The following is a 239,000-nucleotide window of genomic DNA, read 5'->3' on the forward strand; positions in this document are numbered from 1 at the left end:
TCTGAAACCTGAAATCCCAAACTTCTGGACATGCATTTTCTAATTATTACCTGGAATAAGGCTGAAGAAGGGCTAAGTTGAAAGACTTTATAATATTATTTGTCTAATTATTCCTGTATTATTTAATCTTTCCCTCCATGAGATTGTATGCATTTATTAAGAATAAACCTCCCAAAGTGAAGAGGAAAAATAACCACCTATCAATTATAATGTTACTTCATCCATGAAAACAATATAATTTTTTTTTTCATACAAACATTAAGTGTTTACCTGTGGAAGCCATTTTAATAGGGTTGTAAATCACAAACAAATCATCATCATGATATAATATTATATTGATTCTTTAAACAACAATAGGCTACCATTTCGATTTGATTCAACTCAGCGACCTGTGGTTGAAGAGGGAAGAGCTACTTAGGCATCCATATCAACAACGCAGAAGAAGACCCGGGGTGTTGTTTTAAAAGAAATCCCACATAAGCAGCACCACATCAGGTCTTACAGAAACAGCAGGCTATTGAGGCTGAACTGAGCAACTAAATGCTAGCTTCTGACAGAGACAGTGAGCCCAAGGCCCTGGCAGGGTGGACGATCCACGGAACATCTTTTCCCAGAGTAAGCTGCCAGGAAAAATATTACCTTTGTGTACCTACCACCAGTTCCCCCTCAGAGCGTGCTTTTAACACAGGTGACAATGATGTGTCCTGCCATAGGCCCACACTGGCTGCATGAGCAGTTGTGTGTGTATGTGTGCGCAATGTGGAAGCTCTTGCTTTTCATTTTAACAGGTTAGAGCAGTCACACTCCCCACACGAGCAGCACGTCTGAAATAATTTCGCCAAGTCGCCAAGATTTTTTTTTTTTCTCTCATTTATTCAGTATTTAATCTAAAGCCATGTTATGTATTCTGTATATTATAAACCATAATTAACCTTCTGGTTTATGCCCTAAGGAGAATTCTCTTTAAACTGTAAACTGAGCATATCATGATACATATCAAGGTAATATTTTTGTCCAAATCATCCAGAACCTTTGATCTACATTCACCTTGTCTTAGCCTTCTCGTCCTTTGAGCTGCTACCCATACATGATCCAAATGAGCTAATGGAGACGTAGATGCTTACAATCGTTATCTACTGCTCAGTGCTTATCGCTGTACAAATGAAGACCAGGTGGTCTTCTTGGTGCTTTTTATTAAGATTTTTTTTGTTTGTTTGTTTGTTCAAAAAAAAGTGTCAGATAGCAAGTCTATTAATTTATCAGAAATGTGATCACATGCAGTGTTTTGAAAGATTCAGTCTATATGTAACAAAAAATATAGGAAAGGAGCACGGCAGCCAGTTTCTACTGAAACAGACGAAAATGTAAAACCAACCAGCATTCCACAGTAATACAAAAGTGCAGGAAAGGCGACATTTAAATGAATCGTGCTGAATACATTGTTTTACATTAATCATGTATGACAGACATTTTTCAGATTTGTGTCAAACCCCAATCTGAATGTGACAGACAAACACACACTCTCCCTCTCCCACACATAGTTAGTCACTGCCACATGTACTATATTTTGTGCAGCTTTGTGAGCTTCCAGTGGTAATACAGCTGGTTGCATTGTGGGTACATGCCCTCTACCCATGTCATTTCCACACCAAGCAAATTATTCTAATATGGGAGCGTGAAATTATCCCTTTAGGGAGAAACTGCATGTACTCAATCAACCTTGCTAAGACAGCAGAGAGGCTGGCCAACCCTGTGTGTGTGTGTGTGTGTGTGTGTGTGTCTATATATCCCTCAGGTTTTCAGTTCTAGCCTCCTCATCCATCCTCACCAACCATCAAACAAAATACACATCAAACTGAGATGCTGCTCTTGTCTAAGAGGGATGTTTTTTTGGCAGCCTCCAACAGTTAAAGGGATACTCCATTAGTTTAGTGTTGTACATCTATAACATTGTGAGACACACACAAGAGAAATAAAAACAAATGGAATATAGGAAAGGCCAAAATATGCATAACATTTAATCATGGTTATAGGGCAAATGAAAGAAAAGAGCTACATTTCCCATAATGCAACTGGAAAGTATGTTTTGTTAAAAGCTGCCTCCCTGCCACAATATTCAAACTCCAGACCACCACAAGTTATGTCATGCAAGCTTGCTGGTAAAATTGTATACTCCAAGATGCAAACTGAGATGAGATGCTCTGACACCATCTAGGTTATTTCTCCAGACTTCAGAAAGCTTGTGCACAGCTACATATGAAATGATGCATCTGTTTTTACAGGCTGAGTGGTACTAAACAAGATGGGTAAAGTGAAATATCATCCCTTTACCAGCAAGGCTTTGTAGAAATGGAGAAAGTGGAGATATTTTTAGGGACTTTCAAGATGCCCAGAACAAACAAAACACCAGAAACCAGTGTAGCAACAGAACCTATAAGTGATACTTAACAAATAATCCACCATGACTATTTTTCCAAGCATTAAAATTAAACATTAAACAGCTATTGTATTCTGTCTTTGTCAGGACAATAGAAAATATTGTATGATCTGTGCTCAATGTCTTTTAGTTCCCATTCTTTACACAGTCTGTCTTCATCCTATATGTTTTTAAATGTGCTTTCTTCAAGGATTCCTGTTCTCAGCTGTGCAACTGAATACCTTTGACTCTCTTGATGAGTTTGTTAGAACATAAGGTTCAGTGTCATAGTTGTGCTTGATTTGAATATATGTTCATAACTTTGGTTTGAACAGGATATCATTATTTGATATATTCTTCAAACCAAAGTAAATTTTCTCTAATTGTGTTCATGTTACATGATAGATTATTATTATGCATTGTACTGTATTTCAGTTTCCCCCAAAACAGCATAAAGCTCTGTAGTTGTCACGTCTTGTCTTTAAGTTATGCTTTGTCTTCTGGTTTTTGGTCTCATGTCATGTTTCATGTCCGTCTTGTCATGTATTTCCAGGTTTTTGTCATGTCCTGTTTTATTTTGAAAGTGTCACTTCCCCTGTGTGTCTCTTTTTCATGTAGCTTTGCTTTTGTTTATCCTGATTGCTTTCTCTTCCCTTAATATGTTGCACCTGTGTCTTATTGTCTTGTCTATTTAGTCCTCGTCTTCCCCTTCACTGTTTGTCAGATCATTTTCTTTCCATGTCTTCAAGTCAGGTGTTTCTTGTTTCACATTGTCATGATTTTTTTTTGGCACGGTTTTGACAGTTATGACATATTAATCAAATGATTCCACAGTCTTATCATTAGACCTTTTCACCTTATTGATCCAGTTGATACAATCGATAATCTCCTTGAACAATCAAAGTAGGGGCAAATTTAGAAACACCTCTCTGCAACTCTGTTCTGTATTCTGTTCTGTTTGCTATTTTATATCCTTTGAATCCCCATATCCCCAATTTGAAATGGGGCAGACACATCATCATAAAGTTGCAGCTAAGTACAATATTCCCAATCTTTACATATTTTAGATTTATAAACAACAGACCCTAATGCTCTCACAGCTGAATCTGCCAGGGGCTTAATTTCTGCATGTCATAAATTCATCAAGAGTAAATCCCAAATATTTATATTGAGATTTCTATTCTAGTGTTATTATAGTTTCAAAAATCAAGATTTACCTACTTTTTGGAGTAACTTTTCCATGAAATGAGTGATCAGCATTTCGGTTTTTGAATGATTTTGATAAGATTTTCTAGGTTGACATTTATCCATTCCTAAATAAATATATCTCAGAACACTGGTTAGCACTGCCGCCTCACAGCAAGAGGGTTCCAGGTTCGAATCCCGGTCTGGGCCCTTCTATGTGGAGTTTGCATGTTCTCCATGTGCCTGCGTGGGTTTTCTCCGGGTTCTCCGGCTTCCTCCCACAATCCCAAAAACATACACATTAGAAATTGCCCCTAGGTGTGAGTGTGAGAGTGTATGGCTGTCGGTCTTTGTGTGTCGGCCCTGCGATTGACTGGTGACCAGTCCAGGGTGAACCCCGCCTCTTTCCCGTAGTCAACTGGGATAGGCTCCAGATCCCCCGCGGTGACCCTAACGCTTAAGCGGTATAGAAAATGGATGGATGTATCTCAGAACTGATCATCGTGCATATCCACCCTATTGTGTATGTTTTTACAAGTTTCAAGTTGCCTGGTTAAGCCCACTGGGTCATCAGCAACCCTGTTAAGCTAGTTCAAAGCAGCTCATAGTAATATATGAATTTTTATACATGAAGAGGTAGGTGAGATTTTCCACAATTTAGTCATTCAGGTCATTATGAGCACCAAAGTATAATCATTCAGATTTACTAAGATGGTAAACAAAAGAGCCAAAAAAATGGTAAGCAGTGATGAAATCTGAATATGTGTCCATTTCTTAATTTATATTCTTTAAGTTTGTAAGGGTCCAGCAATCAAAAGAATCAAAGGGTGTTAAATACTTTTAATATTGGAAAGTCATTTAGCTATCTCATGTATCCTTTTATCATGGTAGTTCAAGTTGTTATTGGCTATTCAAGATTATAGCCAATTATTTTCCCTTTGCTACAGTGTATGGATGGGTGGTTTGGTTCCATTGGAGCCAAGCTATTTCAGACCATTATGGTGAAAAGTCCTGCCCACAGACTGCTTTAGGGCCAGATTAGACAGAGCACAGTTTTTCTTTCCAGCTGTTTTCAAATGCGGCTGAACACAGAATCTGTGAATCATATTGTGATAAGCAAAATGTTTTGAATGATGGTAAAAGGCTCTGTTGCCTTCAGTAGGTTTTCCAGTGCCACAGAGGTGAATAAATTCATTTGGCCACTTGGAGATGCTTTGGAGACGTTTGAGGATGTCAGTGAGACCACAGGTTAAGAATTCCTTATCTCCAATAAGGTTAAGCCCAGGTCTAAAATTTTAAACTTGTGCAATTGGCAAGATGTAGATGGTCTGTGTACTGACTTGCATGTCTTGGACATAAAACATGTCTTATTTCCTGTTATTCAAATGTGACTTAATTTAGACAAGAAAAATTAAACACCATTTTGAGCCATGTTTGTAATGATGTAGATTGTGTTTTAGCCATATGCTAAATAAGCACATTACAGTGCATGTTAACAGTTCTTCTGTGATAAGCTTTTCCACACTGCCGTTACCCACGTGATCAGTGAAGTTCCCCAGTAGAACAATGGAATCCCCGGTAGGGCATTTTACAGAACCTGTCCCAGTGACTCCAAAAGGGACGGGTACTCACAAATAACAGTCACGACCTGTTCCCCAGGAAGAAACCTTTTCATTCACTGGGGTAAACCCCAACATACAGGCAGAGAGCAGTGGTGCTATAAGTGGGCCCACTCCTGCCCTCCACCTCTCATCCAAGGCAACTCCAGAGAAAGGAAGAGTTCAACCCTTCTCAAGGAGACTGGTTCCAGAACCCAAGTTGTGTGTAGAGGTGAACCTGACTATATCTAGCCGGTATCTCTCAACCTCTTGCACAAGCTCAGGTTCCTTCCCCACCAGTAGGGTGACATTCTGTGTCCTAGCAGCTTGCTTCATCAACAGGGGATCGGACCACCAAGGTCTTTGCCTTTGTCTGCTGCCCAATCCAGAGTGCACCGGGCCCCCTTGACTCCTCCTGCAGATGGCAGACCCACTGGATGACAGACACATGTCCAGGCCCCATGGGCAAAGGACTGGTCACCATGCCCTTGCTGAGCCAGGCCTGGCTCCAGGGAAGGACCCTGGAAAGTTTAACCATTTCTTTTTTAGCCTGATAGTTAAGTTACCAATTTTTATTGAAGTGCAATGGTAAATTACTATAATACTCATTTAATACTGTGATATTGATTTCAGTCTCATTGCTCAGTGCTGTTACAGTAAGTTCTGTGTTTTGTGTTTGAGTCAAAGTTCTGAACTTACGATCCAGTAAAAGGGTTTTGATGAGAAATATGCTCATCTGTGTCTCTATTTAGCTGTTGATGTCACTTGGCAGGAGAACCTTTCCCTGACATCATCCACTACTATGAGAAAAAAAGCAATCTGCTCTCAGTACTGTACAAAGTGCAAATCTGATATTGTTATATTTTCAATGTGGTTGCCAGTTGTTGTTTTAAGAAAAAGCTTTGACTTGTGTGGAATCTCATCAGAATTTCCAAGAAGAATCAATTTTGGTTAAGAACTCTAAATAAACAACCACCGATCAATTGTATTATGATGTAAAAGTCAAAATGTGTCTTCATCATGGCCATCAGTACATTCCACACAGCCACAGTCTGACATTTTATCCAAGCACGAATGTGTGTCTATAACACGTGTTACGCATTCAAGTTATAGGACATGTGACATGCACACTGTTTGGCATGCACACGCATATACCCAGAAGCAATGCGTCAGTCTCTTTCTGAACATCCAATGTCAAGATAAGGTCAGCATCTGCTCTAGGAGGGCAGAACATTTTGTATGTTTCATCTCCTCACAGAGAACTGAGAATCTGTTTTCATACTAATAAAGGTTAGTGTTCCACCTTGAGCCTGTTTGACCAAGAGAGGATATAGAAATCAAAGTTTAAAAAAAACATTTTCCCATACAGCGACAATATCAGGCACTACATGTTTTGTTGTTTTCTTTTTGTTTGTTTTTTACATAATGTTGCTACATTTTCATTCAGTCAAATGAAGCTGTGTAATGCTTGCACTGTGAAACTAATGAAATATTCTGTATGTACTGCTGTAGTCTAGTCCTAAACATATAAGCAAACAAAACTTTGGACAGACTTCCTGCAAAATGTCAGATCAATCAATCAATCAATCAATGAAAGATCCAACTCAAGCCCCTTAAGCATTCTGTACATTCTCAAGACATCACCACAGAGTGTCCATTAAATTGCCTCTCATCAAAACAGCAGTGAGCAATCAAATAAAATATCTCCCTCCTCCTCTTCCCCCTCTCTCCTTTTCTAGTCCCACAGTATTTTAATCTTTTCAAAAAGTAAAGTAAATCAATCTGCATTATTCTAGCTTCATGAAACTTCAACTCACGTATAACTGTCATTAGTAAGGTAATTTGCCTGTTAAATAGCACTCAACCTACCCTGCACAAGCACAACAATCTCCCACGTTTATCTCAACAGTTCAGCTGCTGTAATTCTCAAACTGCGGCTTCACGGGTCACGTGTGTTCTACTGCCTGCATCAGTTTGTCTGTAGGGAAAGTGGAAGTCACTTTAAATACAACTGTCGATAGCATACATTTTTTCCTCTTTTCTCTTTAGTGCCCTTCCCACTTGGTGGACCTGTAAGTGGTCACCTGGTTTACCTGTAAATGGATCCGTATATTTGCAGATTTAAGAGACTGGATGTTGACAATTCTGAGGGTTTGAACAATGCTACATTGTTGAACTGGTGTCATATGGCAATAGCATAAACGTCTATTTTTGCTCACATGAAACATTTGAAACTAAACACAGATTCATATTCATCACACTTTCAGTCATCCTGAGAGTATTTGCATCTGTTTTTCTCCCGGGCCCTTTTTATCCATGGAGAAGGTAGGCAGTGCACTGGTGCGCCAGCTGCTGGAGGGGCCAAAAAAGAGAAGGTAGAATGTTTTTTTTAAAAAATTCAATTCACTCACTTTCAAAAGTCAGTCACACTCATGTCGACTATGTATTCCACTCACCTTCATTTGTGTCAGTGTGGGACACTCCACAAGGAGCTGATATTCACTGTCATAGCACTAACCTGCTGGCTGCTAATTATTTTGATTCATTTGCTTACACTGCTTGACTATGCCTCATATATAAATACCCAAGTTACTATGTAAACATCATAATATTATCCTCCCTGGGATACAAATACTACTGTATATGGCACCTTTCAAAAACCAGGTTTCCAATGTGCTTAAAAATTATCTAAAAACAAAACCGACAAATCGTATACAAATAGAAGGCAATATATAAATAGACAATTGTTGAACAATAGCTGTAGAAGGTTGAAGATTTAAGATAACAGATGAAAGAACAGCAAATGAAATAGAAAAATGATTGACGATAAACATAGGAATTATACAATTTAAAACCAATAAGCCAGAAGGGACAGTCAAAAGACAATAAAAGAACAACTTCACATAAAAGCCAAGTCAAAGTGGGTTTTGAGAAGTTATTTAAAAGAAGTCACTGACCTTGCAAGTCTTATCCCCTCTGGAAGGTTGTTCCAAAGCTGATAGCAAAAGCCCGGTCACCTTTAGTCGTTAACCTTGGCTTTGGAACAACCAGAAGGGCTCCACCCAAGGATCTCAGGCTTCGGGTTGGCTCACAGGGGGCCAACAACTCTATTATGTATGATGGGGGCCAGACCCAGATATGATTTAAAAGTGATCAATAAGATCTTAAAATCCATTCTAAAATGGACAGGCAGCCAGTGGAGGGAGGCTATAGGACAGGGGTGATGTGATGTTAAAACCAGTGAAAAGCCTCACTGCTACGCCCTGAACTAGTTGCAAGCATGAGAGGGACTTGTGGGAGACATTATTATTTGTTTATTAATCATAATAATAATTTATTATTAACATTTTCATTGGGTGGTGTTTCTGACCACCTAGCAAATGTATTAGCTCTTTCACATAGGCCAAAAAATTCCCTAACAATCACTAATACCTGGCTTTTGTCTTCAGTGGGACACGGTACAATCAGCACTGATCATCATGGGTGAAATGACTCTGCAGTAGTCAGAGGTTTTGACTCCAGCTGTGATGACAACATGATGGTCATGACACCCTTATTTTTTGCTGCTTTTACTCTTCAGTGCTATGACGTTTCTTGAAGTTGAGGACATTGACTCGTACATAGTTTCTCCATTCAAGCAGCGTTCAAATATTGTTCATATCAGGACCCGTTCATGGATGAGAAAGAAACGTGATAGCTCACTCTTTAGTTACTTCCATTATCAGTTCCCGAAAAGACGAATTTAATTGAGTGTGTTATTGATTAAGATTTTTTAATGCCTTCTGGATGTAGTCTAATAATGTATATGATCTGCCTTCTTGTACGGTTCTGTTTTGTGGCACGTTCATGACAGCACATGTACTGGCAATGAGGAAGAGGTTAGCTGTCCATTTTTAGCAGGTTTACTTGCTTTTACAAAAGCATATCCACATTAATTTTGGTGTCGAAAGCATAATGAACCTGCAGATTCAGGTGACAATGGTTCATCACCCCGAGAGATGTCTTTCACATTGTTATGTGATACATTATCATCATGAAAACATCCATTATAGCTGCTTGATGCTGTGTGTGTTGGTTGAATTATATAAAATCTGCGTGATGCTGTGCCTTGTTAAAGCTGCAGTATATATACAGTAGATTGACAGCTGGTTAGCTCTTAGAAAGCCTACTGAGCTGAAAAATCTTGATGCTAATTTTAATTTCTTTGCTGCTAACAATGATTACATTCCAATACAAAACGTCACTAATTTCCTCATTTGTCAGTTAGTGGATCATCTTCTCTGGTCTTATAGAGTCAAACCCCTTATTTCTCTGCTGACCTCCTAATTATGTGTTTGTAATAAGGGGCAGTGTGGTGATGGAAAAGGGGTTTTTTAATGTTCCTTTTTATCCCTTTTTCTTTTTCACTTCCACCCAGTTATATATTAATGTCACCTCGCAGGGACATTTCTGGTTTCATCTGGTTCATTTTTGGCCTGTTCTGTCAGGAAATCAACTGAATCACTCATTTCAGAAAGCAGCAGCACTTTTCTTTGTTGCATGAAGCCTGGACCTCTACATTCATTTCTATTTCCAATAATGCGCTATTGTTCCAAGAAAATGGGAAATGAGGGGAGCTAGGAGCATGCACTTTCAGGAGAATGACTCTGCTGCATGATTTAATAGATTAACACGTGGTTTACCGTGGAAAAGTCATTTGCTATTTTTACATGCACACTACAGCCTGTCTGTAGTCTGATTAAGACTTTACATGGCCGAAAGTAAACTAATTATTTTCTCAATGCACCATTAAGATTTCAGATTTTGTTTTTCTATTCAGTCTCTGGCCTGATGTGTATGCTAGTCCACAGGAAACACCTGTAACAAAGAGAGCTCAGAGCTAAGAGGAGTCAACACTGGACAGTAACAGTTTCCAGGCAGACAGGAACACGGCTTCAAATCAATGCAAATGTTGGTATATGACTGCTGGAAATGTAAGAATACAACTGTTTGCTGGGTTTTCAGGGTTAGGTGATTCACTTTTTATCCCCATGGTAACTTAATGCTTTAGCATAAAGCTAAGAGATCAACATGTAACAGCACCACCTATTGACCGAGCAACTCGCTGGAAAGTGTCATTGCTTTTGTTTCCCAATATCTTCTTACAAGAGACTGGGTTTGAAATTCTAGTGCTGTTTAATTCCCAAAACCATCTCGTTATCAAATACATCTTTAAATCTGACCAATCTTTAAATTGGTGCATGTACAGCTAAAGTTTGTTCTGAATGACTTTTTTTAATTAATACAACAGGACAATTAATTTTAATTTTGTTTTCTTCTTATATGTTTCACATTCTGTAGATTCCCATTACTGAATCACTCCGTTCAAACTAAGCAGCGGACAAAATGTGACAAAATACAGATTTTTGTTGCTTTGTCCAGTTAGGCATAGGTTGACTCATAATGAATTGGGCATGTGTGGGTCAAGGTCAAGGAAAATATCACAGATTCAGCAACTGACAGAGCATCATCCTGAGTGAGATATATATATTTATAACTCACAAACTTATAAACTTGCAGAAACACTGTGTGGCTTGAGCTCGTGGTTAAGAAAATTATTTGATGTTTAAGGACATTTGACAATGCCAGATTGTGGCAGGAGCAAGCAATGGTAAATAAAATAAAATTGAAAAAGACATTTATGGGACCCAGAATACAAACAAAATAACCAAAAGTACTGCCAAAGCAGCAGCGCTCTTATAGCAGAAACTGGAGTAGTTGGCACAGCTCGCATATGAAACGGTTACACCAATCCAGGCCGAAGGAATCATAACTGGCTGATATAACTGGAGCTTAGAGAAATACACTGGAGAACAAACAACACAGACATTGCTCCCATAGGCCTACCTGCAACAATTAAGGAAAGTGGGGCTTTCCTTCAGTAGGAGGGGAAGTTTGGAAAATGGATACATGCATTTATAGGATATCCACACCCCCTGATTGGCTAGTGAGCACCAATAATCCAGTAATGAAATCATAAAAGCCTGCTTGGGCCAGGCAGGAATACATCCACATGTGCAATACTCCACCTTTCACCTTCACTCCCCCTGTCACCATTGTCACCCCCGTCACTCACTTTTCTCTCAGAGAGAGAAAAAGACAGACAGTGCTTATCTATAATGAAGGATAACTTGTTTTGATTCTTTTGAGCAATAAAAAACATACATTTGAACAATCTTTTGCTGATGGGAGCAGCAGGATCAGTACATTGGAAAGAACTGTGGCACTCAGTCTTGTCTCTGCCGTTGTCTCAGTCCTCAGTCCTGACAGCTGTGCCAATATTAGGTTGACAGTTTGTGGGTCAAGCCAGGTTGTTGTAGTTGATTAGCACATGTTTTTGCATGACAGACGATGCAGATTGGTTCTCATAACAGGTCAGATGGAAGCAGGTATTAATGAATCCTAAGCCTGGCCTCACTGCTGTCCATGCTTCTGAAATGGAGGGGCAGAACTGCTGGACAGAACAATAGAACTTTGGGCCCTAATTATGATCAACCCATTGCAGAAATCCCCAGACAGAGAAGAAACGACAGGGGGCAAAAAGACACAAAAGAGAGCAAAAGAGTGACAAAAGAGTGACAAACACATTGCCTCACACTTTCATGTCGCATGTAGTTCAAAAACAATTCACACATTGTAGTGTGAATGGAGACAACACAGCTTCAAAACGCACCATGGAAGGTGTACACAAAATGCATGATCAGATCGGTCAGGCAACTCATGGATGTTGTCAGTGGATGTGGTCGGATTGCACATATAGTTAAGATAAAAAAAAGAACACCCAACAACTCGAAAGGTGGCTTGTCTCCGTCTCTTCCTGCTTCCTTAAGGGAACCCTGCAAAAAGCTAAGCAAGACCCCAACCTTGTCGAAGAGCCCGTAAAGCAGCGATTTTTCGCTTCATCTATGTCAGTCTGCGAGCCGGTTTTGTCTTCCCATTGACCACAATGAGATCCAAACACAAAGCAGTCATAACTGCGTTAACAAGAATGTACATCATGCAGATGCTGAGAAAGTGGATTTAAACTATTACACAGCTAAACTATGGATAAAAAATTTCAGTTTTCACTCTGTCCTTCAATCTCATCTGACATAAAGGTAAATTAATTGTAATTCATTTCACAGAGGGGAAAAGGCTACAAGTGGACTAACATTCAAGCCAGACAGACTTCCCACACTTCATTTAAGCACTTCAAACTATATAAAAATGAATAAGAATTCACAAGCAGATTGTTTATTAAATCACCCAAAGCATATGGAAAGCTTCTGAGAGAAGGCCGTTGATAGAAGAACCAAAGAGAATCAAAGAGAATGCATTTGATGATCACAGATAAAAAAAATCCTTCATATTAACTGATGAGTGACAAGCTGAGGGTAAACACAAGATCAAGGCAATATTCAAAGTCTGCAATGTTTAACAGGTCGTTTATATCAATGTTAAAAATTCAACACACAAAGCAAGTCATGTTTGACAACAACATAAGAAATTAAATAAGTGAACTCAGAAAATGATCAATAGATGTGTTGTGGGAGAAGAGGGGCGCAAAACAAATCCAGTACGTTGGATTCCGAACTCACCTCAGACCTCCAGCAGTGAGAACATGAAAGATGTCAATACATATTTGTCATTTTGGAAATTCTCAAAATGACAAAAGCCAGCACAAACAAAGACTGGTCAGTACACCACATAAAAGAGCATTTAGGAGGGTGGAATTACCTGAAGCCTACGGCAATAGCTCACTTGTTAAATTAATTGTAATATTGATTTCCATGGCACTCATTCCATCAATGAAAGACTCTAGTTTTGACAGAATATTGGTTTCACCCACCTAATGTATCTTTGTATTCACAGTACCTTAAAGGTGCAAAGTGTAAAACATGGCCAGAAAACTAAGGTAAGGTTTTCCCAATCAAGCCATGCTGTGAGCACCTTATGCTGCATTCACAGCACAAATGCTTTTCCATACAACAGGACAGCTTAGTGACCCCTACCAACATCAGAGGGGTCACTGTAGAGGTGGTGGAGGAGTACAAGTACTTAGGGGTGTACTTGGATCACAAACTGGACTGGTGCAAGAACTCTGTTTTTGGTGGTCACTCAGTTCCTTCAACATCTGCAGGACGATGCTGAGGATGTTCTATGAGTCGGTGGTGTCCAGTGCCATCACATATGCTGTTGCCTGCTGGGGCAGCTGCCTGAGGGTGAGGGACACTAACAGACTCAATAGAATCATTAAGAAGGCCAGCCATGTTGTGGGAGAGGAACTGGACTCTCTGACAGTGGTGTCTGAGAGGAGGATGTTGTCCAAAATAAGGACGATGCTGGACTTTCCCTCTCACCCTCTCCACAATGTGCTGATCGGCTACAGGAGCTCGTTCAGCAACAGACTCTTACTCCCACAATGCACCACAGAGCAACAGGAAATCATTCCTACCTGTCGCTGTCAAACTACTGAGCTCTGTACTGTAACGGACACAGGGACATACGTTACCCTGGAAATGTATAAATGTACATATATATATGTAAATATCTTATATTTTATATTTTAATTTATTTAAGTTTTTTTTCTATTTGTTCCTATCCTTTCATTTGCTTGGTTGGAAAATCTGTAAAGTCTGTAAGAAAGAAGAATTTCCCCTCAGGGATAAATCAAGGAATTCTGATTCTGATTAGTAAAAATATGTTTACCTCGGTGAGATGTTGGAGGCATGCCAGCACCTTATTTACCAGCAGAATGCCAATGTTAATTCTGCTACTCCTGCATTGCAATATTTAAAATTACTCTGTCAAAATATATGTTTTGTAATTTCATTTGTATTGAACAATTGCTGGTAGTCTAACCTCGATGACAAATATATTGAATTTTCTCCAGCAGCTTCACAACAAAAGTCACTTTGTAGCTGCCTTGTGAACACTCCAGTGGATAGGTACTGCACGAAATCAATTCAGCAAACTCTGAGACATCCCGACTTTTAGTCCTTAGTCAAGCCACCAAAATTCTAGGATTTATCAATAATGCCCCTCTATGGCATTGTTCTTGAGACCCTGACCCTGTCTAATGAAATAGCAGAGTGTGACTTATGTTTCGTCTCTTTAATGAAACGTTTATTACTCACCATCAATGTATATGACATATACACTTACATACATTTAACGTTTCATTGTTGCAATTTATTGCTAAATAAAAATGGTCACAAATTTTAGATGTGTTCATTGGAAAACCCACTAAAGATACTGATTTGTTTGGTACTTGTCCATTTACCTTGCAGTGTCTTTGGGAATTCCAATAGTCTATTACACATACAACATGACTAAGCAACACCAAGTTCTCCATCCTCCCTCCCGTCAGTCGGCTCATGGTAGAATCCTCTTGCATTAGTTCCAGTGAGCTGGCACTTCATCAAGACTGCTGGACACACCAACGCCAAATCAGTTTTAGGTTGGATAACTCCTTTCCTCAAGGGGCTCTAAATCCACTGAGTCATATCTCTTGTTTGGATTGCTAGACCTGCTCAGGTGCCAGAGGGACAAACACGAGACAGGTAGGATACAGAAAGCCTGTCTGAGTAAGCTGACTGTGGTGTCAGCGTAGTTTTGACTGAATAATGGCTAAGAAAAGATATTTAAACATGTCAGGGTATAAAGGGATTGTTTTTCTGCCACTCACTTAGAACACAGTCTAATGACAGATTCTGAGAAACAGTGAAATCATTTGCATTTGTTTTGCTTTCAACAAAGATTCATTGGGAATATGGTCCAACTGCTGGACTGTCAGTTTGAGAATAATCACATTTCAACTTCAACTAACCTTGAATCATGGCCACCTGACAGTCATTCACATGTGACCCTGATTTACAATGGAAATAACCAATCTTGCTGAAATAAAATACATTATTAAAACTCTGAGAAGCACAGAATTTGATAATATAAATGCAAACCCAGTTTATGTACATTCAGTACTTTCCTTGACAATTAGGTGATTAAGTTCTGGAATCCCTTGAAGAAACTGTTTCCAGTCAGAGGACGAAAATTTGGACAGAAATCAAAGTATATATTGTTGGCAAATACAACAGCAATTTATATATGAGATTTTAAAGTTGAGATGAAACGTTAATGATGCCTGTAGGGAAATCAGGCTGCCACCTTAGCATTCATTAGTACAGGTTGCTAAGCAAACCCAATGTGGCAAAACTTCAGTGAGAGTTTTACAGCTGGCCCGGATCAAACAATATATCAGCAACATCAGAACATATCTCACCCCACTCAATCTTTGTTTCCATATAGTCATTATTAGATCCACCCTTGCTCTGCTAATATTTTCAGATTTTCAGTATGCTCAGATGTTGTTTTTTATTATTATTATTATTCTTGTATAACACAGGAGAAATATATTTTCATTGCAGAAAGATATTCACCATTTGAAACAAGTGATACTTGTCAAGCATGTCTGCTTCAAGCATATGTCCATGAAATTACTCAGACACTTACTGACTCCAGTCTGCTGAGCTTCAGCTTCAGCAGATCTGTGAAATACTGACGGGAAAATAACATGCAGTTTATCAGTGCAATCACCTGGTAATGAGATGCACCCGTCACGCCATTTTTACCAAAGGTCTTATAATATAGCATATTCTTAAATCTGAACTGACAGCATTTATATAAATACATAACATTCCATCTGACTCAGTCATAGATTTCTAGTTAACACACAGTTAATACATAGGGATTACAAATCCCATCTGGCCTGGGCATGAAATATGTTAATGCTTCATAAAGTTGTCACATCCAAGTTTGGTCTTCACTAACTCCTGTCAAAAATATCCAGTTCTGTGATTCAGTAAACACTCCACAATAAAGGTTCCACAACTAGATGCTAACTTGAAGCAGGATTTTAGTGAGAGACACCGGCTCTGAGGTTTTGTCTCACACTCTCACATTGCCTCAACAAACCTTAATAGAAAAGGGAGGACCTCAAAGTGAAAACAAAGTCATATATGTTGAACAAGTCTGAACATAAACATTGTGTAATCGCAAACATTACAGAGCGCTCATAAGAAACTGTTTGTGTGGCTTTAGTTCATTGGCTCTCAAACCTTTTCATGTGAAGGAGCCCTATGCTGACACAAACTGGACCACAGACCCCCATTTGATAAGAATTTTGTTCCAGGATGCCCACCTGACAAGAATTTTGCTTTTTTTATTACAGAAAGTGTCTAAAACCCATGACCAAAATAGTCATACATTCTGTCACTGCGTTACTTATGAACAGAATTACAATAAAAATTAATTATTACCCCTTTTGCTGGGGAATGAGTGGCCAATACACAGTCCATTAACTGTCTACAATTTTATACAACTTATAATTAAACCATCCACAGTGCGGTGCTGAAATTTGCATCCATTGTTTTGGGAGACATCTGGGAGATTTCGACAAAACGACAAAAAAAAAAACAAAAAAAAAAACAAAACAAAAAAAACAATCTCATTCCAGCTGGTATTTACAACCCTGCTTTGTGTGTCTGCTGTATGGTGGATTGAAAACAGCTGTCAGTTACTAACTAAAAACAAAAAAGTTGATAAGAGTAACAAAAAGCAAAGCTGAGAGGCGTTAAAAACCCAAATAATGCAGCTAATGTGGCTAAAACTCACCTTTGGGCAGAGGGGATGGGGGTGCAGAGTTTCATAAGAGCCCCTTCCACCTTCAATCTGTTGATAACATAAAAACATTGATTAGTGCAACTTTAATGTGACCAGTATGTAGACTGGCAGACACACAGGAACTAAGTACTGCATTAAACAGGTTAGTTCGGGTCGTCATCTTAGTATGTGGCAGTCCTTCATGTCCTTTTCTTGATATTCAGGAGTTTATGTTCCTTTGAATTAGGCCATTCTTTAATTTATAATAAATGTACATGTTTTGACAACCAGACTTTTGACATCAGTCCTATAATTGTGCCTTTTGTACTCTTTGTCATGTTCTCGTCCTTGACAATTTTCTCTCAGAAGGCCTATTTCATACTGAAATTCACACAGAGCAGATGCTAAGGACTGTGGATATTACAGGCCAGTGGGTAGGAGAGCTACAGATTAAAGGTTAGTTTTGCCTCTTGAGTAGATTCCTCATCTAATTTTTCAGTTCACACATGAGTGACTACCACATCATTGTTTACATTATGCAGAGTCCAATAAATACAGTGTAAGACACAGCCTGAATACTGCTGACATGATAATAGTGATATGATTAAATTATGCCTTATGACTGGCTAAAAAAGACATTTAGATGGCCTTAATGGCAGATTCATTTTACAGAGCAATGCTTTGTCTACTCCATACACACACAGTTACACATATTCACGCTTGGTAGCTGCCCAGCAAAACCACGGAGCACGTTCACTCCAGCAGCTGGGGAATTTGTTTTTTTTCCACCTTTAGATTTGTCCTCGACACCACCTGCTCCTATTCTCATTCATGAGACGTAAAGGCAAAGAAGTTAAGCAGTCAAGTTAATTAAATTTAAAGTGAAATGATCGCGTAAACATGAACTCATGTAGCACGTGAGGAATTTTTAGATACAGAAATGATGGGAAGACAGAGTGAAAAGCAGATCTGATGAGTGCAGCATCTGCACTGGCCTCCTACTTCCAGCTGGGCACAGACCTGGAGATGAGTTGGAGCCTGCAGACTGGAGACACAAATCATCTATCAGGTTTAAGTATCAGTGCAAAAAATATAAAGATGTCTGATGTGTGGTTATCTGTTCAAATGTTAGGATGCTAACAAACTAGGCTGTGTTTAGTACTGTGTCTAAGTAAAATATTGCAGAGCTGCTAGCACTACTTGTTTTAATGTAAAATCTTCACCTGAAAAATAACAAGTAACTTCTCACATAAACCAAATAGAATACGATATTCAACCCCCTGAGGAAGTTTAAAGCAGTATGCAATGGAAAATGGTCAAGCAATCGTGTACTGTTTGTAGGCATGTCAGTGTTTTACTATTATAACAGTTTCATATGTTTATAGATGTTTATAGATTAATATTACTGCTGTACGAATGTACATGTCGCATTTTACTGCTGTAGCTGTTACACTGAGGTCTGAGGTATACTGAGGCAATACTGAGGTCAGCGAAAATCTCCATTTATGGTACATTAAATCAATAACAGAATCATTTTGACAGGTCAGACTGTGGCCTTCTACATGTTCACAGAGGACTTCACTCTTTCATGTAGTTCTCTATGTTAAACCCAGCCTGTTTATGAACTTAACATAAACCTGACTAGACACATAACTATTTTTATCTAAACAGACTCATTTGTACTCCTGTCTGCCTTTTCCAGCACATGCATCCTCCAACCACTATGTTTGCAGTATTACTGCATGCTGTCAGGTGTTATAATAGGTTTACACTGAGGCAGTGGAGGTTTTGCTGATGAGTTGGGGAGGTGGAGACCCATCAGCGTGATCAGATAAGAGAACTAACCTGCAGTCTGTTTTTACCTGTCATTATTACTGTTGTGCTGTGAGGACAGTCATCACTACAAAGAAAGAAAGAAAGAAAGAAAGACGGTTGAGGACAAGAGCTGGCTACTCACAGGGTAGCAGGAGAGGATCAGCATGCCAAGGACTGAGGGCTGAGCCAGCCACAGGAACTGCCAGCCCACTGGTCCAACCAGTAGCTCTCTGATTCTCCTGTCAGGACCAGATTCTGTCCACTCACTGGACTCAGATAGTCCATCCTAGATCTCAATGTGCAGACTTCTTTTATCAAATAAAGAGCAAAAGATGTCTCGTTTAGTTTTACGACTGCTTTTTACATCGAACAGTGCTGCCTTTATGTAAGCTAGAATTACATAAAACTTGAAGGTCATGGAAAGAATCGGTGAAAACACACACACACACACACACACACACACACACACACACACACACACACACACAAACAGCTGGAGGTAAACATAAAGTCAAGGAACCTGTCATTGTAGGTGCATCATAGCAGACTGGAACAGTTTGTCTATCAGCCAGTAAAGGGCATATCATTCTGTCTTATTAGTTAGTTTTTAACAACTGAACTTTCCAAAGTGCTGTAAAAGAATTCCTTCAAAATTAGTTCCTGAGACATGCATGCACACAAGCACACTAGTGCTTAGGTCTTACCTGACTGCTCATAATAATGTTATCTCTGTCTTCGTGGAATAAACAAACACAAGTGCAGATTTGGTCTCCTCTCTGCATCAGTCTCTCTGGAGAAGCAAGTCGGCTAATTAAAACATAACCAGCGTTACATCTGTTTATGTCTGTATTTTTGTTATTGTCAGGCCACCTAGAGTTTCTTCTGAGGTCATAAAAAGTTATGATATTCTGCATAAGTCAGGTCCAGTAGATTTGAAATGATGTGACCAACCATATATCACAAAACATTTGGCAATAACCATAATTCAAGCCAATATCATATTTTCTCTTCTTAAAAGGTTCCACAAATGGCTTCATCAAACACAGCCTGTCAAGACTTATTTATGTTGCAAAGAGCAGCTTTTTCTGAGGAATCCAGAGAACAGTTTAATCAACTTGGTTAAATGATAACAACCATTGACTGTGTATAAAAATGACATGACAGGTCTGAAAAAGTCAAGCCAAAGCATCTTGATTGCCCCCTGGTGGTTGGCTGCAGTAGAGAAGTACTTATCACGAAGATCAAGAAGTACGTATCAAATAAATTTTTCCCAATGTCGTTTTTCTGTCATCTGTCATTTGTCCAGTTAAACGACCAGCAATCAATGCATGCTTTGTTTAAAAAAACTATAACCTCAAGATTAACCTTAAACAAGCTTCAGTTGCCTAAATCTAATGATATGGTACCTTAACCATGCATGTCATGTACAGATATTCTAGAAAGTATGAATGTTACACTTGAAATCACAATAATATCAGACAAGTTCTGAAGTGTCCTTTTTTTTAAATATGATTTATTCAAAGACAATGACATACTCAGGACCTGCAAGTAACACTGAAATCAATATACTCTCTTTTTTGGCTTTGTCCTGCTGATTGTCTGTATCTATTGCAGACCACTTGGGGCACAGCTAATATTTCATTCCCCTCCTCTTCCACTTCCCCTCCTTTCAAAAAAGTACATTCATTAATCATGAAGGATATGTTCCACCTAGTCGTAGTTAAAACATGAGTGAAAGGTTAGTGACAGACAAAGGGATGCAGGTGAGGAACATTTTCACTGAACACCTGAAAGTTTAAATCATGACCAAAAGCGCTGTTCATTCACTGTTAAATTGAGTTTATAATGCACTGTGTATTAAAATATTAGTTTTTCACTGTGTTCTGCACTTCCAGCAGTGAGTGACACACACATTTTTTATAGTTTGTCAAAATAAATTGCAACGCTACCTAATTCATCTGGACATATTTTAAATCAAAACAAAATTTTGGTTTGTGGTGAGGTTTCTGATTTCACCTCATAAATCACCTACATATAATGCCCCCCCCCCCCCCATATATAAGCGTATAATTTAGTCTGTGTCTGAATTTATTATATTATCCTCCATTTGAGTGAAAAGGCTAATATTTGCTAATATTGGCTAATATTTCCATCTGTTACTCTCTGCTCTCTCTTTGTTGTTCCTGAGTCTGCACTGTCACTTCATTCTACATTAGGACAACAAAAAAAAAACTTCTGAATACGCTCAGCTGGTTTAAATAAACGAACTGGTTTGGACACAGGCATAAGTCATAGCTTTAACTCCTCCAACTGGCCTGAACTCGTGTGAAAAACTAAAAACTACACTGCAGATACAGAGCAGCTGACAGCAAGAGGTCACATTATAAAGAGAAATATTAGCTTTTTCTGGATGAATTAACCCTAGAACACTAACGTCGGGTGATTTTCACCCACACAATTTTGAAGTGATCGAATTTTACAACCAAATGAAGGGATGTGTTGATACTTTCGACCAAATGTGTGCTCAGTACAGCTGTGAAAGAAAAACCAAGAGGTGGCCACTGTGTGTCCTATATGGCATGATGAACGCTGGTGTGATAAACTGTATTTTATCCGAGATATTATATCGGGTAAAATATACCCAACGTTAGTGATGGTGTTACTAATTTTAACGTTAGTGTTCTAGGGTTAATGTTTAGAAAAAGGGAGGTGATGAGAAAGTTGTGATTTCAAATTTCATCAGGAGTCATTAACAACACCATCAATCACATTATGTTAGGAACATACTTCATATGAACATGTACACAAATGGCATCCATTTGCTTTATACTGCTGCTACTAGCTTACTAGAACTCGCTGATAATTATTAGAATAATCAATACAATACACACAACAGCCTGCCTTTTTATACTATAGCATAGTATAGTTAACTTGTGTTTCTGTAGCAGTTTGAATAAAACTTAAGCTCTCTTTGTTCTTTGAGAAAAATAGTACTCCACTCACTTTGTGATCAAAAAATGGGGATGCAAAAACACGTTAGCTGCCCAAGTCTAATAGTGGGGGTGAAGATGCTTTGTTTGCTCCATTGCTCAGGCACCTAGGATTAGGAATGGGGTTTGCTAGTCCTTCCGTCTGTGAATTTGTCACTGAAAACATAACAAGGTACAAGTACTGGTACCATATTTCAGGATTAAGGCATTTAAATGACTAAAGAGTATAACTGTAATTAAAAAGACAATAAATCTAACCTGATTAAAATATAATCAAATAGCCAACATACTGTGAGCTCCCATGTTGTAATTTATTGACTGATCTGGATGCTGGTGGATTAAGACATGAGGATCCATAGCCTGAAGGGACAGCCACTGTCCCCCACCAATAAGTGCCATCCAGCTGGGACAAGATTCCTCTCTATCAACAGCCTGAGGCCACTCTCCAGCAGGATGCAGGAATTATGAGTTCAGCTTGGCCACTTGGCAGCCATGTCAAGAATATTGTTGCTGCCATTAAAGGGCTACCAGAGTGCTGATTATGTCTTTTTATTTATAGTCGACATACACATCTTACATGAAACACCCCTTACATGTGCTGAGTAGAGCAACACAACATGCTGCAGCAAGAAAGTGATGATACAGACCAGCTGAAATGAAAGTTAGCAGGTGTGGTAACGGCTGTTAATTGGACCGGTTTCAGCAGCCTCCCAGTGAAGAGGGCCAGATAGAGACCAAACACAGTCTCTGAGAAGAATGAAGGCCAGTTCGATGACAGAGAATCCAGTACTGGGTTTTATGGATAGTCATGATGAACAAATAACCTGTTGTAGCTGCCAATGCATATTCATTGCTCACAATAATTTCTAAATGGCAATCAGCTTAGACCCAGCACACAAATACTCAGAAGCAAGTATCACTGCGCCTTCCATTTCATGTGAGCTTTCATGATGCTGTTGATGACACCAAGAAACACAAGCAGTGATGCCAGAATGCTTTTACTGTAAAACTTCACTTTCTTTCTGTATGCTCAGTGTCAAATAGCCTTTTCCTGTTTTTTCTTTGTTTTTCTTTACAGAGCCTGTGGTGTTTTTATGTTGAACGAGTTCAAATTTCCATTTATTTATTCTTTTTACGGTGGCAGATGCTGATGGAGCAGCAGGAGCAGGAGAAGAGCCCTGACTGAAGGCTGGGAGGACGCAGACAGAGGGACAGGAAGGAGGGCAAGCATGTATGCTGATGTAAAGAGTTCTAGTATTCATTACATACAGTATTATATGTAGTCTACATACAGCATCTTTGTGTCAGTTTTTCTGTAACTGGTTAATGGTTTAAGTCAGTTAACAAATAAAAATAATGCTGCTACAAGGATATCTGGGCTGCGCACATCGGACTGTTTTTGTGGATTCTGCTAGTGATACTGATTTTGTGTATCATGGTTATGTGTGGGTGAAAGTGAAGGACATTATTACTCCAAATAAGCTTGTAAACGTGTTTCTAAGTAAGAAACAATGGCTATGTAATTCAGTGGGACAGGAAACAGATGACCTTTCTACATGGATCCCATACAGATAAGACAAAGTTATTAGTATCAGCAGTTTCACAAGCAATTCTGAGCTAACTGATGAAATTTTACACTAATTTTAATTTTGGAAACAAATAGACCTGTCTAACATGAGGAGTGAGGAAAACAAATTCACATTCAAAATGCCTCAGTACAAGAACAATGTTTAGAAAATACAAAATTGGAAATAAAAGCTTTGGGTCAGACAGGATTGCTGGGAAATGATTAAAAATTTGTGCATAGCACTTGTGATATTTTCTCCTAACTGTTGAACATAACTACAGAGCAGCAAAAGGTCCCCCAACTCTGGAAGGAATCCATCACAACCAATCCCCCAAAGAGCTCACTGATGACAGGCCAGGAGCATGAATACCTCAGTGGTCAAACCCAATACAGTTTTACATAAGATAAACCTTTATTAGTCCTGCAATGGGGAAATTCATTATTTCATATAAGCATCGCAAAAACTCAAGACTTTTTATTGACTTTTCATCTGCTTTCAATACGATCTCTCCTTTTAACAAATAAAACACTCCCACCCTCTCAGCCTGTTGTAAAAGGTCAAACTGAAGGTTACAAGTATCTTGGCACGTTCTAGGTAGAAGATCAGATTGGGTAGCAAGCCATCAAGATCACTGGCAAGCACCGTCACATCTCATCACCACATCTTAAGGAAGGCAGGATCGATGTTTGAGGCATTTGATATTCTCTCTTCAGGTCAGAGGTCCGGGCTTCCCAAGGCAAAGTGTAATAGATTGCAATTTTCTTTTGTTGCAGATGGTTAACTTGCACATGAGGTAATTGTCACCTGGCACCTGAACTTTTCACCCACACTTTATCTTTATCTTCTCATGGATGTTAGTGTTGTAGTGTCTTTGTTGATCTGTGCTGTGCTGAAAACTGAATTTCCTTGAGTGAACTGAAATGAACTGTGCAGACACTGGTGTATTGTTGGTCTTTTCATGAAGTGCATGCTTCTGATGCCACTCTATAAACTTTAATAGTGGAAGAAATAAAATGATAGCAATATGCTAATTCAATCAGGAAATTATAAATTGTGCCATTTTTTTGTCTTGTATAGTATAAACCTCACAATTACTTTAGACTGACTTGAGAGATGTGCAATGTATTTATTTGTTTATATGTTTCTGTTTTGTTTATTTATTTATTTATTATTGCTTGAAATGTGATCTATATTTAACACTTTTTCTTATTGGTGTCATTTCCTTTATGAGGTTAGTTTAATTTATTTAGTAGGGATGAGCGAGTATACCATTATCTGTTTCCATATCTGTTTAAAAAACTAAATTATCTGTACTCCGAATGGGCGGGGCTTAAAATGAAGAAGCGGTGTATAAATCAGTACTGGAAATCAGTAACTACAACTTGTACAGAAGTTTCTGTATTCATTTATTAACTAACTTTACCGAATTTAACATCAATCAATGTTTTCGATCAAAAGAGTAAGACTGCTATTTATATTGTTTTTTTTAGAAATGAGGATTTGCCTTCATCAAGAGTATGGATGTCTACACATTTTACTCAGATGATACCCGTGTTCATGGAAAATACATTATCTGTACTGTACTTGTTTCAGTACAGTTACTGTATTTGCTAACTCCTAACAGTTTATATAAATGTAATAGTTTTCTTATAAAAAGCTGTATAATACAAAAACACAAACCTTCAACGAGCACCTTTAGCTGAAAGACAAAATAGTAATAGGACATGAAGTGTCCTCCCCAACATACTTGAAAATGTTAGCTTTCTTTGGCTTTTGCTGAACAGTGGTCTAGCAACATTGCACCTCTCCTGAAATACAGTTTAATATAATGGGCAAAGACAGCATGCTCATAAAACAGTGTGCGTTGGAGTGTCTGCGGTGGCACTCTCAGTCCACGGGTTCATGTGTGACATAATGAAGCACTTGAAAAAGCAGCGTGTCTCTTAAATGGTAAGGCAATCTTTGGGCAGCGGGAGGAAGCAGCTTTTAAACAAGGAGCACGGCACACAAAAGAGAGTGTGACATTAATCATCGGCAGCGAGATAAAAGTATGATATCAGTAATCACCTGCCGGCTGCTCCGCTGAGAGGGAACTTTATTTTATTGTGTTCGCTTATTCAATTAGAATAGCTCAGCTTATGTATTTTACTTTGCTATCTCGGACTCAAAGTTAATTTACTGTAATTGCAGTGGGATATATAGAACCATTCCTCAATCACAGTCATAAACACTGTACACTGAAAGTATGCTTCTGTGTGATTCAGGGACCTCTCCCCTTATCTCTCTGTAAGTCTACTTTTTCATGTCTGTCCCTTTACAAATCTGTAAGGAAGCTTTTCTGCATTAGACCTTCCGAGGAGTTCTAACCTTGCAAAAACATTAAATAAATAGACTTACTTACCCCACAGGAATGCTATGTCGTAAAATCAAGCATGAAATCAAGTTGAGAATAACATGAAATAAAAGGCTGAAATGAAACAAGAAGAAAATCAAATCAAGAAGAAAATGTTGCCACGTTACATTTCTGCACAACGCTGTTAGCGTGTATGTTTTCATATGGATCACATCATCATTTCTACATGAAGGCGTCACATCCAAAGACGCCGAGCGAGTTTTCAGCTGTGCTTGCAGAAACATACTACCATTCTGGAGACTGGATTGAGTAAAATACACATGACTTTATACCTGCGCAGATGCACTTCTAACCTTATCTCTAATCCCCACCAGCGTTTGGTCCATTAAGCCATTAGCAGATCAACATAAAACTGATCTGCTACAATTTTAACAACCAGTTAATCGCTCAACGTGATTATGAACAAAACTTTCACAAGTTCCAGCTTCTGCAGTGTTAAGCCGTTAAGTGCATTCTTGTATTTGTGGGGACAAAAATCTGTTTACAAAGTCACAGTATGAGGACCTGCATTATTTATGGGAATAAAATGCGAGTTATGAGACGTTACATTTCAGACACACACACAGTTTCCTCCTGCACGGGTCGCTCTGCAGTGATTAATGAGTATGTGCGAGAATACCTGAATAAACATCCATTTTCTCCTCCCCTAAATATAGAATACGATACATACGTGCATGTTCAAGATCAAACGTGCAAAATCTCTTTGCAGTCCTTTAGTAAATTGTAGCCGTTGCACAGCAATGTGTTGATACTGGGAATCTGAGGAAAATGAAAAAAGAAAAAGAGGAAGCTGAAAAGGAAGAGGAGGAAGACAAATGAGAATTAGAGAAGGGTCCATCAGTGGAATTCTCTGGACCAAAAGTGATTATTAAACGTTAAAGTCATGTCTGTAATTCACACAGCATGCCCAATATGAGATGTTCACTCTGCATCACCTGGGTTTTCCACTTACACACAACGCCTCACACACAATAAGGGTCTGTAATTAACTTTTTAAATTAAACATTTCTTTGAATTCATGTGTCTGTAATCCAGTGTTTTGCAGTCCTGGGACCCCCCTCCTCTGCATGTTTTAAATGTGCCACTGCTCCAGTACACCTCATTCAAATGAATATCTCGTTATCAGGCTTCTGCAGACCTTGATGATGCACTGATGATGTTGTTTTTTTTTTTCCAGTGTAATGATGTAATATGACATATAATTACCATTCATATTTTTCATCATACTTGCCCTAATTTTCTGCCTTGTATTCATTAAAAACAACTGATTGAATCAAATCAAATCCATCTTGTGTGAATGTAGCTAACAACCCCATGTTACTCCCTCAGTCTCCCCTTTTTGAATTCACTGCATCACTAACACTTATGATGTATGTGAATCCCGGAGGGCAAAACTCTTTCCTGGTTTACCTGTGATGTCTGTTGGGCAGAAATGGAAGGACATTTGGTCTTTTGCCATTTGGCTCTGTCTTGTCTTGACAGTCCTCCCTATAGGCTGCTATTCTTATCAAACACCCACATAGCTCAGGACTTGTACAGCTGTGCGCCACAGGTTTCTAGCTGACTTTGAGTTTTGGCCTAACTCTGAGCAGCACTTGCTATCCTGACAGCCTAGAGTTATCCCCCAAGCTCCCTGTGCATGTTGGATTCACTCCCCAACCTTGCCTTTGTGCCTTTCACTAGGTTTGAAAGTATTTAACTGCAGTGCACACAAAACTCAGAGGAACAATCTCAGTACTATTTCCTACTCCTCCAAGTCACACGGTGTCATAATCAGTGCTAAATTGCAGAACATTTTTTTCCTCTGACAGAAACAGTGACCGATCTCCAGTGTTTCTGAAACTGTTGTCCCACAATATAATAGGGCCCATAAATGTAACATCCCCTGCAAGGGGAAATACACAAAGTTGTTGGTGAGCAAGTTTTCAGCATCAAGTATTATACCGCATGCATGATGATTCCCAAGAATGTTTTTCTGTGAAGAAAGCCACACATCTTTTACAAGTAGAAATTCTAAATGAAAGCCAGTATTTTTCTGCCATCTGTCATCATCCCGCCTTTTACTTTAAATCCACAGAGTACAAGAATTTGGTCTCAACAGCCATGAAAGAGCTTTATACAGCTCTATGCTGCAGTGGTTGGAAAAAGAGCATCTGCTGACTGGGATATAAAGTGTTCACATCATATGTGCATCACATTTGGATGTTTTACTGCTGAACAAGGGATTCATTTAGATTCCTGGTGAAGCGTAGTATGTGGTACGTTGGGCTGTCAGTGCTCTGCATGACCACAGATTCAGATCCTCCTGTAATATGGTTTCATCTGTTTGAAGGATAAACAGGGTATGTGAATACAGCAAAAACTGGCTGAAAAATTTCTACAGCTGTACTTTTATACATGTATTCATGTCATTCTGTGGCTTACGCAGGTCCCAGTCATGTTGGATGGTTTACTAATTACTGTATATTACTAGGAATTGTTGTTATACACAGCTGGGAGATACTGACAAAACTGTGATATAAATGTCAATAAATTCACATACTTGCAAAATAATTCTGGGCCTTGTCATCGCTACAGAGTTTCTCTACTTTTGATGGTATTATTGAACTACATTCAGTGTGATATTAAACCAGTTTTAACATGACTCATTCTGGTGAATCCTGCAGGAACCTTGGTAAATTCTATTCGTACCTGTTTTTGACCAAATCACACACATTAAGACTATTCTATGTGAACTCTTTGTGATACTTCCATTCACCGAGCCTCTTCTGATACCTGTTAGAGGCCTCCTGAGAAGACCTGCCTCCCACTTTGCAAACATCTGATGTAGTCAAAGGAATTGAGAAGTTTTATCCCCCATCAAGTGTCATTCAGTCACTGAGGTTTTAGTTGAACTAATAGCAAAAGGCTGTTGAAAGCTTCCTCACCTACAGCCTTCCTCTTGTGGGATAAACTTTAACCTGCTGTTCCAAATTGTCTTCTCTTCATCAGCACATTGCCCTCCATCATTTTCCAGACTTGTGTAACAAAAATCAAAGCAGTACAGCATAAGATCTCATTTTGCAAAGCTCAAAATGGAGTTACACAAAATATTGCGAGCCTTATGGTAATTTGCAATAGGCTCAATACATTTCCACGAGTTATGCAAGCACCCTGAAGTCACGCTGAACACTTGTCTGTCATTACGACCGAATGTAAACACATATTAACTCCCTGGATTAGCTAACTGTAGCTAACTGTACTCAGATCTGCTTCTGGAGCAACCAGCCAGCTGTGAGGAATATTTTTGGGGAAATTGTCTTTGGATTCCAGGTCAGGGTTCCATGAGCAGCAGTTGGACACAGAATTAAAGAGAAAAGACATCTATTAATAATAGAGAACACATTAGAGCATATGGCCCCTATTATCTCTCTGGACAGTCTTGTGGTGATAATGTCCCAGGGACTAGATGAAGGTCTCATGTATTCATAAGTGCATGCGGTGATATTATTGCCTTAAGCAATTCAACAAATTAAGACTGAATTCCGGAGCAACAGAAGTAGCTGAGAAGCTTGTTTTTTTTTTTTCTTTTCTTATATGTATATATAATAGATTGATCTGGGGAGTAAAGAGATATGTGGAGTTCAACAAAAGACCAGTTTTGACTTAATATCCACTATCAGCCTAACCCTACAGGGGTGGGATATGGTGTTTTTCCTCCCATGGTGTATTGGTGCTTGTGCCATTGGGATCTGGCCATCTTTTGGGAGATCATGTAGGGTAACTGTTTGGTTATCCCTTCCTTCTTGCTGTGAAAAACAAGAGAGGCTCCTATGTTTCACAGCTTTATATCATTTTCTCTCTCTGCCTCCCACTCTTACAAGAGGAGAGAGTACAAGAGGATTAGAATTGGGGTGGAAATGTACACTATGCCATATTTGCTTTAACTATTATTTCCAGGCAGTTGTCGGGGTAACTAGTCATTATGATCCCTATGCCCCCTATGGGGGTCAGCAATGGCCTAGAGGCTTTTTGACCATAGGGTCGCCAGTTCAATTCCACCTCAGACTGGCAAGAAAAGCCCCTCATTAGCTGGCTGATGTGCCCTTGAGCAAGGTACTTAACCCTCCCTCCCAATTTGATCCCCGGGCACCTGAAGTGGCAGCACACTGCTCCTGTGTGTTTTACTGCATGTTGCATGTGTGTGTGTTTCAATCAGTGATGGGCTAAATGCAATTAAATGTAAAATGTAATGTAAATGTAAATGTAAAAAAAAAAAAAAAAAAAAAAAAAATTAAATTACTGAATCTTCCCTTATGTTAGATCTAGGAAGCCTAAATTACAATTTTGTTACTACATTTGTAATGAAAGGGCACTGGATTACCATTTTTTCAGTTGAACTGGTGTTAACCTTTGGACAGTGTTAACTGGTAAATTTTGGCCAAATGCATTTCAGAATTCCTTTATTTGTAGTTTCCATGGACAAATGTTAGCTTGCTAGGGGTTGTAGTGTAGTGTTGAGTTGAAAAGATTATAATAACAACAAGACAAGCAAAGCAGCAGGCAGCGATTCATTTTGCTCTTTGTGTTAACATTAGTAGCTTGTTTGTAGCTTCCCTAAACCACAATTCATTTGAGGCTAATGAGCTTACATTTCAGTAAGTTGCACATATTGTCACATTAACTAGCTCAGGGCTACATCACATGTTGCATTGCTCTGATTGGTTGTAGGCCCATCCAGTTGCACCAAGAGGCATTTTGGTGTGCACATGTTGATAATGTCGCTTGGAAATGGGAGATGAAGGCTAATGATACGGCATAGAGCGGCACGGTGGTCCAGTGGTTAGCACTGTTACCTCATAGCAAGAGGGTTCCAGGTTCGAATCCCAGTCTGGGCCCTTCTATGTGGAGTTTGCGTGGGTTTTCTCCAGGTACTTTGGCTTCCTCCCAAAAACATGCACATTAGGTTAATTGCCTACCCTACATTGCCCCTAGGTGTGAGTGTGAGAATGTGTGGTTGTCTGTCTTTGTGTGTTGGCCCTGTGATTGACTGGTGACCAGTCCAGGGTGTACCCCGCCTCTCGCCCGTAGTTCCCCTGCAACCCTGACGGATAAGCGGTATAGAAAATGGATGATACGGCATAACTTTACACTAACTTCCTTTGACTTACTTTCTCTTTTTCCTGCATTTACGCCTCCTCTTGAACCTGTCCACTGGAAGGAAAAATCTCTTATTTTAATGCATTACAATTAATCTTTCATTGTAGCAGCAACTGACTTCAGTTTAATCTGAGTGTTGTGTCTTGAGTATTGCTTGTTCAGTCAAATTAATTAAGATATAATCAACTCTAAACAAATGTAGATTAGAAGCTAGCTAGCTTAATTTTATGCCAAGACACCAAAATGAAAAGGTGTTTTGATAGCCAACCAGCAAAAGTATATTTGTCAAATCTGTTTTGAAAGTGCTTTAATATTCATTTCAACATTGCCAACAAAGATCAGTCTCGTTATTCTTAGTTTGGATAATTATGTGATAGTGACTGGAGCTAATAAGTAAGTCACCAAAGCAAAACAGTTGACATCTCTACTGCAGTCTGCACTAAACCGCATGCAGTGTGATTGTTTCAAATAAAACACACAAATACTTTAGTTTTCACAGGGTTAGATAATGATTCCACGTCTTTAAAATACCATAATTAAGTGCCTAATACAGAGCACACTTAAGATTAAGGTCCAGACCTGCTCTATTTGGAAGGTGTCATGACTGTCATAACTTTGGTTAGGATTTGGTGCTATAATAAATAAATCTGTATTACTTTAGGGAGAAATGTACCAGTCTGGTCTTACTGAATGCTGTATGAAGAACCAATGTCTAAAGTCATTTACATGTTGCCCATAATGCCTTTGTGCTTTTCACATGTCATTTAAAGCCGCAATAACGGATAGAGTAATTGGAATGGACTGCACTTATATAGCACTTTTCTAGTCATACTGACCATGAGAAATCACTTTTACAGTACTGTCACATTCACCCATTCACACACATATTCACACATTGACGGCAGAGGCTGCTATCCAACAGACGCCATTATCTAACCATTCACACACATGCACACACCAATGGTGCTGCACAGGGAGCAATTTGAGGTTCACTGTCTTGCTCAAGGACATTTCAACATGTCGACCAGCGGACCCAGAGATCGAACCACCAACTTTCTGATAAGTGGACAACCCGCTGTTCCTCCTGAGCCACAGCAGCCCCATTGTTGTTGCTTTAAACTGGAAAGCAAAAGTGAAGTATTAACTGCTGCTATTTGTCCAGGCAGAAGCAGCAGTGTGATGCTGTACAATGGTAATAAGTCATCATTCTGATGTTACTGGCAGCTGTATTAAAAATAAATGTAACTTCACATATCTTATCAGTCCATCTGCATCAGCAGCTTATCAGTTTGCTTTCCAAACTGCTGATATATCAGTATCATGATGTAACCCTCTGCAAGTAACTCTGCAAACTGGGTCGCCCCATAGAAAATCTTTACATGTATACAGTTTGCATCCGAACATCTTGCCATCTAAAACGGCAAAGTTCACTAAGATCTTAATTAAATCAATGTAATGTCTCAGTCATTTTTTATAACACTCATATTACTCTGTCCTTCAACAGCAGAGCTGACTGCACTACTGGCTGAGATCACGCTGGTTTGTCCAAGTGGCCCTTTTCTGAGCAACGTCCTGCCACTCACTGGTGTTGATAGTACAGCAGCAGTAGCACTGATAGCAGTGGCAGTCAGAAAAAGAGGCAGAGGGAATTCTGAGGATGCATTCCACACTAAAATTGATTTTTGCACAGAACACAAGCTGTGATTTATTCATTTATTTTTACAATGCATGGTGTCTTTATGAAGAGATCACTTCATGGCCAGCATGACCAGCAGAAATAGTTATACTCTTTCAATTAGAAGTTTTATCTAGACACACAAGATACCTTTTAGTGTTTGTGTGAAACAAAGCCTTTCTAAGGTGTGGTTGATATGAAATAGCACTTTTTTCAATAATAGCGCAAAAACTATTATGTTACATTGTGCAATTACTCTGATTGTCTCACACTGATGCAGATGTGTTCATATTGGAGGCTGTTTAAAGCTTGATGCTATCCAGAAGGGTCTCTTCTGAGTCTGGTTGAGACACCAAGGGACTTGACAAAACAGTGATGCCCTGAGAATGAGACCACGTCAAAAAAATCTTACCTCAAGGTCCACTTACTGGCCTTTTTATTGCTCTAAGAACATCTGGGGGTTTTGGGCAGGGGTTGTCAAGTAGTTTGAGTCAAAATCTGCTTTCCTTATAGTAACACCTGCACATGCTCCTACATACTTAAGATTTCCCAGCTATTGTTCATCTCTACAGCCTGGCCAGGTGCAGCTTTTTAAGTTGACTGAAAGGAGGTGGTTATTACATTATTATTTGGGACTAAAATCATTGCCACCTCCATCTTTTTTTGCTCCTTTCTGTTCTGACATCTCAATTTATGTGCAGGTCCTGCTATAGCAAGGATATGCATTCAAACAGTAGATAGATTCAGATCAGTAAATTTCTCAGGTCATATGGCTGTCTGCCTGTGGGGTCATTTTGACTTTGCATACATAAAAATGACTCAGACCACCTAAAGGACAGCTGGTTTTCATTATAAAACAGGCTACATTTGCTAAAGCAACAATAAAGAATTGTTTTATTTTTGTTGTTTTAATGAGTATGGTGAGTATTTCAGATTAAAGTAGAATTTGTTTGCCAGTGCTTACACTTAGAAGGAGTAGGATTATTGGTGGCCTCCACCGGCCAGCCTAGTAGCTGGGCCCATTAACTGTACAAAGATGGACTATAACTTGATCTTTCCCTGGTGGCTAACTCTTGTATAGTTCAAATAAATTTTTCCCACAGAGAGGTTGAAATGTTGCGATTGTTAGGTGAGCGCCACTTCTGAGTCGGTTGGGCGGGAACTCGATACTGCTTCTCCACTGCCCAATAACTACCGCAGAGACTCTGGCTCCAAATAATCCCAGCAGTGCAAGGGATATTTAGCATCATAGCCCAAGCAGTAGTACTCAAAGTTCATCAAAGCAGTAGAAATATGAGTTGCCTTGTAGCAGCAGAAGAAGCAACTGCTACTGGTGATAGCAGCAGTTGTAGCAATAGTGTCAGAGGCAACAAGACTTCAGTAACAGCAATTTGTATGTAGTAGTAGTAGTTTCGGCAGTAGTACTGGTGCTACGAATGTAAGTTAGACCTACTCATAGTTGAAAAAAGCAATTTTAGTAGTGGTACTTACAGCAGTCTTAGTAGTAATAGTATCAAGTGAACTAACAGTATGAGAGATAGTAGTCAGCTATTCAAAGTGTCAGTATAAAAATATTGATATGAGCCTTTAATGGCTGCTGTCAGTGAAAGTCTGTTTGACTGTGTCAGCTTCACAGCGATGCAGGATTTGAGAAAGAACAAGACAAACACAGAAGAGAGCAAAGGGAGGAGAGGGAGGCAGGGCTGGTGGCGCTGGATGTTTTGTTCATTGCAGCAGATGCTGTGCCTTGCTGCCGCTGGCCAGTACAGACGAGGCAAACCAATACTGCCACTAGTCCACACACGCGCACACACACACACACACACACACACACACACACACACAATCCTCCTTCTTATGTAAATACAAGATTGTGCACTGGCGTGAGAGAGAGACAGACAGATAGAACCACATGATGTTACAGAGAGCATACAGCGAGCCTTTTCAATACTTCAAAAACAGTGAAAAAAGAAAAAGAGACCCACTGTGGCGTGTTGGCTGTGGAGAAGGAGCACACTGTCCTCTAGCGCTGGAATAAGGTATAATGCTGAGAACATTGCAGATGACTTCATCCCTCCCACTCCAACAAGATAACAAGTGGTTTCTCTCTGTGATGCTGTTTTTTTGTCTGCATTCTTTCTCTCTCTCTCTCTCTGCAGTCTTATCTTATCTTCTATGGGTTTAAAAGTGTGCGTCTTTAATAGGATGGACGGAGCTTTATAATATAGTCTTTCCTGGATGGTGTGTCCGTATCTACACTATAAAAGGATCACACTGTTGGGCTAATGTTTTTCATTTACAAGGCAAAGGACTATAGAAAAGAATTATAAATATAAAATAGAGATAAGTGAAAAACCAAAAGAAAGTCTCATAGGTATTTTGCTGGGTTAAGATGTGGTGACTGTGAAGGCCATAGCGTACAATATGCATCATTATCATACTAAAACAATGAGTCCTCATGACCTGTATAGAAACATTTTTACCTTCACTTATTTAGTTTTCTTTCCTTTGATTTGTCACCAACCTATAGATATTGCACTTATTTCAACCTATCAGTGGAGATTAGTGTCATCCAGCTCTAACATGTTTAAACAGTGTTAAATATTAACAATGCACCAAATGTGTAAAGTGAAAACTGTTGACTATAATGACAAATTCACAGACAGTTACTAACTGTGCAGAGCTTTTAAACCTATTTTGTGTCTTTCTTTTGCTTTTTCAGACTGCAAGCTCTCATCAGCCTCATTTCACTAGCAGCAGCATGCCGTCGCTTTCAGTGAAAAAGCACTGATAAATACATCGTGTGCTCACTGCATGTATCTCTTATTTGTTCTGTGAATGAGTTTTTTTAGTTTTCACATGTGAAGAGACAGTCAGAAAGTTACAGCTTTACAGGTAGGATTAAGAATGTGAATGTCATCTTCCAACATAGAAATGATTTGAAATTCATGTTTTTTGATCAATATAAAATCTGTATTCTGAATTGCTCCTAGCTATTGTTACCATATGTGCGACATAAATAATGAAAGGAACCACTGAGACTTCAACCACTGGTTTGTGGACTGCAAAGCTTTGAGTTTGGCATTATGATTGTTGCCATTTCATATTTTTGGAGCCAAAAGTGACCATATTTGGAAGACAGTAGCTTGGAAAGATGCATGCACAGCTACTCCTCTACCCTGAATGGATCTGACTGAGAACCTGAAGACACACTGTGGTAGAGACTTGTCAGTCACAAGGTAGACATACGCTGCTTTACGATCTGTTTTCCTCCGAATCTGACTCAAAATGAATATCATTCGTTGCTGAACACCTCAAACCTGCGACTGAGACCATAAATTCATTAGTAAACTGTTTACTAAGGTGACATATCAAGTGAGAAGTAGGCTCATTTTTTCATAAGCTTACATACAACCAGTGCTGTCACCCCCCTGCTGGCTATTGGAAAGAATGCAGGTTTAAGCTATTTCTGCATCGGCTTCACTTTTTTCATACCTGGAAGCAATGACATTTACGATTGCTTCTCAACTTCTGTGTAGAAAGAAAATGACGAATCGCTTCTGACTGATTTGTCAGAGTAAAACATGACATAATAATAATCCTCCCTCCCAGTAAGAAATGAGCTGACATGAACACAATGTCAAGCTGGATTAATAAAGCGACAATTCAGTCTGATTGTTAGGCCCTTCACCAAATAGCAATTAGTTGGAGAAAAAAGTGGCGCATTTATCAGCTGAAAAGAGATATTTTTAGGAAACCAACACGTATGTTACCCCAACAGTGTTTGTATCTGTGAAAACTGTATAGCACATATATGTCAGAATTGCATATTTTCATTATTAATATACTTTGGACTAAACTCAGGTCTTTGAACCTTTCCAAGCTACACAGCTTGGAATTTTTTTTTGGTTTGTTTTTGACTTTAAAGCCCACATCTTGTATCAGTTTTTGGTTTAGTGCTATCCCCAGCTTCCCCTTGATGGTTCCACAAAGTCTCTGGAGAACTGACTTTCTAATAAGGAAGAGAGAATGCATCTTAATTACCCTCCACGGTGCTTTGCATCACCAGCCCAAAGCAGAATTTACAGACGATAGTGTCAGTTTAAAGGTAAACAGACTGGGATCTGGCTGCTTTAACTGCAGTCAAATTAATGTCACCGCTGTAATTAAACCCAAAATACCTCGACAATCTTCACACCATGGGCCTTCTTCATCTCACTGTTTTTAGATCAGGACGTAATTAATTAGAATGTCATATTTTCCTGTCAATAAAAAACAATGAAATGGGTCTTTACAACTTTCTAATGAGACTGAATATATTGTGTACATATAGTGTTCAAATCAAACAGCTGTTTTATCCCTCCCAAGCCCCTGTACATTGTCATGCTCACATGCTTGCACACTACAAGCAGTACATACTGCTTTTCACACATGCAATAATTTCATCTGGGAAGTGCTTACAATTCTCTAATGTATACTCCAGGTGCAAGATTTGGATGTACTTTTCTTCTTCCGCAGGCTAACTGGTCAAAAGAAGACAACATGACATCACTTGTGGTTAATAGCAGGAAATGTTTCATTAATAAAACATCGTGGTAAATGGCTATTGAAAGGCACTCTGGGAAACACGCCTACTGGAGTAGATGTGTGAAGCAGTTTGAGAGAAAATGGGCACAGCAAATAATTATGGCACTTAATCACAAAGTAATTCCTAGAATATGTTGAACTGCGAGTACTCTGATCACTGATGCATTCAGTTACTGTTGGACACACTGAAGCGCATTTGACCAGGAATCGTTGAACTGAACTGAACTGCATGACAGCAGAGAAAAGTACAATCCTGAATCACATCACTGCAAAACTGCAACACTCAAACAGCTTTAAAGGTACAGTGTGTAGTATTGTACACTCTCTGCTGCTCGGGGGCACCCAGTAAAAATAAAAAACATAAGTAGTGTGGGACCATGGGAGTTGTTGTTATCATCATTAAACAACCACCATCGTCAATGAAAATCTACCCGATGTAACTCAGGCAGGAATGTTCACAGATGAGGTAATGAGTTTGAAAGTTTTATTCAGGTTTATTCACATCTGACCGTCTCCTGGAAGGCTTTACAACTCAACACATAACAAATGCGTAGCTGTTTTTAGACATTCTAATGTGAAAATGCTACATATTACGGGGTCCCTGATAAAATAATAATAATCTACGATTTTTTTCAAAATTTAATATTTTAGAAGGATTAATTGTTCATAGACATTTTTCTTCCCCTGCAGGAAATAAGTCATTCAAGACCAATTGAAGAGCATAAATTGCTCATGTTCACATCCCCATGACACCTGCTGTGCTTTGTATCTTTTTAATTCACTGCTGGCTGTACTACAAATTGCCTCTTGGGGGCAATTCATAAATTAATGCTAATAAGCTATACTCCACGACACAAAAATTAGGACTGTCTTTCAGAGCTGATGAAAGATTTCATCTCAGAGTATCTGTTTCATTGCTGTTCAACGTGGTCAAAGCTTGAGCTGCGGCTCCTGCTGAAGAGGGACTCTCGCCGTTTTTGTTACATTTCAGGAGGAGTTTGACAGTGCAACCTCCTGATCAATCTTTATCTCTGTCAGGTATGAATGTGTGACCACTGGATACCGAAAAAGGCAATCCTGACTTCTGCTACCTCCTCCTCCTTCATGTCTCAGTCAGTGAAAAGATGAATAGGCAGCTGTTGCTCCTTGTGCTTCAATGAATCAGCCGTAATGGAGAGGAGCTGAAGGAGGGGGGGGGGGGGGGGGGGGGCGACTGGTTGAGAGAGGTGACAGTGTTAAGACCGTGGAAGAGAAGGCTGGGAGAAGACAGTAAGTAAGTGAAAATGTGGAGAGATGAAAGGGAATAGCAGATCATGTGAGGGGGTGAAATGACAGGGAGACAGGGATATATCAGAGGACAACACGCACAGCCAGCCAGGAAGATGGAACTGTTGGTTACTCATTTACATGCATATGGGCGAGTTCTCTCTCTCCCACTCTGTCCTCCTTCTGATGTCTTTCCCCTCCTACACAAAAAGCACAGGCAGAATGTAAGCGGACTACTTGCACAGTGATCCCACAGGCAGTGATCGGAGGGCTGCATAACAAAGTCAATCATGAAACGCTGTATTTACTGAAAGACTAGTGTTCTTGGGCAGTCTGAAGCGACTGCAGTGGAACCAGAGGAAGAACGTATGTTAGGTGATGTCATACAGAGGCATTAACAGCTGCTGTCCAGCAGATGCCACCAGAGGACCAGTCCTCTCTCTGATTTCTGCAGTAACTGAGTACACTGATAAATATCACACTGCAGGGGTTGTGGTTTCCAACCTTTGTGCAGACCAACAAATGTTTTCCCTTTAAGGCCATTTTATTTATTGATTGATTTTATCAGTCGGTGACCCTTTTTCTTTTAACCTCTCTGGCGGGAAAAAGTCAATTCACTTCAATTCAGTTCAAAGCATTTGTTGTCAGATGCGCAGTAAAGAAACAAGTTCCTTGCCCAATGAAATTCTTCCATTGCTTTCCACTATGAATGCCAGTAGAGTCAGAGAATTAAAGTACGAAAATAGAATAATTCAGAATAAAAGATATTTACATGAAATATGAAAGAAAAAAGCCAGTGCAATGTAGAATGTGCAATACCGGCACCAAATGTGCAACATGAATTCCAGTGGTATACGATAAGTATATACGATGTACAGTAGTATATAATACAGGTCTTGTGGAGTCCATGCCAAGACACACACTGGAAGTAGATGATTGCAGTATTAGGTTGTGTGCAATGTGTGAGTGTGTGTGTGCATGTGTGTGGGGTAGGTTATGCAGCTTGAGTCACTCTAAAAGATTGCTGTGGCTGTATGTCAATATTACGTTCAGTTATCACTATGACCAGAACAAGTCAGGAACAGTGCAGCACACATTATCTGAAGAAATCATTCATTCTCCTGACAAGAAATAATCCAGTTAACAACAGCAATACAATGTAACAAAACCTTACAAAATCACAGAAGAAACTCCCAAATAGTAACACCACATAAATAGTGAGACAAGCTTTTATTGTAGAGCAAATCAATATACATAACTGGTCAACTCAATATTGGAGATTCTGATCAGATGTTTTTTCACCAATTCTGGAAAAGGTAAATACATTTAAAAATACAAGAGACATAGAATATACCCAGTCATTCACTCACTCATTGTATAAGGTTGCAATAGAGTTCATTTTTGGGCTCATTGGGCCAAACGTAATTCCATATCATTTCAGTATAAAATAACAACAAACAGCCTGTCTGTTGAACATAATACCCTTGGTTCCATTATATTTATTACTTACACGGTGTGTTTTCCTCTCACACTTTACTGTCTCCACTGTAAATGTTAATGTTTGTCCTCGCCCGCAAAAACGTTTGACAAAAACGTACTTTTTAAAGTGAAACTGTTGTTTTAAATCTGCAGAGCAAGTAAACTTTGTGTGTATGAAACAGAAATAATCAGAGCAACCAGGGTTACATATCCACATGCATGCACATAAATCCACACAGTGGAGAGATGTCATAAAGCATTCATATTATGGTAATGAAATGACATAAAACTCAAATATCCCCAGATTTTGGTGATTTCAGAGATGTAGTCAAAAGTGAAACTTTTCTTGTTGCATTGAGAAATCCTCAGTTTCGTACAGCTCTCTGAAAGCCCACTGGATACTGTCAAAATGAATCGAGTTTATAAAAGGATTCCTGTTGTTTTGCATATTTTGCATTAATCATTTTAATAAATGCAAAGGAAGAAACGCTCCCCTTCGATGTTAAAAAGTCTCTTTCCTGAAACGAATGACTTGTATAACATAGCCAGTGGTGCTTGAAACAGATTTATTCTCTTCTATCTTAAGACAAAGAACATCAGGCCCTTGAGTAAACTGAAGTGCATACAGTTTGCATTCATTTCCTTTTGAAAATTATTTGACTGCATGCACTTAACCTCTTGTTTCTTGATGAACTGATTCAGTTATTCATTTTTATTATTTTTGAACTTTATCACCAATTCTGAATAATGTTTTAGAGGTTGTTGTTTTTTTTTTAATGAATAGTGTTATGCTGCACATAACTTTATATCACTGTCTTTTTTAGGCTATGAGAAACATATTTTGGTTGAATAATACTATTTTCTATTATTATTTATGGTGTCCACTAAAGTGCAGATGTGTCATTAATGCACAAAATTTATTCTGCAGCATTACAACCACCCCAAAAATACAGCCAAGCATATAGAAGAACGAGAAGTCCTGGAAGTGATGGTATGGCCCCCACAGAGCCCTGATCTCAACATCATCGTGGGATTACAGGAAGAGACAGAAGGATCTGAGGAAGCCTACATCCACAGAAGATCTGTGGTTATGATTAACATGTTTGGAACAACCTACCAGCCAAGTTCCTTCAAAAACTGTCAAGTGTACCTCGAATAATCGATGCTGATTTGAAGAAAAGAGTGGTCAAACCAAATATTGATTTGATTTTAGATTTCTCTTCTGTTCATTCACTGCATTTTGTTAATTGATGAAAATAAATTATTAACATTTTAGAAAGCATTCTTAGTTAGCAGCATTTTTTCACGTCTGCCTAAACCTTTATATATCTATATCTATATATAGATATAGAGCTATATCTATCTATTAATCATTCAGCAGTTTGCCACTTATCAAGAAGTATGTCAATTAAGACTAAGAACCCAACTTACACATAACATATCACACATTTAGAGTTTACTAACTAAAGAGTGTGATAAATTATAATGTAGTATTAACCACCTCAAGTCTGACGTGAACAGCAACAACCAAAAACTCACTCAACTATTTACAACCTTCAATCTGGAATGAACAGTCGTATCAGCTTGTATTTACCAGCCGGATGTTAACGCTATCAACTGAAAGCTGACTGTTTACATTACTACCTAAAAGCTAATGGACAGTATTCATAGCCTTGGCCTATTTACTGCCTAAAAGCTTATGGAAAGTATTCTGTGGTGGGCTGGTATTTACCTCCCGAAAGCTGACAAGAACATTAGGCCATTTTCTCAGTAATTTGTCCAGCTACAAACTGAAATGAAGGATATTTTTCAGCGGCGCTCTGCCTCCTCACATCAGATGCTGCTCTCTGAAGGAAACCGCGGCACGAGAGGAGAGAGAGATGTGGATAATGAGTGCACGCGTGACACGGCGTGCGCGTGTATAGGCAATACGTGTACGTGTGCTTTGGTAGGTGGAGAGAGACGAGGAGGCAGCGCACGCGAGGAGAAAGGCGCGTTTTCTGATTGGCTGTTAGGCATTGGTACCCAGCTCTGTCAAGTCAAGCAGATTTATCTCGAATACGACCAGAAGTGACACCTTCAAAATAAAAGCGTACTTTAATTTGCAATTACCTAAATTAACGGAGAAACAGCATTTCACCCAGAACTCATCCTTATAGATGTATATATCACATGCTAATATTTTACATCACAAGTATTGAACAAAAACCGGGACGGTCTTCACAGATCAACCGTACTAATCGATGTACTAGTGACAATGACAGGGAAATGCTTGTCGTATGTTGACTAACTTTACTTTGGTCCAGCGAACGAGGAAAGGATGTGACTAAGACCCTCGATTTGGTGTGCCTCGTCGGCCCTTTGCTCGGCTTGTTTGTGTTCTTCCTGCTTTTTTTTCCCGTCGAAATGGAACTCGGTGGAAAATAGCAGGCGTGTACCTCTTCGAGTTCTCATCCTTACCATTGGAGAATGATCCACCGGCAGGTTATTTTATCCCAGGTAGGTCGTCTCCATTGTTGCTGTGTAACGGATGATGTAGCTTATCATATGAATCTCCAGCAGCGGCCCAGCGCTCTCTGACTCGCCTATTTGAGTGCCTGCCCTGGATTGTGTTCAAAACAGTTAAGCGGAATTTATCTGTAACAGCACATAACTGGAAATTACCGAAGGACGTATGGCTGTCTTGAATCATTCCTTCAATATAGAGCACACATTAACCCAACAGCACTTGAATGAAATTCCTTTTAAGATTTGTTTCACATTACGGTCACACACGGTTCTCCCGTAGCTTCGTTTTTCTGTCGTTGCTAGCAAACACATCGTTTCTAAAAGTTGGAATTACGTCAAGTAAACAGGATGAGCTGAGTTATTGTGAGCTATTGGCTGTGTGCCGAAACAAAGTGTAGGTACTAATCCGAGAAAATCTTGAGTCGTCTTTACTGTAAAATTTTCAATATTTGCAAGTAAGCAACGCAGTATTAGAATAGGTAATTTTCTGAATGGCGTTTTGCGTGATGTGTCAGCGCTGGAGATGTCAGAGCCATATCGCTTCGCCCTAGTTACTCTTCATTTGGGTTGTACCATGAGTCCTAATATGAGAGGTTTCCCCCCCTCCCTTTTCGCCTGGGGATTCCCATCGTGAAAATCCTCTTAAATACTGGGGCAACACGCGACGTCTATGTTTTCCTTTTGTTTCGTAGGTGTTTGGGTGTCATGTAAATCAGTAGCCCTTAAAAACGAAATAAGAAAATAAAATAGTGTGATATGAGAACAGCTGTTAATATAAAAGTTAAAAACATATGAGCAACAAATCACAATTGCTTACATGTCACCACTGATGGAGGCTGTCAAATTGTCAAAAACGTGAGTGAATCATAATGTCTTTCAGTTCATCTATACAAAAACATCATCTCAAATCTCATCTGTTATTTTGGATAATTTTATTTGTTTCTTATGGAACCATAAAAAAAAAAAACTTTAAGAACATAAACTTTGTTCCACAGACAGCAATGAGGTTAGAGTTTTCTGTTCCACTCCAATCCCGGATGCCAGTGATCTGCCACTTGCTGTTTTTAAGATGCTCACAAATAATGTGTATCTTCACTTGGTGCCAGCTGAAGATGAGATTTGATGTTGTCCAATATAAGCATATTTTTTGGGTTTCTGTTGATGTAAAGTTGTTCATGAAGCCACTTGAATGAAAGAACTTCTGTAGTGGTTGGCTGGGCTGCCTAAAGTGAACTGAGAAAAAAAAACCCAGAATCTTTCTTTCTTTTCTCCTATCTGATATGAGACTGAAACCTTGTAGAACCAGTCCTTGGTGCCAACTATCTTACAGAACTGGCTAACTCTCCTTTCGCATAGCTACAACTGTCATCATGACGAGACTTCAAGTGATTTTCACCTCTTTTAACACTTCTTCTGGTCCAGCCTGTGACCATGTTGGTGTTGGTGATGTATTGTTACTATTGTTATGAGAGATTTAACTCACTTAGCGGTTTCACACACAACTAAATTATACTTTACTATCTTTACAACAAATGGCTACTTTATTGACTTACTAAAATATCTTTTAAATTAATGACACATATCAAATCAAAAAATGTGTCTGTACTGTATACACTTCTTCCAAAATCAGGTCCCATGGGTAGATAGGAGGGACTCAGCCTCTCCAGCAGTTCTAAGAAAGATGCTATTTAACCATGTAACCCCAAACAGTGGTTGACCTTTAACTAAATCAGTTTAACTAAATCATTATATGCTGGGCTCTGTGGATGGAGCCTTGCTGTCTTTCTCTGTGTACTGAGGAGATTGAGAACGAGCAGCAGTTTGACATTGACAAAGACTGTTTTTGAGTGACTCATCGTCTTGCACAGAAGATTCAAGACTGTGATATTTCTGCCGCACTGGGCCTAATCAGACAGATGTAGACCAAACTGACAACTCTGTTTTTCTGTGTTAATCACAGAGCCTGAAGGTTGACCAATCAGAGGGTTGCACTGACACTCCACCTGTGATGCTCACGGAAATAAAAATCGTGCTATAAAATCAGACACTTTTGAAGGGAGATGAGATTCTGGAAGACTTCATTTGCACTTCTGATTGTTTTCATTATTGATGTGCAGATTATTGCCTTAGTTGATGTAAGCTTGTGAAAAAAAATCACATTTTCCCAGATTTTTAAATCAGCCCAGCAGTCCAAAAGTCAAACATATTCAGTTTACTATGATAAAAAAACAACAGCAGGAGCTGTTTTCTGCAGGAGGCTACTTTATGTTTCAGTCTTGCGATTACATGATAGGATGGCGTGATACCAGATGGATGATTTCTAATGTCTTCATTGCTGAAATGTACTGATTTTCAGTGTTCTGCTAATTTTTGCTGGTGAGTTTAGAATGGTTGGGTTTTCACTAAGGTTAGAAGTTGGTCTGAATTCAACCTTTTTTTTTCGCTACTTTTTGGTTGTGAAATGTTTTACACAGAAGCCCTGCGGGTCGGCCACCGACTGCAATTCGGGTGAACATCAAAGCTCCAACGCGCCAAGTCAAGTTAAGCAGCAGCCTCGACTGTGCTTTTGCTGCTTTCCCTTTCATGTCAAGCCAGAGAAAACCATGTAGCACATCGTAAAGTGTTCATGTCACGTACGCGGTCGGAGTGATGAGCAGCTGCTTTAATAATTTGTCAGTAATTTCTTCATTTTTAAAGCAAATAGGTTGAACACTCACGGGCTCCACCTTCTTAAATGAGAAGACATGTCACTTTTGTCTAAAATGATAGTAAATTTCAAGTAAATTTGAACTTTTTGGTCAATAAGATAGTTGCAGCTCTACAGCGTCCACATGCGATGCAGTATAGAATGATGTTTTTAAGTTCACCAGTTTAATACCGAAACTGAACAACAGAATAGTTTCTCCAAAACTTGACATGTCCCCGTTGAGATAATCTCAGAGTCCTGCTGCAGAAAAGGCACACACACACATGTTCATGGATAAGCTGTCGGCTGCATGCATCACACAGTGCTGTATATAGAATTAGTATTGATTAGCCTATACAGAGATATGCATTATGCCCTCTGAAGCAAAGAAGCGCGATCCAGCTGCGCGTTGGATGAGTGATAGCAAAGTGTTAGCAAGTATTTTATGTTCGTTAGTCAGGGTTATTAGTTGTTTTTTCAAGAACAGATTTGATTTGCATGATCTCAAATGGATTATGGCTGGTATGTTAACAAATTAGAAATAACTGCAGTTGAGGCTGTAAGAACAGCAGGATCATCAGTATGTTTTGGTTGCGTATCATGACATGTAATGAATGTTGTAGCTTTTTATAGAAGGCTTGCAGTCTTTGACTTCCAGCAGTTAGGACACAAACTGATTGGTAAAAAAGTAAGATTACACTCTTGTATATATCGTCCTCTTCAGTCCAGTCAAGAAGTCGGTGTATTCATCAGTCACATGGAGCCTGGAAGGTGAGACTTGTTGTGCGACTTAGTAGGAGCAATTTGGTTATTGGCAAAGAGTCAATGATTATGGAAAATAATCATCAAAGTAAAATCAGTGTATGCTTTATACACATAAACATCGGGGCACCACCCTGTTACCAGGGACCAATAGCCAAATTAATTAATGGGAAAACAGTCTCTTAAAATTGTGAAGGATGAATCCGAGCACTGGCTGTCATGAATTCAGCTGTTATTACAAGTACATACACAATAACCACAGTCAACGACAGGTTAAACTATAACTGGATTTATTAAACAGCAACAACCATCCATAGATAAGTATCACTTTATAATAAACACTATTATAATCTAAGTTTTATCAACACACATTAACTATTAACTAAGATAACACAGGTACAGCAACAAGAGTATATCTATACATAGGTGTGCCTATATACAGGAGTGTGTGTGTGTGTGTGTGTGTGTGAGAGAGAGAGATGATGACAACAGTATGGGGCTAACAAGCTAGCCAGGTAGCGGCTAACAAGCTAGTGGCTAAAAACAAACAAGATGGCGGTTAGCATGCTAGCCAGAGGGTGGCTAACAAGCTACAGGCTAAAAACAAACAAAATGGCGGTTAGCAAGATAGCAGCTAACAACAAGCTAGTGGCTGACTACAATTAAGATGGCGGATGGCCACATGAGGGGAGGAGCTACAACCAGAATGGCGAGTGGGGAAACTACAACCAAAATGGTGGAGGACTACATGAGGAGGGGTCAGCACACCAGGATGAACAACCACATAAAGGATGACTCAGCAAACAAAACTAGTCACACGCATGTGATGACTCAGCAAAACTCCAAATGACTACCGAAGAATACGCCGGCCGTATTATTCAGAGCCAAGATGGTGATAGCCAACGTGATGTTGCTTATGTGGTCACAGAAGGGAACAATGGGCGGAAGCCTTTGAGCGCCACGTACCCCTTGGTTACGGTTCGTGATCGCGTGCTCGGACTTTCGCCTCACCGTTCAGAAAGAAGAGTGTGAGGAAAGATAGAAATGAAAATACAAGAAAACACAACCCAATAAAATGATCCACTCTAATTCTTTAGAAACTCGCGTGTCACCACACAATAGCGGAGTCAGTAAACCGGAGTTTATCTGCTCAGCTATTGGCCCTTTAACTGGTGACGCGCGGTCTCGCTGAAACGGCGGAAATGACCGACCGGAAACTAAAATCAATGAATGCAGCACTTAAAAGTTACGGAAAGCATGTGTAAACAATCCTACGTTACACTATCTCTGCCCAGACATAAGCCTCTTACGTTGCGTTGCTCCGATCATTCGGAGTTTGAAATAATGATCCGCTTAAACGTTCGCAGCGTCGTCCTCGGCGGGATGCTGGCGGTCCGTTATTCTGATGATGCGGAGTGTTGATCTCTCGGCGGCAGCGGAGAAAATCACCGGTGAAAAAGTTAACAAACTTTGTTTCGTCCTTAACAAAGTCGGCGCGCGGCTCGTTAACGTGCGATCAGCTGATTGCCCAGCGATCCACGTCGGTAAAAGGAAAAAGGAGAAGTTACAGAAAAAAAATACAGCAGTCTGTTTCTCGGCCTGCGAGTTGCAGAACTGTGACCCGGGATCTAAAATGATGTTAATCAAAACGTTTGATTGTTGCTCCCTTTTGGCGGTTTGGACATTTGGAGAGCCTGGAGAAGCTCTCACTGTCACAGCACGCACGGGGAAAAAAGCGAAGGCTGATGGTCGCAGTGACCTTTTATTACCTGAGTGACGTCACCGTAGATTCTTTAGGGATGGCTGGCACACAGCCAATGTCTGTGCTCGTTCGGGGTTCGAACTCAGGAATTTATGACTAGGCGTACGCCATAAAATAGATTTCTAACGGTTAGTCACTCTAAGTCAGGCTTTATGGGTCACATGTAGGCCTCTCTATTGTTCTCCAGAGCACATGACCAGAGATCCCAACATCCCCCCTTTGGTCTGAAGAATGGGGTAGGGGCCACGGTCTTTAGAGCAACATTCTCTAAGGTCGAATGGTCCATGTGCGCTGAAGGTGGTCATCCTTCTGGCTTCCTTCCTGTTGGCTGATGAGCAGACACAGTGATCAACAGTTCAAAGTTCAGAGTTCATTGAGGCTTTAATTCAGAGTTCATTGAGGCTGTAATGTCTGGACAGAGTTGAGGCACAGTCTGGGCAGATATGAATAATGAGCTAACTAACTCCACTATGATTAATTGGCATTTCAACAACACATTTAACACACTTTCAAAAGAGCATAGCTCAATGTAGGTACCCAAGGAAAGAAAGAGAGGAGAAAGAAGAGGAGGAGTATCCGTGAATTGGCTATGTATTCTAATGTAGCCAGCAGCTTAGTGGCTGTATCATGCCGGTCGTAGGCTAATGGGGCTTTGTGGTGACTGTATTCACAAGCCATAGGTGGCCAATTCACTCTGCGAGGATCTCACTTTCCTCTGTTCTTGCAGACACGGTACCCTGGCATTTTTGCTAGGGTGAGTCAACTCTCAAACCACAGAGATCATTCACATCTCTGACAAATGGCTGCTGGGGCAGACCCAGTGGATATTCCTGGTTCAGGTACATGTGTTTAAGGTTCAAAATACAATGAGGAGTCTCCCTCATGATACACCAATATAAATGACATACGTGTAGTGTCTTGCCAAAACCAACATTCAAAACAGACTTCAGTTGCTCATTCTGCCAGTCTATGATAGTTATGGTTACAACAGAGCCTAGCTCTAATTTCTAGAGGTCTATGATAATTATAAGGAGGGATTTATTACCTTCAGTAAATTTAGGGATTGGTTCAATCTAACTGACTTGAAGATTAGAATATAAAAGGTGACCCCCCTTTCCCTGAATTTGTGCTCGATTCAGAGGATGGTTAATTAAAAATGACAGCAGGTAAGGCATCCTTGAATTTAACCTCTGGTGTTGTTGTTCATGGATGTCCAATATGCAACCTGCTGAAGTGTCTGGAGAGTGGTTTTGTAACCATGGTGACCACCACAGGTGAGTCAGGGCGTGGGTGAGCATCAACCCCCCCCCTCCCCGTGGCTGGTCGGGTTAATCTATCCTAAACAGCTGGTGATGCTATAAGAAAATCAAAAGGGGAAATATATATATATATATATAAGGAAAAACAAAAGCAGTTAAAGGAACAGGGTTTCTGGTGTTAGGAGTATGTTTGGGTGACTAGGCGGCCTGAGTGGTCGATCTGAACGTCTCCGCCACACACTTCCTTATAAGCTCTTTTAAACTTTCCTTTTGGAAGTCTTCCCCTTTAAATGGAAGTGGGGCTTTGCCACCATACCTCCTACCCTGTTTGGAGTTGGATTTAAACCTGCCCTTTCTGTCTGGCTGGCGAGTGTCTTTTGCCGGTGGGCTCAGGTTTCGTGACCAGTTAGGACTGTTGGTCCTCTGACTGGGGTGTTCACCCTGTGGGCAGAGTGATTGGTATGCCGGGGGACCTGGTCCCGCTTGCATCTGGGCACGAGGCATCTCGCCGCCTTCCAGTGCCACCTCTGCAGTGGCGGACGGCTGGATCTTCAGTACCCTGGCACTGCTGTTAGCTGTCCTACTTGGGCGTACTCGTGTTTCCCATGCCAGCTGCGCGTACCGCCTCATCTCCTGCATGTTGAGGTTGTTAGTGCGGCAGTGCATGGTCACGTCGTAGCGTACGCTCTCGTGCAGGTTATGGAGGAACAGAGATTTGAATGCATGTTCTTCCTCTAATCCAGGCGCATTACGCCCTTGGAAATATGCTGCTCTGAGACGCCTGTAATACTCCCAGGGAGGCTCAAGTTTCTTCTGCGTGACAGCAAAAGCATCAAGAGTGGCGGAAGCATGGTCTGTGTAGTGGGAGTATTCTTCCCGCAGGGCTTGGCAGAGCGCTGAGTAATGGTCTCTGGTTCTTGGTGGGAGAGTCTCCATGAAGACACGGACGCTCCTGGAGGTGGTTTTCCAGATCAAGCGAAGTTTCTCCCGGGCAGACGCATGGGGAAGATCAAGGAGACAGCGATCTACCTCCCTCAAGTAGCCATCGATGGATGACTCCTGGTTCCTGGGGTCAAAGCTCTCTATGTCTCTTGCAAGAGATTCAAGCTGACGTATGCGCAGACCCTGTTGATAGTAGGTGCTGGCGTCGTCAGAGTCATCTGAGGATTCTGGATTCCTCAAGTCCTGGGGGGAAAGACCATGACTACTCCTTTGTTGCGGAGAAGAGGTTTGGTCAAAGCGAGGGCGTGAGCGGCGCCCTAGATATGGCATGTCGGCCGGTGTGGGGCCAAAGTCCCTGTCGTCTCTCAAGGAGTATGGCTGATGTCCACCTTTCTCCAGGGAGGTTCTTCCTTTGGCAAAGTCAGGTATGGAGCGCTGGAGAGCTGATGAAGTTGCACTTCTTGTGCCTGAGGCATTCCCATGCCTATGGTGGACCAGTGGAGGAGTGTACTGGTCAAGAATGATCATGTCGGGCATCTCAGTAGGGGCTACTACCTCTCCACTAACTGTCCTCAGATCAGCGGGTGTGGCTCGAACTGTCTGTCGAGCACCCTCAAGCTCCTGACATATGGTGGCTATCCGTGCTCGGGATGCCTGTCGTTCAGCCCGCAGCTTGTCCTCCATGGTATCCGCCGTTCGCGTTTTAACCATCTCTTCTGGGACAGGGGCTGCATCTGGGTCAGAACCAATATCAGACGGATCAGGGATCAAGGCTGCTTTCACCTGATCCTCCGTCGTTTGGAGCTGCAAATTTAAATAAGGACAATCCTGCTGGATGGTCTCATTTTCCTCCTTAACTTCACTCAGCTGATCCCTAAGGTCCTTAACCTCTTGCTGTAGGATCAAGTTTTTGTGTTGCTCAGCATGATAGCCGGTCTGCAACACTGTAATCTGCTCCATATACTCTGCAGCTTGTAACTGGGCTTTACGGTGATAAAGCATTGTTACCTGACTGAGCATCTGAGAAATGAGGGACAAGTGACAAGTGACCACTTCCTGTATTTTCTTATCACAGGTGCTAGCGTTGTAGTTGTTCAGGTCACTCATGCCATTAACTGCCAATTTCACGAGGCCAGTGACTGTGGCCTGCAGGTTCAGGTCATCTGCCTCTTGGGAGCCTCTAGCTCCTGGGGTGTGGGAATCCCTACTGCTCATTTTGTCTTTCCACTGAACAGACAAAACAAAAATCAAAAACTGCTACACTGAGCAAGTTTAAGTTGCACAGGTGGGCTTCAACCTGTGGCTTACAAACCTACAAAAATCAACAATGTGCTGGGCTAACTCTGGCTGCTAAGTAGTTGTAACTGAAGTTACACAGGAGCACTATACCTTATGCTAAAGGAGTTAGTGCACGTCAAAACAGGACTCACAGAACCAGGAAAGCAAGAGAACACGGCCTGTGTTCTGCCACTTAACCTAGGTAATCCACTGTCCAATCTATGGCACCTCTTAGTGCAATCACAACACAACACCACCAATACTCTTAGTACCCGTAATTAATAGTTAACAATTAAAAAAAAAAATGCAGGGGACGGCTTCTTCACTCTAATTCTGAGAAAAGAGGAGAACAAGGAGAATAATAAAACAACACAAAAGAAACGAAATTCTCTAAACCGTCAGCAGCAGGTTACTGTGGTGATACTGTAACACAGCTGGAATTAGACAAACTCACCTGGGACCCCAATTATGTTGGTGGACCCATGGAAAAGTTTGGTTTTGCCTTTTTTGTTATTGTGTTTATACTGTAACACAGCTAGAATAAGACAGCCTCACACGGGGCACCAATGATGTTGTGCGACTTAGTAGGAGCAATTTGGTTATTGGCAAAGAGTCAATGATTATGGAAAATAATCATCAAAGTAAAATCAGTGTATGCTTTATACACATAAACATCGGGGCACCACCCTGTTACCAGGGACCAATAGCCAAATTAATTAATGGGAAAACAGTCTCTTAAAATTGTGAAGGATGAATCCGAGCACTGGCTGTCATGAATTCAGCTGTTATTACAAGTACATACACAATAACCACAGTCAACGACAGGTTAAACTATAACTGGATTTATTAAACAGCAACAACCATCCATAGATAAGTATCACTTTATAATAAACACTATTATAATCTAAGTTTTATCAACACACATTAACTATTAACTAAGATAACACAGGTACAGCAACAAGAGTATATCTATACATAGGTGTGCCTATATACAGGAGTGTGTGTGTGTGTGTGTGTGTGTGAGAGAGAGAGATGATGACAACAGTATGGGGCTAACAAGCTAGCCAGGTAGCGGCTAACAAGCTAGTGGCTAAAAACAAACAAGATGGCGGTTAGCATGCTAGCCAGAGGGTGGCTAACAAGCTACAGGCTAAAAACAAACAAAATGGCGGTTAGCAAGATAGCAGCTAACAACAAGCTAGTGGCTGACTACAATTAAGATGGCGGATGGCCACATGAGGGGAGGAGCTACAACCAGAATGGCGAGTGGGGAAACTACAACCAAAATGGTGGAGGACTACATGAGGAGGGGTCAGCACACCAGGATGAACAACCACATAAAGGATGACTCAGCAAACAAAACTAGTCACACGCATGTGATGACTCAGCAAAACTCCAAATGACTACCGAAGAATACGCCGGCCGTATTATTCAGAGCCAAGATGGTGATAGCCAACGTGATGTTGCTTATGTGGTCACAGAAGGGAACAATGGGCGGAAGCCTTTGAGCGCCACGTACCCCTTGGTTACGGTTCGTGATCGCGTGCTCGGACTTTCGCCTCACCGTTCAGAAAGAAGAGTGTGAGGAAAGATAGAAATGAAAATACAAGAAAACACAACCCAATAAAATGATCCACTCTAATTCTTTAGAAACTCGCGTGTCACCACACAATAGCGGAGTCAGTAAACCGGAGTTTATCTGCTCAGCTATTGGCCCTTTAACTGGTGACGCGCGGTCTCGCTGAAACGGCGGAAATGACCGACCGGAAACTAAAATCAATGAATGCAGCACTTAAAAGTTACGGAAAGCATGTGTAAACAATCCTACGTTACACTATCTCTGCCCAGACATAAGCCTCTTACGTTGCGTTGCTCCGATCATTCGGAGTTTGAAATAATGATCCGCTTAAACGTTCGCAGCGTCGTCCTCGGCGGGATGCTGGCGGTCCGTTATTCTGATGATGCGGAGTGTTGATCTCTCGGCGGCAGCGGAGAAAATCACCGGTGAAAAAGTTAACAAACTTTGTTTCGTCCTTAACAAAGTCGGCGCGCGGCTCGTTAACGTGCGATCAGCTGATTGCCCAGCGATCCACGTCGGTAAAAGGAAAAAGGAGAAGTTACAGAAAAAAAATACAGCAGTCTGTTTCTCGGCCTGCGAGTTGCAGAACTGTGACCCGGGATCTAAAATGATGTTAATCAAAACGTTTGATTGTTGCTCCCTTTTGGCGGTTTGGACATTTGGAGAGCCTGGAGAAGCTCTCACTGTCACAGCACGCACGGGGAAAAAAGCGAAGGCTGATGGTCGCAGTGACCTTTTATTACCTGAGTGACGTCACCGTAGATTCTTTAGGGATGGCTGGCACACAGCCAATGTCTGTGCTCGTTCGGGGTTCGAACTCAGGAATTTATGACTAGGCGTACGCCATAAAATAGATTTCTAACGGTTAGTCACTCTAAGTCAGGCTTTATGGGTCACATGTAGGCCTCTCTATTGTTCTCCAGAGCACATGACCAGAGATCCCAACAGACTCATTGATGTAATGTAAGTTTCCATCTCTGTTTAGATGGCTGCTGTGGTGGTTGCTGCGATGTCATCCAGCTTTAATATTTAACCTGATGCTCTCAGAAGTGTCTGCACAACACCGGGCTGAGCACTGTGAGGGGGAGCAACAGTTTGGGTATAGAGGGGTGGGGTGGGCTGGCTCCTTATATGTAGCCACATTTTGTTTCATAAATGTATCTGCCTTCTGTGCACTGAGGTTTCATGTCACGCTGGAAGCTATTTGTCTAGCTAGCAAGCCCCTCACACACCGTCTTTGAAAAAACCTGACCCATAAAGAAATCAGTTTAAAAGCAATGCACCCTCTCACAGCAAAGACCTACATTCATATGAGAATGAAGCTGTTTTGTCCACTGCACACCAAAGGCACATAATAAACGGCATATAATTACAAAATTTAAAAACTATAGGCTATACTATAACTATAACTATAAACTAACTATATATAGATCACAGTACGCTGGTGAAAGGCCAGCATGGATGATTTAGTCGAGCAATTAGCTGAAGGTGGTACCTCACAGTGTTCAGGAGATCCTTTTCATTGCCAGGAGATGTTCTGCAGTCTCAGGCTCTACCTATGTGCTGTATTCATAATCATGAACACAATTATTGAAGTGGTTATTTATGCAAGTGTCAGAACAAGTAGGAAGGACAACTGGGGATATTTCTCTGGAGATTACCATGCATATCAGTTACTTTAGCTAGCTAATTAGCCCCATGCTAATTTGGCACTTATTGACTAATGAAGACTGAAGGGATGAAAATGACTGGGAAATGTGAGTTTGTATGATTTGTCTTTGTGCCTGTGCTCTTACATATCTGTATACATGTGCCAGATTGTGCACACTTTGTCTACACATTTGAATTCCCACCTCATTTGATGGTTATAGCAACAACAGGACAACTGCTGGAGCCTGACACAACATAGATGAAGAAGTGTATTCATAATAAAAACAGTTGTTGGTCACTGTAACAATAATACATACTGTATGGGACAATAAGAAAATATGGACACAAGGGAAGAAGATCACATGAATTTGATTGTTTCTGGGATTGAAACTATTGCTATTCACCAGCTGTCTCTCACATCTTAGATGTCAGACTGTCCTTGAATACATCCACATCATAAAGGTTGTAGAGTGTAGTGAGAAGATGGTTAAAAAAATCTGACATTCAAGCTGTTTTAAAGTGTGAGTGTGTTTTCTAATTTTAACCTGAAAGTGATACATGAAAAATATGAAAGAAAGAGTAAAACATGGAGATTTATACCACCTTCTATGTTCAGATTAAGCCTAAAAAGTCAAGCTAAGCCATCCCCTGTCTTTGTGGCCTTGTGGATGTGAAGCTTTTGTGCAGCTGCTCATCCATGAAAACTTCCTGAAGCTCCTGATACACAGTTCATGTGCTGATGTTGCTTTTAGAGGCAGATTGGAACTGTGAGATTCAGTATTGAAAACACTGACATATACAGTATAAAGACGGACGACACCACTGTACCAAAATGAAGCCAAAATATCCCAGATATGAATGCTATCATCTTGTGCTGGTGACATCATTTGGAGCCAGAGTCTGTGCAGTAGAGATAGGGTGGTGGAACCACGGGATCGAATTCCCACCCATAAACCCTACTGAACCAACTGAACCAGTCACGAGCAGTGCTTGACTATCAATTATGATGTTTTAGCCCCTTTTTATAGCAACAAATAACTAATTAAAACTCAAGTTAAATGAAAAATGGACACTTAAATGTGGTAAGAACTAACTAAAATGACAGAAACTAACTTTTTTTTGGAAATGTTTATTTGATGTGTTCAAATCCCATCTGCTAACATGAAGAGGAAAGGGTTTATGAACCACATCAGCACTCAGATCCAGGATATTTTGTCTTCTTTTTGTACAGTCAATATATGTATGTCAGTATATAATTTAGAATGTCACATAACATTAATGACCTAACTACTGCATTTGTGAGTTCTGGTGAAGAGACACAGGGACAGTTACTGTTACATTGTAAGCTTGATGATAACCACTGTGTTTTATTTTCAGGATTAAATGTGTCCATGATCTGTGTTGAAAGATTTCCCATCAACACCATCAAATGGTGATTTAGTTAGGAAGTGGCTGAATTCTAGGGTCAGCTGTTGTCTAGTGGTAACTAATGGGTTATCAAATATGATGTTTTACCTTGGAATATGGCCCTATATCCCAGTAGATTGTCATTGTCCATTGTCCTTTCAGTTGCAGACCAATCAGGAAGCAGTAAAATGCTAACAACAAGTTACCTACATGCGTATGACAGCAGTACAACACTTTCCCAACACTTGAGCTTCCCACCCCGACTGTGATGTCAGAAATGGTCATCATGTGAATACAATTTGTTATTCTGAAAATATTGATTATAGCTGTTTTAAATCAACTCAGGGTTAAGGTCCGGTAGTGATCAACCACATAAATACTGTAGTGAATACAGCCGACACACATATTGCATAGAGGGTGGTGAACCATATTTACTGAACCAGATCGCATTATAAAGAAAATGACATTTAACAACATATTTGTCTCCACTCCAGCAATGCAAATCATGTGACCATCAGTAGATGCACATGAAAGTTGTTTTTATTGTTTTGCAAATTGTTTTATGTCTGTTTGTTCATTGCTGTATATCCCTGTTCTGTGTGGAAGTCTGTGTGTTTTTGTCTCTCTTTTTCCTTTTGTATGTCCATTTGTGCTTCTGCACCTTCTCAATTATTCATATTTTTATCTGACAAAGATGAAGTATGAAAGTATGATGATGCTGTTATTTCCCTTCTAACATAAGTGCACAGAAATGCCATATTTGACTTTCACCTGCTGCCTTCACTGCCTCTGCTTTTTGTTTCTATGGTTTGTAACACAGCGCCCTTCTCCCACTTCCCCCAGGTTTTGGTCTGCTTTGGGTTGACTGGTCATTATGCTGATGCAGCTCTGTAGTATCAAGGTCAGTGCCCCCCACCCCCACCTGCCACCACCATCGCCCACTACCTTCTCCATTTGCCTGCTAAACATTACCCATCACCCCGTTTGTCTCTTAAGAATATGGGATTTTGAAGGCTGGTACAAAAAGAGTACATATTTTGCACAGCATATTTTAATACATTTTGTTCTGACATTCAGTAGCTTTACATGTGATCATGTTGATGCCAAAATATATGCTGACAGCATTGTGTTCTGTTTATAAAAACATTTGCCAAATCAATTAAAAAACAAAGCAATATATCAGTATAATCCTAGGTTTAATCAATAATGATGCTTGCTTTTCCCTAATATTCATATCATTGCATAGAATTCTACTGTGCGTGCAGATTTCATCGCCAACTGCACATACAATGTACTTCAGTAGTCAGACCAATCCGTCAAAGCTGGCAGAGTCGAACCCTGAAGCTCCTTTCTAACTGGAGCATCCTCTCGTCTGGTCTAAGATCCCAGGATGGAAAACTCTCCCTACTCCCTCACACTGGGACTTGGTTGCAATGATGCTGCATCTTGCAGTAATCACAGCATCCGTGCTCAACAGACAGTGAAGTTGTAGAACCTGTCAGCACAATGTTCACAGGTGCTGAGATGCTCACATTCACAGGCTTGTGAGACTACTAGCACCAGTAGGCTGGATCTCTGCTGAATTAGGTCAGTCACTTTAAAGGGGGTGAATATTTACGCAGTCACTTATATTACATTATATATTTTCAGTTCATTGACATTACTTTGTAGAAATCTGTTTACATTTTGACATTAAAGAGTTTTATTTATTTTCAAAAACAGCCAAATTATATTGACTATGATTCAATTTATAGAAGCAATAAAAGGAGAAAATATCCAACGGTTGGATACTTTTTATAGGCACTGCAGTTTGGGATTATTTTACAGGGATTACACCTCATAGCAGTAGTAGTATCTTCTGTTTTAATAACCTGGTCTGTACCTATAGTGAATCCCATTGAAACCTCAGGGCAGTGCTACAAGATAACTGTTTATAACAGGTTTTTTATAAACTTGAATAAATAAACTTCCATCAGCTGTGAGGATCTTCTTTCATCCCAGATGCAGACTCTTTTTACCCTAATGATACTTGTTCTCTGAAAAAGTACATTGTCAGTCTCAAATGCTCGCCCAGCCGCAATTGCTATGATGTAATGCTTAAAGGCTAAAGGGACACGTCCAAAATTTTCATTGTTTTAATGAGGACTAACTAATGAGTTGAGCAAAATTAACACTGTCCTGGTTTACAGGTTTGGATGTGATGTGTAAACATAAGGCCAATGCACAGCAAGACAGATATTCAGTATGTACAGTATCATCTTAGCTCCCACAGTGTATGTTCTAATCCTGAACCCACATTTTTCTAAATTAACCTAGAAAGTATCATGTACTTAGCTAAAGATAAGCTAAGATAAGCGTTGGCTCCTGAAATAAATGTCTAGTTAGTGCTCATCCAATTATGCTGTCCTGTAACTGCCTAGTTAGCATGCTAATGTTTGTAGCTTGCATTCGAGCGGACATAGTAGTATCTATTCTAGAAAGACCAAAAAACGTCACCACCCTTCATTAAATCCATAGCATCTGTCTTACAAACAACCTTGCTCCTCGGTATACAGTTATCAGCCGATAATGAAATTATAGAAGATAAATAGAGTTGCTATCTGCTCATAAACACACAGAAGAAGGAGGAGGAGGAGAAGCAGAAGAAGCAGCACAGCTTGCGGTTGTCATGCCCATGATGTCCAGTTGCTGTACCTAGGCAGAGCGACGCAGTGAAGACCAAAGAGCCAAACATGTCGTCACCTGTGTTGATGTTTTTAATAGTAGTTAGTGGAAGGCATCATTTTAATTTGTAGTACATGCTGAGAGCGGAGAGGATAAAGTCTCTTATTAGAGCTATGGAACACAAATCACCCAACTTTACTCACTATATCTGAGCTTCTCTTACCCTCAGGTGTGCAGAAACTACAGCTTCTGACTAAAATGTGAAAGTACTGGTTATCTTATTGGTATAAATAAATAAATAAATAAAATGAAGGAAACAGTGCTTCAAAGACAACACAACCAGCTGCCAATTTATTGTAACCAGAAGCCTTGTCTCTGAAGTCTGGGTCAGGTGGAGACATAATCTGGCACACCAATATTGCTTTGACAGTTGTCAGGGTATAAAACCAATAATATACTGATCTTTATGAATCAAGACTCGATAGTCTAAAATGGCATAGCCGTAAGTGGTGAAGAAAAGTGTTTAAATTGGAAATTTAATCAAATTATGACCTTAAAATCAAAAGTCAAATAGAATTGTTGATTTAGAGAATTGTGACACCCCTGTTAATAATATAATGAACAAGTGATTATTTGAAATTGTGTTTCATCAGCCGCTAAATGCCTTCCATCCATTTCATTTTCATGACTTTCCACTGTCAAATAGGTAGGACATATTTAGAATACTGTGCTATGATTCCCAAAATTAATTAGGATATACTAAACTCGGGGTAATGTATGTTGAATTCTCCATCTCCTCCCTCCATACGAGCAGTCACGTCAGTGTCACTCTCAGCACCTTAATTTCTCTAAATGGCAGGCTTCCGCATTTTTAATAGCTTCTGTGTGCACTGGTCCAAAAGATGTGTTGATGCATGCATGTTCCTTTTGTGTTTGTACAGTCAGTCTAATTATCTTAATGACTTCTTCGCCAGTTGGTGTGAACTGTTTATTCCCGAACATGACATTTTTTTTAATCAGTCATACCAATTTTGTTTTAATAAGGTCGACGAATATAAACTTGCATTAGGACTAGTTCACTTATTTACATTTGTAACTTTAACCTGTGCTGTCTTTGAGCTGTGTTGTACTCTATGACCCTAAACCATCACATAAACTATTGAAAAAGTCACTGACTGGTGACTGCTTTCTCGAGGATCTTAGAGAAGAAAGAAGGTTAGATATAGGTCTGTAGCTGGCTAAAATTTCTGGATCAAATAGTAGGCTTTTTAAAGAGAAGTTAGCCTGTTAATACACTTACAAACTTGTACAAAACAATGACATAATTAACCCAGAATTAAACAGGAGTGGTCGCACCACAACCAATGCAGTCACAGGAGGAACATTATACCAGAAAACATTTCTCTCTCTTCTCTGCAAAACACGCAGAATTGTCTAGAGACCCTGTCTGCGATATCAGAATGAACAGGTAAATGAAAGGTAGCACGAGGAGAGATTGTCCACTAGTTAATCCATGTCACGCCCATGGTTTTCATATTTTGGTATATTTTGCGTTCATTCATTCCAGCAACCTGACTGCTAGCCTACAGATGACAGACGCTAGGCTAGCTTACTAGTTAATGCTAGTTTTCATGGTTAACTACCATCAGTACCATCAGTATTGGGTAGGTAACAGGTTTTCATTTTAAATCACCGTGGCTGTTGGCTAGTTAGTTATGCTCTGGGTGGTAAAAAAGCTACTGATGTCTCTTCTTTGGTGGCATAGTGCATGCTATCTACAGAATACAATATTGTTCACAAAATCATGTTATGTGTTCTGTGCAGTGTATAGTGCCTTCAAACCCCCTCCCTTTCAGTCAATCAAATCCTAGCATTAGCTAGCATAAACTGGTTGTCTTCAACATGTAACACCTGCGGGAACACATCGAAATTGTCTCATGTCTTGACTCCAAAGTGTCACGCCCTGGATTTCTGTCTTTTGGTTTTTTAGTCCATGTGTCATGTTTCATGTGTGTCTTGTGTTTCCATGTGTCATGTTCCAGGTTTTTGTCATGTCCTGTTTTATTTTGAAATACTTCCCCTGTGTGTCTCTTTCTCATGTAGCTTTGCTTTTGTTTATCTTGATTGCTTTCTCCTCCCCTTATGTGTTTCACCTGTGTCTCGTTATCTTGTGTATTTAGCCCTTGTCTTTCCTGTCACTGTTGTGGGTGTGTTTTATTGTCTTCATGCTGGGGATCAGCCCATGTCCAGTTGGTCTGTAAGAAAATTGAAACGTACCCATATACTTTTCACACATGTTTTGAGTAAGGCTTAGCTAACTAGCATGTTAACAGCATGCTAAGCCAACAGCACACCACTTAAGCTACCAAAAAAACCAACCAGTTCTCATTCTGTTCAACAGGCTTCTTAGATTTATTATTCATAAAGCTTTACTGATACTTCAATATCAGTGATATTGATTATTGGAGTTTAAGTTACTGATGCACTCCACTAACCCACGTTTAAGTACTGAATCAGTTTTGTGAGAAAAAAATCCGATGGGAACACTACAGTTGCATGGGATGACTGGGTGACTTCATAGTGATTTAGCAGCTTGCTTTTCAGCAGGTTGCACCTAAAAAGTGAGCTGCTGAATAATTTCGATTGACACACTGGCTCTGTCCTTCTCGGCCACAAACAGATTAGAGCAACATGGTCAAATATTAATACAACACAACTGCTCTGCTTTTATATGGAAACCCCTGGATGAAAGGAAAGTAATGTTTTAACTGAGTCTTGCTGTACACTCTCTATGACATGATCATTTAAAATTGGTAATATATAGTACAGTAAACTAGAATATTGCGTAGTAACCTATATTGCTAAACTCAGAGATATGTAACATGTGCTAAATGGCAACTTTACAGCACATTTTTAAAATGTGTTAGGACAATCCATAAACACCACAAAAAAAGTATCAGTGCTTAACAGGAGAAAACAAGCTAATTATAGTAGAAATCCCAGATGCTTTCTCCTTTGATTTTCAGAACAGAATATATTTATTTGTCTTAAAGCTTCTTTCTGTGTATCCTGTTATAGAACTTGTACCAGAATCGGCTCCTGGGCCTGGCGGCCATGGCCTCACCGACCCGCAGCAGCCAGACCCGCCAGCGATGTAAGGATGCTGTTCGTCACAGCTATGGCCCAGATACCTACGCTGTCAATGGACTGAACCAGGAGGCCTTCATGCTGGGGCTGTCACGGTCCACCAGCGACACTGATCTGGTCTCCCCAGATGCTCGTTCCACCCTCACTATCAGCTCCTCCCACTACACCATAGGCCAATCTGAAGACCTGGTGATCACATGGGACATCAAGGAGGAAGTGGATGCTGGAGACTGGATCGGAATGTATCTTGTTGGTAAGACAACATATGACATGATGACTTTGAACGTTAAAGGTTGATTAAGACAAGATCAATAATGATTTTTTAGGTAAATTTAATGACCCTAGCCTCATTGTGAGCTATGAAAAAACATCTTGTTTCTTTTTTGTTTATTCCACTCTGCAGTGAGGTGAAGCTTGTTGTAATAAAGTTTAGTTTTAGAGTGTTGAACATGTAGTATTATGCAATGTTTTATGAATAATTTACCTTGTATAGCTAATTTAAATTATGACTATGATTATTATTTAATGATGGTTACATTATGATTTTCATGGAAGATTTCACTGTTTTGAGGTGGCTGCAGAAATCAGAAAGGAATAGGACTCAAAATATAGACAAAACCTGTAGAACCAAAACTATCAGGACTAGATACTGTTAAATGTACAAGAACTGTCTTTATCCTGATTCTGTAACTCCTTGTTTATTTTGACTTAAGCCCTGAAATCAGCTAGAAGGTGTACCTAATGCAAAAACCAAGCCATCATCTGTCACTGTCCACAGACTTCAGCAGTCTCAATTGTGTTGGTTGCGACCTGAACAGTAGAGTTAGACAGACACTGTTTTTCCTTCATCTTGACATTCTGTTAACTCACACTACACAGCTTCCCTGCACGACCAGAACCCGTGAATTTTTATGCTCATACTGCTCAGATCAGTTTGACCAGCAACGAGAAGAGTACTCACATAAGCATGGAACAATAGGGCAGTCTTGTTCAGTGATTATTCCAGTAAAATCACGGGCAAATTTGAAGTTTTATATCACAGTGCTGTTTCTTTTAAATTTTAACAAGAGATTAACCATAACACTATTCCAGTAATATAAAAAGAAACTAAATACAGTCTTTAATAGTTATTATGATGCATAATGAAATATGACTTCTTCAAGAAAATCTGGAGGATTTGAGTTGTAGTGTGGTTTGATTAGTTTAATCTCTCTTCTCAGATGAGGCTTTGTCTGAGAACTTTCTCGACTATAAGAACCGCGGCATCAACGGATCTCACAAAGGACAGATTGTTTGGAAAATTGATTCCGGCTCCCACTTCAGTGACTGTAAGTAACAAAAACACTCTTTTGGGCAAGAAACATTTTTCCCTCAAAGAAATTTTCTCAATAAAATCAGCCTGTATCATACTGTTAAATCAATTGTACCAATTTCTTGTCTAGTGAATGTTTTGCCCATGTCTGGAATTCTGCTAGCCAGGTTCTACCAATCATATGCAGTCTGTCAAATCGATGTATGCTTATTCATAATCACAATCAATCTGTCTGTGCATAAAAAACAGTTAAATTGTTTATTGCAATATGGAGACATTCAGTGAATTTGTTTAAAGGTAGTGTAGATGTTGTAACGGTGAAATAAAGCAGCACTGATATCAGTTCAGATACAGTAATGGTATGGAAGAAACAGTGCTACACTATACTATAGTTTGGTTCACTTTGTCGCTGACTTATTACAAACACACTAAGTGAAGTAAACATGAAGTTGGGATTTTCAGTATTTTTTTAATTTTGGTGGTCCTGCATTATCAATGCTACAGATGGGAAGAAAATTTTAAAAAGTGACAGACAGACACTGGTTTCTATTGAAGAGCTTAGTTGTAAACCCTTTAAAGAGCGAGTGCATAGGATTCAGTGGCATCTATCAGTGTGGTTTCAATTTATAAACAACTGAACAACCCTCACCTCACCCTCCTCTACAATGACCACAAAATGTGAAAAACATGAAAGCTCCTTTCTAGAGCCAGTGTTCAGTTCATCTTTTCTGGGCTACTGTAGAAATATTGCAGTGCAACAAGACGGACTCACTTATGTATAAAATGATGACATGAGAGCCTTCCAAAAACCGGAGCCGATAGATAGATAGATAGATAGATAGTTAGATGCTTTATTGATCCCGAGGGAAATTCAAGAATCCCGAGGGAAATTCAAGAAAATCTTGATCACCTCCTGGTGGCTGGCTGCGGTATAGGTCTTAAACCCCTCCTCCTTCATTTTAGCAGATGGGAAATGTGCCAAACATAAAAACGCAAATCATACTTCAGATAAATTTTTCCCAGGGATGGTTTCGACACAAAGGAGTTGAACAACGCTTGATCGCTGCTGCACCGACTCTGGCTCCAAATGATGGCACCTGTGCAAGATGGCAACACTAGTGTCTGGGATGTTTTGACTTTATTTTTGTAGAGTAGGAGGAAGTGGAGATGTGTCGTCTCTATATATGTCAGTGGGTGTATGAGAATGGGAGAGGACCAGCTCCCTCTGTTGATATGAAAGGCTCATTCCAAGGAAATGAAAACAGATCTTAGTGTCAGGTGATTACACACTAATGACAACATGGTTATGAATATTATCTGCCCCTAAACCCTACACACTGTACATTTGATAAAATTGTATCACGTATCACTTCCTGTTTAAGTTAGTCTCAGTCACTATTTGACCCATTTAGCTGATAAGCTGGTGCTCTCAGTTCCACTTGTAAACACTTTCAGTTTGGTTAGTTTACTTTTGGTGGAACATTTTGCAACACACATTAAAACTCAACATACTTATATAGGAAAATCTAAACCATGGGGCTGCCCTGTTTTAACTGTTTTTCACTGTGTTCTGTTGTCTGTTTTCTCTGTCATTTTTTAATTTATGCATTCTTTTAAAGTATACTCTTGACATTATTGAAAATGAGGGCATGATTCTTTTAGATTTAGGCTGGTCTGAGAACTGTCAGTGAGAACAGCTCTCAGACCAGCCTAAACTAAGAACACAGGTAGACTCACCAGAGTTTCTTGATTGAGCCTATAAACCCATACGCTGCAGTAGCAGTATGTGAAGTGGCAGTCCAATCCCTGTAACAGTAACAGGGTTGCTTGCAGAGTCTCATCATTACAGGGAGGGAGAGGGAGAGAATGGATATGGTGAGACAGTCACAAATGGTGCACAATCACTGTGTTTGGAGACATGGGGAATTGTGTGTACGAGTGTGAGACTGCGCGAATGCACACATTGAACAGAATACATTTGTCAGGGTAAAGCCAAGCAGGTGGCTCCATTTAGTAACACCAACCTGTATATCACTGATGTAGGTGGCTTTTTCAGAATCTTTAGGCTTTATAGGACTGTAGCTGTTACATTAAATTGCACTGGAGGTTTTTGGCTCTGCTTGCGATCGAAACGGGCACTCCATCAATCTTTAGATCAAAAAAAGATACTAGGAGTAAATCCCATCTTCTGAACCAGCTTTTAATCTGCTGAGCACAGGCTCATAGGATGACAGTAAAACAGGAGTCAAAGGGATTGCTGAACCAAACGAATGAGCCAGGAATTATGTAACTTTGACCCAGCATGCTCTAAATGGGAAATTGGCCTTGCTGGAAAGTTCCCACTTGTTCTGCACTGCCAGCATAGATTACTCCTTCACTGTGTGGAGTCTTATTAGAGCATAGTAATGTCAACGTAATATTCAATTTCAGTGTAGTTCAATTTATTTATATAGTGCCAAATCACAACAAAGTTATCTCACACTGACCCTTTCCAAATAGAGCAGGCCCATGCTCTTTAACATTGCTTTTGCTTTGTTGAAATTTGAAAAAAAATTGGGCCAAAATGTGCAGCATTTCCCATCTTCAAATTCTCTTCAGATATTTCTGCAATGAGTTTACATCGGATGATTCATTACTTATCACGCTGTTTGCCAAATTTAAATTGGAAAGCTGTGTTGCATCATGCAGCAAATCCAGATAATAAGAAATAAGAAGATTCAATTGTTGAATCACATATCCCTAGGAAATAAATACACCATCTTTATGCAGATCTCTAGTACATGCCATTATAACTCACCTGTTTTCAGCATACAGTACTGCCAAAACAATGATGCCAATAGCAGGGGTATTCCATAATAACTATTAGTGTACATGCTGCACTAGGGATGAGGGAAATATTTATCAGTTTGAGTATTGTATTTATTATATATATTATAAATATAAAATATAAAATATATCTATATTATATATTTTAGGTTTAGTGAAACTATTGATTAATAGCTCACATCTAATGATTTGCCACTGGTTCATTTTGTTTTCTGTGTTTAAACCCAAACTGCTAGACAACAGTCTGCTACTCAACGATGTCAGCTGAGACAAGATGAATTAAGCACATAACGCTTGCTTACAGTATTGCAACATATTGTGATATATTGAATCGTAACCTATTAGTGTAATATTCATGCTAGTACAGAGCTGTATAATGCAGCAAATTATTTTGTATTTGGTGGATAAGAATTCTTTCACTTGTAAAATGTTGAGTTTAACATCTCTTATCTCTATTCAATCACTTCTACCCTCTGCCAGTTTCCAACACATGACAAGTGTAATCATTTCAAATGACCATTTGTTTCCTCTACCCTAACCCTGAGGTTGAGACTTGTCCAATACCTTTGGTTTATAAAAGCCCTTTCAGAAGCTAAAAACAAATTCTCGGTTGTCATAAAGGTGGCATCTTTAAAGTGCAAGATTTTCACTCTGGGGGGGTGGCTTATCAGTTCTGCAGTAACGAGTCTAGAAGACTTTAGCTGTGCTAGCAGTCCTGTGAGACTGTGCTTAGCCACAGCGGTACTTGTAGCTAAATGCTAAAATCAGAACCATGACAATGCTAACATCATTGTTCATCATGTTCACTAATCTAAGTTCACCATAGCAGCATGATACTTGACATACTATCACAGTGAAATGTTCACTGTGTGTTATTTGTTGTTCACCAATATATCCACTGTACTCTCCAATCTGTGATAGTTACTGCTGCATCATTAAACATATTATTGATATGGTCAGACACCAATACAGAGGAAGTCAGCAGTGACTTGAAGTACAAGACACGAAACCACAATCCTTCCCTGACATGAACATAATTGGGATGACAATAAAGTATGTAATGGTAATTTCTATCAGACACAGTTGACCCGTACTGAATACTTTGATGATTATTACCCTTATTAACTTAAAGATGACCAAGCTGCAGTTTTGCCACATGCCAGCTGTTTTTGCTTTTAAACATAAGTAAATTTTGTTCACTTCATTTTGTGTTTCCTGTCTTACACTGTCTGGAGTTGTCTAATGAGGTTTTCTTTGTACATGTACGTGGTTTCATTCAAAGGGTACTTCAACTAAGGATGTTAACTTTTCAATGTTATCAAGCCACCCAAGGCTGTGCAGATAAAAGTTACCATGGTTTTTTTTTTTTCCTTCTCTGTTAGACTTGACTGTTAGTCAATCTGTAGATACTTTATAGTGCATGCAGTATTCTTGTGTATTCTGAGTATATCTTGCCAAACAAGCAGGAAAACATGAAGCTTTACTATGACCTTAATCTCCCCGTGTCCCCTAAGCCTTTTGCTTTTTTTGCTCTAGTTCCCCTGTGTTCTGAAAGACTATGGAGTGCCAGAAATGATAAATGTCACATATCAGCAATCACTGATGACTTCACAAGCAAGTGAAATAATTATTTAAAAATGCTTAAGGGAAATTAAGTGAGATGCTTAATTATAGATAAGGTTTCCATTTTTTCATTTGCCCATTTGCCAATTTCTTAAGATTTTTTTTTTAAATTAGCTGATTAAATTATTTAAATTTTTATACAATATTTTATAGTCCTTACTGAAAACTGTAATTTTAAATGTACCATTTAAAATTTCCATTTAGTTCTGTGAACCATTCAAATGTCAGAACATTTGTCTGTCCATCTGTGTGTTAGCTGTAAATAATATTGAGGATAATTTTAACAAAATACATCTTCACTGTTTATTATGTACTCAATTGTGTATTACATGTCCACACATAATGTATGTGCATGCTATGTACTTGTGCATACATTTCTAACTTCTTTTCACATATGTGTACATGACTGTGTTTATATGAAGATTTGCTGTATTCCCAAATGGCATCAATGAAATTAAAGTGAAAATGTGCCTCAACAGAAAGTCACTGCTGGCATCCCATTCTGAGCGTAAAGAAATGAAAAACAACATAAGAATATTAAAATGTGTGTTGTTGGGAAATAACATTAGTCAGATTCAGTGCTGGTGAAAAGACACTAATCCTTAATTCATTTTCTCTCTCTTTGTCTCTGGATTTTCCCTCAGCTGAGACCCAGGTCTGCTTCAGGTACTATCACGGCGTCACCGGAGCCCTGAGGGCGACCACACCCAGCGTAACCATCAAGCATGGCCCTGCACCTGTGAGTCTCGCCACACCCCCCTTCTGCATTTTCACTTATGCAGATTTGTGTGGCTTCATTGCTCTCTCAGCAGCCCACTTTCTTTATTCCTGTTCACATCAGTCAGCCCTGTCAGTCAGCCTGAGTGGTGAAGAAGCTAATTTGTAACTGGACCTTACCAGGCTACGCCGCAACTACCTGTTTGATGGAAGCACAACGCTGCACCAGAGGCCGCAGAGTTCAGTATACTTCAGTCATAGTTGAGAGAGTCTTAGCAGCATAAATTGTTCTGCTGAGAGCTAATCCTTTAGGATACAGTGTAAACAGAAATACACGTGAACATAGAGCTCAGCAAGATAACAGCGCTACAGCTTCAGTCGCGTGAAAAGATGGGGTGGTGGAAGGAGTTGTGGCAGAAATCAGTGTTGGCATACCGTAAGTAAAAGTGAACTGACACGCTGTTGCCTAGACGTTGCCTAAAACACTTGAATAACTATGATTGGATGCTGCAGCTTAGCTTGCGGCTGAATATATGATGCATCGTGACAGCTGATGCCGATCAGCTGAGGCGAGCGTGACTTCAGTGCTCTGGCTTTACTAACACATTGCATCATACAGTGACAATACTTCATCAGTTCTAGCTTTAGATTCAACTGTGATAATGATGTCAGTCATTGACTCACTAGGTCTGCTTCAATAAAATTCAGAATTAACACATTTAAATAAACATATACGTACAGAAATACAGTATCAAAGAGTAGGCTGCAAAATCAGATCCATTAACAAAGTCCAAGACCTCATTACATGGCAGCAGTTGTGTGACAGACCAACTTGTGCCATAGCAACCATACTAGAAAACAAGAAAGCAATTAAATAAGCAATTAAGCAATTAATTAGACAGGTAGCATCCATGACCTAACTGCTTATTTAGTTCTGGCAAAAATGTAGGTAGTCAAGTCCATGACCCAGGAGACTGACGACAGTAAAACACACGGTCTTTAATTAATCGAAAAGGGATTCGATACACAGGGGCAAGCCACCACAACTGGTGGGAGAATAGGCAACAAACAGGAAGTAAGACAAGGATAAACAACACAACAGGCAAGGGCAAGCTAAAACAGGAAATACAGACAAGAAGAAATAGTTTAAAATTCATTTAAAGCTCCAAAATTGACAAGAATAAATGTTGAGAACTAAGTCTGCAAGTACATGTTATAATATATTGTATGCATAAATATCACACAAGTGTGAGTGTGTTCTCACTTGTTAACCTGCGTACATATACATAAGAAAAGTAAAAAAAAAAAAAAAAGAACAAAGCAAAAGTGCAGCTAATTAGCAGTGCTTGATTAGTGAGTCCCATTTATAACCTTCTGGGTGAAAATGAAAACAGTGGGGTTCCATATGATGGCTGTTGATGTAGAGGATGTAACATAATCAAATGGTACCAGTGTTAGTTAGCTGTACAACAGATCACAAAACTCACCGTTCTGACTCTGGCACAGTTTAGAGTAAAGATTAAAGATTAAAGATTAAAGTGACATATTTTTTCATTGGAGGGAACTCACTCCAACGAAATTTGTTCTCTGCATTTAACCCACCCAAGTGACGTACACACACACAGCAAACCCGGGGCAGTGGGCGACCGCGTGCAGCGCCCGGGGAGCAGTGGGGGTTAGGTACCTTGCTCAAGGGTACCTCAGCCATGGACACCGGGACGGGGAATCGAACCAGCGATCCACCGGTTACGGGTCCGACACCCTAACCGCTGATCCACGACTGCCCCACAGAGTAAAGGATGGGATCACTTTATAGATCAGCCAAAAGAAAAAATAATGGTTAAAAGTGTGCTTCATTGATTCTCAGTGTTTGTAGACACCATCATAAATCAACATTTATTTATTGTTTTTTTAATTTTCATTTATTTTATCTCTCTCTATATATATCTATATTGTCTCTAATTGGTGTCATGTCACCCAAACTTAACAAAATAATTTTGGTGTCCAAACCTAGCCAAACTGTAACGGACTCAAACGTTAACCATGTAACGGTGAAGGTCTTGTATGCCGCTTACTGGCACAGTCTTACACGTTTTTTTAGAAATAGTTATATATGTATGCCTTTGTGAGAGTCATTTAGATCTGAGGAGGCTATGTGAATACAACAAAATGAATGATTAAATGCAATATTTAACTGCGATTAAACATTCTACTTATAATCATCAGAAGTAGAAGAAGTTAAAGGTATAGTGTTGATGACTTGTGCTGGCATCTGACTCTTTCGCTGTTTCTGACATGGCGTCTCTATTAGGAAGTCTAGCTAGATATTATCCGTTGGATAAGCAGTGTAAAATAAATAGTGGTCACATGAAAAATGTGAAAACCCTCAGATTAATTTTTTTGACCAGTAGTATCAAATATTCTCTCTGAGCTTATCAATATTGTCACCGTCCTTTAAAAGCCTGTATCAGTCAGACCCTGTTATCAAGAGGGTGTCCAGCCGAGAGATTACATTTCAGCGTTTGCCTTCCCATTCTGCTGCTGTGGGACCCTGGAAATGCTGATGAGCCCTGAACTTGATCTCTGCTTGCTTCCTGAGGACAAAGGAATAAAAATAACTGCCATAGAAAGGGAGACAGGGAGGGAGGGAGGAGTGGAGATCACAGAAGAGAGTCCACTCCAGGTAAGTCATTCAGGTTTTTGGAGGTGAGGGATGGAAAGCACCAGGTCAAACAGCAGGAGGCAGAAACAGCAAAGGGAGAACAAGGAGGCGACATGACGGACATGGACAGGCTGGAAAGCAGTGGAGGGAGATTTGCCTGCGTTTAGCCTAGCCGGTCAGAACTGTCAGAAGCTGCAGACAGAGACGACACAGCATCTGTTTTTGTATGTGTGTGATGGACGGCATGTGTCTCCAGCTGGGACTGCTGTCTCCCGGTCACTCTGAGAGAAGGAGCGGGAGGAGGACGAGGCTCAGCTGGATAGCCTGGGTAACTGCAGAAATTCACGCAAACTTTCTCTTTCCTTAGACTTACACTTGTGACAACTCATTCACTCGTGTCATGAGTTGTCTTGCAGCATCTTGAGAGATATGACTAAATACAGAGCTGCGGTCAGGACGTGGTTAGCTGAACTTAGCATGAAGCCTGGAAGCAGGGGGAAACAGCCTGGCTCTAAAGCCCACTAACTAACATGTGTTGTTTCCTTTTTTTAATCCACAGCCTAACAAATGTAAAAACAACAATTTGTGTTTAAAAGGCAGTTAGATATTTGTTTTTTCTTGACAAACAGCTGGTTGCAATGACTGCATGTCTTGTCATGAGTGTTTGCATTCTCCTGCCTGCTGAGGTGAGCAGCAGATGGTTGTAAACACACAGCTTAGGCTGATCTCACCATAGAGGTAGTAAGAGTAAGAGTTTTTGGCTCAGGAGAAACTTAATAAACTTTATGAAATGGGTACAACAACTACTAATTTGTTCCTTCTTATAAATTCAGCATATTAATTTGTTTGTTTCCCTGTGCTAAGTGTCAGTTTGTTGCAGCGGTACTGTACTAGCCTGTCTGCTCCGTGCGTAAAGTGCTCTAAAGTTATTTATTTCTTTGTGTAAAAAAACATTGCATCCATTTTGCGTACAGCGAGGGGAAGTGAAATCCGATCAGAAGTGGTTTGCATAACTGCACACACAATACACTGATACCAAATTATTGTAACTATGATAAGCCAGTTTGGGCCAATAATATACTATAGTTGGTAAATAACAACAAATACTGGTTCTCTTTTCAGTTTTTGCTTCAAGTGTCATGGCTGCCTCCATCAAAGGTCATACATGACTGCTGCTGACTGGTCAACATTAAGTGATGACATTTGACAAACCACCCCCACCGGACACACTTGACACCAAGCTGACATACCCTCCTCCACACTGCCCGTGTCTCTAGTCCAACTGTCCTAACTGAGTTAGATCCCTCAACCTCTCTGTCTTAAAAGGTTTTGAGATATAGAGAAATATCTCATACCCAGTCACACAGTGCCCTGGTGTAAATGACCTGTAATCAGATGTGGATCCACTTTGCAGATGCAGGCTGTCTCTTTCAGGCTCGTCGTGGTTGGGGGTAGGGGTGCTTTTATTGTGTAAAATCTCTCTCCTCTTACATCATTTATGATTCTTGCAACACTTCAAGGATGCTCATGACTTGTACACACTGTTCCTTTTATATTTTTAAAGCGCCTGCCTAGTAGGATGGTAGATTATATAAAACGTGTTGCAGATGTATGAAGTTGTCTTTTGGTTTATCTGTAAGATTAGAATCTCTGGCACTTTTCTCTCTGACTGTACACCACAAGGCAGATTAGCATCTCATTAACATGAATTGGTCCAGACATCTGTCATTTCCTTTTTGCCTTTATTTTGTTTTTTTTATTATTTTTCTGTTCCCGGCCACTTGCATAAGCATTCACAACTTATTCAGAGTTTTGTGACGACACACTGCAGCATTTTGTAAGACTCTGTGACACACTGGCTGTTTACATCTTTTCATACTGTCTCCGTTTCACTGCTTGACTTCCTGCGTCATGCTGCTTTTGCACTGATGGATAACCAAATTAGCAGTATGCCTAAGATGATGCTTTACTCCTTAAAATAAAAAATATCAGCTAACTTCATCTCTTAATTTTTTTATAAAACAAAAATGAATGCATATGTTGCTATAATACCAAATCATACAGTTTGGTGTATTTATTAGCAGAGCAAGGATATTTGTCATTTCTTCAGCATGATTGTTTATTCAACAGCATGAATGGCTTGTGATGATTTTTGGTATGAATATCAGTTTGATCATGACACCCTAAGTTTTCTTTTAGCACCACTATGCCACTTACCCACTGGTTACAAGCAAGCCACACAGATAAGGGATTCAGAATTATCCTTCACCGAAGAGACGTCCTATAACCTGACATGATTATCACACTTAAACATTAATACAACAGTGAGGTGACTCAAATTAATTTTGAGTCATCTCATTTCAATGATTTTTAGCTATCCTCCAGCTAATACCCCGATGATGTTAACAGTCATCCAGTGGGCGATAAGATAACATAAGATAATCCTTAATTAGTCCCATAACTGGGAAATTACATGTGATATGGGTCACATATGAACTAATACTGTAGCTTGTTTGTAAAATCACATTACAGACGCTCCCGATCTTCTTCACTGTTTTTTTTACTGTTTTTTTATTGAAGAGTTTCCCTTCGAGGATAAATAAAGGAATTCTGATTCTGATTTGAATTTTAGAACTTTCAAAAGTTTCAAAAGTTAATATTTTTATCAACAGTACTGCGACACCTGACCATTACATCAACTGGGGTTTTTAATGACATCACATTTTAAGTACAAAGCCAACTTTGCAGCTGTAACAGCTTCCACTCTTCTGGAAAGGCTTTTCATAAGATGTTGTAGTGTTTCTGTGGGAGTTGTTCACGCAGTAAAGCATTTGTTAGGCCAAACACTGATGTTGGACCAAAAGGCCTGGCTCGCAATCTCTGTTCCAGTTCATCCCAAAGGTGTTGGAAGGGGTTGAGGTCAGGACTCTGTGTGGGCCAATCGAGTTAGTCCATGTGAAACTCATCCATCCATGTCTTTATAGAGCTCTGCTTTGTGCACTGATGCACAGTCATGCTGGAATAGAAAAGGGCCTTCAACAAACTGTTGCCACAAAGGTGGAAGCATAGGATTGTCCACAATGTGTTGATATGCTGAAGCATTAAGATTTCCCTTCACTGGATGTGAGGGACCGAGCCCAATCCCTGAAAACAGCTCATCTCTATAGCCGGCACCCTCAAAACCCAGCTCACAAGAGAACAGTAGATGCATTATTAACACTTACAAAAGTGAAAACAAATCCAGAGTGAAGAATTTGTGATACTCGGAATTACAACAGTGCAGTGTCCCTGTGACTTAAATATGATACTGGCCACCATGTTTTTTTTGGCCACTGTTTGTTTTAATTTTATTATTTACACTCTCCTCCATTTCGGCCCCCACCCCATGTTCCTGCTCCTCCTCTTCCATGCTGTAAAATCAATGTCAGGATAGTGAAGACAGAGTATTGATCACAGGACGCTGTCAGGCAAACTGAAGTGGAGCTTTAAAGAGGCTGTGTTGAAATGAGATGGATGCTTTGTAGAAACAGCTTGTGCTTTCAGAATTTTGTCCTCATTTTTCATGGTGTATTTGAGCCCTATCTGTTATCCAGTTATTTTACTGCATTCTTTGTCTACTTGTAGCCTGTTGTGTGTTACTTGTATATCATTATTTGGCTGCAGTGACCCACTTTCCTCATGGGCATCATTAAAGTTTCATTTTACAGCAAAGGAAGAGAGAGAGACTGGTGTAGCAGAGAAGGAGTTTTTGAGTGTGTTTTCATGTTCTTTTCATGTGAGGACAATTCTTAAGTCTTCATTTCTGTCGGTGTCCTCAGGTGTTGAAGCCAGTGGTTAGTCCTGAAGTCAACCATGGACTGGGCAACAGGAGGCTCATTAACTTTTCCCTGTCAGGTAGGATATTGACATCTGTCTTTTCCTTTCTGTCCATTCCTGTATTGCTTTTCTTACTGCTTTCATGACCCTTCATTTAATTTGTTCACAGCGATCGTCCTCTTCTGACCCTTCCCCTGAACTTCTATTAATGTCTGTCACTTCAGTGTCGTCTCTCTAACAGCATGACATTTACTACTAAAATACTCTGAAATGAGTAACATAATACCTTTCTAAGTTTGAGATTGTTGTTTTTTTTAAATTAGTGATTTGACTATATGTATAGTCACTTATACCTAACTATCTCTCATGGAAGGAGTCCATGTGTGTGTTTTGTTCTTTGCTTTTCTTGCCATCTGGTGATCCAGTGTACTTCACACTTGGCAGACTTGTCTATAGTCCACTCAGCTTCTCTGTCCCACTACAACAATCCACTATGTGGAATGAAGTACAATACTTAAGATAAAAATGACTGTGAAAATTAATTAAAATGACTGATTTTTAGCTGCAAGTCTCTAATGAAAACCCAACAGTGTGTCATGATCACTATTTGATCTTAACCTGTGCCAGAGTTTGCTTTCACAACAGAAGATGAACATCTTTGTGAGATTCCCCACTCTTTTTGTGCTTCCTCCTCTTTCAGACCTCCAGGCAGTTGGTTTGAAGAAGGGAATGTTCTTCAATCCTGACCCCTACCTCAAGCTCTCCATTCAACCGGGAAAGCACAGTATCTTCCCCTCGCTGCCTCACCACGGTCAGGAGAAACGCTCCCGAGTGGTCTGCAACACAGTCAACCCGCAGTGGAGCTCAGAGGTACATGCGCATTTCTGTTGATAGACATCCTTGTTATATTTAGACATGTAAATTGTTTAAAGTACATTTTATCCATCTTGTTTCTTGTGCCATCTGGGCTCTCGGCTGTGCTAATTGCCAACTTAAAGCCTCCCCAGGCCTTTGCTTAAACTTACCCGCTATTATCTGAGCAAGTGGGGAATGGTTTGTCTTTGATCAATGTAAGGTTTCCCAGAAGAAAAGGTGAAGATTAGTATTCAGTGTATGCGGAAGATGGAAGGTATAAATATGTGTGGTCTAGTCTGTAGACAAACATCGTCTCGAACTTTGAATGACACCTTGATTTGACACCTTTTCCACACTTGTTTGTCACATTTTGGTCATTTGATTGTTTTCAGTTTATTCCTTTCAGATCTCCATCTTTTGATAATATAGCATTAACATTAGCTTACCTTTACATAAATCAGCAGTGTGTTGGATTGTTAGATAACATAAATGGTAGAGATAACATTACTAAATTTTTTGGGTGGCCTTACTTAAAAGGAAGAGAAGAAGGTGAACTCAAAGCAGCTGAAAGTCCAAGTTTTAAACAATCCAAATAGAATAATCAAAAGACAAAATGTCAAGAAAAGGAGTTCAAAAGGTAAGCAAAGACAATCAGCAACAGAAGGAGACACACCAGAAGCAGGATGAGAATGACTCAGGGAGACTCCAGCCACACTGACCCAGAGGGAAGACACAGCAGAGGCACAGCTGATGTAGACGAGGGAGACTAGACACAAGTGAAAACAGTCAGGGTGTGGCATGACAGTATGTTGGCATTACGTGTAACGTAAGGAAAGCTTAAGTATAAAAACAGAAGTTCTCAATATAAACCCAATGACAAAAGGGTGATTTGGTGCTTCCTTGGTTTCAGCAGTAGCATGGGAGGATCAACATAATCCATGAAAATCATGTTAGCCCTCTGGAAAACAAGATCAGTCAATTGATTTGCCCATTTAGGGACATTTTCTTGGAAAGCCTTACGTTTCTGAAAAGTTCATCAGTGATCAGTCTGTAGTGGATGCAACAGATTAGTGTCATGAGCAAACAGGCTTCAAGCAATGTTTGAAATATATGATAATATATTCTGTATACAATGTGGTGGAAAGATTCAGCATAAATGAAAACTTAACTGTTACAAAAAGCTAGAAGAATAATTTAATCCGTTCATTTAGTCCTGAAAAAGGTTTAGTTTACAAGCGGCACACATGTTGTAATGAAATAAGTGTTAACGGAGAATTAATTTTTCTTGATCTTAGACCCAAAAGCACGACAGTGTAACTCAGTGTAGAGATACGGTGATGTTTCTTTGTCCATTTACATCCTAGCAGTATAATTCTGAATAGTATGTTGACAGGAGTTTTTTGTCTTTGAAATTTTGAGCTGATAGAAAAACACCTGAGCTGCTAATTTGATACTGCTGTCTTAGTCTGTGATTACAGTGAAAGATATCTTCCAGAGTCTTACCTTGGTGAATCTCAGAGTGATGGTGAGCTAAGTCTGGTTGAAAACTACATTCACTCTCCTGGTTGTTTTATTTTTATTTTTTTATAACTCAAGGAAATACTGAACCAGCTGTTTGTATGAATGTATTCAAAATATGTTCTGGTTAGTTCTATCTGTCCTGCCATTTGTTCGAGAGTGAGATCCTGAGGAAAGACTTACAGAATCTCTGAGATCAGAGCAAAAGGCTTTCCGAACTTGAGAAGTAAACTGAAGACCATGATCAGAAGTATTGAAGCTTATGCAGTGCAACAAAGTGAGCAGACTTAGAACACCCGTCCACAACAGTTAGAATACTGGTTTTACCCTGGGATGATGGGAGACCAGTGACGTCTCAGGCAATGAGGGACGATGGTCTTGAGGAAACAGGCAGGGGGCGCAGCAGCCTTGCAGGAGGTCAGCGAGAGGCCATGTTCCTGGAACAAACTGCAGGCAGTAACATATTTTCATGTATCTGAGTCCATGGTGGGCCAGCATAAGTGTTATTTTAAAAGACTAAGGGTTCTGTTGAAACCAGGGCGGCAGTCAAAACAAGAGGTATGAAGCCACTGAAGAACCTGGGTGTGAACACTCTCAGGAACACATGTACAGTTAGGTGGGCCATTCCCTATATTGGGGTGCTGCTGATTGGCTTCCTGTCAGTTTTTATCTGAGCACTCCTGATTTAGTCAGTTTGAAGTTGCTATAGAAATTGTTTTTATTTTGAGGAGCTTGAGTACTACTGCAGATGACTTTGGCTCAATTAAGCTCTCTTTACTTTGGCTGATGAACAATGTTTTCTCAGGGTGTGACGTAGATATCAGTAACGCTATCATCTACAAGGTCCAGGAGTTACTATTATGTTGACTTGGTGGTGTTAAAGGTTCAAGTGAATTACATTAATATTGACCTTTTCTGTAAACTTTACATATTTATATGAGAGAGCATGTGACATGGCACAGGTTGATAAAATGGACACAACAACACAAAACCTGTTTTCTGTCTGACTGTAGTGTCTCTCTCAGAATGCTATACAGCACCGTCTCTGCCTTTTATTATGTTGCTCGGGAGACTCCATATGCTGACTTAATGCAGAGTTCGTCTTGGTAACATCCACTCAGCTCAGAGCCACTTCCCTTCTCCAAACAGCTCCCATGTTGAGTGGAGCACGGCGTGCTTAGCAGTAATGTACTGTATAACTGTAATGGGTCTCCACAGCACAATGGCTCAGTCAGCCAACCTCCCATGCTGCAGTCCAGTGCTGTGCGGGTTTAAGAGAATTTTGCAACATGATATAATGAAATAAAAAGAAGTGAATGACATATTATTATTACAATAAAAGAAAATGAGCCATGACAGGAATGGATCCATGAAAACTGCTAGGATAATGGAAAGTACCTCTCATGGAATTAAGTACTTTAAGTAGGTTTATTCTATAAAGAGAAACCATGTTGAATAATTGATACAGGGTTATATTTATCTTTATTGCCAGCATATTAGATCAGTGTGATATGTATGTGATTGACTGTTGATGATAATGATCAGTAGAGTTGTACTTTTCAGTAGGCAAAGAGATTTTTAAAGAAGCTTTTTGATTTGGACAGGATAATAGGATTCAAGGAGCTTTATTGTCATTTCACACATATAGAAACATGAGGTGGAACGAAATTAGTTTCCCTGGTCCCAGTATAAGCCCAATAACCTACAAAATACCTAATGCTATACATAACAACACTATATAATAAAAACAACCAGAATAAATAGATAATAAATCTCAATAGTTAATAAATAGTCTGTAAACTAAACAAAATTTAAACACTGCAGTGATGTTTAAATCAGCAGTTTTGGCCACGGGTTGCACCATTTTGATTGTCTTGCATTGTCCAAATGAAATTAGGTGCCTCAATATGCCTCAGTATGCTGACTTAATGGTCATATTTTCAATTAGAATTTTTTCTATTTTTTTTTTTTTTAAATTGGGTTCAGTAAGAAAAGTCTGCTTACACTGTGTGACTGACAGTAGGGATGGTGATAAGAGCGGGAGCTGCTCCTCACACAGGTCAAACATCATTCACCAAGTGTTTTAAAAAATAGAACACTCTTGCACTGCCATTAAGTAAAGTCATCACCCTCAAGAAGAACCCAGACAATAAACTGTCACTTGTCTGACATACAGTCACAAAGATGATTATCAAGATTAGATTAATCACACCTTTTTCATCAAGTACATGTGTACACGGAATTAGTGTTGAGAATGGTGTCAGCAAAAGAAGGATAGATGGATATATACCCCAAAGAAATGATTGAAGATAACTGTAATGTAGCTGTAGGAGAGGAACTAAAAAAGCATAGTAAAGCAATTGGTAACATCATACATTAATATAGAAATGTACGAATACTAAGCCAGTATGTTCAACTAACTGGACAAGCGACCTTTGGCTCTGTGTAATGGGACATTTACAGTTTATAGTCTGCAAAGATATGATAATGTGATATAACTGCATAATCTGCAAAGTAAACAGAAGAAAGTACGATTTTAAAATGCGGATCTTCACACTTTGCGCACATTTCATCCACAATCAAATGTTGATATTTAATAGGAAATTATAAAGTGAATGAAAATGACTTTGGGTACTGCGTAAGGATCAATGCCTTTCATGTGGAGAGAGCGGCGTGTCTCATGCTGTGCCACGCTGTAGCTCATACTGCTGTGTGGATGGCGTGTGGTGATGAAGCGAATTCCCGTTATCCACCTTTTTACATGTGAGAGAGACAGGATCTGTTATAAGAACAGACCCTGGCTTGGATAGTCATGGCAGTACAGTGATAATGTCACTGAGCCCCAGTGGAGAGCTGATCTGACTGTATGATCCTGCCTTTAGTATGCTGAAGTGATATTCCCATCTCGGCTGGAATTCTACTTAAATACTTTTATTTCTCATCAAGTATCGCTGACGTTTGAATGAAATCAAGCTTTTTGTAATGTCAGGTCAGGAAGGAATAGAAGCGAAGGACCATTAAAAAAAATGATGGAAATATTTTATTCTGTGTAGTTTGGTGAGGAAGAAAAAAGGATTCTTACTTGTGCCAGCTTTACATCCATATTAGAGATGTTCCTATTGGCTAATATACCCAAGACTAAGTAAGGGAAGTTTAAACTTGGACTAGTTCATGAGCATAGAAGTAAAAGATTCAGGAAATGGTCAAAATTGAGCACATCTGTGCATGTGTGACGTTAAACATTCGAAATTGAGCACATTACACATCTTTTGAAATCACAGAGCTTGTTGCTGCATTTTGCTTTTATATTAAATGCATATGACAATCATATATCATGCTGTCATATTTGTTGCTTGTAGCTGATGCTGTTCTTTTAGCAGCTTGATTAGCGTCTTCACTGTTTGCGCATCAGAGCCTGTTGTTGAGTACTACTGCATGTGTGAAAAAGTTGTATTTTTTTAGACTGCAGGAAAATATTTTTTTTTGCCCATATAAGATCCCCAATATCAACTGTTCGCACTGTTTTAACAAGTGATCACATACATAACCTACAGTATATAGGCAAAAATATTGGGGCATCTGATCATTACAGAAACAGGGACTTTAATGACATTGCATTCTAAATACATGGACAGCTTTGCAGCTGTAACAGCTTCCAGTCTTCTGGGAAGGCTTTCCACACCATTTTGGAGTGTTTCTGTGGGATTTTTGTCCGTTCATACAGTAGACCATTTGTGAAGTCAGGCACTGATGTTGGATGAAAAGGCCTGGCTCGTAATATCCGTTCCAGTTCACCCCAAAGGTGTTGGATGGGGTTGAGGTCAGGACTCTGTGTGGGCCAGTCACGTTCTTCCATACCATGTCTTTATGGACTTTGCTTTGTGCACTGGGCCACAGTCATGCTGAAATAGAAAAGGGCCTTCAACAAACTGTTGCCACAAATTTGGAAGCATAGCATTGTCCAAAATGTCTTGGTATGCTGAACCTTCAAGATTTCCCGTCACTGGATGTGGGGTGCCAAGCCCAACCACTGAAAAACAGCACATCCAAATACTTTTGTCTATGTAGTGTATCTGTATGGCTTGTTGTGGGAGTGTCATATGTAGCTCATCAACTATGTATGTTGGTAGCACAGCTTTCGTGGAAATATGAGAAATAGAGACCCATCATTTCACCCTTTAGACAAGCTCTCAAGTTGTGGGCTAGACAGTTTATTTCAGTGTCTGTCCCAGGACTGTAGAATGTAAAGAACTGAAGGATGTGTGAAATAATGAAGACAGTATCTCTTTTTCTGCTGCATCGATTTTGGGGATTGATGTAGCTTCTTGCCCCTTAACAAGCGGACCTCAAGAACTGAGTTTCAGACTGACTATGCGAATGCAGATTGAAAGATCTGGGCATTTACCAGGTAACAAGAGTCTGATGAAGAAATGAGTTTGTTCATCTGTCAGTTTGAGAAATGAAGGATCCCGTGTTTTGGCACTTGATCCATACCAGGGACTAAAAGTTAGGATGTATCAGCCTTTGTTGCACAGATTTGGACCTTTTATTTTTAATCTGTCTTTCATGATTTTTTTTTTTTTTTAATTTTTTATGGCAACAGTTTGACTGTTAACAGCATTCTTAGCAGTAAACCTCAGTTTCCATATGATGAATACAGGCTGAACTGCCTTCAGTGTTTCAGCTTCTTTACCACTCGTCCTACCCCTTTGTTTGCTCATACCCCTCCTCCTCCTCCTGTCCCTCCTGTCCTCTGGCCATCCTCTATAGCTTTATTTCATTCATCCTCCTACAGATTAGCATTATATTCCACTGCTGCACCAAGACACACCGTCCTCCCAGAATTCCATTTCTCTCTCTTGCTCAGTCTCTCTCTCTCTCTCTCTAACGGTTTCTCTCTCCTGTGCAATCTTGCTCTCTTTATTGAGATGATCCAGCTTCTGCCACTCACAAACACACACTTTTGCTCTGTGTGCAGTCTTCTGGCTTCTCGTGTAAATTATTCACTCTGACTCCTTTTCATCTTGCTCCTTTATCACCCTGCACTCCGATTTCCCCAGCCCAGGCTTTCCTCTCTCCTCTTCTCATTTGTCAGCCTTCATAGCACCCCAGTGTCATTTCATTTTGTCCCATGCAGCCAGGTGCACTTTACACTCTCCTTCTCTTACACCCCCCCACACCTTTTTCTTGTTTCCTTTCATCCATTTTCATCTGTCCTCAAGCACTAGGACTGAAAATTAAATACAACTGAGCATACAAAAAGAACCACATCAGAAAACCAAACACTGTTGGTATGATTGCACGCACTCAGTGACTGTAATGCTTGTTTAAGCACAACGCACTTGCAGGGTTAGCAAAGGACTCGAGTTAAAATCTACTGTGGCTGCTGCATCTAATACACACACACACACAGCTCTCTCCCATTATGTCAATGTAAACACGGCTGTGTATACTCAGTAATGATAATATGTAATGAAAGCACTTATGCTAATTAAAAAGACATCATAGCATGTTTTTAAGTTTCAAAAGATTGCAACCTCGGTCCAACAACAGTTTGATCCACTGCCTCAGAAAGAAGTTCAAACCATTCACATATAAAAAGATGGACGAGGCATCTTCTCTTCCGCCAGCTGCACGGAAATGAAGCCAAAACATCCTGCTGCCATATTGTTCTGGTGACGTTGTTTCTATCCCCAATGGCAAGCAGCACCCGGTGTTTTAATAATATAAAGTAATATAACGGGGGTAATAACAGTCGTCGGTGTCAAGCAGGACCACAGCAGGAGGTCCAGACACAATCCATGGGAACCTGAGAGACGAGAAAGCACAAAGACTCAAGGGAAGAAGTCAAGTTAGTGACTTTGTGGAGGGTGAGCAATTTGTGACCTATAGTGAAGCTCTGCTGCTCTGCTGAATTACAGGCCACTCTAGTTAACAATTAGCTGATGCTTGCTAACTAGCCACAGGAACATCAACCAGTGTCTGCAGCTATCTGAATTCCCTTGACAGTCATTTTGCATTAGGCAGTCATCCAGTAATTCGCTTAGTGCTGCCTCGAGAACACAGACTGACCAGTCATAATGTAGCATCGGCCAGGTCCAACCAGGATCCCACTATCCAGCTTTACTTCTCCATGCTGCTCCATAGAATGTCATGTCATGCAATCATTTAAAGTCATGGTTGAACATTGCGACTGTAATGTAATAGTGATTGGTTGGAAGGAGATATGTTTATTCCCCTTTCCAAAACCAGAATCAAACCTTAACAGGTGTAGGCTTTGGTGAGGCTGCAGTATGTGGATATCCTCATTCCCACTGAACCTCGCAACAAGCAAAGTTGCTGCTTTTGCTTTTTAATGACAGTAACAGTGGATACAGGTTGTACAGTGGGCAGTGCTGCGCCTTTATTTCACTGTCCTGTTTTTGTTATGTCTAAGTGATGTTAGGCAACAAACTGAAAAACTTCTTAGCCAACGCTGAGCAAATAAGTTTGTTACTGCTAACCAAGGCCACTTCATCAGGTCATCCTCCCATCTCTATGGTACAATAATGATTACATTACCCTGTTTAAGGTGTGACAGATGGTGTTTCACATACATTTTCCCCCATTTAAAACAATAACCCGGTGACCCACATTCTACAAGACATCATGGAGTTAGGAATAAATCAATTCAGCAGTCATTTACCCAAACCCGTGGCTATGAGTGTCTACTGTGGTACACTTCCTGTTTAAGAATACAGGACAATAATGTTTGGAGCAGTCATGAGGATAGGATAAAGATACAAGGGCAAAGGGATCTTTGTGTTGAGATATATTAACCAATATACAGTATGTTTTTAAAGGCTTGTACCAATATGGATATTTTTGGATTAAAGCTGCTAATACCTTATAATTATTGCCAATATTCATTTAAGCATTAGCCACATGTCTCAAAGGGTTTTAAGCTGCAGTTGCTGTTTCTGTCTAAATTATAATTTTGGGAGGAGTAGAAAATGCTTTGGAGGATTTGGACAGATGAAGTTACATGCTCTGAAGTGACGTTTAAGAAGCTTGGACAGTGATCAGACCCCCTGCTGAGAGACACAGAGAGAGGGGACAGTGAAGGGGAGGGGTAGATCGTTTATTTCATCCAAACTAAAACCACATATGTCCATAACTGGCTTGCGGAGAAAAAAAAAACCCTTAATTAAGCAGCTACAAGGCTGAAAAGATATTTTAATTCATCATAACACTGTACCCTGAACAAAAGAGACCATCAGTGGGCATTAAGAAAAGGAGAAGTGATGGTAACAGTGTACAAGTGAGAGTGAATAAACAGGAACGACATTTTGGAATTTTCCGTGTCGATTTAGGACAGATTTAAAAAGAGACAACCATTTTTTGTTTTTCATGATACAGTCAAAACAGAAACTGATCTTATTGGACAGAGACAATTTAAGGACTAAAGACTAATTGGAAAGTTTGGTTACATCACCATTACAGGGATGTGTATTTCAGCCACTTTCATCTAATAACAATTTCTAAACTTGGTCAAGGGTAGGGAAAAGATGTGGCTGTGGTTGAAATGGCCCTCCTGTCAAAAACATCTTGTTTCTTGACTGTGATGCTTGAGCTTCACTGCAATAATGAGGAGACTTTGCCTGTAAAGTTGATAGTATTTTGTTGTAGTATTTCCTCTGTTAAAGGCTAATAATAGAACTGTGTACAGGCAAACTAGTATGAAAGTCTAACTGTCATGACAGATCAACCACATCCAGTGACACTGAGTGCTTAATCTTTATGATGTTCTTTTCTCTGTGTTTCTTTTTCTTTAGAGGTTTAACTTTGTGTCTCTGCCCACTGACGTCCTGGAGATCGAAGTCAAGGATAAGTTTGCCAAGAGTCGACCAATCATCAAGCGCTTCCTGGGGAAGCTTTCTGTCCCAGTTCAGAGGCTGCTGGAAAAACATGCCATTGGGTAACACGCACACACACACACACACACACACACACACCATTGACATTCATGCAGAGTGCAGCAGGACCGTGTGCCATCAGTCTAAATATTGCTCTAATGCTTGATGATTCAAGTCTGTAGAGCTATGGAAGGTTTCCCACATACACAAACCCACACGGACAGTGGATGAGATGAAGGATGTGGGTGGTGATCTCATGTGACCATGTGATTTTAGCTATGACGTCATTAGCTACACTATATAGACAAAAGTATTTGGATGGAGCTGTGCTTGGCCCCTCACATCCAGTGAAGGGAAATCTTAATGCTTCAGCATACCGAGACATTGTTATGCTTCTAATTTGTAGCAACAGTTTGTTGAAGGCCCTTTTCTATTCCAGCATGACTGTGTCCCAGCACACAAAGCAAAGCTCCATAAAGACATGGTTGGATGAGTTTGGTGTGAAAGAACTTGACTGGCCCACACAGAGTCCTGACCTCAACCCCATCCAACACCTTTGGGATGAACTGGAACAGAAATTGCGAGACAGGCCTTTTAGTCCAACAGCTGTACCAGACCTCACTATTGCTGACCTCTTTCCAGAAGTGTGGAAGCTGTTACAGCTGCAAAGCTGTCTGTTTATTTAGAATATAATGTCATTAAAGTCCCAGTTGGTGTAATGGTCAGTTGTCCCAGTATTTTTGTCCCTATAGTGTTTCTGTACAGACACCCTGCATTTCTGCACATTCTAGCTTGTCAAAATAGATATCCCAGCAACTTCTGCACTTTCAATTCTCTCATTTTCTGCCTATCTCTCCCTGCATTTGAACTTGATGCACTGTTTGATTTTTTTTCTATATTTTTTTTCCACAGGGATCGGATAGTGAGTTATTCCCTGGGTCGCAGGTTGCCCACAGATCATGTCTGTGGCCAGCTGCAGTTCCGCTTTGAGCTGACCTCTTCGATTCACCCAGGTACCCAAGACATGCCATTTAGCACCATGGACAGACACAGAAGCTCCCCTTGGCCTTAAAAGTGCAGTTTGTAAGATATGACCAGAATTCAGAAACATTCAAAAAATTACATTTTTCAACCTAATGTGAAGAAACTACAGTAATGGTCTTATGCCAAAGGCATCTGTGTTTTGTGTTGGAGAGCTATCTACTGAACTTTGAATGCTAACCAGCTAAGCCTGACTCGTCCTGTCTCGTAATACCATTGCACCTGAGCAATAGTTCAGTGGCCCTGTAGTTTGTCAAGCTCTTTTAGCGCTTAGTCCAATAAGTAAACAAAACTCACAGAATGTCAAGAAGGGAAATATTCTTGCACCAGTTTCCCTAATGAACAGAAAAATACAACTGTACACCTTTTCAATTCAAGTTTCTCTCCTTTACCGAGCTAAGACTAGCTTTATTGCTTTGTTAAATGTAAAAAACACTTCATTGAAACACACAAAAATAATTAAACCTCACCAAAACCCCTGATTGTCTTTCCATAGTCATCTCTGGTTTGGTCAAAACAAATGCTCTTTTCACCACAATGTGAAAATGTTCGGGCTCTGCATGCTGTTTTTGGTGATGACGTGATAATGATGTTTTGGTGGTGCCTGTCTCTGCTGCTTCACCTTTCACCTGTCCCGCTGCCTGCCTTGTCTTCTTGTTCCTGGAGTCATAGTCCTCATCTAATTTGCTGTGCATCACCTCTACCTTATATTAACTGCTTGTTTGGCAGACAACCATGTTCACTGGGAGGCTTCAGTGCTTTGTTGCCTATTGTGTGGAATAAAAGAAATCCCTGCTTCTGTTGCAGTAATTTTGATCTTTTTTTAGCTGTCCTTTGTGGGATGAGAACTTTTATGAATTCAAAATTCAACGACATTATTTCCAAAACATAAGTGTACACAGCACAAAATTGCTGATGTTGAGAATATGGTTAACCCAAACTGAAGGATGGAAGTATAGGTAAGTCTAGAGGATATCTTACATTTTTGTGTGTTCTTTTCTTAGATGATGAGGAGGTATCTCTGGTCATAGAGGCGGCCTGTCCTGAGTTGGAAAACGCAGCAAATGTCAACCATGCTGCAGATGACGACACGCTAAGTGTGGGACCTGACATGCCAGACCTCCCCCTGGATGCCCCTCCTGACCCTGAGACTTCTGAGCCACCAGCCGCTACAGCGGAAGCCTCCACACCTGAGGAGGTCCAGCCTGCTGAGAAGGAGGAGGCTGAGGCAACACCCGAAGTGGAGCAAGGAACTGTGGAGGAGGAGAACACAGTGAGAGAGGATCCCGCATCTGCAGAACCCCAGGTGGATCCGGAGGAGGGAACACTGACTGAACAGCAGGAGGAGAACAATAGAGCAGAGGGACAGCAGGAAGTACAGGAGGAGAGGCAGCAGGTGGAAGAAGAAGAGGAGCAGAGGGCAGAGTCTGCAACCCGGGCTGAGGAGGAGGTGGCAGTAGAAGAAGAAGAAGAAGAAAAGGAGACTGAGGAGGCAACACAGCCAAAGTCAGATTCTGACAATCCTGTGGAAACAAACAATGGGGCTGCTACTGTGGAGGCCCTCACAGAAGGAAACACCACATCCCAAGAGACCCCTGTGGAACCAGCTGAAGAGACCCCACAGGAGGTTACAGAGGGAGGAGAAAGAAGCTGTGTCCCCTGCACCTGCCCATCCCTCTTTTCAAACTACAACTCCCATGGTCCCTCGCGGCGGAAAAACCGTCCCTGTTCCCTTCCAGTGTCAGAGCTGGAGACGGTGATCGCATCAGCCTGCGGTGAGCCGGAGACTCCAAGATCTCACTATATCCGGATTCACCACCTGCTGCACAGTCTCCCGTCGGCCCAACACAGACATCCCAGCCAGGACGAAGAGGAGACTGGGGAAGGAGAGAATACAAGTATCACTCAAGATACCACCTCCACATCACCAACATTTAAAATCTCAAAGGAGGAAGGGCAAGAGGATGACGAAGAGGAGGATACAACCCAGTCTCCCTCTCAGGTACAGTGAGTAATGGCTCCCAAAAAATATAAATTAAATGAAATAAGATATGGATTATCTTGGAAAAGGAGAAGTGCAAAATTTATCTTAGTATCTTTATTTTTTTATCTTAAGTGTCTTCTTAAGTTGATGTTTAAGTAGTTTTCAAAATGCTTACTCGAGTAAAGCTACAAATCTACTTGAGCAAATAATCACATACATATTAACAATTATGTCAAAAAAGTATATGAGTTTCAACTTATTGCATTATTTGTCAGACAACCATGATGAGACATGAGCTGTAAATCACCAGTCAAGGGCAGTTAATGTGAGAACTTTTTTTCCTCTGCCAGAAGACCAAGGAAAAGGAATAAAAGTGAGCCTAAGAATGATGTGTCTAATCTTAATCAAAGACTGTGGTTTAAATCACAAGGAATTTTTTCACTAGAAATGCATAAATGCATAACATAAATAATTAACAGTAACCTGATGAGACTGCCCAATGGTAACTTAGCAACAGTATTGATTTTCTTTAGAAATTTACAAATTTAAATTTACAGATTTAAATTTACAGATTTAGAAAAGGAAGGGTAAACGTGTCCCCTTTACTGAATTTAGAATTATTGTCTAATTTTTTCATACAGAATGTAACCTTTATAATGGCCATTGTGAAACAGAGAGGCTATCTCAGTGAAGTAACGTTTTATCTTCCTGGTTTTGGGAAAGCCAGCTGTGTCTAGCCAACTAATGTTCGCCTTGCAAGGCAAAAAAACCCCAAAAAACCTTCTCGTTTGTGTCTGTGTATTCCTGCAGGTCCCAGAGTGTCCAGGCCGCTGTTGCCGTCGTTCACTGCCACGCAGCCTCTCCATTGAACGCCTCTCTGAGCTCAACCAGCTGCTGGATGGTGAGGGAGTGGGACCTACAGTCAGGAGGATCTCTCCCTCCTGCCTGGAGAGCGAGGAGGGGGATTCCAGCAACGGAGGAGGAAGAAGAGGTGGTGGGAGCACCCACAGACCTCCGGGTGAGAACGAGTGCGAGTTTTGCGACACCTCTTGCTACAGCACCTCCTGCTACAGCACCTCCTGCTACAGCACTTCGTGCTACAGCAACTCGGGCTATGAGGGGAGGAACCGCTTCTGCAGCCACACCCGCCTCTCTTCAGTGGACAGCAACAGACTCTCTGGCAGCACCGTGTTCTCATCTCAAGATGAAGACGAAGATGAGGAGAGCGCCTTTGAGTCAGTACCTGACGCTGGCCAAACGCCAGAGGGCCAGGTGATGAGTGGGGTGGGAGGAGACAGGCGGACGGGAAGGTGGAAGGAGGCCAGGAGAGGAGAGGATGGGGAGCCAGCTGTGGCGGGGCCCAGCGATAGGAACAACCTTGGTGAGATAAAACAAAAAACCTTCTAATTGTTTGTTTGTACTTTGATTTTATAATAATACATAATAATCAGATTAGAAGTTCACCACAAGTTCTTCATTAATGATACTTTATTAAATGAACTGGTGGAGAGAAAGAGCTCGATATTGAACAGGCTTTTATTAGAGACACTGTTGAGGGCAAAATGTTAGTCTTGATAAATTTAGCAGTTCCATCAAGAAAACAAGCCACACCTTAGCTCTGCTGTTAAACTACATCAGTGAAACTCAGTATTTCCTGCAAAAGCGTTTCACATTAAAACCAATCTAGCTACATAATTCCTCACTTTTAATCTGAATAATCTGTTGCAAGTATTGAGTAAGAATAAATAGTTGCAGCAGTTAGTTCTAAGTCATTATAGCACCAGTAATTCCACCTGCCTTCATCCACAGTTTTCATTTGAGAATGTACCCTATGTGGCAGTCACAGCTTAACTTCTTGTTAACTGTGTAAAACAGGCATTTGAATTTTTAATTTGATTAAATAAGTAAAAACATTTAATGAAAAGTGTATTAGGGAATTCACTGGAAGATGTAGGAAAGCCCCAAAGCCATTAACATTTAACAGACAGATGAAGCCAGAAATGTTACATAAGAACAGGGATAAACACGAGGTAATACTGACAGCGATATGGTCATATACAAATAAATTAACCTAATTAAAAATGGTCAAAGTGCACAAATAAGACATTTCCAATTCCTGTAAAAAATAAAGCCTGTATAAGCTCCATATGGCCTGCAGTCAGACGAGACTGTTTGACTGGCCTTCTGCTGGATGTGGCTCCATGTTTTATACTGTATTATATATATACTGTATATCTATATATATATATATATATATATATATATACTGTATATCTATATATATATATATATATATATATATATATATATATATATATATATATATATAGATATACACACACACACATGCCTCTGAGATTAAAATCAGCATGCTGCCAGGTTTATTCTTTCAAATGGTTTTCTTTTTTCCCTTCTATTCCCATTATTTTGAAAATAACATTAAATGCTGTAGTAAGTTCTTACACAAAGCTATTAAAAGATATCTGCAGGTGTAAATTATTTTCAAGGTAAATCATAGAGGCTTAATATCCCCTTATGTCTGTTTTCGAACTTGACATAACCTCATTGACTAGCGGACCTGTGCTACGTGATGTAACTATGGATGGAGGGAGCCTGTTAGATGGCTACGCTGATTGGATGAAATACTTCCCATAGCTCTTCCTTGGGTGACGTGTTGTAAATAGGTAGCAGCATGGTGGATGAGGAGCTTTTGCCAAAAAGAAATATCTTTAACATAATATTGTGATTTAAAGGTGCAAACAGAGATGTTCATTTCAAACTATAACAGGATCTTTCAAAATCCTCCTGAAAAGATCAATTTAGATTATGAATCCTGAGTGATTAAACAGATTGTGATGTTATTTTTGGACAGACTGCTCACCAAGCCCCTGAGTTAAATGAATAATTAATCCAATCCAACAACAATTGAAATTGCCTCAGGTGACATATTTGATATTATTGGTGTCTGTCATCCATATTGATGACTCTCTTCCAAAAACTGGTATACAGGCCTTCCACTGAGCCTGGCTCCCAACCCATGTCTCCTATGACTGCTGAATTTGGAGCATAACTAGAAACACTCAGGAAATAGAAATAGAAATATCAGATAGCTTGTAGAAAAGCTTCTCTTATTGGTAACTCCCAAGACCCCAAACCCCAGCTGCCTAGTCATATTGTCATTAATTTAATCAATTTTACTTTGTGGTATTACATGGTATTATATGGTCTGGATGAAAATCTGATTCTGATTGGCTACTACGTGTCAGTTAATTCATGATAAAAGAGATGTTTCTGAAACTGTGTGTTCACCATTCTAGTTGAATCCACTGGCTACGGAGGCCCTGACATTAGAAATAATGGCATGAAAAACATCTGAGTATCAACATTGAGTGTATTCCTTCAGAGTCTCATCCTCACCACAGGGTGGCGACTGTAATGCACAAAACTGCAAGCAGCTTAGACTTGCGCTGTCTCTCTGAACTTACTCTGTTGGCTTTCACGTATGCTGATGTGAACCCCCTCCCCATTGGTTTAAATCATGAAAGTGTGTTGTATGTTTTGTGGTGGTGAGCAGAGCTTGAGTTAAAGACATTTCTACTGTGAGTCATTTTCCTTCCACATTTCCTCATTGCAATTACCATGATGTTTCAGCTTTTTTGTATTAAAGCAAGTACTCAGGAGTAGACTCATGCTTACTCATTGTTCACGTCCTACAACAGTGTCCTTGGTGACAATGTTTGTAATGTTTCTACACAATGAGACAATGCTTTCTCATTAATTTGACAGCATTGTATGGATTACATCTCCTACAGGCTGACTTCAGTTGCAAAACATGTTGTGTATGTTTCCATTTTGCATACATTTTCGCTCATCTGGCACATTTAGCATTTTAATAGCAGATGGAAATACTCCAACAAGACTTCATATAGCCAATGAGAGAACCTGTTATAGGGTGTTGATGTGGACTGAATAAAAGTACTACAGTATCTTCACATACCACTATGGTGTTGTTATAGCTCTGTTAATGTTTGTATATTAAGAATGGGTCAGACAACTTTTTGTAATGCGAAAGATGTTGGTTGTAGTGATGAAAGCATAGAGAACGATAACTTCTGCAGTTCCTCAGTTCTCTGCAGAACTGCAGTTCCTCAGCTCTTCTGCGTTGAGCGGTGGTGAAGTGGTGAGTGGTGAGTGGTGAACAAAGTGGAGCATTTAGCAGCTAAAGGGACAGATTTTTTTTTTTCAGGATATGGTGGAGACCAAAACCAGAGCTAAACGTAATGCTGGTCCTGCTGTGTCTGCTCCATGTGTTCATTAAAATCTGCTTCACGAAGTTTGTTTACCGCTTTGTCTGCTGCCTTCAAGTGGCTAAAATAAATCAGTTCTAACATCTAAGGTCATGTAAATGTTGAGGTTACGCAACTTACCGTAAACTATAGTTAAGGTTAGGCAACTAAAACACTTGATGTTAGAGAAAACGAACATAACCTGTGTGAATTCTCATGTGCTGTGTGAAGCATTCGATCCCACCCATCCACGATCCTGACCTCCACACTCCTTCTGCCCTGCTAACGTAAAGCCGGCACTCAATGTTGGCTAGCGGACGAAAATCATGTGCTGCAAAACTGCCCAATATGAACATAGTTTCCATGGATAAAAGGCAACTTTTGTCCAGTCCTTTCCTAATCCAACAGATGGTATAGTGTGTCCCTAGCCTTTCGGTAATTTATACCGTACTGTCTCTCTGATGTCCTGTAGGCTCAGGCTCCTCCCCTCCTGTTGGCCATCTTCCAGTCCTGCGACCCAGCCATGACCTAAACCATTTTCCTGCTGCCACTGACCAAGCCTTACCTCCAAGTAAGAACCAGCACCTCCCAGTCTTACTCTGGAGTCACATCCCTACACCTTAGTTTTCTGTGCTGAGTGTTTCTGTTTGTGTGTATGTGTCATGCCTCCATGTATAGTTTTTTTTTGTTTTGTTTTGTTTTGTTTTTTTGCAAACACATTCCATCCTGCCTTTGTGTTCACCCTCATCATCTCATCCTTCCACCTTACGCACCCCCTTTAAGTTTAGATGTCCTCCTTCGTTTATGGTTCAGATCTGATCCACAGATCCACACTCGAACTGAGGGTTTCAGGACTGAGGGTGTCGTACACTGTACAGGCTGTAAAGCCCACTGAGGCAATTTACTTGACTTGACTTGACTCGAATACCCAAGTCATATCCTCTGATGTCCATCATGAATAAATATCTAAAAGACCTCATGGAAATTGTGAAAATAGATGCTTCTTCTGTCTCCTGAAGTTGCCTGAAGTTTTCTGCGGTATCAAATTGTTAGCTTGTAACAAACACAAACAAAAAAAGGGGATCAAGTTGTAACCCAAAGTAGAAGTAAAAGAATAAAAGAATAATAAAAAGAATAACTTTTTCCTTGTGGTACGTTCAGTAATTCTTTTTACATAATTAATGTTGCATTAATTTATTAACGTTGCTGTGGGGCGTCCAGCTTAAAAAGATGAATTCAAAATAACTCATTTGTCAGACCAGCATTCATAAAAATCTTCAAGTTTTTGGTGTAAAATTATATGAAATAGACAAAGAGATCAACACATTTTAGAAGCTGTAACAGGAAAATGGGCAACAGGCAGTGGTTGCTACCCTGACGGATAAAGCTGTATAGAAAAAGGATAGATGGATGGATGGATGGAACAAGAAAATTATTATGTTGCCTGGGCCATGTATTTATATCTACTGTATCAGTTCCAAAAACTTTGGTAAGTATGACTCATTTACACACCAAATATGAAATATACATTCCAGGTATAAAAATGCCAGAATTACCTTTTAGACAGTATAAATTTTGTCTTATGTTGCACTACCCAGTGAACCCAGATCAGGATTCAAACCTGCAACCCTCTTGCTGTGAGGTGACAGTGCTAACCACCACACCACCATGCTGCCCAACAGAGCTAATAATACAGCTCCATATCATATTACCAGACATTCAAGTTGCAGTACAATTTATTCATGCACTGTTCAGCATATAAGCAATGTGTTCAGAGTCCTGACAGCGTGGATTGGATCCACTTACAACACATACAGGCCTAGGACCACATTTACATCGAATGGCACTTTGTGTTTGAGCAGGAGAAACAAATACTGATCACAATCACTACCTCATTTCAGCAGCACGAGGTAAAAGTGAGTGTCATGATGAGATCACATAAACCCTGACCCAAACAACCTTCAGCCTGATGAAATGCGGCAGGACTAGCAATGAGAGGCTGCTCTCTCTCTTTCTCTCTGTTCTGTGTGTGTGTGTGCGTGTGTGAATGTGTGTGTGTCTATGTGTCTATGTCTATGCATATTTGTGTAGTTGTAGGGACAAAAATCTGTTCACACCTTCACATCGTGAGGACCCCCCTTACTTAACAAAATGCAAGTCCCCACAACATTAAATATCAGGGTGAAGAGTTGCTTTAAGGTTAGTTTGAGGTTAGGGTTAGGTTATGGTAAGGGTTAGGATTAGGCAGGTAATGTTTATTGTTATGGTTAGGTGATGGTTAAGCCTCCAGGAAATGAATGGAAGCCTATGTAATGTCCTCAGAAGTGATGGAAACATCACTGTGTGTGTGTGTGTGTGTGTGCATCTGTGTCTCAGTGAGTGGGCAGAGGAGTCGTGACAACCAACAGAGGGTTTTTCTGTCTTCCTCCTCTTCCTCCTCCTTCTCCTTCAGCAGTTAGTCAGAGCTGAGAAAAGCTGCTACGGTCCTTGTTTCGCACATTCACACTGTGGCTTGTTTGAGCTAATTGTGGCACATCAGATAGCCACAACAACAACAACAACAACAGCTTTCCAATTTCGGTTCCAGTCTGCCTCTTGTTTCTGCTCTCTATAGATACATTTTATTACAGGAATTAAATTCTTCCCAAACCACTCAGGCAACAAAAATGAACACAAATTCCAGACTTAACATGTAGCACTGAGCAAAAAACTGTCATCATTTAGTAAACAATTATGAGCTTACGCTACAAACAATAGTTGATATTGCCGATCAAGTTTTAGTATAATGATTTTCTCTTGCCAGGAGAAAGTGCAGAAAGTGTCTGGTTTATTGGTCTGATGGTACACGCAGATTCGTTTAGCGCGACGTGCTGTGTGTGACATAAGTCAGCTGCTCAGGTGTTAGGTGCTGTTGTTTCTGATTGGAAGGGGGATGACTTTTTAGTTTTATAGCTTGTTAGTTTTCCACTGAAGCTTGCAGTCGAGCTAAAACATCAGCATTTGCCATAGGCTGGATACCAAATATTCTTTGTGTGAAATATTCTTAATTGTTTCTTTATTTATTTCTTTATTTGTGTTTTACCAATCTGTCAGATGTGTATGTAAAAGGTGCCACTCGTATTGATATCAGCTCTACTGATGTTTGACATCTTCCAGCTCATTGTTTCCGTTTAGTTTGCCGCAATAACTGCATAAGGAGGTAACGATCAGTGTTCTGTGTACATCTTGTTCCAGAGTAACTTTATAAAACAGAGATTTTCTTAGCCTGATGAATTTTCATCCTGTGATTCAATATGGATTCACTTGTTTTATGTTCTAGTTGATTTGATGTTGAGTTTTCACCAGTGATGAACACACACAGTGCCTCAGGCAGCTATATTCCCCGCGTGAGTTTCACTTTTAGATTTTTTTTTTTTTTTTTTCCACAAAATGGAGAGATAAGCTCGTATCATCCAATCATTTGCTCTGCAGACTTGGGTCCTACCACCAATGACCTTGTCAGATGATCTTCAAGGCAGGCATGAGACCATGCATGAGGGGATTAGTCATCCACTCAGTTTTGGTTTTATGATGTGCAACATCAAAGTAGAGGGAAAATGCCCTGCCTCCCTATTTCTCTTTCAAGTAGAAACTCACGAGTGGATGGTGGTCAAAGCCAAAAGATATGGAAAATGTGTGAGGATGATACTGAAATTTTAAGTGAGTGATTATGAAAGTAAGACTTTATATGCTTTAATATATGTGCTATCATAAGCTAGTGAGTTTGATTTATGTTACCAAACCTCAAAATACTGTCTCTAGCTTTATGAGAAAGCATATATTGTGATTATACACGTATTTGCTGTCCATAAAAACAAAATAATATAATATGTTGCAATAATTTTGTGCAAGGAGTCAAGGAATACTTTTACTGTTGATACTTCAAGTACATCATGATGACAGGACGTCTGTACTTTACTAAAGTAACATTTTAACTCAGTTGCTATAACTCCAGGCTTATTTCTACTCTTACTTCAGTTAAAGATGTGAATACTTCTTCCACCATGACCATATACTACCTTCAAATATAGCAAAACAGCGTGACTCCTTTAAGTGCAGGCTTTTCGTAGATCAGAATAATGCAGCATGTCTTATTGTGTGTCCTGTTGAAAGGAAGAATGTAATTAATTAATTTTTTTTTAGACTCATCACGAGAAACAGAGCTGTTGGGAAAAGTGGATGGCAGTACTGGTTGACAACCAGCAAAAAATGACAATTTGGCCTATGTCAAACAAAATCAATCACTAACTGAAACAATTCTTCACAGGAGAGCCCACTCCTTCACGTAGCGAATGACTTCGCCTAATTCTCTCCCACCTCTGTGTTGCTACAGACTGGGAAGCCCGCATCGACAGCCACGGCAGAGTTTTCTACGTGGACCATGTCAACCGGACCACAACATGGCAGAGGCCAAGCCACGGCAGCAAGTGCAACCATGGCATCCCCCGCTCAGGGTCCACCCAGCAGATGGAGCAGCTCAACAGGAGGTCAGACAAAGAGAGAGGAAGAGAGGGAGTTCCCACCGTAGTGATAGTCAGGAACTCATTTATCAGCCAGACTCATCAAACAGCAACTGAGAACATTTATATAAGAAATGCCTCTCTGGCACATGTGTCAGACTTCATTTTCTGCCGCCTATATCAGTAATGTGACATGTATTAGCATGCTGGGCTGCCAGTGTTATCTAGCAAAAAATAAAAGCAGTAATTTTTTAGCTTTAAGCACTAATGTGTCACATGGAAGTTTCTTGTTATCAACACATCAGTTTATCATGTCATGGCAGGAAGCCTTCTTGTTATTATGAGACGCACTGCATTATGTTATGTTAAGTTTCATACTCGAACAAGATGAAAAGACATGGGTACTAGAAAAATGTTATCAGATCGTGGAAATTAATTTTGTTATAGTGTGAAAATGATTTTGTTTCTTTAGAGCGAAAAACTAAGCAAATATTTTGCATGGTGGTAGCTATAGACTGCCATACAAAATAACATGAGTTATAAGTGCCTCAGTATAGGTTTAGGTTTTTTTCCCCCATTGTCTAACTGTTCAATACTATATACTTAAAAAAAAAACTGTCAAATACCAAAATATCTAAAATGTATCATCGAAATATAGTGGTTTCATTTTGAACTGAAAAGGCAGTGAGGATGGAAGCGTAGTCTCAGTCAGCACAGGAGTGTAAGCTGCACACAGCAGTGGAGTTAGGCTGACATCTGGTGACTGGAAAGGAAACGCAAACCATTCAACTTTGTTTGTGAGGCACATATTGTGCAATGAGGTTCTGTGCAACGCAGGTGAAATAAATAAAAACATCTACTTTAATGTGTATATGTACTGTATATGAAATAATACGTTAAGAATAAACCAAATCTCTGTGGTACAATAGGCTTGAAAACAGCAAAATATCTTAAAGAGAGCTGCAGATACCCTTTACAAACCCAGTTATACTTCACAAAGAAATAAAGATGTCCCATCATGATTTTTGGGCAGGTACCAAAACATCCAGAGGACCATGGCCACAGAGGAAGATGGTGGGACTCAGAGGTTGGAGCGGAGCAGCAGCACAGAGACCGATTCAGATGCCCCTCCGACAGGTGCAGTGCTGAGCCTTCTCACACTTTAAAGTGACATCATCTCCAACCGAAGAGCAAACTGAGAAGATCATTCTTTTAGTATTATGGACTGGGTTCATGCTCATTTGTGGGGCTACGGACTTGTGTTCATTATTTGAAGGCATAAATACTGCTTCTATTTGACTCACTGATATTGTTTATTTTCTGATGCATTACTTTTCCCTCACTCTGTCATTTATAATATGAACATACAATACCTCTCTCAGAACCTACAGTAAACTACTTTACTACTACTAAATACTTTACATATAAAGTAATTCAAATACTGTCTGTCTGCAGGTCCCGCCTCCCCTGTCAATCACCAAAAGATCAACCATCTCCTCCAGTCACCTGCCGTCAAGTTCATCACACACCCGGAATTCTTCACTGTGTTGCACAGTAACTATGTGAGTGCTACACACACAAACACACACACACACACACACACACACACACACACACAGAGCAGAGTATCTGCAGCTAAAGTCACCACTATGCCTTTAAACTCCATTTGAGTTCGACAGCTATAAAGAGCCAGTGTGAAGCTGATAAAATTTTCAACAAACGGTATAGACCACAGATCACAGTCACTGATTGTATTTAAAAATGGACGACATGAGACCTCCCCCAAAAGTGAAGCCAAAAAGATCTTGGTCAGTCATAAATCCCTCCAACTCCATGTTAGCAAATGGCACATGTAAATATCAAATAAACATATGAATTTTCATATGAAACACAATGTTTGTGTGTGAGTGTGTTTTTTCTAACAATAGTGTTTAACAATGTGCCAGACCAAAGTTTAATAAAGAGCTAATGCATAGCCAAATGCTGCAATATTTTATTAACTTTTGTAACTGTGAAAGTAAACTTGTGTATGCTGTCAATCCAGGCAGCCTACCGGATGTTCACCAGCAGCAGCTGCGTGAAACACATGATCCTGAAGGTGCGCCGTGATGCCAGGAACTTTGAGCGCTACCAGCATAACCGGGACCTGGTGGTTTTCCTCAACAAGTTCGCAGACACTCAGCTGGAGCTGCCACGAGGCTGGGAGATCAAGACAGACCCCCAGGGCAAGGTAGGTTACATTAAGCAGAATGATGATTGATGATGAAGTCTGCAGTTAGCCCTGTCACCTTACAACAAGGAGGTTCCAGGTTCGAATCCTGGTCTGGGCCCTTCTATGTGGAGTTTGCATGTTCTCCCTGTGCCTGCGTGGGTTTTCTCCGGGTTCTCCGGCTTCCTCCCACAATCCCAAAAACATGCACATTAGGTTAATTGGCTACTCTACATTGCCCCTAGGTGTGAGTGTGCATATGTGTGATTGTTTCTCTTAGTGTGCCAGCCCTGTTATTGATTGACAGCCAGTCCAGGGTGTAACCCACCTCTAGCCTGTTGAGTCTCCATCCCTCCCATGACCCTGTGCAGATAAAGGGGTATAGAAAATGGATGGATGGATGAAGGAGATGGGTGCTGAGCCTTTACAACCAGTACTGTCATGCATGGCCAAAACTTTGAACTGATACTCATGTCCAGCTGTCTGAATGTGTTGTTTTGACCCCACAAAAGATCCATCATGTGTAACTGTTACATACTGTATCTTAGAAACAGACCAGAATATGAATACGATTAAAAAACAAGTTCTGTTGTAGTATTATTTTGACAGACACAAAATACATATACAAGATATTAGGCCTCTGATTCTTAACTTAACTATCTCTTCTTTCTGAGAGGTTTGTTCCTACCAGTGTTTCAAATCACATTCATCAATCTCTCCTCAATGTTAAGGTGTGTATAGGTGAGTGACAGTTATAATGCATTATAAGCCCCATCAGTCAACCTCTAGTCTATAACTAGTCAAGAGCACCCATAAGATATTTGAACCTATAATTCATTATAAGTAAGACCATATTTTTTATGGCTGATACGGTGCATCAGAGCAAAATGTGTCTTAAATGTAGTCAGAAAGCATTATAAATGTATTATAAGATATCTTAACACATTACAGATGGGATCTTCATAGAAAGTGTTACTGTACCAGTGCATTGTACTTAGTGTTTAAAGTGAAACACTATTTCTCACTAATCCAACTCCTCTGTACAGGAGGCTTTTAAAATAAAAGAAAGAAGAAAAGAAAGGCAAAAATCTAAGAAAAAAACAACACAGATATTAAAAATACAGTGTCTGTGAGGGGGTATGCAGTGTGAAAACAATGCAATACAATACAATACAATCTATTTAAAACATTAACTCTGTGGACTCTAGCACCCTGGTGACCTTACCTCAGAGGTTCTCTTCCATCACATGTATGTTGCGCCCGCTGTACGTACAGTTAGAGCACACACCGTAGACAGGAGAAAAGGGGGCTAGGGAAGGGAAGGAGGGAAGGAGGATAAATGGTTTGTGTAGCAATCTGACTGACATATCAGCCAGTAAGTTCAGGTTGAGTGTAGATACGTGCTGTGAGCACATACAAATGTGTGTGAATGAATGAGCAGATTTCCTCGTGGAGGAAAAATGGAAAAAGTAAACAAAAAAAATGAATCATGAAAATACAAATGATACTAAAGTGACAGTTTCAGTGTGAGCTGCAGAGTTTTGGAGACGTCAGCAATAGAGATGTCTGCCTTCTTGTGATTATAATTTAACTTTACTTGTGGTGCTTAAGCACCAAGAAAAAAAAAAGTGTTTGAAAAACCCAACAGAAATGTCTCTTTCCAGAAACCATGAGCAGGTTACTCATCAGACCTTGCTGTGGGTAGTTTCATTTACAAACTACTTTCTGTCTCTGTGTCACTGCGCAGAAGGAAATGTGCATCCACTCATGGATGAGAGCCTCGCGCTCATGACTGGATGAGATGTCGAACTTAATGGAGGCCCCCTTCCGCTGAGCTGTGATATTATCAAGCTTAGTTAGCTAGCCTCCCATCCATGAGTAGATCGCTTCTTTCTCTATGGTGATGTGGGCAGGAAGTCGTTCCTGCATCAGACTGCTTCACAGCAAAGTCAGTTGATTATCTTGAATAATTGGGTCGTGATCTCTGGAAAGAGACATTGCTATTGAGTCTTTCAAAAGTATTATATTCAAAAGAAGGCAGACAGCTGATATTTCTAAGACTCTGTAAATCACACGTAACAATCTCGACGGTTAATTTTAGAAATGTATACTGTACAATTTCAGTCTAATTTTTTTTTTCCTGTCTCCTCAGTCTTTCTTTGTGGACCACAACAGTCGAGCCACAACCTTCATTGACCCTCGCATCCCTCTGCAGAATGGCCGACTGCCTGGCCACCTCGCCCACAAGCAGCATCTGCAGAGACTACGCAGCTACAGCGCCGGAGAGGTACTCACACCCATTGGTTCGGAGTTACACAATCTGGACAGATTTCCCTTCCTAAGAGATATCTCGAGCATAACTCTATGTCCTCTGCTAATACTTTTTTTGGGCATCAAAGTACCTAAAAAAAGCAGCCCAATGAATGGAGGTGGTCTCCATGCCGTGATGTGACAATCAAGCCCATCAGTTCCTGCTGAAGACCTAAATCCATGCCAACAATATACTTCCTGTTTACATTCCTCAAAGCAATATGGGTGGGGTATATCCACCCTTCTTACCCTAGCCCTAACCAATCTGTCTCCTCATGTCTAAAGCTAAAACCAGCCCATCCAACAAAGGCATCAAGTACTAGCCAGTCACACAGAGTATGGCAGGTCATGAACTCACCACTCTGGGTGGGCGGGGATTGCACTGTGAGTTTCTTTTCTCAGTGAATGTTCATCCGTGGGTGTTTCTTCCCAGGCCTCTGATGTGTCTAGGAGTCGTGGGGCTTCTCTGATGGCCAGGCCTGGAAACAGCCTGGTAGCTGCCATACGAAGCCAGCACCACGCCGACTCCCAGCAACAGTCCGCTCCGTGTAGGCACTGTCAGAACTTCTCATTATTAATTAAAACCATGATCAACCTCATGTATACAGAGTTTTAATTCTTTGTAAATCGGTAATGTCTGACTGCTTCTGTCTCTCTCTTTCACTAGCTTACAATGACAAGATAGTGGCGTTCCTTCGACAGCCGAACATATTTGACATGTTGCAAGAACGGCAGCCCAGCCTCAGTAGAAACCATGCACTGAGGTATGCTTCTTTCGGGATGAATGTGTCTAAGTACCAAACAAAAATATGTAGTTGTATATAAATTAAAATCAGTAAACAAAAGGAAAAACTGATCAATACCCGGTTAACTGTTCAGGGAGAAAATCCACTACATCCGGACAGAAGGTACTCAGGGGGTGGAGAAGCTGTCATGTGATGCAGACCTAGTCATCCTGTTAAGGTAAAGAACACATTAAACTCAGTGTATGCATGCTGGGAAATTGCTTTTATTTTCTTTTGCTGTAATGTACTCTCAAATTACTCAATTCACACTGATAGTTAATGGCTGGACTGTGTGTAGTGCAGAGAAATAACATGTTCTTTTATTTTCTATGTCCTGTCCTTGTAGTTTATACGAAGAGGAAATCATGTCTTATGTTCCACCTCACCCAGTCCACCCCGGCTTCAGCTTCTCTCCTCGCTGTTCCCCTGCTTCATCACCACAGAACTCTCCTGGTAGGTCTTCCGCCCCGTCGGTCACAAATGTTTGGTGTTGACTGTAACTTGAAGCATGAAACATTGCTGTACTTGTCCTGCATACAACTGTTTCCTTTAAATATCCTTTACACACACACACACACACACAGTTTCCACCACTTTTGAGGACATTACATAGACTTCCATTCATTTCTTGTAGGCTTAACCACCGCCTAACCATAACAATAAACATTACTTGCCTAATCCTAACCTTAACTCTGGTCCTCACAAGGTGACTATGTAAACCGGTTTCTTTCCCCACAACTACAAGAATATGTATCCACACACACACACACACACACACACACACACAGAAACCATTCATCCATCCATCCATTTTCTATACTGTTTATGTGTCAGGGTCACGGGGGGAGCTGGGGGAGCTGGAGCCTATCCCAGCTGACTTCGGGCGAGAGGTGGGGTACACCCTGGACTGGTTGCCAATCAATCGAAAGGCTTACACACAAAGACAGACAACCACACACTCTCACACTCACACCTAGGGGCAATGTAGAGCAGCTAATTAACCTAATGTGCATGTTTTTGGGATTGTGGGAGGAAGCCGGAGTACCCGGAGAAAACCCACGCAGGCACAGGGAGAACATGCAAACTCCACATAGAAGGGCCCAGACCGGGATTTGAACCCTCTTGCCGTGAGGCGACAGTGCTAACCACTGCACCACACATGGAAACCCCATCATGATAATCATTGCTGTTTGACAGAGCCTACTGTGCTATGCTAGGGTGCAGTAATGTTATCTTAATGAGCGACAGTAGACCTCAAGCAGACCACAAGAGTGTGTGTGTGAGTTGGGTTATGCACATTATTGATGGGAGGTTGTATAAAGAGAAACTGGGTCACAGCAGGGAGGCCTGGCTTGTAGTTGTGCTTCATTCATCAGTGGTGCTGCTGTCTTTGTTAAAATGTCAGCTGGAAAAGCAGAGTAAGACATGTGAACTCAGATGAACTGTTCCACATAAGTCTGTATCACTGTAAGAAAGAGCCTTCAGAGGTCACTCTGTTTTTAACTCTTAAAATTTGATTTTTCATCTTGCAGTGGGGACCGGAATCGACTGTTAGCTCAGATTCCAGGCCAATCCGTTTTACACAGATGTTAGAAGCCCGGTGAGAACAAAGCACAAACTTGGGCTTGATTGATGTGTGAAACCAAAATGGTGTATGCCGTACACTGGCCTGCAACTCTGCAAATACTTAAATGATTATACAGAAAGGTATTTCATCACAAAAAAAGGTTAAAAAATCCATTGTACCGGAACTATATCTGTTGTCTCTACTGCTTAAACATAAAGAATATTGGAATATACAAAAAAAAAATGTACCCCATAAAAGTTTGTGGGACTACAGCTCCTATAAGCCCCCTTTCATTTTTGGTCTCCCTCATGAGCGCCTCCAGCGTAACCAGACGCTCCAAAGAGTGGGAGTTCTTCTTATTAGAGTTTCTTTGGTTGCTACCTTATTCATCATTAGGGGACTCGGGGATCTGGATCAGTCGAACTGGGCTGACCCAAGTGGGTGTGTGGGATTCACAGCTCCAAACAGATGCGGATCCACGGGACCTCTGACTGTAACCAGTGTAAAATCTCGGTTACAGTCACGAGTCCTGAATTGACATGGGTTGTCAGCAGTAATGTTACATTACATTTATTTAATTTTCTTACATTCTACAGCACTATGCTCTGCTCCAATTTAACTGGAAGTGAAACACTGTTATGTGTTTGAGTGACTGGGACCTTGTTTTGGAGATATCATCAAGTGAAAGTTGTGACAAGTTGCTTTCCCTCTTTCCCTATTCTTGTGCAGTCAGTTTCAGGAACTATAACAGTTCTAAGTTCTATTAGTATTATGATTATTATTATTATTATAGATTAATACCACAAAATGGTCAATTAATAGATTACTATCAATCAAATCATAAGCTACTGAGGGATTTTCATGTGAAAGCTCTATCCTGGGAAACATCCGAGATGTTTTACTGCAAGTGCTACAACACAGTGTGATGCATTTTGATGTTCTTTACATTTTTGTTATGTGGTGTAAATACTTGTTTTAAACTCGCAAGCGCAACATGGACATGGCACCATTCCCTGGTGTATTAAATGACCCCTTACATGCATGTCACTCTCAACAAATGGCTGCTTAAAAATCGCGCACAGGGTAACGAAATGCCTGATTAATAGTGAAATGATGACCGTCTCCACCTACCACTCTCTTCTCAGAATGTGTTCTTGACAGATGTACTATCACTGAATTAAAAGTACTAAATGTGCACATGCAGCTGTTGAAACTGTGAAATATTGGCCACGGTAGTGTCTGTAATGTCTCAACAAGTGCACTTTTAGGCACTAGAAAACCCACACAATTTACAATTGCACATAATGAAATTAAATGTTCTATAAATGTAAGTGCCTGTTAGATGACTTCCTCAACAGATTTCACAGTGAACAGATTGATGTATTAGTAGTTCAGCTCTCAGATTGTGCATGTCTTAGTTCACTTGCTTTCACACCACCATTGAACTGCTCTTGGGCTTGATTTGAAGTGACACAACCCTCCTCATCCCTCCATCTGAGTGTGATTTGGTTCCCAACTCCCGGCTGTTCCAAATGAGCCAGGTGTGAATACACCAAATATGTATTTTGTCTTATTTTTTCTCTGAAATTTTGGCAGTATCAGAAAGATAATGCTTGACTTATCCAAAGCAGACTTAGGCATCTTTTTGAGTTCCACTCAATAATTGAAGCAGTGGTAACCCCACCAGAAAGCTAACTAGCACAGCCAGTTATCAGCTTGATCAGCTTTTAAACCAAGGCTTGCCTCAGCGATGTCACACTGGGCATCAGTATTCACTGTGCACAGTTTCCATTTTATTTTATGCAAAATTTATTCTGATGATTAGCAATGGAATTATTAACTGTAACACTTTAGGTCATTTGTAGGCTAAAGGTGCACGGCTCCAGCTAGCTTAATGACGGCTGCGTTCTGTCTCAGTGACCCAGTTAATTGTGTCATTGTGCCTCTATAAACAACATTAGGGCCCTAAACTGGTGAACTTAAATAGTATGCAGCCATTATTAATGCTGGTAAGTGCACCTCTGCTTTTCCTGTTCTGACATGTCAGTCGCTCCCACATTTCATCATACTTTAATGCTGAAGGTTATTTCCTGTTTCCATCTTACAGTAAATGTAAACTTTTAACCAAATTTACAAGTAATTATCATCAGAGTTGGAATATAACAAAGGACTTTTTATATATAGTATGGTTTATGCTCCTTTCTTTCCCTCTGTATCTCATCTGTAATTATACTTGTCACTTGTTTGATATCTGCCAGTTATTTATTTTACATTTTTACATTAAAATTTATTTTTAAAATTCAAAATTGTTTATAGCTCCAGCTTGACTAAAATATAGTGCTTTTCTAGTCATACTGACCACTCAAAGGGCTTTGACCCTACTGTGACATTCACCCATTGACACACTGATGGCATGAGAAGCCACGATCTCACCATTCGCTCACCGATGGCGCAGCTTTGGGAGCAGTGTAGACATGCAGACCGGAGGAGATGGCGGATCAAACCACCAGCCTTCTGATGAGTGGATGACCCGCTCTACCTTCTGAGCCACAGCTCACACACCAATATAACCCTCTGAATAGGGCCATACAACATAATGAGCACTACTGTTATTTATAATACTTTAATTACATTATGTTTAAAATGCCTGTGCTTTTATTAAGGCTACATTTTGAATGCAGGAACTTAATTTGGAATGTTTTGATAGATGATATTGCTTTTATTTAAGGATCTTCATGCCACCACTGTGTTACAGAAATTGTGTAACAGATATTTTGTTGACAAACTCACATCCTCAGACTGAGCCATCCTAGTTATTCTGAAAGCACACCCACCTCATTCAGAGGCCTTGAATCTTCCTACATTTTAATCTCACAAAATCAGTTTCGACTGTAAAATCGCTTCACTTAATTTAAAAACCTTCGGTAGTGTTTAATATGATCTTCTCTTATTTGTTTTGTGTGTCTGTTTCTGTTCTGTCTGTAAAGGCCTGCAGAGGGCCAGGGCTCCAGCTCCTTACCGCAGAGACTTTGAAGCCAAACTAAGAAACTTCTACAGGAAATTAGAAGCCAAGGGATATGGCCAGGGACCAGGCAAGATCAAGTAAGACTCAGTGCAAAGTACACTCATGAAACAACTTGTTGTGCCATCTGAATAAGAGTGAAAGACTGGATTGTAGCACTTACAGTGTATTTGTAAATACCCTGATCCATATCCACAGTGCCATATAAAATATTTTACTTTCTGTGCCCTCAATTCCCCTTTTAATAATTACCACAGTCTCAGGAATGAGACATACTTTGGTTTTGAACTGCCCATGGCAAAAATGAACTGGTTTGAATCTGTCCATTCTTCTAAAACAGCTTTGATTGGCTGAGTGGCATCTCATGAGGTGATTTACAACACATGCAATTGGTCTGTGAGTGTCCTGGGCAGCTAGAATTGCTACACGGGTTAAAATCGAATCCATCTGTCAGAATGTAATAGTTCTCAGTAACTAACTGATTAATACGTCTGGGTACCGATAGGACTGCCATCTGCCTGTTAGTGACCTCGCGAGGGTGGAGAGGGATTGCAGGTCATTAAGGAGTCGTATTTTAGACTTAGACTTAGACTTAGACCTTTTTTATTTGTCATTTGGATTTTCATCGCAAATGAAATTTCGGTACAGTGGCTCAAGCATAGCAGGAATTACCGACATATTTTTTTTTAAAAGAAAAAAGTAAAAAATATAATATATACACACAATAAATATGCAGTAAAAAGTACTTGAAAAATGAGGTATTTTGTATAAAAAGTCAATCAGCATATATGCATATGTAATTATTATTGCACAGTGAGTATTTGTAATAAATAGTACTTTTGTAGATGTACAGAATATAAATATATTGCACAGTAAATAAATGGGCTGTAGTCTTGAGTGGTGTTTGTGTGGTTGAGGAGGGGAAGTGATCATGTAGAGTTAAGTAGTCTTATGGCATATGGAAAGAAGCTGTTTGCGAGTCTGGTTGTTCTGTTGATCGTTTTGGTGGCGTCTTCCCTTGAATTGTCCTTCATGAGGATAGCTCCACTTTTATGTTTACTCTTCTGAATTGTTGCAGGTTGCTGATCAGGAGAGAACATTTGCTGGAGGGAACTTTTAACCAGGTGATGGCGTACTCCCGCAAAGAGCTTCAGAGGAACAAACTCTATGTCACTTTCCTGGGAGAGGAGGGGTAAGACAGACACACACACACACACACACACACACACACACACACACGGTCAGTAATGTAGCTCATAACTTTGTAAATGAAATTGCCAACATGTTTGTACTAGTATTTACAATATCTTCACAAAATCAACGTTTTTCTATTAATGATGGATCAAATGGTCAAACATACACCAAAGCAGAGATAGAAGGAGAGTGAATATTGGACTTCATCAGATGGACGTGACTCCAAAAGAAAGATCAGGTTTCTCTGTGTCTGCTTAATGTGTAAATTTTAGATAAGTGTCTGCTAACACAGTCAGTGTAACGATTTCATAATAAAAACGATAATATTTGAGTATTGTGTGAACTGCTTGTCAAAAATTCTATGAATGCTGCTTTTGTCAAGAATATATTCCTGTTTGGGTGTTTGAATCATTTATTATCAGTTTAAATATCCAATATACCAGGAGCCAAACGTGTCCTCTCTGTCTCTGTGTCTTCAGATTGGACTACAGTGGCCCATCCAGAGAGTTCTTCTTCCTCTTGTCTCAGGAGCTGTTCAATCCATACTACGGCCTGTTTGAATACTCAGCCAACGATACGTACACCGTTCAAATCAGCCCCATGTCAGCGTTTGTTGAGAACCATCTGGAATGGTAAGCTGCGCACTAATACAAGCACACACACACACAGTGAATCAGTGTTTGTGAAGCACACTAAAGTTACTTTTTGTATGTGATGCAATGGTCTGCGGTGACTTTCCAAAAAAAGCATTTGAATTTGTAGAATACTGTCTTTGGTATGAGACCAGTTGTCACGTTTTACTTGTTCGTGTGACATGTGTGTCAATTTTCTAACTGATTCTGTTGTTGAATTTATGTTTCCTGTGTGTCCAGGTTCCGTTTCAGTGGTCGCATCCTGGGCCTGGCTCTGATCCATCAGTACCTGCTGGATGCTTTCTTCACCAGACCCTTCTACAAGGCCCTGCTCCGGCTGTGAGTACACACACACTTACACGTATCATTTATCATGTGTCATTTACTTCTTTCAGAGGTTGTCTCTTATATGCAGTTTGTGGTATACCAGAGTCTGGAGTCTATGCAGTGTGTATGTGAGAACTCCTCTGAAAAAGCAATCTTACTATGGAGTTGTAGACTGTTGGACTTGGATGGTCGTGAAAGTGAAAAAAGATCAGAATATCTGGTTCATTTTTCCTTTATGGTTGTTTTTTTTTTTTGCCCTGGTTTAGCTTTTATTTGGACAGATCAGCTCAGAGAGATTGACGAGGGTGGGGGGCTGTTGCCTTTGTACATGGCCAGCCCACAATATCTGCAGTCTATTACAAGTCCTTCATTAAATATCAGAAACATCCCATCAGTAATCTGGACATTTTGCTACGTGTGCCAATAACAATTTGGAAAACCAAGCATACAGGCCACAGTGTAAATAAATTCACTTTTGGATTCTGGGTCAGTTGGAATCTGGTTGCGATAAGAAACTGCGCTGGCTTACTGATTAGCAGACTGGTATTGTGTGCTTTTGCGGGTTGTGTTTGTGAGCTGTGTGTGTCCTTCAGGCCCACAGACCTGTCTGACCTGGAGTATCTGGACGAGGAATTCCACCAGTCTCTGCAGTGGATGAAAGACAACGACATCACTGACATCCTCGACCTCACCTTCACTGTCAATGAGGAGGTCTTTGGCCAGGTCTGTGTGTGCATGTGTGTGTTTGTGTTTGTAACTGTGGATGACATTATCAGCTGAATAACACATGCGTATACCTGTTGTGCATATACATTTCTTTTATTCTTTATGATATACATAGTATTGTCGAATATATTTCCAAGCTTTCAGTGTATTTGCTTTGATGACTTGCACTGTTAACGAGATCCAGTACTTCCTGCGTTGCCAGGTGACGGAGCGGGAGCTGAAGTCCGGTGGCTCCCATCTCCAAGTGACTGAGAAGAACAAGAAGGACTATATAGAACGAATGGCCAAGTGGAGGGTGGAGCGAGGAGTGGTGCAGCAGACAGAGGCTTTAGTCAGAGGCTTCTATGAGGTAAACAAAACAATGTTTCAGCTCTCAGATGTACATAATACCACAAAATTGTTAAAACAACATAAGAAGAACAACATCACTTGGGGGCCCATCCAAATTACATTGATTTTAGTCTAGATTTTAAACGTGTTATATGGAATAATTAGTATCGATCATGCTTTAACAAAGCTACAAACAAAACAGACTCAGTCACCGCTGATGCAAACTGTGCAGTCAAGTCAGAATTTTCAGAATTAATCAGAGCACAGTGTGTCACTGTGTGGCATCTTCTACAAGTAAGAAGTTAAAATTGTTTCTGTTGATGCTGCTTTCATCTAATTTGTGTAAGTGCAAGTTCAACAAGATTTGACTCGAAAACAGCACATTTCGTGCTTGGTTGAAGCCTGTTGCCTCTCTGCAGCTTGTGCAAGAACACACTCACATTATAAACTTAAGGTACAAAGGTATTAAAGTCGCATGGGAAGTCTGCTGCTGTAAAAAGCTTCCAGCAAATGTGTGCTGATTTTATTTCATATACTTGGTGAGGTTTTTTTTTTTTGTTTGTTTGTTTTTTTGCTAATATGGACATGAAGTAGGTCGTAAGAATAACATTCATAATGGTCTGAAAAAGGACTTGAAAGTCTAAAATGCACCTTGTTTCAACCTGCTGAAACCCTGTATAAAGTATCTGAGTTAATTTAAACTAAGATGTTCATAGCTGTGAACACATCATAACACACACATGCGTAACCACATTAATGCAAATGCACGCACCTAAAGGCGACTGAAACACATGTTGTTTTCCTCCAAACCAGGTGGTAGACTCCAGGCTGGTGTCTGTGTTCGATGCACGGGAGCTGGAGCTGGTTATTGCCGGTACGGTAGAGATCGACCTCGGTGACTGGAGGAGTAACACAGAATACAGAGGAGGTGTGTGTGTGTTGTCTTCCGTAACTCTTAGTATTAGCGTGCACACATGTACATAGATCAGATCTGTATAAGGAAAAGTGCAGAGTTTCAGTGTAGCCACACCACTTCAATAAGTGAAGTCCATGTTGGAGACTTGGCGTGAATGCAATCTGTCCGGCCACAGTACGCTTTTGCTTTATTTTGCAGAGTGAGATGAGAAAGTTCCTCTCCCTGTTTGTATGCTCCATATAAAGCTGGAGCCAGCAAGCAGCTGGTGGATGTATAAACATTTTTTAATTTAATTTAATTTACTTTATTAATCCCAGGCTGGGAAATTACTTCTCTGCATTTAACCCATCACTGATTGAACATACGTGCAACATGCAACATGCAGTGAAACACACACAGGAGCAGTGGGCAGCATCAAGCGCCCGGGGAGCATATTGGGGGTTAAGTGCCTTGCTCAAGGACACATCAGCCAGCTAATGGAGGGATGGGGACATAAATGACAAGTTGTGGTTTCATGCATAACCCCCCTAGAACTACAGCTTGTCATTTTTACATTTTGGTTCATGTTCACAGTCTTTATGCTAAGCTAAGATAACCAACAGCTTGCTAACTCTTTATATTTAACATACTGATAATAAGAGGATTGGCCCTGTGATTGGCTGGCGACCAGTCCAGGGTGAACCCCGCCTCTCACCCGTAGTCAGCTGGGATAGGCTCCACCTCCCCTGCGACCCTGACGGATAAGCGGTATAGAAAATGGATGGATGGATAATAAGAGGAGTAGCTTCTCATCTCACTCAACATAAAGCAATTAAGCATAATTTGTGGAATTTAATGTGGCCAGACTTTACAACTGTAGAGACGATAGTAGTGAACTCTTGGATAGTGCCAGGGTAGCTTCTGGTTTTGTGCCAAGTTTATCAAGCAATTTTTCTGGGGAGTCAAGATAAAGGAACCCAGTCAATTGGTGATCTAAACCTGTCGCCATACATGCTCATGATATTAGACAGGTCAAGTGCGTTTGTTTAAATGTTCTTGAATTCACATGGTCAGTGCAAACAATCGGATTTACCTAAATGTCAAAATGTTTCAGGATGCTTTCTCTTATTTCCCTTTTGATCAGAATGTGGACATTGTGTTGTTACATGTAATAGCAAATTAGACACAATTATTTATTCCACACAGTATGTATGATACATTTTGTCAATACTAGACTCATCAATGTCACACACTAACTCCCGGACTCCCAATCACTAGGTTACCATGATGGTCACATAGTAATGCGGTGGTTCTGGGCCGCTGTAGAACGCTTCAACAATGAGCAGCGTCTCCGCCTGCTGCAGTTTGTCACCGGGACATCCAGCGTGCCCTACGAAGGCTTTGCCGCGCTGCGTGGATCCAACGGTCTCCGACGCTTCTGCATTGAGAAGTGGGGCAAAGTCACGTCACTACCCAGGTATCTAACCCAGGTTCCCATAAAGCCATGCTCACGCTGCTCTCGTTTCATTGTCCCTTAAAGTGGGATATTCCTTTATCATTCCCACAGAGGGGAAGTTCTCAAAGTGAAATAGTCAACAGATCTTCATCTAGTTCACGAGATTATGTGTTTGGGGAAACACAGGTAAGATCTCTACAATTTACCTGAAAAGTAGATTGTGGACCCCTTTAAGATCAGTCACAATCTAAATTTGTCCATCAAAATTTTGTCCAATCATCATCACCAAACCCAAAAATATTAACTTTACTTCAATGTAAGACCAAAAAGATTCACCGGATTCTCCCTTTTAAGAACATGAAATGTTTGTGAGATTTGCTTAACAAGCCAACAATGAATTGATTACATCATGACAAGTTCATTTCCTTCCGGTGACTAAGCAGTTAGTTAGCTATTTGCTTCAGCTCTGAATTAACACTAATCAGCTCACTTTCACTAACAGCCAACTTGTGAATGAGTCATTAAGTTTCTTCCTTTGACTGTGAACTGCAAGGTGGCTCTTGAAACAATTCAATCTGCCCACCACCTCCAAAATGTACCAGCATTTTGCTTTAGTATTAATCCTTTCACTAGTGCCACTTGAAGCCATATATACAACGTAAACGCTCTGACATTGCCCAGTTAACTACAATGCACCAGCTCAGCACAAGAGCTATTTTGGTGTTTTGCCTCCTCTGGTATTGTACAAGGTGTGTTTCTCTGACCTTACATTAGGACATGAATTTGGCAAACAGCAGTAAAAATGTGAGCATGCTCAGCAGAAACAGAGAGCAGGGCTCAGGTTTCGGGGACCAGAGTTTGACTTTGTGGACGGCGGAAGCTTCAGCATCAGCAGTTACAGCAGTTAAGCAGCAGTAAAAACTCTACACTGTAATACTTTATATCTGCTAATAATATGAGGTTTGAAGATACTGAGGGCGTACCTCTGTTTCTGCTGGTACCACTGACATATCAAGTCGGACAGTGTGTTCCTGCTGTACAAAAATGAAGCCAAAATATTCTGGATACGAGCACTGCAGAGTCCATTTTTAAGTATTTCAAATCCTGAATTATTTACCTCCATGTTTACCTGCTAGCAGTCTTCTTCTTCTTTGCCTTTCACTGGTTTTGGTACGACTGTAGATCTGTTGAATGGTGTGACACCATTGGTAGGGCTGTGTGTATCATGTCCCCCCCAGGTGTACAGCACATGATGCACAAAACAGGGAGTCACACATAGGCTATATGCAATAAAAAGGGGGTACACAGAACTATTGTATGCGCAGAACTGTAGTCAACCAAAGAAAATGGTGGTCAAATAAAATTCAGTTGGTTGGTTGACGTAATGAAAAATGTGTTTTAAACATATATTAGAAAACCATCATATGTGGCTGTGATGAAAAATAATGGATGTGAGAAATCTCTTTTTATTCCTCATTGCAGCATTTTGTCAAAAAAAAAAATCTATAATCTATTTGGGCTTCCAAGATAGGTAGATGTTTGTGCTAGTGTCTTTGATTTTCCTCAATGTTTGAATAAAAAAAATAAAATATGTGATACAACCGTTGGTTTTTCCATTCCATTTGTAACTCTCTGTCCATACTCTTTAACAATCTGTGTTCCCCTCTCTCTTTCCCCCTCTCCCCCCCCCCCCCCCTCTCTCTCAGGGCTCATACCTGTTTTAACCGTCTGGACCTGCCTCCATATCCTTCGTACACCATGCTGTATGAAAAATTGCTGATTGCAGTGGAGGAAACCAGCACGTTTGGCCTGGAGTGAGACAAACAAGACAGACAAATCAACACTGCAACCCTCTCTGTGTAACACTGGCTGGGCTGTAATGTGAAAAACAAGCTGCAACCGTGGGCTTAATACGTCGTAAAGATACCTGGATTGTACTCAGCAAAGTGTTTGGTCATGTGGATATGCTGTATGCACGTCACTGTTGTGGTACTATGTGTTTGAGTCTCTCACTTAGCTACGGGGATCTTTATGACAGCACCACAGCAGGACTACAGTTATTTTTTTATTAATCACTAAGACTGGAGAAAACACTACACAACAGTGTTTTTCAGAAATATTTCTATATGCATACGAAAGAGTATGGAATCACGATTATTTAAATTTGCATGTAGCAAAATGCATCATCCATGCAATGATTAAAATACTTAAAGTAATGGAAATGCTAACAAAAACTAACAGCAACAAGTAAAATTATAGCTACACAATAGCACTGAAAATCTGAACTTTACATACAGTCTAAGACAATATTATGACATCTAAATACTTTTATCCTTATTCCTAAAATTTATCATAGATTGAAATTTTGAATTCACAGAAAAGATTTGAGGGATTGATGGAACCCATAGAAGACTCATGCCAGAAAAGGAAAGAGAAACAAGCAGACATTACTTCTGCACAAATCATCCAAACAGTGCACATACAAACATAATAGACCTTCAAGTTGGCAATTTGTAATGCAGCTAATGAAATGAAATGTTATAATTACAATTATGCTTGTGGTCCATTCAAGAAAAAAAAAAAATCATTAAAAATGTTACAGATTTGCAGCGTACAACATGTTCAATTTCTGACCTATAAGATTTGTGTATCTTTTCTGTGAATTCAAACTTGAATGCAAAGGATGTGTGCAAATCACGGCACACAGATTCTCAGGTGGTTTGCTGCTCTCATAAATTCTGATAAACCTATAATCTATGTGGCTTTGAAGAAGTATAATGCAGATTTCAAAAAGCTCATCAGATGGATGCAAAGTCTGGTAGCCCTGATGCCAAAGGAACAATCATGTCTGATTTTTAATCTCGAGAGCCTATGAGGGTCATTATATATTTTATGTAGATCGTGGTTGGCCGGTGGGAACCTTCCTGACATTCTGACACTGGGACCTGATCACATAAGGAATTAAACAAATGTCATGCAGCTTGGTGCCAAACACCAGCCATTTTAAGGCCTCAGGGGTGAAGAGTAGAACCTTACAATCAAATTTAAAATTAAAAACCAATGTAAAGAAATTTATAGATCTTGTCTGTCCAGTGAGAGCTGTATTCACAGCACGTTTGCAATTTAACAATACATTTTGACAACAGAGGAAAAACATGCAGGGCGGCACATGTAAGCAACAGGAGAGGACTGACCGAGGATGGATTACTCTTTGTAGACCTCTTAACATCTGGCTTTAAGTTGAAGAAGTTATGGCAAATGATGGTAACTAAGGAATCCTGAACTGTCAGGAACACTTTGTTTTGACAACACAAACAGTTTTAATGACAGAAACAACTCGATTGTGAAGGAAAAATATGATTGCAGATAATGCAGTGAGAAGTTTGTACATTGATCGGATTTCAGTGAGGGACTAAAATGATTTGAAACATGGAGCTGGACCACTGAAGTGACTTGTCTCTGTCAATAATAGTTAAGCCATCAATGCACATTCTCTTGTTATGGTCGCAGTTAACTATAGCAACGATTTTTCTTTTTCAAGCAATGTCAATCATTGACGACGACTTAACAGCCAGTGCTGTTCAAATCTTCAACTAGCTCCTAAGCAATGAGCAGAGACACAACAGAAGTGCTAAATATCTTTCAGGAATTAGAGAGAATTCGTTTGGAAACAGAAGCAGTCTGGAGTACTGAAGCTGGGTAAAGAGTAATATTGGAATACTTCAGAAACAATTGTGCTTTGGTCTGATTCAGATACCTTCACTGACCATATCAACTTCTACAATACTGATGCTCAAGAAGGTCCAGGGATGCCTAGATCCGGACAGCCTCCCTTTTCCTGTCCCCCTTTGTCTCAGTACAAAGCGAGAACAGCAGTTGGACACAGACCTTTCATGTTCTTCTCTGAATGGACAGCAGTTTTACTGACAAAGAACTCCAACAGTGTCTCCAGGCTTTCTTGCTCTGTGATCCTTTCAAAAGCAGAGACAACGATGTCACGTCTCCTCCATCAAAGTAGCCATCAATGCCAACACAAGGGCTTCTGGGATTCCCTCTGTGGAGACTGTGATAGTCTCAACCAAGCAAAACACATGCACATGTGGACATTGTGTCTCCAGTTGGCTAAAGGGGACTTTCTATGAATCCTGTTGGCCAGAGTGGTGCTTCATGCAGCTTTATTGAATGGGAGCTGTTTGAAGTCTTCAAGTGTTCCACTGATCAACTTCTTCTCTCTGACTGTGTTGCTCTTTGCATGGAGCAGGTACTCCAATATCTGAACCTTTACCATCTCAAATAGTGTGACTGATGCAAAGCGGCATGTACGTCTCCAAGGGCCCGGGGATCTGGCCCTTCTGGTATGAATTCATAATGTGTACTGGAGCCCTTGGACAAACCAGTGTAATATATGCAATAGTTAAGACCTTTACTCCAATCTGTTTCACTGTCTACCACGTTCTTCCAGACAATGACCGACAGCAGTGTACCCTCAGTTTCTCCAACCCCTTGTCTCCATCTCTAGTCCTGTAATGAAACTGTGCCTCACTTACTTACTGCCTCATATGTGGCTTGTGGGGTCGAGGCACTTAGTGGTCAGTACTCGAACCTGACAAAAGTAAAGTTCTAAGTTAACATATTTGCTTAGGTTCTTTTTGAAAACAGTTTGCATGTTTTCCAAGTGTTAGTGTGGGGTTTTCGCTCAGCCTTCAAACACAAGTCAGGTTTATTGGAGCCTCTGATATCCCATTTACACTTAACCACCTCATGCTTCTTGCACAGATATCTGATATCAAAAAGTATAAGTAGGTAAGTGAGTAAGTATAAGCCAAGTATAAATGCAACCAAGAAGCAGTAAAGCTGGACTGAAATCTGATATTTTACCCAAATGTTGAAAGGGGTTAAAAGCTTTCATCTCTCACACATATAATATTTTAACTGCTCTTAAAAAAGGTAACTACATAAAGTGTCATTCTATCTGTTGGATGACCTGTTTAGTTAAAGGGGATTTCCATGAATTTTACACAGAAACTTTTACAGGTGGTTTTTTTTGAGTACTCATGCATTTGTAAAAAAAAAAAAAAAAAAATGGTATCATGCCTTTTGTGTCTCCAGAAGGAGCTGAGCGACATTGATAAATGTCCTCAAGTGATTGTCAGTCCGTTGTTGACGTCGATCGGGTCTGAAGAAAAGTTTAAAAATGGAAACCTTGACCTTTATGAGGTGAGCCAGAAAATAAGGGTGTGGAGGTCGTGGTTGTGCTTAGATGTTAAGGGAGGCAACCTTTTCGTACAGACCAAAGTTTGCATCCCATCACAGACCTGCTTTTCATGTTCACCTTTTTATTACCCCTAACCCCCGTCTATCCCTAACATAAAATAAGTGACTTGGTTGCCTGACCCTGTCTTAGCTATAGTTTATTTGCCATGACGACAATCTCTCCCTAATCTTAAAACATACAGTTAGTTGCCAGGTGATGATACAGATACAATGTAATATTTTTAAACTGTTTGGATTTAATGTAACAATCTTTGTCACTAAATGTTTTCTGGGGTTTCACATAATCATCCAATCCAAAATTCTTGCCTGGAAATGGGACTGAAATCCGATCGCCGTGACACGCAGTGTAAATGGGGTCTCGGGTACAGAGGTTCAAACGATGCTGTCTGTTAGCTCTCAGAGGGGTTGGTAACCTGAACAGCATCCTTCCCTGTCATTCACCCTCAGCAATGTTAAGAACAGGTAAATGTGACCTCTGAAGTGTTTTACACGACCACACGATTGAGAACTGAGAATCTGACCACAGCTGAACATTTGACAAACATCATTAATCATCAGCAGTCAGTCAGATTTCGTGACATGTTCTGGTACTGTTTTCATAAACAACAGTTGAATTCACTGGACTGTCTCACTTTTTTTTTTGTTTTATCTTTTTCATTTGAAAACAACTGACATGCTTAACTCAAAGGTTGTGTGGTATCACCTAAATGGTGCTTTATTTGTGCGCTAGCTACAGAAATGATCAAAATGGGGTAATGGGGCGCCATAAAAGCAACAGGAATACACAAATTTCCTGTTCGCTAATTCAATAATGAATTAGATTCTAATCAGATAACTGAATTCTCTCGGTAGTCAGATCAGTAGTGCTGCACTCATCCTTGGCAGTGGCGAGGCCTTATCCACTCATCTCTACAACAGAGGACAAGGCTGTGATTATGTTGCATCTTCCCTGTCTTTTTTTCTACAATCTTTTGTACTGTTATTTATACTGTATGGTATTTATAAGGGAAGTCCTGAAGCTTTCCTGGAATGTTTGGTTTGTTTGCAGTTTTTTTGATGTTGTGATAAGAAGCATCAAGTTGAAGAGTTTGCCTTCACTTTTGAAGCCTTTGCGTTTTGATATGTATGTATATCTTTTCTATTATCTATTCAGCTCGCTGGTTATCTGCCGCTCAGTGCAGGAAATGTGGTTTCCGTTTTCATTCTGCTCACAGCATTTTATTTATTATTGCTTACTTTGTGTTCACCGCTTTCTGCAACGGTTCTGTCTGTGATAAGTAATCTGTGCTTCGGGCAGTTTATGACAACAAATGACATGCATACAAATAAGAGATTCTGTATGCTTTTATGTTTAAAGTGGGTTTAGGGAAGTCTTGTTCGTACTGGATTGATATGTTGGCTACGTGCATTGAAGATCTTAAACATTTACATTAATTGTAGAAAAGGTATGGTTAAGAACACTGACACTGGTTTGTAAGTGCATTGATAGCAGCTATATAGAAACATTTAAATAAGCTTTTGGAGAAGTAGAGAATCATGGGTTGTTATGGTGGTGGCAAATTGTAGCAGCTGTTTGGTATTTGTGTCTTTTCAAGCTATTTATTTGTCTATGTATTTTCAGTTTTAAAAGGGAATTTAACAAAAGGGATATGTGAATGACTGGATGGATGGTGGCAACTTTGCTGGGAGGTGACACTGAAGCATGCATACTTTTTGGTTTTGTTTCCAGTTTTGTGTGTGTAGATATACACATATGTACATAATATTGAAAGGTACAGTTGTGATTTGTCTGAGAACAGGTTGCTAAATACTCAGGCTGTGCTATCGCTTCACCACACAACTGTTTATGAATCTCAATAAAAAGGTCACTTTGTTACTTTGCTGTCATTGTGTGGATACATTGTACAATTTATAAAGAACGTGACATGATGATTAAAAAGTGACAATCAAACGTTCAAGGTTCATTCTTGACCTTTGAAATAGCAGTTTGACACAAAAAGTGATGTTGACACTTAATGAATCACTAACGTGATATTTTCTTAATGTCTGCTGTTACTAAACCAGACTATGATTCTAAAGCCAAAGTAGCAGTAATAAACCAAAGTGCAGGACAAATTGAAATTTTGACCTGAGGAAGGCAAGGATATGCTGTGGCGATGTCTGAACCAGATCCAGTTAAAAATCCGTCTGGTAACTGTTGAGAAATTTCAGTGTGAAAACCTTTACTTGGTGGTGGTGGACCTACAGCTTCCTCTTCTGGAGTCAAACATTCAACAAGAATTCCTTCAAATTTCTCTTGTTGATCTTATTTTCTTCTGGCTATCTTGACTTAGTTGGAGAAATCTTATCAGATGAATATTTCTTACTGGTAGCTGTGTTTGCTTTTTGCTTTTTTTTTTTTTTTTTTTTCCAGAATTAAGAATATAATAATATTTATATATAATAATAATAATTAATAGTATTTTTGTGGTGGTTTTGTGTTTCTTTGCTACCATTTGCTGTCTCTTTATGCAATTTTGCACAATATTTTTTTAAAAGAGGCTATTTAACAAATTACTGGTTCATTGCCGTCTTACAGAATTTAATCGTGTCATTTCTCTTTATATTATTTCCTAATTACTTATTTATTGATTTAATTTTGGACTTTTTGGGGCTCCATAATTTGAAGTCTATATTTTAGCTATATTTTATCCGTGTTTTATTATAAATGCAACAGAAAGCACTTCCTTCCCTCTAATTGGCCATTCCGTCTGTCAATCAACGTAAGTTCCCATGGTTACTGAAAGCGCAGCACCAGTCCGGTTTGTCAGTGAAGAGCAAGTTCAGGGCGCACACGAGAAGCAAAGCACGGACTGAATTTCTTCAAAATGAGCTTACCAGTTGCGCTATTTGACAGAACAATAAACTGTCCGAAAACTTTTACCTCCCATGCTGCCAAAAAGTGATATTCTTCTGTCGCAAGAGTCGCTAATGTTTTTTGAAGTTGTTCGCTACGCGTTTAGTCAGCTGTGTTGTTTAATATCAGGGTGCTTCTGTTTGTAGAAGTTTTCACCTGGACTTTTGCAAACAAATCGATTCAATTGAACGACGCCATGATCCCAGAGTGTCCACGCGCCGGGGACTCGAGAAGCCGAACCCGCCCACAGCGCAGCCCGGCAGCCGAACCGAGCCACGGACGCGGCGGCAGCGGCTTGTTGTCCGAAATTAAAACCACCGTCAACAGCGAGCATTTCACCGACCACTACACAATCATTCCCGGTAAAGAGCTCGGAAGGTAAGACAAGCTGTTGGTAATGTTTTTCACCAGAAAACCAAATATTTGCGGAAGTTAGGCGATAATTCCCCCCTACATTTTTATTTTGTTTTTAAGTTTTTTTGATGGAACATGGCACTGCCACGCTGCCAGTCTGTAAAATGCAACTCATTTTTGCCTCGCTATTCAGGGTAAATGCATATATATTTTAGACAAAGTAGACAGATGTCAGAGCAGGTAAAATAGTATTTCTTGTCGTTATCTTGGCAGGGCCCGGTCAGGTCTGGCACTGGAACAGTTCAGGCGGTGTGCCTGGCTACTGTATCCACACCTCATTAGTTTGATGTGTGTGGGATGTAACAGCAAACAGAGATGTTTGGGGTCATTTCTTTACCACAAATGGACAACATCGTGTCTTCCGTCTTAAATTTAACACATACAGACTGACAAAGTTTCTCTCCTCTTATCTTGCCAAAGTCAATTAAAAACAGTCCGTGCCTGGCAGAAGTGATGAATTGCGTTGACTTGCAGGGATTGTTTACTGCTGCCCTCTAATCCATCTGAATATGACATTGGCATTCTGTTATCTCTTTCTAGCTGCCACTAAATACCACTTACCCTTTTGAAGGTGAATAAAATTGTCATCAGCACGGAAAAAAAGGCATTAGTCAGTTCATTTTGGCACTTGGAAAGTCAAATGCAGTCCATTGTTTGACAGCTGGTGTATGGCAGCTATAGCACCCCTTCAAGCAGCTAATGTTTCACAGGACTCCTTGAAGGTTAATTATTAGAGGAAATGCATCCTGTCGGCTGAACTGATCTGGGATACAGCCTCGAAAATAAGTCCCAAAGGCAATCACTTTTTTGATTAGAATATACTTTAGCCATGACTAATCACCCACAAAGTGACTAGAGTCACATTGCAAGCGTGAGTTGGTTTTCTTTCAGCTTTTTTGACAAAGCTAACAGTATTGAGTGTGTTGACCCAAGCACAACATTTGAGATAAGAGCTGAGTTTGACTTGGCCGAATCACTTATTTCAGCCAGTCTCCTTTGATACAGCAGCATACAGCCAAAGAGGGCTACGCCAAAGGCTGTGTATGTGTTTGAGGCTTTGCATTGCATGACCTGACATTGTGACTGAGATTAGTTGCCACAGAACAACATGAAAGGTTACATTAATCTGCATCTACCACTCTGATCCACAGCACCGTGATCAGCAGATCAGCTGACATTAGTTCATGTGTTCAAGTTTCTGCATGCTGAAGTGCTACAACTCCGATTCCAAAAAAAAAAAAAAAGTTGGGATGCTGTAATGCTGTACAGAATTGCAGTTTATGAATTGTTTATTGTTTTGTTTGTTTGTTTGTTTTCAAAAATATATGCTCATTGTTAATTTGTTGCCTGCCATCACCTTCCAGAACAGTTGGGACTGGGACACATCATTGTCGATGTGATGCACCGACTAGCAGGTACAGGTTAGCCGCACTGGCTAGCTAACAAGCCGTACAAATTTAGACAGCAAAATGTCAGCATGCTTTTTGGCAGCCTATGCAACACCACATCACATTTTCTCCATCTTAAGTGCACCTCAAAGGGCATTTCTTCATGTTGTCCCAACTGGAACGACACCCTAAAGGGCGTTTAGTTATATTTTATCTGCCAGAAATGAACTGAAGGGAACACTTTTGTAGCGTTTGGGTTTTTTGGTTGTTTTTTTGTTTTCTTTTGTTTTGTTTTCCAAACACAGAGGTTCCTCCTCATTCCATAGCCCTTCCACTTAAAATGATTGTTGCTTCACGTTTCTTTTTTTTTTTTTTGCAGTTTACTCATATATTAATAGACTTTTTCAGAACTGAACAGAGTTAACGTTTCTTGTCGGTGTTTCTTGTCATTTCCTCATGTTTCATTCCTCAGCTGCTTTGTGACCAGAGAGAACATTTCATGGGTGGGTATGCCGCCTGATTTTAAATGCAGGGCTCTGATGTTGTGAGCTCTTGTTGTGTTAGGAGTGTGGCAACACAGAGGTAAACAAACTGGAATAAAATCAAACCAAACCAGTTTGGGATCTAGTCCAGATGATTTTTCTTCCTTTCAGTCAGCACGTTGCTGACTGGCGGTTAATCAGCGTAATAACAGATGAAGGGGATGTCGTTCTTTTCGGCCATGCAACTTGGGGTTTATTCCTTGGCTGACCTTGTACAGTCGGCTGATTGAGCCTTCTGAACTCAGCGGTGGAATTCCATTCATGAGGCTTTTTTTCAGATTGAAGCCTCGTCATTAAACTGGGCTTGGCCTGCCCACGTGCTGCTCTGTACTGGACTTTTTTTTTTTACCTGAACTAACAGCAACAGGAAACATATGGAAGGAGATTTTTCCAAATTTAAAAAGCTGTATAGCAGGGCCTGAAACTGAAGCAGGACCATGAAACAAGCACGCAGAACATTCTGCCTGTAGCGCAGCGTTCTAGCAGTGTGTATATGTGTTTATAAAGTGGGAAGTGCGATGTGCATGGTGAGCAGTTTCCGGGCTGAGATGTGGACAGATGCCGCCCAGCTCTCATGCGTCCGCCCAGTTGCCCTCCCAGCATTCCTGCTCTGTTGGGGAAACTCCCTGCATGTAGGCTGAACCACAGATTTTCCTGCCTTTTTAGGTGGAAAGGGGGCATGTTCATGCCCCTGACAAACCTCAGTCTGTGCACACACAAGTCTTTGGAAGTTGTTTTCCATCCACAGTAAAGGTTACTGCTGGTGTGTTTTGTAAACTGTGACATTTTAGATGGCCTTTCTAACATCCAGACAGCCTCTGATTGTAGTTCAGTGTGTTGTAAAATAAACTATTTTTGGGCTACAGCTAACAGTTGTTTTAATTTTTAGGATTCGGGTTCAGCATTTTTAGGATTAGCAGCTGAGTGTTTGTTCTACCCCAGGTGCTGATAAATGTATTTGAAAGTTTACCACTTTGACTCTAATGCAGCCACTCCTCTGTCTGTGGTCACCATTCCTTATCATAATAATTCAAATCAGTTCAATTCAGTTTATTTATATAGTGCCAATTCACAACAAAAGTCTCATGACAAATCTCATGACACTTTCCAATTAGAGCAGGTCTAGACCAAACTCTTTAATACATAATAACTGTTCATAATAGTTTATTTATATTTTATATTAATTAATAAACGGAATCTAGTACAGTATTTCTCCTCTGCTAGAGTGGTAGTATAAAATAGCAGAAAATAGAAGTACTTAAATAAGGTACACGTACGTCAGAATTGTACTAAAATACAATACTTGATAAATGTATTTAGTTACATTCCATCATTGGTGATTCTAAATTTTGAAACTAAGGTTTTTGTTTTCACTGCAGATGTATGTTTGTGGTGCAGTGGTTAGCTCTGTCACCCGGGTTCTGGGTTTGAACCCACCGGCCGACCGTGGAGGAGCCCTCCTGTCCTCCCCGTGTCTGCATGGGTTCCTTCCAGGTACTCCGGCTTCCTCCCACAGACATGATGGTTAGGCTAATCGGTGACTCTAAACTGCCCATAGGTGTGAATGTGAGCATGACTGCTTATTTGTCTTTATATGTCAGCCCTGTTATGAACCGGTGACTGGTCCAGCTGTACCCCATCTCTCCCCCATTGTCAGCTGGGATAGGCTCTGACCATATTGTAAAGTACACAGAATAAGAGGTGACAGATAATGGAATGGAAGTGTATCAGTCCCACTTATCAGTAATCAGTCTCCTCGGTTAATTTACGGAGAAAAAAGAAAGGAATTTGGCAATATTTTATGTTTGTCTGTGTGTTGTTGTAAATTCTGCTCCTGACTAGACACTAAGAAACTGCACGATATACAAAAGAATGGGGACACACCTCTTTATTAGGTTGTTCAGGTGTGGCATGGAGCTGTTTTTCAGGGCAGGGCTCGGCCCTTTACTTTCAGTGAAGGGAAATCTCGATGCTTCGGCATACAAAGACTTTACTATTCCAGCAAACACTCCAAAATCTTGTGGAAGTTGTTCTAGCTGCAAAGTTGCCCATGTATCATCAAAGTCCTTGTTGGTGTCGTGGTCAAGTGTGCCAGTAGTTTTGTCAGTAAAGTGTAGATATTGTAAAAAGGATGCTAAGACGTTGTCAGTGCATTAAACAACGGTTGCTATTTGACCCCAATTTGCTGGCTAACTTTTCACATTTCGAGGTTGAGGGAGGCTGAAGATGAGGGAGTTTAAGGTAATACCCTCTCTTACGTCTCTGCATCGGGAGTCCCAGATGGCCAGGAGCCAAGCTCCTTTAGAGACTACAACAATAGTGAAGCAGTCATTGATTTCCATATGGTTAAGACCCAAAGCTTTTTCTACGATGGGTCTTAGTGACAGAAATGGCCACTCATTAGCCCATATGGTCCTGGGTAGAGCTCTTTAGTGATTGCAAGGGTTATCCCACTAGGAGCCCATCACCATTGCCATGGTTGCAATTACTTTGTTCAGACTAAATTTGCTATAGCTTACATTTTCATTATTTTTAATTTTGACTTATTCCATTTCAGGTGACTAATTCGTTTGTTTAAGGTAAGCCTTAAATCATTTCAAGTCTATGAAAAAATGAATGAAAATGATAAGTGACAATACAAGGGGCGAGTAGGGTTGGGTAAAAACCTGAGTAAAGTGATACCGATACCATTATAGTAATTCATTTGATATCTTGGCCCACCGAAGTACTAACTCAAATGTCAGTGAACCTCGTTCTTCTTCACCACACCGCAGACTGTATGCTTGTAGCAGCTGCAGTACTGGGCCAATCATACATCAGATTAGTTTGAAACACTTGTGGTGATTGGCTGCAATCAAGACCAGTCATTTTTTTCTACATTTGGGTACAAAGAGGTTTGAATGAAGGTAACTGAAAAAGTTTCGATTCAGCCACACTGTTAAGGCAGCAGCGGTCACGTGCTTCTTTGATCATGTAAACATGTATTGAAATGGACTAAGTGATTTTAAAAAAAGTAAGAATAAGGAGGCATGAAACAAAACCTGGATTTAGCTGTGTCTGGGAAAGTTGTACTTTGGACACTGATCTTTCCCTGTAGAAGCCACTGGGGACTGGGAACACATTGTCACCAGTTGATCAATGTTTTTCTTTCAGAACTGCGCCTCAGTTGGGGTCATCGTCCCTGTGTGTTTGTGGCTTTGAGCCAACACTGGTGTGCACATGGGGAATCTGTTGATGCCAGCGGGAGTGTTTGGCCCAGAGCCAATGAAAATCTTTATTTCATTAAATGCATCCAGCACAGCCCATCACAGCTATGAGAGTGCAAACAGCTTTTATCACAGTCTTCATGACCAGACCCAAGGATCCACTGATATAGTCCATTGATATAGAAAGATGAAAGCAGCAACAGCTAATGGGCATGAACATCTTTCTAGTGCATGGGACGCTTGCCCCGTGTTCAAACCATGTGCATGTCAATTGTACTTTTTACTGGCACGTCTCATGCAACAGATATGCTCTTTTCAACCTGAGGCTTTCATTTATGTCCCTGCCCAGAAAGTGTGGCTCCTTTTTAAAGCTTGTAGCTTTGAAAGGCATGAATAAGATGGAATCATTTGAGAGAACTGCTTCACTGTGACGTGAACACTGTAGTACGCGAGCTTCACACTGACATGACATCAGCCTCGACATAAGACTAGACTGTTCACCAGAGATAAAGATAAGGAAGGGCTTCTTAAAGGCACCCACCCTGTTGTATCAGTTGTACCCCATAATATGACATGATCATAATCATCATGTCACTGACTGTAACATAAATTCTGCTTAATTAAAAGCTGCAACCTAACTTGCCACAACACAGAGGGCGTGACAAAGCATGTTACCTTTCAACTATGAAGCAGTGTGAAAAGCATCAGCATCCCTAGAGGAGTCATTATAAATGCTCCAGGACGCTGCAGCAAGGCCGGTTTGCAAACTGGGAATTAGTAGTTCAAAGATACAGCTTGTGAGCATGATGAAGTTGCTCAAGCTAGTTGAACTGTGGAATATCTGTGCAGTTTAAACATTTATAGTTTCAAATTAAACTCTGTGTAAGAGCTAGTTTCTGACACTGGGCCATGATGAGCAGCTGGTGCATTCTGCAGCAGTTTGCCATTAGATATGTTGGGTTCAGATCTTCTAAGTGTGTTAATGCACACAGAGCACTGTGAGCCTCTCTGCTACAGCTTGGCTTTAGGCTGTAACCTCACAAAACCAAACATGCCCATTAGACTGCTTCTGTGCAGCAATTGTAACCATTCCATCACCTCTGGCTTGGTATGTGTGTATGTCCACACACACACACATACACAAAAGCCATCTCTTTCAGGGTGTAGTCTGTGAACGAGGCTGCTGGCTTTGGAAATGTGCTGACGCTGCTATAGAAAAGGCTGTGGTGGCCCAGTATGGTTTCTAAAGAGCAGGCCCAGACTCCCAAACCAAACAGCATCTATCTGCTGTTCCCAGGCATGACCACACCCACACCGTAACACATTGCCTCCGGGGGTCTTTAAACCATGATGGCTTTGACAAGAGTACTAAAATAAAATTGGTGAGTACTGGCTCATGCTGTACAGCGCTCTGAGTCGTTAGTAAGTCTACAAAAGTACAATATAAATTCAGTCCATTTACCATTTTGCATAAGGGCAGGTGAACAATGTGGAGGAGGAGGAAACAGTCAAAATGACAAGACATTGGCACCAACCAGGTCCATTTACAAGCTTAATGCAACAGCACAAGCAGACACTCATTAAACATTAGCATTCACACCACAATCAGTGCATTTAGGGTTTTTATACCAGACTGCCTCTCTGATCGTCAGTAGATGGAATTGGGAGACCGAGGGGAGATTATCCAACAGCTAATCAACTGTGGATGATTGGTTGGTTGGATAAAAAGTAAAACTAAAAAACAGTTAAAAATGGGTTGACAAACATACTTTGGTGGCCATTCTTATACAACATGTAAAACACAAAATCCTATTATTCCACAAATGCTGTTCATTTTTTGCATGTGCTGCTCTTCAGTTTCTTCGAATAAATGAAGGTTTGACAAAATGAAAAGGAAATGCAGCAAGCGTTCAGATGAGTGGATGAAAAGCAGAGCTGAGTGTTTCGCTGTTCCTGATAACTAAACTAAATCACGTTCAGGCCGGTCAAAAGCTGGTGAAATTCAGATGTGTTTAGAAGAGGGACAATATGCAGTGCCTGGCCCCAACAGCACAATCCAGTGCAGCATATTTTTAAGTCTCTCTTCTTCATAGTTCATAGTTTATTGTAATACCATCACTTGTTATGCCATAATGGTTACAGCTGCATGTAGAGTTTCTTGGTTATTGATAGGAACGTGCCTGTTTTATCAAGCTAAAATCCAGGAAGTAAAAACCAGGCCCAGGAGAGCTGAGCTCTAGTGAACTACCTACACCTCTGAATGGGGGGTTAAGAGGTTTAAGTCCGTTATAAAGACATTTTATATTATGCACACACACACACAGCAGTATAACTATTGGTTTTTCGACAGTGTCCATATGTGTGTAAAAGGTGACTTGGGAGGTAATTACATAGCTAATGAGATTGAAGGAAATGGGTGGAGGTCATTGGTGTCAGTGCACAGAATGGGTCGTGGTCACAGAATGGGATGCTGTGGGCTACTTTATCCTTTTAACCAATGTTAAGTCTGTGCGACGCCAAATGATACCCGTATGTCTCCTCTGTGAAAGCTTCATTTCATGATCACTGTCAGATGAAATATTTAACATTTAGAGTGAACCACATTATGATTGTTGGTGGTCACAGTGTGTGTTGACAGATTTTTCCAATTCATGTTAAACCCTCACTTAAATTCTCTTTTATGATGAGATCTAATTGGCTGTCTCTGTAGGGGAAAATACATTTCAATCAAACTGATGATGGAAGTAGCTGAGGAAAGAGCTATCTCTTTTCTTTCTCGTAAAACCTGGCAATTAACTCTGTGTTGTTTGATGACCACCATTAAATAAAACTATTTAGGGTCAAGTACACTATTCCTAGAAGCTGAGAACATTGCAGTTCTTGGCTTGACCAAATAAATGCCCATCTGTAAGCCTAGTCATATAAAGTCTGTAGTTCAGGGCCTATTAAATGTCTTTTTCAAGGTGAAACTGTACATTTTTGAGTGGCCTTTTATTGCAGCCATTCCAAAACACACCTGTATGAATCTTGATGTGCCACACCTGCCAGGTTGGATGGATTATTTTGGCAAAGAAAAAGTGCTCACTAAGATGGATTTGAAAAACAATTGCGCTTAAAATGTGACTGAAATGTCTTTTGTGTGCACATGAAAGTCTTGTTTTTGTTAAAATGTAAAAAAAAAAAAATAGTTCTGAATGCTGAATGCTTAACATTGAAAAAATTAGTGAGTTGTGATGAGCAGTTAATCATGACTCCAAACCATTTGACAAGTAATGTGGGAAAACATTTAGTACTGAATAACATAGATGGAAAAACTGTCAGTGAAGACTGTTTGCTAACTTTGTAAAAGGCTGTTTTAGCTGCAAAGCTGTCTATGTGTTTAGAGTGTGATGTCATTAAAGTCCCTGTTGGTGTAATGGTCAGGTGCCCCAATACTTTTGTCTGTATAGTGAATATAGTACTTCATTAAGTTCAGTTCAATTCATTTATATAGTGCCAAATCACAACAAAAGTTGTCTCATGACCCTTTCCAATTAGAGCAAGTCTAGACTAAACTCTTTCTTTTGATTTTATTGAACAGATTTACCAGAGCACCAAACTGAAAATGGTTCTTTCGGTACGATTATTATGATGCAGGTTGACAAGCTGTAGAATTACTCAAGCATATTTTATGGACAAAGTCTGCATCTGTGGTGTAGTTTTTCATATTTGTTTTACGGATGGAAAGAGCAGTTAAATCTCTAAACTGCTGAATAACAAGTCTCTGCTGTGATGTGTTATGTTGGAATCTGTAGCTCCCAGCTGCATCAGCCCCATGACTCTCACATGAGGCCGGCTGAGGATGAAGCAGCCCAGTTGGGTGCTGCAGGCCCAGGGCTGCACTTCATGCTCCTCTCCCCTGACACAGGTCCTTTATGGCCAGCACACAGTCTTCTTCATTGTCTTCTTGTCATCAGTCTTCTGTTTTTGCTCTTAGCTATGATTTCATAAAGAACAGATTGAATTACTCATCCTAGATTTGTTTTGTTCTTGTTGTGCAGGACAGCTAGTTCCAACTGTAATTAATGTTTTAAATCTTATGTTTAAATTTTAATGTTTTACTATAAAATCATTGCATTTCAGCAGTGTGTTCACTGGTCGACTCTTACGTTGTAAGGACTTAAAACAGTTTGAGATTTGTTCTTTACAGCAGAACTGAGTGTTTCTCTGTCTTTCCTGATAACTAAACTAAATCTCGTTCAGGCCAGTCAAAAGCTGGTGAAATTCAGATGTGTTTAGAAGAGGGACAATATGCAGTGCCTGGTCCCAACAGCACAATCCAGTGCAGCGTATTTTTAGGTCTCTCTTCTTCATAGTTCATAGTTTATTGTAATACCATCACTTGTTTCTCAAGACAGTGACACATTGGTCTGACACCAAATCCTGGATTATTATCTCAGTGTGCTGTACGAATGTATGGTAGCGAAATACTGTACCAAGGTCAGATTGACATTGATTTGTCAGCTATATAGGAATGTATTTTTCAGTAACCTTTTTCTGTCCAGATAATGTTTCGTCTTTGTCACACCTAAAGTTGCCCTAGCTAGTGGTCATTTTCAGATCCTTTTATATTTAGTATAGTTCAGTATCTTTGCTTTCATAATTACTGGAACTGTTTAGACCCAGAGTTATATCCATTTTCTTTTTTTTTTCCTCTGTTGAGAAAATGTGTAGTTACCAGCACGAGACAGACGGCAACCAATGACATCTAATTGGAATAATGGCTTGGTATTCAAACTTCCAACTCACTGCCTGCTGTGCTACTCTACATGAAACTCTGTGGGTGGTTAACAACCCTAAGAACAGCTGAAAATCTTTTTTTCTCTTTGGTGACTGATAGATGGAGGAAAATCATCCATAACTGATAAATGAAGTTCTTCTTCTGTTTCGTTCACCGGCTCTTTTTGCATCTGTTAAAAACAGATTGACTCAGTAGCATTTGTGCTTTCGACAAGTTAGAAAACTGCGGAGACATACGGAGTTAACATGCTGAACCCTATCCACATTGAAAGAAGAAAGAGACCACAGTTTTGGCTTGTCAGTGTAAAAGAGTCTTGGCTGTGGATCAGTCAGGTTCAGCCAGGGTGCTGCTGCTGATTATTGGAGCATGGACTGCCAGCAGTAGCCGGAGGGAAGGCACGATGTGGGCCTGTCATCTCCATCAACCAGCTGCATGTGAAAGGATTTCCCCTGGGCAGCATGCACATGTGTGCACACGCATCGCTGTGGTCCTCACGCAGGAACACCTTCTAGCCTGAAATAGAACTGGGTCAGACCAGACTGGCTGTAATAGAAAGACAAAGGACAACGCTGCTGACAACAGCCACAGACAATTCCACAAAGTGTTTTTAATGTTTTAAACCGAGCGTTGACGCCAAATACTGTGACCATCTTTGACCATCTGTTTCACACCATTGTGTTTGCAGTACTGAGTACTTCTTGTCTTTCAGGGGGAAGTTTGCTGTGGTCAGAAAGTGTGTGGAGAAATGCACAGGCAACGAGTACGCCGCAAAGTTCATGAGGAAGAGACGGAAAGGCCAAGACTGCCGGATGGAGATCATCCATGAGATCGCTGTGCTCGAGTTGGCCACAGCCAGCACCCGGGTCGTCAACCTCCACCAGGTCTATGAGATGGCTTCTGAGATGGTGCTAGTCCTGGAGTTGTGAGTATCCAGCCTACACGTGACACAAAAACACTCACAAAAACAAGAAATATGAACATCTGCCAGATATTTAAGCTGAAATCCTTTGATTATTTAGGAAACTCACGAAGCTGTTGATCAGTTGTCTCTCTTAACTCTGAGTTTTTCTGTACAGCCATGAGTGTGTTCACGTGAAAGTTTTTAATTCCAAGCAACAAGAGAACCATGATTGGAGTACTTAATATAGCATGAACATAAGTGGATAAAGTTTCTAGGTCTGAAACGGGAAGCCATTGTGGAAGAACCTTCTAATGGCCAGCAGAGGGCAACTTCACTGTAAGCCCATAAGAAATTGACCCAGTTTATGGTCTCAGTCTCAAGTCTTCGGCATGATGTTTATTTTGTATATTATGATTCCCTCGGTCAGATCCATTCACTGTAGAGGTGTAGCACTATGTGTCCTCTCCAGTTCCACCCTCTTGTCCCAATATGGTCACTTCTGGCTCCAAAAAAACCAACATGATAATGGCCATAATGCCAAAATCGAGTAGTTTAAATGACTAGTCAACTAATGGCCCATGTCCCTAGTTGCCTAGTTGCTGATAACTTTATCATTTTTATCATAATTTATCATTTTAGTCAGTTTTCAAATAAAAAATGTCAAACATTAGCTGATTACAGTTCCTTAAATGTAAGGATTTTCTGCTTTTCATTGTAATTTAAGATGAAGTAGATGAAGAATCTTTGGGTTTTTGGACTGTTAAATGCACCAAATAAGCAATTTGAAGAAGTCACTTTGTTCTCTGGGAGACTGTTAGAATTTTGTCACAGTTTTTTTTTTAAACATTTTATAGTTGAAATGATTAATTGGTTGAATGTGAAAATAACTTGCAGATTAATTAATGATAATTATGATAATGAAAATAATTATTAGCGGCAACCTTGTTGTGACAGTGAAACCAACTAAATGAATCCACAGTGACTGTTTGAATGTTTGAAACACACTTTATTTATTTTATTATTGTTATTATTATTATAAACACATAATGAAGCACAAATATCAACACATTCTGACCAGCCACCAGAACTGCTACGGTAAAACGAGCCAATCCCCACTATGTGTTGGAGAACTAATCTGATATATATTTCTGCAGTTTATAGGGGTGTTCTTTAGACTATGAGCCAGAAATGTTTGTGTCAGAGTGGAACTGCTCAGTACTCACTGAGATTTGGTTTGTGTGACTAAACATTGAAAACCCACAGGATGGAAACTGTGATATTCTCAAAGTAAAAGTATGAGAAAAGGAATAGCAGTTTAGCTGTTTTTAGTCCTGCAGAGCTTCAGGCTAAACCTTAATGCTCCACCAAACACTAGCTATTCCAACAATGTACCTCATCTGTGTCCTTGTGTGTATAAACACACACACAGTCTTGTTTCCATCACTTCTGGGGACATTACATAGACTTCCATTCATTTCCTGGAGGCTTAACCACCACCTAACCATAACAATAAACATTACTTGCCTAATCCTAACCCTAACCTAAATCTAACCTTAAAGTAACTCTTTCACCCTAATATTTAATGTTGTGGGGACTTGCATTTTGTTCCCATGAGTAAGGCGGGTCCTCACAGTGTCACTGTGTAAACAAATTTTTGTCCCTACAACTACAGGAATATGCGCACAAGAACACATGCAGACACAGATTGTGTTGTGGAATATGAGTGCACTGGGTTTCCTTATGGCTGAGGGGTGAAGGGGATGTCAGACAGACAGTTTGATGTGTTAAATCCATCAGCAACACTTAATAATGACCAACCAGAGCTCACACAGCTCAGTTTGACCCAGTATGTGAGTTTCACACACGTGACACTGTATGGTGTTGATCACAGTAGCCGCACCAGTTGTCGATGATCTCATCTCTCTGCTCATGCCATGCGTGACCTGGTTTCCATAGATAGTGTGTGCGTGTGTGTGTGTGCATGCATATGTAAGAGGTCAACCAATAGTGGAATTTTAAAGCCCAATATAATAACAGAACAGGAAAAAGCTGATAGCCAGTTAACTGGTCATGGGGCAGCTGTGGCCTAGAGGTTGGACAAGCGGCTTGTGATCGGAGGGTCGCTGGTTCGATTCCCCCACCGGGCAGGAAAAACTTGGCCTCCAGAGTCTGTTTGGGTGTGGTGGAGTGATTAATGTGACCCCCTCTCCTCCTCCATTAGCTAGTTGATGTGCCCTTGAGCAAGCCACTTAATCCCCAGTTTGCTCCCCAGGTGCTTGATGCTGCCCACTGCTCCTGTGTGTGTTTCACTGCATGTAATTTGCTGGGTGTTGCATGTGTGTGTTCAACTAAGGATGGGTCAAATGCAGAAGATAAATTCAGTGTGTGTATGTAAAAATATATATACCGTACTGTCAATAAAGTGATTTTGATTCTTCTTAATGTGCTTGTGCTGTAAGTTAGGTTATAGTTACAGCTCGTGTTTTTTCTCTCTCCTCAGTGTGGATCGTTCCTCCTACAAGCTAATGCTAAGTTAGCGTTTTGGTTGGTGTACTGGTAGAATAAAACATTAAATCATCAAGATAACAACAAATGAAAACATATGGGAGTAACGGACGGCGGCGCAGTGGACCAAACTTTTTTCTGCACTCTTTGTGAATTGTCATGCTGCCTCTGCCAGTTCAAAAGGGGGTCACAATAATGATCAAGACTCATACTAAGAGTAGCAAGAGACGGCATGATTTTGACAGAGCAGCACTTAACTTCAGTTTCATATAGTAATAATGTCAGACTACCACCTCCCACTTCACTACAGTGCCTAGTTTGTAAAATGTATCATTGCTTATCCTTTGAACTAATAAACCAGTTGACCTCTAGTGTATATGTGTCAGTACATGGCACGCCAGGCTAATCAAGGACGTCTCTTTTACTTTTTTACTTTTTTCTATCATTGACTCTCTCCTCACATGCCATATCGGATATTGCTTGCATCTGTTGCTATAGTGACACCCAGAACCTACACACACACATGCAGGCACACAGATAAGAGTCTATGTTCAAAGAGTTGAGGGCAGCTCCCTAGATTAGATGGTACCAACACATTCAAGATCAGCTGTCATGTGTCGTTTAGGACCTCTACATGTACAGCCACTGGCATTGTAGTTCAGTGCAATAAGACAAACCAAATGTCCTCCAAAGCTCTCGTAAAGGATTGCCTGTAAAGGATACAGTGTCGGAAATCTCTTCAGTCATTTATTTAACAGCAGCAGATCATATAAGATGTGTTCATGTTGAAACTACATTATTGATATTGGATTTTTTTTTTTTTTTTTTTTGTTGTTGTTGAAAGGGAAGAGTTTCCACAGGCTGAGTTGGATTCTCCACCACCAGAGGCTGCGTTAGATGCTCGTGATCTATCACTTCCCATCATTTTCATTTTTATGTGATAATGATACATAGTTTGCTCAATAGCATTTAATTTTTCTCACTCTCTTATGCTCCCCGCTGTGACCTGTAGTAGTCACAGGCTCTCTTCAAGGCCACCAGTCTGTAGCTCTTTAACGTGCTATCAGCACATCCAGTTTCACTTTGTGTTTTTTTTGTTTTTCAATGATTTTCTCCATGGTCTGTAATATATCAACAGCACATTAATCAGCAACTATACTGGTGTCAGTTAAATCTGTTTTTCAAGCAAAATTGGCAAAACATTGCCTCTGTCTTGTCTCTTTCTGTCGCTCTCTCTCACTTGTTTGGCCTGAATTCATTTAAGCTGCAGATTTTAAAATCAGTTTTCTGCCCGGCTGCAGAGCATAAACCTCAGCTGAAGATCCTCTCAGTTTCATACCCATGGAATTGCTCCTACGGTCATTTGAAATATTTGGGGGCAAAAAAAATGAGAGCGAGAGCTGAGAGCTCGTCCTTCTGCAACCAGCTTTATTCCTTCATCATCACAAGTAACTTCAGTAACTTCACCAGTAACTTCAGTGTTGCCGGTGTGCCTCTCTGATTCCACTGTGTGTTTGCATGCAGTCATATATGACTAGAGTGGAGAGACTGCCAGTGCTGTCAGGATCGTAGTGTTTTAATGGATTATGTGCTGTCGGCAGCACGTGCCATACAGTGCAATCTGTCCTGTTAAGGAGATCCCATAAATGCCCCTTTTAAACGCTCCGGTCGGCCTGATCCTCCCCCACCTCAGTCCGTAATCCCAATCCCAGCCATTGTTCATAAAAAGGATAATCCCAGAATTAACTGCAGGCCTGTGCTCTTTGTATGGACACACATACATATCACACAGACGAAACCATACATTTATAACAGCTAAACTGAGCTGTTATAAATGCATTAATGAATCTGAGAATGTTCCTAAAAATAAGGAATAGCTGTAAGTGATATATGAGGAATACTTTTTTTTTGATTGAATAGCTATCGCCACACTGATCACTCTAATTAGGCAACAGTAAGACAATACACTGTACAGCTTGTCTCATGAGTCATGGTAACACTACGTCCTTTTTTAGCATACAATGTGCCATTGTGGTAGACCAATTTTCAAATTTGTTAAATGAATTAAATAGAAAATAATCAATTTTGGCACAAGGTATAAAATTTTGAATACAAATTTACTAGTTGTATGTGTTTTCCTTTTTTTGCTTTATAAAACTTTGTGACGCTCTTTTTTTTTTTTTTTTTTAAATTAAAACTTCCTTTCACCTTAATAAGAAATACTGCTGGGAGTACACCTTTTAAGATAACATCGAAAAGTTTTATTTTTAGCATTTAATTAAAGGCATTAAACTAGATTTTGTGCTGGAGTTCTAGAGTTTGATTTTGATCGTTGTAAATTGGTTCCAAATACTGGTCATCAATCTCCTTGATTACTAATATTCTCTATCAGTGTTGGTCCGGGAAAAAAAATAGATGTTTTTGTTAGGCCCTCGTATGCCAAAACCTTTTCATCAGGTCTTTCCTATTTCTAGATCCCTTAGATACATGTTAGCTACATGTTAGCTACATGTTGATGCTCTTTTTGTTTGCCTCTGTGCCATGTGACACAGCTCTCTGTCAGTCGCTATGTATATTGTATGAGTCTGGACAGAATGAATGAAAACTGCAAGGCCCGACAAGAGCTTTCCAGTGTGAGTTCAGTAATTACTGGTGCTCTTTAAAATTTGTTTCCACTTTGGTTTGGTTTGGGTAGTCATAATCTGTTACCGATCTTTTAGAAAAAGGTCACCAGAGTGCCATGGAAATATTAAGCATTATTTCAAGTTATGAAGACAGCCTTCCATTTTAAATGTTTCTGTGTCTCACAGGATAAAATATGTGAATGTAAAACACAAATCTGATTGGCAGGAACTATTTCTTGCTCTATTGGCTAACCCCAGGACGAAAACTATAACCAGAATTTGGCTGTATGAATACTCCATAAAGTGATGACAGGGTGGAGGTTCTGGCTATATCTGTAGTCTTCTCTAGACTTTAATTTCTTTGGAAGAGCGGGAGAGGGACTGTATACACTTCTGAATTTGCAGTTCTGAATGTTAAAACGAACAGTTTAATAATGCAGCGTGGGACCTTCAGTCCTCAAGTGATCTGGTGTGAGTAAACTATGTCCAGTGTTTCTCAGACTTTCAAATCAGATTTTGGAGACAACAAATAAAGTCTATATTTATGACTTATCCAGCCATCTGGATTTTGACTGCTGTTCATTACAGTGTGATATTTCATCTCCTTTACATTTCGCATTACTTTCCATTTTAACTGCCACATTCTGTCATCATTTCACTGTTACACTGTCGCAGTGTGAATTTACCCTGTGTTTGTTTACCCTAAATTCCAACAAACATGCTTTAATATATGACAGTGTATACCATCATCACTTTGCATTATTATATCTGCTGTTTGGGATTGAGATAATAGACTGTATCATTTTTTAGTTGGAATATAAAATGACAATAATCTCAACTTTATTTAGTATATCAATAAATTGTTATGAAGATTGATCAGACCCTAATCGACACCTACAAGCAACCAAACAAAAGAGTCTGTTCAAGTCAGTGATGATATGAATCATGAGTAACTTCAGGAGCTCGTGACGGCAGCATCCGATCTAAGCAGCCTCAAAAGAGCCCCGCCTTTACTGTGCTGTGTTTTTTTTTTTTTTTTAATATATCAGGGAATTAGAGCAGAATGCTGTCTTTCTGTCTGCGGAGCAATATTAACAACATTCTCTTGTCTTTTTTTTTTTTTTTTCCCCCTCCCCATCTTTTATTTGGCCCACAGCTGACAGATATTTCGGGCAGTGGAGCAAATGGTGATGACGGAGGATTGAAGGAAGGATGGAAGGGGGAGGAGGGGGGCAGGTATTCAACGAATGAGGGTCAGTTTGACATAGAAAACCATTCATGCCATGATTGGAGGAAGGGAGGGATTGGTGGGGAAAACAGGCAAAGGGGCCACAGCTTTTTTTTTTTTTTTCAGGCTGGAGGGGAAAGGGAAAAAAAACAGCAGAGAGGAAGAGTGAGAGGGATGAGAAAGGAGAGAAAGAGACAGAGGCGAGAACAGTGTACATGAGAGGGTGATGGAGAGAGCAGTTAGCAGAATAAAGGAAGGCGACCACAGAGAATGGATGAGAGTGATGGAGAGCTTCGTGGCCTAATTGCTGGCTGAGCTCCAGTACAGAGTTCATTATGTCAGTTGAGCCGCACGAGTGCACGTGACCAGCCAAAGCATGGCCGCTCGCCCAGAGAGAGAGAGAGAGAGAGAGTCGTATGGGGGAGAGCATAGGAATGACTTGTTAATATTCATCACTGACAAACTGCTTTGCAACTTTCTAGACTCTATGGAAGTTTTCTGCTGACTTCTAGGCAGATGAGGTTGGTGCTGTACTATATTCTACTTACTATCAATAAAGCTCTTGAAAAGACCAAAAGCCAACAATATGTTAGTCCATCTCACCATACTTTCTGATTCCCCTGCCCCCTGTGGCTCCTGTCCCAGACGACCAAACGTATCTTAGAATGAGACACCAATGCTTCATCTTAAAAAAGGTTCAGGAATCTCCTTAAAACATTGTAGTTTTAACTACACGTTGCTCAGACAAGAGGAAGAAGTTTATTTGGGACTTTGTCCAGTAGCGTATTAATCCACATTTAGTGTTGTAGTGATAATTTGTGGCAGCAGGATGTTACTGAGTCAAAATAAACATGGTAATGAAGGAACATAACGTCAGTTCCACGATACCTGTCAGTAGAGTACTTTCATTGGTGGTTTGGCTCTTGGGATTCTTTGACAGTAAGGAAAATATCACCAGGTTCAGTGTTGATCTGTTGCTGTGCTCTGGCACTGCCAAAAAACAAAAAACAAACAAACAAAAATTGAAATAAAACAGAAAATAATGTGTATCTATAATGAGGATGAGGAATTGGCAAGTTTTGCTTAATGTTAAGTTCTTTTGTTGTTTGAGCCTCACCATGCAGTATGACGACAGAGCTTGACAGTTTAAGCTGTTTTTGTTTTTGTCATCTGCTTTCTCTGTACTCATCTTAAAAGTCGGTTAGACATTGACAAGCAGGATTTGTAATATCACAACTATTTTTTATTTATTTATTTTTAGCATTTATCTGCCCCTGTGGTTGGCTGAGTAGGACTAATTCTCCCACCCTGATTAATTTCAATTTCCAACATTGACTCTCATTCTTCACTTCAGTCACTTCAGTTGCATTGACACAGTAAGGTGGACTGTGGATTATCTGTGAGTGCTGATGAGTTTTTCAGATGTATTTTTTTAGCACTTGTTTTTTTTAAGTCAGACATATTTACAGCTGGTGTTCCAAAACTCTGCAACTCACCCCAAAATAATCTAGATGGATTGTTAGCGCTAAAGGTAAGAAGAAAAATATGTGGTTTTGGGGTGAACTGTCCCTTTAAAGTTGATTAAGCTTCCCAAACCTTTAAAGAAAAATAAAGCACAATTAAAACTACAATGTAAAGAAAGATTGATGCTCGTATGGTGCACATGGTTTGCAAAATGGGTCTCACTGGTCATGTGAGGGATTTTTCTCAATCGGGGCCCACAGCTCATTTTTGCCCTGGGGCCCCCCCCACAGTGGGTTTATTTAATCCTAAATGTAGCCAATGGTGATGTCAGATTTCAGGCATTTGGACAAATGTTGGTTCATTAGCAAACTGTAAGTTGCTGTTTCTCTGCAGCAAATGGAGCCGTTACCGTGTGGGAAAGTCCGGTTTGCAGGATGTGAATACATTATGAGTGCAGGATGAAGAGCTGCTCTCAGGGCATTCACTTGACCTCACTGTGACTTTTTCATTCTCTGTCACGCACATTTTGCCTCTTTGTCTCTGCTGTTCATTGTGGCCAGGCTTTCTTCTTCCACTGATCGGTTTCTGTTGCCGTATCTCTTTTGCTCTCCGAGTAAACCCTCCCCACCCCCACCCCCCATTGTTTGTAATGTGTGTTTGTGTTTATGGTCTGTAAGGCTGAAGCAGATTATTTAGGTCAACTTTTTTTTCTTTTTTTTTTTTTTTAACTGAAACATCTGAGGTTGAGTGTAACGGGTGGCTGGTCAGAGCTGAATTGATCCATTCCCATAGCGCTGCGCTCACAATGATTTCATTAATTACATTAGCAACTCGCCAATCAAATTGTGGCTGCCCTCTGGCCTTCATGAACCTGACCTCTCACTGGGCTTCAAAGCCACTGTCTGTCAGGCTTCAGGCCCAGCACACAGGCAGCAGGCCAATCTGCTTTTGTTTGGGGTCATAGGAATGGAAAAGCTTGTATAGTGTGTGTTTGTCTGTTTCTGGTAGGGAGGATGACCCATTTATTGGGGCTTTTTGGTCACTGGGGTCTTCATTTATTCATTCTGTAAGTTCATTCTGAGACAGATCATGGAAGTTCTATCTCATGCTGTAGATCAACAGTGACCAGTTCAATATTTAACCAAGTTGACAATGTCTCTCCTAACCTTGAACCCGTGGTTAGAGCTGCCCAGTCCTCATCATTAAAATGATAGTCATACTTCAGCAGTTCCAGGAGGCTATGGTAGGGAAATTAGTGAAAAAGGTTGCCAGTGAATCTTTTGCAGACTTTATGTATATTGTGCAAAGTGAAATAAATATACAGGCTAGTTATTAGAACATAAATTCTGCTAAATAGAAATCTGATGTGTACAGATTTCCTTTCCTTCCCTGTCCCTCTGCTCCCAGTTTGCATACCACACCTTCACCTCCACCTTCAACCACGCACGTATTTAAAAGCTCTACGTCTATGCAGGGTTTCCCATCCATTCATCTGTTTGTGGCGACCCTCCATAATATCAACATTACCTGCCACATAATTAATTTTAGTTAACTATGAATATGTTCAAGTATTTGCTATGATTTAGTAAAGCTCTTGTGTGTCTTACCTCCCAAAGCCAACAGGGTCCAGTAGGAAGTGGTCTAATAGTGGTTGTTTTCTGTTTGTCAGACTGGATTAATTTCTGTCTGATCCTTTCCAGAATGAACTTTTCATTCCAGCAGTTTAATGCACGTGCAGGAAGCAGTCACGTATGCAGGTATGCATGTGTAAAGGTGTAGCAGATTAGAAACTAGTCATTTCACACATACACACATTCCCCCAGATGACCTAATTATTAATCATGATTCTCCACTTCTTCAGCTCTCTGGCTTCCACACACACACTCTCTCATTAAAGCAGCAGGGTCAGACACAACAAAGCCTGTGTAGTAAAGGGGTGTGTGTGTTTTGTGTGTGTGTGTGTAAGGAGGGCTTGATCCTGGTGTTTAACTAGGCTGTTTTTCAGGAAATTCAGTTTGATAAAGCATGTTTAAGTGAGTCTGACCTGAGTAACCATAGAACTTGGGGCTCCCAGAATAGCCTGGTCCTGATCAGGCTAATTTTCACATACAAATACATGGTCATGGTTCCAGCCTTACAAACTCATTTTGAGTACTTTAATAAATAATTTTGATGTATTTGTCATAATGCTGAGGTTTGGACTGTGGCTTTGATAAAACTAACACTGTCAAGTGATCACTTTGGGCTCAGGGTATCTGTCACCTTGTTTTTCACTATTTTTTAGAATTTTTACAAACCAAACATTCAGTTGTTTAACGGCAAAAATAATCAGCAGATTAATCCAGAATGAAATGAATCATTGGTTGCAGTCCCGGACAGAATAGTTCAAAATGAGCTCAGCCTCAGCCAACTCAAATCTCACAAGGCTAGCTGCCAAAATAGTCACAAAACAAAAGGTTTCCACAGCCTTTTGGTGTGGCTACTGTTGGGGTTTACACACACAGATACAAGGACTCCATGCTGCATTCATGTGCAACCCCGAAATCTACATTGTTTTGTACATTCTTCCAACAACAACTGCCTATGTACCTCTGTCATAATCCAAATTTTTTTATATGTGGTAATTTTTTTTATTTCCTCAGGTCATCTTGGTCAGTGAGTCAAAAGATTAATTTTGAACACTGCTTGTGGGCAATCTGTGTGTGTGTGTGTGTGACATCACAGAAAAGTTTTTATTTGCTGTGTTCGCTCTCACAGCACAAGTTCCCCAGACGTGACCGGATCACCGTTGTGCTGCTGATGGCGGCAAAAGCACAGCCCTCGAGTGTAAAGTTGCTTAAGCAAAGTTGGACTGCTCTGTTTTGTGTAGAATGGAGGCTGCGTGTGGCCTTTCATGACCACGTGTCAGGCCAAACCTCCAGCCTGCTCTGCCAGTGTTTTCATTCTCTCTGGCTGGCTTAATGGCATTTTCTTCGCTGGCCTTGAAGAACCAAAACACAGTCATCCCCCACTCCCTCCTCCCCCTCTCCACCTTCCTCTGAGATAAAGCCTAATTCACCGGCACCCTGAGGGGACGCCTTGTCTATTCCTGACTGCCCTCTCTTTTTCTTTTCAGTCTAATTGAGTTCATCTCAGGCCAGAGGAAATTGAAGGCACTTTAAAGAGGGCAGTTGTTTCAAGTGTTTCAAACTGGAGAGATTCCAGAAAGTTTTCCTGTTGTTTGTTTTGTAATCACACGGCTGTTTTCTCGTGTGAGAGGTGGAGAGAAAGTGATCAGTCAACAGTTCAAATGGCCTCGTTCAAGTGAAGCTCATAATTAGTTTGCTATATTTGGCGGCGCTCTGCTATTTGTGCCACTACCTCCAGCAAGTCATAACACACAAGTCATAACACTTCCACTTTGGGGCTAGATAGTCGTTTATTTCCCTGATGTGTGCTGGGATTGTCTTCAAACCTGACCTAAGCTCATCATCATTTTTGGTGAAAGTTGTGGATGAAATGGTGATCACAGACTGTAGTTTGGGTTTCCTCCGGCGGCTTCGGTTTCCTCCCACAGTCAAAACACAAACTCTGAATTACAGATGGATGTGTTTTTCTGTCTGTGTGTGAGAGGGGTGCCTCATTCATGCTGGGATAGGCTGCAGCTGACAACCCCACCCCCGATCTTGCAGGGGTTAAGCAGAGGATATGATTAGATGCTGGTTAATCTACAGTGCTTTTACACAGATGAATTTCAGGGGCAAGTGAACATGTTTGCCTTATAATCTTATATATATGCCTCTGTTTGTGTAGTGCGGCGGGAGGTGAGATCTTCAACCAGTGTGTGTCAGATCGGGAAGATGAGGCCTTCAGTGAGGACGACGTGAAGAGGCTCATGAGGCAGATCCTCGAGGGAGTCTCTTTCCTCCACCAGAACAACGTAGTCCACCTCGACCTGAAGGTCAGTGGGCACATACACACACAAACATGATTCTCTGTTATCAAGCGTAGGTCATTCGTTTCTTCTCTCTGAAGCAATCAGCCCAAGATAAAACCACATTGTTATCAGTACTAATGTGTGCTGTGATGTGCCCGTCAGCCTCAGAACATCCTGCTAACCAGCAGCTCTCCTCTGGGTGACATTAAGATCGTGGACTTTGGTCTGTCCAGGATGGTCAGCAGCCACCAGGAGCTCAGAGAGATCATGGGAACTCCAGAATATGTTGGTGAGTTGGCGTTCAACGACACTTCTATCACCTTGCACTAAATGTTTGGACTGATTTTATTCTGAATAATAAATACTGTGTTTGTATTCTTCTTTTTCAGCTCCTGAGATTCTAAATTACGAGCCCATAAGCACAGCAACAGATATGTGGTAAGAAAAGTCCTCTGTATGTGTGAGTGTCTGAAAAGATGATAACAGTAGTCCATTTGTACTCATGACATAAACTTTATGGGGATTGTTATAAACTTAAGATGGACATTGTTAGCCTGTGTTTCTTTGCAGGGGGGTGTCTCTGTCCCCAGAAGAATTTATGAACCAAAATGTTTTTTCATGTCTGTTTTACCGGGAGAAAATAAACGCTATCTGGCCATCTTCTTATAAATGTATGTCAGTGGTCCGGACCAAAGTTACAACCACCAAGTTTCCCGTCCACAGAGCCATACAAAGCAGAACAGAACAGAAGCAGAACACCATCAGAAGTATCAGAGATGCTAGAATCACATAAACACGTGTGGCCTTTGCATCAACTGCTCACAATTTTACTTTCACCAAATCCACTCAGGAATATGGACACAGCTTGAATGTGTATGTACAGCTCAACAAATCAGTGACTGGTGGGAAACATTGCTCTTCTAGTATATGATATGTGGATTACCCAAGGTTTTTTTTCTACTACTTAGTATATTGTTTTGTTTTCACTTTATTAAGAAATCACAGTACTGATATTGTTTTTTTTTAATACTTGTGTTTTGGTTCTCTTTATGAATCCCAACAAAAAAAACAACTTCAACAACAAATCTTTCTGTAGCTCAGTGTAAGAAGTGCGTTACGGTCTATGACTGTCTTTGCATGCAACAGGAAGAAACAGAGGGTTGATTATGGAAGGAGGTGGAGGAGAACAGCACATGCAATTGAGGGGGCAGGCATCCGCCTTTAAGGCCTCCAGTAGGTGGACTGTAGTCCAGGTCCAGACAAAGATAACCTGGACCTGTAACAAATAAATTATTGAGAATTATTCAGTCGTGACAGAGAGTTTTATATTTTAAACAGCACAGCATATTCTAGCATGTTGCCTGGGAAACTAAACCACCAACTACAGTACATTTTTTATACATCATGTCATGTGATGCTACTCAGCCAATCAAAGCTGTGCATTTTGCAGTTCAAATGAAACATAACTTGAACTTATTATTTTATATCTTTGTTCTATATTTTTATTGCAATTAATTACTTCATTTTGTAATAGCTCATTTTTATTTTTGTTTTGTTTTGCATATTCATGCTACAGACTTCACCACTGTACACGGCTAACATTTGGGTCAAGAATGCACGTTATGTCATATATAATGCTATGTATGCATTATGAATTTGCAGCATGCTTCCATGTCTTCCTGTCTGCACTGTGCTCCGTGTTGTGTCTGTAGGAGTATTGGTGTTTTGGCCTACGTGATGCTGACAGGACTCTCTCCATTCCTGGGCGAAGACAAGCAGGAGACGTTCCTCAACATCTCCCAGCTCAATGTGAGCTACACCGAGGAGGAGGTGCAGCAGCTGGACCCGGCAGCCGTGTCCTTCATCCAGATGCTGCTCCGCAAACATCCACAGTCAGTACACATCTCACCGTCAAGACTAGACAATTTAAGTGGTACTTGCAGAAACTGCTGAGAAAGGATGCATTCATTAACCGAATGTATCTTGGTTCGTTTTGGAAGTTACCCCAGTCTATATGATCCCTTTATCTGTGACTGAAAGAAAACTGCATCATTTTGAAAACCTTTACTTCCATTTATCTAATAAGTGTTGCAGCTTAGAAAGTAATACAAAGACTATTCTACAAAATATAACAAAAGCCACACAACGAAAGCAAAAGTAAAGCAAATAAAGCAAAAAAAGTTCAGCACACCAAAGGAATGGCCAGGAAATAAACTCCATAATTTAGCTTTACAGTCCTCTGGTAGAAAAACACACACGCTTTATGGGACAGTGATGCTACAATCAGATCTTTATATTTTTCTCTCTGTAACAATGTCTCATCTTCTCTACCTCCTACCCCTTCACACAACGGGACATTACTGAGATACTTCTTACTAAAAATATAGCAATTCAACACGTTTTATCAGTGCTTTGCAGGCTGTTATATTAAATATGTAACAGTAATAATCTTTGCTGCAGTGCATTGGTTGTGTTCTCTGCCATCTTGTTGATTCTGCCTCTCACTATGTTGCTGGATAGCACGGGGGTCAATTTTATTTTTCTGTTTACTGTTAGACAAACGAATGACTTTGAAATCTGCTCGTAAACACAGTCACGACGGAGCTGCAGATAACACTGTTATTTTATGATCATTACGTTGTCACATAAAACAAACAAGAATACAATGACAGCAGCTGTGCTGTGAGATCAAGCCAGAACTGAGCTAAATTTGCTATGTACATTCACTGAAGCATCTCAGCATGGCCTTTTATCCCTTCATGAAAGAGTGCTATTTTTAACTTCACTAAATAAAAGAACATACAAACTTTATATATACTTTGAAATGTTGCTGCTACAGAACTGAATTATGTGTTGAGACATCATCTTTTAAGAATTTTTTTTTTATATACTCTCTTTGAAATTTAAAAATCTTTGTGACTCTGATGACCCCTAGTGGACGCCTGGACACTCAGGTTCGGGAATATTAGAACTGTGTAGAATTTCACAGATGCTGAGGTAGTCATATACTATATGGACAAATTGCATTCTAAATACAAGGACAGCTTTGCAACTGTAACAGCTTCCACTCTTCTGAGAAGACTTTCCACAACATGTTGGAGTGTTTCTGTGGGAATTGTTGCCCATTCATGCAGTAGAGCGTTTGTGAGGTCAGACACTGATGTTGGACGAAAAGATCTGGGTCACAGTCTCCATTCCAGTTCATCCCAAAGGTGTTGGATGGAGTTGAGGTCAGGACTCTGTGTGGGCCAGTCAAGTCCTTCCACCGCAAACTCGTCCAACCATGTCTTTATGGAGCTTTACTTTGTGAGCAAACTGTTGCCACAAAGTTGGTAGCATAGCATTGCCCAAAATGTCTTGGTGTGCTGAAGCATTACAGTTTCTCTTCACTGGAAGTAAGGGCCCAAGCCCAGTCCCTGAAAGACAGCACCATACCATTACCAGTCTTCCACCAAACTTTACAGGCTGGCCGAAGTGTTGCTGTTCCTGAACGTTTCCACTTTCCTACAATATCACTTACAGTTGCCTGTAGAATATCCAGCAGGGATAAAATTTCACAAACCGACTTAATGGCTTCTATGTTTCTTACCTGTACAAAACTGTGCTCGAGTCATCCTTAATATTGTTACACATTGGGATCTGATATGGCCACATTTAAAAACTAAAGTGAAGAGCCAAACAAAAGAATCAGATCTGAGAAATGAAACTGAACTGAGCATTGTGAACGCGGCCTTGGTGTCTTCACAACTACGCTACCTGCTATTATATCAAGTTAAAATGATAGCTGAGTCTTTTTCCTACCAATTCGTATGTTCAGCAGAGAAGGGAAGCACGACATGTGGTGTCAGCTGTATTCATGTATGTCTTTGTCCAGGGATCGGGCCACAGCGGAGCAGTGTCTCAAACACCCCTGGCTTCGGTCCACTGGGCCTCCGGAAACACAGACGGTGGAGGGGATCCTCCCGGTGGTGGACCAGCAGGCATCCAGCTCCACCAGTAGCTCCACCAGTAGCCCCGAACCACCCAGCAGCACAATAACAGCTGAGGAGGAGGAGGAAGAGGAGGAGGGGGAGGCCCCAGTGACGGAGGAGCTTATAGTTATGGCTGCCTACACCCTGGGTCAGTGCCGCCAGTCGTCCACCTCCACCTCAGAGAAGGAGGCTCTGGCTGCCGAGCAGAAGGCCATCTCCAAACGTTTCAAGTTTGAGGAGCCTTTCAGTGCTCTTCAGGAGGTCCCAGGAGAGTTCATCTACTGACCTCAGTACTGAGGAGTAAAAGTTAGTGTTCTGCAATAAATATAGACCTCCTGATTATACAGACTCCCCTCCATATATGCTATATATGATCACTCAATCTGATATTTAAGCTGTTGGATTTTAAGTGCATTTTTGGCGTACCTACTCACCTTTTTCTCCCCCCGATACAGCCACCCAGGCCATCTCCTGAAGCACTTACAGTAGGTTCATGTCTCTCTCTTTAGGTTTGCTCTTTTTCTTTTCCCCATGAACAACTGGCCAGGCGTAGACAGTGTTACGAAACTGGGATATTTCGAGATGCTCCCGTAGAGTTTGGAAATTTAAACTTCAACTTTTGGCGTTGAAGAGTGAGGTCTTCTTTGGAGATTTTAAAACTGACTTTGACTTGTCAAACAGTGAGCCATCAATCAGAGAAGAGGCAGACAGATAAGGGCCTCAGGTTGGTGGACCATGACTGAACAGCTGCTAAATGGACCTGCCCCCCTCCGAAACACCAGAAAATAAATATTGATATTTGTGCTATATATATATATATCTAAATTGTCTTACTTATTATTTAATTCATTATTATTATTGTAATTATTATTGTTATTATTATTACTCAGAGTCCACACCTTAACAGACTGTCTAGAAGTCTGATTGTCCCAGTTACTTGCAGGTGCAGGGCAGTTGGACATTTGAATTCACACAGAGACAAATCCAAAGGGTCAGGAAACCAGACCAGAGCTTAGCCACCCGAGTGTTAACAATGACCTGTCCTCAGAAACTTATAGACAGCAAGTGCTTGATGGTCCACAATGAGGCTGTACGGTATGTTTATATGTATATATATATATACACACAGTGCAGAGCTTTACATTGTGCTTTGCATTAAGGGTTTCTTAACCACCACCACCCCACCACCCCCCAAACAAAAATGAATCCATTTAAAAACAGAAATTGTTTGTCAGTCAGTTTTCCGTTTTAAATTTCTGTGCCGTCAACTTAAAACCACATTTTTACACTCTGCCAAACATAAAACCTTCCTGATTTAAAGCGTCATAATAACAAAGAGTAACAAAGAGTATCAGCTGTTCGTGTCTGTAGTTGGTGGTGTCCTGACAGTCTCACGATCTCTTTATTTTTTGTTGTTGTTGCAATAGTGGCCACTGAAACAAAGCTGCAGATGTATGTGGCATTGCTTGTTTGTAACTATAGAAAGAGTCATAACTGATCTTGGTTGAATTTTGAGGTGTCTTGTCAACAGTTTTACAGATGTTTCTTTTATAATGGTGGTCTGTGGTGGGGGAAAAATGCCTATTTTGGAATTTTTCACTGCAGTTTTGTGAGTGGCCACTCAGCGAAACTGAAAACAAGTCAGAGCAGCACTGTCGCATCAGCTGTGAATAATACATTCAGCTCTGTCAAAGACATCAGGTCGTCTCCGAGGTGTCGCCGCTAAGGAGGACACCTGACTCGCACTCACCGATGTAGAAACTGACTGACTGTCTCCTGCCACAGATGGCTGATGATGCGTTTACTGATGGTGAAAGTTCCACTTTGTTAGGTGGAAATCTCTCCACAGCATGTAGAGATTGTGTATAGCGAATCTTCACTTCCGGTCATCATCCATGTGCATGTGTGCTGATGACTGAAGAGGTTGATTTGCTGTCTGAACTGTTTGTTGATTTTATCACAAAACAGTGAGACGTAGCTCACTTTTCTTACCCGTCACATGATTTTTAAATTCAGAAGGCAAATTGTAGTTAACGTCAGTCCGCTTCCTTATCTGTGCCGCTCTCCTCTGAACAGAACCAGCTCCTGCTCTCTCAACCCTGTTTATGTTTTGTCTTATTTTGTATTTGGTGCCATGCTTGGAGATTTTCTCTATGATTTGATGATCATAGCTCTCATTGTCTTTTTTTTTTTTTTTTTTAAACTTTGGGTATTTCTGTTTAATATTGCAGATATTTCTGAGGAGTTTTATAATTCTGTGTACATAATGCAAATTTGTGTTGTTGTTTTTTTTTTAAAGTCTTTTAAAAGGTATTTTCAGCAGTACTGTTTAAAGAGCCATTTCACATATTCCTCTTACATCACCGACTGAGCTTTCCATGGTTCTGTGTTCTCTGAAGCAATAAAGACAAAATCTGTACATGTAGACATCAAGCAGTCTACACTTCCAGTGGGTCTGTACTGTACTTTCTGTTTAAGAAACTGTAAGCTCTGTTACCATAGGAACAGATTTGTACATTCAAATCCCATACTGTAAATAAACATTTCAAAAGTGAATTGAGAGTTTTGAGTAATCATGTGTGATGAGAGGACAGGACGGAAAGTGTGTTCTGGTAGGCATACTGGATATGTCTACAGCATATTATCAGTATTATATTGATACTGATAAATAAACACAATAAACCCTGCAGATGAACCTCAGATATTTGGAAGGAACTGTGCTTGTAGGAGAACAATATCTGGTCAAGATCCTTCTGGTGGCTGGGAAGAAAGCCATTACTATTACTTTTTTTTTTTAACCATTCCATTGTAATCCAGCTCCATCCATCCATCCATTTTCTATACCGCTTATCCATCAGGGTCGCGGGGGAGCTGGAGCCTATCCCAGCTGACTACGGGCGAGAGGCGGGGTTCACCCTGGACTGGTCGCCAGTCAATCGCATCCAGCTCCATGTAAGCTCTAATTCTGAGGAACTTATGTTTTTGAGTTACTGAGTTACGACTAAATTAAGCAAAAATCTTACTGTCCTTTCACTTAACCTGGGTCCTCTTTCACATGCATGGCTCACATGCTGATATCAGACTTACTTGATCCAGTTACTCCTCATCAAGCCAACATGGCTCTTGAAACAGTGCAGATCAGTTGTTCATCTTTGAGAAAGTTGCTTTAAATAACTGCTTTTATTCTTGAAAGAAAAGCAATCGAAGCATTTGATTGGCTACAGCGAGGCTCGGTTACAAATCGGAAATTGGAGCAAATTGGAGAAAGTTCCCCTGAGGCCCCAGACCCTTGGAGGAAGTTGCCTGTGAAAGAATTATTTTATGAGAATAACTGTTTGTGTTTGGTAACATGACAACCAAAAACAAACAAACAAAGGCCCTAAAGCGACATTTTCCCTGTCTGTTAGAGGGGGCCGGTGTTAAGTCTAGTTTAATGACTTAAATATTTCAGTTGATAATATGCTCACAATTTTTACTGCAGCTAAGGCTGAAGAATTAAACGCACAGTATTCTAACTGCAAAAATGAACTCTGTCATAAACAATGACAATTATACAGGTTAAAATAGATGATTATGAACTTGGAAAAATATGATCTGTAATTTTTTATTTATTTATTTATTTTTACCTTAAGAAAGGCGCTCGAACGTAACCACATTTTGCTGTTTAAATTCACTTGTGCACAGTTTATATTTAGGATGAATCTTTTCATACATGCTTTGTTTAAATGACAGCTCTCCATCCAAAAACGTTTACTTGAACAATCAACCATCCATCAGCAGATATCTCAATAAATGACCTGTCACGGTGGTGCAGTGGTTAGCTGGGCCCTTCTATGTGGAGTTTGCATGTTCTCCCTGTGCCTGTGTGGCTTTTCTCCAGGTACTCCTGCTTCCTCCCACAATACCAAAAACATGCACATCAAGTTAACTGGCTACTCTACATTGCCCCTAGGTGTGTGTGTGAGTGATTGTCTTTGTGTGTCAGCCCTGTGTGTGACTGGCGACCAGTCCAGGGTTTGCCCCGCCTCTCGCCCGTAGTCGGGGCCTTCAGTAGCAGATGAAGTTTGCTCAGATGTTTATGAACACCACACCAAAACCACTCATTGTATCCACTGGGAAGAGGTGAAACATCACAGACCAGCAGTGAGGGTAAGATCAAAGAGGACACTCACATCTGACAGCAGAGATGGATCCTCGTCTCCACCCATATACAACCACAAACTGAGCAACTCCAACTACTAAGACCATCAGATGCAATGGAAAATGTAAGCAAAGAATTATTTCTCAATGTTCTATTATCCAAGTCAATGACAGAATCATCAAATTCAGGCCAAACATTAATCTGTTTTGAATTTTGTTTTCGCTGTGTGACTGTAGCTTCACTCTGTTAACGTGTGACAACATGTTCTTCTGCACCATGACACTTATTGCTAAGCTGCAGTCTTCCCTCAAGGGGCCACTAGATGGAAGCAGTGGTTTATCTTAAAGGCCATGTGGAGGATGTGATCACAAAGCTTAAGAGTTTGAATGCACTGTCCACAAAGGTGCAAAGAAATGCTTGAAATAAAAAGCTATCATGGCATTTTAACGTGTATAGTTTTGGAGAAGAGAATATTTCAAATAAAAATAAAAATAGGGTGAATTTAGAAGTCTCCAACTTTTCAGGGGCATAAACAACAGCAAAAACAGAAATAGTTTCATAAAAATATGCATATAGCAAATTGATTAAACTGACTCATAACTGATCAAATGTGTTCTTTTACCCCTGAAATATGGAGAGTTCTGAAATGACTTCACAGATGCAGTTTTCATTGTTTGTGTTTCATAGACACAAACTGAACTATAAACCCAGCTTGACTTTCTCATCGGTTTATGTTTTGTTGTTTTGTTGTTTTTTTTTCCTGGATGATGGAAATTCAGCAGAGCTCCATATTGGCAATGCTGGGAGCTGCTCTGTGCATCTGCACAGCTTGTTAGCAGCTGAGTGGTGTTTCTTAGCACCAGCTGTTTGTGGAGAAGAAAATGTTATTCTCCCAGCTGGTCTGGGGATTCAATCTGGTGAACATTCATAAGTGTGTGCACCTTCTCTGAGAGACTTAATGTACAATATGTACCCAATTCTTCCAGCAGAAAAACAGATGCTGCCAGTTAATGTGTATGAATGCTTATCTTTCCGAGATTCAGCAGCACTACGGTATCCAGTACAGAGTCACACATTAAACGTGGCGCCAATTAGCTCTCCTGTGTCATAGGGCTCTGTCTTGGGGACATGAAGACAGACGGACACATACATAAACGCATTATGGTGTCTGCACTTCCTGTGCTGCAGCAATCTGCCGAGCCAGAGCTGCAGCAGTTATCTGCTGCTGTGCCACAGCAGCCTCACTTCCTGTGCTGCGACAGCCTCCTATTTCCCTTGCTCCACCACCTTTACCTGCCATTCTCTCGACCTCTGGCCTCCAGTCCTGCAGCCTCATTGCCCCTTTGCTCCACTCATCTGTCTTGACCCAAGCCACCTGTCTGAGCATTCCTGCCCGGCTTCTGTCTGGTCTTAAGGCTGTCCACCTGAGATCCTCTGCTGCATTCTTCAGCTCTCAGACTTCCCCCTGGGATCACTGAGGTCAGTGTGATTATTCTTCTGGCCAGCAAGAATGTGTGTAGGAAACTTCATAGTAACCAATCCACTAGTTGTCTAAATATTTCATTAAAAGCCAAAAAATTCCAATCTCATGGTGGCACTAGATGGAAAGCCAGGGAAGTAGTGAAGTCATCAGGATTCAACCTCTGAGGACCATGCTTGTCTATAAAAAATGCCACAGCAATGCTATGGCAAAAAAACCATGACAAGTCCCTCTGCTGAAAAGGAAATGAACTTGAATCATTTTGAGTTTTACTTCAATTTGTAGAAATGAAAACATGTTTTGTGGTGTGGAAGGAAGGAGGCAGCAGCAGGCAGATGGTTTTGTCAGCATCACAGGTCCAAGAGATGAGGTCTGTTTAAATGTTTAAACTCACACAACAGTTGATTTTTTTTTTTTTTTAACAGTACGTACAAACATGAGAGTGTAGAGTGGACCAGCAGCAGCGCACTGAGTTACAGTTACTAAAACACAATATCCACAGAGACCAACAGGCAGCTGCAGAGATAGAAAGTGAGAGCCGAAACAATAACACCACACTGAATCAATCTGACAACAGGACAGTCTGAAAACACAAACTACAGATGAGGCTGAAGCTCACAAATGACATGTGAGGAATGGCAGGAGAGAGTTTGAGAGGGGAGAAGAAAAATACATCAACAGCAGAGAGCTGTGGAGCCAGCAGTGCTACATGTTCAGTACATGCCATGCATCCATTTTTCCTTCATTATATACACAACAGTTTAGGCCAGACATTAGATATGTTATACAGCTGAATAGATCAACAATTAGAAAAATATAACATGATGGTTTCATAGAGCCTGGCCCTTTAGTGTGCTCTCTGGGTGCCAGGTGAGAGGTGACCTCCAGGGGGCATCACACCCTCTCAATCCACAGCTTGTATTTAACATGAGAAAAACAAAAACAAACTTCTATTTACATTTTCTGAAACCGTGAAGATAATATTCATCGTCCAACTGCAGTGTGTCTGTGTCCACGTCTGGCAGCGGCGGAGCTCCCTTCCGGCTCCCTTCTTTTTGTCGTTCTGTCAAACTTTATTTTAAAGGAAAGCTTGTTTTATAGTAAATGTCTTATTTGTCTAGTTTCCATCCATCCTTTTGTCACCTTTATTTTATGTGATTTTATTCTATCTGATAGAATCTATCAGATCTTAAACTATATGTTTTTATTCATGTTTTCTTGTTCTTATCATTAGCGTATTTTTATGTTTTTGTTGTTTTTCTATTGACTGAGTTTTATCTGTTCTGTAATGCATTTCGTGACTGTGCAGCAGTAGAAGTATTACATTACATACATTTTTGACTGATTGCTGTTTGTCATTTTATTGTAATACTATAATCACTTCTGAAAATGATGTAAATCAGCATTTGAATCAAAGTTGCATAACCTTTAAGGACAGCATATATGCCCAGAAACAACTTAAAGTAATTTATCAGCAGTTTTTTATTTTCCTTGTTTGTTATTCACCTGGCAACAAAGAACTGCATTCTCTGAGACCGAAGCGAATGAATCAAACATTAACGTGGGGGTTTTGACAAAGAGCCCAAATCATCTTAAGTGACAAAATCATCTTCAAGGTCATATTCATCCATCAGCCTGCTGCTGCTGCTGCCTCCTTCCATGCCAGCTTCATAAATCAGTTTCTTACACAAATGCAGATTATGCAGATGCCTGTTCAGGTTATGCTACTTGTACGTCTGTGGTTTGTTTTTCTTGCCTCTGTAGATTTGATCTAAGTGTTTTTCCTTATCTCAATGTCAATGAACTATATCAAGGCCTATATATTGATGTTAATCCACTACAGCGGTAATGTAACGCACTGAATTACAGTGAAAAAGATGACTAATGTTCCTGAACTGTGCTGCAAATCTCAGCTACAGGGACTGTAGTGTTTACATCCTCTGATACTCAGTAATTACTACATCAGAGTTCTGATTTGTCTGGGGGCAAAGCTGGAAACAGAGCAGATGAAAGACAGAAGTGGCAAAGAATCACTCAGTGTGTTTGTGTGTGTGTGTTTTCTCCCTAGAACATTTTTCCTATTAGTGCTACTGCTGATTCTGATGCAAAACAATCCCTACACCAAATAACAAGTGGCTGCAGCAGACATCTAAGCGGCCCTCTTTCCCATTATGCTTCAGAGCAGAATGCCAAAATAATTTAACGCAAAAGCAGTGGCTGGACTACAACAAATCACACAAATCACCGAAGTTAAGTACAGTACACATGCATATACATCTTCTTTTTTTGTGTGCATTTGCTGTGTCATAATTGAATGAAAAACACATATTAAAACAGGGTCTGTCATGGCTGCAATCAGCTCATGTCATCGATGATAAGGTCTGCACGTAGTTCCGACTCCACAGCTGTGATTGGACAGGCAGCTCCCCGCACCTCTCCACCTCTTAAACTAATGACGGCGCTTTGTATTTAGTATTAGCTTTGTATTTAGTTTATTTGGCAGGCCATTTTGTTTTCTGCATTGTGATTGCTTCAAAATTCAGCTTCAATTAGCATGCATGGTCACAGTTTTACACTTTTTACAACACTTATAATGTCATCTGCTAATGTTATTGACGGAACTATACAACACAGTGTATTGCTTTCAAAGATGAGGTTAGCTTGGTTGAGTAGCATGCCAGTTAGCTTAACGTGTTTTTTGGTGTTGGCTAACATGCTATCAGCTAGAGTTTTTTTTCCCCCCAAAATGTTCCACATACTCCTGCCCTAATGTGCTATGATTGGCTACTGTACTGTGATAGATTTGGAAAGCCTTTTTGCCTTTATTAAGTCAGGTGGCGTAGTTTAAAAAGCAAAGTCAGAATAGGTAGGAGATTGTCGTGGATGACTTTCACTCGTGGATCAGGGTCATGGCTCATATAAAACTAATAGTTAACACTGACTTTTTATTTTTAGACAGAGTTGCCTTTTTATTTTGTTTTTTCTTCTTCGGTTTTCAGTCATAGTTTGGTGAAGTTTGGACAACACAACTACTACTAGTTTAGGAAAAGATCATGGTAAAGCAAAGTCAACACTGACTTTTGGTTTTAACACAGGACAACAATAGCAGTTCCCCCAGGGGAAAGAGCTGTCTAGCAGAGAGGCTGTCAGGCACAGAGTGGTAGGACAGGACCAGGTGGAACAATCTACAATATTAGTCAGGATGCTGTTATCTGATTGTGGTTGCTGGTGTGTGAGGGACCAGAGTGGTCTCCCCAAATAAAGGGCTCTAGGCAAGTTCAGATTCAGGTGGAAGAGGTTTGGAACAGGAGGCAGCAAAGTTTCAGGTGCCAGGGGGGGATAAAATAAAAAGGCTTTTATTTTTATAAACTCACAGCAGCTCATAGTGCTTCTCTCCAAGATGTCCAGAAGCTAAATGAGGCTCCCTTAAATAGGGCTGCTAGTTGAGCCCAATTGGTTCAAACCATTATCGAGGGATCACCGAAAATCATCATTGTCCATACAATATTATTAATCATAATAAATCAATACTTAAACAAACAATGCACCATTTCATTTCCCCACACACCATATATTCACACATCACACAATAACTTTGTAGAAATACTCCATAATCAACACAGTAAAGAAATACAAACACCCCTGAGTGCAATGGGACGTGCCCCCTTGCCCCACGCTCAATAAAGCCCGCCCCTGCAGCAGCGCGCGGTTCCGCAGAGGAGTAGTGGAACCGGACTGGGAATGCAGGTGAGCACCTGTACGTGAGTGTATGAAGAACCAGAGTCTTTACAAACGGACAGAGGAAGAGTGAGAGGAGTAGTGGGTACTTCACTACGCGCCTGGATGCTGGACCGGGGAGAAAACTGTCACGGGTGAGTTGTGGATGTGGTGAGCGAGGGGCACGGCGGGCCGTGCTCACCTTCCCACATGGTGATATTGTAGACAAAATGAATATAAGCTGCTCCAGCGTGCGTACCTGATGACCTACCTAAATTTAGAATGAAACTGTATTCCTTTCTGTCAAGGTGAAGGGAAATGGCTCATGATAAACCAGTCGCTAACTAGCTGCTATAGATAAGTCTAGTGTAATGTCTATGACAGTAGTTGGACATTTGAGCTGGGGATTGTTTTCAGGTGAACCTATCCATTAAACCAGCTGGGCCAGCCATCAATCCATATAGGAATGCAAACAATTACGGCTGGTTGGTAAAGCAAGAAGAATGATCCAAGGCAGGTTTAAGGTGGGTCAGATGTGGTTCTTTTATTCATCCATCTTGGCAAACAGCACAGAGTCATCAGAACAGTAACAACTCATGTTAAAATGGCGCCTATATATAGTGTGTCTTAGCTAATGACCCTGGAAGATTCCACCCACGGGGATCCACTGCCTACTAACATAAGTAACCCACCATTTTTATTTCTTTATATATATACAAACATATTCAGTAACCTATACACACCCATTTACATCAACTATTACTAACAACAAACACATCTAAATCACCTTATATTTCTTGTACTACACTGCACACATATCCATCACCCCACACCAATTCACAATTGGTTTTCCCCCGGAACTATAAAATCTGTGTCTGTTGCCAGGGGAAGCCTTTTGCCTGAACACCCAAAGACAGAAAGATTGGTGAGTACACAACACTTCTTGATCTACTTAATGCACACACTAAGCAACCCAATACAGCTTAGCTTACCTCATTTTTAACCAAGTAACACATATTAAATATACACATTTAATCCTATGTCCCTCTCTTCTAGGTGAAACTGTGTGGCCCACACAGCACCTATCAACAAAGTCAAAGTCAGACCCGGAAAAGGACAATAAATATATTGATAAATATTCAATAAATAAGGTAAATATATCCATATAAATGTTTAAACAAGCAATGTGTTAAAATGTATTGTGCAAATCTTCAATAAAGTGCTGTTGCTCTTAAAGTGCCTGTGCAGTTATTAAAGTGCATATGTAGTCTTACTCAGTCAAAGTGCAGGGTGATATATGTGCAAAGCCAGGTGACGACGTGCCCTTTGTCACAATCCAATTAGTTTAGCCTGACTATTTTATACAATGTAGACACAAGATTGGGTTAAGTAGCCGAGTATCTGCTCTTTACTTGGCAGAGAATAAGATTTAAAGGCAATTTAAAGGCACATTAGGTCAGGGTTAGCAAATGGTGTCGCCTGTCAAGGGCTCTGTAGATTTATGATGGCAAAGATTTATGATATTGTATATAAATGTAGTGTCTCTGTTACATAGTGCTATTGAATGCGTGAGCTGGCAAGTTCGTCATCTGCTGACGACTATCCCTGTGTATTGTGCCCCCGCCCACCCAGGACCATAATAAAAGTAAGCATACCATCTTATGTTATCCTTGACAGTTTCTAAAAGATTGTACAAGGCGCTCATTTCGTTTATTTACATAATACTTGACAATTCAGTAATTAGTTTGGAACAGAGAAACATGCAGTTGAGTGTGGTTGCTCTCATCAGAATGTATGAAAAGCTAAATTTCCTCATACCAAAATGGTCCAGTATTCACTCAGTAAGCACAGTAGGTCCAGGATTAATTATGGGTGAATAAATGTGTATTCAATTTATTCAGGTCCATTTCCTTACAGGGTCAAATCCCAACAAATTTGTCTCATGACACTTTCCAATTAGAACAGGTCTAGACCAAACTTTACAATTTCATGTAGCTAAGCTAATTATTGTACAGTTCCTCTATTTCGATGGTGACACACAAGCAGTTGGTCAGTAAATATTGGTGAGCCAGTGCTTAACCCAATGTGTTAGGAAAAGCTGTTTCTATTATCTAAATTGTAATATTGACAACTAAGGGTGGTGTGACCAATAGGATTCTGGGAATTTATATTTAATATATGTTCCAAAACTGCCAAAAGGACCACGCACGGGTGAGGGAGGGATGGAGACAAGTAACAGCCAATATGCTGGTAGGGAAACACTCTTAGTGTGGGAGGAAACCGAGAGCCATGTTGATTTCTGTGGCAGTTGTTTTCTACTTTAACTTGTGGAGCTAAGTCAGGTGTCGTCATGTGACCACAGTACAGACTCTCAGTCACATGACAACAGGCGGTCACAGAGGCAGAGACGAAGGCTGAAGCAAAGCATAACAAAGTCTTTACTGGAGAAACTGCCTCGGTAACAAACGGCTTCGTCAGTAAGTTCAGCCAAGATGGAATGGGTTAAGCTTGAATTTAGAATTTGACCACACGGCCGCAGAAGTGTTTTTCTGTATTTTTTTTTATAAACACTGGCCAACTGGTTTCGCACTGCTTTCAGTCTTTATGCTAAGCTAAGCTAACCAGGTCCTGATTCCAGTTCTGTAAGACCTGATACTGATATCAATATTATTATTTTGCTTTTGAAAAGAAGGCAATTAAAAAGTGAAACATATTCCTTTAAAATAAAACCTTCATCTTCAAATAAACCACACTAAAGTGCACCAAGTGAGGCCTCTGTCACAACAACATGCTGCGATCTGCGGCACAGGCAGCATAGCTAACAAGTGGGTAGGATCAGGAGTTGTGACCACTGATATGTATAAAGATGGACGACACATCTCTGCTTCATCCCACTGTACAGAATAAAGCCAAAATATTCTGGATACAAGGGCTGCCATCTTGTGGTGGTGATGTCATTTGGAGCCAAAGCTACAGTATTGAGTTCCAGCCCATACACCTACTGACACTCCACATCCCTTTTATAGCATCAAATAACTAATTAAAACCAAATTTATCAGAAAATTAATACTTGAACATACATCATTGTGATAAGTACTAAATTAAATGACAGAAACCATCTTTGGGAAAAATGTATTTGACGTGTATGTTGCGTTTTTAGTTTGGTCCATGTCCTATCAGCTAATATGGAGAGGGAGGGAGTTAAGACTGGTACTGTAGTCACTCATCACATAACATACTGGTATAGTCTCTCATCCAGGGGATTCTACAGAGAACAGATGCCCATATATCCTGTGTATCATTAATTTCTTCTCCCTGACAGTAACATCCAGCTTTATGTTCTCCTCTCCCTCCTGTCAGTCACAATCTGCTGCTCTGCAATACACACACACACACACACTCTCTCTGCTGAGGGTCTCAGTGTGTGTCCTCCATAGAATTGAACAAAAGCAAAGTATAATTTCCCATATAATGGGACATTAATTGTAGGTGTCTGGTGTCAGTAGCCTGAAATCAGCAACGGATACACAAAAAACACACTGTGTGACACTGGTTTAATAACCAAAGCTTTCACACAGGTTGCACAGCTGGCCACCACACCCTGCTAACTCATGTTCCAGCAGGTGTTTGAATACATGATGGCAAACACCAGTCCTCAGCAGTTCACCAGCAGTTTCTGTACTGTTAGTAACATTTGACTTTATATGAAAAGGAATCACCTTGTGTTCCTTCTTTTATTATTGAACATTTTCCACCAACCTTTTTACCCACTTTACTAAATTGACAATATTTTTACAAGACAAACATTATTACAAGAAATACTAAAAAAAAAAAAAACTGGTGCAACTTTGTTTTTTAAAGATTAAAGACAATACAAAAAGACTGAAGAAACTGAAGAAATTTGTCTTTCTGCAGTTAAATGATCAATTCCATTACTGTTGACATTCCATAAATGACCATATTTTCTGTAACTAAAACATTATAACTCTTTTCATTCTACTCCATTTTCATTCTAAAAGTGAACTGAGTACAATATTTAAATAAATGAGAAAATGCTTACACGATTATGTATAACCGAACTAGATACTGGATCCAAAACGTGGCGCTTTTTCTGTCCAATGAGAATTGTTCGGCTTATGTACTGGCTAGGAAAGCCCTCTAGCTTCCGGGTTTATTTTCTGAGTGCCCATTGAATATGTGCAATACTGTTTCTCCTGCTTTGTCATATCACGGAAAAGCACAGGTGTATTTAATTAAAGGAAAGACAACTGAAATCCATTTGGCTGCTTCAGTTTTAGGCCCCTGGTGGTATTGCATGCTGGTTCACTGTCACACTTCCACGGTTTACTGGGACTCCTGAACACAACAGAGACACTGTTATGCTAATGTTCATTTTTAAAATGTATTAACACCTGGGTTCTTTGAGACTGTGTGATGATTGTTTATGGGACTGTGGGACAGTGTGTGTGTGTGTGTGTGCATGTAGTGACCTTGATTTCCAACTGTTGCCACATGGCCAAAGTCACGCCCAATAGTGTTGTTGGGGCGTCAAGCAGAACATGCAGACAACATGTTTCCTGCTCAGTTAGACCAGCCAATCAAAAAGCCAGTGCTGCAGATTGTGCTGTGTCTCCTGTGAGCACCTGTCCAGCTGTCTCCTCTGTCTCAGCTGTCAGGGCCAGCTCAGGTGCTGTCCATGGTGCTGAATCTGAAACACCCAACTTGAGAGCCATAACTGAAGCTCTTCTTTCTGACACTATTTGTATACATAAAGATTATTAAACAATGGATAAAACAGTACAGAGCTCTTTGTAATAAACAGGTGCTGTTTTATTTCAGTATTTTTAGTAGAGTAATTCTGTTGGTATTTACACTTCTAACTACCCATCAAAGGCAATAATGGTAAAAAGAAAAAAGAAAAAGAAAAAAGAAAGATTAAACAAATCCATGTAAGTGTTAGCTTTGTTATGAATATTGATATTAAAATGAATGTTTTAGGGGCGGCATGGTGCAGTGGTTAGCACTGTCGCCTCGTAGCAAGAGGGTTCCAGGTTCGAATCCCGGTCTGGGCCCTTCTATGTGGAGTTTGCATGTTCTCCCTGGTTCTCCGGGTACTCCAGGTACTCCGGCTTCCTCCCACAATCCCAAAAACATGCCTACATTGCCCCAAGGTGTGAGTGTGAGAGTGTGTGTTTGTCTGTCTTTGTGTCAGCCCTGCATTTGACTGACAACCAGTCCAGGATGTACCCCGCCTCTCGCCCAAAGCTAACAACAACAAAAGAAAAGCAGCCTGACACAAAATCACCTTGAATTAATTTGTATTCTCACTTGCTGAAAGAAAACGTGCCTACTCCACAACCAGTCCCATTTCTAGCTGCCTGACAAGTAGAAGTCCAAAATCCATGGTTCTTTTAGCTCTGTTTTGGTGCCCACCAGTTTAGCTCAGTTAGCTATTACACACTGGCACTGAGGCTACTTAACCAAGCTCACTTAACACACCCAGGTTGCGTACATGTCATTCCCATGTAAATTTCAGAAATGCTTTGGCATAGCAAAAATACAGGAAGTGGTACCCAAGGATGTGGACAGGAACAGCTGGGGGCTTTTCAACTGAAGAGGACAGTGACATATCTTTCCTCTTAGAATACAGCAGAATATCACTTTTATACTGTTTGAAATGGAAAACATACACACAGGACCAAGAAATAAAGACTTATGAAATCATACCACAAAATCACTCAGAATCTCTTTAAACCGTAGCCGATGTGTGTGCGGCCATATGCGTGTTTACGTGCGTGTAGGGCGGGTGGGCAGGAAAGGGGCGTAGAATAAGCAACAGCATCACAGGCTAACGCAGCCTCCCATCATGCCATTAATCTCCGCCTGTGGACCGTGTGACCGTCGCCCAGGTTGCCTTCATCCGTCCTGTCACCCGAAGGACTGCGTGTCGGACCGGCTTGATGTAATCTCTAGGTGTCCTCTGTAGCGATGAGACCGACAGAGTGATAAAGGAGCATCTCCTCCTAGTGTTTCTTTTTCTCCAGGAGCGGAGCTTGGCTTTCACTCTCCTACCGGCGGAGATATGAGGAATCCACTGGCCGCTTTAGCCCTGACATTCTGGCTATTTCTAGAGGTGAGCGATGCCTGCCTTTATTATTAGCGACGATATTATTCAAGCTTTGACAGACAGGGACAGAAAGGTCACCTTTGTCTTTTCAGTGTTTTATTATCATGTAGAGACGTTAAGTGGTTTTATCGGTGAGCCAGCTGGCTTGCCTGTCATGTACCTCCGCTACGTGCCGCTCCGTATTGTTTTGAGGCGCTGTTCGCCGAATTCAAAAACACAATTCAATATTGTTTCGCTAAACGCCCAAAATGAAACGCATCGTAGAGGATATGCTGAGATCTTTCGAACAAATATGGCATCTTCTGGTAACTTCGGCGTGCAATTGAACCACCAAGAAACACTTCACATCAATAAAATATTAACTTTAAGATTGGCCGGCTCTGTTACATACCACCATCTCGATGTGGGATTTTAAAAGATGCGAGGACGGAAAAGAAATGTGAAAAGAGGTGAATCTGGAGGTATAATATGCAAAGAGGTGTACTTTTTTTTTTGTTCTTGTTAGCATATTAAATTGCCCGCTGAGATGCTCGGTGCAAACAGAGACGCCAAGTAGGCTAACGCGCTACCTGTGATTCTACCATCCTTTGTCCTCGTTCCCAGACTGCCCCTAACCGCTCACTGGGTTACTGGGCCTGTAGGACACACTCACACACACTCACACACACTCACACAGGGTAGATGTATGGCAGGCAAGAGGGGTGGAATTCACAATTCAGTTTATCTTTGTGTCATTAGGGGTCACTTTATGTTGCTTTATGTCATTTGTGGTGTCACCTAACACTGATTTTGTTTTGTTTTTTTAAATATCTTGATACACCCATAGTTAGACTTTTCATGAAGCCACTCTGGTGCCACCAAAAGCGCTCCTCCTCTTGTCTTCACCTTTTATCACATCGCTTTATCTTTTATCACAGACTCTTGTTGTTTTAAATTGAGTTTGAGGATCATTTAAGCAGAATGAAGGGACAACGGTGAGCTCTTATTTTATTTTACAGTACTTTGAAGGTAACATAATGTGGTCACGATCCCCACTTTTCCTGCCACTCCAATACCGCTGACACCCATGTCTATTCATGTATTATTAACTCACACCATTATTATTTTATTTCATTCAGCTGACTTAGTGAGCGCATCCATTTTGAATGTTAGCAGGCAGCTGAGAAGGAATCAAACCCTCAGACCAAGTGGTGTTAGGCAGACTGCTGTGTTCTCTTTGATGAGTGCTCCTGACTACCTGTGTGTCTGGGTTTAGGCTTCAGATGTTTGATGAACTTTGACCAACAAAAACGTATGTCAGCATAAGCCTGTCACGGTGGACTGCAATGTGACTCCTGAGTGAAACCAGGATATGGTGTGAAATTTGACTTAAGGAGAATCAAAATTCAAGATATAAGCCTTGCATTCTAACAGATAATGTTTATTTATGAGGGATTTTGGACACTAATATTGCTAACTGCTAACACAAAGACGGACAAACTTGACAAAAAAATAAACAATTACTTCAGATTTGTCAAATTGTCTATTGTGCACACTTGGCAGATCTCGATTCCTATCATGATAATTAATTGTCTGGGAGCTGTTGCGACGGAGAGTTTTCTCATTTTCAGGATAATAAGAGGTGTCTGCCATTCTTTTTCATAGTGCATGGCTGAGCTTTCATCTGGACTCAGATGATCTGCTGTATATGTGCCAAAACACTTGTCATGTAATGGGTTAAGGGGACTAATGGAGACTGATTTAGGCTTAACTGTTGGCAGTGATATGAGGGTCACTGACATGGGTTCCAGTAATGCAGGATTATTTGTAGTTAAGAAGAGAGCTGATGGGTGCTTGAAGCCTCCATGTACGAACACACTCCATACACACTTAAAGGTTCTCTGTTGAATTTTCTCTTAAACAAACAAAAGTTATATTTCCAGTCTGTGTTTCTCACCAAAACACACTGTCTGAATGCATTTTCTTTGCGAACATTTCCAAAGTTGTTTTTTATAAGTATTTTAAATTCACCATTGTTTACATCCAAGTTTACATATGTGATAGGCATTCATAGAAAAACTCCAAAAGCTCAAAAATAAACAACCTTTAAATGTCTAGTTGTAGCATCAGTGAAACGAGACCAAACCTTTGTATTGTTGGGAGTTTTAGAGCCATGACAAAGACCTAAACCGGCCTGAAACAGACTAGGCAGCCTTTGTTTTTAGCTGAGCTAACTGCCAGAAATCCCTATTTTTCACCTTGTCCCTAAGACTCCAAAATGAAGCAGTTGTTGATCACTTGCGCCCCCCACCAGCTGGTTAAGAGGGGTCAGGAATCAGCAGTCAATGTAGAAAAGAGAGCATTGGCGTTGCTGATATTTCAAATTGAAGGTGATATAATTAAGCCCCGATTTTTTTCACCCTGTCATTCTCATTTAAACCTGGGGCCCCGGGGTCCACTCCAAGGTTTGTGCCTTCTAAAAGGCAGTTTTTCCTCACCAGTTTTGCCAAGCGCTTGCTCATGGGGGTTTTGCTGGGTTTTGTTGGGTCTCTCTCAAAATCAAATTAAAGAGTTTGGTCTCACTCTGCTCTAATTGGTGAGTGTCATGAGATAACTTTTGTTGTGTTGGCGCTATATAAATAAACTGAATTGAATTAAAACAAACAAACAAAAAAGAGGTGGCTCAAAAATGGAGGTCTGAACTGAACCATGGGTTGGAAGAATCTTATACATGTAGTAGGATCTCAGTACAGAACAGGATTCCAGCAAAGCATGTGGAGATACTTGCAATGTATTCAGTGTGAAAGCATTTTGCATCGTTTTGCAACATTTTTATGGTTGAACAATATGTTCTCTCTCAGGCAGACTTTGAGTGATGTATGTGCTCATTTGCAAAGCGTATTAATAGTGAAAGGATATTACTGTAAGAGCTGCCAACCCATTTAAATGGATCTTGTGATTCCATGTCCCAGAGTGAAGGTATGGCACAGTTCTATGAAAAGTATCTTGTGTTTTGTAGACCTTTTATGCCTCGTCTGCTTCTCAGATACACAAGTCTGTACCTGTTCTTGTTTTATTGAATTGTCATTGAACAATTCCACTTTAATATATTTATATATATGTTTTGACATTTTGCAAGTTTTTTTGAAAAATGTCAACATTTATACAAATTCCATAAATTTATATCTGTGTTGTGGGTAAACCATGTCAGAATCTGCCTTGAGAATCCATCCATATGTAATTGTGTCAATAATCCAATAACAGAAGTGCCACTGGAAATGAACAGTCTGAATACAGATGATTTAGTATTATTACAGTGAAGTAGGAAACATCTTTTAGCAGTTCAACTTGTTTGTAGATTCTGGATTTTTAATGATAAGAAGGAATAGATCACTTTAGTGATTGAATTTTTATGGGGAAAGAACATACATCTAGAGAGAGAAGTATTGGGCCACCTCCCCATTACACCAACTGGGACTTTAATGACATGGCATCCTAAAACACATGGACAGCTTTGCAGCTATAACAGCTTCCACTCTTTTGCGAAGGCTTTCCACAAGAATTTGGAGAATTTCTGTGGGAATTTTTTTCCATTCATGCAATAGAGCATTTCTGAGATCAGGCACTGATGTTGGACCAAAAGGCCTGGCTTGCAGTTTCTGTTCCAGTTCATCCCAAAGGTGTTGGATGGGGTTGAGGTCAGGACTCTGTGTGGGCCAGTCAAGTTCTTCCACACCAAACTCATCCAACCATGTCTTTATGGAGCTTTGCTTTGTGCACTGGGGCACAGTCATGCTGGAATAGAAAAAGGCCTTCCCCCAACTGTTATAACATAACAGCATAACATTGTCCAGAATGTCTTGATATGCTGAAGCATTAAGATTTCCCTTCACTGGAAGTAAGGGGCCAAGCACAACCTCTGAAAAATAAGTCCATCGCAATGCTTTTGTCCATACAGTGTATCAGATACACGTTATCGTTAAAAGTGGAGGAGTAGGGGAATTTATATCCATGTTAAAACATGACTATCTGTATGGTGACCTACCACCTTCTTCAGTGTTCAGAGACCTTGTGGGACCTTCGGTTCTCCACAGCAGAGGTCTGCAAATGAGGCCAAGACACTGCATGAAGTAAAAGGAACAGGTGCATGCCGGTGTTCTACAGTGGGAAGTTAGTTATTGTTGTTTGACCCATTGATTTGGCCCACTCATAACCACAGTCAGCAGTTGCAGCAGCACCAGTAGCTGAGACACACAGCTCATGGAGGTGATTAATGTAGGTAGCAAGCTACTTTAAAACCCTCAGCGCCTGACTCTTGAAAAAATGTCTCCTTAAATTCAAAATGTATCTGAGAATCGTCATGTTTCATTTTTTTACACTATCAGAGTAATCCAGTGATAGCTGACTGTACATCCATGGGTACACTGCAGGCCAGGAACTGCTAATAGCTAATTCAGCATACTTTTAAAGGTGGGGTTGGCAACGTATTTTAGAAGTATTTTTTTGTTATATGTTTTATTGTATGCACTGTGGCTGTGACAGACTGTCATTCAGCAGCTAGCACAGTCAGCACAATTCACATACCCGCCACAGTGAACAGTAACTGCTGGACTGGGCAACCTTTTCAGGTTGAGTTGTGTTCATGACAGCTGTTTTGCATGTTCATATGACTTGTGACATTTCCAGGTATTTATGTGTTTATTAGCCTAGAAACACTGGAACTATGGTGCAGTCAGTGTGCTTTCATGTGGCTTTAGAGGAAAGCCTGAAAGAGGAAATTTTATTTTGGCTATATACTTTCAAAATCTAGCTACTCTTCATTGTTTTTCCAACTTTACCAAACCCAGTGTTAATGGTGCCAGCTTAATGGGGCTCAAAATCTGAACAATTATTGGCTTCCGTGAAACTGGGCTTCCATGGCAAAATATACTTCCTGTTTCCATTCTCTCCAGGGCAGTGTGAGAACTGTAGTTCATGTCTTCTTAAAGCATCATAATGTAAAACCAGGTCCATGAATTTGCCTCTGCATTATCGATCCCATCCTGGGTACACATTCTGAATGTCTGCTCCTTTCTATGGATTTGATGACCCCCTTTTCTTACACAACAAAGAGCGACTGATATTTTGAGTTGAGTTGTTCAGGCCACTGTATCCCCTCTTGTGCTAGAGCAGGCTTGTTTGTGTGCAGTCGTCCAGTTAATTACATGGATTGTATAATAAATAGTGGCCGGAGCAACCATGACGTCACTTATTGTTTTGTGAACTGCAGGTCTGAAGCCTCGAGCCTCACAAGTTTACATACAATCAGACTTTTTTTTCACCCCCTTGCTTGCCATTAAAAAGCATCCAGTTTTAAGGCAATTCTACATTGAGTTCTCTTTAGACCGAGAAACTCTATGTACTTATTATGTCTGTTGTTCATACACAGCCTTTTTCCAGGCTTGCAAAGATGTTCTTTCTGTCTCTTCCTGCAATTAAGATATGATTGGATTATCACCGACTGTTGAATCCTATCAGCTGGAGTGAAATCAGAAATCTGGGTTTTGTTCCAATCCTCCATTTTATTTTTCTTATCCAGCGAGGAACTGGGGTAAGAGCAACATTTTTCAAATCTTCCTGGGGGATCGTGAGATGTTCCCAGAGAAAATGAGATACATAATTCCACCAGGGAGTTCTGGGTCTACCCTGGGTTGTCCTAACATTCTGACATTCCCAGAGAACCGCTAAAGGAAGGTGCTTGAGAGACATCCTATTCAGATGCCCGGACCACCTCAGCTTGGTCCTGTTTGAAACTCGTTTCGGCCATGTGGCTGTCATCTTATTCTTCTAATCACTTCACAGAGCTCCTGACCATAGGCGAGAGTTTGAATTGAGATCAGTTGGAAAATTATTACTGCTGATGCCTAGGCGATCTGCTTGTCCATTTCATCCTCTATATTTAAAGTCACTTATGAACAAACCCCAAGATATTTAAACTCATTCACTTTACAAAAGCAGAGATGCAATTCTGAGGTTCCCAAAACTTGTGCCTCCCTCTGTGCCTTCAGATCCCCCATGATTATCACAAAAGTGACTGGAAACAAGGGGTTCACCATTGATGAAAAAGTCCCCAGTACCTCATGCTTCTGCAGTACCTCCCATAGGATTCTCAATTCATGTAGACTGGAAAAATCAAACTCACATGTCCCACCCAACAACCCTGCAGAGCGGATTTTTGTTCCAGAAGTAAGAAAACTTTATTTAAACCACAGTAGTTTTAGACAACTCAACATTTGAAAAGATAACATGACAGAAAAGGCATGGGGATATATATGGACAAGGAATTACCATTGGAATGGTCTGTAATTTAATAGGAGTTGTAATGTTGAATGTTGACATTAAAATTAAAACATGAATATAGCACTTAATTCTACTTATATAAATATAAATTATACATACTGCAAATATGAACAAGACTTAAACCAAATACTAAGAATGACCTCATAGACAAATGAAACAGTCAGTGAGGGAACGCAGAGGGTTACAGATCCTAGTGGAATGGCAGCTAGACTGGAAGTGATGACAGGGCTGTGGTGGCGGACCCAAACTTTCGCTGCTATCAAAAACAGAGGTGTTTTGGTTGATCGCAGTTGGCAATTGCCCTCTCTGGCAGATGAAGGTTGTTTGAATGTGTGAAACACTGGTGTGAAAGTGGTTTTGACACATGCTCTGGGGAAAAATAACAGTAACATGCCACTTTTGTCCAACCTCAATGTTCTAGGTGTTAAGGTCCAGAATTTAACCCTGTCTGGTATTAATTCTGCTGATTGCAAAATTAGCAGCCTTGCAGTTCAGGATTCGTTGTATTGAAATGATTAATCTGTATCGGTTGGAATGTCTGCGAGGAAACACTGATAGCGTACTGAGGTAACAGATCTGCAGGCTGATAGCAACTGACTGTAATGGCTGGGCCTGTAAGTACCTACCCACTAGGTCTCACATTGACCCATATAGAAGACTTAAAATGTCTAAATAAATACAAATCATGGCTGCCATAGATTAGATCATACTCTAATTAGATTAGATCCTAATCTAAAAAAGGCACTAAACCCTGCCTTTTTAACAAAAGAGAACAACTGCCCACTAACACACACACACAAGCAGACCAGTGTTAACAGATGTTGCTGTTGCACATGACATAAGAGACTTCCTCTGGCTATTTCCTCCTAACTGTTGTCTCCACTTGAGGCCAAACACATACTCAAGCAAATGATGCTTGTTGGCCTGTTCTTCTTGCTAATGGCAGAGGAGTCTATGCAGTCAACAGAGATCAATAAGACAGGAAGGAGAGGGAGATGCGTTGGAAATGGGAGGAAAGGAAGAAAGGAGTAAAGCACAGACAACTGGAAGACAGAATGTTACTGTCAAGCAAAAGAAATTTTGAAGGCCTGAAAGGAGACAAATATAATCATTTTGAATTTTTAAAAGCTGTCATTTATGTAAATGCATCAATATTCAGATTCTCTTTGGCCATTTTAGTGCTAAGATAATGACAAAATTTGCAGTGTGCTTGTTATTGTATATCAGGATTTAGAGACTATAAGAGATAAGCTGCCTTAAAATCCTGGCTATTCAGAAAACATTTCATTTTTGATGTCCAAAATGATCAAAATGCCTTGTTACAAAATGTTTGTAACACTGCAAGCTGCAAAACTTTACATGAGTTTGAAGGTCCTGCGTTGGAGCAAAGGTGTGTTCAGTGTTGTCTGACTTTTCATGTCTGAGCTTCTTTATTGACCTGTTTTTCACAGCCTCATCTACTGCATCCTGCACCTTCAAAGGCAAAACACATCCTGATCACTGCACACACACTCTAGCCTCTAAAGCTTTAATGTGCGGTGTAGAACCTTTTGAACTATTCATCCCCCAAGTATCCTCTGGCCAAAACCCATCTGAGCTGCTTTTAAAACAGGGAAACACATTCTGTGGTTGCGTAACGGTCATTTTTGTCCTGTGGGAGCACAGAGGGACATTTTCCTCTGCTGTCAGCGCTTTCACTGAGCTCTAATTAAAGAAATACAATGAACAGAGCTGGATGGTGACCATTGCTGGCAAAGTGTTGGGGATTGGATAACAATTAGGTCTAAATTAATATAGATTAATAGCATTAAAGTCAAAATTTGTGAAATTAAAGCTTTTTTATTCTAGCTATTTTTATATCTATATCAGAATTTTTATATTACATATGAATATATGATCATTGCTTTTGTCCTGTTTCTTTGCATGTACTGTTCACAGAATGCTAATGAAATAGTTTTCATTAATTTTGCCTACACTCACATCCATCCTGCCAGGGGCGACATTGTTAAATGAGTCATACAGAGGCTAATGTTGGCCTGAATGTTGTAAGATATGAGGCCTAAAGCTGATTCTGAGGAGAACTGAGAGTGAAGATCATTCTTATCATAGCCCCGGCTGTTCATAGGATCTGCTTCAGTAGCACTGAGGCAAGCAAAAAGGAATTGACTGCAGTCAGAAAAGAGGACATATTGATGCAGAGAGGAAGGCACATAAATTGATGGTGCTTGCATGAAGTTAATGGGGCATCCTTTCTAAAGCCTTAGAACTTGTGCTTAGTTACTAGCTGTGGCTGATATAAAGAAATACATTAATGGTCTCAAGGAGATGAATATAAATGACATGGGTGACCCTCTTATATTTTCTCTCACACCGCTTTCAGGTCCAGACAATGTTAGCATGCAGATGTTAGCATTTATCTCAAAGCACTGCTGTGCCTTAGTACAGCCTTAGTACAGCACAGGCAAATTGTAGATAGAAATGTGAAGAGCTTATTCATGCTTCCATGAGGGTGACCCTATAATTTTAATAAGCCAATCACTTTTATTCTTCAGATTGGGCTTTTTTTTATTTTTATTTTTATTTTTTTTATTGAACGTTGTCACAAAATAGATGGCAATAGAGACAGAAGATTGAGTGAACCAGCTCATTGTTCCTCAGACAGCAGTTTAACTCTGAAGATTTGATCACGCACTTCCTGTGTGGAGAAGAATTCCCACCAGAGAACACAATCCGGACGTACAGTGGATGTACATTCCCTCTCTGAGTAAGAGAGGCTGACATGTTGTTCTCTGCTGCGACTCTACTTTGTGAACATCTCCCCAGCCATCTCTCTTTCTCTCTGTCTCACTCCCTGTGTGTGTGTGTGTGTGTGTGTGTGTTTCTGCCATTTCCTCTCAGTCCAAGTGCCACAGTGTGGTCCCATTCTCCACCAGTAGCCTGACAAATAACCTATTGTGTTGCCATGTTGTGAGCCACCAAAACAGCTTGACGTGGCATGCCACCCCACAGCTCTGCTCCACACAGATCAGAGCTGTTGGATTTTGTACATTCTTGATTCCTCATTGTATTCTTCTGGGCCTGTATTTATTAAATTGCTAAAAGAAAAAAAAAATAACATAAATGAAACACAGAACAAAAAGTCCTTAACTTATGCATTTACCTATAAACTTTAGCATAAGCTTTTAGATTTGACAGAGCTTCCAGAAGTCTCTTAATTGGTCAAGAATAAATAAAGTTATTGCTAGTAAACAGTTAGTCTCTGCACATTATGCGCCCCAGCATCCGCTGACCATTTTACGTGACCATCATTTTACATGGCCTACCACTTCATGGTTGAGCTGCTATCCTTCCCAATCGCTTCCACTTTGTTATAATACCACTGACAGTTGACTGTGGAATATTGTGTAGTGAGGAAATTTCATGATTGGATTTGTTGCACAGGTGGCATCCTATCACAGAACCATGTTGGAATTCACTGCGCTTCTGAGAGCGACCCATTCTTTCAAAAATGTTTGTAGAAGCAGTCTGCGTGCCTCTCTTTCTGATTTTGTCTCATTTTCTTGTCTCTTTCCTCCATTTCTTGTCTCTTCAGCACTTTTGTCTCTTCTTGTCATTTTCTGGAGGAAGCCAGTCTATCTACTCTGACCTTCAGTAGTCTATCATATTCAAAGAGAAGATTAATGTAGCATACCTAGCTGGCAAATGAATCAACAGTGCAGATAAAATGAACCATTTATGAGTTAAAGGACCTAACATACACAATGTAACCAATAAGATAAGCAATACCAGTGAAACCTGTGACTCTACAGATGTGCTAGCAGCGCAGACACCAAGGAGAAGGTTCAAGCCGTTTAATAACAAATCTCTCAAAAATAGTGAAGCAATCAAAAACTACATACAAAGGTTCAAGGATTAATCTAGACAGTCCAGGTTGAGGCAAAATTGGTCTGGTTTGGTGTGAGATGTCCAGGGAGCCAGGACATTGAGAAGTCAGGGAAATCCAACAAACAACAGAGGAGCTAGGTGCAGTGGGATGGTGGAGGGAGGTAATGGACCGGGAACAAAAAGAGAGGCAAAATTAATGAAAGAGAATACCAAAGGAGTAATAGCAAAAACCATCAAGATGCAGAGCCTGAAGTGTTGATAACATAGTTAGTGTCAAAACAATCTGGTGAAGGTGGAGCGAGTGAACTGTTCTTTTTAGCAGTAGTCAGGAGTTGATCGCAGTGCGATGGCGGCAGATGGGCAGGTACAGAGGTGGGAAGAGGAAACCAGGTCACCACGCCCAGCTCAGGACATGTTGAAACAAGAGACAGGGAGAGGGGGACAATGAGACAGGGACGAATCAAAACACAAGGGAGGGGGAAAACAGAGGAGAACGTAGGTGTAGTAGGGAGGGAAACAGACAGATCCTAACAAATGTATTTAAAAACAATCCCCACATTTTCCCCTGTAGTGTCTTTCCTTAACTGAGTGAGGGGATGCTTTAGCTGCAGGTGAAACATCAAATTTGCTCTCAAAAACTGCTATGACTTCACTGTACTATGTTTAATTTTCATTTTTATCACCACTGGGAGTTAAGAGAGTTCAATGCTTAACAATGAAATATGATTGAATGTCACATCAATTTCATAACCATATCCAAAAGCTGCATATTTTCAATTGCATTGAAACTCCAGCTCAGCTTGTTATCTTTGAGGAGATGTCCCCGTTTTAACGGAAAGTGATGCTGTGCATGTTGCCTGCCACCCTGAGGCAAGACATGTCCCTGCAGTGTGATTCACTCCATTTAGCACGCTCTCCTCTCTCCGCCTCCAACCATCTCCTTTTCTCTCCCATCTTCACTCTCTCTCTCTCTCTTTCTGTCTCTCTCGCTGTCTCTCTCTCTCTGTATTTCTTCTCAGCACCCCCAGCTTATCCCATACCGTTTTGTTACAGGGCGCAGAACGGTTAAGCTGAAAATCTTCTGTATGCCACTACAAAGCAGGCTGTATTTTCACAGAAGGAGATCATTTCAAAGACAGTTAATTAAAGACGCTCTCCAGACAGCCAGCGTCAGTGCTCTGTGCGTTTTGAACTGAAGCCAGAAATGGAAAAACGAGGGTTCATGCACAAAGGATGCAGGAGGATCCTTGCTGAGTATACTGCTCTGCATGTTATGGTAGACTGGTATCACACAAAGAAAATGTTCCCCTATGTGATAAACGATGCATATTAAATATTTAAAGGTTTAAAGATGTGAGGTTTTTCAGTATTAGGTACTGCATACCCTCAAGACCACTAGAGTGTTGGGCGAAACAGTTTATGCCTCATTATCATTCCAAAGTAATCCAGGAGTCTATATTTAATTCATTGATTCCCCCAATGTAACAGCTGCTCCAAGTTTAAAAAGTATTATTAGCTGGCCTGCTCATTTCTATTGAGATTATCCCAGGGTAGACATAAGCTAAGGTGAACCATCGTTAGCTTTGCACCATTCACCTGTTTTCTCTTGGCCCTCTATGGACTTGGCACCTTTGTTTCTTGTGTGTGTCTGGCCTACAAGTGCCATTTATGTGTTTAGTGTCTGTTTTTCATGATAATCTTAATCTTTCTCTCCTTTACAGTGTATAGAAGCCAAGAAGTACTGCTGGTATTTCGAAGGCGGATACCCCATCTACTTCATGTAAGTACCACAATGTTCCCCCCGAACAACTTTAAACCGATGAATTCCAAACTGCCCACATGGCTGCTTTCAAATGCACTGGCCAACACCTGATACACCCTACCCCTGCAATTCCTAAATACTTCAGGTCTATATCAGGGCAAGGAAACTGATTATTTTTTGTTAGAGTTAGTACTCAAACACACACTTTGTGTGTGTGTCAAAAAACACACACACAAAGAAAACCCTATAACAGTGGTTCTTAACCTTGTGGAGGTACCGAACCCCACCAGTTTCATATGCGCATTCACCGAACCCTTCTTTAGTGAAAAATAAAATATGATTTTTTTCAAATTCAAGACATAGGCATATGTTTTTTTCTACTGAGCGCGCTAAATTCCCTGCAGCACTGATTGGCCAAGCAATGTAACGTGATCATCTGCAGCCAGAACCCCTGAGACCGACTCATCGAACCCCTAGGGTTCGATAGAACCCAGGTTAAGAACCACTATAAGATTAAAGAATATATTTACAGTTCTGTGATCCAGCTTTAATTATTGATTTATGTGTGAACTTATTTTAGCACCTCTCACAGTAATAGAAACACTAACATGTACCACAGGCATTTTTAAGGAAGATATCTCAAATATGACAGCAGTTCTTTCAATTCCGTCATCTTGTTGCTGCCTGTTCTGGACCCTGACTGGAGAATCAGTTCCACCAGTTCCCAGGAACCAGCTCCTAATATTCACATAACAGTTGCGCATGGAAGCCTGAATTAATTATCGCCGTCAGATGTAACCATGGAGAGGGTCTTGCATGTGGGCATAGTGCTTGCGTGTATGCCTACATGTGTGTCTGCATTTGAGCACATATGTCTATTCAGAGCTGATCTCACATACTTCTGGAGACATCTGGCAGTCTTGTTGACGTTGCACTGTCAGCAAGTGGTTCACTATCTTTTACATCAGATATTTCACCTTCCTTTGTTTCAGCCAGATACAAATACTCTTCTTATTTTCATTTTATTTTCAAAATTTTCAGGAAATTTAGTTCAATTTGCATCAAAAATGGATGGAAACTTACATAAAATGCCTAAAATTTGGACTGAGCTGCACAGTACTGAATCAGCCATGTTAGTATGTTGATCAGCATGCACCTCCCTTACACACCAATCAACTGGAGCTAAGCATTGGATTCTTACACTCTTTTCTCAAGGATAGTTTTGCTTATACATACAGATGACATTTTGATAACTTACCCCACGTACTCCAACATTGGTTCATTGGCTTTCTATTTGCAGACAGTAGCTATGATGGTGATCAGGAGGACACAGAGAGAGGAGCATCAGTGAGGAGAGATTATGTTTGTAATAAAAACCAACCTTTCTCCTGCACGTTGTTCTTCCTCGTCCTCTCAGTTTCCCTCTTCAGCATCAATAACAGAAAACAATCCACAACATATTCAAATGAATTACTGACGGAGAGGGGGAAAAAAGAGGCTTTTTGCACAGTCAGTTTATTGCAGAAACTTCTGATTTGATAATAATTGAGCATAGATGATGCACTATATATTTAAATGACATTCCAGCACTGTTGCCTACTTCAGCATTCTGTATTTCCAAATTGGAAATATACCTGTTTGCAATAAACACAAGCAGCCCTTTCAAATAAAATTAAAGCCATAAGCAGGAAGATGTGAGATTCAGGCCTGATGAAGCTAGTTTGATTCTGAGTGAATCTGATAACACACATTTTTCATCATCACTAAGCGTTTAGAGTACAATTATGTCTACTAAGTCTATGTCTTCTTATGTCTACGAAATGTTGTGCTGGCGTAGACAAAGTACAAAAAAGTTTCCAAGAACTATTTACATTACTGTTTTTCACATCAGGCAAATTAGCAAAACATGTTATCATCCATAAGGTTTTTTTGTAGACCACATTGAGCTGTACATATGTGTCAAATCAACTGGAGGGGTAAGGATGCACCTATCAAAATGCATTTTTTAGATTTTGGTTTATGTTTGTCTCCAAAGCATGTGCACCAAATGTGGTGCAATTCTGTCGAGTAGGTTTTCAGATACACATTTGTGGAATTTGTGGCACCTCCATTAGGTAAAGTTAAAATTCATTCAGAAGGTTTTAGCCCAGTTTATCCATTTGGGCTTCATTCTTGTTGCTGCGTTCTTCTGCCTGGAGCCAAATTTAAGAACTTGACACGGATGGTTTGAGGCCTTGATGTTTATGTCTCCTGAGAAAAGACAGTAATTCTCTAAAAAGACAAATATTTCAGGTAAGACTTCTGGTTAAAAACTTTAAACTCTAATTTTTCTCTTGATAATTACAAATTTGTTCTCTGCTGTGCATGAATAATGCTGACACCAGCATTTTAACTAATGGGAATAAAGTTTTTCCAGACTCCTGTAAGCACTGGGCCTGTCCATGTTATCTTATTATTCTCAACAAATCGATAATGCATTTAGAGGCTGCTTTTCTTTGTTTTGAGGCTTACTGAAACTAGTTAAGTGCAGTCATCTGCACCCCAGTGGTACTGCTCATTCACTCTGACACTGATTCAAAGTTAGAATATTAAAGAAGCAAGTAATTAAAACAAGCTACCAAGGAAACTAAATAAACTAAATAAAACTTCATTGTGACATCACAAGGTAAAAAAAGAGAAACAAGAGCTTTCTCATTTCACTTAAATAAAAAAGTCAAAGATAGTGATGGTTTGACGGTTGCTTTGAGTTTGTGCAGGCTTAGTTCAGGTTTCTTGTCAAACCCATAAAAGACCCATGACTAAAACCAAAGATAAAACAAAAGGAATTAATCTGGTTAATCTGAACAAAAGATAAGGAATAATCAGTCATTTGTTACGATGACTCTAATGATGAGGACGTGATGCAATAAGAGAATAGTAAAGAATAATGAGAATCATCAAAGTAATTTCATTGTCTGTACATCCATGGGTGCACTGCAGGAAATGCTAATAACTAATTTGTAGTTCATTGCTCTCCATTATATCAACCTATTTCTCTTGATTGAAGTAGGTGGACGCCCATCATTGTCTTAAGGAGGGCCACAGAATCACGAAAAATGTTCTAAATCCAAGCAGGGATTGTCATTTACTGTATGTGATATGGTGCAAAGAGTGTGGTTTTCATACTCTAGAGCCCGAGACCTCCAGGGACAATAGTTGCTCATCCCCAGCCTAGTGCTATGATGCCAAACAGGAATGGGAGTCTGAGCTATGTACTGTCATGCTGGCTATAGAGAATTATCGTCAAACCCACATTTTATATAGACTAAAATGTTTCACATGTTTTGTGTGAAACATATATTTAATATTTAAAGAACATCTAAACTCACAGATGGACTTACAAGGACATGGCTCAGGATGGGATTTAAATTACAGTAGGACCAGTGAGTTGGCTGAAAAGCTGTACACTGAGGGTGCACATTTAATTGTGGATGTAATTATCACTGGTGTCAGTGTGAAAAATTAGCTCCGAACATCCTCCAATGGGATTGACCAGCATAGATGACATTAGAATCCACCTTGCATAGAGAAATATGCTAACAGCTCTGTTTGTGACTTCTAAAGTCAGTTCTTCCAGTCTTGTGTTAAATTGTCGACCTAGCGGACTCGAAATTGATAGTGTGCAACATGTGTGTCATACCCTGAACAACCTTACCTTTAGGCGGGCAGGTTTTAGCTGCATTTGGATCGGTGTTTTGTACCTTGAACAGAGCACCGGGGCAGTGGTTGAAGAAGAAGAAGAATCACTTTATTGACAGTATATATATTTTTACATACACACACTGAATTCGTCCTCTGCATTTGACCCATCCTTAGTTGAACACACACATGCAACACCCAGCAAATTACATGCAGTGAAACACACACAGGAGCAGTGGGCAGCATCAAGCACCCGGGGAGCATATTGGGGGGTTAAGTGCCTTGCTCAAGGGCACATCAGCCGGCTAATGGAGGGGGAGGAGCATTTTTTTTTGTTGCATTAATCACTCCACCACACCCAAATTTTTCCTGCCCATCTGGTGGGGGAATCGAACCGATGACCCTCCGATCACAAGTCGCTTCTCCAACCTCTAGGCCACGGCTGCCCCCCCAGTTTTAATTATTTTTTTGAAACCAAATCACTCTTTCAAGCCACCGCAGCTGCACAGGTGAAGCTGATTCTAACACTCTTCCAAATGAAGGTTTGTTTTTATTATCTGTTCATTTAGTATTATCAGTTTCATTGTCTAACCTTTCAGTTTTATAGGCTATTGTGATCTGCTATCTTAGGAAACTGTTTCTCGAGCAACCGAAAACTGTTTCTCCATGTCAGAATGTGAGTATCTTTCCTCTTACAAGTAGGGCTATCCATCCATCTAGATTGTTTTGATGTGAGTTGCAGAATTTGCATCTATTCATGGACAAAAACCTTGTGCCCATGATGCAGGATATAGACTGTAGCGATATCTTCCTTAGCTGAGCTATAATGTTGGCTAGCTTGCTTTGCTAACAAAAGATAGTTAGATAGTTCATACATATAACTGCTCACAGAAGGTCTGTGGATTATCTTAAGAAACTTTTTTTCTTAAAGTGACACCAGTATTTGATGGGTTTTTTTTATTTATTTATTTTTTTTTGTATATTCGTATATTAGACAGAGTGTACTTTGTCTATACCATACTTGGATTTATTGACCTTTTTGAGTTTAAAGATAACCTTTCAGACAAGTTTTGTTTTGTTTTTTTTTTTTCAATTTATGTCACATAAAGTCAAATAAAAGTCAGTTAAATGAAAACACTGAATAGAGTAGAAATCTAAAAAAAATTAACAGTAAATTTTACTCCACTACATTTCATAGAGAAATATTGTATATTATATTTTTATTTTATGATAATATCTAATAGCGTCGGCGTTTGGGTTGTTTGCTGCCTCTGCTGTCGTCATCATCCTCCTCCTCTCTTCTCCTCTTGCTGGCTCCTCCAGACAGTTGTCTAGAAGAGTGCGCTAACTCTGGTTCATCGTCTGTGTCGCTGTCAGTGTCGCTGTCAGTGTCGCTGTCAGCGTCGCTGTCAGTGTCACTGTCTGAGATGGCACCAGGCAGTTCATTCCTCCTGGATCCTCCAGGCAGGGGATCTTCAGCTTCCACTGGATGGTTGACTTCCAAGTCAACTCGAGGCTCGGCAGGAGGAACTTGTGGACCCTCTTCATCTTCTTCTTCAGCTTGTTCTTCATTGTCATCATCATTATTGTCAAAATTGTCGACAACATTGTTGCCCTCCAGATCAACCCTCATTTGCCTCAGAAAATCAAGGGCTTCGTCCTGAAGTCCGTTGATGAAGACGAACCGCAGCCACTGAATCATTTCAGCGTCATGTCGCTCATCTTGTTCAATTTCCTCCAGTACTTCTTGCAGTGGGTTACGTACTGGTCCAGCTACAAGATCATTTAGACAAATAATTGATTATTACTACTTATATGACAGGAAAAGTAACCACACACTTCTACAATAATCACTTACTAATAAATCAGTGTTACTTAGTTTGAAATGTGTGGATGCTTTTCATAACCTTACACACAGTGTCTTATATCCTCAGCAGCTCCAGCAACAAGCACTTATTTGATGAGCAATGATCTGAAGCTACTGACTGATCTTAAAATTCAGCACGAAATCATTATTTGATTATTTTCTATACATGACAACAGTGTCTGCCCGATACATTTTTATATTAAACCTCAGACACGTTTGTGTGAAATGAGGAGTAAAGTTCCTACCATTGTTAGGGCCAATGTGGGGTCCGTCTCCTGATTCTGGCATAACTGAAAACAAAACAAAAAAAGACTATTTTAAATCCACATGATCACACTGTTTTTGTTCATTATTTACATTTTATGTTTTCAGTACATCACAACATGTCTGTCCTACACCTTGTAACATTAACACAAAAGAGCCCAGACCCATTCTTCTTTATAGGAAAATGATGGAGGATATAAAACATATCAAATGGATTACATCATTACATCATTAAAAAGTACCCTGTAGTGTCCAAGATCGTAGTTCTACATATATGTTACATTGGACTTTTATAGTAACTTTTTTCCTCATTTAAAGGTTTTTGACACCAGTGTCACTGTGGGATCTTTTGGATTAAACATCAGGCATGTTGGTATGAAATGAGGAGTGAGGTACCTACCAAGGTCAGGAGCATTGTGGTTATCACCGATGTGGGGTCCATCTCCTCTGTCCATTGTAACTGAAAAGACACAACAGCTAAAATATTATTTTAAATTCACATGACCACACTGTCTGTGCTCAGCTTTTACATTTCATATTTTCAGCCCATCACTGGCGCAAATGGCGCATTAAGGTATGTATAAAAATAATTATATGTTAGCAGGTTAGTTTATGTATTTGTGTTGACAATTTAAATTTAAGTATCTGTTCAACTACTTGACTGCCACACATTTACATGACTACATTTCTGACTGAAATAGGAACACACTCTTTTTGTGAGTCCAGTTATCCAGGACAAACACTATGCTCTGTCAGCCCACAAACACAGAAATATGACTTGAACTAAACTAATGCCAGCGTTGTGAGTGTAGTAACAAAAACATCTAATAAAATGTCACTTCAAAATCAATAGAGGATATGCTGTGTGGCTTTGTGAAAAGACAAAACAGAAATGTTAATTTAACAGTTAACTAATTAATTAAATTCACGCAATTGTTTATTTTCTTTCTCAATACTGTTCAGTGCTCAATGCCATGATCAGGCTTGTAGACTTACCTGAATTTAAGGAAGCTTCTTTGGTTGCGGAGAAACGAATATTTCTGAAGAATTGTGTCGTCAAAACTTCGTATGAGGTGCTTTGTCAGAAACGTTGTGTGATAGCGTCGAATCTGCTCGAGATCGTAGTGCGAACTGCTGTGTTGGGATCAAAGGAACACCTAATGACACTACGGCGGAATGTTTTCACTGTGAAACATCAGTTCCATATAGAGGAGACGTCAAAGCACAGGAGTTCCAGAACTTTTAAGGCTTCCATTTCATTAGTCATCAGAAATGAGCATATTGAAGGCTTGTGATTGGAAGGTCGCTGGTTCGATTCCTCCACCGGACAGGCAGGAAAAATTTGAGTGTGGTGGAGTGATAATGTCCCCACCCCCCATTAGCTGGCTGATGTGCCCTTGAGCAAGGCACTTAACCCCCAAGATATGCTCCCTGGGTGCTTGATGAAGCCCACTGCTCCTGTGTGTTTCACTGCATGTTGCATGTGTGTGTGTTTCAATCAGTGAGAGTTAAATGCAGAGTAATTTCCCAGTCTGGGATTAATAAAGTAACTTAAATGAAAAAAAAAAAAAAAATGAACATTGACAAGGATATGTCACCCTGGCTGGACTACTAAAGTTTGATTTCACATATATAATATGCCTTGACATGTGTTTTCTGTCATGTTGCTGATTAGACCAATTCAAATTGCATGAAGTTCTGCTGGGATTGTATTTATACTCATCAGGTCAGGGAGGAAGGGGTTGATCGTCCCACTTTTTACTTTACTTTCCTTAAGCCTATTCAAAGGATGTGGGCTGTCAAATACATGTTGTACACTTTTGACAGCCATCACCATCATGGGATCAATAGCTAGACTTTTCCTTGTGTTATTGTCCTGAGGGAAAAAATAGAGGCAGTCCTCTTGCAATGAGAGAACGTATACAGGGAAAATAATTTCTATAATTGCCTTTTTTTTCCTTATATAACAAAAGAAAAATAATACTCAACTCATCTTCGTGACATTCACTCACTATCATTAATACATGTTTGCACATGGGACAGCCAACTCTGAAGAGAATGTGACAAGCATCCTCAACTGGGATTTTTTGTTTGTTTGTTTGTTTTGGGCCAGTGGCTAAGCTAACAGCTATATAATGTAACCAAGACAAAAGGGCTGTACTTTTGCACTCAATAATACCTTGTGTGTATTATTAAAACCATTTCATCTTTTGAGACGCTGAGGGCTGCATTATTTAATGTTCTGAAATGTGTCTGAACTTTTAATACTTCAGAAACATAGTGTACTATTACACAGGCAGACTATCAAATGAAGAACCTTCTGTTAGGATAGGGCTCAGTGGAAAAAAATATATATATATAGCGGCACAACTTGGTGGACGTTACCCTGCTAATTTCTCTGCGTGAGAAATACAAGGTGTGGCGTGTGAAATGGTTGAAATGCGTTGAGAGCCCTGGTGATTGCATTCTTAGGCATACCAGTGCTTTGATGCTAACTATAACAACAATGACAATGTGTACATGCTGATGTTCAGCTGGTATAGTTAATGTGTCAGCAAATTTGCTGACAGGTGAGGCTGTACAAATCAGTTGTACCTCAATTTTGGGGTTTTGGGGTTGGGGTTGGCACAAGAAGGTCCTTCCTTGTATTCTGGTATTGTTCTTTCAAACAGCTCAGATACTGCAGCAGTATTTCTTCTGAGTATTTGGGGTTTTTTACATTTTCACATTATGACAACTTTTTCCATCAGAAAACTGTTACTTTAACTGTTTCAATCTGGTTCAACTAGCAAGTTATGCTAACTTTAGCAGCTTCTAGTGTTAATTTTACTGAGAAATGACTCAGATAGTATTAATTATTCAGGAATGAAGTCCATTTAGGCGACATGATAAGACACACTGACGCTCCTATTGCATATCAGATAAGCTTTGTAAAGGGAAGAAAAGAGAGCTTGCTGAGGGAAAACTTTTTCAAGCAGACCTTGTGTGTCTGGATGAAATAAGTTAATGAAAGTCAGTTGAAAGATCAGCAGTCCCACATCTTTTCCAAGCTTTTTATCCCCATCATATGTAAAATGCAATATAGGTAGAATATTGTTCTATCATCATTTAGCCCACAAGCTGCATCATTAAGTTAACAGCTTTACTGTTGTTTCACTCACAAAGGCTAATTGCAGAGCTCACGGAGCTCTCTCTCTCTCTCTCTCTCTCTCTCTCTCTCTCTCTCTCTCTCTCTCTCTCTCTGTGTGTGTATGAATGCCTCTTTATTTTGATACTGATCATACTGTTCTACTGCTGACCTACATGCTTTTTTGTCTTTTCGTTGCAGATGTCGCTCCTATGAGGACTGCTGTGGGACTCGCTGCTGTGTGAGAGCCCTGTCCATCCAGAGACTATGGTACTTCTGGTGAGTTACAGTTTGGACTGTGTCTGTTGAACTCTCTTATAGGGATGGACTGACACACCTCTCAGTCAGGCTGTCTGGTATGGTTCTGTGTTTCCTGTTTTAGTCTGTATACCAAACCTTTTGCTTTTCTATTAAATAGTGATTTTCAAGCCCTGGTTCTAAGTTGTATTGTAACTGTTTTAACTGAAGTAAACGCCGTTGTTAGCCTGCCATTGGTCGACTGTTTCGCGTTGCATTCTTCTTCCCTTTCTGCTAACTGTAATCTGATCCCAGGCGTCCGACCACGTCTTAGCAAATGGAGGTTGGCCTACTTGTTACCACGTGAACTTTGTTCCCTACCTAGCTTGCTCTGATGCAGACCATGACTACCTGCAGTATGTAACTAGGTGTGACTTAGTTGTGACTGACTCATGGTGGTACCTGTGTGTGATTGCTGTGTTGCAGATAATAATTACAAAACATTTAGACTATAAGCAGTAACTAAAACTTCCTGAACCCTCTTTCCTCACCGGAGTCTCTCTGCTCCTGCTGGACCTGTATGGATGTGATCATGTAGTTGGGTTAGTGAGAGATCTGAGATGTCCCTTGTTTTCCATCCAGGGTGCTGCTGATGATGGGTGTTTTGTTCTGCTGCGGTGCTGGCTTTTTCATCCGCAGGAGAATGTATCCGTCCCCTCTGAGGGACGAGCCAGCCTTCAACGTCTCTTTCACCAGGCACCCTGTCACAACACCAGGTATGGTAGATTCCATGTGCATTTCCAGAGCCCCTTTTAGCCCAGTAATATCTCACGTTGCAGCCTCTAGCCCACGACAATACTATTTGAGACATTAAAGTTAATGTTTAAACTACCTTTTACACAAATGTATGTAAGAGTCATCACTGCTGGATGTAAATCAGCTGACCAGACCCTTTTCTCAAATTTATAATTAAAAATACTGTAAATATCTGACAGATAATTAATAATGAAAACTGTTGTCTTGTATTTCTTTTCTTTTTCCTCACATCTGCACAGATGTTAATGCCCACACCCCACACTGCAAATCCCTCAACATTAAACCAGTACCAGTTAGTATAGGCCTGTGTGTACAGCAATGATATATTGCTTGTAGATTATAATACAAATGTATGTGTGACTAAATGTCACCACGAGCCACCTAACATGTATTCTGTTAACAGAACAAACGTTCAAAATCATTCAAATAAACTTAAAATCTCACCCATTCAGCCAAAAAGAAAAATATGTTTAAAATGTCACATTGTTGTGTCAACCCTTTGACAAGGTGACATGTAGGCTGTTTCCCATCATGCAAGTCGAGATTGCGCGGGACAGAAATCTGACCGGCGTGCATTGTGCAGTGATCACTGGTGATCAGTTCTATGCAGATGTGGCTTATCTCGATTTTGAGAGTCTAGTGTTAAACATCAGCAGTAGCCTATTTGACTGTGCCAACAAATTCAGTTTACTTGTAGCCTTCAGCGTTTGCAAGTGACATGAAGCAACACAGTCAAAATACAGGTTAAATAAGCCAGTGAACTTCATCTTCTCAGTACTGACTGACCTGGACAAAAAGGCTAATTCTCTTGAAGCCTGACATGATCTGACGTCTTCTTCAACTTAAAGTTCTTGATTATCCTTAACATGTTTGGCTAGCATGACCATCCTGGTCTGCTCACTGTCTTTTACACAACTGCTGTGCTGTCTTGTTGGTATTCCTCCCTTTCATTTATCCCATATATGCACAAAACATCATGGCCTGGGGACTTTAATTACTACTTTAATTAACATGACTGAAATGAAAAAGTTACTGGATTCTTAAAATGTTCTGAAACTGTTCTGTAATTATTAATTATTATTGTGGAATGTAGAAGAATGCAAATGTTGAGTCAGGTTTTGTTATTTATTGCATGCCAATTCTTCCAGAAAACCTGTTGAGAATGTTCATGTATGTGAAAAAATAATTATCTTTATACCTTAATAATATATGAGTATTATAGATAGTAGATAGTCAGAATATGGCAGTGTCAGTAATAATGAGCGAAACAAGGGAAACTGGTGTATACTTTCAGAAAAAGGCTTTCAAAAAAACAAAACAAATATAAACAAATGTCTAATATAACAGGGTGAAATATTAAGAGCAAAAGTAAAGGTGAAATGGAAATACATCCATCCAACAGGTAAAACTGTCTGCACTATCTTAGGCACAGCACATATATAAGATATTTTTGCACATAACTGTAGGCAAGATGTTTGGCTCTGTAAATAATACTGAGTACTTACAGAGAAATAACTCAAAAGAAAAAGAAACCCCAGGTATATATCATAAAGGCATAAGCTCAAACTGCTGAGTTACAGCACTAGTGGCAGGTTTGTTTCAGACATGTTGTTTTTTACTTGTCTTTACGCCTGTTTAATGGAGCAGTTTGAATCAGTACAGCTGTCCAAACCAGCAACATAACACCTGATTGTGCATATATATATAGTGTTTTCCTATTTTAATTTGTGTACATAGAAGGCATGAGTGGAAACGCCAGAAATTGGAAATCAAATTATTAATTAAAAAATTAAATCTGAATAAATATAGCGACTTGTCGTTTTTTGATTAATAGCGAGATGATTGGACAGCAGCTGTCCACATTACACAGAAAGCGGGGGTAGATACACAGTGACAGGACGATCAAAGCTAAAATGTCCTCCTCACTAACATTTTCGCTCATGACAAGCAATTTGGAAAACCAGTGGATGAATTCTAAGAAAATGCACTTTGAATTCTATGGTTCTGCATCAGTTAATGCTGTTCATTGTGATCAATTCTGTGACTTTCAAGGATTTCATTTTTAATACTTGATAGCTGGGGAGAAAGTGGGGCAGCAGATAAAACTCTGTGAGTCTCAAATGAATGTAATTTTACTCAGTCAGCCAAGCAGAAAATTGAATGGATAATAAAAGTATTTCATAAGAGTTCAATTTAGGGATTTGGACTGTAGCCAAATATTTACCTCAGAAGAGATGAACGTGGAATGACATGACATGGATGCAACTGCTTAGCTTAAACACTAAGAGAATGTCATGTCATGTCAAAGACTTCATTCAGAGCTTCTTTTAATAATCAGATGAATGCTGTTGTTTGTTTTTTTTCACCTCATGGTCCATTCAGCAACCCGCAAGTTGGAATCCTAAAGATTTCACTTCATTTCTGCAATAGTTATTCAGTGCGTTTACGTTTTGTGTTTGATCTATATAGTAGCGTTGCTTGTTACTGGTACACTTGTGTGAAGCTCAAATTGGGAACTCATGACCAATGAAATTCCTGGAAATCGTGTGTGCACATAGTGAACATGATGTCGTGGCCAAAATTCAAAGCAATACAGACACAGATAAGGATGTACTCACTCGTCCCTAGTAAGCACAGTTTTCGCTAACTCAAGAAGGGCTAAACTCTTTGTGATCATGACCTCAATTAACCATGAAAGAACATCGTCCTGTGTTTATGAAACAGATGACGGTGTCTCAGTGTAGCCTTAGATTACAGTCTGGAAGCAAGTGAACTGATGTGATCACTGTGTTTCTTCTTCTGTCCAGTTTCCCAGCAGCCAGGAGGTATGCAGGGCTTCGGGGTCAATGGGATGACAGGTGGCGACCCAGGGGTTGCCATGACACACCCGGCTTACCCAGCACAGCCTGGCCCTGCACATATGATGATGGGCTCCTATCCTCCACCTCCGTCCTACTGCAACCACCCGCCTCCGCCCTATGAACAAGTTTTTCAAAACAGCGACAAGAAGTAATGCCCGCAAAGGACTAAAGAGATGGAACTTGATGAGGAGAAAGGGAGTGAAGGAAGAAGGATAAGCAAGAGGGAAGCCGGTCAACTGTTTTCAACTCTTTGCAGATGTGACACTTGGAAAACACACAATGTCTTATCCTATGGAAAAGACCCACTGAGGCAGAACAAGTGGAATCTAGAGGCACAGACATACACTCGTTCACTCACACGCTGCTTCGTCCGCAGTGCTTCATTTATTCTTGGTTTCATACAGTGAATGTAACAGCCTTGTTGAACTGAAGCTCGAGGTTTTGGATTCACCCACTGTCACATGTCTTACGTCACCCTCCCAATGCAACCACAGGTATAGCTGTGCAAATTAGAACAGAATATGTCAGTCAAACTCATAATGTATTAAAGTGCTGGATGCTGTTTTTCTTTTTCTTGTGTTTTAACTATTAAGAGATATTTTCATCTGATCAGCTGAAAAGTGGAAGAAAATAGACTAAATGATGAAAACATTTTAAAATCTGTGTACAAATGATTCTTGACTTATTTTCTATCCAGCATTTTACTGCAAGATGGGCTCTTCACCAAATGATTTTTTGATACAGTTTTAATACAGTATGTGTAGTCCCAGGGAGGCTACCCATAGCTACTTATCTGTCCTGTGCAGCTACATAGCAAGTATAGGACTAAAAAATTGTCATATGGCACTAAAATACTAAAACGAGTGGAATACCATCAACCACTTTTTATTTTATCTTGAGACATGATGTGACATTGTAGTGACACTGCACTGTAGGACCGTGTACATACAAATGTTTAAGTCAAATTTAAGTAAATGAGTAAATACCTGAAAGGACATACAAGGGTTGGCTGATAAGTCTGTGACCTACAGTGAGGTAGAAAATGTCCATTTCAGAAAACCTGGCGGATTTATTTTATAACATTCACACACTTGGTTCAGCAGTCGTGGACCATGCGGATCCCTCATTTGCAGAATTCTTGGACCTCTGGAAGGTGGTCCGCAGCAACAATAACGTCATCGTTACTGTCAACATGACGACCACTGAGCTCCTTCTTCATCTTGGAGAACAGTTGAACTGCACGTGTGTGGAATGTGAGCTTCATAACTCATTTTAATGCAGGTGATCAGGTTATCAATCACCCTTCATGTTGCCATGATCAAAGGTATGTAGTACAGTTGTTACAATACCAGAATATTCAACTGCAGTTCTACATCAGTTTTAAAAAATAAAAAGATTTTCATTTCAATACCATGGCAAAAAGACAAAAATTCCTCCACACACAAAACCTGCACGTAGTACTGGTACAGAAAGAGTTGCTGTATACATTTGGGTGAAAAATCTGACTGGAGATCTGTTGTTTATAGCTTCTATACTTTCAATTCTATCAAATGCTGATATTGTATTGTTTTAAACATATGGTACTGAAAAAGTATCACTTTTGACAACCCTATGACATTGTGATATACTGTATAAATAATAGGAAAAGGAAGGAGAGGGTATGGGTCTGCTGTCTGATGCTGTAGTGTATAGGAACTGCAGCAGTGATCCATGTCCCTAATCTGACACCCAGGTCAATGAGTTGACCTGAGTTGCTGAGTCATTGAGTGTTATATGCCAACAGCCTCCTGCATCATGCTGCTTCCCAGAGAGGCTCGAAGCAACTTTTGGAAACTATTGCTTTGCAACCCCTCTGCTCACACTTAATGCTTCTGTTTGATTGTTCACATAAACTGACTGGATTTAATTTAACACGTTGCTGCTTTAGATTTATGTTAAGATATTTATTTTTCTTTCTTTGCTGCAACTGACATCTCAAGTGCATTATTGGTATAAAATTACTGATTTATTTAATCCAGGAGAATACCATCACATTGTCATGGTAACACAGTTTTTGCTTGGGCGAATCTAACCTTAACTGTGATCCAAAAAGTTTCTTCGGTGCAGTTATGAAAAATATCAAAGGAACAGGATCCAAACTGGAATTAGGAGGAGAAACCTGTTACTTACTAAATCTGCTGTAAATAAAAGGATTGTGCAGGGTCTAGCTGCCACTGTGGTGACAAATAACAAGCACACAGTTTACCTTCCTCCAGACATTCTTGGCACCTTAAGATACATAAGAAAATACTTGGAGCTGGAGCTGGGAAGCTCACAATGCATCACATTTGGTAGACGTGTGTTTTGGATGATACACTATATGGACAAAAGTACTGGGACATCTGACTATTACACCAACAGGGACTTTAAGGACACTGCATTTTGAAAACATACACATGAATATGGAGTTGGTCACCCCTTTACAGCTGTAACAGCTTCCACTCTTCTGCGAAGACTTTCCACAACATGTTGGAGTGCTTCTGTAGCAATTTTTGCCCATTCATGCAGTAGAGCATTTGTGAAGTCAGACACTGATGTCACCCAGAGGTGTTGGATGGGGTTGAGGTCAGGGCTCTGTGTGGAGCTTTGCCTTGTGCACTGGGGCACAGTCATGCTAGAATAGAAAAGCCAAACTTTTGCCACAAAGTTGGAAGCATAGCATTGTCCAAAATGTCTTGGAATGCAGAAGTATTAAGATTTTCCTTCACTGGAAGTAAGGGGCTCGGGCCCAGCCCGTAAAAAACAGCCCCATCCCAATACTTTTGTCTATATATTGTATGTTGTTTTTACATTTCTGGTTATGTTTGGATTAAACAAACAAAGTACAGTATGTTAGAGGTGAGTTTCATAGTTAAACTTGGGGTAGGCCCAGGCAGGCTGTTCTCTCTGCTTTATGTTAGTTGACCACATCCTGGCTTCAGCTCTGCACTTAACAAGCAGACATGAAAATTGATTTTCTCTTCAGCTCTCAGCAAGAAAGTGTGTTTCTCCAGATTGTTGCAATGTTAGTCAAAGTTTAGAAATGTACATGAACTGAGAGGAAAATGGGGATTAAAGGTACTATAGGGTGTATTTTTCGGGATAAACAATATTTATTTAAGGATATGAAGACTTCAGGGATAATGTCAGTTATAAAAAAAACATTTAAATGGATTACTATTAATTAACTATTTTGAGATGTACTAATTAGGCTCCTTAAATATTTTTATTTTTGTTCAAATTATATTTTTTTTGTACACACCCCCTGGTAATGTGTGTGTTATTGTGGACATACAGTACTTCTGTATGATGGTGGATTTCAGTGTGATGACCAAGACCAAGTGAGCTACACTCACCTTTATTCCTTGGGTTTAAATAATTAACTTTCTGGAGCTGTAAGTGTGACTAAATGAGAGAGAGGAGGAGACATGGATTTATCTTCCCACACTGTCAGCTGAATGCTAATTAGATGCTCTCATGTTACACTACATGTTACAGCTATCTCCTGGAACTTGAACTTCTGATCATAAAATATGTGACTTTAAAGCTGTAAAAAACAACAATAGGCAGATGTTTAGTAAGCAACAAATAGCCTATAATTTATGCCAGTGGGAGGCTTAGCTTAGTTTGGAAACAGCTAGCTTGGCTCTGTCCAAATATAACAAAAACATCAAAACCACGTGTTGTTTTAACACTGTGTAAAATGCATTCAATTCAAGGATCAATCTGCAAAAACGGAGCCAAAATATCTTGGCTATGAGAGCTGCCCTCTTGCACTGATGATGTCATTTGGAGCCAGAGTCTGTGCAGTAGCGATCAGGCAGTGGAGCCTCAGCATGAAGTTATGACATTTCACCCCCTTTTATAGCATCAAATAACTAATTAAAAACAAATTTATCAGAAAAATCCGTCAATGGGTAAGGACTACCTAAAATGTCAGAAAACATCTTTGAGAACAAATTGTTTTGATTTTATGCTGCTCTCCAGTCCAGTGGTGAGGCAGTCCTGTGTCATCTTTGATTAGTTGTATTAACTTAAATGGAAGACAGCTTTCTTTATTTGACTAAATCATGCTAAATCATGTTTATTTTTACTTCACATCTGCCGCAGCTTTAAAGTCATGAAGGAAATGTCCTACTATCCAGTTAGTTAGTGCATTGTCAGAGCTGACCTGTGAGTTGGCAGTTAAGGGGACTGGATCAGAGCTATTTAATGTGGGGAAATGTCACAATTCAGGATTCCTGTCTAAATCATGTACTTATCAGGATGAAAAATTAGTTGCCAGATTGAAAGCCAGGAAAACATACAGTAAAATTAATAAATAAAAATTGAAGTCAAGGCCTGAGTGTCTCATTAGAATCAGTTCCATTCTTCTAATTGCATCTGGTGTGGAACAGGGTCCACAACTTGATTGATGTCCTTTTTTTAAGGGAAATAGTCATTTATTTTGTGCATGGCTAAGTGAAGTTTAAAAAAAAAAAAACAAAAACAAAAATCACAAGACAAATACATTCAGAAATGTTCATCCTTTTTGTGGCACAAATATGCTTCCAGGCTATGTTCCTCAGAGGATGTTTTTTGTCATTTCTTACACATTTACAAATTTGAACTGATGAGGGAGCTAAGTAGGGAAGCTCAACAATGTTTCACTTAAAAAAAAAAGGAAAAAAAATTAGTAACTTTTGTTCTAATTATTGCGATTTGGGATTTCTTAGTTGATTGTTATTATGACTTAGTATTTCAAACCTATATGGAGGTATCTCTTGCTAAAACATAAAATGACACAGTATGCAGAGATGTAGAAAATTTAATTACGCATTTACCAAGCCATTTTTATGATACCAGGTCATTGTGAGTCATCAAATTGTGAGATACTTCAGACTTGGTTTCTCATAATATCGACCTAATGTCTATCAAAATGGGAAAATAAATTTGATGATGGATGGCACAAGATGGGGTTGTAAATTATCAGTACAACAGCAAAGCCTGTACTGGTACTTTGTCAGGATCAGATTAGCTCATAGCCTGTACCCATTTTCACTTTTCAAAAGGGTTCTATTAGATTTCTTTTTAAGGAAATTTTCACTCGGACTCCTGTCCTGGTCGTTCCTGCTCTCAAGACTCTCGTGATGTTTGACTGTGAAAGAACATGTAGTGCGCACACCTCTGTAGATTTGATGGAAGGTCATTATACAGACTCTTCTGACCCCAGTCTGGTTTCTGGTCTCCCACAGGAAACCAGCAAAAGGTTTTCGAACAAGACCTGACCCCCATGCAGCAACAATGAATACACAGCTGAATATTAGAGAAGGTGTTCTCTTTTATAATGTCAAACTATGCAACAGGAACTGGAATAGTTAAAGCATCTTAAACCTGTATTCTCTGTCTCTCTGCTGTTTTTATCTTCTCCTCATTAACCTCTCCTGTTTTCCATCTGCTCTGAAGCTTTCAACATAAAACATTGTGAAATTATACATTGTGAAATATGTAAATAAACTTCACTTCTAATAAAATGTGAAACTGACTAATTGATTTACTGGGAGGTGTTTGTTCACAGTCATATTATGCATGAGAAAATGAGCAGACTTCTTGCTTTCTATCACTATCATTTCTCTGCCTTTAGGCTGCTAAGAAACAGTGAACTATAATACACTGAGAGGCAGGCATGTACACATAAAGAGTGTAGAAAATGGGAAACATCTCAGCATTATGCAGACCAGTACAGCCTCATCAGTAAGACCTTTAAGATCCCCTCTTCTAAATGTTTATGACCCCTAAAATGACCTGGACTTGACTTGTGTCTATCGAATGTTTTCTCACTTTTGAACATATTTGAATGTTGGGGTGTGTGTGTGCCCCAAGTCTATATTTAATTACAGCCTTGAGATTAAGCATAATTAATGCTGATGTAGAATCACCAATTCCAAGCTTTTTTTTAGGCCAAATTTTAGAAAATAAGAATAAGGCTTATTATTAAGTGCATACATTTACTGGCATTTACATATATCACATTTACATTGCAACTCTTTGTAACCATAATTCTTACTGCAAGTAATCAATCAGCAGGACCTGGATCAAAATAATACAGCAAAGGCAAAAGAGTTACATTTCTGGTGTTGGCAAAATTTAGTTTGGAGCAGAATTAATTAAACTCTTAAAAGTTTTACTCTCTGGGGACAAATAGTTGGTGTTAGAATGGAGTGTCAGAACGGAGTGTTTGTGAATTAACTCTTTAAGTGTCAGTGAATGACATTTTACTCTCTTATTTTAAACATGAACTCCGTACATGGAAATGACTCCTCAGGTGTTAACTCATCGACCCCGCCCCCTCACACACGCCTCGTCAGTAGACTGCTAACGTAGTGATTCTGGGAGCTGGAGAGTGAACTTTTCTCCAGCTGAGATGATGTTGTTTGGTAAGTAAATGTGATGAATATGTGTATAACCTTATGTTTAACGTTAATGTGCCTCATTAACTCGCACTCTGTGTGCTTTGTGAAGACTAAGTACAGCGCTGTACGCGCACGCCAAGCTAACGCTAACGATTTACTCAGCTATCCTAAATTTAGTCAATGCTAATTCATGCACAATTTCACAGTCAATGTAAATATTGCCGCTAACCATCTGGCAGATATTTTACTAAGTTTAGTGGGCATTAGCTGCAAATTTGATGTGTGTTAGCGTTAGCCAAAGCGTGTTAAGTTACCCTGCCCACTGCCTGTCTAAATAAACAAAAAGTTTCCACCGGCCCGCGATGAAATTGAGATGCCGTATATTCATCTACGTTTTTTATTTTAAGGGGAAATACAGGACATTGGCAAAGCTGGCATAGACTAGTGGCGCTAGCAAGACGATGAACAGTTAGCGCTATGAGCTGCCGCCCGCCGGTTCAAGTTAGCTCCTTACTGCAGCTACACTGCTCTCCTCTGTTTGTTGTACTACACAAAGTATTATATGCATTCTGTAGCAGATAGTAAACATCACCAGTGTGTGACTGCTGACGTAAAACAACTTCTAGTCTCCTGCTGTTGTCTCGAGTTGAAAACTCAGGGGTCATAGCGTTTTGTTGTAGCTACAGTATTCTGTCATTAATGCGGTGGTGCAATATTTCCAACCTGTCTTATTTGTACTACTATTGTGTTTTACGTAGGGTAAAATTTCCAAATTTACCAAAGTTTCTGTTACCACACGAATAACAAAGACTTTATTTATGTCAGTTTGGTTTTCTCCACAGATCCTTAGTGAAACCTGCAGAAGTTCTCTTGGTATTTCTTGTGGTAAGAAAACTGATTTGTTAACATGCGATGTTGGTTTACAGTGTGCTGCATTGTGAATTATGTAGCACGCTGACTCCCTGACACACACTCACAAACACACACATATGTATGTATGTGTATGTGTGTGTGTGTATATATACTATGATTTATACAGAAAATGCAGACAAAGGTGCAATACGGGCTCCTGAAGTACATCAGAGTACCACAGAGAAATGAAAACTGTGCTGTGATTAATTCAATTCAATTCAATTCAGTTTATTTATATAGCGCCAATTCACAACAAAAGTTATCTCATGACTCTTTCCAATTTGAGCAGGTCTAGACCAAACTCTTTAATTAAATTGTAAAATAGAGAGAGCCCAACATGATTACGTCTAATTTCTTCATGAGGGTTTGTATACACTGCTACACCAAGTTGTCAGCATAAATATTGTAAATATTTGAACGGTGCTGAACAGTTCTTGCTTTCTGGGTTTTGTCTTCAATAACAAATTGACAAAGGAGAAAAGTGGGACGTTGTATCACATGTGCTAAGGTTTTATTTAGTTTTTTTTTTTCCTTCCAGGTAAAGATACTAAAGGCATATGTGTATTAGCTAATGTGCGAAGCATCAGTGTTACTGTTGGTAAATGGTTGATATTCCAGGTCTGAGGCATTTTTCCATAATGTTGAGTCATTAAGATATATTAATATTAATTTTATGTGGCATTAAAGAGAATTACTTTTAGATGTTTTTACTAAAGATTCTTATAAATGATTTCATTTGTCATGTTTATTTAAGTATTCAACTTATACTGGTTACTGATCTTGATATTAAATGTAATTAAACAAATGTGATTGCTTCATCTTAGTCTTATGCACTATTTTTCTGTCCACTAAAACTCAAACTAAATGTTAAAATTTTCTGGATAGGTATTATTTGGATAAAATTGCTTTTGTATCTCTCCAGATGGTTGAAAGTGTGCTAAGGTCCAATGCAAAGGGTGAAGATATCTTGAGTATGCCAAAACTAAATCAGTGTCAGATGCAGTGCGTAGATGCATGGTGAACATTCTGGTTTCAGACATGATTCAGTCACATGGGTAAGAATTTCTGGTCTCTTAATTTTAACCTGAAATTGTACTTTGGACACACATGTTGATTTTTTTTTTTTTTAAAGGATTCCACCAACTATTGTGCGGACTAGCTATGCCCTTGGAATTGTGACTTTTTTCATACCTGCAGGATACATACTAAAAATGGATATGTGAGTTCCAAAGGCCTACATAAAGTCCAAAACTCTATTTTCATGATTTGGCTAGATTTCTCTATCAATTTAACCTTTTTGGGTGCTTGTGTACATGTCTATTTATGTTTAAACAGGAACATTACTATGATCCAGTGGCCAATACTGGCTATCTTGCCTGGAGGCTGAAGACTGTTCAACGCAACACCAACGATGGTTTTCACAGAAGTTCCAGGCCTAATTTTAAGGATAGCCCAACAGCTCAAAGAGAATCTCTGTTAACTGGTGAACAGCTCTTTGGTGAGGAGTGCAGAGAGGCACTGTCTGTCATCAGACACTCAGCAGATAATTGTGTCATTAAAGAGGAAATGAGAGCAACATTTGAGTACAGACAGAAGGTGGTTCATGACGAGGATGCAGCATCTTCGGTCTTGCATGTATTCCCTTATTTCCTTGACATTCCTGGACTGTTGAGGACATTCTGATTTTAAATAGTATGTCAAGAGTTTGAATCGAGGCAACTGGATTCATGGTTTTTTTTCTGAAGACGCTTCGCCACTCCTCCGAGAGGCTTCCTCTGTTCTCCTCAGCAGAACTGAGGAATTATCTTCAGAAAAAAATCCATGAATCCAGTTGCCTCGATTTAAACTCTTGGACATAACATGACCTGGATGAATGACTGCATCCATAGACATTTTTTGTAGTAGTTCAAATATTTGATGTTTCTCTCCAAGTTAAAGTAATTAACCTGTACATGGGCATTGTGTCTCTGCTTAAAGATTGAACAGGATTTTTCCCTCATGTTTGGCAATGAAGTATCTGGAAGGTTTCTTGCAAAGTGGTCTTCATATTTCAAGAGCAAAGTCATCACAGAATGCCAGAATCTTCCTTCAAATCTTTATGTTGAGGAGCTGCTGACAGCCGTTGACCCTGTGACTGAGAATAAATCTGGTAAGTGTGGTTTGTTTTGGTTTGTTTTCTCTTCAGTTGCCACTTGAGTTTTTGTTCTCTCTTTCAATGCACATTTTGTTTGGGATGGTGATATGTCAGCTATCCTGTTGCTGTTACATCTCCTGCCCCCTACATCAAGAGGCCAGAAAAAAATGGCTGAGATGAGCTCAGCGCAAGTGGCAGACCACCTTTTAAGATTTGTTAAGGTATTTACAGTTTGGTTTCTGTATTCATTGAAGTTAATTTGATTAACAACAAAGAAAATACAAAGTTTGAGTTTATTTATGTAATTTAAAAGTTAAAAAAATATATCACATCTGATGACTATGTTTAATGTGCCATTTCAACTCCAGGAAGGAGCCAGCATCACTACTTTTCTTGAGAAAGTGGATCAAAGACAGCCCTTCCTCCTTTGCATTGGTCAAGAAAAGAAGACTATCCAAAGGTTCTTCATCATTGTGGACCAAAAGTCAATCCCATGCAAGGCTCAGACATCAGTGGCTGCTTTTGATGAGCTATTCAAAGCTCACTTCATCTTGAGTCTCTCCTATGATGAAGAAACCCCACGGGTCAAGGAACTTAGAGCAAGACTACTGCGAGAGCGCTGATGTGCCATCTGTTTTGACAGGTCAGAAAACAGTTAAAACATTCAGGTATGTTCATATGTTTTGTTTCTAAAGTGCACCACAAAAATTGTTCAGTTCTCTGACAGCATTTAAAATTTTTAGCATGGTTTATATCCTGCCAAAACCTTGCGTTTAAAATGCGGAGAGCAAGGATGTACATCATCTTTTTGTACATACAGTGGCTTCAGAAAGCACGTTAACGATGCTCATAGGCAATTCCATGATCAACAAGTTGATATTAATCAAGAAACAGCATCACAAAGACAATTTGAGATTGAAATTTCAAGTGATCAGGCAACAACTTCTCACTCCATGTTGCAGGTCCCACCTGTATCCTCCCATAAGGTGGTTGATAAAAGTGACATCTCATCAATGTGTGGGTCAATTGTTGCACATTTACAAGCCTCTGGTCTTTCTGAAAGCACTGTACAAACAATAGTTTGTTCAATGGAGGAAGTTATTTGTGATGTTCAGAGCCAAGCAAGAGAAACGGTTCTCCAGACATTTTCTCCTGAATATAAGGGTTCAGACATTTATCAAAAAATAGAGCAAAATTTAAATCAACTAGACAATCCTTCACAAAACTTCACATTGAACATTGCAGTGCACCAAGCGAGATCCTGCTCTACCAGCTGTTTACGGTATTAAAAAACCTTGTGTGCTAAATTCATTAGAATATTATTACAGCACTGATAACTATGCTGTTGATATAAAGCATGATTTGCTAGAGGGGGTCGTACAGTATGAGCTTAAGCTGTTTTTTCAGTACCTTTTAAAAAAACCTTTCTTTGAACATTTTGTCAGAGAGGATACAGAGCTTTAATTATGGTTATACAGAATGTAAAAACAAACCAGGTGGGTTAAAAATGGACGACAACACAAAGCACTTAGGTTTAAATGCCATTCAGTCATGGTGTGTTTTGCGCAATACGCCTCTTATATTTGGTGATATAGTTGAAAGGGGAAATAGTTACTGGAACCTTGTTCTTCTTTTGTTGCAGATTGTTAATATTGTGTTCTCCCCAATCCTTACTGATGGCATGATATGTTACTTGAAACATCTGATTTGTGACCACCATAAGATATTCAAGTCCTTGTATCCTGATAGAAATTTGATTCCCAAACACTATTTGATGATTCACTATCCAAGATGTATTAGGAAAAATTGGTCCTCTTTTTCATATGTGGTGTATGAGATTCGAAGGAAAACATAATTTCTTTAAAAAATCTATTAAAAACTTCAAAAACTTAACTAAATCTTTAGTGAAGCAACACCAGCATCAAATGGCATTTTCCTATGAAAATTACTATTTTAAGAGATTTGAATTTGGTCCTATAAAAATTAAAACACTTGATGGCTTAAAAGGTGGAGAAGGGTTGAGTCAGTTACTATATATGGACACATCTTCAGATGTTTCAACAACCAGCTGGGTGAACTGAGTATCATGTAGATTTGTTCATTTGCACTGGCACATCCAGTGACCTACCAGTTTTCAAAAAGATCTGCAACATTGTAATATATGAACAGCATGCTTTTCATATATTGTGCTGTTAATACAGTGTATTTTGATGACCACTTTCATGCATTTTGTATAGAGGAGAAAAATAATGAACATGATGTCATCTGTGTAAAGTTGACTTATTTTAGACCCTTTGATAAACAATACTCTAATGACAGCGAGGTAGCATACATTGTTCCATACTGTTACATGTTTTAACAGTATATTTTAAAAAGTTAATGTGGTGCAGAGTTTTAAAAATAAATGTTTTAACCTTAGCTTGGCCTCTTTTTTTTAATCATAGTTTAGTTGACATGTATCAGATTAAAAAAAAAAAAAAAAAGTATATTTACACCATAGTGTAAATTAGATTCAACACTTGCAGTAGTGAACTAGTACACTAAAGTTGAGAAAAACTAACACTGGTTAATACTGGAAAGTGTTGGATTTTGACTCTGAATAGTAACTCGTTTAGAGTGTTAAGATACCAACACTTCAAAAAGAGTAAAATTGACATTTTGTGGTGTGGACCCATGTAGACACTTTAAAAGTGTTGGAATTAAGTCTGATAGAGTTGATTTGGGTATGCTGATTTTGCTGTGAAGTAGCAAAAAAACTGATGGATGGATTAATCAATTAAAAAATGTATTTGTGTTGACTCAGGTAGAAGATATTGGACAGGTGGTAGGAGGTGCTAGATAAAAATGCAAGTGGATGAACAGGGTCATCACATTTCATTCTGATGGTTGTTGAGACATCTTAGCTTGGACCTACCAACACTGACTTGCTTAAACACACCACTGGCTAAACAAAACCACAGCACTACTGTCAGCAATAAAATGGTAAATAAATATGAAATATGAAACATTTAGAGAACTGGAGCAGGCTGATTGGTTGTTTTGTCTCCAATCCAGTTGCTGGTTAGATTATTGATCACTAGGGAGACTGGTTTAAGAGCACATCTCTACTTGTTTGCCCTATTATGACCTGTTTCACAAAATATTGCATGTAGGTTTGTGTGTGAAAAATGAAAATTTTCTTTGTGTTAGTTTTTTTTTTAATGAAAATGAATACTGAACATAAATGATCAAATAATGAAAAAATAACAATAGACAGAAGGTACCGGCACTCTATTCATTCTTTATTTCCAACAATATCAAACCTTGCATGAATTCTTCATAAGCACAGATTAGTCAAAACGCAGGCTAAGAAGAACAATGAAGACATCTTGTCATTACTGCTGCTGTCACTGCAGCCAGTCCAGAAGTTTAATGTGAAAAAATAAACACACACACATTCCTATCTTGACATTTATTAGGCTGAGAAAATCATATACACAGACACATGGATAAAAGGTCAAACACGCTTCAATACCAGGATCAGGATAAAAAATTAATGCCAAACACAATGGAAGCAGTGAACCTGGGCACACTCTGACAGAGGAACGCACACACACACACACACACGTTTTATATGTGATATTATTCTCATGCCAAAACATTCATGATGAAAATTCTGCAAGAGAAACAGGCATTTATGTGCATTCATGTGCTGTCGGGATTAATTTTAATACTGCACACTTTTGCCACCTGCTAATATTTCACGCCTTTGCTGGTAGCACACAGACCATGATGCCTTCCATGTAAGCTCAGGTTTTAGTTTTGCAAAAGAAGTCATGTATTAACTCTGAGTGGACTAAACCATGTTACCTGCCTGATGTGAACAGTGCTGTAAACAGCATTATACTGAACAGTTATTAATAAGTTGCTTTCATTTTCTATTTAAGACCTTGATTAATCTAAAAAAGAAAAAATAAATTAGTGGGACTGTTAATGAATCTATTCATGTCTGCTATTAAAGTACATTTCTTAACTGAGTGTACTTTAAGAACTTAAAATTTATAAATGTTTATCCTAACAGGCATCATTTTTATTAATATAAATGCATATCATTAATACATGTAAGACACAATCTTTTTCTCCTATAAAGCTACTAACTTTATCTCAGTAATTGTAATGTTTTTAGCTGCATTTGTCAATTGTCTCAATGGCTAAATTTCAATTAGCTTTCAACTTTAACAATGTGAACAAAACATATGCTTTATTATGATGACTTGATGATGAGTCAACACTTGGAAAACATTTTTAGGCCTCGCTCTGATAGGATACTGCACCTAGATGGCACCCGTCCCTAAATAGTACTTAGCAACATCTTGTTTCTTGATAGTACACTGAATAGTACAGCTGGGGGCCTTCTGTTTTAGCCAACATCAACTGGGGGGTTCATATAAGAAAACTTCTCACAATGGCCCATTAGGTTTAATTAAATTACAGTGTACTAGCTCTAATCTCAGATGTTAGGTGACAATTGAAACTCATTGATACAAGCCAAAAAGATTTCACAGCTGTTTGAAGCAGAAGTAGGCTAAAATTCCCACTGTGTGAACCCATTACATCCAAGCAAGGGAAAGGTAGAAAATCACTATAAAATTAACTGAAAGCCAATACGTAGAGCTATGCAAGTCAACAAGGTAGCTTGGGACTGGTTTCAGCAAAAATGCCAGCAATGCAAAACAATGCTTTTTTGTCTGGTGGTTTCTCTGTTTCAGCTGGGAGAAGCATAGCTGTTTTAACTAGCTATGCTACTTAGCTTGTGTCTTACTATGTCCACTATGTTTTGCTGAGAAATCACTTTATCCTTAGTTTTTGTCTTGATTAGAAATGGCTATCCAAAAATAAGGGGCACATTGTTAGCCGCTGCTTAACATTAGCATTAGCTTGAGCACACCATATGTTACTCTTAGCACAACTGGATCCACAAAAGTGAGATAGCTAATGCTAACTATGCCCGCCTTCTTAGCATTACTTGCAAGGGAACAGTGAGTGTGCGTTGTCTTTTGTGTTTTGTTTCAGGTGACTCAGCAGATGCTGTATTAACATGAACAAAACACTATGTCTAGTGGGAATCGGTGATAATAGTGAAATACACCTCAACAGTATAATGGATCGGACAGAGGGCTTAAACAATTAGTGTTAATACAGGTGCCTTACGTCCTGTTGTGGGCCTGATATGAGCCCTCATTGGCTCAAACTGTGTCGTGTCATCACTTTTTGGTTAAACTAGCAAACTTTACCCCTAAGAATAAACTTACAAGACCTCATGCCTAATTTTAACAAAAACTCTTTTTTTACTTTTATCATATCATCACTGTGACTGAAAACTGAAAATATTTTTTGAAAACTGAAAATATTTTTGTTACATACTGCAAAACCACATACATCCAGGTGAAATACCAAGTTTTTGACAGTCACCTAGCAGTACTGTTCCCAATGAAAACGCCCTCCCATTCAATAACTGTTCTGTCCTCTTCTGAAAAATGGAAGAAAATATGCACAATAGCTGTAATATCACAATCTATACTCCCTTACACTAAAACAAACACAAAATAAAAGGTAATTATCACTTCACAGCTGATATACTGCTTAGCTTAACAAAAGTCTGGCAATGTTAACGCTCGCACAAAGCTAGTTTTGACTTGAAATGAGAGATGAGGGTGAAACTGTCACCCGCTCTGTGACAAATGGAACAGAAACAGCACACAACAAATACACAGAGAGGAAAGTACTACGTTGACAAGATATGAGGCACAAAGAGCCAATTACAGCGAGCATGCAGACACAAAGAATTACTAAAACAACTTTAGTTCACTGCACACTCACGTATGTACACACACACACACACACACACACACACACACACACACTCCCTCTTTCCAGGCCTAGGTGCTAATACATTAAAGGCTGAGGGCATAGACTGTGTTCTTTGTGGGTATGTACGAAACACGGTGTCCATGTCTTCACTTCAACACACTGGAGGATGACAGGGGACCTTGACTGTGTTTCTAAAATAGGCCCCACAGGATGTTAAGTGTCAAGAAGGAAAATATCCAACATCATCCTCTTCAGTCCACTTGCTGCTTTTATTCTCACTTTAACATTCAACCCGTAGTTTTGCCCTAAAATAATCCTCCCTCTATCTTCTTGGATTGTTTTGAATTTCATAAACAAAACCATATGTTTACTCCGACAAACAATCAGTTGCACCAACTTTGCTCAGTTCCAACCTGATCTTCATTTTTAGTCTTATTTTGTCACCACATCCTCATGACCAAGGTTGAAAGCTGTATCACAAAGAAATCCTTATCAAGTGTTCGAACAAAAACTCAAGTCACTGTCCAAAACAGTTTGTCCCTGTCCCTCTTTATCATCTTCAATCCCATTAGTTGGCAGGTCAAAGTTCAAAGGCGGGGAAACCGGAAGCTTCGGGGTTCGCCATCTCTGACAGGTAATAAATGGTCCCTGCCATGCCTGAGAGGGGGAACACGTCAGTTATTTCCAGCTGCACATTTTCAATTCAGTTCAATTCAATGTTATTTATATAGCACCTTATACAATCAAAATTGTCTCTAGGTGCTTTTTAGGTCTTGAATTTCCCTCGGGATCAATAAAGTATCTATCTATCTATCTTTACAGAGACCCAGAGCCTGAACCCCCGAGCATGGAAAAACTCCCTTTTAACAGGAAGAAACCTTGAGGAGGACCCGGATCACAAGGGAGAACTATCCTGCTGATAGTCAGATGGGTGAAGGGGGGGGGAGAAGAGGTAGACAGGACAGAGAGGATGAAAGAGAGAGAGAGAGAGAGAGAAATATGCATGCAATAAACATCATCATCATTTCACTGGCCATCAGTCAAGCTTTTAGCTTCTTGCTCTCTCAACACGCCGAAGACATTATGCAGTAAAAACCAGGCCAAAAACTGTTTTCTTTCTTTCCCTCACAGCACCAGCCTAATAATAACAGGAAATTACCAAAAGATACCTGATATGCATGTTAAGTCCAGATTCCAAAAAAAGCTTGGATGTAGTGTAAAACCTAAATATAACAGAATGTGATCATTCAGTGAGGTTCACCACGTTGTGAAATGTATGACCGCATTCTGTTTTTATAAACATTTTACACAGTGTCCTGACTTTTGATGCTTAAACATGTAACTAACACAAACTCATTTTCCCAACAAGTTCAGGGTGCTCAATCAGAAATCCTTCACTATTTGTAGAACCATTGTTAGTACAAAGCTAGCCTTAAAATGTCTGTATTAACAGAAATGGATGTTATAAAGCCGCTGGTAGCTAATGAGTTCTTAATTAATACACATTTCAGTCTTCCTATGTAAGAATACATTTGTTACTTTAAAACAGACAAATAAGCAATATTTTGTATATTAAACGCTGTAATAAGACTTAGACTGCTTAAGTGGTTGTTTTCTGGGTTGTTGAGCTACCAGTCGTACCCTTGGATTCCTTCATTGCGGCTTAGTGAAAGGCCACTCTAATGTCTCGCTGAGAGAATTACAGAATTACATAATTTTTTAATGGAGGAAGAGGTAGCAACAGCAGACTTAATGTTTGCAACTCAAATTACAGACATGCTATTATATTGATTCAAAGCAGATGGGTCTTGCAAGGGAAGAGAAATGTCAAAAGAGTTTTTAGTCAATTTTGTGAAATAATAAATATTTGGTACCTTCAAAAAGAGAGTAGGGTCTGTCTGGGATGCGACAACCATGAGTCCCATACGCCAAACACCACTCAGCAAACTGGAGGAGGGTAACAATAATAATGTGTCAATAGTCGTCTGTACATGTTTGAAAAATCCCAAGCCATTACCTGATTAAATCACTGTTACGGACAATACACTGAGTGCTCTTGGTATGTTCTTTATTTCTCTTTTGAAAGTAAAAACAAAAACCTACTTTCCTTGTGCTGTTACCCCAGTAACTTTGTACACACCTGCTCTAATGGGGAGACTTTAAAAGGGAGAACTCATATGATGCTGCCAGACAGTAGGCCATTAAGGCTAGAGATTACCTTATTGAATTCTCTTTTCCTTCAGGATTTTGACTTCCAACGAGAAGGAAAACAATATTCCTTTACAGTGGTGCACTTTCGTGCTTCCCTAAAAAAGCCAAACTCAATGCCATGATGATGGAAAATGGGGCCTTTTTCGTTTTAATTAGTCAAACTAATTCAGCTGTTAGATAGGTGTGAAATATGACTTCAATTTAGAACCAAATTCAAAACGCCCAGAACTAGGTACTCGTTACAAAAAAAAAAAAAATTTGCTTCTCTGTTCCAAAACATTTTATAACAGAAACAAATTCCCATTTGTGTGAAGGCTGCTGGATCTCAACAGAAAACTATGAAACCACATTGCATTGGACGCACTGTGAAATAACCTTAACTGTTCCGAGTATTAAACACATGTTAAACAATAAGAGCACTCAACTGATTTAGCATCTGTTTTGTTGTGGTTTGCAGTCCTGCAGAAGCAACCCCACTCTCCTTACCTTGCAGGCACGGTACAGATATTTCTTCTCCTGGGTGAGTTTGTAAAGGGACAGGAAGGCGTAGCCGTTGCCGGCGGTGCCGTGGCAGATACCGTAACCTTTTCTAAGCAGGCCCCGGTGCCAGATCACCTCAGCGCATTCTGCAGCCTCCTTCAAGTACTTCTCCTCTTTAAACACCTGGACAAGAAGAAGCCAAATGAGCAGTCAAAGCTAGAACAAAGTAGGAGCTAACGACAACCGCTGTTAATAAGGTGAGGCAGCCTGGTGTGTAGGCAGATACATTGTACACTGTTGCACTTCGAAGTGCAGTTTTCATTCTGAAAATCCATTATGTCAAGGGGAAACTTAAGCTTACTGTTATTATTTTTTGTAACTTGGCTTTGGATTATGTACTTTCCTGCAGAAAACATTGTTTCTTTAACGTCTGCCATGAAATGACAAAATGAGTCTCCAGGCAACAATGGACAGGTATATAAGCTGGCCTCAAATGCTAAAATTCAAAGATACTGAATATCAGCTAGAAATATGAGCTATAAAACATCAGCTTCACCTAAAAATATCCATTCCGACTCCAGTCCTTGTATGATTTAAGCATTACGTCTTCCTGACAGTCTGGTTGGTGTGTTGGACCTTTCCCTGGAGATCAGATCAGAGTTGAGCTCACATTAAAGACTATCCCACATGGCCAGAACTCATTAGTGGGCAGTAAATCTAATCCAGAGCTGGCAAGATGACCTTCATGTAAGAAGCTGATGAGATAAACTGAGACACAGTGTGAACACAGTTTGTCTGATGAGATGCGATTAGAAAAGCCATAGTCCCACAACACTGTGAGGTGTTTGTGTTTGTGCTTCAAACAGGGCGCAGCGCTTTGAAAAGCAGCAGCCTGTGTTCGTGCGGCTGCTGTGTAACATAGAAAAAAAATGGCCATTAAATATGATCTTTCGCGTGCCGATGGGGCAGCAGTAACCAACTATAGCCAAACAAAATGTACCATACAGGTTACCCAGCTACCTTCATCTGGAAATTGTTAGGAATGCGGCATGATTAAAATAGTAAGCCTAACATTTGTTCCCTGCCGAAACGCCACTGCATCACTGTCAACCCGGTAATGTGTGTGCGTTTAGTGAGTATATAGTCGTGTCATACTTGCTGTGTTTTTGTATGTGCTTTGTTAAGATAAAAAATGTGGTTCTGTGTGTGTTTTTTTTCTTTTTCAAGGATTCAACAAAATTTATCTGTCCTTGTACAACACCGCGTTGCACAATATACTGTTTGTAGTTGCCTTCATGCTACATACATTAATCAGGGAAAATACATGTTACCATGGTTACCCAAATGATCCGGCATAATTCTTTAGTCCTACACAAAACTTACACAGATCAATTATAAGATTGCTTCCTGAGCCGTTCAGAGTCAGCAGATGGCTTTAACAATAATTTAACATCAATATATTCAACAAAAAAAGACAATCACAATCACAACAGGGATAACCAAAAGGACTTTGGTCCAGGGTGGCTGTAGTCACCACAAAATCTGTGTTTGTATGGATATATACATATGTACACACCCGGGAAATATAGCCTCCAAGACTGATGGCCTCCATAAACACCCCTAGCAGCTCAGTTCTGGAAAGCTTGACCATCCAGTCCTCCCCTCTTGTGGGTAGTCCTGGGTGTATTGACAATCTTTTGGTTGCACAGCAACTTGCAGCCTTTGACATCTCCCTTAAACCAAACCAATCATGCCCTGTTAATAACTGCTCGGTGGAAAGGAAAATGAATTTCAACAGCTTTAAATGGACCACAACATGCAGACACTACAGCTGCAACAGCTGACATGGAATGATCACTGACAAAGTACATGCAGTCACTGAAATGATCCTCCTGCAACAACAAATGGGAGCTCTGTTGTGTGTCCGGTTAATGGTGAGACAGTGATAAGCAATCATGTCTCCCATTGGGCTTTGTTCTCTGTGTGGTGCCAATGAGTCTCTGCATTAGGGAGAGAAATGCCGATGCCAAAATAGCAGCACCATCAGCTGCCAAGTTGCTCCTTAATGGGCCAAGAAGAGAATAAATGCGCCCACAATGCATTACTGCAGTATGTGTGCGTATGTGTGTATGCACAAGCTGGTGTTTAGTCAGGTGGGGAGTATTCATATCTCACTTATGTCATAATCTTCCCTTAAGAACATCAGTGTTTAATCCAGCAGATTAATCACTTTTGCGACTCTTCTGCTGAAAATAGCAACATGCTGTATATGTAAAATTTTACTGTCCGTGTAGTGCAAAACCACACCACAAGGTGGCAGTGCTGTTCATATGTTGGAGATGTTTGACGGAGCTTTCATAAAGGTTTAGTCTGGTCACTTCACACAGATACTAATGTTGTTCGACTGTTGTTGCACAAAGCACACGCAGCAGCATAAGCTCAGTCTCACCTTATGAGCCATGATGAGCATATGGATGACGCCAGGGGCTCCATGGCACCAGTGAACAAGCCGGTCACTCTCGTTACTCAGCGATGACGGGAAGTTACCCGAACGAAACCTCTTGTGGCGGATGTAGTCAATACTGGGACGAACCACCTCTGATAGAATGTCTGGATGGACCTTTGCTCCTGGCTGGAGAGAGAGAGTGAGCTCCGTTTAATTGCTACTGTCTCAGTTAATACTATCCTGCACTGACATGACCACATTTGGTCCATTTAATGAGGCTGGGGCAGTTTGGGGATGAAAAGAACTGAAAAAGAGTCTGCAAGACCTGGGGAAAGAGCATTTAGCAACTGACAGTGATGACTGGAACTCACAATGCAGTATTAAATTAAACTTGCAACTTTGGCTTGCTTAATATGACATGTTCACCTGTGACAACATTTGATATGAAATAGTTCTGATTGAGTGTAACCTGCCATTCATGATTGGTTTGGTAACATAGTCCGTCACCGTACTTTATGTCAAAAAGAGATGAAATGCATTATCATTAAATATTAATTTTATGCCAAATGTCAATAAAATGTGCCTCTTGTAGGCATTTACAGTGTATTTCACCATTTGCTTTGGATAGAAGTATGTACCTTCTATTATATAAATCATTTGGAAATGTCAGTTGGTTATATTAAGGTAAATGTCATATTTAATGCATTTAAATCATTAATTACTTGGTTTCTTTAGGATTTATAAATCAGTATTTTGAAATGTTATAAAGACAAATACTAAGGCTGAATCTCTGCATATAAAGATGGACAACATGAGAGCTCCCCTGGTGGCTGGCTCCAGAATAGGTCATAACTCCTTCAACTTAAATTTTCCCAAAGATGGCTTCTGTTATTTTAGGTAGTTTGTATCACACTGTGTATCAAGTGTTCGTTTTTCTGATAAGTTTGGTTTTAATTGGTTATTTGATGCCATAAATAGGGGCTGAAGGGGTTTGGCTTAATTTTTCTGTTTTGATATTCAATAATATGCCATTAATTTGCTCATAATCATAGATAAATTTTACCTTACCTCACCTTTTACCTTATATTACTTTTAAACAATTTGATCTCAGCACATAAACAAGCAAATTTAATAATCTGTAACAAAATAATTGACCAAAGCCATTATACAACTTTAAGCAAGTCAAAGTAAAACGTGTCCGTTCCTGTATCTGTTCATTTGTATTACCTTCATCTCCTTTTTTTCCTTTTTCCCTTATTTTATCAATGAATATTTCTATGTTTAAAAAACACATTTTCACTCTTTTTTACTATTTCCATTAAAATGTAACTTTCCGAGGACAAATTACTTTATGTAAATTACTTAAAACAAAATCAACACAGACCCAGGGATTGATTTAAAAAGTAATCATCCATTTCCACAAAAAATTTTAGTGCGTTATTGAAAACGTTAGCAAACAGAAACAGATGCAACACAGTAAAATGTGGACTGATTTCAATGACTGAATTTATCTAAGTGGCTCTACTAAAATATTATTATTGTTGTTGTTGTTACTACTTCATTTCCATGCTCTGGCTTGATAAATAAATGGCAGGTTAAGTTCTCTTTCCCCCCCACAGATGCTGTTTTTAGGGTGTTGAACTGGGCTCTAATTTGTAGATGTTGACAATAAATCTCACAGCACTTGAAGAGGCACTCAAACTGAGATCCACTTGATCTACTTATCTGCATGCCACAGTCTGATTAAAGAACTGATTTAGCTGAGCTGCCCACAGCATTTGTGTGATGTACGGCTGTACGAGTTAGCAGTTAGACTCCACTGGCTCTCAGTCCAGAACATAAAGACTCTACACCAGACATCTGACCAACATTAAACCACTGACCTACTGATTAATATGCCCTGCTGTTCTGTTCACTGGCATGAGTGCACTAATCAAAAGACCATTCTTTTCCCAAATAAAGAAGCTGGGTGCTGGCTGAGCTAGCCCCCTGCCAGGCCTAATCATCTGAAATTACAGGAAAAATGTTGAATGATGTGATGTTTAAGGAGACTGTGAGAGGCTTTCAAATTAAATTAAATTCATTTATTGATGCTGTTAACTTTTTAAAGCAAAAATGCTTTTATGGTTTTCAGTGGTTTGGCACATAGCAGACTGGAGCAAGAAACTGGAAATGCGTATCTATTTATTCAATCGAGAATCAGTTCTGAATTAAATTTTCATCCCAGTATCATGACAGCATTGCATGGGAGATAAGCTGTTGTTATACAAGGTTTTAAAAACTACAGTTGCAGTGGCGTGTCTCATGATGATTGGAAAGCTCACCAGCCACATCTGCTGTTTAAGACCACCCTGAGGTCAAAAGATACTTGCCACCTGGCCTAACAATTCTGCTGGGGGGGAAACCCATTTGGACACATTACCATAAATGAAGCAGAGCTTTGCCAAGAGGGTCCATCCTCTGGCCTTACTGCAACAAGGCTTATGAAAGGCTAGTTTACAGCCAATCGAAGTGCAGCAATTGAAATCCACATTTATTAACATTGAGACTCCAACGTAGAAAAACTATTTCCATCAGCAATCTGAAATTGACTTGCCTGAACTTTAGCTTATTAGCATTTGCCAAATAAAGCTTAATTACTGCCTGTTATTAACAAGGAGCCCATCTGTGATCTCATTTTCTGCTAAGCATACCACAAAAATGAAAAGTGCATTTCCCTAAACCTACACGAAAAATTTGACCAAGAACAAAAAAAACAGAAATTATTGACAGACAACACCAACAATCAATCAATGGAGCCATTCAGCCTCTTGCACTCTCTTACCTGCATGAGCATGTAATAGATGCCAGCCATGCCATGTGCAGCACCAATGTACTGCTTCTTGTGCCATTCATAGAGCAGAGGGCAGCGATCTGTCTTCTTCTGCTCTGCGGACATATTCTTTCCTGATTCCACGATGGCTGTCACCACCTGACGAGCAGAGTGAAAGAGTAGTGGAAAGTAAACGTGACCATATCCTGGCAGAATGCTAGGTCTCTCTCTCTCTGGGAGCTGAATCCTGACAGCTTGCCAGCTTTAATCTTGTGTCCTTAGGTGTTTAATGTGGAGAACTGACTCAAAATCGAATCCAAATCCAAAACTCAAGAGATCTGATTTAGATGTTTTGTTTACTGAAAAACCATCTGCAGTACAATTTTTATGCCAGCCCGATGAACAGCCTGACAATAAGATACGCAGCAGAGTATTAAAGTGTTGAGTAAAGTGATGACATACGGAAATAACAGAAACACACTTAGGCTCTGATTCACAGTTAAAACTTTGGTCACCATTTGCACCATTTGCAGTTTACACCATCTGCACTGTTTACCTCACCTAGCTGCACTACTTCCACTCTGTACTACCTCACTTTTGTACTACCTCCAGAACCATATTTTATTTATCTTATTTTGTTTTACCTTATTCTATTTTGTTTTATTCGATTATTATATGTTACTCATTCTTACGTTATAGGTATGCACCAATCACCAAGACAAATTCCTAGTAATGTGAAACCTCTTCACTTACATGGCAATAAAGACAATTCTGATTCTGATTCTGAAATGTGATAACCAGAAAACTGGTTTAACTGGGAGATTTAGCAGGATCATTGCTCTAGAGAAGTCTTGGTGACCCACAGTGTGCGAGTGGTATTGGAAAACAATAACCCCCCCCACCCCCTCCCCACTTTTCACTGTGCATTTGTATCCTAATTTTCATCTATTTAACATGTATGTGTATGGGTATGTGTGTGTTTTACTGTATGTTTTACTATGTTCTTAGATATATTTCTTGTTCACTGGATACAGTGGAAGAGAGAGCTCAAACAGTGCAGCTTCCTGGTCGGGTTTTAACCTAAAAAGGGCTTCTGAAATCTCATTAGTGCTAACTGAGCCCTACATACATGCATCACTGGCTCACATAATAAAACAGCCAATGTGGCAAAGTAACATAAGGCCAAGTAGGCCCTAAGAGGAACAAATAAAGCTCAGAAGGTCAACAGCTGTGCCCAATAGTAGAGAAGCTTCTACAGGCTCAATATAAACATGTGCTGTAGATCGCGCTCGTTTCTTAATTAAAACCTTCTGCCTTCTGCTGTCCGACCCAACACTGTCAGGTATCAAGTCAGATTTGGACATTTTTGCTGCATTTGCTTCAGTCTCAGGTCTGGTCATGTCAAGACATTTCTCCTTATTCCATGCATATCAGCCAAGAGGAGGAAAAGGCAGACCAGCTAATAGCCGCTAACGGGTGAAAAGAAAACATCACATAGCTTCAGATGTTGTGTCTGGTTCGAACCCCCAAATTTTACATTGTTGAAACGTTTTAATTTTTTGTCGTAAGTTGTGTAATGACTGAGTGAGAGCAGCAATGTGATTTATGCCAGCAAAGATTGTGTGCGCTGCTGAAAAAAGGAGATGTTAGTGTAGAACCTGACCCATTTTGGCATTTTGTCTAAACTGGCACTGACTCAGGAGCAGATAGTGGGTTCATGTCTGGTTGGTGGTTTGTTCTAGCAGTCACATTTCAGGGCTGAGCTGAGCATATTTGTACAAGGCACACTGTGGGTTTCCACTACTGTTGCATAGCTCTATAGATTAGAGTATAAACAGGGATAGGTGTATGTGTTTCAGAGCTGCCTCTGATACAGGCCAAAATGCCGGATCAGGTTATCAGCGAATACAAACATTTTTGCACCCATCAGATACCACATAATTTATTTACTAGAAATGGGACCCTGCTACTTTCCCAGTAGCATCCCATATACCCGTCTGAAACTTTTTTTTATTTTAGTGCACAAGTAGTCAATAACCATTACTGGCACGTGACTTCCAACATGCTCTGTATTGGCCGATACAGAAAGTTCAGGTATCAGAATCTATATCACAAAAGAAAAATTTATTCCTGCAGTTGCAGGGATAAAAATCAGTTTATACAGTCACATTGTGAGGAGCCACTGGGAGTTCTGAGTCAGCAGTTTCTACAGTGCCTGCACAAGACAGGGTAAGTGGAAAAGAAATAAAAAGTGCTCTGCAACAGCAGCACTGAGTCCCTCATGACAGAGCAGATTTACAGCCCGCTTGTTCAGTTACACATCCCTTCACTCCTGTATATTTTCTATACTGCCAGTCCTGGCTCTCCTTACCTCAAACGCTCCTTTATTTTCTCCCCTGATTAAAGCCTATTTTGAAAGAATATTTTCATTTAAATTTATTCACACCTGAATCTTCATGTCGTTCCATATACGTTCAACTTGAATCTCCTCCTGTGCCTGTGAATGTGTTTTGTCAAGGCAAACCTCCACATCTACATCTCTCTCTCCCTCATGCACACACACACCCACACACACCTCAATAAACATTAACTGTCTCTCTTGGAAGAACAAAATGTAATTTAGGGGGAATTAACCTGTTTGCAGTGTAAATTAATCACTGCAAACAAACTGAAGCCTGCCGTGGGATTCAACACCAAGAGAATTTAACAGGCCAAATCTAATTTAAGAGTTGTGAATATCAGAGGCCCACCAGAGCCAAAATTACCTTAATGAAGTGTTAACTTTATTCATTTGCATGTGGAGTGGGATGCACTGAGGACAGGAACAACAGGGACATAGAGACTCGGAGTTACTTGAAAGTTTGGCTGTCAGTGCTGTCAGTATATGCTGACATAAGCAGCCTCTAAGGCCTGCAGTTATGTGAGAGTGTATAACTTCAGATTCTGACAGTCTGCCAGAATACTGAATATGTCTGAAGCTTTTAACCGACACACATGTAATGTTCCGACCAGATTCTACCAACAACATCAATTATCTCAACTGTCCAATTAACTAAAACTGGCATTCCTGCACAGCCATGAGCAAATAAGTATAACAATAACAATTATAATAACATTCAAATAGATGTTAGTATTAAAGCGTTGTGCACTTTAGTCTGCAACCACAGGGATCCAACTGATAATGGTGTCACTAGGATGGTCTGTCTTTTTGGTCCACAGCAAGATGTCTTAAAGGTGCACTGATGTAACTCATATTTTATAAACAGTTACATATAACACAATATGAGATAAATAATAAGATCTAAAAGGCAGGTTACCATCTTGGATACAGCTTTCATCTAGGACCACCTTTGTTAGCCCACTCCTGGTGTTGTTAATTTCATTTCAGCATAGGGTTGTGGATTTTTCCATCTCATTCAAGCAATTGTAGTGTCAAAATTAACTGTATAAGGTTCACTTGAATCTCTCAAAACTTAAGTATGTTGGGTCCGTTTCTCTCTGCTGCTGAGAACGTAATGTGATAGCTGACATGAGCTAATGTCAGCTATGACGGCTGCCATTAGCTAACATGTGCTATAATAGCTGTCATTAGGCAAGATTAACCATGTTAGCTGACATTAGCTAACGTAAGCTATGACTGTTGACATCAGGCTAAGCCAGCAACGATATCTGACATATGACAGCAGAATGCTCTTCGAAAACTCTTCAAAAACTTGACATTCTTTTCAAAGCACTATGGTGCTAGCTGTCAGTCAGAGAAGATAACGCTCCTAAAAGACCCCAGTGTGTAATACGCCCAACAGATGCACACACTAAGATACCCCAGAGAGAAAAGAACGAAAAATCTTTACATGAAGGAGAAAATTCTCAGAGGGAAGAACAACGCAAAGGTGACAGTCCAAAGACAAAAAGAAAAAAACAAAACAATTTTGAACAGCACGTTGGAGCACAGCTGCTGTGCTATGTGTGGTGGTGATAGGTATGAGTACAAATGATACTGAAATGCACAACGGTGCAGTAAAGGAAAGGCTAAAGCTTTAAAGCTTCCTCCATAACCATACCTGGATCCAACACTTAGGCGTATGTGAGCCCACTGCTGCTGCCCACTCTCTCAGCCCTGCTGTCGCGGTGTGTCTGAGAGTGTGTGCGCATGTGCAATTTATGTGTTTAAGCCTGGAAGTTTACCAAAAGGGACAGCTGGTCCTGCAGTTTCTGCAGTAAGTGTGTGCAAGCTTAAATAAATAATCAAAATAGAGTGTGGAAGGATTGTTATCCACTATGTGTGTCTGAATCCACTGTGCCCTGGTACTAGTCCACTTTTGTCCCAGCTCTACATCTAACAAACTGTTATTACAAAAAAAAAAATGTTGCCTGTCATCTGAGGATGCTGTCCAACTGAGACAGTTTCACCTCCTCTGCTACAGAGAGCGAGCAGAGACAAAGGTGAAACTCACACACCTCCTGTACATGTATGAACGCTACAGCCTGGCCTGAGGATGTATACATGTACACAGTACACCTCCCTACACTGAGCAGACTGCACTTATCAGATTATGGTCTGTTCTGACAGTAAAAAACTGAGAACTACAAACACTGTTTTGATGCTATTAAGAAAAAAAAAAAAAAAAAAGCCACCCACCCACACAGAGTCTCAAGTTTATGATAGGTCAGCACCAGGCTATATTTTATCCAATAATTAGAACTGTGGGTTGGGTGCCATTCACCTTTGGTCTCTGGTACCTGGGAGTGGGTACATTTTTGTACTTTACTCTCGCTTCAATAGACAATGCAAAAAAAAAAAAAAAAAAATCTACAATCATAAACAGTAGAGGGCAGCAATACGTGTTTCAGAATCTCACCTACCTGATCAAACAGGAAACAGCAATATCGCAATGCTTGCTTGTTGTAATATTTTCTTGTAAGTAGTATGGAATTCCCGTACGACTGGCTCATTCTAAGGTTTCAGACACATACCGTTTCAGAGTACTAAGTTAGGATGGAATGTACACAGTTAGCGGCTGAGTTTTGACTATCCCTACTAAAAGTGCTGCACTAACATCATCGAAGACAGTGAAAAAAGCCCAGTTATGCTCAAACAACTTGTCGACGTCAAAGCTGTCGATGCCTCAAAGTTTTGTAGTCCATGGAGGATTCGACTTCTTCGGTGCTGGCTGCAGGTGTGCTAACTTTAACTTAGCTAACTAGCTTTCACACTATCATTGTGGATATTGGTGGCCGCGTGAATGGAAATCTTTTATCTTCTATGTTTGCACTGTTCAAATGAGGCACGTCTAATTTCGTTGAACTGAGGTACAATGACAATAAAGCATTCATTCACTCACTGAAACACTCTGCAGCATTCAGATACAGACTTTAACCAGGGGTTTCGTCAGCTGAGACATGTTTGGGCGGCTTTGCATTTGGCATTACAGATTTGGCAGCAAGCGTTCCCTGCATTTTAAGTGGAACCACACTTTCGGCTTGCCGTTGCCCTGACTCACTGTGATTTGAACAAGCTGCAAAGGTGACAGTCTCTTTCTACTCTGAAGATGCATTCTCAGGTACGGAAATTTGGCACACACTGATTTAACATGAAACAGTTCGCTGCAGTATCAGCATCATTCAATCGATATTATTAAAAGTGCAGAGATGAGCCTTAGATGAAAATAAGCTCTGTTTAATTTATGTTGAATAAAACTACACAAAACTAATAATGATCAAATAATTAAAATGCAAATAAAACTCAAGCTAAATGAAAAAAAATGTCAGTGTCCTGCTTTCAGAAAGACCATAGGATCATCAATAACCTGTAAGTCAACATTTTACTTAACATGAGCTTTAATCAGAAGGTAAATCCGCAATATGTTCTGGACAAATTTGAAAAAAATAACTACATGTGAGTTAGTGTCGCTCTCACCTTTACGATTGTGCCCTCATCCACAGTGTCAGGTCCTATCTCTCTGTTAACGTAGAGCAGAGCATAAAGGTAGCCAGCCCGGCCATACAGCAACTCGTCTGGTATCTCTGAGTCCGGACTCAGCACTGACCGCTGCAGCTGGAGGAGCCTGACGGGGACGGGGATGGGAACACACACACACACAGGCTCTGCTGTTAGTTCAAGCTGAGGCTACCATGAAAGACACAGGCACATATGGCTCACAAGATCAAAACTGTGCTCGGGCAGCCTCCCACATATGAGATGTTTGGTGATATTCTGTTATCTTGTTAACAAATAACAAAATCCCTTGAAAACAATGAATACACAGTGTTTCCCACAGACTGACAGTGTAACTGTGGCGGGGGGGGGGGGGGGGGGGGGGAAAGGCCCACTGAAAATATTTGAAAGAATACATTAATTACCCTGTTTCTAGTACACAACTACTATTTAATTGTGCTTATCCTGCTTTCCCCTTCAGTTCTCTCTCTCTCTCTCTCCCTCTCTCACACACACCAGGCGTGTCTGCTCTGATAACTGTCTTCACCAGCAGGATGGTTTATGAAGTCGCCCAAACGACCTGCTCCACTTCAGTGTAAAAAAAAAAAAAAATGACACAAGTAGGCCTACTTTAAAGAGTAGAGGTGGCACCATAATCATTGCACTTAACAGAGGGATATAATAGCAAGGAACGTCTCGCTAGGCCCCTGCAGAGCATGTGCGAGACAGGAAGGGGTTATTTGCTAAAACAGAAAAGTCAAACTAAAGTATGCTACTAGGCACTAGGCACTGTCCACATCTGTTGTAACTATCAAAATAATTATCGCAAATTCATCTGCACAACACTACTAGCAGCTCAGGAACTCTCTTGAGAAGCTCTCGCATTCATTTTCGAACAAGCTTTACCTCATTCACTCTTAGATTCTGGGTTAACTGCCGACCTGACTCTGCTCTGTTAGCCCACTGGCTGCATTTCTGCAATCGGTGGGCTTCAGACTAACACAGACAGAACAGGTAAGTCAGAGAGTTTGGAGAGACAGATTAACACATTGTTGATTTTGGCAATAAAAAAAAAATATTAAATGACAGCAGCCTTATACTTCAAAGCCCACAGAAGTACATTACAACAGGTCCCTATCCAAAAATCAATACATGAGTCAGAGAAATGGCTACATTAATAAACATGTCCACATCAAATCCAAATTGTTAGTGAAGTCTAACAAAAATTGATACTGCTGTAACAACTGCTAAAACAACTTTCCAAGTAAATGCCTTAATGAGTGTGTGTGTGTGTGTACTGACAGAAATGTCAAGCTCTTACTGTATCTACCGCTGCCTGGCGATCTTTGCATTCACACAGTGTCAGGTTGCAAAACGTGCAAGCGGTAGCATAAAATATGCTCGCGGCGGCGCAAAATTTCTGCTATTCATTTCACATCTGATACAACTGCGTGCTGAGCCATTGCATCCACAGTCCCAGCTCACCTGGACAGGCAGTCCATGCTGTCGGCTGCGTTGTTCAGTTTGTGGTGGACCACCGCACCCACTGCAAGCGGCCCCGCATCCCCACACAAGAATGTCACTTTGCGACCATTCAGGATTCTCATGGTCCTCTTCACATAGTCCAGCGCCCTCTGCAGGTGGGAGGCCTCATGGGACACCCGGTGCAGCTGGAGATACAGCAAAGCAATGCCTATAGTGAAGACAGTAGAACTGAGGGTGAGTCATAGGTTTTAGGAATAGGTATTGGCTGTCATCACTTCAGGCTTTAAGGTACTGGTGACGGACCTGTCCAGCCGGTGTAAGTGGAGAAGTCATGGGGGTCAGCAGTCTTCAGGCCCTCTTCCATCTGCTGGAGGAGATCTTTGATCTTATTCTGGACCTTTTTCTGGAATGCCGCACTCACCTGAGAGAGGAAGCTCATTTATTAGACCCAGTCAGCACCTCAGATAGAAATATTGTCTTAATCTTCAATGATTATGAGACTAAATCTTTAATGGGAGAATAAAATCTATTAATCCATATTGTGTTTCTTCAGTGATGAAGAAGCAAATATTTTTAGCAATTTTCCGACGATTAATCAAGAAAGCAATCATCAGTAATGTACAGAGAAAATAACTACTAGATGCATATGGGGCCAGAACAGTGAAACAATTTTTGCATTGAAAATAAAATTTTGCATTGAAAACAAAACCTGAACTGAAAAAGGAAACACTGGCAATGAAACATTTGTCTTTGAAAAAGTTGTATTGACATTTTTCAGTGACATTGTTTTCAGTGCCAAATATTCACCTAAGTACCAATACAACACAAATGTTTCCCTTTTCAGCCCATGTTTTGTTTTCAGTGACAAAAACAAAATCATTGTCACTGTTCCAGCGCCATAGATGCAGCCCTAACAGGCATGTCCATATTAATATTACAATATATTAGAATAAACTGCTAGCTGACTGCTAATCTCATCTGCACAGATTACACTACTGCCCTGCACAGCTGACATCACAGTGATGCTAGTGAATTCATCTGCTCAGCAACAAAGACTGTTTTCATACAAACGGGCTGACTGAACCCATGAGCTGCCATGCTAATTTCAGAGGTCACTAAACACCTCTAAGTGTATCGTGTTTGTCAGTAAAAAGCCTAACCATTTCTCAGATATCAGTCAGCAGATTATGACACAGACTATTCATTAGGATTCATTTCAAGAAACACACCATGTTAATTAGGTTTTTTGTTGTTTTTTTTCCCCCTCAAGAAGCTCAAGGCTCTATTTACCCTTTACAGATCTAGCAGTATAGGTCAGATCACGCTTCAAAGCTCAGCTTGATCTTAGCTCCAGCATGTACCTCATTAATTCTCAATAGGCTCCATTCACATTCAGATTCACATTCAGACTGGTGTGGACTGTACGAGAGCTGGGGAACTTCCTGATTCAAAGCAGCTACAGAGATTTCAGAGAGTGTGACCAGTCACGCGCGCACAGACACATACACACAGGAGTCTGAGAATAGACAAGGAACGCAAGAGCTATTCATTGGGAATCATTGGGCCCATGTACTCCTATCCACTGGCCTGAGAAATTAACAGGGACCGCTTAGTGAACAGTTTTTCCAACTCCAGCCAGTCTCTGCTGCTGATAGGGAAAGTCACTCATGTGAAGACTTATTTTTCACAAGCTGGTACCTGTCTGCATCTGCAGTCACCATTTTATTCAGTGCATAATGGGATAAGGCTGGCTAACTATGGCTATAAATATGTCACAATACTGAAGACATCAAATAAGTTTTTGATCTGACATTTTTCCTTATTAACACACAGGAAACACTACACTGAACAGTACATTCCGTAGTCCGCCCTTGTTTAGTAAGCTCCAGCTTACATTCTGTTTCAAATCAGTTGCTTGTCTGTCTGAAAATCCTTTTTCACCCCCAAGTAAAATCCTTACAAAACAGATAGTCATAAAGAGCCTGACCAGAGTCTGCCCTCTGTCCTCAAACACAGAGGATTACAGCCAAGCCTGTCTGTTCCCTCTGCTCAGTCAGTGCTGCAGTCATCCGTGGATGAAGGGATGAATGGTGGAGGAAAGAGAACTAAGCAGTGTCAGGATTACTTCATAAATGAAGAATACGATTAAGGATAAATGTTACTGTTTTAGAATAACAATGGTATGTTCAGAAAGGCCAAGGAGGAGGATGAGTACAGCAGGCTGAAAGCCTAAAGCTCTGCCTGTAGCCCCTACATGACACAATACTCCACACACTTACTTGTTACATCAACCAACATCACATTGACAGTTTTAGTAGATTTCTTAGAGCTTAATCAGTATTTGGACTAGAACAAAACAAATCCAAGGTTAGACAGACAACAGCACTGCAACCCTCTCGTTCATTTGAGCGGGAATGCTGCATTAATGGCACAGCAGGTGTGGGCTGCAACTAAAGATTGATCAGTGTTTGGTCTATAAAATGTATAAAAAAGATCCACATCACAATTTGGCAGGGCCCAATGTGCCATCTTCGAATTGCATCCAACCAACTCACACTCACCCGCTTCATTTACTTATCATAAATGAGAAAAAAAAAAAAAAACTGGAAGCAGAGTGACCAGTGAAAGGATTGACCTCTGGTTGTGCTCAATGTCAGCTTCTCACCCTGAATCTGAGATTTCCCAGATGGAGTACTGTTTGTATTCTGCAGGGTTTTCCCATACATTCATTTATTTGTGGAAACCCCGCCCATCAGCATCTCCCTGGGACATACCCGATATGAAGCAGCCCATCCAATGTCCCCTATCCCCATTTGCCCCTGCCCCACCCCAACCCCAGAATCAACCAACTGCTGTTCCCCATCCACTGTGCCCAAACCCATTTCCCAATCCCTAGACTCCACCTGCCCCTTCACCTTCCATCACATGATCACATAACATCAGACCTGGCCAAGATAAACTATCCTACCTCCCCAGGCTCAGGACATGTCCGACAACATGTACTGTTGTTATGACTCCCAAATTGTCCTCGGTGTCCTTTTAGCTTGAATGTTTGCTATATTCAGTGTAGCTCATTTACGCTAGTTACACTCAAACCAGTCATTACAGATACAACATGTAGTATACAACAAATGGAGGCAACTCTGATCAACTACGACACAACTATTGGTCTGGGCAAAGCTAACGTTAGCCACTTTCTAACACGTCAGTGCGTTAAATGTTATTTAAAAAAGCAAAACGTCTCACCTTTCCTTCTGCGTCAAAGGGCTCATTGTAATCTACGTCAGCTCCGGAGTTGGAGGTCAGGACTCCTTGGTCCCAGTCAGGGTACGGGTTTGGAAAAGAGCGCTCTTCCATCTCTGCCTCTGTAGCCGAGATGAGCTTGAGTCGCTTGGACATGTTATCTCCCATCGCTACGGCGGCTCGGCAGGGATAAAAATCCTCAGTCACACTGTAGGGCCATTATAGTGGAAATAAGCAATCGCGTTTCAGAAAATTCAGTGTTAAAAATTCTGATCTCGCCAAGGTTACATGAATTAACAATATGAGAATGGAATGTGGTCATAAAAATGTAATTTTTTTTTTTTGTCGCAGTGCATTGGCAAATTCATATCCAGGCAAACCTGTTCCTAACCCAAGCCTATATAAAGAAAGACAGCACAAAATCATTTGTATCTCAAAGACGTAAAGAAATAATAATAATAATAAACAGAATCACTATTATTACTACAAATAATCACAAAGCAGCAATATACAAAAGTACAAAATAGCCTATACTTTTATTTTGAAGATAACACAGCGCATACAGCTTTATTTTACGTTTTACATGTCGAAGTGTCTCATCTTATCTTTATTGTTTCCCAGGGTATTCATGTCTCTGTGATTACTGTTACGGCTCCCACAGTGGGACAAAGCAGTTGGGAACTTAATTGCTTATAAGAAATCCGCAAAGGAAAAAAAGTTTGCACGGGTGAAACTTTGAAATGAATCACTAACACATTTAAAACAGCTAAGGCTATTGACCCTGTTGAGGCATTCAATTTAGCAGCTGCGGGGGGGGAAACTTTAACTAATGAATGTCACCTTGAGTAGGCTGAGCATTCAACATAGGCCCCGGCACCGGCTGTATTTTAAAATATGCAAATTAGTTAGCGTATGTTTCTGATAAAAAAATGCTAAATTTCCAACATCTCCTTTGTTTTTGGTTGTTTATACGTGAACAAAATGTGAATACGGAGGCAAAGTCGCAACAATGAAGTGCATACCTAAAATGCCTCAGTGGAAATGAAGAACAATTGTTGCTGCACTGTGTCTGCTGTAAAACGAATCATTATATTAGCACGCTTAAGCTACAATTAATAAAGCACTGCAGGAAATGACAGGTGGAGCCAGAACAGGGCTTACCGATCAATAGGCTATAATATGGTCCCCGCTCTCTTTAGGGCTTGTTTGTCTGTGGTTGATCACGGTCGGTGGTTGCGGCAGCCTCCAGTCTCTCAGCATCCCAGTGTCCAGCCTGTCCTGTTTCCCGGTGAATGGAAAGTGGAAGCCGCAGTAGTTAGAGCGTGCAGGCGGTACAGTCAGCCATGTGTCACCGCATCACAGTGTTTTTTTTTTTTCTTCCAGTCCCTCCCCGCTTCACCATCAGGGTGCTGCTGATGCTGCTCGGCAAATCAGAAATTCCCCCCCCCCACCCCCGGCTTTGGAAGACAGACACCCCGTACGCTCTGCACAGACCACGGGCTGCGGGAGGTGTCCTAACACCCCACCCCTCCACCCCCTCCTCGCGCCTGTAATAGCCAGTGGACTACCCGTCAGTACAAAGCAGTCCAGTCCACGCAGCTGACTTCAAATGTGAATGGTGACAGATGGTGTTGGTGTGTGATGCTGCCGGGATTAGACAATATAGCAAACAAACCCCCACCGTCCCTTCCACACATATACCACCACCTCCCTGCTGTCGCCTCTTTCATCCACCCTCCTTTCCCTTTCTGTCACTTTCTCCACCCCTGCTTCGATAGGCATCATTTTTGATTGTTTTTCATTGCTAATATGTGTGCTCCAAACACTGGAGTCTATCCTTGACCCATTCAGAGAGGGAAATCTGATTTGATTCTCAACAAATTCAATTTCAGTGATAAATTCAAAGAGCACTTTTACATAAATGATTTCCTGATTCCCTTCCTCCAAACAGGTAGACCACTATAACAATTAATAAGCTAGGGCCACTAATGGCATTTGATTCAGCTATTTCCCATCAACACTCGCCCTCAGGTTGCCTCTCCAGAGCAGAGCTGCAGTAATCCAGTCCAATATACAGCATAGCCTCTGTGGTAGCAACAGTCTGACCTGGGATGGGACGTCTTTCAGCTTTCAGTCTCTGTCCAGTCTCCTTCCATCCCTGTCCATCAGAAGAAATGAACAAGCTCTGAATGAATATTTTGAACCGATGGGATTTAACTACATTAGGGTAAAGCAGATAAAGCCTTATAGTTTGTCTGTGTATGACTGATGGCCTTTTAAAAGAATTCAATAAAATGAAATCAACATGGTCCAAACTGCCATGAAATTTAATCTCCTGTGCACATGATTTATAAGTTCAGTCATTCAGTAATGTGATTTTGGGATCGGATCAGGTCACCTTGTCTTTAGTCACACTAAAAGAATTTAGTTGCATTCATTTTTTCCGGGTACCGGTCATTTTTCACTTTCCATGCCATGGAACACCCTGGACTGGTCGACACCTAGGGGCAATGTAGAGTAACCTAATGTGCATGTTTTTGGTATTGTGGGAGGAAGCCGGAGAACCCGGAGAAAACCCACGCAGGCACAGGGAGAACATGCAAACTCCACATAGAAGGGCCAGGATTCGAACCTGGAACCCTCTTGCTATGAGGCGACAGTGCTAACCACTGCACCACTGTGCCACCCTGTATACTCCATTTTCATTTAGACTTCTAGCATGAAACATCAGGTTCAAAAGGTAACATTTCAGTATCCTTTCAGTTGCGTCGGTCATCCAAATCAAATTGGATGCATAGGTATGTGCCTGGGAATGCTAGATGTCAATTCACCAACCCAAACTGCACATCTTACTTTCCGCTTTGTTATGCACAGTGCTTTCTGTGTTAGCACTAAATGTAAGCATTGTATGTAAATGCTTAAGTGTGCACTTGTCTATAGTTCTGGGAGTACTGCGATGTGGGTGGTGAAAAGGTGAAAATGGTTTATCCCCTTTGGATGATGAATTTTGTCATCAATTTTCATTGGATCTTAATATTCATTAGATTTTAATATATATTTTTTATGTAAATGATTTTAATTTTGGGGGTGAGCTACTCTTTTCAGTATAAACCAAAGGTTAACAAGTCCTCAAAATTAAACAGCAAAATTTGTCAGTTGTTACTGATTTCTGAAATATGAGCAACATAGGATGTACCATTCGTTATGGTCTGGCAGAATCTTGGTTGGGAATAAAAAAACTTCTTGATTAAATGGGAGCCGCACTGATGTTACACATCAATATCTCTTTACAGATGTGGGGAGCAGTACTGCATGTGAGAAAGGTTGTAAGCCTTTTGTGGAGGGAGATCTGTGAAGTCTGATGAACGTCCCGGAAAAAAAAATGGAGTCAGAAAGAAGTGAGATGACTTCTGTAGAGTGCTACTTTGGCAACTACTAGCATGACACACCAAAGTGTGACCGAACTACCAGCAGCTGAGTTGCATTGTGGGTAAGGTAGGTGCCAGGGACTAACAATGTAGAAGAATGCCTGGAAGAAAAAAACGACAACACTTATGGTTCTGCTGTCAGTTGTGACCATTGACATATATGATAATGATAAAAGATGGATGACGTGTCTCCTCTTCTTCCCTCTGCACAAAATTGAAGCCAAAGTGGCCACAAGGGGCCAATCAAGATGTTTTTACTTCACTTTTAGGGAGCTCTCATGTCAACAGACTGTATATACGGTCAGTACACAGTGTGCTTTGTGCATACATTTCATGAGAACACAGAAGATGCTAGACTTATTGCATTTAGCCCAAGGAGCTGGATGAGGTACACTTTAGAGAGCATGTCACATCTTGGAACATCTGCTGGTTGAGCAATTAACATGGTTCACTTGCTGCATTTACACACCACATCCTTCTATAAACAGAGTTCTGCTGCCTGACCACTGTGTTGTGCACTTCTTCCTCCCTCCCAGTGGAAGTACTTTGATGAGATCATGAAGGCCAGTAATGATGTTCTAATCCTTCGGATAGTAGCTCCGAACACATGTGGATGCTGTGATAACGCTGTGAAGCTGTGTCAGTCCTATCAGCTATACTGGAACTTTCTTGTATCTCTTTGCTGTATAGGAAAACTTTACACTTTAGCCATTGAGCTAACTTTCAGACAGAGACAGGGCAAAGGAAGAAGGAGTAAATGGGAAAAAGTGGGAGATACTGTACATGGAAGGGAAAGCAGATGGTGGCTCTAGTGTCTAGGCCTCAGCTTGGGAGCAACAGCACCTCTAGAGAGGCTTTCTCCTCTGCAACATTTGAGATTATTTCTGCTCTCCTGCTTGTGCAATTTCCTGGCAGCTCAATCTTGCTTGGGGCAACAGATAACATAAAAGAAACTCAGAGGAAGCTGTAAACAGCTTTAACAACAATACTGTTTCTCCAGAAGTTGAGACTGTACTTCTACGTGCTACTGCACATTTTCTTTTTCCCGAAACCCTTGAGGTCCACACCACTGCAGCCTATATGAACTAACCATTCTCAAAATGATTAGGAATACTGGCATTTTCACCTGGTCTGGTCTGAATGACACCTTGCAGCCTCCAGAGGTAACTGCAGGGTCAAGGAGCTGGACTACTGTACAATTCATTTTGTATGCATAGGGAAACTATTCCTATTTCTGTACAGAACACCAAGTATTATTCACAATTTAGCAATTAGAGTGTTAATGTGGTCCAGATACCAAGGTGTTCATAGTGAGGTACTCTCTCTATACGTATGTCATTTGCTCACTGGATGTTAAAAGACTGATGAACAGCATCTATTTGGTTTTGTCCGTATTTAGTGCTAACTTCTGGTTGTGTGGTTAGAGTTTGAGTGAATCAGATGAGGACTGCAGACATTCAGTAGATCATTGGTTTGAGTTTTTGAAAAAATGACAAATGGTTGAAGGCATTAAATGATTTTGACCAACCTATAAGCAGAGCTGTGCAAACATCTTGCTATCCAGAGCTAGTGCAATGTCATGTAAAACAACTGATGTTGCCTAAATGGTGCTATGCATAGGCCTAGATTCAGCATGATAGGGAGAGGGTACAGAAAATAAAGAAAGACAGGAAAGGACAGGACAGGAAAGTTGATTATTTACCAAGGATTCCGAAATTTTAGTCTTTTAGTCTCTATTTTAGAATGTTTGAGTTATACTCACTATATTTTTCCCTGCCCCAGAGGGAAAGGAGATAAATTCTCATCTGTGCTTCTCTGCCAGTGACATACATTTGTTTATCATTTCCATAACAATATGCAGCTCTTGAAGGCAAATAGGCAGAAGTGCAAGGTCAGCTCTTTTTCTTGCTGTGAGTGTGAATCAAGATGATGCAACCCCTTAGTCATCTCACAGGTTTCTCTTATTTCTCAGCCCTACATGATGCAGGTGAGCTATTGCTGCAGTAATAGTGAAAGAAGTTTTCATTTTGCTGTAGAGTTTTGAGATCCAGCAGAGCACTGCTTGGCAGATCAGACAGATGAGCTGGTAAATTGAAAAACCAAAGCCAATGCAGAATCATGGCAGAGCTTCAAACTGCTCATTACCTCATGTTATTGAAGGCTAATTCGTCAGCCTTTCTTGCCAAACACAGCACATACAGCATTCATATGCACCAAGCCAACGATTACGTATATTATATAAGTATAATAGCAATGTTTAAGCATATTTCATTTCATTTATGTGTGTAAGCACGGATGTATGGATTTATTCATTAGGAGTCTTGGAACTGGAGAGCGTTTTATTATCCTACTTTAAAAGAAACAGAAAATCTCATTACCTGATGAGAATCTGAGAACTGTTTCTCCTCCAAACGAACTGAAGCAATCATGTGCAGGCATATTCAAAAACACGGGGATGTGTGAGGAATGCTTGACAACCACAATCTTTCCTACAGGAAACGTTTGAATAACAGTTCATTTAAAATTCATCTGTTTCAAAGACAAGTAAAGTTTTCTGTTTAGCGACTACAAGATAATTGAAAGGGCTTCACATTAGACATAGAAAGATATTAAGTGCAACATTATATATTTTATTGAAACTGAAGAAACAAGAGTTAGAGTAGACCTGAAAGTCTGGTTAAGATATGTGATGCAAGTGAATGCTCCATCTAAGGGTCATTGATACGTTCATGGCCTAAGGTAGGACTCAACTTTAGAAAACCTAGCACATCTTTTTTTCAGCGTAGCCCCCTCCTCCATTTATATACTCAGTCCAGCAGTTGTGAAGCATCTGGATCCTTTCTTTGCCAGAAGTCAGTGTCTTAGACCTCCCTAAAGTGGTCCACAGCAGCAATAACATCATCATCGCTGTCAAAATGGTGATCACTGAGCTTCGTCTTCATCTTGAGAAATATGTAGGAGTCTGAGGGTGCTAAAGCAGGTGAATCAAGTTAGGGATGTCGAGGGTCTTGTATGAGTTCTAATATACATCCCTGGATGGCAGCCATCACCTTGCGGACTTGGACCTGTGGTGGAAGAGCACTCGTAATGTCAGCTTCCCATGCTGAATCTTCTGAAGATAGACTGATCTTCTCCAATAGCTGTCTCAAGAGATCAACATAGTAGGCCTCTAGGCCTCAGAGGCCATCACTTCACCGGCGGACCTCATCGATTTGGCTTTCTTGGGAGCTGGAGACTCCGGTTGTTTCCACTGTTTCAGTTGTACAGCAAACCCTCTGCAGATACTATTCCAATACTCTAGCCTACAGAAAATAAAAAACACTGAAAAGCATTTTTAAGTTTTAGTGAGGCCATTTAATGCTTGCTGTATTTTTCAAACTGAATTAATGGACATTTTGACATGTCATAGCAACAAGCTCAGGTGTATTCTTGATTACTCCATTCCAGTAATCCAGGTCAGGAGTTACATGCTGGTTCACTGTCACAGTTATTAGGACACTTAATGGAAGTGACCCATCATTACTGCTACTAAGCCCTCACGTGTTTTCCCTACAACCACACACTGACCACTTTGTTGCTGTGGAAAAAAAAAACACTAAATTGACATATCATTATTAATTTATAAGTTGTTATGATGAAAGAGCTGCCTATTTGCACATCCAGCACATCCAGAGCAACATTAGCATTCATTTGGAGTTGTCTTTGTCCACCTGATAACTGTAAGTCAAACGGTCACTCTGTTTTTAACTCCGTTTTGATCTCCACCAATTCCAAGAAAATAAATGCCCCACTACGTTCTCCAGCTACCATAAACCATCCCTGTTGTATGGTGGTGAGCAGTAAACTTAGTCCACAACTAAATCAGCATTTCTGCTTCAGCTTCTAAAACATCTGCCTTTTTGAGATAGATTCAGCAAAAATAATCAAGCCCCACAAATAAAATTCGAGTCAGACTCAATACAATAAAGTTTTATGATGCTATCAAATTTCTCTCCAGAGATTACCTGTTCAGCAAGCAAACTGTTTTGGAGCCGAACTGGAAGATTGAATCAATGATATCAGGTGATTAGTTGTGCAACAGAGCTCTGTCTCATTTTAAATCTGGATTTACTTATTTGAAATCTAATTTTGATAAACTTTAATCTTAGATTCAAATAATCGGCTTTGGTGTAACCAAGCCTGGGGCTACAAGGTAAGCAGTGATTTTGAATAATTTCACTTTTGTGCAGTTCTTTCAGTTATAGCTTCATAAAACTGAAAGACATTTTGGCACAAACAGACATTGATTTGTACATTTTGTGAGACATAGAAGGTTAGAATTTTATTTTAATATGTATGATATATATGATAAATGATAAATGATGATATATAGAAAATATAGGATAAGTAATTATGGTTGAAATTTGGTAAGAGTTTCAGGCATTTTACATTTCATACTTTTTTATACATAATCACCTCACTGGATGATATCACCTTACGGCATTTCTGGATATAAATTCAAGTGTTTAGCCCTTGGAGCCCCTTTTTGAAAATGTAAATGCTTGTGCAACTTTTTTTATGACCAAGACAGGCATGATTTATCACTATAACCCAATAAAAATGAGGATATAAATTTATTGGCGCTACAGCCTCCTCTCTGTCTGCCTCTTGATCAAGTCTCAAAAATTCCACTTAACCCGGAATGACGCCTCAGCTTCCATCCAGAGCTCGGAAAGCCTGGATGTCATCAGTAGGATTTTGCTCATTGGCCTTTCTATCTGATTTATGTCCCTGGGGTTTGTTTCATCGAGATGAGCACATCCAGCCAGTTTATTTTTAATGACCTTTGGCAGTGTTGAATTATGAGAGCTTCCAAAGCTACAGCTTAACTGAATTAAGGACTACTGACATTTTCTATTCTCAGGAAGACAACAATTAAGAGATGACATTTTGCCATATTAATATGCAGTATTAATACTATGGGGCTGAGTCAAGTTTTCAAATTCTTAGTAGAAAGCAAATCTCTGCACATAAGGGCTACTCATAGTTCCCTTTTGGAAAATAAGAGTGTCATTCGTGCCTCAGTGCAGTACAATAACCCATTCTATCTTTGATACAAATAGATTTTCACATCAAAACAGAAGCCACTGTCTGTCTGGCTGTCTGTCTTCTATAGAGACTATGCAGTAGAAGTGCAATTTACTGGTGGAAAGGAGGCATTGTTTGACATCCTTCTGGATCTTTAGAAGTCTTTACAATGTGTCCACAATTTTGTCACCTTGATTGTCCACACTGTTACTTGACTATGTTGATGCACTCTGAACACAAGACATCTGTTGCATGTCCGTCCTGTCTACCAGAAGGATCCCCTAATCTGTTGCTCTTCCTGAAGTTTCTTTCACTTGTTTTTCTTTTACTGAAATGAGAGTCTAAGGATGCTTATCGTTTGGCGTGCAGATTGTAAAGCCGTTCAGTCAAATATGACAGTTGACACAGGTCAGCATGGGCACCCTGACCGGTCTGCAGCTGTTGGAACCTGCCTTAAGTTTTTCAGCAGTTTGAGGTACAGTAGTTCTTCTATTGGATCTGACAACACGGGCCACCATTTGCTCCCCACATGCATCACTGAGCCTTGGCCACCCATGAACCTGTCCCCAGTTCACCGACTTTCCTTCCTTGGCCCACTTTTGCCAGGTCCTGACAACTGCAGACTGGGAAGATCCACCATATCTGTAGTTTTGGAGATAGTCTGACCCAGTCATCTGGCCATCACAATTTGGCCCTTGTGAAAGTCACTCAAATCCTTAAGCTTGCCCATTTGTTCTACTTCCAACACATCTTGAATTTCCCTCAGGATCAATGAAGTATCTATGGAAATGTATGGAAATGTGCTGGAGCCTGTTAGCCTCCCGGGCGGATAGCCGGCCATATCCAACCACTGCTGCTTTACGTTTGCACTCAAACAAACATACACACACACACACACACACACACACACACACACATAAACACACAGGAATTAAACAGAGAAAAAAGTGGGTCGCCTGCTAAACTTAGCAGTGAGACAATGACATCTGCCCCCTGGTCACTCCACAGGCCTGGACATTCAATAACGATGATGCTCACATAGTCTGAGGGCGTTGTGGTGGGAGGAACGGAACAGTAATCTGGATTTCCCTGACAATGCTCCGAGTGTGTGAGATCTGGTGAACTCCAGTAGTTCTGTGCTCTCATTTCAGGATACGTTTGGTGACCAAAACAAACAATCTCAATATCATCTGTCTTTCCTACCATCTCTGCTGTGAGCCCAGTGGTTCCAGTCAGAGATATGAATTTAATATTGTCTACAATGCCAGAGTCTTACAAAACAGCCTCTTATTGAATTATTTAGCAAACATCACACACTACACTTCTTTTGGCAGCCTTTCCAGTAGCTCCATTCATCCCCTCCCCCCCATCTTGAATTTTCCTCAGGATCAATAAAGTATCTATCTATCTATCTATCCATCCATCCATCTACAAACAGGAGCCAATAGTGGATTTGTTTGGGGCAACTTTTTCTTAACAGACTCTGGACAACATGGAGTTTGCGATGGAGGAATATAAGATGTATTAGCCTTTGGAATAGGGCTGCAAGTAACTATTGTTTTCACTGTGTATCACTCAAGAATATTTCATTGATATATCAAATAAACAAACAAAGATCTCATAATATGATGATAGATGTCTCGTTCTAATTTCTAAGAAACCCAAATATCTTTTCAAACTGTTTGATTTGCCAGACAGAACAAGCAAAATAGAAATTAAATAAATAAGTAAACTTAACCAAACTGGTTTTGTTGCCTGAACCTAAACATTTTTGGGACTCAGTTTAAAAATTTTGATCTTAATGGGTCTGTAATCATGAAGCTACAAGACTGAATATAGTCTGTACTGGTACAAAGCGTCCAATGTGCTTGATGAATTGCCTGTTATTGATGCATTAATGATTAAGGATTACAGGCAGGTACTGTTATGTTTTTGTTTTTGTTTGTTTGTTTACTGACATTTTTATTGTGATGACTGACTTCCTGTTGGAATCTTCTCACTCAACACTAACTCCTTCCTTTAAATCAAGTTTGTTTCTGCATCCCAATCAATAAATGAAAGCAGACTGAATACTTGCCATTAAAACCTGCATGGCACACAGTGGTAAGAGCACGTGATTTGTTAACACTGCTTAGATGAATAAAAACTGGCCTCGTACATTTATTTTATGCTAAGTGACCCTTAAATAACCACGTGCGCCTTCACAATACCAGTACACGCAATGCACACATCACAAACACAGAATATATTTGTGTCCGTCAGTCTTTTAGTGGCATTACTTATCTCTTCTCTCCTCTCTTCTATAATCAATCTATGACCTCTGCTGGTGGATACAGCTCATTTCTTCCTACTATCACACTGCTAACACAGAGGTCATGCAGTACTGCTGTGAAGAAGACCCTCGCTTATCTCGGTGTTTACACTAAACCAGGAAAAAGAGTTGTGACCCGGCTCTGTTACGGCATCGAGTGCCTCCCCAAAGGTAGAAGAACGACGTCGCCACCTTCTGTGTATGCCCCCCTTTTTGCTTCTGTCGGATGTGGTTTTGCTCGGTGCTGTTGAACAGTGGATAATAAATAGGGTGGATGGAAATGTGAAACTCGTGAAACTCACTCAGATGAGAAATCGGAGGAGGATGAAGAGATTTTTTTGGGGATGTTTTTGGGATCCTATGATCTACAGATTATTATTATTACAATGATTTTGTACAATGGCGCTCTAAGGATTTATATAATACACCGTGAACACTTTGGGTATAGTGTATTCACGACAATTCATTGAAAACTAGCTTGACAGACGGGACGTAGACTGTGGGTATAAACAGAATCCTCGTCCCCCTCCTGCTCTCAGCTCCAGCAGAGCTCCAACATGTTTATAGACGTCTGTTGTAATCTTACTTAGACTTACTTAATTACTTATGTAATTCATAAGTGTTACATGTCATGGGCAATAGAAAGCCCAGTTCTACTGAACAGGTCCAGCTCGGAATCTCAGATGAATGGCTGACTCAGTTTTTTTTTGGACATTTCAACGCAGCTGACCTCTGGTCATATGTTAATAGCTATTCAGATTATGGTTGCATTTAGCTAATATGAGTAACACGTGGACAATGGAGTCAACTGGACTCCATTTAATTCAAATTAACTGCAGTCATTTGGCCTTTGGTTTTCTTCTGATCTTCTATCTAGCAAGATTGTTCCATGGTTAGTTTAATCATTACATTATACCTTTTTTCTTTTTTCTCATGTGGAGCTGGGGTGTGTGGTTGTCAAACTCAGCCACACATCCCATGACCTAGCAACCCAGTTATCCACAAAGGTTTCAAAAAGCAACAAGGTATGTTATTGTCTGGAACAGGTCACTGCATCCTCCAGAAATAATCAATAGCTTCCATCCAACCCATCTCAATGCACCTCCAGTACTCCAGTCCTTCATGGCTCTGCTGGCAAACAGAAACAGCATATGTCCATTATTTGATCAAATCAAAAGTATTCTTTCAAGGCAACGGAGGTGAGCTGACCTCAATTGTCCTTGTTTTTCCCATGCGTGTGTATGTGTGTGTGGGTGTGTGTGTGCATGCCAAAGGCTACCATACAATGGAATTACACCACATTTTGTGAAAAATGTCAAGTTTCCATTAGTCCTAAAATGAAGGTTGAGATTCACAGGTCAAGTTGACATTGCAGTACATTCTGCACTGTTCCTGCATTGATTACAATCTCAAGAGTTGTATAAAAGCTTCTGGCAAATCATTTGTGTTGAAAGGAGCGCTGAGGACAGAGAGACTGAGACAGAGGCTTCCAATTACTGGGACACTCTCAGGAAAGCACATCTCATCAGACACAACAATTTAAAGTTTCACGCAGGCCGCGCTGTTCGATCTCTCATCTAATTACAAACAACACCGCTGCTGCTACAAAATCATATTCACATTAGAGGAGCTGCTGCCTGAGAGCAGCACTCACGCACAAAGTCGCCTCATACAGAGCTCCTCTGATGTGTGTTTTGGCTTTCATCAGAGCAGAGAGTCGTAAAACATCTCGGAAATACAGTAAGCTGTGCCAGTGGAGACTTATCATTTTCCATACCCCCCCCACCAAAAGAGCACCCACAAAAAAAAAAAAGAAAGAAAAAGAAAAAAGGCATTATTACTGATGTCTGGAGGATCAGGTAGCTGAGATCCATATCTGACTGTCTGGTTCCATGTCAGAGAAAATTTGAAAGGGTCTCCATTGTATTGGCATGCAGGCAGACATTTCTGAAAAGCGTTACAAATATAAACAAATTAAAAACATTTAACTGCCATACTGTTCCATTATGATGGAGCTCTGGAGTCAGAGTGGAGGTTGGCAGACTCATTTGCGTCCATACGAGATGAGCTGTGTTTGACCAGTTTTCTATGAATGTGACCATGTTTGGTTTGTCTTGTGAACATCACAATCAAACGACAAAAACAAAGAAATAATCACCGTGATTTGAAAGATTTGTGCGTACATGTGCGTTCAAATTGACGCACATGGTGACTTACAGTAGAAGTGGCTATGCATGAAGTGCATCTCATCTCAGCAGGACATATAATGGATCTTTGTGGAATGAAAGTAGGAGGGGACTGCAACTCAATTTCCTTCCCAGGGATCAATAGAGAACAATCAATTTTAATCTAATCCTGACAATCCAATCAAAGGGCAGATGGTGGGGGAGGGCTAAAAGGCAGGGGGGAGTAAATGACTGGCATATTTAATGGTAGGAATGTTGGTACGTCATAGCTGGAATGGTCCAGGTGCAATCAAGCAATCAATGCAACTAGTACAAATGTGCGCCTGTGGGTGACGGGATGATAGGCTTCTGGTATATTCTCAATATCATCAACCTGCACAGCCTCAATCAGAACCCCTGCAGTAGGAGAAGCAACAGTTCCAGACCCACAAATTTGTGACCAGTTGCTTTTCAAGGGCCTGGGAGATGATTGTATTTCTTATTTTAAAGGATAAATGCAACAATTTACGCCTTATGTTGCACAAGGATTATGATGCACCAATTTGATTCTTATTCAATGTGCAGCATGTTAGTTCTGCAGTTCTTTTTGGCACCTACACAAACGACCACCAGGTGGCACTCTTACCCTTGTGGCGAACATTACAGTTATGTTGTGGATCCTGAGAAATATCAATCAGTCGCCTCTCACTGTGTAACACAGAATGTGTCATAGCTACATAACTAGTAAAATGTTTCATTTTAACTACCTACCTAATCTGTCTCCTCATATCCTCAAATGAGAAATGTTAAAGCTATACAACACTCACTCACTCTGCACTCACAGTGCCTCAGCACTTTATTGATATTGCACTTTTCAGAAAGGAGTTTAGAAAGTGCTGCAATATAAAGACAGAAATTACCATGTGCAATTACTATTCAGCAGCTCAGACTGTTGTTTTCTAGTGTTTCATTTCTCTGATTTTGGGAGGTCTTATAAGAACTTTGGGATTTTTGTTGGGCACCTGCGTCAGGGAAACAGTCAGTATGCCGGTTTTCATCTTGGCATTCCATTCATCATGGAATATCTTATGATCACAGTTGCAAGACTGGGTGGCAATAAAGTTGAGCTGGAGGCAGTTGCTATGCTGCATGCTTCTGGGGGGCAAGGATAGAGTGGTGTGGTAGTAATCACTCGCAGATCCAGAGTGACTACTGGGGAGGACTAAGGCTTCCTTTGGGAGAGCCAGATTAACTGTATAGTCCTTTGGTGCCCATAGAGGAAGAGGACCTGTGGCCTACTCCTTATTTACACAGCTCCCAATGGGCTACGACTGAGCTACATTGGTGCCTTGTTCACCGTTTGCCTTCGAGAACACTGTGATGATCTTTTGCTGGCTTTCTGGAGGTTCCCAGCAACAGCCAAAAGAAAATTAGGAATGCAGCTTTTGTCAATTGTGGCCCCAGCTATGAACACACTATGTATAGAGGAAGGAAGGAAGCCAGCTTATGAATGTTTTCATCAGACTTTCCAAATACAGACCCTGCTTTGCACTGGTAGTTATTATTCCTAAATTATGTGCACTGAAATGGTAGAAAATATTGTCCATCAACAGCATACTTAAATGGGAAGCCTTACTACTTTAGTCTGCATACTGACGTTTTTCAATATACTTCCTTTTGTCACATTTCGAGAGTGAACACATTCAGTATTATGAACCTATTAAAATTATTGTGCAGAATTAAGACGTACGAAACGTTCTCTGTAGAACCCTGTTGCTACAGAGAACGTACTACAACCTGCACTGTTATGTAGATTGCTTTGTCGCTGGTTGCATCTACACCTTAACATCAGATAAATTAAGCTAGAAGAGTGACTGTTGTAAGGAAAATGTCTTCCCTGGTGTATAATCCAATCATATCTGTGGATCACAGATCCTGTTGATTTAACATCTCCTTGTATGCTTATCTTTTCATTTGAGTGTCTTATGCTGTACCTTTCACTGCAGTGATGCCCGTCAGCAAAATTTGGACTACTAAAAAGAAATAATACACTTGATTTTGTAGTATTAGGATGAAAGCATGCCAAAAGATTAGTATGGTCTAACACACTCTCATACACTATTGTGTAGTAGTGGACAGATGAACAGCAGCACCCACTGGTGGTGACTTCCGGAGACTGCAATGACTTTACCATGAACAAAGAGAAAAGCAGCCACCAAATGTAAAGATGGTGATCATCAACAAGGCAACGAGTGCAGCCCTCTTCCAGAGCAGAGCACAGAGCCAGCTAAGACACGATGATGGACGATTATTAGACATGCAACAATTTGTCAATTTAACCTGCAAAAATGGAAAAAAAAAAAATAAATAAAATTGAGGTTTTTTTTTTCTGAAGGTCTTTGGGTTGCTTTAGCTGCTTGCTCAGACAACTCAGGACATTTGATCATGTCAGCTTAGATTCTGGGAACTACAAATTAAAATTTGCTGCCTGTGAGATTGTTTTTTAATGGACAGTGATGCACTCAGATGACTGACATGAGTGCTATAAATAATACAACATGGCTGCGGTAAGACCTTAACTCCCTGCTCTTTCAAGTCTTTTTGCTCCATTAGGTGTTCCAGAGAAGGGACAGTATATTATTAAAACTGTCCAGATTACCAGGATGAGTCCAGTGTGGGAGAACCCGATTGGCTCTCTCTCACACACACACACACACACACACCCATGTGCCCTTAAACTACAATGTAAACCAAGTCCCCAGTGATATAATTGTTGAGTGTCCCAATACTTTTGTCTCCAAACTGTATTTAATCAGAAGAGACAATTGAATGAAGTGAACTTAATTGCTGATTACAGCAGATGACGTGATAATTAAGTCTTGTCAGAAAGTCTTTGGAGCCCAGCCTCTGTGGGGAGATTTTGTGATCGAGGGGTGTTCGCCCTGAGGGGCACCCAGATAAATTCCCCGTGAAGTCGAGACACTGGCGGCGGAGGCGGCGGCGGCGGCGGCTGGTGACTCTGCTGAGACTGATGAAATTATGAGAATGCTAAACACAAAAAGCCATTTTTATCCTTCTTCAGTCTGTTTCTCTTCTCCCTCTCTCTGTCATTTACTCTCTCACTTTCAAGTCTAGCCAGCATGGGTCATATTTCTTCACCCATTTTAGTGATTTTGTCGCCTTATGAACCTTATGAGTACAATAATAGACATAATGGTCAAAGCTATAACAATATGACTCAAGAAGGGATGTTCAGTCAAGATCATTCAACAAAAGTAAATCAATTTATGTCTCTTTTTACATCCTGGTTTGACTTCATTTCTTTTTTTTTGTTTCTTTTTAGGGTCCTCCTGGTGGTCACGGTGCCCTGAGCTGCTTTAGATCGTAGTTGATGGCCTTGAAGGACCGCAGCTTTATTTAACCAGAACGAGTGCTTCACTGACCTCAAAAATCGCCTTTGACAGGAGAGACCTGGCAGCAACAGCACATATATAACACAGAGGTAACAGAAATATTGATAACAAACTAGTGTTCCTTGATCTTATCTTTAAATATAAGGGGGAAAATGGAAGGGTTATATATTTTTATATTGTGCCAATTGGAATATTTAGTACACGACCTACTATCATGCAGTAAAATAGCTATAACCAGGAAATGGCTGAGTTAAGAATCTCCAGCAATCCCTGAATAGACAGAAAGGGAAAACTTCTATGATGGATAACTTGATCGACTTTTTTCTCTGACATATGCAACTAAAAGTACTGGAAAAACTGGAAATGTTTAAGTAGTCTCCTTGCTATATATTTAGTTTGCTTAGAGGACTTAGGGAATAAAGAAGTCCATTCTCCTAAGGTCAGCAGAATGGACTTCGGGTTATGAATGGCTCAAAGTCATGAATCATAAGGACCTCTTTTTACTTTAAAATTCATTTTAATGTAGCCTTGTTGTGCTAGAAGAGTTTATTATTGTATTTGGAACCAACCCCATAAGTGGAGGCTGGCGCACAGACAATAAATGACAATACAGTAAACACAGTTGTAACATGATATATCTTGATAATGATAATGATAATGATAATAATGAACTAAAGTCGAGTCTTTAGTGCTAAATTATGTTTAGCATTTAGCATGAGTCTCTAAAACTTAAAGGGATATGTATTTTTCCTCTTACCTGTTTATCCATCTGGACTGTTTTGCTGTGAGCTGCAGAGTTTTGGCGATGTTTTCCGTAGAGATGTCTGCTTCCTGGGCGGCACGGTGGTGCAGTGGTTAGCACTGTTGCCTCATAGCAAGAGGGTTCCAGGTTCGAATCTCGGTCTGGGCCCTTCTATGTGGAGTTTGCATGTTCTCCCTGTGCCCGCGTGGGTTTTCTCCGGGTACTCTGGCTTCCTCCCACAATACCAAAAACCTGCACATTAGGTTAATTGGCTACTCTACATTGCCCCTAGGTGTGAGTGTGAGAGTGTGTGGTTGTTTGTCTTTGTGTGTTGGCCCTGCGATTGACTGGCGACCAGTCCAGGGTGAACCCCGCCTCTCGCCGTAGTCAACTGGGATAGGCTCCAGCTCCCCCGCGACCCTGACGGATAAGCGGTATAGAAGATGGATGGATGGATGGATGTCTGCTTCCTCTTGAATACAACGGATAATAATATAATGCAAATATAATTAATAATAATAACCGGACAAGGAGCTCATCCCTGCTGACACAGCAGGTTGCAAACATTAATGGCATCCTCTCTGAGGCTGACCTGTAATGTTAGTTACGCTGTGTGGACAAAAGTATTG

At 40.2% G+C, this 239,000-nt stretch overlaps 4 protein-coding genes and 3 long non-coding RNA genes across 12 annotated transcripts; 5 read left to right on the forward strand and 2 right to left on the reverse strand.

Moving 5' to 3' along the window:
* Nucleotides 1–42,110: 42,110 nt before the first annotated feature.
* LOC124049339 (E3 ubiquitin-protein ligase HECW1) lies at nucleotides 42,111–114,555 on the forward strand. 4 transcript variants are annotated; one of them, XM_046370855.1, is made up of 30 exons: nucleotides 42,111–42,306; nucleotides 56,484–56,541; nucleotides 61,383–61,704; nucleotides 62,672–62,779; nucleotides 67,857–67,951; nucleotides 74,410–74,485; nucleotides 75,108–75,277; nucleotides 84,595–84,737; nucleotides 85,588–85,688; nucleotides 86,721–87,718; nucleotides 88,511–89,081; nucleotides 92,459–92,557; nucleotides 96,359–96,512; nucleotides 97,519–97,622; nucleotides 97,941–98,047; nucleotides 98,530–98,715; nucleotides 100,847–100,981; nucleotides 101,438–101,561; nucleotides 101,672–101,768; nucleotides 101,884–101,967; nucleotides 102,136–102,242; nucleotides 106,344–106,458; nucleotides 107,457–107,570; nucleotides 108,052–108,204; nucleotides 108,445–108,543; nucleotides 109,125–109,254; nucleotides 109,460–109,606; nucleotides 110,401–110,515; nucleotides 111,761–111,959; nucleotides 113,645–114,555. In XM_046370855.1, the coding sequence occupies exons 2-30, from the start codon at nucleotides 56,515–56,517 to the stop codon at nucleotides 113,754–113,756; spliced, it is 4,992 nt and encodes a 1,663-aa protein (XP_046226811.1). In that variant the 5' UTR covers nucleotides 42,111–42,306; nucleotides 56,484–56,514; the 3' UTR covers nucleotides 113,757–114,555. The 4 variants fall into 4 exon arrangements, with proteins under 4 accessions (XP_046226811.1, XP_046226812.1, XP_046226814.1 ...); XM_046370856.1 differs by having other exon boundaries at nucleotides 101,438–101,552; XM_046370858.1 differs by lacking the exon at nucleotides 92,459–92,557.
* On the reverse strand, nucleotides 108,903–111,896 carry LOC124049341. The gene is made up of 3 exons (XR_006841388.1): nucleotides 111,766–111,896; nucleotides 110,360–110,486; nucleotides 108,903–109,599 (listed from the first exon to the last, which is right to left on the reverse strand). It is a non-coding gene; the product is annotated as an uncharacterized LOC124049341 (long non-coding RNA).
* A 5,445-nt stretch (nucleotides 114,556–120,000) lies between the features above and the next one.
* Nucleotides 120,001–149,603, forward strand: stk17a (serine/threonine kinase 17a). 2 transcript variants are annotated; one of them, XM_046370860.1, is made up of 8 exons: nucleotides 120,001–120,486; nucleotides 131,148–131,360; nucleotides 142,953–143,100; nucleotides 143,239–143,365; nucleotides 143,466–143,514; nucleotides 144,789–144,968; nucleotides 146,951–147,353; nucleotides 147,557–149,603. In XM_046370860.1, exons 1-7 carry the CDS (start codon nucleotides 120,305–120,307, stop codon nucleotides 147,330–147,332), a joined length of 1,281 nt encoding a protein of 426 aa, XP_046226816.1. In that variant the 5' UTR covers nucleotides 120,001–120,304; the 3' UTR covers nucleotides 147,333–147,353; nucleotides 147,557–149,603. The 2 variants fall into 2 exon arrangements, with proteins under 2 accessions (XP_046226816.1, XP_046226815.1); XM_046370859.1 differs by having other exon boundaries at nucleotides 146,951–149,603.
* Nucleotides 149,604–157,421: 7,818 nt separating this feature from the next.
* On the forward strand, nucleotides 157,422–189,843 carry vopp1 (VOPP1 WW domain binding protein). Of its 2 annotated transcripts, XM_046371997.1 has the most exons (6): nucleotides 157,422–157,536; nucleotides 157,941–158,030; nucleotides 174,437–174,495; nucleotides 183,615–183,692; nucleotides 184,293–184,426; nucleotides 187,274–189,843. In XM_046371997.1, exons 2-6 carry the CDS (start codon nucleotides 157,950–157,952, stop codon nucleotides 187,477–187,479), a joined length of 558 nt encoding a protein of 185 aa, XP_046227953.1. In that variant the 5' UTR covers nucleotides 157,422–157,536; nucleotides 157,941–157,949; the 3' UTR covers nucleotides 187,480–189,843. The 2 variants fall into 2 exon arrangements, with proteins under 2 accessions (XP_046227953.1, XP_046227955.1); XM_046371999.1 differs by lacking the exons at nucleotides 157,422–157,536; nucleotides 157,941–158,030 and adding an exon at nucleotides 162,218–162,518.
* A 3,843-nt stretch (nucleotides 189,844–193,686) lies between these two features.
* Nucleotides 193,687–196,838, forward strand: LOC124049643. Its single transcript, XR_006841438.1, has 5 exons — nucleotides 193,687–193,761; nucleotides 194,580–194,622; nucleotides 195,572–195,704; nucleotides 195,782–195,868; nucleotides 195,985–196,838. It is a non-coding gene; the product is annotated as an uncharacterized LOC124049643 (long non-coding RNA).
* A 46-nt stretch (nucleotides 196,839–196,884) lies between these two features.
* LOC124049972 lies at nucleotides 196,885–199,201 on the forward strand. Its single transcript, XR_006841518.1, has 2 exons — nucleotides 196,885–197,004; nucleotides 197,152–199,201. It is a non-coding gene; the product is annotated as an uncharacterized LOC124049972 (long non-coding RNA).
* Nucleotides 199,202–200,043: 842 nt separating this feature from the next.
* lancl2 (LanC lantibiotic synthetase component C-like 2 (bacterial)) lies at nucleotides 200,044–222,605 on the reverse strand. The gene is made up of 10 exons (XM_046371516.1): nucleotides 222,407–222,605; nucleotides 221,249–221,453; nucleotides 218,306–218,423; nucleotides 218,003–218,210; nucleotides 216,500–216,647; nucleotides 210,595–210,741; nucleotides 207,774–207,956; nucleotides 205,331–205,507; nucleotides 204,508–204,580; nucleotides 200,044–203,290 (listed from the first exon to the last, which is right to left on the reverse strand). The coding sequence occupies exons 2-10, from the start codon at nucleotides 221,411–221,413 to the stop codon at nucleotides 203,214–203,216; spliced, it is 1,296 nt and encodes a 431-aa protein (XP_046227472.1). The 5' UTR covers nucleotides 221,414–221,453; nucleotides 222,407–222,605; the 3' UTR covers nucleotides 200,044–203,213.
* Nucleotides 222,606–239,000: the final 16,395 nt, after the last annotated feature.

Source organism: Scatophagus argus, chromosome 18, assembly GCF_020382885.2.
Source record: "Scatophagus argus isolate fScaArg1 chromosome 18, fScaArg1.pri, whole genome shotgun sequence".
Classification (NCBI taxonomy): Eukaryota; Metazoa; Chordata; class Actinopteri; family Scatophagidae; genus Scatophagus; species Scatophagus argus.

Excerpts from the sequence above, each read along its gene's own strand:
- LOC124049339 (XM_046370855.1), top strand. The coding sequence starts at position 56,515 with ATGCTGATGCAGCTCTGTAGTATCAAG. Across the intron at positions 101,769-101,883 it reads AGTAGAAACCATGCACTGAG|GGAGAAAATCCACTACATCC; the intron begins GTATGCTTCTTT and ends TTAACTGTTCAG. Across the intron at positions 109,255-109,459 it reads ATGAGGAGGTCTTTGGCCAG|GTGACGGAGCGGGAGCTGAA; the intron begins GTCTGTGTGTGC and ends CTGCGTTGCCAG.
- stk17a (XM_046370859.1), top strand. The coding sequence starts at position 120,305 with ATGATCCCAGAGTGTCCACGCGCCGGGGACTCGAGAAGCCGAACCCGC. Across the intron at positions 143,366-143,465 it reads GGGAACTCCAGAATATGTTG|CTCCTGAGATTCTAAATTAC; the intron begins GTGAGTTGGCGT and ends CTTCTTTTTCAG. Across the intron at positions 143,515-144,788 it reads AGCACAGCAACAGATATGTG|GAGTATTGGTGTTTTGGCCT; the intron begins GTAAGAAAAGTC and ends TTGTGTCTGTAG.
- vopp1 (XM_046371997.1), top strand. The coding sequence starts at position 157,950 with ATGCGTGAGCTGGCAAGTTCGTCATCTGCTGACGACTATCCCTGTGTA. Across the intron at positions 174,496-183,614 it reads GGATACCCCATCTACTTCAT|ATGTCGCTCCTATGAGGACT; the intron begins GTAAGTACCACA and ends TTTTCGTTGCAG. Across the intron at positions 184,427-187,273 it reads GCACCCTGTCACAACACCAG|TTTCCCAGCAGCCAGGAGGT; the intron begins GTATGGTAGATT and ends TCTTCTGTCCAG.
- lancl2 (XM_046371516.1), bottom strand. The coding sequence starts at position 221,413 with ATGGGAGATAACATGTCCAAGCGACTCAAGCTCATCTCGGCTACAGAG. Across the intron at positions 218,211-218,305 it reads CACTTACACCGGCTGGACAG|GCATTGCTTTGCTGTATCTC; the intron begins GTCCGTCACCAG and ends TCTTCACTATAG. Across the intron at positions 204,581-205,330 it reads ATCTGTACCGTGCCTGCAAG|TTTGCTGAGTGGTGTTTGGC; the intron begins GTAAGGAGAGTG and ends ACCCTCCTCCAG.